Source organism: Mustela putorius, unplaced genomic scaffold (assembly GCF_011764305.1).
Source record: "Mustela putorius furo isolate JIRA1106 unplaced genomic scaffold, ASM1176430v1.1 tig00000592_pilon_pilon_pilon, whole genome shotgun sequence".
Taxonomy (NCBI): domain Eukaryota; kingdom Metazoa; phylum Chordata; class Mammalia; order Carnivora; family Mustelidae; genus Mustela; species Mustela putorius.
The window spans coordinates 2,428,134-2,715,472 of NW_025421426.1; the positions used below are offsets into that span (position 1 = coordinate 2,428,134).

The 287,339-nt window shown below is 45.8% G+C and overlaps 1 protein-coding gene and 5 long non-coding RNA genes across 20 annotated transcripts; 1 reads left to right on the forward strand and 5 right to left on the reverse strand.

Moving 5' to 3' along the window:
• Positions 1-21,157: 21,157 nt before the first annotated feature.
• BCAS1 (brain enriched myelin associated protein 1) lies at positions 21,158-114,512 on the forward strand. Of its 13 annotated transcripts, XM_013060225.2 has the most exons (13): positions 21,209-21,426; positions 31,077-31,153; positions 33,511-33,589; positions 53,434-54,005; positions 73,933-74,091; positions 75,055-75,099; positions 77,663-77,797; positions 82,075-82,251; positions 88,481-88,522; positions 96,190-96,363; positions 104,095-104,160; positions 109,298-109,561; positions 113,484-114,512. In XM_013060225.2, exons 2-13 carry the CDS (start codon positions 31,082-31,084, stop codon positions 113,556-113,558), a joined length of 1,860 nt encoding a protein of 619 aa, XP_012915679.1. In that variant the 5' UTR covers positions 21,209-21,426; positions 31,077-31,081; the 3' UTR covers positions 113,559-114,512. The 13 variants fall into 13 exon arrangements, with proteins under 13 accessions (XP_044938004.1, XP_044937995.1, XP_044937996.1 ...); XM_045082060.1 differs by lacking the exon at positions 88,481-88,522 and having other exon boundaries at positions 21,207-21,426; XM_045082061.1 differs by lacking the exon at positions 104,095-104,160 and having other exon boundaries at positions 21,208-21,426.
• Positions 114,513-116,078: 1,566 nt separating this feature from the next.
• On the reverse strand, positions 116,079-120,966 carry LOC123392612. 2 transcript variants are annotated; one of them, XR_006607343.1, is made up of 3 exons: positions 118,061-120,966; positions 117,446-117,632; positions 116,079-116,995 (listed from the first exon to the last, which is right to left on the reverse strand). It is a non-coding gene; the product is annotated as an uncharacterized LOC123392612 (long non-coding RNA). The 2 variants fall into 2 exon arrangements; XR_006607342.1 differs by having other exon boundaries at positions 117,446-117,646.
• A 45-nt stretch (positions 120,967-121,011) lies between these two features.
• Positions 121,012-128,014, reverse strand: LOC101677990. Its single transcript, XR_001180727.2, has 4 exons — positions 127,604-128,014; positions 127,374-127,434; positions 126,123-126,235; positions 121,012-126,000 (listed from the first exon to the last, which is right to left on the reverse strand). It is a non-coding gene; the product is annotated as an uncharacterized LOC101677990 (long non-coding RNA).
• A 17,952-nt stretch (positions 128,015-145,966) lies between these two features.
• On the reverse strand, positions 145,967-147,826 carry LOC101677790. Its single transcript, XR_200004.3, has 3 exons — positions 147,621-147,826; positions 147,366-147,529; positions 145,967-146,166 (listed from the first exon to the last, which is right to left on the reverse strand). It is a non-coding gene; the product is annotated as an uncharacterized LOC101677790 (long non-coding RNA).
• Positions 147,827-220,229: 72,403 nt separating this feature from the next.
• LOC106006579 lies at positions 220,230-229,547 on the reverse strand. 2 transcript variants are annotated; one of them, XR_001180722.2, is made up of 5 exons: positions 229,364-229,547; positions 229,052-229,177; positions 227,266-227,351; positions 225,517-225,632; positions 220,230-220,375 (listed from the first exon to the last, which is right to left on the reverse strand). It is a non-coding gene; the product is annotated as an uncharacterized LOC106006579 (long non-coding RNA). The 2 variants fall into 2 exon arrangements; XR_001180721.2 differs by lacking the exon at positions 220,230-220,375 and adding an exon at positions 222,203-224,518.
• A 30,777-nt stretch (positions 229,548-260,324) lies between these two features.
• On the reverse strand, positions 260,325-263,358 carry LOC123392628. Its single transcript, XR_006607380.1, has 2 exons — positions 263,198-263,358; positions 260,325-261,577 (listed from the first exon to the last, which is right to left on the reverse strand). It is a non-coding gene; the product is annotated as an uncharacterized LOC123392628 (long non-coding RNA).
• Positions 263,359-287,339: the final 23,981 nt, after the last annotated feature.

The following is a 287,339-nucleotide window of genomic DNA, read 5'->3' on the forward strand; positions in this document are numbered from 1 at the left end:
ATGCAAACTTTTCCATCCCCTTAGTTTTATAAAGAAAATAAAAACGTGTCACAGAGTGGTGAAGTGACTTGCCTAAGGTCACACAGCAACTTGGTGACCGGTCAGCCTGGTCACTGGGCTCCTTCAGCCACACCACACATTCAACACCATTTACGGAGGGTGGATTGCCAGGTGTCCAGCACCAGGTTGTGCCCCATGGGAAAAGCATTGTGAATATGTCCCCCACCCCCGAACAATTAGGGGTTCTGATTATATAATACTATGATCCTAGAGATAATGACTTTAACTCATTCAAAGTATAGAGTCAAGGGCCCACTACATTTTCTATTCCACCATTTGAAAAATTATTCTCTAGGGGCACATGGGTGGCTCAGTTGGTTAAGCATCTGACTTTTGATTTTGGCTCAGGTCATGATTTCAGTCGTGAGTTCAAGCCCCACATTGGGCTCCAAGCTCAGCATGGAGCCTATTCGAGATTTTCTCTCCCTCTGCCCCTGGCCCTGCTCAAGTTCTCTCCCTCTCTCTCTCTTTCTCAAAATAAATAAATAAAATCTTTAAAAATTATTCTCTAGTCATTCCAAGAAGCTATGAACATTTTTGACATGTAATATCTACATGATTATTTACTCAATATTTTCCCTGTAAACCATTCATTTTGTGTTTGTGTGTCCTTGTCCTAAGTAATAATATTTCTCAATTATGTGTATGACATTCCTTGATACGTTTGTTTTATTTATTCATTTCAAACACACAGGATTCATATGTGTAATGCCTAAACCCATCTTGCTCTCAACCACTGATGACCTACCATGTTTCGGGGAGAAGCAGCTGGGTCCTTGGTAGTCCTCACACCTGCATTGCTGTCTTGGCAATGAAGTCTGTAGGTCGTGTGATGTGGGACCTTACACTCACTAAGACTTATCACACTCGGTGGGGCATTAACCTCCCTGAGCACCTTTTAGCACCTTTAGCACCTGAGAAGTGGAGTTAATATCATTTCCTATCTGCTATGGCTATTATTGGGATCAGGTGAGATCACTGAAGCCAGAATTCCACAAGATGCCCCACACTTAGCAATGATCCCATCGATGTCAGCTATTGCAATGAACTGTAACAACAGCTCTTACAAAGGGTTACACTGTATTTTTTTTTTTTAAAACGAAGATCCCTGAATCTCCTGGCTAGCTGTACATCTGAACTTCATCATTGTCCGCGATAATGTAGGTCTCTCTTTGGAAGAAGGAACCGTGATACCCCATTTAACAGCTGGACACACAGAGGTATGAAAAGGTCATTATTGTGAATTCCCCTGAGTTTTTGCACAACTCAGTGGGATATGGGCATTTTCAAGTCTTGAGATTGGTAGGAGATTTTCATTCTTATTTATTTTTGAAATCTGTGGGTTGGGAGTTTATGCTATTAAAGAGACGCCTACTTTTTCCATATCGGGGAACAAAGCATGAAATTTTTATTTATTTATTTATTTGACAGATCACAAGTAGGCAGAGAGGCAGACAGAGAGAGGAGGAAGCAGGCTCCCTACTGAGCAGAGAGCCCGATGCGGGGCTCGATCCCTGAGATCATGATCTGAGCTGAAGGCAGAGGCTTTAACCCACTGAGCCACCCAGGCACCCCCAAAGCACGAATTCTTAATGTTAGAGGAGCTGGACTCTGCTTCAGTGAGGACGGTCTCCTCCATGATTCAGGAAAAACATTTCTCCTGCTCCAAGAATAAATTGTTCACATGGAAAACCTCTTAGAATTCAGAAAGTCTTCAATCTATCCAGGAGGAGAAAATTCAACGTGACTGTATTCTTTGGGCTTTTGATGCCACAGATATGAAAATAAGGCAGGCTTCCAACCCAGAGGAGGACCTTACGACCCGGGGCGTTTAAGTAATTATATGCGAACAGAAAAAGCCAGAATTATTAAAGCAGATTCCGATTCAAGTTACAAATCCTATTCAATGGGAGGTACTGTTCTTCTCTGCTCGAGGGAAGGTTGAGAGAAAGTGAATGGTTGCAGACAAAATCCCAAAAGCTCCCTTCCTTTTGTCCTGCCCCCACAGCTGGTTAAGCGGCGGGACCGCGTACTTGAGAGCCAGCTGGGGCAGGAGGGAAACAGCGCTGCGATTGAGCGAACACTGCGTTTGGCACACGTGCTTGCTTTAATAATACAATTGGTGTTTCTGCTTGTACATATTATTTGATCTCTGGTTATAAATGCCCCAGCGCGTGAGCAAGGCGGCCGTCTCTGTCCCCCCCCCCCCCATGCGGGAAGAGGTGAGAACCTGACACAGCTCCCTCCTCCAGGGCTTCTCCTCCTGGATGGACACGGAATGAGCGGAGTCGTGTTAAAACAATCCAATGTACCTCTCCACGTGTGCACCTGGGACCTTTGGAAACTTCATCCCATGTGGGGCAGCCCCAGTGACCTTGGTGTGCAGGAACCCTGGAGTCAGCCGACAGGTGGGAGCGACAGGACAGCTCCCCCTCAGGAAGCAACTGAGCTCGCGCTGTCCTCATGTCCAGCTCTGTGCCAGGCTGCAGGCCTGCTTGGTGGCCATCAGCTTTCTGAGCCGGACTTGGTCCAACGCCAGCCTGACTCTGATTGGCTGCCTGTCTTGAGGCCTCTTCTGGAAACTGCCTACCCTTCTCCCGAATTTCTGTTCTGGGAACCGAGCACAAGAACTCAAACTACTCACAACATCAACATTGTGGTTCACAAGAAATTTTTATATTTTTTAAAGAATTGGTTACAGTTGAGGCGCCTGGGTGGCTCAGTGGGTTAAGCCGCTGCTTCGGCTCAGGTCATGATCTCGGGGTCCTGGGATCGAGTCCCGCATCGGGCTCTCTGCTCAGCAGGGAGCCTGCTTCCTCCTCTCTCTCTCTCTGCCTCTCTGCCTACTTGTGATCTCTCTCTGTCAAATAAATAAATAAAATCTTAAAAAAAAAAAAAAGAATCGGTTACAGTAGAATATAATTGAAATAAAATGTATCACTTAGAGTAACCAGTAGCATTTTTTTTTCAGGTGTGTGTGTATGCACCTGCACACGTTTCTAGGAACAGGGTACTAATCAAACATGTATGTCTTTTTAAAAAATATCTGTTTATCTTAGGGAGAAATAGAGAGAGTGCAGCTGGGAGGGGCAGAGGGAGAGAGAGTCTGAGGCCGACTCCACATTGGGCACAGAGCCTGATGGTGACAGGGCTAGCTCAATCTCACGACCTTGAGATCGTGACCTGAGCTGAACCAAGAATCCATCACTCAATGAACTGTGCCACCCAGGCGCCCCGCAAAATGTATGTTTTAATTGTAAGTGGCCATCAGGAATGTCTGAAAACCCCTGTTCTCACCTCTAGGGTTTTGGGGAGGGTTAAATGAGATACTGCTGTATGGAGCTCTATATGAATTAAGTAGGACGATGGGTGGGCAGATGCATGGATTGACAGAGGCTCTCTAAAGTACAACGTGCCTGGGCTGCCTCGGTGGCTCAGTGGGTTAAAGCCTCTGCCTTCAGCTCAGGTCATGATCCCAGGGTCCTGGGTTCGAGCCCCGCATCGGGCTCTCTGCTCAGCGGGGAGCCTGCTTCCTCCTCTCTCTGCCTGCCTCTCTGCCTACTTGTGATCTGTCTGTCAAATAAATAAATAAAATCTTTTTAAAAAAGAGAAAGTACAACATGCCTCATTCAGGGCAGAGATGACAGAAACAGTGGGATGGAGGTGGGACCACTTCGGCTGTGGCACCACGAGTGGTAGAACTGGAAGGTCAGCGTTCCTAAAAGAGCAGGATTTCCAAAGAGACTTGAACCCTTGGTTAATCCCTAATGTAAGGAATGGGAATTTGTTCCCCTTCACCCCCATTTAGATTCCAGAAATGTTGCATCCCTTCTTTTTTTCTCTTTCAAATGAATCCAGCGGCAAATCTTCACCAACTTGACGACTGAGAAATTCGGTCTCAGTCCTGGTTATAGGATCTCTGCTTTAAAAAAAAAAAAAATCATACAATATTAGAAAATGATAATACTAATATAATAGCTACTCTAATATAATAGCTACTATTTATGAACTTCATTATGTTCCAGGCACTGTGCTAAGCACTCAAACATATGGTGTTGTTTACTCTTACTTGTGCTGTAGATACACTTATAACCCTACTTTGTGGGCGGGAAACTGGGGCTTCAGTGTCCCCAGATGTTCACTCTGAGGTCACAATCACTGTTTTTTGTTCCTGACCTGCTCTTCCTCATCCGCGGAACCCAGATGCTTCAAGTGGTCTCAAAGATGCTCCTTCTGGCAAGTCTTCCCCCGACCACAGGCTTGGGGTCTAGACTCTCATTGCCATTTTTAGAGCCTCCGCTCCAGAAGCTGGATTGCACTGGCATCCCAAAGTTGCCCCCAGACAGGAACAGGAGAGCAAGGCTGGTGCTGGACCCTGGCACTCACAGAAACAGCAATCCCACCAAAGAAGGGTTGTCCCTTTCTTGGTATTGGGCAGCAGGGTAGAAACACCTGCACTTTCTCAACCACCAGCCCCCGCTTCCCTTCTCTGACCTTCTCTGATCTTCTCTGCATCTCCATGACCCCAGACAAACCTAAATGCTGTCCTTTGAATGTGTAGAAATCTTTCTCTTTGATCTTGAGACACAAATGCACAGATAGTTGGGCTAATTTCTTGGGGGACCTCTCATGATTTCAAAGCTCCTAGCTTAAAAGTAAACCCCTCAATATTTGAGATATACCATGGGAACAAAAACTGGCAGTGGCCACGGTTCATTCCTCACCTCTTTGCAAAGAGAACCAGGTTCATTACTGCAGATGGTGGTGCATCTGGCCCTGGGGATGAGGCACACTTGCTTCAAGGTAATGGCAGCTCATGGCAACGTGTTACGTTTTGTCAGTGATTTGTGTGCAGGTGGACCGCTGGCCCATCTGGCTCAGGTCTGATCAAGGAGGAGAGGGAAACTCCTTTGGGGGTTCTTGGAAAGATTTTCGTTCCATCAGAAAAAGCCACACAAAGAAGAGAAGACACTCCTTCTTGCTTTGGATGCTGCTGTATTAAATATCAGAATATGATATTTAGGTCAGTACAACCATGAGCTAATGAACCCAAGGACAAAAGTCAGTGTTCTGAGGAGAGTTCAATGGCATGCCTGTAAGTTTTACTCTCCTTATTAAGGACATTATTGAGCCACATCATCGTCCTTGGAGTGGCAATTCCATGGACTTGTTAAGTTATAAATAAGTGTACTTGTGGTTCAAACCACTGCTTTGGGGGCATTCTTCTACTCGTGACCAAGTCTACTCCCTACAGATACATGACTCTTTCAGGCAAAGAGAAGAAACAAGTCATTGGAAAGAAAAATCTGAACAAACTTAGGGGACAAAATTCCTTGACCTAACAGTGCCTTGATCATTTCTGCCTTTGCTTATTTACTTATACAGACTCATTGTTAACAACCTGAAGCCCCAAAGCTCCCTCACGTTTAAATATAAAGTCTTTGGGTCCCTTTGTGTCTCTGACAATATTCTTCAAAAACCTTTCAGATAATCAACAAGACTTTATTGAGCACTTAGAATGTTCCAGAAGGTGCAGGGCAGTGAGGAAACCAAGACACCTAAGACACATGTCAAGTCCTTATGGGCTCGTCATCTAGTGGAGAGACAGGGAAGAAGATGCCATGAGAGCAGAGAGGAGGGACGCTCTTACACGAAACATTCCCCGCTCCCTTGGGGAATTTTGCTATAAAGCAGAAACATGTCCCATCCTTGGTAAAGTTAAAAAAGCAAGAAGGAAATCTTTCCAGATACCTCTGAAGTACAAGAGAGGAAGGGGCATGACAAAAGTTGGGGGATGAGGAAAATGATGTCGGAGATTCTAGGAAATTACCAAGGCTTTAGTTGAAGTGATTTCAGCAGAAGCTTCTTTCTGTCCTTCTTGAATCCTTCAAGGCAAGAACTCTAACATCAGGCTATTGGCTTGAATTGGGGATGAGGGGAAAATACGTGCCTGACAGCCATAACTTATAAATAGGTTTTTCTAGGTTCTTAGTGTTTCCCCCATCATCCACTGTTGCCTTGTTCATAGCTGGTTTGACAGAAATTGTCCTTTTTTTTTTTTTTTTTTTTTTTTAAGATGGCCTTTGCTGAGTTCCCCCCACACACCCATCAGGAACTTAACTGATTTTTTACTGAATCAATGATTCCCTTTATTTTGATCCTTACAGTTTTCTGAATTCTTTTTATTCATTTCAATGACCACTAACAGGTACGACCGGCATAAGCGGGTATGAACGCAAACAGAACTGGCTCTCAGGGAGTCCACAATCCAACAGGTGGGAACAAAGGCTACCCAGAGCACAGCAAAGCCAGCCCCCGTGTGCCATCAGCTGCTGGAGGCATCCTCAAAGCATCTTACCAGCCGTGTGTGCTCAAACAAGAGAATCACATGTTGGCAGAGGATGTGGAGGGAAAGCAAATCCACAGGTGAATAATAAGATCCATTTTCCTTCAAACATTCTGTTATCTGGGCTTTGCAATATGCTCCCCCAAGAAAGACAGGGAAGTTCTTGGGATGGAAGGCAGCGTGATGCTCTTGTTTTCAAAGATTTGCCCAACTTTCTTCGGTACCTTGAGTTATGATCTCAATGGTGAGTCAACAACACCATTGGTCTTACAGGACCAGCTCCTCCAGTGCCTTCAAATCCACATGACCACTTAGCCAGGCCTCTCCAAGGGCAATTCTTCTGCTTGGCCTTCTGACCCCTCTCAATCTGCTCTCTGCCTCCCAAGGCCAGGCTGATGGACTACCATCACTCCTGTGATCAACACACGGTTGGTGTGGTGCTGTGCCCTTGGGCTTCCTGTTGGGTTTGGCCAATGAGGATACCAGACAGGAAATTAGAGGAAGAAAGGAGAGTGAGGTGACCCCTGTGTCCTCCCACGGAAGGTCACTGCTCCTAAAGTAACCAGCGCTATCCCATTCTCTTTCTTGCTGGGTCCATCAATGTTACCTTTTGGGTTTTTATGTTGTCTTTGTCCTCTGCCAAGCCATACTCACAACTCGGTAATCGGTCTCTCAGGAGACAAATCTTCCTTGAGTTGTTCTCATTTGAGTGTGCCATCTGTTTCCTTTTGACTCTCACTGAGATCCTGGTAGATAGTTCTCTTGGATTCTGGCCATTGCCATGATTCCATGGTCACAGGAGGAGAAAACCAATGGGGGAAGATCCAGTCACTGAAATTCTTTCCTTTTAGAGAAGATGTCATCAAGAATGCAGAACTGCCCTTAGAAAACAAACATGGTGGCAAGGGTGTGGGATTGTTTGAGAAGCTCCTTATAGCACATTATCTGTGAACAGCTGTAGTTGGCTTTCAAACAAGGCAGTATTCTTTTGTGAAAGTTTACACACTGTAACTTAGACAAGAGAAAGTATGATTCCTGGGACATTGGTAGCAATAAATGTGTCATCGTGATAGCATGATAAGGAGAGGAGGCTGTGGCCCCAGGTCTTCAAAATCCTCTTCTCTCTGGGGAGTTTAGAATAGTGTTAAAAGTGGGATGAATCATTAGAGAAGTAAAAGTTGCTATAAATTACTCATTACAGACATGGAGTGCTTACCGTGTGCAAGGCACAACCATCACAGGCTTCCTCTGGCCCGTCTCACTTGGTCTTCACCCAGGCTTTCAGAGTAGCTACTTTTTTCTTCATAGTTTAAAGATAAAGAATTTGAAGCAGAAGAAGGTGCAATGACTCATACTTGGTCACCAAGACTCAGAATCCACATTTCTAAAAGAAGGCTAATATAACATGTGTACCAGGACTGTGGTCAAGATGAATCAAAGTCCTCTCTATCTCCTATAGAGGTCCTTCCAAGGTGGACACTCAAGGACATGAAGAAGGGCAGGGGGTCAAAGTTACAAGGGCATGGAGTTTGCTTTGCTGGTGCCCTTCTGATCTAATAACTATTTGGCCAACTTATCTGGAACTTCAGCTGAGGAGTAAAAATAACACTGAACAAAACAACCACCATTTATTTTATGTCAAGATTCTACCAAGAGCTTTGTGCAGACTATCTCCCGTCAATCCCACATAGCCTAAGAGGAAGAAAGTGTTCTTATGCTTATTCTGGGTAGTGAATAAACTGAGTCCCAAAGAAATTCAGTGACTTGCCCAGCTAATAGGTGGCAGAGCTCACATTAGAACCCAAATCCGCCCAGCTTCTGTACCTTTGCTCTTAACCTCTACTTCATGCCCTGTGCCTATTTTTATTGCATTTAACAAACATTTCAGTGTTTACTCTATGCTAGGAACTGTTCTGAACACTACAAATACTTTTTTAGTTCTCATAAAAACTTTGTGGTAGGCACTAGTGTCATCTCATTATTATGAGTGGAGAAAACTGAAGCCGAGAGAAGTTCAGTAACTTGCCCAAGATCACACAGCCTTTGCAATCCCAAGCTCCCTTTTTCTCAATTTTCAGGTACTACCGTATTTTGGGAGCGACAGGTCTGAGTTGTCTGCAGACTTATTGATGTGAACCTCTAAGCTATAGAGTTGAGTCCTTTGCAAAAGAGTGAAGGACATGTATTGGTTTTCACCTCTCAGCCTTACCATGAAACAAGTGTGGGTAGATCACGGATATCATTGGGGACACCAAGAAGATGCGAAGAGCAGATCCTCTACTGGTTTAACTTCTGTTGTCTGGGAGAACTGTCACAACATTTGTCCGCGGGCAAAAGAATTCGGCACCAAATGTCTACCAACAGGCAGCCTTAGGCTGGGAGAAATGAGCTGGAGAAAAGCCCAGTCTCTTGTTGGATAGGGACTCAGTGGATATGCTGGGCTGAACACTAAAGGTTAATTGCTCTGAGTAATACTGTGGCATTTAACCCTGGTGCCAAATGAACTGAGACAATATTGACCAAGATTCAGCCAACATCAGAATGCAAACACAAATGAAAATCCAAGTCCTTAGGCAGAGGGAGTCCAGGCAAAAATCTGAATATTCAGGAAGATCAACCAAGGCAGAGGCAAGTCTCCTCAAAACCTCAAGGGACTTATACGCCCTCGTAAACCAGCATTATGCTACGAGAAGTGCCACATGGGCAGGGTCTTTGCATATGAAACTCTGTGTGCTAGAAACCACTTTCTCTACCCTGCCAGGCCCCTGGATTTCACCTGATCGATGTCACTTCTTATGTAGCTCTCACGTATAAGATATTTCCTTCAGAATGAGACATAGGCTGAGCTAGGACATCCCATCCTCAGCTTCGTATCCCCCCCTTTGCTGACTGCTGTTTGAACATTTTTTTCCAGATTATACACGTATGTTTCTCCCTATTATCCTGTGGCCCAGATGGTGACTATATTCTTTTATTCTTTTTGTCTTTGTGTCCTTTTATAATCTCAACATGTAGTACAGACACTGGCGCATATATACTTGCTAAATGTTGAAAGCAGAAAGAATGGGTGGTGGGTGGATGGATGGATGGACAGATAGACAGACAGACGGAAGAGAGCAATGGCTGTCCTTGAATGTCCACCATGCAAGGACCTCTATAGGAGATAGAGAGGACTTTGATTCATCTTGACCACAGTCCTGGTACACGTTATATTAGCCTTCTTTTAGAAATGTGGATTCTGAGTCTTGGTGACCAAGTATGAGTCATTGCACCTTCTTCTGCTTCAAATTCTTTATCTTTAAACTATGAAGAAAAAAGTAGCTACTCTGAAAGCCTGGGTGAAGACCAAGTGAGATGGGCCAGAGGAAGCCTGTGATGGTTGTGCCTTGCACACGGTAAACGCTCCATGTCTGTAATGAGTAATTTATAGCAACTTTTACTTCTCTAATGATCCATCCCACTTTTAACACTATTCTAAACTCCTGAGAGAGAAGAGGATTTTGAGGACCAGGGACCACAGCTGGGGAGATGATGACTGGACTGGCAGGTGGAGGGAGATGATGAATTAATGGTTGGGTCCTTGGATGGATGGGTGCACAGGTGGGAGAATGGATGACTGAGTGGATGATGGAAGGGAAGCATGAATGGACAAACACATAGGGGCCTCTTAAAGGCAGTTGAGGATGGAATGACAGGATCTTCCATCTCCTGGGATTCAAAGAAACAAAGTCTTCTCAACTATAATTGGTCCATAAAATTCTGTAAATCCATTCCTGTGGAAGAAGACACCGGCCAAACTTCCCTTTTCTCATAAGGTACACGGTGTCATTTTTGGATTTCTATTCTCCTTTGAGATGGTCTAGTTTTGTTTTTTTCTTTTAAAGCAGATTTCACTTGGGTAAAAATAGGTCAATGTGGGTCATATCTGTGATTGGTCCCAAGAGTCAAAACCACACGTGTACCTGGGCCTAAGGAAGAATAACACTCAGTGGGAGTTTCCTATCCTAGCTCTCTGGCAGGGGAAAGCTACTGGGACACCACTGGTTTCTTAAGGGGGGGGGTGTGGGAGCTTGAGGAGCAAAACCATAGTGAAGTTGGTCGCTGGTCTATAGGGTCAATAACATCAACCTATGATAAGTAAAATCAGGTCTGCATTTGAATTTCAACTCTATTCTCTTACTAGTAGAGAATTTATCTAAGTTTCTTAACCTCCCTAAGCCTGACTTCAGTTATCTGTAAAATGGGAAGTTGTAATGATAGAAAAGGAGTATGAAAGAAAAGCTCGGAGACGTGTGTCCAGATTAAAAAAAAAAAAAAAGTAAAGAAAGAAATAACACAATATGCTGATTGTTCAACCAACAATAGGTTGACCTAGTCTTTGGGAGGCAAAAGTAACTGAAGTAGTAACACAAATATTCTCACTTCAATGAAATGATTAATAGTTCACTAGGAGAGCATTTTACAAATTACAGACTCCATGCCGTGATGACAGAGAAGACCAACTTACATGGTCTGTAAAGTGAGCCTTAAATAACGTGAAATCACAAAGAAGGGGAGAACGTCATTCCCTGGACAACTTGATTTCAAGGATGATTGAGTGCTTCTCATTGTGTCAAGGAGAAAGTCTTGGTTTGATGCTAGAATTTCTTTAACATCTTTTAGCAACACGATCAGGACTTGGGTGCAGATGTTGGACAGGCAAGGAAATCTAGCTAGACTGTCAGATTTTTCTTTACAATTTTTGCATTATTTTTTAATGGTATCTCTTATTTGTGGAAAATAGCACTGGTTTTCCTTTCGTGGTGGCCACATCCATGTTCCTTTGTAAATAAGTAAGATCGGAGTCAGTTTAAAGAAAATATATATGGGGGCGCCTGGGTGACTCAGTGGGTTAAGCCTCTGCCTTCGGCTCAGGTCATGATCCCAGGGTCCTGGGACCCTCTGGGACTCTCTGCTCAGTAGGGAGTCTTCTTCCCTCCCTCTCTCTCTGCCTGCCTCTCTGCCTACTTGTGATCTCTGTCAAATAAATAGATAAAACCTTAAAAAATATATATGTATATATATATATGAGTTCAGGTGGCGTGGAGTCGTGGTAGAACCAGTGGTGAGTAACGCGCGTGTGGGAAACCTTGAACAAGGAGGAAGAAGGTGCAAACATCTGGTTATACTGAGTAATATACATGCCCACCCACAAAGAACTCGCCGTCTTTTTTTCTAGGTTTCTGTTTCGATCCGACGGAGCGAGTGGTGCGGCTCCACAGAAATGGTCTCTCATCTTCTCAACTTCAGTTCTCTAGGGAGGCTATGACGACCCAGATGTCCCCCCCCCCGACCCCGAGGTTGGGGGGGTTGGGAAATCTCCTTCCCCCAACGGAAGGAAACACACTCACAAAACTCCCCGCAGGCCACTTCTCCACAAGTGTAACAGGAAGATGTGTGGACGTCGCTTGACAGCTTGGTCAGGACTCACAGACTCAAGTGTCTACAGGGGTCAAAAAGACCCAGGGCACAAGATACATACTTCAGTATAAATGTTCCACCTAAAAAAGAACTTGATGCTGGGGCATTTTTTCATTTTGTGTGTTTTAAAAAAATACAATAATGATAAAAATTTAATCATTATATATATGTGTGTGTGTGTGTACACATACACACACACATACACACACACATAAAATAGTGATGTGTCAAGTGAAAAAAATCATCCTTGTAGTTTGAAAGACAGACATACTTTGCATGTGAAGTGTATACAATCCTATTTCTATACATAGAGAAACAAAGTATTATGGATTAGATTATATAACTTGTGGCAGCTCAAGGATGTCCTCATAGGAAATAAATAGGGAAGGATTTTGGGACTCAGGGCCGGACACAGAGGGAGAGAGAATCATAGGGACCCAGATGAACGGGAGAGCACGTGTTGCTTTAGAAAGTGCATCAAACATTTAGTCCCGATCAACTGAGGTAAAAGATATTGCCAAACCCTTGTATTTTTTAATAAGAATTCAACACTGTGAATTATTATATGCAGCTCCCTGCTTATTAAATGTTGGCAATTAATTTATTTTTAAAAACATTCTTTCCTGGGGCGCTTGGGTGGCGAAGCTGGTTAAATCTCTCACTCTTGGTTCCAGTTTGGGTCATGATCTGAGGGTCCTGAGATCGAGCCCCGTGTCGAGCTCCATGCTCAGTGCAGAGTCTGGTTAAGACCCTCCGTCCTTTGGCTCTTCCCCACTCTCTTTCCTTAAAATAAATAAATGTTTAAAAAATATATTTTAATTAAAAAATTAAAAAACCAAAAAGCACTCTTTCCTCCGCAACATCATGGAGAATTAGTCACTGAGATTGTGACCCTCATCTGATTTATTTGTACTCTACCTTGGATGAGTTATGAAACCCGATCAGTGTGGAGCTTGAGTGCTGGCCGGAGAAAGAGGTTGGGTGTCAGGATTCAGTTGTTTTGGCAGCTGACAAAGAATAAAAACAAATGTCCAGTAAGCACACGACGACATTTTCAACCTCATGTTACCAAGGGGAAAACATCCAAGACAGAATACTGATGGGAGACCATTGTTTTTTACTAAGCAGATGCAACATATTTTTTTACTGCTAATGCCCGATTTGAACCCGTACACAAATAAACAGTCTTTCTCACACATTGATGTATTCATTCATCCATCCGTCTGTAGAAATACAGATTTGAGTGATACGCAGTCCCTGACTTCAGGAGGTCCTTTAATTGGAGAGGAATTTGGCTACACACACACACACACATACACACACACACGTATACTATATTATATGTATATGTATGTATATCAGATGCCTTTAGAACATGACTACCCTTTTTTTTTTTTTTAAGATTCCACCTATTTATTTATAGACAGAGATCACAAGTAGGCAGAGAGGCAGACAGAGAGAGAGGGAGGAAGCAGGCTCCCCCCTGAGCGGAGAGCCTGATGCAGGGCTCGATCCCAGGACCCTGAGATCATGACCTGAGCCAAAGGCAGAGGCTTTAACCCACTGAGCCACCCAGGCACCCCAGAACATGACTACCCTTTGATCCAACACTGGAAATGCTTCCGAGAGAAAATTCCAGAACAAGTCTGCATTAATGTTGCTACGAAGATGTTCATCCCTCTGCTGTGTTTATAACGGCAGAACATGTCATGTGTCAAACACTTAAATATCCAACATGGCCAGGTGGTTGATTCGTCTATGGCACAGCCACTCAAAGGGACCCCTGGCCCTATTTTGGACGATGTATTTGGCGTGGTATAGAACGGTAAACAAGCAAACAAGATGTTGACTTCAAAACAGTCCATCAAAATCTCTAATATATGTGTGATGTTGATATGAAAGAAGAGAAATACTAAAAGAGAATATTTCTCAGTGATAGGATTATAGACTTATGTCTTTCATATGTTGCTCCCTGTATCTTTGATAAGAACATCTATTCCTTCCACAATAAGGGGGAGAAAAGGAGCAGTATTTTAAGTTTTGATCTTTAGAACTCCTCACACTGTTAGAAATTCTTGGGGACCCCAATATGCTTTTATTCATTTCAGTTAGAGTCATCAATGTTAACCATATTAGAAATTAAAACTAAAAATTATAGGGACACCTGGATGACTCAGTGGGTTAAAGCCTCTGCCTTCAGCTCAGGTGATGATCTCAGGGTCCTGGGATTGAGCCCCACATTAGGCTCTCTGCTCAGCGGGGAGCCTGCTTCCTCCTCTCTCTTTCTGCCTGCCTCTCTGCCTACTTGTGATCTCTGTCAAATAAGTAAATAAAATCTTTTTAAAAAAACTAAAACCTTTAAAATATTATTTCATTTTAAAATAATAACAATAATAAACTCATTTTGTGTTAACAAGAATAACATTTTGATGAAAAATAACTATTTTTTCCCAATAATTTCCAATTAATCTATTTGGTTTGTTCCAGAGCGGGGTGGGGGGGGGAGCAAAAATATGGTATTGACATATTTTAAAATATGAAATATTTGAAATACCATATTGAAAATATGGTATTGACATGTTAAACAGATTTGCAAAAATAGAGAACATTCTCCATTTTGGCAAATCTCTTTAATTTCCGCCCTAATGGCAGACAGCTGGGTTCTCATATCCGATCCTGTGTTCAGTATGTTTCTGTAAGTTTTTTGGGTTCAAGTACATGAAGAAAATCCAGCCCCATACAGGTCTACACTTAGAAGAGGAAGAAGCATTTTAATAGTCTTTTCAAGTTATAAAGTGCACCATGATCCTACACTTGACAAGGGATAGCTCCTGAAAATCAGTTGCAGGGAGAAATCTAAAACCTTATCAATGAACTGCTTGTTCTCTCTGCACCTGTGAGGGGACGAGAGTGGACAAGACAAATAGGCTGTCAGTATTATAATGAAGACTGTGTGACTTCTTGGGCTCCTTGAGAGGGTCAAGGATATCCATGAATTCCTGGACCACACTTTGGGAATCACCATCTAAATCATACACAAGCAAGTAGGTCATTCTAGGGAGGTGGCCTAGGACAGCTAACTCCATTTTTGTTATTGTTTTTTGTTTTGATTTTTTAGATGACATTTTGAATTATTCTCTTTTTCTCATGGGCATCTCAATGTAAAAAAAAAAAATTAAAACTTTCTCAAGGCCGTCATCATAAACTGGTCCCACGGGCAGCAGATTCTGAGATGGGAATTCACGCAGGAATGCTGCTCTGAATCACCTGAGAGGGACAGAAGGAAGCAGGGCTGGGCAGCAGGAGGCAGACCGTGCTGTCTGGTCTCACCGTGCTCTCGGTCAGCTGGGGAGCTTCCCGCTAAGTCAACCTTTGACAGCTGCCCCCCAACTGAAGCGTGTGGACCAGGTCTTTATCTCTATACCCACAAGTCCTTGGAGGCTGACTGCCACAGGAAGGAACAAGGTGTGGGGGGAGAGTGAGTCCCAGAAGGAGCAAGAGCTGTCTACAGCCAACCCTTCCAGAAGCTGGGGAATGCACTGTTGGTGCTGGAGGGGTGGTCTGGGCAGGGCACCTCAGCCACACGGTTGTCCATGCCCGAGTTGGGATGAGAACCCATCTCTCTGTTTGCCTCTTGAGCCTCCGTAAAGAGACCCTCTGAACACTGCTTCATCTCATGTCGGCTCTGCACATCCACACATTGTCGATGACCATGACCCCGGGCTGATCTGACGCAAACGGGCACAGGAAGAAAGGATGAAGGCTGCGCAGCTGGCATTCAGCTCTCCGCTCCCCTTGCTGGGAGAATGTTCTCCACCTGTCCTAGGCAAATCCGAAAATCAGGCTCCTGTGCCGTTCGCTCGGGTGATGAGAATAAGCTTATGAATCAAGAAAAGGAGAGGAAAACATGGAAATGATGCCTTGAGAAGACCGTCTTGCATCTGAAGTGTTAATACTGATCAAGTGAAATATTTGACATGGAAATCCACACCCATCATTTAAGACCAGGGTGAAGGGTCACAGGTCCTGGGGTCGCAAAGGCGCATGACAGCCCCAGAGCCTTAGCGAGCGCAGCCGCCGCCTGGGTCTCTCCGGCACAATAACCTTCTCTCCATTCTGGAAGCCCCATAAAAGAAATCTCCAGTCGGCTTCCGTCTTGTAGCTCACGTTTGCTCTCATGCAGCAAGGAAAAATCAAGGATGTTCCCTTTCAGGGCTTCTCAGGAATTCCCACCCCCTTTCCTGTAAGCAGGAAGAGAAAACAAGACAGACCTTGCCTGTCCTCGGGTCGGGTTTACCACCTCTTGCTTCATTCGCTGCGAGAAGGAAAACCTCCTGAGAGTCCACGCGATGAGGGACAATGATTCGCATCTCATCATCCCGTATTTCCAGCTCTCCCTGCAGGAGTATTTACAGATGCTTCTAATTTAAAACCGCTTTCTGACAGACATCCCCCTGCCGCAGAGCCCATCAGCCACCTCCCAGGGTCTGCAGTTTTGTTTTATCCTGCGGTCACCACAAGGAAGACTCGGAACATGCCAGAAAAGCAGCAGAAGAGAGATTCCTCTCCTCTTGCCACCCCCAAGAACACGAGTTAGCACGGAAGCCATTCATTGTCATGACGAAAGGAAAGAACCCAATGCCTGAAATTGTGGGGGGTCTCACAGGGTTTGATTTCCTTGCTACTTCGTGAAGACTCAGGGGCTTTCTCAGTGGCCTCTCCGGGCTGTGCGCTCCCTCCCATGGCTTTGACCTCCGCGCAGACTCTGAGACATGCCTCTTCTCCGAGCCTCCGTTTCCTCCTTACCCAAATAGAAACTCGTTGGGTGAAGATTATAAAGAACACACTGGCTAACGTATAAGAAAAAGATCTGAAAAATACCCAGTGATGGGGGCGGGGTGCAAAAAGACAAAAGTGCAGATTAGATGTATCTGGCTCAGCCGAAGCAGGGTGGGCAGGCAGGCCCCTTGGCTCAGTGATCAAAAACACGGGTGACACGGAGGCTGCACGTAGGAGGACGGAGTGTTGGCAAGGCTGGCTCGGGAGGGGTCCCCGTGGGGTGCTGGAGAGGATTCAGATTGCCAGGGGACCCTTTGTGACACAGCGACCGACTGCACACCAGATTCCGGGAAAGCAAGTGGATCTCTGACAACTTGGTGAGTCTGTCAATATTTGCAGAGGGGTGGAGACTGTAAAGTAAGAAGATGAAGCAGCAAACCGAGTCAGGAGATGTTGATGGCGAACACCACCTAATGTCTGTAGGGCCGAGAGAAACTCTTTTCTTCGTGAGTTCCTGCAGTGTGGACACTAGGGAGTGAATTCTTCCACCAGAACGTTCGTGTTTCCCAGCACCGGCGGCTACCTCCCTCCAGACAGGGCCCTGAGCTTGGGTGAATGCTCTGTGGTCCCCATTTTGAAATTCTTGAATAATTTTGTCTTTGAACTTGTGTTGGGGAAGCAGGAACAGCCAGACCCGGCTCCCCGACGGTACCCCGCGCCGGCCAGGATGGGCAGCAACTGGCACTGGGGAAGCAAAATGGCCTGGATGTTCAGCGAGGCAATGCGCTTTACATTCACAATGCATTTACAATGTTCTTGTAAAACAAAACACGCCCTGGCCAGAATGTAGGTCCCCGCGAACGCCTGCCCATCGATGTTTACAGCAGCTCTGTTCACAATGGCCAAAACTTGAGAATGATCGAGAGGTCCTTAGCAGGTGAATACCATTATTATTATGTTATTCAGCCTAAGAAGATACAAACTATCAAGCCGTGAAAAGGCATGGAGGAAACTTAAGCTTAGATTACTGAGAGACGTCAGTCTGAAAAGGCTCCCTCTTGTATGAACCCAATATACGACACTGAAACGGGAGAAAGGACGGGATGTTAAAAAAAAAATAAAATTACTGGTTTCGCAGGGCTGGGGGAGAGGAGGAATGCATACGGAGAGCACAGAGGACCTTTCGGGCAGTGGTGTTACTCTGTGCGGTACAAGAGCCGCCCCGTGTCATTGTACATTTGCCCAATCCCATAGAATGGATAACCCCAGAGGGAACTCTAACGTGAACTACGGACTTGGTGTGATTATGATGTGTCCGCGTAGGTTCATCCAGTTGTAAAAGATGTCCCACTCTGGTGGGGGTGCGATCACGGCAGAGGCTGTGCGCTGGAGGGATATGAGTTCTCTGAAAAAAGGGAAAGTCTTTTTAAAAAGCTGATGGTCGGGGCGCCTGGGTGGGTTAAAGCCTCTGCCTTCGGCTCGGTTCATGATCTCAGGGTCCTGAGATCAAGCCCGGCATCGGGCTCTCTGTTTGGCAGGGAGCCTGCTTCCTCCTCTCTCTCTGCCTGCCTCTCTGCCTACTTGTGATCTCTGTCTGCCAAATAAATAAATAAAATTAAAAAAAAAAAAAAGAAAGCTGATGGTCCCTGAGGCATATCTGTGAGCAGAGAAGTCCTGCACGGCGCACACCCCCCCCAGTCCATTGTGTCCCGCTCACACATAGCACTCGTGACGCCCCACGGGCAAAGAACCCCAGAGGGACCCGTGGTGGGTGGGGAACCAGCCAACCTCAGTGTGAGTTCCAGGTAAGTGTGTTATACCTACAGCTGAGTGTGTAGGGACGCTGACAGCCCTGAGAAGTCATGCTTTCTTCAAATCGGAAATCGTTTCAAGTGCACAAAGAAGGCAACACATTCTTGAAAACAGGAATAACCAAAGAACTCTGTCCTATCCTTTCTTCCTCTTGTCACCTCCCTACAACAGCCAAGGGCTGAAAAAGATGTCACGGAAAGGGAGAGATGGGGCGGTCCGCAGCTTTTCCTTTTAACCCTTCCTTACTCACCGGCGAACTGAAGGTGGAGAGTGTTGGCGGAGCGTGTGAGTATCTAAAAGTGACGATTACTCCACTATGTTTGTGTGACATTTACTCGAAGTAAGAATGAGATACAGACGCTCGCACAAGCTACAAATACGTTGTGGGATTCTCGGGATTCTGCCTGTGAATGCATTGCATGTGAACCCACGTTGCACAGTATTCGGATGAATGGTAAAATTCACATGAATAATTTAACATTTTAATTCTTCCTTACTTAGAAGAACTTTGAATAGCAAAGGAAATACGTAAGAAGCCAAGAGAGAGAGACTGTGGAAAAAAGGAAAATGCTTTATATATATATTTTAAGATTTTATTTACTTATCTGACAGAGAGAGGGAGAGAGAGCACAAGCAGAGGGAGCAGCAGGCAGAGGGAGAGGGAGAAGCAGACTCCCCGCTGAGCAAGGAGCCCGATTTGGGACTCGATCCCTGGACCTTGAGACCAGGACCTGAGCCAAAGGCAGATTCAACCGACTGAGCCACCCAGGTGCCCCTGAAAGTGCTTTATACTTTAGCACCTCAAATAGTACTTTCCCTGCTTCGACAACAAGGGGCTCTGCATTTTCCTTTCTCACTGGCTCCTGGAAATCCCAGAGCCAGCCCCGCCCCCCCGCCACGGCTATGAAGTTAACATCGACCGAGGACCACAATATGCCAGACAAGCTGTTAAGTGTCCCACACAGATAATGACCCTTAATGGCCCGGCTCGCTCCTATCCCCAAAGAGTAAGACGTCGTCCACACGGCAGTTACTGTCACAACACCTGTGAGTGAGCCGGTCCAAACGAGAAAGGCTTGTCGAGCACCTGCTCTGTGGCCGGAAGGCGCCCATCTCGTTTTGCAGAGCGCTAGGATCGGGGGTGCAAAGATAAGCGCAAAACCAACACAGAGGAGGGGGGCCAACGGAGACAGGGGGCAAAGTGGCTGCTTGCCATCACACAGCCCGTCGATCAGAGTCACGATCTGATCCCAGGCCCGGAGCCCAAGCTCATGAGCCCCTGGAGCAGGCTGCCTCGATGATGATGCTGGCCCCGTGTGCGTGCGTGGCAGATGCTTAATAATTACGTTTATTACATCCCAGATTTAAAGATCCAGCGCTGAGCTAGAACTGAGTTTACTGCCTTCGTTGTGGGGTGTCCGATTGTGAATTCACTATCTGTTTAAATAGTTTGCCTGTCCCTGAAATGTTGCTCTCTGAAAGGGGCTTTCTCTGGCCCTCCCTGTTTCTCTCTCTCTCTCTGCAGCCTTGGCTTTGTTTCATGATGAGGATCACACTCTGTAATTCTATGTTTGTTTGTAGGACTCTGTGTTCAATTGCAGTGAGCCTAGAGTGGGGCGGGGACACGGTTCCTCCCCAATTTAAGCCCAGGGCTATATATAGCCTGGTGCTCAGCAAGTAGTTGATCGACATGGGCGCTTGGGTGAGCACATTAATGAATAAAGCCACAATAATTATTAGTTCGCTTTTCTCCTGCGTGTTTTCCCAAGAACACTGAATAGTATTTGCCATGTTTCTCTTTTTGCATTGGCTGTTAGGAAGCTCAAAGCCACATCTGTGAGCCATCACAGCAAGCCTGTAAATCCACCTGAATATTTATTTCTGACCTTGAATGTACACATTGAAGTACTCCCTCTTACTGCCCCTCTTCTTTTGTTATTTTTTAAAATTTCCAATATGTCACTGCAATTTTTTATTTTTTAATTTTTTATATTTTTAAAGATTTTATTTATTTATTTGACATAGAGAAAGATCACAAGTAGGCAGAGAGGCAGGCAGAGAGAGAGGGAGAAGCAGGCTCCCTGCTGAGCAGAGAGCCTGATGAGGGGCTCGATCCTAGGACCCTGGGATCATGACCTAGGCCGAAGGCAGTGGTTTAACCCACTGAGTCACCCAGGTGCCCCTCTTTTGCTATTTTTAACTGATGCTCCCGTCTTGTATTACATATGCCCTTGTGAGACACTTTAATAAATATCCCTGCTGAAATTCAGTAAATCCAGCAGGCTGTCTTGAATTTCTAGCCTGCAGAGAGAAAGAATGTCCTTTTCCATGCCATCCTCGGTCTTCAGAACATTAAGCCACCCTTAGATTGCCTGCTTTCCCATGTCCAAAGCCCACTGGGAGGGATGTTTCTGGGCCTGGGGCCAGGGCAGTGGGTGAGATGCTCGTTCCTTCCTACGAGGTGGCGGGGCAGTGGAGGTGGTGTTCTAGAAGAAATGAAGGCAAAAGGCAGACAGAACTGCAAAACCTTACAGAACGTGTTTTCCCAGCTCTGGCCATGGCCCGTGGTTACCGGGGAAGGGAATCAGCAACCCAGGTCAACCCGAGCAGGTACGGGGGGGTGGGGGTGGGGGGGCCTGGCCAGGATGCTTGGAGTGCCAGGCAGGCCTTAGTGCGGGAGAAGTCAGGTGCTGGGTTCTGATTGGAGAGGTGAGAACAGCGCCTGCAGCCAGGAAGAGACCCTGCTTCTGTGGGAGGATCCCTGGGGAGGAGGGCCTCACCCAGACGACTGTTTGCCCTGCTCTGTGTGTTCAGCCGGCAGGCTCCGGAGGAGGAAGCAAAGGGCAGGGAGCCGGGCCCAGCTGCCTGCCTAGCTCTGGGCTGCACCAGCTGGAGACAAGGCACCCTGAGCAGGAGCAGCTCCGGGGGACTCCAGGGGACTGCAGACACTCCCGCCAGGGGCTCGACAGGTAACAGCTTCCAGATTAGGCTTGTTTGTGGTCAGCGGCGATATCTAGACGCCAGGCATCCGAGGATTGAGTTCAATCCCAGCTCTGCCACTGATTGACTGTGTGGCCTTGGGTGTGTGTGAGCCTCAGTTTTGCCGTCTGTGAAATGGATCCAAAGATAGTCGTGCCAAATGGGTCATAGAAAGATTGTATGGCCACGTAGGTGGTGTCAGGTGTGAAGCAACAGAAAAAGCTCCAGTTTGCTTGGAACGATGGAGAGCCATTTCCAGTGTAAGACCTGGGGTAAGAAATCAGCAGACAAAGGGGTGTGCTATGGGATTTGGGGACATTGTCAGGACAAGAGTCCCCCTAGGAAAGCTGACTCTGAGTCTCTGCCAAGGGGCATGGTCTAAGGATGTGGAGGAGAAGGGAAGAAGGACTCCTTGTGTGAATCTGGTTCTTTACATCAATTGTCTTATTTAACATTCAAAGCCGTCCTTCGAGGCGGGTGCTGGGTTCAAATCCCAGCGGCAGGACTCCAGAAGTTGGCATTGCCCTCTGAAACTCCCTCCTGCCTTGAAGCACCGAGGTGATGAGAGGGTGGGTGTCTGCGGCCAGATGTCTCGGGCTGGTGGGCGTCCTGGGGCAGGTTACTCCTCCTCCCTGGGCTTCCTGTCCTCGAGTGTTGAGATCCAAGCAGACACTGTGCACTGATCAATGCTGGCTTTTGTTTCTATTGTCATCATCACCTCTGCCTGACAATTCGGGAGAGGAGGCAGGGCCAGTGGGGAGAACTTCCAGGTCTCCCTGGTTTCCCAGAATGGAGCTGAGACCTGGTCCATTTGGGATTCGAGTGAAGGGAGTGAGGCACGCACGGGTGTGCAGAATTTAAGAGACACCAAGAAACTCAGTCATCCAGATAAACTATATATATATATATATATATATATATATATATATATTTGGGGGGAGTAGGGGCAGAAAGAGAGGGAGAAAGAATCTTGAGCAGGAACCTGACACAGGGCTCCATCTCACCACCCTGAGATCATGACCGGAGCTGAAATCAATCATGGGATGCTTAACCAACTGAGCCACCCGGGTGCCCCAAGATAAATTATATTTTAAAGCAATATTTAAAAAATAAAATTAATGCCAAAACATCCACAAGGAACAAAATAACGGGTTAAGTAAAGACAGGTTCCGTAACAGCATTACTGTGTTTTTTTGTGTGCTGTGTTAAATGCTGTGTTAAATGCTGTGTTAGAAATATAATCTTTGTCTCGATGGCTTGAGTTTTCCGGCTCCCCCTTAAATTTTGCACAGGGGGTAAGTGCCTGATGCACCCACCATCCACGGCGGTGGGGTGGGGGGTGCTGCTGAGACACCGCTGGCTTCAGGCCTGGGGTGTATCTGTCCTGCTTTGCCCCCAAAGTAGCCAAGAGAGGAGTGTGCTAAAGTCGTTTTCTATTTAGGGGGCCGTAAGAGACGCAAGGCCAAGTCCCCAGGCCTGGAGAATTCTTTTCAGGTTTCTGAACTCGGGAACGGTTGGTTGTCTTTTTACCAAGAAGTCCTGTGCTTCTGGAGAGCCAACGGCCCGTCGGGACCCATCCTGGCCGGTCTCCTCCGTCCTGCTGGGGGGACACGTGCTGACGGTCGCACTGTTGGCAGCTCCTCTTACCGTCGCCCAGCACTGGGAATAGTTATGGATGTGACAGCCTGACGCACCGGAGCCAGGATCGACCCCTGCTCTGCCACCTTAGGGCTTTCTGATCTGGGGCCGGGTAGGCGGAGGAGGTGGGAGTTACTCTTGTTTATACACTTAATCACCAACGTCCATTAAAGAAGGCAGGACCAGCCCTGCACCTGTCCTCGCCGGGTGTGCGCTCTGGAGGCGACGGGAATGCCTCCCTGTGCCTCAGTTTCCTTATCTGTGTAGTGGTGGAACCATGGGGTGCTCTAAGGAAAAACGGAGACAATGAAAGTAAAGTTCCTGGCCCCAGGGCCAGGACTAGGATGAAGCAAGCAAGGCACTGGAGGGCAAAATCCAGGGCTGGGGAAGGGGACGCTCATTTCCAAGTGTGGATTGTGCACTTGGAAAGAGAATGGCTGCTTGCATTCCGTACCTGGGGGCCTCTCTGGCCCCACCTGGCTCGGAGGGAGCCTTCAGATAATGCTACCCGCTGCACGATTAGCTGGAAGACGCTTGGTGACACGAAGAGTAAGAGAGTAAGCTCTAAGTCTTCTAGGCACATCCACCATTTATAAGCACATAACCTGAGTGTTCCCATAGCAAGATATCAACTACCGAGTGTTCCTGAAACACCCCATGTGATTCTGATAAGGGGACCTCTTCTCCTGGGCCCACATGGTCCATTCTACGGCACAGGACTTGGGGAGCACAGCAAAGGATGGATTTCAGTCCTCATGTGCCCCCTTGTGCAGGAGGCAACCTGTACCACTGTACGTTGGAGACCCTCAGAGAGTCTACCGCTCCCAGCATTGTGCTGGGGAACGCAAGGAGACGCAGGGTCATGGGACCTGGCAGAGCAGGTTTGGTCTCTTTGCTCATTTGATCTTGCCTTTGGAGTCGGGGGACAGAGAGCTTGCTCTGCTGGGTGCGCCAGATGGCTCTGTTGGCACGGCCCTCAACTGGGTGGTGGGGAGAACCCACGGCTTGCCTACATTCCATGGCGTTGATCTAAGGTGTTTCTGCTTACTTGGTGACTAATCCTGTCACCACTGTTTGAGAACCTCCCCTTCCCACTGGACAGTCCTTTAGCTCCTTGCTGGAAGGCAGCTTTCAGAAATGCTTTCTCCAGGGCAGCTTGTCCCGTGTTTAGGGTTGACTCTGTTCTCATTGCAAGGAGGTGACCTAAACACCAACCACTTGTGTGAAAGAGGAGGGGAGGAGTTCGAGGACCCCTTCCAGGCTGACTAATTCGCCCGGGGAACACACCACAGAGCTAATGGGATCATAACATTCGTAAGAGAAATAAATAGCATTAGGAAGGACTAACGTTTTCTCACCTGACTACTGCCAAGCCTTTGTGCTAAATTTTTGCCCAAAGATTGCTGATGACCCTTCAGTTGTGCATCCCTCCTCAAGTGTGCACTGACTGTAGATCAGACCACACTCCTTGACTGGGTGTGATTTTCATTTCTTATTACACAGACAGCTATGCAACTTTTGTATTCTACAGTGTATCACATTACATAGAAACATTTAATAAAATAAGAGCATAACATACATGGCAGAGGACACAGTAGACTGTAAGAAGGAAAAAGTGAAGAGTTTGAGCTGCAGAAACAGGCTGCCAAGGGCTAAAGCCTAAGTTACCCAGTTACCGGCAGATAACCTGTATTCGTCAGCTTGTGCCGTTGTAACAAAAACACCGTAGGCTTGGTGACTTAAACAACAGATACGTATTTTCTGACAGCTCTGGAAGCCGGAAGTCCCTGATGAAGGTCGTGGCAGACTCTGATCCTGGTGGAGCCTCTTTTCCTGCCTCTCTCGCTCTGCTGTCCTCTCGCTGCGGCCTCACAGGGCAGAGAATGAGCGAGCTCTCTCGGTGTCCCCTCTTCCAAAGACGCTAATCCTCTGAGATCGAGGCCCCACCCGGCTAACCTCCTCTAACCTTACTGACTTCCTTAGGGAAGTTAGCAACAGTTAGGGCTTCACCATGCGAATCTGGAGGGAGAAGCAGGTCAGTCCATAGCACAATCTTAGGCGAGGAGCGTCGGCTTCCTGCAGCAGGTGTGGCGTCTGTAAGACGGGACAATATAAATGCGTGCCTCGTGGGGCTCTTGGGAGGACGTGATACACCCATATAAGACAGCACTCGGGGCAGGGTCCAGCACAGAGAGCGGGCACTGCAGAGATACGAGCTATTATGATTCTGAAGGCACAGCACATTTGATGGGGTCCCTGTTATAATGGCTAATCATCAGTCCTTCGCTGCTCTATGTGAACCAACCGCGGGACTAAACACGGTGTGGACTGCCCTCTGGCTATCTTCACATGCGAGCGGTGAGGACGGACCTGCTGCCACCCCTCACCCCTCACCTCCACCCCTCACCCCTATAGAATGGGGGCCGAAGCTATGCCCACAGCTGGTGTGAGTCAGGACAGAGGGCTACTCTGTTTCACCCCCAGGGACTAGACCCCCAGCAGCTCCTCAGAAACGTAGGTCACTAGGGGACACTGGGCCGTAAGTGTGAGGAGAAAACTACCAAGTCCAGCCCCGAGAGCCAGATCCCTCGACTTCCACGCTGGTCACATTTGGGGGCAGGTCATTCTCTGCTGGGGCTGTCCTGTGCCCTGCACGATGGTCAGCAGCGTCTCTGGTCTCTGCTCCCTGGGCACCAGCAGCAGCCCCCTGGCCCTGAGTTGTGACCCTTAGAAATGTCTCCCGGAGGGCAATAAGGTCCTTGTTTGGAAGAGTGGGGCTGGCAGCCACGGTGCCCTGCACACCCATTCTCAGGGAAGGGCGGCTGGAGGCCCAGGTTCTCCAGCATTTGCAGGCTGACAGCACAAAGGACCACAAAGATGGCCCTGGCAAGACTGGGGGGCGTTTCAGATGCCTGAGCGGATGGTGATTATGGGGCCCGAAGACAGAGGCCCTTCCTCCATCTGAGAATCCGTGTTCTGTGTGTCAGGTTAGGCAACATCTGGGGGAGAATCCCTGGCCCAGGGGAAGCTTCGGCACTCCGAAGTGTCTAAACCAGCGGCCCTGGCTGTCACAGAGATCACTTGGAGATCTTGAAAACATCCTGGTGCCACGGGCTCCAGCCTGGAAAATCTGAGGGCTTTTCAGCTGGGGCCCGGGCACGGGGATTTAAGTCCACCCCTCCTGTGTCTCCTGCACCCACTGATTGTGGCCTCAAGGACACAGCAGAGGTGAAGAACTAAAAGGACTTTCTATCCCAACGACCCCTCGCAAAGACTGACCCCACGTTCTCAAAATGCTAAGGGCTCCAACATGAGTCCAATTTCAAAAACAAAACGCCCCACCATATGGCCTGGCTGGTGTTTAATGTCAGAATAAGTCATTAAAAACAAAACAACTCACACCACTGGTTCACGAAAGAAAGGGCATTACCTTCAAATGTGTTTTTGTTTTTTTCCCTTTTTTGTTTTTTTGTTTTGTTTTGTTTTCCAAATAAAAACTGGTTCTTTCACATGAATACAGCTTTCTTGATGAAAAAACTCCTGATCTGATTAATTTTTCACATTTGTTGGACACCAGAGAAAACCCCAGCCCAGAAAGGAATTGCTGTCTAAACCATCTTGAGCCTCAGTTTTGCTATCCATTAAGTGGGGGTAAAGAGGCCTCGCCTCCCAGAGTCCTGGAGCGGGGTTATAGGGAGCTCAGCGCATCCTACTTTCCTCGTGGTGGTGGGGGGAGGGAGGGTGTGCTTTCCCGGTTTTTGCATGAAAGTCCTGTGCCCCCGGACACCTTCTTTCCCAGGACGTCCTGGACGGACGCTCACCATCATGGTACTCTCTGTGTGTGCCTGAGTATGAGACTGCCCTGTGCCTTTACGAAAAATACAGATCCAGGGCTCCAACCCGACTTTTTGGTGAGAGAATGTTGAGAATCAGAGGTGGTGCCGGTTCCTTAGCTGAATCCCACGATCAGGGAGCTTTGAGGGAAGCTGCCTGCAGATCCGCATGGATGTAATGGTGATAACTGTAACCATGGCTTCCACGGACGCGGCGCGCACGGTGAGCCACACTGTCTTCCCCACACCTCGCATAGAATAACTCATTCAATTCTTGCAACAACCTCTTAAGGTGAGTCCTAATGTCATCCCCATTTTAAAAAAAAAATTTTTAAAGATTTTATTTATTTGAGAGAGAGAGAGAACGTAAGTGGGGAGGAGGGGGAGGGGCAGAGGAAGAAGCAGACCCTCCACTTAGCAGGAAGCCTGATGCTGGGGGTTCATCCCAGAACCCTAAGATCATACCCTGAACTGAAGGCAGACGCTTGAGAGACTGAGCCACCCAGGTACCCCTGATATCCCCATTTTACAGAAGAGGAAGCTGAGGCCCATCGAGCCTCAGTAACTTGCCCTGGATCACTCCCATCCTTATCCTATGTGCTACGTGGCTCTTTACCTAGAGCGTTCAGCACTGGGCTGGCACAGGGCTGGCTCTCCCTACACATCAGATGTGATTATCATGATTGTTTTATTAGCTGTACTATCTTTTTTTTTTTTCCAAGATGTATCGATTGATTGATTTGAGAGAGGGTGAACAGAAGGAACACAAGCAGGGGGAGTGGGAGAGGGAGAAGCAGGCTCTCCGCTGAGCAGGGAGCCCCAGGCTGGTCTTGATCCCGGACCCTGGATCATGACCTGAGCTGAAGGCAGAGGTTTAACCCACTGAGCCACCCAGGCACCCCTAGCTGTTCTATCTTTAGGGCAGGGGAGGACTTGCCATGCTCGAGCCAGCTTTTAACAGAAGGCGTAATTGCTAAATGTGAAATTGTTCCCCTTGCCCTGCCAAAAGTCTGACCCCGCCTTGGAAACGGACTGTGTTCATTTCTGCTGCTACTGACGATGGCCAATAGGTGGCAGGAACCTTTGGTGTTTGTCCCTGGAAATCCTCTTTACAAAAACTGAAGGAAGAGCGGGAACAATTTGACAACACCTGTGTTGTGACTGTGGGTGGGAAGCAGTAGCATCCGAACCCAGGTTCTCTTTCTGCAAAAGACGGCGAACGCACTGTCCTTCTTTCCATCCACCTGGCCCTGAACCTGCGAAGAGCCTGCTTCAAATGCTACTTCAAATGCGCCACTATCAGGAAAAGGGAGCCCCAGCTCCTTGGGAGGAAACATTCTCCGGCCTACTCACATCATGACCTCAGACATTTTGTGCAAGTGGCCCCCAGATTGGACTGAATCTGCATTGAATAAGAACTTGAAAAAAAATTTGCCAACCCCTTGGTGTCTCATTTGTAATTTTGTTAAAAGCTGGGCTCAGGTGGTGACATAATCTGCGTGTCTATCCTTGTGCGTGGCTTTGGTCAAGGCATCTCACCCACCCACTGACCTCAGTTTCCTTGTCCGTAAAATCGGAATAATGATACGACTGCCTTACTGGTTTGCTGCAAGCAGTCGACAAGTTTGTTTTAAGTAAAGCCCTTTGAATAGCTGCTCAACACATGGCAATCACTCACCAATTTTGTTGTTGTTGTTCCTATTTTGTCGTGCCTGGAGTTGTTAGAGGTGTCATCTTAATTTTTATACACAGCGGGTTCAAATCCTGGTCAGTCTAACTACCGCCAACACTTTGTCTCTCAGCTCCCTGAAACCCTTTCTTTGCAAACTAGGTTTATATCGCTCAGAGTGATCTCCAGCAGCGATTGATAAACATTCTGGAAAAGGCTAGATAGTGAATATCGTAGGCTTTATAGACCGTGTAATCTCTGCTGGGACTATGCAACTCTGCCTTTGTGGCGCGAAAGCAGCCCCCTGTTGACGAGACGCGAATTGAGTGGGCGTGGCTGTCTCCGGATAGAATCCACGGATAGGTACGGACATTTGGAGTGCGTGTAAACTTCCCGTGTCACAATCCGTGGTTCTTCCTCTGATTTTTTTCCAACCTTTGATAAATATACAGCCTGTTCTTAGCTCTCCGGCCACACTGAACTAGGCAGTGGACTGGATTTGGCCCACAGCTGTTGCTCACTCACCCCAGTCTTGAGGATTCAATGTGATGGGCACGGTGTCCCGTTTATATGGAAGTGGTGGTCTCTTGTAACTACGCATGGCATGGATTTTGTAAGTAGGAAGCCTTGCAAATTCACTAAAGTCCTGTATGTGTTAGCAGGTGCTCAGATATTGTTATCGATCAAATCCCCCCAAGAGAGTATTTCGTGAGACCTATAACCCTGTTTTGGCCTCTGAAGTTTCCGATAACTCAGTGTGTCTATTACGAGGGCATGAAACCTCATACCCTGTGGGCCAGAACTCCATGGGAGTCCTTAGAGATGCATGGATGGCTTTCAACCAGAAATCAAAAGTGCTGGCTTGTATTCTGAAAGCTCCCAGAGCTGAAGAGTCCGGCCGTTCCCCAAACATACATTATTTGTATGTGTGAAAAAGAAACTTTTAGGTCTCAAGGCAGCAGGTCTCTGGGATGTCTGAAAGCGCCCTACTTCTGAGACCAGGCATCCTCTGGGTCAAACCCTCACTCTGCATTTCCTGGATGTCTCTCCTGGGTGAGTTTTGGGAACCTAATTCCCTCCTCTCAAAGGGGAGGTAGTAATAGGCAGAACATTCCAGGGATCAGGAGCCCAAGCAGCCTGTTTGAATCTTGCCTCTGCCATCACTACGGGGATGACCTTTGGAAAGTGATTCGGCCTCAGCTTCCTCATATCTAGAACGAGGTGATGGGAACACCCGTTTCACAGGGGTGCTGTGGGACTCAGGAAACCGACTCCGGGAGCGTGCTTGGGGACTCAGTGCTGGGACTGAGGACGTGCTACATAATTGTTGACTTTGATCATTATTATTAAAACAAGGCTCTCGAGAGGCTCAGTAATGATGTGGGCACATGCCTAGCTGCGGGAGGGGGGTAGGGTAAGCTATCAATGATTACCCCCTCCTCCCACCACTAACGGATCATTAGACCTGATGAATGGAAACGCCGCATTGAGAACAGAAGAGCCAATGGCAGGGAAAGAGACAGTCGCGGCCTCATGATGCTCACAGCGTATCGGGGAAGGGACACAGAAGCTAAATGTTCTGTTTTGCCTTCCCAGTCTGGATTCATTGTTCCTTCAACCCAGATCCATCCACCCTACCTACCTACCCCTAGCCCGGCCCCTGTTATATCACGGATTTACTTAGGCTCATTGCATGAAATCCTTGTGTTTGGTTTAACTAGCACTTAGATATCACTTATACCGAGCCGGATGTTGTTCTTACCGCTTTCCTTACCACACTACCACAAGCATTCATCACTGAGCCCATGTAGCAGGCCTGTGAGGCACAGAGAGCCTCATTAACTTGCGCAAAGACACACAGCAAGGAGAAGCAGAGGGAGGGGTCAAGGCCAGGTTGTCTTGCCCAGGCTCTGTGCTCCTAACCACTGTACCATGCTGAGGTGAACTATCAAAAATGGCCTTAGCCGATGGACTTACTACCTACCCACCAGACTTTATAGCCAACCCACCACACTTTAGCTCTATATTTAATTATAAATATATCATTACAAGTACCTCTAAGTGCTATGAGAAACAAAAGCAAACAAACAAAAAGCCAGCGCCACGAGGAGTTTTAACAAGGGGTCTTTAGTTGGACAATCAGAGAATACTAAAAATTATAAATATTATTTTAATTATCTACCTTCTAACATTTCCTTGATACGATAGCTGTGCTGGGCTAAAAGAGAAAAAAAAAGTTACCTATACTGAATATGTTTTTCATGATGAAAACGATTTCCTCCCAGCAGCTGAAAACTGGGCTTGCATTGGACTTAAACTTTACTGAATACAGGAGTCCCAAACCTTTCCTCATGCCCCAAAATAAATAGGAGCAATTGAGTTAACTTGGGCTTGCGGTCATACACCCACAGTAACCGGCCTGTTCCCGACACTTAGCTTCATAGGCAGGAATAAGATTCTTGTTTTAATTCTTCCCTTTCTCCCTTTTTCTCCGTTGCAGGAACAATGGGTAACCAAATGAGTGTCCCGCAAAGAGCTGAAGACCAAGAGAACGAACAGGAGGCAGAAGCTAACAAGGTAGTGTAGTTAGGGTCACGGGGTCATTCGCGACTGACCAGCAGCTAGATTTGGGGGTGACCGCAGAGTGAATGGCCTGTTCGGTGCTCATCACACAGACATTACTGACGATGAGCTGCTGTTCCCAGGGATTCCTCTGTTGTAGTCAAAGCTCCAGCATCCATCCAGGAGCTTGTTAAAGATGCAGGCTCCAAGGCCTCGCCTAAGACTTCCCGAATCCCAAATTACAAGGCTGGGAGTCTATGCAACCTGCGTCTTCAAGGACCTCCCAGGTGCGTCGTAGGGGGGCCAGTTTGGTCCCGACCACCAGGTGGTTCTCAGCTGTGGGTGACTTTGCATGCCATCCCCCACCCCACCTTCCCCGCTCCACCAGGGGCACGTGGCAGTGTCTGGAGACATTCTGGATTGTCACACCTCAGAGCTCCTGATCTAGCGGGTAGAGTCCAGAGATGCTGCTAAGCAGTGCACAGGGCAGCCCCCAGAACAGGGCATGATCTGGCCCCCAGCATCAGTGGTGCTGAGGATGGGAAACCCCAGGTTCGGGCCAGCAGCTCACAGCCTCGGCTCCACATCGGGATCCCTGGCCGGAGTAGCACCATAGACCAGTTAGACCAGAATGAGCATGGCAGTGAGGCCAGGCAGCGGTGTCTTCAGTGCAGCGGGCGGGGGGTTCTACCGGTTTAGGAACGCTTCTAGGAGACTGCGCTGGAGGGCTGAGGCTGGGGACACCCCAGCGCCGCTCCTTAGATCTCCTACCACCAAGCTGCGAGAGCCTACACTTCTGCAGTCCATTCCATTAAAGACTGGGAGCCCCGTCCGTGATCATGGAAGCCCCCGTAGGAGGTTTACAACCACCTATGAACTAATATCGACCGTATCAATGGAGAATTCCTGCCCAGAATAGAAGGCTGGGTTTGAAGAAATGGGCTCAGAACTCCAGTGCCTGCAGAGTGGGTGTCCAGCCTGAGTGCTGAGTCCATCGTCTGGGGAGCTTTGCAGACAGACTCCCGCTGCCTGGTCCCACCTGAGACGCAACAGAGACGCAGCCTGGAGGGTGGGGTGGCTCGGGCTTCAGCAGTCCCTCAAGCTCCCAAGTGACTCCTCATCTTGGAGCCTCTGGCCTCCGGGGGCTTTTCGGGGGGCAGTGACAGAAGGGAGGGAAGCAGGCGGCAGTTACCTTCGGGGGACCGGAGACCAAGGGTCCATGGGCAAATGGTGGGCTCTGGATGACAGAAACCAACCAGATGTTCCCAGTCGGGTTTGTCATCAGCGGTTGGAAAACAGGGTTCATGAACTCTCCTGCTTTTTAAACACCGGCAATTGATTCCCAAAGACTTGAAAATAAAAACTCTGTGAGCCAAAGAAATCAAATTGGCACACCCAGGACTGCCCCAAAGGGGATGCGGGTCATGAGCTCGGGACCAAACAGTCGCACAGGTTAGAAGAGTCCTTGTGGTGATTTCTTGGGAGGGTTAATGGTAGATGCAAGAACGCAGGCTTATTTGAAACCCTTAAGACCATTATAAAAACCTAAAAAGAAGAAAAGCTTTCTGTGTCCCTCCCACAAGGCTCCCGCCTTCAGGAGTGCCATCAGACTGTGGTTTTCTCTCTGGGCGTTTATTCACAGATACTACCCTACCGATGCTATTCACAAAATACGACATGGTGTGCAGAGTACTTAGCACATAATCAATATCCAATTAGTGTCAGCTATTGGTGGTATCATTTAGATGCCCTTGTTACTAAAATAGCATTATGTAACAGACGTTTCCTCTCTGGAACATTTTTCTTTCTGTGTGAATATGTACATACGTACATACGCGCATATATATATATATATATATATATATATATATATGCATGCTTCTTAAATTTCTGCAGCAAATGTCAAGAATAGAAACAATCAGGGCAGGAAATTGGAACAAAGGTTCCAGCAGTGAGGAGGGAGGGGGGGTGTGGAGCAGAATGAAAGCCACGGAGAACTTCCTGTATTTGACAAGTTTGTTGACTAAGGGCTGGGCTGAGGACAACGCCGTGTTTTCGGGAGGGTGGCATGTGGTTAACCTGCCGGGACTCGGGGATTGGCGTGTCCAATTCTCTCTCCCCACTGATGAGGCGAGCGTCCCTGTCAGCGGGGCGTCTCACTGTGCCATGGGGTCCGTCCTGCCTGTGTTCGTGGGGCTCCCTGAGATGAATGGTTTCCTCAGTTCCCTGAGGCATGATGGGAAGCTGGGTAGTTTCCAGAAACACAGCCTTTACGTTTAATTTGGTGATGTACCCTGTGGCCTTGAGGTTCTTCCCTGAGTTCTGATTTTCCCCAAACACCTGACTATGAATTGCCGCATATTCTGTTGCAGGGGGCGCCCGAGTGTGAGTGTGGTCCAAACGGGACGCCGGTGATGATATCGACCTGTGACATTCCATGCTATGACGAAGGTCAGTGCCACGCTGGGGAAGTGGGCTGTTCCTCGGGGGGTGGGGAAGGGTCTGCTGATCCCGCGTATGGTGAAAAGAGAACGCAAGGCTCGAAGCCACGGGCTCGCTTTGAAAACGTTAGTGTTAGTGTCCTGGGGCCACTGGGACAGTGTCACAGACGGGGCGGCTTACACAGCAGAAATGTGTTGTCTCAGAGTGCTGGAGGCCACAGGTCTTTTCTTTGGACTATATTCAGCTGTATTAAAAAGGAAAACCACAGACACAGAAGTGAAGGTACAGACCATGAGCCAGTGGGGCAGTGGGTAGGTAGGAGAGAAAAGCACCTTCTGGGTTCTTCTGAGCATCGCAAGCAGGAACCTGTTCTTTGCCTCTGTCCGAGCTCCCAGGAGGTGTTCCGTGGCTTCCAGATGCTGTCCTCTCTGTGCACGTCTGTCTGCGTGTCGCATGCCCCTTCTATAAGGACATAGTCATATTGGGTTGGTGTCCATCCTAACTGACCTCATCCTAACGTGGTCATTGGCAAAGACCCTGTTTCCAAATGAAGTCACAGGCACCGGGGGTTACATTTCAACTCTGAGCAGCACCCGTTGCTTCTGAGTTGTAACCGCCGGAAGACGGCGAGATCTCCAGCAGGTAAGACAAAAGCAAAAGAGTGAAACACTAAGAGGTTGGCATTTGGAGTTGGACAGACTGAGGTTAAAGTCCCTGCTCTGTGGGGTGCCTGGGTGGCTCAGGCGGTTAAGCGTCTGCCTTCTGCTAAGGTCATGATCTCAGGGTCTGGGATGGAGCCACATGCCGGGCTCCCTGCTCACACAATTCCCGAGAGGATTAAAGGAGCCTGTCTATCAAACATCTACACATTACCCAGCACTCAGGAACTCCACAGAAACTGGTGAAGTAGACAAGGAAACAGAATCTTCCCTACACAAGGCCAGTTTTAAAATGGGATGATACTCTTATCTATTTCATTTTGTCCTGCATTAGAAGACTATAAATTCAGTGCATCAAAAGTGGCTAAGTTCTACTTTGCAGAGGACATGTATATAAACTTCTATAAGAAGAAGAAGCGGTCAGGAGTAACTCTGGAATCCACCTGCTGGCTTTCCACCTACCAGCTGGGTGTCCTTAAACAAGTTACTTAAGCTCTCTGGACCTCATTCTCCTTGTCTGTAAAGTGGGATAACAATAGTGCCTACAACAGAAGTATCAGATTTTTTAAAAAAGATTTTATTTATTTATTTGACAGAGAGAGATCACAAGTAGGCAGAGAGGTGGGGGGGAAGAAGCAGGTTCCCCACCGAGCAGAGAGCCCAGGACCCTGGGATCTGACCTGAGCCTAAGGCAGAGGCTTTAACCCACTGAGCCACCCAGGCACCCCATAAGTATCAGATTTAATAAAACACCTATTTCAGTGCCTGCCATATAGTAAGTGCTCCATGTATCAGCTGTCATTATTCTTTTATGATTACAGATGCTGTCATTCGCATGTAAGTTTCTGGGTTTCAGTTTCTTCTTCTGAGCAATGAGGAAATGAGTCCTATTATTGGTTCTAGAGGTTTTAGAACACCCTAATGTTAGGGGAAAACTCCTTTCTTTACATTCTACTACACACACCACACTGGACACCAAATGTGTGGGCTTTCCATACCAAGCAATTCTGTGATGCTTCTGGGTGTCCTCCATCTCAATGGAGTTCTGACTCTGTCGACCTACAGGTAACATCAGCCCCCACAGGCTGAAGCCTCAGTCCCCGAAGACTGCTTCCCGCTTTTACACACGCGGTGGGTGCTCTGCTTACGTGCACAAATCAGAGATCCCAGGAGCCCCCTCCCCCCCCTTCAGTCATTTGCTAGAATGGCTCACAGACCTCGGGAGAACAGCTGACTTACTAGATGGCCAGTTCATTATAAAAGGACACAACTCAGCCACAGTCAGAGGGAAGGGAGGCATAGGGCAACATAGGGCAATGTAGGAGGGCTTCTTGGTGGTGGTGGGGGGGGGGCAAGTGGATACCAAGCTTCCATGGCCCAGCCTGGCACCCCACTGTCCCTGCAGCCAGCTCTCTGAACCCTGTACTGTAGGAGTTTTTGTGCATGCTCTATTACACAGGCATGATTGATTAAGTCATTGGCCATCGGTGATGGAACTCAATATCCAGCCACTCTCACCTCCCCAGAGATGGGGGATGGGGCTGAAAGTTCCAACCCTCTAATCACAAGCCTGGTTCCCCTGGCAACCTGGGCCCCCATCCTTAGGGGCTTTCCAAAGTCACCTCATTAACATAAACTCCGAGGTAGTTAAAAGGGGCTGGCTTGTTATGAATAACAAAAGACATCTTCATGGCTCTTATCATTTATATGATAAGTTTTAGGCAGCCTGTGCCAGGAATGGGAACGAAGACCAAATAGGTATTTCTTTTCTATATCACAGTATCATTCCTGAGGAGTTTATTAATAGCTTAGATGGCAGGGCCCTTCCCATAGGTTCTACCTACAATAAGCTAAGGTGGGGAGCCTTCTGGAGGATTCTGACACACCGCCGGGACTGGCAATCACTGGACGAGAAAAGGCCCCAAGTTTTCCTCCCTTTAAACCCTGTGGGTCAAACTTACATTTGAGGTACACCAAATGGGTGTATTTACAGCAGCAGCCTTTGATGATGGGGTAAAAGCTGGCCATTGAGATGCACAGGCTTTGAAATGAGAATCATACCATTTATATAATTTACAAACTGTAGATGTTTGTTCTCAGGAAATTGAGAGGTATTGAGAATGTAATATGCCTCTTTCTCTATCATAATTATACGATCATTCCCCTATTTGTAGGATAGGGCACAAGGGCAAGGAGTGTGTAGGAAGAACAAAAGCACGGAGGGGTGGGAATTGAGAAAGGTCCCTCCTGTCTCCCTCCCTTGATCCCTCTCGCCTGCCTTTTCTGCATCTATATAGATATATCTATATACATATATACACACACACACATACACACAGACACAATTAATAAATTATATATATATGGAAGGAATTCCTAAACGGAGGAAAACAGGTTACAGGAAAACAGGACGACAGTCTGGAATAGCATATTGCTGTTTGAATACCGAGGCATGACAAGGGAAGCAGAGAATCGCATTTTGGTGAGTCATGGGTTCCCTGCATTTAGCTCTAGTCCCCCACAGCCTTGCTTTCAACTTATCTGGCACCCGCTGGAGAATCTGTAAAGAGTTTAGATTAATCCTCTGAGGTCAGAATTCTGCCTGTCATTCACTGACAACTTGAGTCCTATGCAACTCGTTTCGGAGAGATTATCCCATTTAATGAGGAAGGCAGCCTATTATTACCATCTTGCTGTTTTTTTCCCAGATTATTAACTAAGTTATAATATCCAATGCAGTTTTTAAGGGGATATAAAAGTAGGATTCTTTGGGCTTTTTTTGATTCTTTTGGCAGAAGTCTCTGGCCAAATCTTTTGATACACATCTGTGTCCGTCTCTGGTGGGGTATATATACACATATGCCCATAGAGAAAAGTCACCAGAGAAAGAGAGAAGTGGGATTCTGGATGACTGTGTTCCTTCTTTTTATCTACATTTTCCCTATGACGATTCAACAGTTCATCACCCTGCAGGAACGTTTCCTGGGGGGACTTATTAAGAAGCAGGGATAGCAGTAGGAAGGAAGGGTAAGAAGCCAGGATGCGGGATTCGAACTATGGCTCTGTCCTGTGAGCTTCTGGAAGTTTCTGGGCCTCTGTCCTTTCATTTGCAAAATGGGAACAATATTCATTCCTGGTAGAACTAAGCTTCTAAGATCATCATGAGGCTGAAATGAGTTGATACATGTGGAATACTTAGAAGAGTGCCTGGTAGGTGGTAAACACATGGAGAAAGTTCCTTGTGCTGGCTTGGATTTAATGTTGATGCTCATAAAGGCTGTCCTTACAGTTTGACGTTCACTGGATTATCTCTAGCATAATTTTTATCTCCGGGTGGGTCCAATGTACTCTCAAGGGACCTTCTAAGGGGGAACCTGGGGAGAAGAGAGGGATAGAAGCAGATATCACAGAAGGAGAGACAGATGAGAAGATTTTGCAGTGCTGGCCTTGACAGGAAGGAGGGGACCCTGAGCCAAGGAACGTAGGGGTCCCCTCCAAGCTGTAAAGAGCAAAGGAGAGATGTTCCTCTAGAGTTTCCAGAAGCTGATGCATTTTCGATGTCTGACCTTCAGAACCGTAGGATAATATATTTGTGTTATTCTGAGTCACCACAAATGGGGCAATTTGCTATAGCAGCAATAGAAAACCAGTGTGAGTGCACTCATACTTTGGAATCTAATGGACCTGGGCTGAGGTCCCAGCTCTGCCACCCACCAGCTGTGGAACCTTGGCGAAGAATCTGTGTTCCCAGAGAGTCATCTATAAATTGGGAGTAATAATAATATTAGCTTTGGTGGGAGGTGTAGAACAGTGGCTGGCACAGAGTAAATGGGTTGAAATACAGGAGACAAGCAAACTAGGCGGAGAGCCTGATGAGCTGCCTGTCCTTTATCTCTGGCTTTCCCCGTCATGTCCTCCCACCATCTGAGACTTTCCCACCTGTGTATTTATGCCTAGAACCTCACTGATCTTTGGAGAAATAAAAATGCCTGATTTTCTCCTTCTGTGACTCCTTTCTATCAAATCTATGACATTAGTTCTCACTCTAAAAAAACCAAAACCAAAACAAAACCACCGTTCAGTTCTCAATGCCGTTGGATGGCAGAGACTAAAGCAGGCTATATTGACCAGAACACAGCATTTTCCAGAAACAGGAGACTGTCTCTGCTTCACCTGGATACAAAGTTTCTAAAATATAAACAGCTCAGGGGCACCTGGGTGGCTCAGTGGGTTAAGCCTCTGCTTTCTGCTCAGGTCATGGTCCCAGGGTCCTGAGGTGGAGCCTCCCGGAGGGCTCTCTGCTGGGCAGGGAGCCTGCTTCCCCCCTCCCCTGATTTTCTGTCTGCCTACTTGTGATCTCTCTCTCTTTGTGAAATAAATAAATAAAATCTTAAAAAAATATATATATATACATACACACATATATATGTGTATGTGTGCGCATATATATATATATATATATAGGCTTCCCTTTCTGTTCCTAGTCAATTGTTTCCAAAAAGAAGAATTGCCTAATTTTGCTTTAAAAACAAATAAAATCCGTGGAATCATTTTATGGGGCTGAAAATTCGTACTTGAGCCACCTGTCCCTGCCCATGCGCTGACATAAAGAGAACAGAAGCATATGCCAATAGTGACCCTTGGGCGAAGTGCAATGGGAGCCCCAGTACCAAAAATCAGAGCTACCCGAGAGGTGAGAATGTGGGCCCAACGTCCCCACGTCCCCATGGGAAGCGACCGAGAAGCAGGAAGAGGAAGGCCAACATGCGCCACCACTTTCCGCCCTTCCCCCCTTGGATTGGGACAGAATGGGAGCTCTTTCCCAGAAGGCCCTGCGCGCCAGCAGGCATCCTCTTCATCTCATTGGCCAGGACGAGGTCACGTGGCCACACCAAGGCGCAGGGGATGCCAGGACCGCCCCCATCTCCCCTCAGCGAGCGGAGAACGGCGCGCTGGGGTGGAGTGGCCGCTGGGGGGACCGTCCGCGGCGCCTGCCCAGCGTCGGTCTCGAAGAATCACAGCTCGGGTCTTTCAAAAGCGGTAAGGGGGTCGAGCTCACTCCCAGACATTCCTTTTCCCTCCGGTCCCATAGCCTTGCCGTGTGTCCTCTCACCCCACAAGCTCTGGGCTCAGCTGTGGCCCTGAAACCCTGCGCCACGCCGCCTCCGCGCGGACCCTTGCCTGTCTCCTTCCCCAGCGTCGCCCGGTCCCGCCTCTCCGTGCGTGGCCGCGACTTCCAAAAACTGGCGCCCCCGGGTGACCCCACGCTGCTTGCCCCTCCGCCCCCCGGCAGGTGTGCGCTGGGAAGGCTGATCCTTAGTGCTTTTTTTCTCGCCGAGAACTCCAGGGGAGAATTTCTGTTGCATAAAGTCATCCTATGACACTATTACGGTAGACGGTCTCCAGGTGGGCACATCCCTTCCTCCCCCGCCCCCCAAATAATCCATGTTTCCCCATTGTGGTCTTCCCATGGGTTCCCATGGAATCCTGGCCGACCTCCATAACCCCTGATACGGAGTGGGAAGGATGACACAGGAATTCCAAGGCCAAGCCTTCGGGAGCCCCGTAGGCTCTGCCTTTGTCTCTTGCGGCCCTAGCTTCGGCCTCAGCTAACCACGGGGTCCGCCCGAGTGCTCTGAGCCCGCCCTGCTGGTCCCACCGAGAAGCCCGGTGACAAGAAAGAGAGGAATGCCCAGCTCGTCCCCACATGTCCATTCAGCCCAGGCCAGGACAGACCCCTGGGCTACGCAAGCGTGTACTTCCCTCCAGCTCAACGGGTACAGCGTGTAATTCATTGTTATTGGACAGCCACAGACTGTCTTTTTTTTTTTTTTTTAATTTTTTATGTATTCATTTGACAGAGAAATCAAAGTAGATGGAGAGGCAGGCAGAGAGAGAGAGGGAAGCAGGCTCCCTGCTGAGCAGAGAGCCCGATGTGGGACTCGATCCCAGGACCCTGAGACCATGACCCGAGCTGAAGGCAGTGGCTTAACCCACTGAGCCACCCAGGCGCCCCAGCCACAGACTGTCTTAAGGTGTGGATGCGTTAGCCTTCGTGCAGCCATGACGCAGAGGGTGGGCATTCATTTTTCTGTTTTTCTTTCCCTCCATTCCAAACAACATTGCAGTGAACCTCTTGCACAACCGTTTTATCCTTCGCATTTTATTTATTTATTTTTAAAGATTTTATTTATTTATTTGACAGAGATCACAAGTAGGCGGAGAGGCAGGCTGAGAGAGAGAGGGAAGCAGGCTCCCTGCTGAGCAGAGAGCTCGATGTGGGGCTCGATCCCAGGACCCTGGAATCATAACCTGAGCCGAAGGCAGAGGCTTTAACCCACTGAGCCACCCAGGCGCCCCTATCCTTCGCATTTTTAGATAGTATCTTCCAGATTGGGGGGGGGTGTGCTCTACTACGGATGGCCGGAGTGAGCACTTCTAGGTGAACTGCTTGGATCTGCCGCCTCCCTTCACCTTTTCACAGCTGTGTGAGCTCAAACAAGAGACTCCACTTCCCCCCCTCTTGGTGTTAGGAAGAGAAAATAAGATCATGCTTGCAAATCCCTTCACTTGGTGCCTGAAATGATAAAAGATGCGCATTACAACGACGTCTGTTCCTGGAAATAGGGGTGGTGCCTAATTTTTAATCCACATTAGAATCACTGGGAGGATTTTTTTTTTTTTAATCCCATTACCATACCCTACTTAGAATCAGTAAATCAGAAGCTCTAGTGGGTAAGACCCAGGCAGAAATCTTTTGTTTGGGTTTCCCTGGGCACTAGTATTTTGAAAGCGACGACTCGTGTTCAGCCATGGTTGGGAACCACCGGGAGGGCACTCACACAGAAAATCCTTTATTCACTTTTTTTTTTTTTTTTTCAAAAATAAAACATTGGCATTTCTCTTTTAAATTCTTCCAGAACTTTTTGGTCCCTACCCTGGCTGACACCCTGGGCACAGCATTCTGTTCTAGGGTGCATAGAGTCGGATTTCCAGCAGCTTCTGTTGAGTAAAATGCAACTTGTTCTTTACCTCTCTGGACTGAGAAGAAGCCTGGACACCATATTCTGCTCAGCACGTGCAGACATCCGACATGGTTTCAGGAGCATGAGTGATATTAACTTGTCCCTCTCTGAGGGAGGCCAGGAGAGCCCAAGAGGGACCCAGGGAAAGCATGACAAACAGCAAAAAGAGAAACAGGATGGTCATGGGGCAGCTGCACATTATTTCATTTTTCTTCCCCAGGGTGCATTTAACCAGATCATGAAACACCGTAACTGGCTTCCATTACAGTTCTAATCCTACAGCAGACTTTTCAAAAGACCTTCTCTTCATATCCTTTTACCACACTGCCCCAAAATAATAAATCAGGGAGACCAAGGAAATGGTAAGCTGCCCTAAACATTTCTGTGAGTTTAACAATTAAAACGGCAGATCAGTGGGTGAGATGTGCTCTGTGCAGAGAAGACCTCAGAGGCCATGTGTTTCTGAGAACGAGAGGACTGGAAACTCAAGCAGAGTCCGGCCCCATTCATAGGCGCAAAAGCTGCGATGTAGAGCCTGTTCTCAGCTCTGAGCCCAGAGACCCTGCCAAAACCCCCCAGCGGATAATCAGCTATTTCCATGAAAGCCCCACTTGAGAATTTTCAGATGACATTTCCCAATTCAAAACAAAACAAAAAACCCTAAACATTGTGCTGGACGAACACCATGCCGGCCCTTTCAGCAGATCTTATAGTTGCCCACTTCTGGTAATGTAAAATTATTCTCCCTACTTTTCATTTCTCAACAAAATAACGTTAAATAAAAAATCATCATCACCTTCAGGTGATCCCAGCTTGAAGCAAGTAAAATTATTCTCCCTACTTTTCATTTCTCAACAAAAATAACGTTAAATAAAAAATCATCATCACCTTTAGGTGATCCCAGCGTGAAGCAAGTAAACCTTTAGCTAATTAAGTCTAACAGTTTGCTTGCTTGGTTTCTGGACCCACCAGGCCCCCTTGACAATGCACTCCGGTATATGTTGTCACCAGGGAGGGACCTCGTGGTAAGAGGTCCCCAATGGTTGTGTCCCCTTTTGAAGTCACTTATATGCTTCATTCATGAGCTCTTTTTAAAATGACCTCTGAGGAATACATCATCTCCAGGTGACTTAAAAAGTTGGGGGGTCCAAGTTTGCTGAGCAGAGGGTCAGACTGTAGAATACGGAGACGCCCCCCGGGGCATGCCCTCACTCCAGGATGCAGGGCCCTCTCGGCCTGGTGAAGCCTCCATCACAGGAACCGGCTCATTAGTCACAGTCCCCACTGTCACTGCCCAGCCTGGCCCAGGCTAAGTGGAAATAGGCCAGCTGTCCCTTGGGTCAGCCTTAAGTCCCATTCTAGACCTCTCCTTTCACAAGATGGGCATGTGATAATTTATTTAACCGAACCCCTATCGATAAGTTTCTAGTCTTTTCTCAGGGGTACAGTGGCCCAGCAAATAGCGTGTGTCTGTTCTGTGTCTTTGTGACTCAGAGCAATTATATTTATAGGATGATATTCTATTATTAGAAATTAGAGTTCACGGGGCTGGTGAACTTTTAAATTTTGGTATATATCACTAGATTCCTCTCCCCAGAGATTGCCAAAATACACTGCCACCAACGATATATGGGGGCTGTTCTTCTATTCCCTCCCTGTTAGGTTACTCAGTACCTCCCTTTTCACCACATTGGTAGGTGGGAAGGTAGCTCTCCTAATTTTGGCCACATTTAACCATCCGTGATGTTGAGCATCCTTCCACATGCTTAAAAGCCAGCTGTGTGCCTTTCCTCTTAACTGCGTGCTCTCCTTCGGTGTTCCTTTCCTCACCCCATTCCCCCCATTAGATGTTTATTTATACAATGTCTTCCTTTTCCAAAGTCACATCTAACTCACCCACCACAAAATTCATCCTTTTAAAATCTCCAGTTCAGTTCTTTTGAGTATATTCACGAGGTAGTACAAACCACGTCCCCACTATCCCCAGAATGTTTTCATCACCCCAACCCAAGACTCGGGGGCAGGCTCAGTCCATTCCCTGCAGCCCCTACCCCCAGCCCTTGGCGACCACTAAACCGCTTTCTGTCTCTATGGAGAGACGTCTGCCCCTTCTGGATATGTCATGTAATTAGAAACCTGCGATGTGGTATTTTATACCCGGATCTCTCACTTAGCGCCTTGTTTTCAAGTTCATCCGTGTCACAGCGTGTCGCCATGCTTTATTTTTTCCTGCGGCTGAATACAGCTCCACCGCCTGGATAGGCCAGGTCTTGGGTATCCATTCATCCATTGACTGCCGGACATTTGGGCTGCTTCCAGTCCTGCAGCTCTAGTGCTGCTGTGAACATTTGTGTACACGTCCTCACCTGGGCATGCGTTTTCATTCGCTGGACTGTGTATCCAGGAGTGGAATTACTGGGTCATCCAGCAGGAGGAGCTGCTAAACTGCTTTCCAGAGCATCTCCGCCGTGTTGCCTTCCCGCCACCACGGAACATAAGAGGGTTCAGTTAGGTCCGCATCCTCGCCAACACTGCTGATGGTCGGTCTTTCTCATCATGGCCCTCCTGCTGGGTGTGAAGCGGTGCCCTGTCCTGGTTTTGGTTGCCTTTTCCTAATGGCCCATGAGGTTGAGCATCTTTCTGTGTCCTCACTGAGCATTCATGTGTCGACTCTGGAGAATATCATGTCTTCTTGATTTGGCTGCTTTTCCTGGTCCTTCTGCCCTGAGCCTCTTGTCTCATAGTGCTTTCTGGCTGGCTACTCCTAGTCCCCAGAGTCCCAAACTAATAATTGTCACTCTTCAGCAGTGTTCTATGGGGCACGAATTCCACCTACCTCACTCTCCATGTCCAAGGCTTATCCTTGGTGTTCTTGTCCCTAGAGGGCACTGAGAGAATAAGACGTGACCTCCCCTGATATGTTTTTACCACTTAAGAGGTCTTTTATGTTGTGTCTCTGGTCAATGTTCTTGCTATTTCCCATCCCCGCCACCCTTGGGGGTGGGAGAAAGCCACACTATCACACTGCTGCTAGGAATGTGCATCACTAGTGCCCTTTCTGGGAAAGAAATCTGGCAGCGTCTCTTTTTAGAAATTAAGTGCACATCGATTTGTGTGTCACAGCTGCACATCTGTGCTGTTTCATAGAAAAAAAAGCACTAGTTTAGGATTTTTGAACACAGAAGTTTATCTCAGCATTGTTTGTAATAGAAAGGGAAACAATTACTTGGAAACTACCAGAATGGTCATTGATTAAGGCAATGGCTTAAATATCTTTTGGTATATGAATACTAAGGAATATTATGCAGTTATTTAAAAAAATAAGATGGGATACCTGGGTGGCTTAGCTAGTTAAGCATCTGATCTCAGCTCAGGTCTTGATCTCAGGATCGTGAGTTCAAGCCCCGCTTTGGGCTCCATGCAGAGCATGGAGACTACTTTAAAAAAAATAAGATAGATTCAGACATATTGACTGAGAGGAATAACTGTGATTGCCAATTTATTCAGGTTGCTTTAACAAAAATACCACAGACTGAGGCAGATTTGTTGTGTAGTAGAAACGTCTTCCTGGTTCATAGATGGCCACCTTTTCACTGGGTCCTCAAGCAGTGGAAGGAGTAAGGGAGCTCTCTGGAGCCTCTTTGATAAGGGCACTAATTCCATTCATGAGGGTTGCACCCTCACGTCCTAATCTCCCAAAGGCCCCATCTCCTAATACCACCAGTTTAGGGGTTAGGATTTGTAGTTAGGAACTTCGTAGGGTCATGAACATTCGATCCGTAACAATGATAGATAAAAACAATTAAAAAAAACTATATCTACTCTGATCCAATTTTTGTAAAAACCAAGAAGCACAAAGACAACCCTTGTGTATCTGTATCTCGGATGCTCGTATGTATCTGTGTGAACGTGAACCAAGCTTGACAAGCCATGCAGGGTCACATATGTGAGTTATCTTGCCATGAGGGTGGAAGATCCATACAAAAAAAGAAAAGAATTAAGAGATAATTGTTTGGGGGTAGTAAACAGATGTTAAATGTGTATTATAATCAAGTTGAGAAAAAAATCAAACATTGAATGTGTCTTTCAGTGACACTATTGGCTCCCACTGGAGCAATGGTGGCTTAGTGCTTGAATTATCTTTGTACGTTCCAGACTTCTGCAGCACATGAATGATGGGAAATCTGTGAGCGGAAAGGAGAGGGGGAATGGTGAGGTCCACTAATACAGTCTCACCCCACAGTGACTAGCAAATCACTGGTGACTTTTGAGAGAGGGTGAACAATTACCTTTTGGCCACATGATGTTGGAACCCAACATTCAAACCCAGCATTTCCATCGCTAGATGGGCAGATGTGTTGTATCAAGCTGATAGTCAAGAACCTTCAGCTCTAAGATGCCCCCTTTCTTTTATTTATGCTGGAATTTCTTGGTCAAGACATCCTGCTTATTTCATATTGAGATGAAAAGCATGAAATCTGATCAATCCGTGAAATTTCCAAATCTAACATCTTCCTCCATGCTCTAAGTATCTGCCACATGAATCCTTGTTTCAAGACCTAGAAAACAACAAATGCATTTGCATAACACAGAAAGACACAGTTGTTTGATGTGTCATTTGACTCCTGCAGCAGGACCTCAGAAGGGTCTTTTTTGTAAAACTTTTTGAGGTCTTCATCAGTTTTCCCAAGGGCCTACTATAATCCTTTGATATTCAAATATAATTCTCTTTTGAAGAGCTTAGTGGGTCATCATCTAGTTTCCCTTCTACCTTCCTGTCTTCTTCCGTGAACTCTTTGAACTCGGCCAGATTCTCACTTGACCAGAGCTACGTGTGTGATCTGAGCAGTACTTTCCATGACTCAGCAAACTCCTGCGTCTTCTGCCAGGTTTGCAATTCCCTTTGCAAATCATGTGCATTACATTTCCGCCCTACTTGTCCTTTCTCCGGATGGGTCAGGATATTGACACACAGGCCGGTGTGGCACAGGAAGGGATGTCTGAGTGGGAAATAACTTTTGTAAGCAGACACTTCCTTTGTAAATGAAATTATGATCGTGGCCTCTGCTTCCCTCTGTAACCCTAAGGACTAGGAGGATTTGGATAATGGATTGTTAGAAGAAAGAACACCGCCTCTGCCATCACCAGTTACTACAAGGGTTGCTACTCTCACCATTATTATAGTCAGTGTCCCTGGGCACTGACTATGCCCCAGACTCTGGACTTCTGCCTTACTTTTCCCTGACTTAATCCTGTTACATGCCAAGAACCACTGGAGGCCCTGGGGACACAGCTGTCATCAAGACAGACCAGGTGTCGGTCTACTTGGGCTTACTTTCTAATGGAGGAGAAGCAAAATGAATTAATGAGACCATTTCAGAGAGCAGGGAAGGCACTGCTGAACCCAAAGAAGAAATGGGGGTGAGTGGGAGGGTGACTTCAGAAAGGGTGGTCAGGGAAGTCCTGACCTGAGGCTTGAATGACGACAAGGTAGCCATGGAAAGATGGGAGGGGTGGGAAGAACAGCTAGTACAGAGAGCTTCGGGTGGGAATAAGGTTGGTGTATTAAGAGGAGGAACCTGGGCGGAGCTGAGGCTCTACCATGTTGGGCATGGTAGAGTTCTGGCTTGATTTTAATTGGAGTGAAGCCATCTTTGGATAGTTTTATGCAGATGAATGACATGATCTAACTTTTATTTAAAACAAAACAAAATCACACACCATCGTCTCCCAGATGTGAGAAAACATGGTTTGTTTCTTCTTTTCTCTCTTGTGCATAGTTTCTTGAAGATCCACTAACCCCGTTAACCAAACTTTGTCTGCTTTGTTCTCTCCCTCTTCTGTTCTTGCTTCTATGACAAAATGTCAAGGGTTTGAGCTTTCGAATCAGGCAAACATGGGTTCTAATCCTGACTCTACCACTTAAGAGCAGGTTGATGTCTGAAAGGTGACTTTCCTTCTCAAGCCTCAATTTTCCCACCTGTAAAATGGGAGTGGTGATAGTACCCAGTGTATACATTTGCTGTAATATATAAATAAAATGCTTCTTGTTACAGACAGCATTTACCATAATGCCTGGTACGTGGGAAACATTCAGTGAATGAACAGTTGTACTAAGTGAAAATTTGAACTTTGCCACATGGGGAAAAAAAAAACAACAACCAAAAGATAATCCTTCCTCATAATTTCTAAATATTGTAATAGAGACTTGTGTGTGTGTGTGTGTGTGTGTGTTTAAAATATGTAGTAGAACTCTGAGGAGGCAGCTTGCTCTAACTGAGAATACCTGAAACTTAGAGAGTAGGAGACATTCCTGAATCTTTTCTGGCCCAGATTTCTTAGATTTTTGAAGATAAATTAATTCACATCATTACTATTTTTAAAAGTCTTTCCGGAGCACTCAAATGTATAGATTTAACCATCAGAATATTTTTTTTCCTTGTGATTTATGTTTGGAGATATAAAATAGTAATTATAGTAATAATATATTGATAGAACAAAAACAAAAAAAAACACTAATTTTTCTCAAGAACTCACCACATACCCACAAGCAGTAAGCACCTTGTAGGAAACATTTCATTTGATCCTCATAATGATCCTTTGAAGAAGGCATTGTTATTTTCTTGCTCATTTTATAAGAAAATTGAGGCATAGAGATATCAAATAATTCAGCCAGGTCCCAGGCAGATCTTCCTCTACTTGGGATGGGGCTACTTCCTGATAAATCCATTGTATGTTGGAAGTGGATTTATGAGCATCTGGGTGGATCAGTAGGTTCATTGTCTGCCTTCAGCTCAGGTCATGGTCCCAGGGTCCTGGGATTGAGTCCCATGTCAGGATCCCTGCTCAGCAGGAAGTCTGCTTCTCCCTCTCCCTCTGCCCCCACCTCCCTCCCCACTCATGCTTTCTCTCTCTCTCTCTCAAATAAAATCTTTTAAAAAAAGAAAGAAAATATATTTACTATACATATATACATATACCTATATTTAATATATAAATATATAAAATATACAAAAATACAAATATATTTACTATAACCTACGAAGCCTAGCCTACCTTAAATGTGCCTAGAGCACTTCCACTAGCCTGTGGTTGGGCAACATCATGTAACACAAAGCCTAGTGTTGACAATTGCAGGTTCATGAAATATACTGAATGTTGCACTGAAAGGGAGAGACAGAATGGCTGTGAGGATACAGACGGTTGTCAGTATACCTGTTGTCGACCCTGCTGGGAGCTGCCAAGACCCAGCATCACTAGAGGGGGTCACCCGCATATTGCTGGCCCAGGAAAAGATCCAAATTCGGAATTCCTCATACAATTTCTGCTGAATGATTATCACTTTTGCACTTTGTAAGGCCGAAAAACACAAGTCCCAGCACTGTAAGTCAAGGACCATCTGTATTTCATATTCGAGAGTCAAACCGAGGTTCTAACAATGACACCAAAATGCCACTGGAGATAAGTTCTCAATCACATGTCTGCCTATGATGACTTTCTCTTAAAAAGCCACACACATAATACAAAATATATTTTCTGCACTAAGAAGATCAAAATTTTCAACGCTTTCACATATTTGGGTGCTGTCGTTTGCATTCTCACTTGATTCCTTTTTATCTCCCTTAAACTCTTACACATTTTCTTTTCATGGAAAGTAAAATCTCTTTGGTATGTCATCTGTGTGTCTGCTTTATGAGAAAGCTTTTTATTGCAACCAGATTCAAGATGAACTTCTCTCAAGATTGTTCATAGTAACTGAAAGCTTGGTTCCCATCATCCGGAAGGAACTTTTAAATTCTTTCTGTAATAATGTGAGGAAGGCGTGTAAACAATATTCATCTTTGCAAGATTATAAAACTTGTAACTCCAATGGGTTTTCTTTCTATTCATTCACAGATTGGATGTGTGTGAGTATGCGTGTGCATGTGCATGCATACATGCACGCGTGTCCATTTAAATCGATGTTTTAGGACATATCTCATTTCTAATGTTTGTTGAAGGTAAGGTCTCAAAAGTTGTAATCTGTTTCCTGAAGTGGATATTTTCCCTTCACTTTTATTGTGAAGGCAAAGCATTGGTGGCTTTTCTATCTAGCTTCTACTAACTTATTTCCTCCTGTTTCATTCTCTTTACCCTCCCTCCTCCCATACTAACTGCCTCCTAGACAGACTTGAAGAGCCTGGAGACAGCTTCCCAGGAAGAGGATTGTTTGCTATTACTTGACAAGTGAAATGGATACTGGCCAATTCCATAAAATTCTCTCCAAATCACTGAGTATGTACTTAATTTAAACTGGCAAAAATGAAAAAAACAAATCTGTTGGCCATATAATAGTAAATTTCAGCTTCAGGCATAGCTGGATCCAGGCATTTAAATTCTGTCACTGGCTATTTGTCCCTCAGTCTTTTGGCTCTGCTTTCATCTGAGTTTGTTCTCGGGCAGGCACTGTGAATGTGATGGACAAGTCCACCACTTACAGATGCACTCCCACTGATTGGCTAACCCAAACATAAAGAGTGTAGCTCTGTTCTAATGGGTTCAGCAAAAGCCACAGAATTAGTCTAGCTTAGATCATGTGCCCGCGTAGGAGGTAAGCATTTTAGCAAAGGAAATAGAATCTCTGGGTGTTGGACCTGAGTATGCACTCACCCAAGTTTGGAGGATAGGCCTTCATTATTATGGAATGTCCCATCTAGAAAGTCCTAGTTCTTACAAGTTATTAGAAATACTTTCTCCATTCTCTAACATCAAAAGGTAAAGTTTGCATCTGTTGTAATTTCTAAATGCATTTGAGGGCTAGTCTAGATACCTGGATGAAAAGAATTTATCCTTTATTCAAGTAATATATTGGGCCCTTAAAAAAAAAAGTCTGGGGTGCCTGGGTGACTCAGTAGGTTGAGGCCTCTGCCTTCAGCTCAGGTCATGATCCCAGGGCCTGGGAATCGAGCCCCGAATCAGGCTCTCTGCTCAGCGGGGAGCCTGCTTCCCCTTCTCTCTTTGCCTGCCTCTTTGCCTACTTGTGATCTCTGTCAAATAAAGAAATAAAATCTTAAAAAAAAAAAAGTTCATCTAGAGACTACACCAAACTAAAAAGCTTCTGCACAGCAAAGGAAACCATTAGCACAATGAAAAAGCAACCCACTGAATAGAAGAAAGTATTTATAAATCATTTATTCAATAAGGGATTAATATCCAAAAGTAATGAAGAACCCAACTCGATAGCAACAACAACAACAAAAATCTGATTTAAAAATGGACAGAGAATCTAAATATATAGACATTTTCCAAGGAAGACACAGATGGCCAACAGGCACATGAAAAGTTGTTCAGCATCACTAATTATTAGGGAAATTCAAATGCAAACCACCCTAGGATATCACCTCACATCTGTCAGAATGACTACCGGAAAAAAAAAGAAAAACCCAACAGGAAATAAAAAGTGTTGGTGAAAATCTGAAGGGGAAAGGGGAAGACTATATATATGTGTGTGTATGTATGTGTGTGGATAGATAGATAGAGATATATTGGAATACTACTTGGCCATAAAAAAGAAGAAAATCTTGCCATTTGCAAAAATGTGGATGGACCTTGAAGATATTGTGTTACGTGAAATAAGTCAAGAGAGAGACCAATGCCATGTGATTTCACTGTATGTGGACTGTAAAAAGCAAAACAAATAAAACAAGACTTAGAGGTACAAAGAACAGAGTGGTGGTCATCAGAGGAGTCAGGAGGGCTGGGAGGGGGTTCAGCTGGGTGAAGGGGCGACATATGGTAACCAGACCTCCCATGGCAGTCACTTCATAGTGTACACCATCGAATGATTACTACATTGTACACCTGAAGCTAATATAATGATCGGTGCCAATTTTAACCTTGATTTTAAAAAGTCTGTCCTTGGGAAGATTTTATTTTCCCCCCAAAGACTTTGTCTCTGGGTGTAACGCTCTTACCACTAGCTCTTTCGGTTCCTGGCTGGAGAGTAAGGAAGGGAGGCAAAAGAGAAAGAGATTGGCGGATGCTCTCGGCATTTTGAAAAGCCCTTCCTTGTTTTGAATCTCAGTCTCTGCCTTTTTGTCAACTGTTTCCTCTTCTCCTGGCATGGACTGTCCCCACGATTCATTTATATTCACTGTGATGCTTCAGCTGCCTACTGGCTTACTTGGCACCTGACACATCCGTCTAAGTCCCGTATTCCCGCTGTCCTTCCCGCCTTCTCCCTGAGTACAAGGTTTACCACGATCATGAATTCTGGAGCATGGGGGAAGGGGGAGGAAGAGCTGGTGGGCATACCCGATGCTCCGACGGTGTGACTCCCCTTGGGATCTGAGATTGAAAAGAACCCCTAGTGCTTGTCACTGGCCTGTGGACTGTCCCTTCTGTGCTCCTAAGTGATGACCACCGGACAGGGGTCTGGCTCTCCCTTTCCTGTCTCCTTTTTAGACACTGAGAGTTACCAGTTTGGCAAAAACAACTGCTAATAAAAGTGTGTGCCCTTGTGTGTATGTGTGTTTCACACGTATTGATGAGCTATATGAGCAGACTGAAAGATTCTCCCCCTTTCTCCTTCTGTCCGTTTCTCTGTCTTCCTGTAAACATATTTTAAAAGTGACTGGCTATGGGGCAACTCAGTCGGTGAAGCAATGATCCCAGATCGAATCCCATGTCTGGCTCTCTGCTCAGCAGGGAATCTACTACTCCCTCTCCCTCTGCCCCTCCCCACCTCTTGGGCTCGCTCTCTCTGCTCCCTCTCTCTCACACACAAATAAATAAAATATTTTAAAAAATCAAAAATAAAAGCGGTATCTGTCAATTCTCAAACATCTACTACAGAAAAGGCAGCGTGCCGGAGTCTTCGCATACGTCCTCTCCCTGAAACGTCACAGCAGTGCTGCAAGGGAGCTAGTATCATCCCCATCTTCTGTACAAGGAGGTTCAAAGATTTTTGGTGACTTGACCAAGGTCATATAGTTTATCAGCAGAGAATCTTGATCTTTAACTTTCATTCCAAAATTCGTGGTCTCTCCTTTTTTCCTGAATATCACCCTGCTTTATAAAAGGCACCTGGGAAAGGAAAGCAGTTCAATGAGACCCAGGCAGAGGTCAAAGCAGAAACAGCTGGAGGCTGGAAGCCGGCCCCTCCCCAGAGGAGGAGGAGGCGCCCACGTCCTCACGCAGCTCTGCACCCTACCCTATGCTTCTGACTCCATGCCCCACTGAGGTCTAATTTGTCGTCCTGTGTGGACGCTTGCTTGCCCTTCCAGCCTTCAACATGGGATCTACCCCCACCACCCCCCAAATCTAGGCTAATATAGGCCAGATGGTAAGACAGAGCGCAAAGGCTGGGGTCAAGTATCTGTCCATAACCAGACTCTGCGACTTAGCAGCTCACCCAGCAGCTGTGCAGAGGGGGACCAAGCCCTGTGCCAGCCACTTTTGTCACTTGCGGGTCATGATAACAGCTAACCTTAACTCATGGAATCTGCATCACAAAATTAGGAGGTAAGTTCTACCATTTGCCTCACTTTGCCAGAAAATTGAGGCACAAGATGGTTAAGTAACTCAGATTCAAAGAGACAATTTAGCTCAGTGGTTCTCACATGTGAGTGATTTTCCCCCCTCCCCTGCCACCCCAGGGGACATAGGGCAGTGTCTGAAGGCATTTTGGATTGTCACAATGTGAGGACATGGGGGGGGGCACTGGCATCTACTGGGATTAGGCCAGGGACGTGGCTAATCTAGGGGCTGAGGCATAGCAAAGAGTGATCCTGCCCCAAACGTCCATAGTCCCGAGGCGGAGAAGCCTTGTTCTAGCTCCAGAGTTCACGCTGCCTCTGCAGTGCAATCATGACGATTTACTTCTCGGGAGATTCCTCCGAACCTGCCACCGGAGAAGTAACACGAGTGTCACTAGTACGGTGCCTGGGGTGTGCCTTCGACCAACCGGCTCTCCTCCTCGCTAACAGCCCCCCGCCCCCCACAATGCCTCTCTCACAAGAAGAGCAGGGTCAGAGTTGTAGATAACCAAGTTCTGCTTCGCAGAGTGAGCGGACAGCCACAGAGCCCCCGCTTCATCATGGCCTCTGTGTATCAAACGTCTGGAGTCCATTATCCATCCTTGGATTTCCTCGCCGGGTTGAATAACCGCTGTTTATGTTTGTGTTTACAGTCGACTTGGGAATAAGTGTCAAGGAGAATAATGCGGCCACTTCTTCCCCCAAGACAATGGAGATCCGCGCTGTTGCAGATGCCCACGGAAAGAATCTTGGGAAAGAGGCCAAACTCGAGGCACCAGCTGCTAAATCTCGTTTTTTCTTGACACTCTCGCGGCCTGTACCAGGACGTACTGGAGACCAAGCCACGGATTCATCCACTGGATCAGTGAAGCTTGATGTCAGTTCCAGTAACGCTCCAGGAAACAAAGAACCAAGTGAGAGCGTGGCACTTCCGGTGGCAGCTGCACTGGGGCACGACCCACATAAAACCCCAGGCCAGAGCCCGGCCGGGGACGGAGGCTTCTCTGCCGCTGGGGGACCGGCGCCTGCCCCACCTGAGTCGGGAGGAGCGGCCCCCTCCAAGCCTAGGGACTCCAGCTTCTTGGACAAACTCTTCAAACTGGACAAGGGACGGGAAAAGGCACCAGCCGACAGCCGCCAGGAAGCCAAGGGTGCAGAGCGTCAAGACCAAGCCCAGGAGGTTTCCGGATTGTCCAGGCCATCTGATGATGTCCCTGCAGAGAGGGTAAGTGCTGGACAGGGGCGATCCCCTTTGTGAACACCAGCTCTGGGAGGGGGGCTCCGAGGGGCCGAGACAAAGGCACCTACATCGCTCTACAGTCACCAAGCGGCCCCGACAAGGTCTCAAGCCATCGACCCCTCTAGAACAAATAGCACATTGTGGTGGAGTGTCCCCCATGTTTCTGTGGGTGGAAACATCTGTTTGCAGAGCAGTAACAGCTGTGACATCTGTTTTATGTAAAGGAAGAGAGGAGGCGAGTTACATACAGATGAATTCGTCCTTCCATTTATCAAAGGTAGAGGAAGACAGATTACGTTTATGATCAATGGAGTCTGCAGGGAAAGGCATTAGCAGAATAAAAATGGTCCCTGAAAGACTTCACTACCCTGCCTGGTCTCAGTAGGTTGTTCCCCATTCCGTGTGTTTATAGGCTTTTGTTGGAATACATTTCATTTCTTCTTTTTAATAGCCTGGATTGATCTTTAACTATCTTTTGCACCAAAGTGTGGGTTTAAATAAAGAGCTTTTACAGCTCTGGGCAGGCTCTTTTATGTACTAATTATTTTCCAGCAAGCTGGAGTCATATCTTTGTAAAAACTAGATTTTTTTTTAAGGAGGTGTCCGGAATCAGCTCCTTCTTTGCCACCTGCACAAAGAAAGGCAGGTTCTTTTGATCTTAAAAAAGAGCGTTGGCTTTTTATCTTGAGAGAGTTTGTTTGTATGTGGGCTGAGAAAGGAACTCCTTGAATGAAAAAGGAAATAAAAGTTGTTATAATGTATTTTAAGATACTTGGTTTTTTTAGTCATTGGGCTTTTAAATAACAGTATTTTTCCAAAATTTGGGAATGCAGTCAGTAGTAAGGTTAGAAGCAGGAAAAAATTAGTTGGGCTCAGTTTTTCATTACAGGGTTCTGTATCATGGCTGCTAATTTATTTGTCTAAATAACAACTAATTGCACTGTCCTGCTGTTAATAGCACTGGGTGTCTTTTATTGAGCACTTACAGTATACCGGGCTCTGTACTAAACACTACATATATCATTCTCCTTAAGGAAAGCGACTCTCAAGTTAGTCTGCGGTTTTAATGTACCCAGGAGGGTGTTGAGAATTATATTTCATTTTATTTTTTTTAAAGATTTATTTGTTTATTTGACAGACAGAGATCACAAGTGGGCAGAGAGGCAGGCAGAGAGAGGGGGGGGATGCAGGCTCCCTGCTGAGCAGAGAGCCCGATGTGGGGCTCGATCCCAGGACCCTGAGATCATGACCTGAGCCGAAGGCAGAGGCTTAACCCACTGAGCCACCCAGGCGCCCTGAGAATTATATTTTAAATGTTAGGAAACAGTTCAATATTCTGGACAGTTAGAACTGGGGAAAGACAGTCAGGCGTGTGTTCAGGTTCTTACTATCAGCATTCTTGCTGCTTCTGTGAATTTCTATGCCAAGAACTGGTTTTCAGACTCTCTTTCAAAAGTTTAAAAAACTATCCTTCAAATGGCCGCTTCCTGAATGCTCCAGCTCAGGGCGAACTGAAGAGCTTTCTGCATAACTCAAAGTAGGTCTTCAAACGCATCTGGGCATCACATCTTACTGAGTGTGACCCTGCCAGCTACAGGTGAGACCAGGCTAGAGGGCCGGCCGTGACAGAGCCCTTGTCCTCGGGAACTTTGTGGTCCTTCCAGAGAAGAGATACAAAACCCCTGAGATTCTTGTGTGAGGCGCCAAGTGCTCTCCGTGGGGAGGCTGAGTGCTGCAGATACAAAGATAATTGGCCTCACAGGCTCAGGGAACCTTCCAGCAAACGTATAGACCTGGAGCTGGAAAGTTACTTGTCTTGGAGCTAGAAACTAGTCATCAATATTCATGAATATGTGAGAAACGATTTACTGCTTGACTCTGTGCAGAAACTCTTGAGTTCTATTATTGGTCCTGGTTCCTAAGGCCATTTGAAAGTTACGACTTTGAATAAAGACATGTTCCCTTCACTTGGGCATCCAAAGCCAACCCATTGCCCGAGTCAGGAAAAGATGGAATTATTTATGGGAAGCAGATGAAGGACTGAGCTTTGCCCGTCTTGGGGCAGGTGTCTAGTGATTCCTCCAAATCCTCCCACCTTAATTAAAAAACCCAGTTTAGGATCTGATACCTGACCCTTGAACGTTTTTAACTATAAAAGTCCAAAGCAACCAGTCCATTCCTAGCCTAAGAAAAGTGCAGGAAACTCTAGAGTTGGAATCTATCCACTCAGCTTTTTTTATGAAAGGCTCTTAGGACCAGCACCTGAATTTGAGTGGAATGAGTTCCAAAATGAGATTTGATTCAGAAGATGGGGACTTACGCTGGGAGCATGGCAAGTGTCTGGTAGAGTCTAGCCCGTGGATAATATTTGAAAGTCACAGGGACCTCCCAGAAGACACACGAATTTAAACTTACCTCCTTTTGAAAAAAGTGAGTTGACTCCCTCAGATTCACCAGTGAGGTTTGCATTTGGTTTTGTTACACTACAGATGCCCATGTTTTTAGCAGCATATCACTGGAATCTGAGTATTGAGGGCCCACACTGCACTATACGCATATAAAACACGGAAAACCAGGAGGTAGTCATTTATGTCTCCTTCAGTCTGTGAACGTGCGGATACTCAAATCCATCTGTCTGCAAAGGCTTTGAAAACAGCCTTCTGATTATTGAGATGTCTCATCCGACCACCGGCTGCATGGTCTGTATTGGGCGGGGGGAGGGGGAGGAATCAATTCTTCCGGGAGCATAATGAGGGAATGAGCTCTCAGAAAGTAACACGAACAAAACTTCTCCATCCGTGGCTTTCTTGGTGGGAGTCCCGCATTATGCATAAATGGCCATCAGTGTACTGATTCCGGATTCTCAGTGTAGACTATGCGCCGCGCTCAGCCGTGTCAGCTGCCCCTCCTTCCCACCCACACAGACCTTTCCCCCCAGACTCACTGCATGCTTCTTCCTGGATTGGAATTCCAACCACAAACCTGCAGAGCTGTGAATTGGGAGAAAGATGCCACCATTTCATTCTGGGAGAAGCACACAAATCTTCTGTGTTTTCAGAATGACAATCTTATTTTTGTGCCTCATAAAACTACATTCAGAGCATAGCATAATTAAAACAAGGCCAGAATTCATGAACAAATGAAGCATTTACTACATAGGCCAAAGAAAAGATAAATTATATGCCTGAAAGGTTTCACTGAGCTGTGATTCACACAAACCAACGTGTTGGCAGGGACGAGGGGATTTTTTTTAAATGTTTCTAGCCCCTCAACAATTGGACCAGAGTTATAAGATATGCATTTAGGAGATTCATTGCAAAAAAAAAAAAAAAAGGTCCTATAATGAGAATTTGATCTTTATCCATTAACCAAGAAACCAAACACTGTATGTCTGTTGCCAACCAATAATTCCAAAAGGGTCTTTGAAAGGTGGTGGTTGTGGGGGGGGGGGCGGTGGTTGACCTGTTACCACAGATTCAGGAGACTTAAACAAGAAACATGCCTTTCTTTAAAAGTTTAACCAAATTCTCCAACTGTTATTTAAATACCAACCTTGGCAGAGCATGTAAAAGATAAATCACAGTCTAGTCCTTCAAAGATCATATCATTTTAATAGTAAGAGACGAGATTTGTTAGAGGATGTGGTGGGAAGTGACACCAGTCCTCAAATTCATTCTGGCTATAGATATTAAGAAAGAGACTCCATGGGTTTGCTTCCGTGTGTCCTTTTCTCTCTGGAACTCTCTTCATTCAGGCTTTTATCCTCCACAGAAACTGTTTATGTCAAAGTGGCCATGACATCGCACCTCCCCAAACCCTCATGGTGGCCGCCAAACCCCTTGCGTGTCAGTCCTGTCGCACTGGCCTTGCTAGTCATATCAGGCACCGCTCCTCCCCTGGGCCCTCCCCCCAACACTGCCCGCAGTTCCTTAATCCCCTTTACTGGATCTTATCCTCTAAACCTCGGAGTTCCCCAGACTTTCATTCTTAGACATCTTCTCTGACGACACTTCCTTCCATAGAGACGCCCCCCGTCCCAAGGGTTCAATATACAGCTATCGACTGACAAGTCCCAAATTCATGTCTGTAGCCTAGACCCACCCCGAAAGTCGAGCCTTAAGTATCCAGCCGCCTCTTGACATGGGTCCTTGAGTCTCGACATGTCCATTGGAAGGTCTGCCCAGCATGGGCAACACTGGGCTCCTCTCCCACACCTCACAGCAGGCAACAGCGTGCCTACCCGTGTCCTCCACAGGCTTCCTCATCTCACTAAATGGCAATCCCACCCGGCCACTGCTATTAGTGGTAGAAATGGAATTCAAGAACCAGGATTTCTGAAAAGTAGGGAATTAAAACATAAGCATTGTAGTCAAGTAGCTGAAGGTTTCAACTCGGCCTCTGCTGCCTACTGGCTGTGTGACCTCAGACAAGTGACTAAACCTTTCTGAACCTCAGTTTCTTCTTCTGTAAAATGGGGATATCAATAGTGCTGAGCACATTTTCCCATTCTTCACACTTGCCACAACAGTTAAAAGAGATAAGCCATGTAGGGAACTTAGCACCAAGATGTAGCATTTTGAGAAAAAGAGTATTTAGCTATTATTAGTATCATGGTCCTCCACCCCCCTCCCACATTAATCAATATTTTTGTCTTTTTACTCTGGTCTTCTGTAGTCCTCAGTCAGAGCTCACTGAGATAGCACAGTTGGGTCTAATTTGAAAGATATACCACCAAAGTCAGAAAGTCCTGATTTGGATTAAAGGAAAGAAAGAAAAGAGGCAGGAGTTATAAAATTACTTTAGAAAAAATAGAAGTTCAGTGCCCTTGCCTCAAGCCATGATTCCTTAGTCTGACATTCAAGGGTCTCCACCAGCTTTTCTCTGTGTTCCCAACTGTATTTTCCACTGTTCCCTTACAAGTACCCAGTCAGAATTCTCCCCATGTGACCTGCGCGTTGCCACCTGCTTCCCCACATTTTCTCCACCTGTCTCTCTCTTTCTCTCTCTCTTTAACAAAAATTCACTTCACCTTCCAGTGCCAAGTTCTCCATGAGGCTGACCAGATGTCCCAACTGCTGGGTGGTTTCTGGTGACATGAATCCTCCAATATTTGTTATTTATACTCTCCGTTAAGTCAGATTCAGTAACAAAATCGCTTTGAAGGACGCATCTTATCGAAACATCAAAACTTAAGTAGGAATTCCTGTAATCTTTACCATTTTACAGAGGAATAAATCCAAGCTTTAGGGAAACCAAGTCACTGACACCAGCCGACATAGCTAAAGAGAATTGCCCATCCCCCAAGCCCATACTTTCCATGCTCAACATTATATTTCTACCAAATTGTTGAAATTTGTGCAGTAGGGTTGTGACTAGGTGAGAGTGAATTATTTGTTTGAGGAAATTGTTATTTAATTGTTTTTAAATGTTAGGATGTACAACATTGGAAGTAACAAGTTAAAATTCAAAAAATTTAAAAATCACCTAATTCCCATGTTAGAGCGCCAAGTGAATTATAAGCTGTGTTTTTATTTTGTTTTGTTTACCTTATGGCCTCGAGGCCATGCCATTCCAACAGGTCAAGAGAACTGTCCACCCAAAAGACTTTGTCAGTAGGGAGGAAAACTCTTCTAAATTATGCAAATTATGAAGTAAGCAAGGTTTTTAGCTATGATACTGTAATTTTTGTAAATTATATGGATTCAGTACTAAGAAATGTTTGGTATGAACTGTTTTCAGCAGCAGAGAGATGATGTCCAAGTGTTAAGAGTACAAGGGATCCAGGGCCAAGTCCAGATTCTTCAAATAATGATAATTGTGTCACTTTTTAATAATTCATTATTCATAGGCTCTGTAGTAAGCACTTTGCATATTTTATCTGCTTTGAATTCTTCTAACAACACAAGAAGGCAGGTGTCTTTATTGCCATTTATTTATTTATTAAAGATTTTATTTATTTATTTGGCAGAGAAAAAGAGATCACAAGTAGGCAGAGAGGCAGGCAGAGGGAGACAGGGAAGCAGGCTCCCCGCTGAGCGGAGAGCGTGATGTGGGGCTCGATTCCAGGACCCTGAGATCATGACCTGAGCCGAAGGCAGAGGCCCAACCCACTGAGCCACCCAGGCCCCCCTTTATTGCCATTTAACAGATGAGGGAGCTAGAGCTCAGAGAAGTTAAGTTACTTGCCCCAGACCACACAGCTAAGTTAATGGCAAAACCATAATCAAGATTCATCAGTTGCCAAAACCCAGGACACTAAGTCATTTCAAAACCTTGTGTTTTCATCCAGAAAAGGAAGATACTGCCTGCTTGAGGTGGGATTGTAAGGTCAGAGGATGATACAGGCAGTCAATAATAATGATGCTAAATAAAACAGTAGATTTTCTAAGTTCTCAGAAAGTGAGAAATAAAGAATGCCAAACTAGATAAAATTATCTTCCTGCATGATGGAGTTTGGGTAGTTTATCATTTAGGGTGCCTTTGGCTGCAAGTAAAAAGAAACAAAAACAAACCCACCCAATCACTAGTGGCATAGTTAATGAGGAGAAAGCATTATTTCTTGAGCATGGTGAGAATTCTAGAGCTAGGGGGTTTACGTTGGTTCAACATCTTCGTACTCCAGGACAAGTCAGTCTCCAGGGCCTGCCATGAATTGTTGGCGCGGTTCACAGGTTCTGCCACCTGTGGTTTCCACGTGGCCCGCAGAGTTCCAAGTAGGGTACCTCCATGGTCATAGTGTCCTTTCAAAGGGAAGAGGAGTTTCCTAAGAGTTCCCGTTATAAATTCAGTTGCATATCTGTGTCAAGGTCCAAGGAGGGCTTGTCAAGTTTCTTTGGTAGAAAGCAGACTCTGCTAGCAAAGATGGTATGTTATGGATGGAAACCGGATATATTTTTTATCCAAGTTTGTATCAGGAAATCACCGAGTACATGAAACTGCAGAGGCTGTTCCAGTATCCCCTACTCCTATGGTAATTTACTTGAACTTACTCACAGCACAACTGTCTAATTTGACTATGGCCCACAGTAAGAAATAGATTTTACATCTTGATCTGGTAGACATGCCCATGAATGCAACAAAGAATTCACAGAATACTGCTGTTTTCATAGCATGGAACATACATTGGTATTTTGTATTCTTTTCTGTTCTATCATGTTTGATTTTTTTAAAGATTTTATTTATTTATTTAACAGAGGGAGAGAGATCACAAGTAGGCAACGAGGCAGGCAGAGAGAGAGAGAGAGGAGGAAGCAGGCTCCCTGCCAAGCAGAGACCCCGATGTGGGGCTCGATCCCAGGACCCCAACATCATGACCCAAGCTGAAGGCAGAGGCCCAACCCACTGAGCCACCCAGGCATCCCATGTTTGATGTTTTTAATGCTGGTTTTGACCCACTGAATTACTTTCTAATTTACTAATGGTCACAACATGAAGTTCAAAAAGTTTTCTTCTACCATAATCACCTTCTCACATACAGAGACAGTGATCTTGAGGGATGTGGCTGTGTCTTAAGCAACTAAGTATTCCCAGTGCCTGGTACACTGCCTGGCATACAGTGATGTTCGATAGATGAACTTGACGAGAATAAAGATGGTACACATCATGCTACGACCTTGCAAAGGACCTTGGAATGTATTCTCGCTATCTCACTATCAGCCCTGCTTAACACAACTGTAAAAAGAAAGTGACTTCATAATGTATGCATGATACAGATGCCTTCAGTGAAGTAAAGTAATGCCGAATCATATACCTGTATCATTTATTTGGTATTTTTTAAAGGTTTTATTAATTTATTTAGAAAGATGTATATAAAGAGAGAGCATGCATGGCGGGGGATGGGGGTGGAGCAGAGAGAAAGGGACAAGCAGACTCCGTGCCAAGTGAAGAGCCCGACGGAGGGCTCCATCTCAAGACCCCAGGATCATGACCTGAGCTGAAACCAAGAGTCAGATGCTTAACTGAGCCACCCAGGTGCCCCTTGGTATTTTTAATTCGGTCTTTAGCATGTTATGGTGTTAATTGTCATGGTTGAATATCAAGTGAATGGTGTTTTGCAATGAATATGCAAAATAAATTTTGAGTTTACTTTCCCTTTGGTACTATCCAATCTGAGTCCCTCCCTGCAAGGCTCTAATAACAGCCCTAATTTACTGAGCATTTGCTAACTCACAGACAGTTGAAGGTAACTTTCATGAGGTCCTACGGCTAGAAAGCAAGAGAGCTGGAATTCATCACCAGTGCCCACATGCTTAGCCCCTGTGCCTGTTAAGTTCCATAAGAGGAAATATTTGAAACCTTTTGAAACATCTTATATTTTTAAGAAATGTCTGAAGCTAATACTTTGGGACATTAACTAATTCTGTGGAACATCAGTCCAACGAGATCCACCTTGAAACAGGGCTCACCATCAAAATGTTTCAGAAAATAAAACTTGCCTTATCTTCTCTACTGAAGATTCACAATGGATTCAGCCTCCTTAGGGCCTGAGAAGTCCTACAGTGAACAGATTTACTTCGCTTTGTTTAACAGAGCATTTCTCAGACTTAATTACCCATAAAACTACTAGCCGCCTAACCGGTTGGGCATAGCTTCTGAGGGACTGTTCTTGGAAATGCTGAGCTAGGCATGTAGACCCAAGTTGGAAAATGGCCTCTTGCAGGATGCAGCAAACCACAGATGGATTTTATTTGAACTTCAGTGTTTTAATATTTTAATTGATGGATACTGTTTTAAAATGAACAAAGTTGACAATATCTTAAAATTATGAAATTCTAATACAGTTCCAGGTTTCAGATGTTTCTTGAAAGTGGGAAGTTTCATCCTGGACAGCATGTGAGTTGTGGCGGACCCTTGGAATGGGGCCTTCTCTAACTCCTCTGACCCCCACTCCTCCCTTGTTCCCGACAGTGCGGCCTGGGAGTGGCCCTTCACTTCAACACATGCATCTGATTCCTTTTTGCGGCAAGGTTGTGAGTGAAGTGAAAGATCTCCATCACGGACCACTTTGCTTCCTTCCTACAATTATCACAATTTGAAGCTACTTAGGGGACCATCTGGTTACTAAACTACAAATCCAGCCTGAGAGTTAATCTGCTGGCAGGTGTTGAACAATAAAGAAGAGGCTTGAATGTGCTCATGTATTCGTTCAACAAACATCTGAGGACTTTCTTTGTGCCAGGAATGATTTTAGGGATAGAATGATGTACCTCATGAAAGCTTTCGTTCCAATGAAGAAAGCAACAATAAATAAGAAAAAAACCAAACAGGGTCGCCTGGGTGGCTCAGTCAGTTAAGCATCTGACTCTGGGTTTCAGCTCAGGTCATGATCTCAGGGTCATGAACTTGAGCCCCGCATTGGGGGGGAGTACAGAGTCTGCTTGAAATTCTCCCTCTCTCCCTACCTCTGCCCCTCCTCCCACTCTCTCTGTCCAAATTAAATAAATAAATAAATAAATAAATAAATGAAATCTTTAAAAAGAGAAAGAACAAATAAATAAATAGAAAGAGCTATGAATGAAATCATCAGGGAGAAAGTAGAGTGGAGAGGTAGCAGATAACTAAGTGGGCAGGGGGCAGGTCCAAGGAGTTCAGTCGAACCTACAAATTCAGGGAAAAGGATGGGACTTTTTTTTTTCTTTTTCTGTACAAAGCCAAACGATTCTTAGGTCTGCAGCCTAATTTTGGCAGCATGCAAAACAGTTTTCTCACTACTGAGAAGTGTTTGTTAAACAGATGACAAACATATTCTAGGCTATGGGTCATTAGCTTTTATATTTTGAAGTACTTTTTAAAAAACTGGATATTTTCCCTCTAATAAATGTGAAAGGCCGTGATTACTCTGAAGCTTGCACATGTTAGAAGAGAAGAGTCTTCCACAAATCGTTTTTGCCCATCGGGACTTGCCCCAGGAACCACTCTCCACCTGCTCTTTGCCCACAGCAACCGTATTTTTCCATTTCACATCCTACAGAGTGGGCTTGAAGAAGGCGCCCCAAAACACTGACTACTGCAAAAATAAAACAAAACCAAGAGGCAAGAAAAGCACATTTCAGTGCTTAATTCTCTACCCACCTTTTACTTGCTGTTGGAAATCAGGTTGACAAATCCACTTACCCTGCAAGTGGAGGAGCTCTGAGAGAGAAAACGGGAAACCTTACTGGCAGGAAGCGAGTGTGAATTGCTTTCTTTGATAGATTCCTTTCCCCCGCTTCCAACTCTGACCACAACGAACAACTGCTTTATTTAATCTTACAAATACAACATCTCTGCGTCCGTCAACCCCATAGATTAATGAGGCCCTACCTCGTATAGGTGCCGAGCTCCAAGACGAGTTCTTAATACCCTGAGGTTAGGTCTGCAGAGTGTTAAAGCAGGTGGTGATCTTATGATTTACAGTAAAGAGCGTCAGACCAGATAGCTGGTCCAGGCCAGTCTGTTTCAACTAGAAGAAGCAGATGAAATGAACACTGTTGCCTCTCTTCCCAAAAACAGGAGGGAAAATGGGTAAGTAGAACATTTTTAGATCTGTGTCACGCAGCTTAGGTTGCCCTCTTAGGAAACACGCCAGAAGACAAAGAGAAGATAGGGTTCACGTTGCAGTGTTTTTATGTTATTTGTATTGCCCTCTGAAGTCTTTGGTAATTTTTTAATTAGGAAGCTTGTCTCAACGATGGCACGTCAGCAGTCTCGAATAATGTGCTTTTTGAACAAACCATTTGACATCTAGTAATTTATTGAGAAAATGGGCAAAATTTTATCTTCAAGGCTTTTTTTTTTTTTTTGTCATTCCAGCGATGTCTGTAAGAGGAAGGTTGGGAAGATTAAAATGGTCCAATAAAGTAGTCGTTCTGTTGATTACGGGACTCCCTTACACTGGACATCATAAGCCAGCATGACACAGATCTGGAAGGAGTGACCTGTGAGGACAGTGTTACAAGACAAGAGCAGGGTTCAAAACAAGAAGGATTCTTGTAGGGAAGAATCTTCTTCTGCCCGCTGGCCCACACATACGCATTCTTTTGGAACCCAGAGAGGGGTGTGGAATGAAAAATTACATGTTTTTTTTTAAAGATTTTATTTATTTATTTATTTGACAGAGAGGGAGAGATCACAAGTAGGCAGAGAGGCAGGCAGAGAGAGAGGGAAGCAGGCTCCCTGCTGAGCAGAGAGCCCAATGCGGGACTCGATCCCAGGACCCTGAGATAATGACTGGAGCCAAAGGCAGAGGCTTTAACCCACTGAACCACCCAGGCACCCCCAAAATTACACATTGTTGATAGCAGCCTTTTTCAGTAATGGAGTAATGGAATAATGGGTGCCGGTTACGTTTTTCTTCTTTGCTCATCCCTTTTTTTTTTTCCCCCATTTTATAAAAGCAGCAAGCACAGGGCCCTGTCAGGCTGAGTTAAAGGGCATCTGCAATCCGGGTAATGTCCAGGTCCTTCCAGCAGAGTGCGCTGTAAGGCTTGCGGCATCCCTGGTGGCCAGCCGTCAGGCTGCTAATAGCAGTTCTTTTTTTCTTGACTGTGATTCCGGAACTATGCAATCCAGAACTAGGATGGCAAGTCCCTGTTCAGAAATAACACTGGATCTTCAAATACACTTGGAACCAATGTGTAGTAATCTCCAGTAGGGGATGAGAAAGAGGAATTTGGCTGTGGACGGGTGGTCTTTGAAGCCTTCCATAACTGACATTTCTTGGGTGCTGTGTTCTTTCCTTATTTTTGCCCTGAGCTTAAACAACGTGGATGTCTTTTTATCAGCTGGTATGAATTTGGGCGGGAAGAGTGGGGAAAATAAAAACGAGCTACAGTGACCAACTCTCCTTAGGTGGTTTTGAGCTTTGTGGGAACACAAAGTCAATGTATTATATGTAACGTAGGAAACAGATATGTAGGCAGGGAATTTTGAAGGTCCCCCAGAACAGTTTTAGTAGACTTTGGCTTTGGAGTTCCTTTCTTGTTTATTAATTTGCTTTCCCTTCTGGGCAAATGGGAAGATGAATTCTATCTTCAAGAATTAACCAAATTCCATTTTTCTCCCTCAATCTGACAATGGCTCCATGCAGGTGATGGGACTCTCAGAGGAAGACAGTCTGGGGATCATTGCTGCCTAGCACACGATGCCCTTTGTGCCGCTGGGGCACAAGTGGGAGAGGAAACAGAGCTTTCCCTTTTATCCCGGGCAGCATGTGGCTCAAATTTCTAACAGATGGAAAGGAATGGAGTAATGGGTTTCTGTACCATTCAGTGTTCTTCGGACAAATTTTCTTGTGTTAAACTGTAAGCTAGGAGCTGATTCTCGGTACAATGATTCAAACAGAAACCCAGGACACACCGTCAGTGAAGAAACCTAGATGGGGGAGACATTTATCACTAATAGCTCCAGACAAGGCTTTCATGCCTTGTGTTTTCACTTTAACAATGTAGACATTGCTTGAAGAGGCCGAGATCCAGTTGATAATTCACAGTTGAAGGAAGGTGCCAGAAGTTCCATATGGGTTTTATTATAGACAATCAAATTATGATAAGGCGGCATTATTTTTCAACATGACAAATTGTGATCACTTAACTAGTGTCCCTGTCTGTTTGCCCTTTGAAGTCAACAGCAAGGGGGGAAAATAGGCTTCTTCCACACAGATGGAAAACAAGCTGACACCATGAACACCTGTTTGTATCAAAGAAGTTTCCAGATATTTCCTGGGGATTGTTTTTGCTTCAGTCTAAAATTTCTGTTCACTGAGCATGATCTGGAGGCCTGATGAGAATAGCAAAGACATATTTGTAGTTAGGAACAAAGATCATTCTACAAAGAACTCAATATGTAAGGCATCATCTTTCCAACTGTATTTAGTTTCGCCCTCTGGGAATTTTTAAAATTTGGAATTAGTCACCTACATTATGTTTTAATTTTGATTTTTATACATAATACCTGGCTCAAATTAAGAGATTCTAAAAATGTTCTACCTGTCTACCAGTGCCATCCCCAGCAGATAATTACCGGTCGCATTTTTAAGTGCATCCTCCCAGGATCTCTCTGGACATACATAAGCAAATGCAAGCATAAATTTTTATTCCTTTTTTTTCTTTTTTTTTTTACACAGAAGATGATATAATATACACTCGGTTCTAGTCCATGCTTTTTTTTCAGACAACACTATTTCAATATCTGTACAGCTTCCTCATTCCTAACACTCGTGTACTGTTCCGTTGTGTGAGTGTTCCAAGATCTAGTTTACCTGGACCCAAACAATGACATTGGGCTGGTTTCCCAACATTTGTCAGTGCCCCACAGCAAAGAGCTTCATGAATTTGGTTTTTCACACGTGTGTGACTTGAAGTTTAGAGTCAATGCTTAGAAGCAGAATGTCTAGATAAAAGAGTCCGTTCTTTTCTAAAAATTTTGGTAGATAATGCCAAATTGCCCTCAATCGGGACTAAACTAATTTACATTCCAAACAGCAGTAAACAAGACTGCTTGGTTCTCAAACCAGCCTCCCAGTGGAACGTTTCCAAACTTTCGGACTTTTATTTTTTTCTCTCAATCTTTCCTTTAATGGCGTCCGGATTTTGAGTCACAGTTACAAAAGTCTTCTCCATCCAAAATTATAAAATATAAATATTTTTCTCGTGTTTTCTTCTAGCGTTTTTATCCATTTGGATTTTGTTCTTCTATAGGGTTGACTTAGGACACCAAGTTAATTTGCTTTCAGATGACCACCTGGTCCCTGTATGTTTGATTAAATAGTCCTCCGCTTTGAATAGATTTGAGGTGTCCTCTTTATCATACCCTAAATTCCTATATGTCCTGGAATAATATGTGTCATATAGCAGGGAAGAAGAATAGAGACAAGAGAAATAAATAGAACAACTCTTGGTTTTGAGCAAACCTGAAGAAAGGGAGTTGGCGGGGGTAAGGCAGCATGGAGTGTACATGCTTTTTGCCTTGGAAATAATTTGGGTCTGGAATCAAATTCTAGTTCTACTCTACAACCATATGCAAGTTATCTATCCTTTTCATGCATCAATTTATTCATCAGTAAAAAAAACCCAAAAATGCATATAGTACATACTTCATGAAATCCTTGTAAGAATTACATGAAGCCGTTTGGGACACCTGGGTGGCTCAATCAGTTAGGCATGTGCCTTCAGTTCAGGTCATGATCCCAGGGTCCTGGGGTCAAGCCCCACATCGGGCTCCCTATTCAGTGGGGAGTCTGCTTCTCCCTCTACCCCTCCCTCTGTTCATGGACTCTTTCTTTCCCTCTCCCCACCTTTTCTCTCTCTTTCTCCCTGACAAATAAATAAGTAAATAAATCTTAATAAAAAATATATTACATGAGGCCTTTTTAACTAGTTTAGCAGGGCCTGACATATAAAGGTTGGTCATGATTATCATCATTGACCTTTTTTGCTCATTATACTTTCCTCAAAGAATTCGTGGCTCCAGAATATCCCATCACATGGAATGTGTTCATTCCTACATGTAGAAATGTAGGTTAATGTAGCCTAGAGGTTAATCTCATACGCAAATACCATGTACAAATTTATTGATGTATTCCAGAATTGTTGGGCTTTTCATTGATTCTTCATTCTTACTCTTCCGGAATTATCCTCAAATGATTTTTAAAAAAATTTTTATCTTGAAATTATTGTAGATTCACATGTGGTTGTAAGAGATGATACAAAAAAAAATCCCTTTATCCGGGATCCCTCAGCGGTAACATCTTGCAAAACTCTGATACAATATCACAATCAGGATATTGACATTGATATGGTCCCATGGAGAACATGTCCGCCTCATGCTGCCCCCCCTCTCCGGACCTCCACTGCCCTCCCAGCTCCACCCTCTTTCCCAACTTCTGGCAACCCCCATCTGTTCTCTGTTTCAATAGTTAGGTCCTTTCAACAACAGTATATAAATGGAGTCACGCAGTCTGTACACTCTTTGGACAGGCTTCTTTCCTCCAGCAGAATTTTCTGGAGGTTCATCAAGGTCATGAAGTCTATCGATACAAATTGTTCCTTTCCTTCCTTTTTTATTGCTGAACACTATTCTCTGCTACCGAGAGATCACATTTTGTCTAGCCATTCATCCCTTGCAACACATTTGGTTGTTTCTGGTTTGGGGCTATTACAAACAAAGTTGCTATAAACTTTCATGTATAGGTTTTTCTGTGAATATATGTCCTCATTTCGCTGGTGGAAAAAAAAAAAGGCCCAGGATATTGCAATTGCTGGGTTGTATTGTGGTTGTGTATTTAGTTTGTCAAGAAACTGGCAAACCCTTTTCCAAACAGGCTGTGCCATTGCTGCCCACCAGCAAGCCATGCGTGAACAATCTAGTTTTTCTGCCTCCTTGTCGGCACTTTTTTGCTCAGTGGCTGCTCTTATTTGCAGGTTGCTGGCTCCTCCATTTCCAAGTCTAGGATTTATGAGGCAAGAAGAAACCCCAGGGCCCTCCCCTCCCCAGGGTTCCTTCATTTCCTAGCTGGTCTGTCTTCTCCTCTCCACCTGGCAGAGCGAAAGCAGGGACTTCCCATTGTGCTTACTGGTAGGATAAGGAAACGTTATATTCTCCATCTAAAAGTCAGTCTAAGAAGAAAAAAAAAAAACAGTTCAAGGAAAAGGCTCAAGTTCAAGGTGAGGATTTCAATGGAAAGTCCATAAAGCTCTCACTGGGGGAGGTCCCCCGGCAGACCCACAACCTCTGTGCACTGGGCAGGAGGGGGTCACCCTCCCGTTAGCCGAGACTCGCGACCCAGCTGCACCTGGGAACTCAGGGAGGCAGAAGTCAGGCTTCAGGGATGTCAGGAGATGATGCCATGGGACAGAGGATGGAGTTGGAGGTCATCTCTGTTCCTGGAGTCCTGTCCAACCATGTATCCCCCATTCAGAGTGCTTTGTCCTGGGTAAAGAGGTACTAATCGTTATCCGCTTCCTCGGAGGATAGCCACTGTGCAGGATTTCCCTGTCGGTCCCCCAAGGACCACCACTTATTTCCAGGAAGTTCAATAAATGTCCCCTGCGTGTCTAGCCTGGGATCACAGAGATAATCATTGCCTCTTGCCCTCCACAGGAAACGCCCGTCCGGGAGCTAGCCGTGGCCTAGAACCAGGCCCTTCCCCTCCCTGTGAGGAACACTGGGAAACCATGGGCTGTGGGGCCAGAGGGCCTCAGAGCAGCTGACCCAGCCTGGACGTCAGGGGCCTTCCAGAAAAGATTCCTCCCCCGCCCCCAGATGTCCGTTCCTGGAGGACTTCACCCAGCACCAAACCACCCTCTGTTCCCTCGTGTTCGTTTGTTGTCTTGCAATTGTCTCTGCTTGAGGCATAAGTTACATTTATTGGTTCATCTGTATTTTTGTTTGCTTTTGCTTTGCTCCGCTGCTAGAAGGTCAGCTCTCTGAGGACAGGGCACTGTGCGTCTCAGTCCCTGCTCTATGCCCAGTGACTTGGTCCATGTCATGTGCCTGGTAGACACCTGATAGTTTCTTTCCTAATTCTTTTGCTATCCCAGACCTCCTAGGGATTCAGAAGTCCAGTCCAATTTTAAAACTTCAATCTTGGGGTGGCTGGGTGGCTCAGTTGGCTGAGCATCTGTCTTTGGCTCAGGTCATGACCCCAGGGTCCTGGAATCAAGTCCCACATGGGGCTCCCTGCTCAGCGGAGAGCCTGCTTCTCCCTCTGCCTGCTGCTCCCCTTGCTTATGCTCACTCATGTGCACTCTCTCTCCCTGAAAAATAAATAAAATCTTTAAAGAATTTAAAAAAAAAAAAAAAGCCTTCCCTCTCATATCCATTTTAACATCATCACAGTTTTTTCTGGAATCAAGCTGTGAGGCAACCTTGGACTTATCATCTGGAGGGGGTAGGATTTTCCCTTCGACTTCTCCTCTGCCCCCAGGTGTGCGCATCTGGGGAGGAGGGATGGAGAGATGAGAGCTCTAGTCTTTTTGCCTTCTGGTGCCATTGTCCTCTCTTGACTCTTCGCATTTGTTGCATTGTAGGCAACTGTAGGCAACCACAGACATCCTCCGGGCGGAGATGTGCCTTCTCTGCCTTAAAGTTCCCTGTGGGAACCCTCTCCTTTCTGCAGCCCTTGCGTCTCATTGCCTGCTCCCCACCCTTGTGGTGAGGGACAGCGAGGCTGCTCCAGCCCAGAAAACTTCCACAGCCCCTGTTCCTTAAGCGGGCACTCTGCATGTCCTCAGTCCGGCTCAGGGCAGCATATCCCTAACCACCCTGACTGCCATAGCCCCTCCACCGTAGCTGAACTAAATAACCTCACCCCACACCTTCCCCAGCCCTCTTCCTTCCTCATCTTCTCTACATTTTTCATGCTCTTATCTCTGGCTAAAACCCCTCCCCCACCTCCACCCATCTCCCTGTGACGGGCTCCATGGCCAAGGGCAACACTGCTTCGTCCTCAGGTCTTCCCTTCCCTTGATTGCGGTTGTTCTCAGCCCCGGGGCATCCTGCAACCCCCCGGGACTCAGTAGACCTCCAGAAAGTCTCATTCAGTTGGTCTGAGCAGGGTCTGGGCAGGGGCATTGGCTTAACCACTGCCTAGATGGCTCTAATGTACCATCCAAGTAGGCGTCCATGGGCCAGAGGGACTCACTTGTCTTATACTCAGGGGACTGTCCTCTCTCCCAGCTTTTGTCCACTACAGACTGGCCGCAGAGGGAGGCCTTGTAGAATAGCGAGCATTCATTGGATGCCTACCAGGTGCTATGGCTTGTCCTGGGTCCTGTACATAGACTCTCCCCTTGACTGCCCCAACCGCTCCAGGAGGTGGCCTCAGAGCCCAGGCTGACACCTGTGGTCTCTCTGCAGTTTGGGTCTAGTCCCAGTTCCCCCCACAGCTACTGAATGCAGATGGGGAAACGAGTGATGACTTTGTCCTAGGCCACACCGTAAGTCAGACCCAGTGCAGCATTTCTCAGTGAGATTTATTCTGTTACTGCTTTCGTGATGGCTCCTCTTCCAAAACACCTGTTTGGTTATTTATGTAATATTTTTTTTATTTCAAATTTTATTTCAAATGTTCTTTGTACTCAGCTTCACCTAAGCAAAAATATCCATAGTACCAAAGGTTTGATGCTGGGAATATTTTTCTAAAGCACACCAGAACAGTAACTTTGCATGTGCGCACACCTGTGGGTATACCAGCCCTCAATGGCTGTAAACAGGATTTTCAGCCATCCTTCCCCCTTAACATCGTGGATCCGAAATATACCTGGAATTTTAAAAAAAAAATTTAATTCATATAAAAGCCTGGGTTTTTTTTTTTTTTTAAGATTTTACTTATTTTTTGACACACACAGAAAGAAAGTACAAGCAGAGGGAGAGGCAGAGGGAGAGGGAGAAGCAGACTCCCCGCTGAGCAGAGAGCACGATGCAGGGCTTGATCCCAGGACCCTGAGATCATGACCTGAGCTGAAGGGAGGTAAACCCTCTGTTTATTAAAAGAGCATCTCCTCCAACACAAACAGTTTTTGCCTGGAATTTGCTAGAAAACATAACAAGATTTTTAAGGCCATGTCTCTTAGCTGCTTTTAGTTTTACAAAGTTCCAGACCTTTATGAGACATTTCATGAGCAGCAGCTCTCCCTTTGGAAAGAGTGCTAGGGCTGAGGGAACCCTAGGGATACGTGTGTCATTATTACCTTTTCAAATATTCATCAAAACGGGTGTTTGTATTTTTATAGCCCTTCCACAAAAGCCCCATTTTTAATGCAGACAATTCTGGCCTGGCCTCTGGCATTAGGCTAGTCTCGTAACTATAACCCACATGCCAAATGAGCACCGAGAACAGGGGTATGGAAACTCAGAGGAGGGAATACATAGATGCTGTGGATGGCAAGGCTCAGAAAGACGTCAGTGAAGAATGGATGGGTTTGAAGTAACCTGGCTTAGCCCAGGGTCATGAGCATAGAGATGTGGAACGGAGTACAGGTTTGGAATGCTTCCTCCCCTCCTGCCTGGGTCAGAAGAAAAAAATCGGGTCCTGTATCGTATCCCTCGTACCGATAAACTCCCAGATCCCCAAAACAGAGTTATTATTTTAAAACATCATACTTTCAGGGACATCTGGGCAGCTCAGTCAGTTGACCATCCAACTCTTGATTGCAGCTCAGGTCATGATCGTGGAGTGGTGAGATCGAGCCCCACATCGGGTGCTGCGCTGAGTGACTGAGTGTGCAGTCTACTTGAGATTCTCCCTCTGCTCCTCCCCCTTGCTTGCGCTCTCTCTGTCTCTCTTTAAAATGGGTCAATAAGGGGTGCCTGGGTGGCTCAGTGGGTTAAAGCCTCTGCCTTCGGCTCAGGTCATGATCTCAGGGTCCTGGGATCGAGCCCCACATCGGGCTCTCTGCTCAGCAGGGAGCCTGCTTCCTCCTCTCTCTCTGCCTGCCTCTCTGCCTACTTATGATCTCTTTCTGTCAAATAAATAAATAAAATCTTTTTTTTTTTAAAAGTACTTTTAAAAAGTTGATATGATTCATACCTTGGGGATTGTGGAAGTCAGATGGAGGCATCTCTGAGGATAATGTGCAGATCATTGGACTAGGTGACCATAAAGTTGAGAGATATTGGCATCATACACAACGTCTTTGTAGAATTGGGAGAAAAGGGGTTTTGTTCAGGAGGCAACGTGCACTGCTATGTTTGTTACCCTCTGGCTCCAAACAATGTCTCTCCAACTGACTGCAAATGCTGCATATGTTAGAAAGCAGAGGAGGGGAAGGAAGAGGGACTCTCATAAGCTCCTGATTGTTCTGCACACCCGTGGGCAGAAGAAGTATGGCTGGAATTAGGGGGTCAGGGAGAAAGGGGTGTGAAGCAAAAATTATCACTGTGAGAGTCCACATTCAACCAGTGACGACGGGGAAAACTCTTCTTTTACACCTAGGACATAGGGGACAACAAGGGGATAGAAGGACAAGAGGTCCCCACCGGGAGCTGCTCTGTCCCCAGGAACCCGGAAGAACTGGAGACTGCAAAGGAGGACCCCCAGACCACAAATACAACCGAGAATAATAATTCCATCATGAGCTTCCTTAAAACTCTGGTGAGTGGTTGCTGCCCTTTCTTTCCTCAATCCGATTGCTCCAAAGTTGTGTTAATTCCAAGAATAATATATATTTGCTATTGTATTGGGGGGGGGGATCATGATGGTGCGGCTGGAACATTGGAGAACAGGGACGGGACGTGCTTTGCAAGGGAATTGGGTCACATGGAGCTTTCAGTGATGGAGCCCTTAGAGCTGGGAACTGTGGTGTAAACAGCAGGTGCCTGAGCTATGTGAGTTATGTTGCAACACAACTCTCCTGTGGTCCCATGTCTTATGGTCATTGAACATAAACATAAAGAAAAAGGTCCTTGAGCTGTTGACCTATCAAAGCAGTTTTGCCATTCAGATAGCAAATAAAACTGGAGAAATCGATTCCTATCTAGAGGCAGGGGCCCATGTCCTGTAACGCTTGCTTGTCTCTGACTCCTCAAGGCAGCCATGGCCTGGTCCATGCCAGACCTGTGAAAGGGCTGAATGAATCAATGAATCAATGAATGCATAATCAAATGGACAGCTCCAAGTGTGTTTGGGTTCTTTCCAAAGCTCAAGACTAGCCTCAAAAAAGTAAAAATCAGTCAACAGAACATGCCACAAATACCCAAGTGTTGTGCCTTTGCTTGGATCAGTGGTAGAAGTGATGGAAAGTCTCTGGCCTTCCAGGAGACAATTTGAAAGGTGGTCAAGCTCTTGGTGAATGTATAAGGTCTGATGTATTTCATCATAAAACCTGACTTTTTAAAAAAAACTTTTTTATATCTAGAAATTATCCAGAAGTCCATGGCTGTCTACCAAACTTGGTAGAACGCTTTTGTACTGAAAAGGACTTCTCATTACATTCGTTACCTGCAGACTGAACAGCAGCAACCCCTTAGGGTTTTTAGAAACAATGTCTCTATGAAATCAAATCACCCTAAAAAGATAGCTATGATTTTTAATACTTGGTTTTCTTAAACTTTTAAGGTTTCACCTAGCAAAACTGAAACAAAAAAAGATCTGGAAGACACGGTAGGTAGTTTGAAGTGTGTTCCTGTTTGGATTTGTGCATGGAATTGGGTTTGGATTTGTGTCTGCTGCTTGGTTTCTTGAAGTTTGTGTGTGTGTATGTGTTCAGCAATGTCATAGTGCTGTTAGATTGTCTTTAAAGTGTTTGATTAGTATCAGCGGTATTTTTATGAAAATTTTAGTGGAAAGCTTGAAATATTTGCTAACTCTGGATAAATAATGACACAATCACCAATTTCTTATATAAAATAAGAACAAAATACTAACAACCACATATCATGTTGGTCTTTTTAATTGTGCATGGCGAGACCCAGGGAATATAGGAATATAGCACAAATTAGCTACTGGAAATGAGGACGAGGTGAATTACAATTTAAAGTAGAAGTAAACTGCTCTATTTTTGACTTTTAAAAAACATGTTCCATGTTTTTCATGTAATTTGGAAAAAATAAATCTCCTCCACAAAAACAATTGTTGGTGAAATCAAATAGTCCCCACTGGATGCTTGCCAAGGGAAGGAATGTTTAGAGTTAGGATGCCCTAGAGAGCCTGAATTTTTTCACTGTCATCCTAGCCATCCAACCAATTCCCTTCAAAATAAATTTTATTTGGAACAACTACTTTCTAGAGATGTTTTCCTTTAACCTTGACAGAACTGATTATCCCTAATGGAACACATGGTTTAACTTTCACGGGAATCGTGAGGAAAGTTTAATTTGGTGACAGATAAATGTCTTGCATCCTTCTTTTGATAACTGAGGGTCTTTGAGAGACGCCGGGACCCAGTAAATGGCCGGGCCAGCCCAATACATCTGTTACCAATATTTGAAGGGGCCAGGTTGCAAAAAGGATCCTAGAATTTGTCTTAAGACCTGCGTTTGAGCTCCAGGCCTGCTATGTGGTAGCTGTGTGACGTGATCCGAACCTATGTGAATCCAACATCTGCAAAATTGGGACAATAAATTCTGTCTCCAACCCCAGCTTTGAAGGAAAGTGTGGCAATGCCTGGCAAACTGTGGAACTCTGTTCAAATGTAGGTGATCACTTTTTCTATAATCACTGCTAGATGTATTGGACATCATGATGACATTTGTAGTGTATCAGTTGCTTCTTCTAGAATGTTCTTCTTCCATTTGAAAAAAAAAATTTTTATCTGACTCATCTACATGCTTTTTCCTATAAATGTAGTCATTTGCTATAAGGCAGCTGGGGTCAAGTTCAATGAATAGTTGGATCCAAATGTTTCTCTTTTGATTCTGTGTCTTACATTGTTTGAAGTCACACAGTCAGCACACTAGGCTATAAACAGTGGGGTATGTGGGTGTGTTGTGTGGCTTCCCAAGTGACCTGATGCGCTCATTCTCTTAGCTGTTCATGCACCAAAACTCCTCGCTCCACCCCCCAGAATGTGGTCCCAACTGCACGAACCTAGCTGATAAGATCTCACTACCCTGCCCAGAGAGGTCAGGGTCACTGCCAGTGGAGCTGAGTCTCAGAAGAGGGTTTTGTGAATGTAGGTTGTCTAATACACAAACCAACCTCTTTCCACAAACCTGCATTTTTAACATTCTTTCTACCAAAGTTCTTGGATTCTTGCTTTCGAAACATATACACTGTTGGTCCATCTTCCCATTGGCCCAGACAATTTTTATTTTTAAAGATTTCTTTGACAGAGAGAGAGATCACAGGTAGGCAGAGAGGCAGGCACAAAGAGAGGGGGAAGCAGGCTCCCCGCTGAGCAGAGAGCCCGATGTGGGCTTGATCCCAGGACCCTGAAATCATGACCTGAGCCGAAGACAGAGGCTTAACCCACTGAGCCACCCAGGTGCCCCTGGCCCAGACCATTTTGAACACACTCCATGCTCCATGCAAAATCCCCCACCATTTGTAACTTGAGTCGACAATTCTGAATGGTTGTGGCTGGGCTGTTTCAGCTCCAGTCTCCCCCGACTTTGGCCCAGCGGACTGGCGCACAGCACAGTAGACGCTTCTCTTGCCTGGGAGATCTATCCATCTAGAAGTCAGTTGAAATTTTTGCAGATGATACAGCTTCCCTGAAGTTTCTAATACTGAATAAAAGATGGGTTGGAGAAAGGAAGCCACTGTTAACAGTGTTTGCTTTGACTCCAGGATGCAAAAATAAATTGTTTTCATGTATCTTTTCCTTTCCCGTGTGACAAGAGTATTTAGATCTTTAAAACTATCAAGTAGGGGCAGAATTATCTTTTTTTATCTGAATATTTTATGTCATACGGATCAAGCTTAATGTCCTGTCTTTGTCTTTAGCAAATAGACTTGCGTTAATCTGGGTCATTTAAATAGGCTGCCCTGTTGAAAATCATGTACTGGAAATGGTCTTGGAATTTACCAGGTAGTAAATTGTCTTTGAAAGTTTAAAAAAGATAAACATTCACGTGATGTGAACGTTATGGTTGGGGGATGGGGTGATTGTGAAAGTGGCAGTTAATTGTGAAAGTGTTTTAGTGCACTTAAAAACGACAGGGGAATAAAGAAGGATTTTTGTTTAAAAACAAAGTTCTAAGCTGTGACTGCTGTTGCCCAAAAGGCATCCAAAGCAGAAAGTGTCTGTGATGGCCAACCAGGACAGAAGACCTGTGAGAACCAAGCTAAAGGCGCCAAGAAAAAGCACCTGCATAGCCCCCGGCTAGGATTCGCATTTAGAAAATTCTTTAGGCATAAGGTCTGTATCTTGTTAAATTAGAAAGGAAAAAAAAATAAAAAAAGAAGAAGAAGAACCCTGGTCTTCACCATATGTACACGTGGCTGTGCTGGGTCCCTCCAGCACTACTTTGGGGAAGACAGCCTGGTGTGATTGAGATCATGCATGGGAATTAAAAATGGTGTCAATCAAATTTCAATGATTCTTTTAAGTCTCCGTAATTATTCATAAACATCTGACTAGTTTCTTCCTAGTGTGGACCAGGGTTCTGAAATTATCCTTCTAACTCAGTGTTTCTCAAATGTCTGAAGCATGCATACCATCTTCATCATTTTTGTCAGATGTAGTATTATTTGGTTGATCTTTTTATATTAAAAAGGACTCATTTCCTATTTAAAGAAAACTTTATATTACCGGATATGTGGAAAACTCGAGTCATTTTGCATAAAGAGTTAACCATGAATATGGCTCACACACACACAAAAAATGTATTCTAGCTACCTTGTTTGTGTCAAGCTCCAAATCTAATGCCTTTCTAGCCTTATTAAAATGCAATTTGCCAGCAATAGAAAAATGTTAAAGATGTACCAAGACCAGACTAAGCTTTTCCCCCTGAGTGTTCTTAAAAAGATTAGATGAGAATTGGGGGGGGGGGGAATGTATTTTCTCCATTTTAATGGGTTTTTTTAAAATGTTTTATCTCAGCACAACCTAAAGTTGTATGTGATACCACCAATGGTATGCTTCCTACACTTTGGGAAATACGCTTCTAACCTCAAGAAAACCATCTTATCTTTCTGTGGTCTGTTCCACTCACTCTCAGTCTTAACTAAGCTCATACTGATCCCAGAAAAAAACCCAAGCACAAGAAAACAATGAATGAAGGCAGAGCAGTTTCTATCCCCATGCCCTTGGGAAGTGAGGACAACATAGAAGTCAGCTGTGGAGTTTTCTCTCTTTGAATGGCTAAGAAGACACCAAGGTTTGTCTGAAACCAGCAGTTAAGATCCTTGAATTGGGCCAGCATCCTTGGTCATTTGTTTGAAATATCCACCATTCTCCACTAAGTTGAATGAACTTAAGGGGTGGTGGGGGGAACCTTCCCCAGCAGGATGTCACAGCCCCAAGATTGTGTAGGCAAGTAAAAACTCCATAGAAAGATCTCCTGGCTGAATCTATAGTTGCATAAGCAAACTGTGTTATGAAGCCACTCTTGAATTTCCATACAGGCTGATTTTGTTTTGTAAAGACAGCAGGGGTGGAGGGAAAGAGATTGCCTTGAGGGGGTGGTTGGGGTTAAAACGTGGTGCTACTGTACGTGGGAGACCATTCGGTAACAGTGTCATGTAAGTGTGTCATGGACCTCATGCAGAGAAATGCACTTGGAGCTTCTGCGAGTCGGGGGGTCTTGAAAGTTTACAATGTACGACCTTCCCTTTTGTACCTGCATTTCCGGTGGCATTCATCTTATGCACAGCTAAGTTTCATGCCTCCAGAATCACTTTCCTCCACAAAAAGGGGGCCAGCCAATTTCTGTATTCTTTTATTTTTTTAAGATAGATTTATTTATTTATTTATTTGACAGGCAGAGATCACAAGTAGGCAGAGAGAGAGAAGGAGGCAGGCTCCTGGCTGAGCAGAGAGCCCGATGGGGGGCTCGATCCTAGGACCCTGAGATCATGACCTGAGCCGAAGGCAAAGGCTCAACTCTGAGCCACGCAGGCGCCCCCATGTTCTGTATTCTTAAGTTCTCCCCAGATCACTGGCTTCACATCCTGGCACTGAGTTGCATTTTGGGCAAAGTTAGGATTCAGGGGAAATACTGGGAAGGAGAAGAGATGCCCCTTTCTGGACTGTAAGGTTTTGCCTTTTTATGTAAAGTAAGGAGATAATTCCCAGATGTTCTCAGGTGTGCAGCAGTTTGCTAGCGCTTCTTGGCTTTTACCTCCTTTTTCTTCACTTTATGATTCTGTCATCCAAAAAGATAGGAAAACAGGGCCATTAACACGGACCAGACAGACAGTTGCATGGTTAGAGGAGGTGTATGTCTCCTTCTCAATTTCATTGTAACCTAGGAAAGAAAAGAGGAAATCCAAGCAAATTCAGGGATAAAAACATCATCTTCTGGTTTTGCAATTCAAGAAGAAAAAAAATACACTGAGGACCCATTGGGATCAACTCCTAGATTCCAACTCTTTATCTTCATTTTTCTTCCTATGAAAAGAAAGTTTTCTTTAAAAAATTTTTTTCTTAGTATAAAAGAATAGGGAGTCCTGGAATTAATAAGTGAAATAAGCTTCTTGTTATAAATAGAGTGTCAGCTTTTCTTTGCTGGATTTGGATCTTTTTCTCTTGGCTTAATCACATGCTATGCTTCAGAATCAAACTTTTTCACATGTTCTTCAAACACTGAACATGACAACATGCACACAAGGCAAGGCATTGTTTTAGGATTATTTATTTATTTATTTATTTATTTATTTTCCCGGCCATACCCAGAAATGCTCATTTCCCCACTCATGTTTTCTTGTTGCCCACCCTCTCTGTAGGGCTTCTAAAATATTAGTAGGTGGCTTGTGTGAATCCTGAGCTCTGCCCCACATTCATTGTTTTCCACTCCTCGGTGTCATGTTTACCTCTAACTAACCGCTCCCCTCTCCCATGCCCAAGTGTGAAACAAGATGAACACTTACTAGGGAAGAAGGTAAGGTCATTTGATACGCAATCTCCAAATCTAGTATGTTAGAATTTCATGGGTAATGTTGCCAGTTAAAATACAGACACTCCCTTAAATTCAGATTTCAGATAAATAGCAAATAATTTTTTAGTATAAATATAAATATGTCCCAGGAAATCCTAGGGATATTTACTCTTACGCTTCAAAATTATTCTTCGTTGATCTGAAATTCAAATTATCAGGGTTATCTTATCTTCTTATTATTGAGAGTATTGGCTAAATCAGGCAACGCTACCCATGAGATTGACTCCAGAAAATACCAAGTTTTTGTGATCTCTTCCACAGTGCAGACAGAGAGTATTAATATTCAGCTGGCAGAACTGCACCTGGGGCACTTCTTTGGGAAGTGGAGAGCTGGGTGGCAGGGAGGAAAGCCTGCAGGTGGTCTGTGGCTCCAGAGCCCACTAAGGAGGGGGAGGGTGGGCAGCAACAGCATGGCAGGATCCTGTGTAGGCATTTCTCTCTGGTCCTTTCCATACAATTATTTAGTTATTTATTTAATACCTATTTTGTGGCACACCCTGGGCCTGATGGGAGCTACGGATGTAATGGCGTCCAAGGCAATGGCTCTTACCCTCAAAGCTCATGATCTGGGCAGGAAGATACATATTTGACAAACAATTACACTAATATATTACAGTTATATTATTCTATATATAATGCAGTTATCTCTTTGCAATGTTTTTTTAAGAGTCTCTGGGTATTTTCCCAGCGCAAAGAGGATGGCCCGTTCCCCAATGAAACTGATGAGTGTAGATGTGTTTCTCAGCCTTTTTGTCATTATCACTTTCCCAGTTGAAACTTTTTTAGATATTTTCTCCCTGGATGGGTTCAGTAGCACAAGGAGTGGGGGACTTTGGTTTGTTGGAGGTGGTGTAGTATAGAGGAGGGGGTAAGAGCTTGGGTTTGGATGTCAGAGTCCCCGGATTTTGATGTCAACTCTGACCCCTTATTAGTGTAGTGGTGGGAAAGTTTTTTAACCATCTGGGACCAAAATTTCCTTCTCTGTAAAATGAACGTAATAATCAGTTCCTTCCTCATAGAACTATTGTTAGAACATTCAGTCATTTAGAACAGTGCCTGGCACTGGTATCTTTGATTGTGATTATTAAATCAAAGTTAAAAGTTGGTGACAATGTCCCTTACATTTATTTTAACCTCTTTCAACTTCACAATTGAATTCATCAAATAGTATATGTATAATATAAGCAAGTGCACACATATTGGAGGTACATATTCAAACTGTTTTCACTGATGGGAACATCATCAAAACCATTTGAAGACCAGTGGCCTCAGTATAAACTAACTTTCTCACAGGAAAATGCCTCTTACCAGCACCTTGATTCCTAATGACTTATATAACGTAATGTATTCTTTTGCAAAAGGAAACTATCTTGACTTTTCCCAAAATTTTAACACAAATCCGCGTTCATATAGAATCTTTGCAAGGACAGAAAATGATAAAGAAAATTAACGTGTAATCCCAGCCTGGGCTTATTAAAAAAGAGATCTCACACTTTTGAAATCCAGAGGTCATTTTAATTTTTTTTTAACTCTCTAGGGTGCTGAAAAGTCACCTACCACTTCATCTGATGTCAAGTCAGACAAAGCAAACTTTATCTCCCAGGAGACCAGAGAGGCAGCTAAGAACCCTCCATCCCCCGATACTGCAAAGGAAACTGCCAAGGGAAAGGGGGGACCCAGCTCTCTGCCTCTGGGCAAACTATTCTGGAAAAAGGTAAGTCCCATTTTCAAGATTTGTGAAGTAGAGTTGGGGCTAGGGTGACTAGAGAAATTATTTCATTTGGGGTCACCTGTGGGCTCACCAAGTACAGAGTTTTTTTGTTTTTGTTTTTTTTCCCCCAAATGACTCAACTAGCCATTGAGCTGAAACCTTGTAATTTACTCCTGGGAAGAATGAGGGTCTAGGGTGTGAGAAGCATGTGTTTCATGGGAAAGACAAGGAAATAAACAAGTTCGATTTTTTTCATTCTTGGAGTGTCCTCGGTCCATGACAGACAGTGGTGGTATTTCGTGATTTTCTTTCCAACATGGCTTTCCTCTGGCTTTCTCCTGGATTCCTCTGACCACTGTCCCCACCAGCGAGCTGAACCACCTCTGGGTGCCTCTCTCTTTCCCCCAGCAAGATAGAATCAGTCATTATGAACCACTAAAGCTCACTCTGCTTTTGGAAAACGGAGGTGTCTACCATTCACCACCAGGGCGGGCACACACTGCGCTCTGTGATAGGAGCACTCCGAACAGTGTCTCATTTCCTTCCCTCTAGAATTCTGGCGGCTCACAAGGGACCGCGGTGCGGCGGCGGGGCTGGGTCAGCCTGCGAGCTAGCCCTTGATCATCATTGCTGAGACACCCCAGCTGCCGCACATGTTCAGACTCTTGCCTCTTTTAAATGTGGCCAAAAGATGAGCAAGACGTCGTGGGTGAGAGAGGGGAATATAAGTCATAGAGCTGAAAAACAAATCAAATTGGGAATTTCATCAAAACACCCATGCCACTTAGCACGCAGTGCAAGGCAGGCCGGAAATATAGACACTGCTACAGTGTTCACTTTATTCTTTGGTCCAGAATCCAGCTGGATTTCTGGAACCCTTTTCTGTTGGCTTTCTGTCGTACAGAGATCTTCCTTCTGGGCTCTGCCCAAAACACAATCTCCAGTACTTAATGAAAACTTTGGGTGATGTCATTTGGCATTCTGTCCGAATCCTCTTTCCTTCCCAACCACCAATTACTTATTTTTAAAAACTTTCTATCAGCAATATAATGTAGGGGAAATTTCCCAAGTGAATCGTGTGTGCATATTGGCAGCCAGGAAGATGACTAGGCAACCCACATTCAAACATCATTTATTTTAAAAATGATATATATTTAAAATGCTTGAGGAAAAACTGAGCTAAAGCTCATTAAACTCAAGATTTAATATATATTTTGCCCAAGGTGAGTCTATATTTAGTTTAAAAAGTAATCCAATTAAAAGGAATAGTTTAAGAAGTAATCCAATTAAAAGGAATAATGTTACTGATCTTTAGTGTGTATCATAAATTCGGATCCTCCGAGGAGGGACACGCAACAGAATTGATGTGCAATAGATTTATTGGAGGAAAACACCCTGAAGGATAAGGGGGAGGGACAGGAGGAGGTAGAGAGAGGCCTCAGACCACAGCGGGGGGCTGACACGGCAGAAGGGAGACAGCGAAGGAAGGAGAAGGTTGGGAAAGCCACAGACTCGGGGTGGTGCTGGGCCAATGGCGAATCCCAGAGCAGAGCTTGGCCACAGGGGTCCCGTGTTGTGTAAGAAGGGCCCAGTACCCTGCCGTGCTCGGTCGTTGCCTTGGAGCAGACAGCAGAGGTGTGGTCTCAGCATTCACTCTGTAGCAGAAGCCGAGAGTTGGGGGCCGAGGGCTGTCCCTCCAGCCGTGAAATCAGAGCAGCGTACCTGTAGCGGCCACAGATGGTACGCGGAATGTGGCCAAAACCTTATCAGAGGCTGGCAAATGACTCAAGTTCGAGGAACGCTTAGGGAAGGTTTCAAAATTGGGCGTTGGACAGTGAGCCTTGAAGAACTGCCTCGATTTCCTCATTTGTAAAATATAGGTAATAATAGCACCTCATCCTAGCAATGAAGAGTCGATGAAATCATTCCTGCAAAACCCCTAACACTGTACAAAAAGTGGCCAACGGATGGGCCTTCCGACCTTTGTCACTTGTCTCTTTTGTGCTGAGCAGTGCGGCCACCCTAACTGCTCACAGGGGTCATGTCTTCATTTCTCCATGCCCTCCAGTCTGGGGAAGCTTCTAAGCCACTCTGCCTCAAATACCGCACCTGCCCTTATCTTTGGGGTCTATAAGGCATGTATTCGTTCCTCTTTGAAATTCAAGCTATTTCCATGGAGAAAAAAAAGACAAGAACCCTGACGTTCTTCTCCTAATGGACTGATTTCACAGAGTTCAGTCTCGCTGTTTTTTTTTTCTTTTTCACTGTTATCTGGCTTTATTTCTTTAATCAATTATAAAAATAATGAAGAGAAGCGAAAACCCAAATCACTCGTAAATCTTGCTTTTCCTTCTCCCACCCAATCAGAAAGAACCGCTCTCTGTGGAAGTAAGATAGGGATGATTCACTTGTACAAGAATATTTTCAGTCTCCTTTGTGTGCAGTTTTTTTTGCGCCAAATGCTTTGTGCTAATGCGTGGAAGAAAGAGCAGTGACCAGATCGCTGCCCTTCTGTCGCTTACATTCTTGGGGAGGGGGGGGATTCACGTGCTAGTGGAAAACAAAAGACCTTCGTTTTCTTTTCCTTAAATTAGATACGCTTTGGTTATAAAATCACTGTTGTAAAAATTTGGGGAAGAAAAAGAAAAATGCTAGAAAATTTTGATTTTTCCACTAACCCAAGCTCGCTTTCTTCTCCTCTTTTGACTGGGAAGCTTTGAAACAAACGGACTTTGGTGTGTATACATCTACAATGTGAACATCAGAAACAAAATGTCCCCCCTAATGTGCTATGGATGGGAAATGATAAGTTATTGTCATTTATTGTCTTGATGGCTGAAGTCGTTCTTATTATAAAACAAAAATAACACAAATAACCTTTGAGAAAATTAATTTTAAATGATGGTATATTTGCCTTAAAGTGTTTAAAATCCGGGTACCTAGACCACCTACATGTTTCCCTTATTGTTCTGGGTTCTTTGGGAGTACCGTTTGCTCTGTGGCCTCACAAAAGTTACTCAACCTGACTGAGTTCCTTTTTCTTCATCTGTTGAAACAAAGGGTTGGAACAGATGATCTCAGAAAATTCTGGTGTGCGGCAGGTCTTGCATAGCAGACAGAATCAGAAAGATCAGACTGCATAGCCTTGGACAAATTTCGGAACCCCCGGAAGCCTCTGTTTTCTTTTGTGTAACTAGGGACCCGTTTCTCCCGCCGCGCTGTTATGCCAGTCCACTAACTGTAACAAGAGACCCTCAGACGTAGTACGTGCTCAGCGAACAGTTTTATCGTTTCTTTAGGTGTGAACAGTTGCGGGTTTGGATCTAAATATCCATGTGTGGCGTCTGGCGCCAACAGCACCCGAGGTACAAAACGAGTCTGAGACTCACTTATCCCACTATCGAAACACCTGAAGCCTGTTGGAAGGAACAGGGGAGATACACACGCCTGTACGCGCAGGTGTGTACGCGTGCATGGACGCGCCCACAACTTGTAAATGATACGTCTGGACTGTCTTCATAGTAGTGTCTTGCCTGCTTTCCCTTGGAGGACACACGTGATGCCGTGGGAAACAGCGGGCATGCGGAAGCCCAGGAGACACGCCATCCGCTCTCAGCTCTGACAGCCCCTGGCTGCTTGGTTGTGGTCGGGTCACTTAAATCCTCCAAGCCTTGCGTTCCTCAGTTCGGGAAGTGGACAGTGACAGCCACCTTTTGTGACAGCTGGGAGGATGGAGTGGAAAAATGAATGCGAAGTGACGAGCCCCGTTTCAGGACAAGGATGTTGGAATCCAGTGTTCATGTGTGGGGAGCAAGTTACACAAGGCTATGCGTGTCTGAAAAAAGGCAGCAGTCAGTATAGGGCAAAACAGACTAAGAGAACTTAAAAACTCTTCCCGAATCATCTGTTTCAAGTACAGATTCCTATATTTGATCTTAGAAATCCCTGAGAATCCTGGTTAAGAAAGTCTGTCATATGGCCGGACCATTCTGGAAGCACTTGAAAGGCGGGCTGAAATGTTTAGGCTTGAGGAAAGGTCTTAGGGCCACTGTGAAATCAGTGAATGCAGAACAGCTGTCACATGATCAAATGATGCTTCCAGAAGACCCACGAGCAACAGGATGTCTGTTGGCTTAAGTGCTACCATGTGACAGTATTTTAAAGAAACATTCTTTTTTGAGTGTGCTCTTCAAAGGACGGGAACACTGGCTGTGCAAGTTGAGACTGGTGCGTTTCAGGGGCTCTGCTGGGGTCCTCATTCTCAGCAATATAGACGCCCAGACGGGACCCTTCAGTTTCAAACTGGGTTTTCTGTTGTTATCACGAATGAGGCTGGACAGTTTGTAGACTGAGCGGGGAACAGCCAGGTGGCCGGTGCACCAAAGAAGATCAGAAGTTTCTGGTTTTGAGATTTGAATGGGAATCCTGCTGTCTCGGTGTTTCCTGATTAACCTCACGCCTGAGTAGGTTCTTCTGGCTGGAGATTTGAGAACCCAATAAACACCTTTCGGTCTGCTGAGGTGGGGCTTGCACTTGACAGTCCTCTCTGGTCTCCTTTGAAGTGAGCTGTGCAAGTTTCATTCTAGTCTCTGAGATTTCCTTCCCGGGCATATTTCCTATGTGGAACCATCGATCCTCCGCCTTCTATCTAAGAGCTTATCTATCACCCAGGACCTGTCAGACTGCTCCCGGGTGCCTCTCCTCCTCTGCTTGTAGGCTTTCTACTAGCTGGGAAACATAGGAGAAAAGGCAGAAGCTGCCCGAGGCCTTCGTTTGTCATTGTGGGTTGAGTGTGGAAACCACGCTGGGTGCTGGAACACATGACATGTGAGATCCAGACTTGGCTCAGAGAATGAGTTCAACGGAGATACTGCTGATGAGTAGTCCAAGCTGCAAATCTCATCTAGAGAGAAAGCAAGTCTGGTCGTGGAGAGAGAAGCTCACACTATTATTAAAAGGTGTGTTTCTGACCCTTGAAATCATCACAGCAGGGGGAAATCTTGGCTCTCAGAACCATCTCCACCACTTTCTGGCTGCACCACCCTGAACAAGGGACTTTAGCTCTCTGTATCTCCATTTCTCCCTAAATAAACAAGGATCACCATCCTTACCGCTTTGGGCCACTTTCAGTGAGAGGAGGTCTACGAAGCACCTGCATATACAATGTCTCTACGGGTATACAAGCCGTGAATGTTGATTCCTTTCTTCCCTCCTCCTGCATGTTTTAAAGGTGACAACAAACACAGGGCTTGGAACAGAATGAATATAAAAAAGAGCTCCTAGACTGGAATCCAAGAGATGGTCTCTGGACACCCTAAAATTATTTGCAAAATATTTTGTTTGTATTTATTTTTCTGGGATGAGAGTCCAGATCTGTAAAGTGAGTTGAGTCTCAAAGTGGTCTATAAACACCACCCCTCCCCCACCAGATTTAAGAACAACCGCAATGATGAGCTCCAAGGTTGAAGCTCAGCAGACTGATGTGATGGCGGTGGCATTGACCTTTGATAGCATTGGGCCAGTTGCTCTCCTAATCTGAGGCAGGACTGTGAATGCCAGGATTACTGTAGGGAGGAACAGTGTTTGAAGTTGGGTGTATTGGACCCCCAGCTCTCTGAGCCTCCAGAGGAGGGTTTTAACCAGATTGATCTTGGTCATGATGACATTGACCCATATGGACGGCTGATGTAGGAAGCAGCTTCTGATGCAGGCCACTGTGCTGTGGTTGGGATAAGGCTGAAGACCCAGCTCATGACCTGGGTGCCTATTTGCTCTATGAGTACCACAGATGGACTTCTCTGGACTTTATGCCAGAATTTTCCTGAGCAGCTCATTCGCTTTTACCTACCAGTGACAGTGGCCTGTGTGATCGATCCTTTTCCTCTTTTTCTCAGCAACTAGAGAATGTTAGGGCAAACGCTTCGCTGACCCACAGCCCAGACTGTGGTTTGTGTTTTCTGTAGCAGCCCCTTCTCCTCACTCCGTTTGTGTCCTGGGCTGCATGTGGGCATTTATTTTCCCTTCGTTGCATGTTAAAAAATACAGAACTATTTATATTATCTTGCTATACCATTTACTTTCCCATAAGCCTCCTTCAAGTTCGCTTTGGAACCAGGTATGTGTAAGAAATTCCATGGCCAAGAATGGCACTGGAGACCTGCGAGCCCAACTAACTCTCCTTTTTGGGGGGGTAACATTCTGACTCTTACTTTTGTTTTTATCTCCCCTTTAGTCAGTTAAAGAGGACTCAGTCCCCGCAGGTGCAGAGGAGAATGTAAGTGATGCGTTAAATGGCAGAACCATTCTGTGCTCATCTTCTGCATGCTGGACCATGCATGGGGCATTCCAGCTCTGGGGCCCGTGTTCTTGCATGCGCCAATGTCTCCCATCTGCTGTAGACTCTTTCATCCCTTCACGTGATCAGGGGCCAATGGGAAATGATGCTGGGTGAAGATTTGTAACACCTCTTGAATCCATGCAAACTAAACACAAAATCAGAGCAAGCGTCTTTACCATTTGTTCTCATTTAAAGGCTGAAAGAGTCTACCAAACATAAGAACACACTCACACATCCTTAAGGGGCTAGGATGCTGCACGCTGGGCTCCTCCATCTTCACTACTCATTCACCTCTATTTCCATGGCAACCCAGATTCTCTACTAACTGTGGGTGGTACCCAGGGCAGGTCGTGGCGTCAAGCATGAGAGCATCTTGCCGAGCTCCGAGTTGAGACTGTCGGTCTTGGGCAGGAGAGCTGCCCTCTTGAGCCTCACTGTCCAAACTTTCAATACCGTGTGTTCACATTGGAAGGGGATGGCTTGGTAGAGGCACATCAAAAATCGTTTTCCAAAACATCTTGCAGGGAGATGAATAACTTGTCCTCCTGAGTCAGCAGTTCTGGTTCTGAAAGAAGTGCAGTCTTTTTGGAAAATTTTGTGAGCGGGGACAAGTGAGTTCACAGCTCCTTAAGAGAGAAACTGATCGTGATCATTTTGCCAAAGTAAAATATGTTTGGCTCTTTCTAGGTGTCTCTCGTTTGCTAGCCTTGGGCAGGGCTTGTGTTTTCATTTTTATTTAATTGCTGGCCTTGCACCGATGTTGAGTATCCAAGGACATTCCAGAAGTGTTGCCTGTGATGTGGAATGAAAATCAGAATGGCTGTGTTATAATTCTTGTTAGGAGAAAGACCTTCAGATCTGCTTTTTTGTTGTTGTGTTTTCTTTCCCTCCCTCCTCCCCGCCCCCACACCCCCCCTCACCTGCCTTTCCTTCTTCCTTCCTTTCCTTCCTCTCTTTCCTGGCCTTCCTCTCCTCCTCTCCTCCTGGCCTTCCTTCCTTCCCCCTCCCCCTCTCTTTTGACTCAAACTCAATAGCTCAGGAAAGCTCAGGTCTTTCATAATTCCCGAAAATTCTCATGAATTTACCAGCTCTTTTCTACAGAGTCAAAGCCTATTTCAGCAACCAGTAAGCAGGAACTCTGAGTCTTTTTCCCATGAACTTTAAATTTAAAAGCTTCTGGTGAAGTCTGAAGCATCAGGTAGCTTGGAGGTTCTGGGTTTTCTGAAGAGAAACTTGTTCTTGGATGTTTGTGGGCAGTTGCCTGACTGAGGAACACCTCGCAGCTCGCATGCTAGCATGCAGAGGTCACCTTTGACAGACAAAGTATCTCCTTTTCTAATGTGACGTTCAGGACAGAAACATAAATGTGAACCAGAGTTATAATTACTGATGCCAAAAGAGAACAAAAAGCTGATAAAGATACCAAAGAAAGCAGAGTATTTTCTCAAGTATTTCTCAAAGTATTTTCTCAATAAAGAAGCGTTCTCAAGATGGCTTTAAAGTACTTAGCCCTACCAGTGACCTTTCTGTTTGGAAGCTCCAACGTTTCATTGTATAGGAGCCTGTTTGTTGGAGGGCATGAGGCTAAAAGTACTGATTCTGGGCCCATCATCCCAGGCTGTGCCACTTCTGCGACCTCAGTTTACTCCTCTCTTAAATGGCCACAATATTACCTACCCCTTAGGGTTCTCATGAGAATTAAATGAACAAGGGATGTAACGTGCATACCTCAGTGCCTGAAACATGAAGAATTCATTCAGGGCACAGCACACGGCAGCTCACATGCCAATTCCAGCCCATTGTCCGTGTCCCCGTGGCCCACAAGCTAAAAATGGTTTTTACATTTTGAATGATGAAAAAAATTTAAAGAAGAATAATATTGCAGGGCATATGAAAATTACACAAATTTGGGACACCTGGGGTGGCTCAGTCAGCTAAGTGCCCTGACTCTTAATGTCAACTGAGGTCATGACCTCAGGGTAGTGAGACGGAGCCCCACATCGGGCTCCATGCAGGGCGTGGAATCTGCTTAGGATTCTCTCTCTCTCCCTCACCCTCTACCCCCCCCCCACCCCTTCCATGCTCATGCACTCTCGCTCTTTCAAAATAAATAAATAAGTCAGTAAATAAATAAATAAAATAAGAATATCTGTTTTTAAAAAAAAAAACACACAAATGTTACATTTCAGTGTTTATGAATAAAGTTTTATTAGAACACAGCCATACTCATTCATTTGCATATCACCTATGGCTGCTTTTCTGCCTCAGTGGAAGAGAGGAAGAGTCTGCCGTCCCTGCGGTCACTGTTAAGGCATAGGAGTTGTAACAAGATGATTAAGTGCTTCCCAGCAATCAGTGATTTTATATATATATGTATATATACACACACACACACACATATACATACACACACATATATAATTATATATTACATATATAATATTATATATATACAATTTTGTGAAATTACACATCTGTCAGCTGACTCAGTGCCCACATGGAGTCAAGGCATGTGTCAAATAATTAGCTTAATTACCTCCTCCCAAATAAGAGAGATCGCATTAATGAATAAAACAATGCATAGTACTCTAAACCTCCAAGCAGGACATTAGGTGTTAGTAATCATATTATAAGAGTCCGTTAGCACCTCTGGCTAAAATATGGTTGGGTTTCCTTATTTTTTAATTTCTCTACCATCAGTTTCTATAACCCATCTATCATCCAATGCAAAAGCAAAAGACAGAGTGACTTCCACATTTCTCAAAGTTTTTCACGAAGAGAAAATCAAGGCTTTGGAGACCCACAGAAGTGTAGTGTTTTTCTAGCATGTGCTTTTGGTGCTATCAGAAATAAGACCTCCTACAACAACTACTGAATCATTCTGCTGACATTTTGGCCATTGCTTAATTAAGTTAATGTTCTAACGCATGGAGGGAAAAATCTTTCCTTACCAATGACCTACACATTGAAGGAAAAAGGTACTTCTGTTGTTTACCTCAGTAAGTAACCTCACAGTTGCCAGTGAAAGGAAACAGCCCAACCTAGATTTGTTTTAATTTATTGGCACTCCTCACTGGGAAGTAGCATTGCTTTCAAATCAGTCTTGATGTAGGACTTCCTTGTGACTCAGCCTTCCTGGCCTGGCTACATTACTTCTCACACCGCAGCACACAGTCCAGAGTAAGGGAGAGACTGGGCCAGTGGAAACTCGGCCAGCCTGGAGTCAGTTCTCTTTCCCAGACTTACATGGGTTCCCAGGCTCTACGAGTCATCTCTTATCAGGCTGTGTTGTGGTAACATCCAGGTCCCACGCCGCATTGGCTTTCAACAGCAAAGATCCTTCTTTTTCTCACTCACGCTATAAGGCAGCCATAGGCTGGCTCTGGTTGATCCAAGTGGCTCCTTCCTGCCGAGATCTAGACTGAGAAAAACATCCCCTTCAACAAGGATGTGCAATTGTTGTGACAAGAGAGAGGAGAGGGCTGGGGAGAACCATGAGATGGCTCGGAGAGCTTCCACTCAGTCCCACTTTACGGCATGACTGCTCATGTTACATTCACCAAACAAGTCACCCAGCAGTGGGCCCAGATGTATGATCCCTTTATAGGAAGCCAGAGTGAACAATTGGGAAAGTAATACCTTCTGCGGCAAACCCCCATACCCAAACTCCATATGGCCAAGGAGCTTGACCATGTGGATTGGCTTAGATCTGCTCAAACGACTTTTTCCTGTCACGTGGCTTAAGGTTAAGGAGGGTTGTTCCCCCAACACACAACTGGGAGTCCATGAAGAGAATGAGGGAGAACAGTGTCTAGATTGAAAAATAAAATCTCTCCTAGGTCTTTGTAATCAAATAATCATGTTCTAAATCAAATCAGACAGCGTCTTTTAAAGATTCCAAAGTGAAAACTGTTAATATCAATATTATGTGTTATGGGGGCAGTGTAGGTGGAGGAAATCTATTTTGCTATAAATTGGTTTTCAGAACTCACAGTTCCAGTGAAAACTGTAAAATCCAAATTCCAAGAGCAAATATGGTACAATATTTGAGGCAAAAGAAAGTGAAAACTTTTGCTCTACTGTATTGTCTGTGTTAAACATACTAGCCATCTTCACTCAATGTATAATATCCCCTCCTGAAATCAAGCCAGGGGGATTTGATTCTAAAGGATAGCACAAATCTGATTTTCGTTATATCCATCATACCCAAAATTAAAATGTGCAGATATAGTTCTATATTCTAAATAGGAAGTGACTTTTTCCAAAAGCCTAGCCTGGAAGGATGTCAGAAAACTATCCAAATAAAAATCAAATTCTATGTCTGTATATGAAAATCAGCTCCTAACTCAGCTCAAATACTTCTGGATTTCCACACTGGAAATCAGTGGATTTTCCTTGGCTGCTGAAAGCCAATTTCTTGGCCTGACTTCAAAGTTAATGGGTGTCTCTAGAAGTCCCCCCAACACCAGGCTTTTTTTTTTCCTTTTCTTTTTCCTTTTCTACTGAAATAGTTGTGTTTTGAGGAGTGGGCTCTGGCTAGGATTTATGAGTTGACACCACTCAGATTTTTAAAAGACCAGCAAGAAAACCATTGACAATCAAAAAATTGATTGCTGGAGTTACTGCCACACAACAATTATACAATAAAATGATTGTATAATTTTCCCTCCAGGCTCTTGCATACAAAAAAGGAACCTGCTGCTTCAAAGACAGAATAATTCTGAACCTAGATTCAATGAGTTAGACTCTGGCCATTTACCTACCTAAGGGCTATTCTCTATTTCTCCATCCTTCTTCCCTTGATCTTAGGCAACGTTGGCAACTACCACACCCCCCAAAGTATCATGATTAGTCTAAAGTAAATATCCCATTTTTTTCAACAATAGTTTGGGAGTAAGGATGTGACCGCTTTTGGCCTGTGAGATGTATGCTGAGGTAGGAAATCAAATTACAGAATTTCATTGGAAACAAACCTTTTGCTATGGCCAACCTTCCTTTTTTAAGACATTAGGTTGAGGATGTGATGCCTGGAACTGTGGCAGCTATTTTATATCCATGAGATAACAAATAAAAGGATGAAAGCCCATCATTCCCATAGCCAAAGGATAGAAGGAGCCCGGGTTCTTAAGGACATTGTGGAGCCATTGAACCAATCCTAGAACTTCCTACTCTCAAACTGGTTGTTCTATATCATTACTAGTAAAGTCACTATTAAGTATTCAGTTACTGATACACAACTCCATCCTCCCAGAAATGGCTACTTACCTGTGCTATGACTTAGGCCAAGTCATTCAATCATTCAGATTCTTCGTCTCTAGAATAGGGATAATGTTAATTACTCTGAACTCTTTAATAATTCAGTAACTATTCCCTGAGATAATATATTAAAAATACCTTGCATGAGGTCTGGTAAGAGGTAGTTATTAATATCCTTTCTAAAAAGTGGGCATGCTCATGTTGGATAATTCCTCATAATTCAGGCCCATGGGAAAAAATAGCTCTCATAATAGCACAATTAACAACACTAGTATTAACTGAGTCATTGTTATGGGTCAGACACTGTTCTAAGAACTTTATGTGCACTGCCTGATTTAATTCTGCAAACAACCTTCTGATTCGTACACTGTCTGGATCGAGAATTGAGAACACCCAGGTACAGAGATGTTGAGTAGAGACCTTGGTCTAGAGCCTCCGTAAGGGCTGGAGTAGAGACACAGGGCCAGGCAGGCTGGAGCCGCAGGCTGCTCTCATGAACTCTATGTCAGATTTGCCTGCATTTCAGGCTGACCCCTGGATTCTGGGGGCAGAAACCTTTTTTCAGAAATGCAACTGAACTGAATCAGGCCCACATGTGGGAATCCATGACCGTGTCTGACCACCAGTCCCCAGTATGTCACCTGGCTTCAGTCTCAGCCTGGTTTCCCAAGATGGGCTGGGTCAGAGCCTGGCAGCCCACAGCAGGAGAAGCCCTCCCACAAACACCTGTGGCCCAGTGTTTTTTTTCTTTAGATGGGACAACTCCACTTGTCCACTCTAGCTGCTACCACTCCTTTGGGTCTTCTGGTCAGTCTCCGCTGATCTTACATGCCTTCTTCACCGCCTTCGGACTTTTGAGTGAATGACTCCCCAACCTAGGTCTTTATCTTCAAAGGGAAGATGCTAGAAGTCCTGTCAATAGGTTATAAAATGGAAGGTGGGGAGAGATGGCTGTGATTTAGTTGCCATATTTCGGGGTGCTCCCTTACATTGATTTGTTAATGGGCACCTTCCTGCTTTGCTTGACAATACAGAAATCAAGGGTCCTTCTCGATTTTGATCACTGGGATCATGTGCAAGCCAATGGCATATTCTGCATGAAGGAAAGGAAAATAATTTCTCCACAGGCCTACAGGTGTTTCTGGAAATACCTAAGCTCCCTTCCCCCACTCCCTGATGGCAAGAACGAGATGCAGAGGAAGCTGGGGGGTCCGGCACCAGCAAAGACCAATGCAAAGATGCCTTTGGCTCTAGAGTGCCTTCCTCTGAGGCAGAGGATGACAAACCTATCATCCAAAGAGCTGGGTAGTAAATGTTTCAGACTTAAAAGGCCACATGTTGTCTCCGTTGCCTTTCTTTCATCTTTTAAAAACATTTTGCAGCCCTTTTAAAAAAAAAAAATGTAAGATCCATTCTGTGCTCGGGGTTGTGCTGAAACAGTTTCTGGGACAGATTTGGCATTCGTTTGCCAGCCCCTGTCTGAGGAAACAAATTTTGGAGCCTTCTCCAGGCCAATTAAATCTGTTGCAGGGATCAGTGCAAAGCAGGAAATGGTCCAGAGGTGACCGGGGCACAGCACAAATGGAGGGAGGCAATGCAAAAGAACAGAATTTGAAATCAGAGTGCAGGTGAATTGGACCCTTCCACCCAAACCCCCCATTACTGGCCATCCCTTCTCCCCCACAGACCGTTAGCGGGTTCTAAGCTCACCAGGTACGTCTCTGGGGGCCGTCAGGAACTTCGCCATGGTTTTCTTGCCAAATGCCGTTTTCTTCTGAACTTCAATTAAGAGACAAAGGCAAATGACCGGCCCTGGGGTGAGGTGGGAAGTAAGTCAAAGAGGAGGTCCCGTCTGGGAAATTCAGCGTGGACTTCACGCTGTCTTTTCCACAAAGAGGACAGGTCTTCCCAGTTGCATGCAGCAGAAGGTGTCCTTGTCACCGACTCTAAGGCTGGACCTTTAAGGAAATAACGACTCCTGATTTTTATACAGGCCTGGGGTAAGTCGCCTTGATGGCAGGCCAAAGAGGTGGGGCTCCTGGAATGGAAATGGGCGGAGCCTGCTGTCCCTCGGAAGGACTTCTCTTTCAGCCTTGTACCTTGCGGAGCACGATTTTTGCTACTTCCAAGTCAGCATATTTGGCATTTTTTTTTTTTCAGAAATTGGCTGTTTGAAAGCACACTTTGCATCCTTCTCAAAGATGTGCCTGGGTAGAAATGATCATTGGGTCACACCTGTAGCACATGGACACGGGGGCCACCAGGACTCCCCCTACTTTATAAAGCCTGTTTTGGGGAACGTGTGTGTTTTTCTTTTCACTGTCTTATTACCTGGCAAAATAATCCAGGTGGTGTGTGAATCACCAGTAGAGGTTGTAAAGTCCGAGGAAGTAGACTCAACCTTACAAACAGTGGATCTCAACGAAGGAGGAGATGCCACCCCCGAGCCCACAGAAGTAAGACTCAAAAGAGAAGAACGCAAACCACCAAGAACCCTCCTGATGACGTTTCTCAGACAAATGGTAAGCCCCCTGCTCCCAGCAGGGAAAGCTGGAATCCTCAGATCAGCTTCTGAGAGTGAAGGACCTGTCTCAGGTGGGGTGAGACGTAACTGTAGGGGGTAGAGGGATGCACGGGTCATCAGTCCTGTGCAGGGAGATAATTCCCTTTCCTCCTCCTGACTCAGTTTATTGCTAATGCTCCTTAATCTTTCCTTAACTCCTGCTAACTTCCTTTTTAACAAGGAAATAGCTGATCTTGGGTCCTGAGCTTTGGCACAAGCAGCATCCACGCAGAAGTTAATATTGCTCGTTTTCAATTTAATTTATTTTTAAAGTTTCCTTCTGTGTATGGCAAATGATATTGTTTTTCTCATTATGGTAATGACATGCAGTTTCCTTTGAGAATACATTTATTTACATAAAGAACATAAGGCATTGTTTAAAGGACTAGGTAAGAAATAGGCCAAGTTATATATATTGATGTTGGAAAAATTCTGGAAGTGATGTGTGAGTGACACAAACTTGGACAAAGCCGATCTAAAAATAATTCCAATTATAAAGTGACAACATAATTTTCTAATCGTGGACACGTATAACTTGGTGAATTTGTCATGCTTTTAGCTTGCATAAAATGGAAAGAATGTGGGCAGATGTTTTTTGGTGTCTCTGAAGTGTCATGTACATTAAATAACAAAGCATCCAAGAACTTAAATAAAATAATGCAACAAAACCCAACGTGGTTGGAAGACAGAAAGCAAAAGCCCATGCAAAAGGTCATCGGTTTAATTCTCTTTTAATGAAAAACAAGACTTTCATTATAGGGCACCATTATCTTCAGGAGTATTTGGGAATTTAATCCTTTGAGAAAGCAGCCCTCCGGTTTCACAGGCTCTGCCCAGTAAGAAATTCTTTCTAGTCCACCACACAGCATAACATAACATAAAACCCTTGCCAGTGGGAGCTGAGGCATATAAGAAATGACTCTCTTAGAAACTGTCAACAGGAATCATTTTCTTTTGTCACCGGACTCTCGGGGAGTAGGAAGTGTAGAGTCAGTAGTGAGCAGCCTGCATGGCTGGGTCCCCATCTATGCTCCTGGTCATTATTAACTCTGCGTTTCGGCACCGAAAATGGGGATCAAGATCTGAGATTTTTCAACCAATTTTTACACAATGTCAGGAAAGAAAAGAACACTTGGCCTCTTTCTGGCAACCCAACTACATTACAAACGGCATCCCCAAATAGCTCGTCATGACCGTGAGAGTGATCCAACTTCCCCCTTCCTGGGTGAGGCTGAGAGCGCCACCCCCTCCCCAGCAAATAGTGCGACTTTCTCTTCCAAATAACCAACCTGAGACTTCTTCGCTTCAAGACAAGAGAAGGTAAGAGCCTCCAAAGAAAGCACGAACGAAGTCTAAACCACCCACTGCATCCTTTCAATTCAAATCCTTGAATTCTAATGAGGTCCCAGATGACTCCAGTTCACCCCCCAGAGCTATCCTTTAGAGGCCTCTGGGGGATGTTTTCCAGCATTAGAAACGGGTTCCTCAGAACAGACGGGGGAACGAGTTGGAAGCGAAAGAGCCCTTTATGATTGAATCTCCATAGGACAGGGATGGAGGTGCAAGGGCCGCATCTTCCTGGAGCGATCCTCAGTGCGCTCGTAGCATCCGGTCTACAAGGGCCATCGTTCTCATTATGTACCATCTGTAGGAAGGGTTACGCCTGGGAGCTTGACCATGATTGCCCTCAATTAATGTTCAAACTCTAAACTCCCATGATTTAGGGGATTTTCCCTAAAAATTCCAGATACCGTAGTGATTCTTGCCTTGCAGTCTGTTTTGTTTTCGTTACAACAATATATTATCATTGTGAATAGTTCAAATACACAGGAAACGTGGGTCTTCCATTTCATCGCTGATTCCACGACTCCGTGTTACCACACCCGGCTCACTTGTTTATGTCACTGGCCCTATCCCTGTGGGTATGTGGTGGTCTATCCCTGATACGACCCACCCCATTCTTTATAACAATCATGGAAGCACATCCTCTGGATTTATCATACTGGGATTGATGGAAACTGGATTTGTTTCCAACTCGTTGCACTTCATTTGTTCATTCTTTCAACAAATGATTACTGAGTACCCATTGTATCCCACATCTTGGGATATAACAATAAGTAGATGTGGCCCTGTCTTCACAGAAAATAAAACCCAGTGAGGAAAACATGTTTACTTTGAACTCTAGGCCATATGCAGTGAGCACACACCATGGGTCCCAAGCACATGATCTCAGGTCCTTCACTCATGAACCTGACGAACATTCTTGCACACCTACCTTTACGCCCACAGTGCGCATTCCTGGAGTTGGCTGCAGCATTTGTCTTCAGGAAACACTTTGAGTTCACATATCATGACTTCCAAAAGAATTTAAAGTCTGGATTTATGCGAGAGAAGATCAAACCAAACCAAATCCTCCTCTCAGGGCTTGAAACTCGAGACAACATCGGACTCATCACTGAGCTTTTCCTTTTTTATTTTTTGAGCCAAATAAGTGAACGTTCCAAATTGATTTTAGATATTGTTAGCAAAATATAGTTCTTTTCAAAATAATCGATTTAATTGAAGAGGAAACTCAACTGCAAATGCATTAACCTTGTTTTGTGATCAATGTCTCCATTCATCAGCATTGATTTCCTACCTCTTTACCTTGGTCTCTCTTAAATTTCTCTCAGAAAACATATTTTGCTGTCCCATGGCAATATGACTCACAGTTGCATATTTAAAAAAAATAATAAATGCATTGCCCAATTTATTTCCAAAGAGATTTTTTTCTTTCCAGAAACTAACCTCTCGTTAAAAAATAGAAGTGGAAAGACTATCATTTTGCAAATAATCTTCTTTCAGGAAAAATAAGTATATTTTAGGAAAAAATAGAGTCCCTACGTCCTCATACGGCATCGGACACACATAGATCTACCACTTCACAAAAATGCTATGGGCTTCTATAGATCTTCAAAATAATTGCAAGGAGTTGCTAAGGCATCTGTCATGCCCTAAATAGAAAAAGATTCTTATATGTATGAATTCAAGTGTATGTCAAGAAATTGGATATTTGAAGTGCTAGTATATTTTTATCAGGTGAGTAGGTGGAGAACTCTATTCATGTGCCCACAAACCAGGTAGGCAGATGAAACCATACGGTGGTAGATAGAAATACAGATATAGGTTTATAATTTGTCAACATTAATAACACCCTGTACTTACAAAGTGCTTTCCTCCTCTGAATCATTGTTGCCTACTGTTTCATTTAATCCTCCTCCTGTCTCTTTCCTTAGACCATTCATTTTGTAAGAAGCTTTTTGTTGGAATAATGTTCTCAGGCACAGAGAAGGACTGTGAGCTTTAATATAAGATCCGAATGCGGATAGAGCCAGGAAATCACAGTCTTCCGTTGCTTACCTTCAATCTATAAATCTAATAAAACCAATTGAAATGTGCCATCTGGAGGAAACGGGAGGATGGTTTGTTATGGTGATCGTACAAGAAAAAAACAAGAACAGGGATCTTCTAGCTCAAGTTCTCAATCTCCTGTTCTGCCCCGAGACCTGACTATGAACACAGAGTTGCTCTTCAGGTTTCTGAAAGTCACATTTCTTTGGGCAATTCCTGTCTCCAGAGCAGCTTGCTTTCCTTTCTACCTTGGCAGGGGATTCTGTGGTCACTTGGCACTCTCAGTTAATAATTACAGTAATGATGATAATAGCTAGTGTTTATGTATCATGTGCCAGTGGCCTGGCCAGCCAGCACCGTGCTAGCCTAGTGCATGCCTTAGCTCATTTATTAGCCTAAAAACCCCAACAACACATCCCTGCCCCCACCGTGCAGAGAGGGCATGAAGGCTCAGGGTACTGAAGTGACCGGTCAGGGTTACAGAGCTGGTAAATGGCAGCACCATCACTCAGACTCTGGTGCGTTTTGCTATTAAAGCTCACGCCTGTACTTAGACGTGACTGTGCCTTTCTGGGCTCCCGGCAGCTGGTTTTCCTTGAGGGTACGTGGAGGTAGAATAGCCCAAACTCCATTTTTGTGATTCTCCTGGTAGTGTTTCCGGTGCTCAGCTCAAGTCCCTGAAATTACAATGAGGCAAGAGAGAGGAGAATTAACACATGACTGTGTTAAGCTGGGAGGGATGTTTTCTGAATTTACTTGTCACTAAAATGAAATTTGCCTTGACTGTGTCGTTTTGTCTGACAGTCCAGTTCTGTTTCAGTTGGGCATCTTGGTAAAACACGAAGGTTGGACCCATAGCCTTTGTTGATTCTGGAAATTTCTAGCAGGTTCATTTGCTTGGATTTGTGTAACCATGAGGCTGACCTAGTCAGTCCTGCACTTTCTTTTTCTAAATGTTCTCAAGCAAGGCTGGCCCATGTAGAACAATGCAGAAGAACCAGAGGAAGAAAAAAAGATAATTGAAAGTATCTTCCCAATTCTTCTTTTAAATCGCAACTTTGGTTGGATTAGATCTCCACCAAAAATATGCTTACACTCCTCTCAAAGGAATGAGAATACCCACCCAACATTTCCACTAGAACTTTGAATATCTAAGTGATACATGTTGGAGAGGGTTCAAATGCTCCTCAGAGTGTCAAGCTATCGGAATGCGTGACACAATAAAGAAATAAAAATGGCCTTATAAACATGCAAAGCTTAGATGTCACAACCAGATTCCAACCCAACACTGCCGGCTGGGTGCCCTGAGATGCTTCACCTTTTGCTCTCATGAATAAAAATAAGCCCCTGGAAGAAATTTGCTCCGTAATGAACTAGAAAACCTCTGAAGTTCCTTCCTTGGTAGCCTTCAAATTATTCTTTAGGGTATTAGGTAGTCCCTGGGAAAAAAAAAATCTGGGTTCCTTTAAACAGGAACTTGATTTTTGACAGCTGGGGCAAATGAGCTTCTGTGGTTATGGTCCTTTGAATACAAAGCCCAACATGAACTATTTGACTTGGTCTCTGAAAGAGGACACACGAGAGAGTGATAGAAAACAAAGAGGGGAAGGCAGGGAGGGCCTTCATAAGACCCTTAGTCTAACTCAGCATGCAGTTATCTTTGCATATATACAGCTTTTTGTGCCTCAAAATGAATAACAGAGGAAAATCCTAGAAAAGCTTGAGAGAATCTCTTTTTTAAAGAAGAGGAAGTTGAACTTCTTTGCATTGATCTCCCTGACAGCCGGAGGGGCTGTTCTCAGGATACTAACCTAGATCACTGCTGCCAAGAAAGCCTTCTGATTCAATCCAAATTCTCCTCCAAGGGCTCGGAAAGACAGGGAGGGGAAGAAAACAGATTGCAACCTTCAACTGGCAGAGGACCTAAGGGATATCAAATTGAAACCACTAAAGGGAAGTTAAAAATCTCTCTCTCTCTCGGACAGGAAGGTTGGCCCCAGGAGCCATGCATGCCCCTTGATCTCCATTCAGGTTTAGCTTAAAAAACCATTTTGTATGTTTGTTTGTCTGGTTTTGCCCCTCAGCACTACCCGAAGGCCAGCTAGTGAGGATGTGACACCATAGTCTAAAGGACACTAGGAAATGTGTTTGGGTAGGAAAAGGCTCTTAATGATGGCCTGAATTCTGGAGGCCAGAGAACTGGCAAATGGCAAAACCCTTTGGACGCAATGAGAGGCTGTCAGAGCTGGTTACAGGGAGAGAAATAATAACCAAGAGAGTCCATTTCTTTTTCTAAATGTTCTCAAGCAAAACTGGCCCATGTAGAACAATGCAGAAGACCCAGAGGAAGAAAAAAAAAACATTTTCCATCTAAATGGATCTAAAGTGTATGTAGAGGACAAACCTATCCATTTTGCCTCTGGGCTGAACACCTTGGTGAAGCCCATGACCGTGATGTCCCTAAGAAAAGCTCATGGAACTTCCAGGCACCAGGGGGTTCAGGCTGAAGAAAGATTTCTTCCATTGCTAACCATTCAAGAAGCATGTATCAAGGTTCTGCCAAGCTCTGTGAAGGTTGTTTCGGAGGTAGGACAAGATCTAGAAATTGTCATACTGCCTTAAACTGTTGACAGTCCTCATCAAGACTTCTCAATCTTAGCAGCACCAAGTAATATTTAAGGTTGAGCCTGGTTGACCTCTGAGGAAGGGCATGTTCCACAAACTTCCCTATTTGAGATGTATGAACCTCCAGCTTATCCAGGCCTTTATTATCTTTCCTAATCAGGGGCTTTGTATTAGATGCTCAATTAAAAAAAAAATGTGTTCACATGCACCCCTATAAAAAAAAAAAATGTGTTCATTGAATGGTGCCTCCTACCTTGGAGGGACAGTATGGGGAGGCGGTTAAGAGTATGGAATATGAAATCATTGCTCGGTATCGGATCCGGACTCCCTAACCTGCTAGTTCCATGATGCATGCTGGTTTCGCTGAGTTTCCATTTCCCTGCCTGTAAAATGAGGCAAATAAAATTATTCTTCCATCTTAAGCTTCTGCATGATGAATAACTGAACTAGGTAGGGAGGGTTATTATCTCATTGAACACACTGCCTGACCCTTAGTAAGCACTCCACTAAAAGTTAGCTTTCATGAATAATAATTTTTATTGTCTTTACTAATATGAGTACCATACCTCAGGTTACAGAGACATATAATATTAATCAGTCAAAAATTATTTGAGTGCCTTGATGTTTTTACCTGTTCTCAATGCAGGTGTTAGAGTTTCTTGCCATCTGTTGGCAGAACAGCTAAGATCATAACAATGGGAGCTGAAGTCTTCCTTTTGCCTCTCATTGCTTACCCCCTGCTTCCTACACTCCCTGTGGAGGAGATAATGAACAATGACCAAATATGTGGGAATTAAACCCGAGGCAACATTGTTGCTAAGAACTGGACAATTCATTACCAAATTTCTCAGGTACTTTATCAAACATTGGGCAGAGAGCATTATTGAATTGACCGTTGAGACAGCAGACCCCAGTATTGGTCTGCATTTGTCTATGCCAGTTAGCTTTAAAAAGTGATGCTTAAACTCAAGTATGCTTCAGAATCACCTGGAGGGCTTGTTGCTCAGCCCGCTCCCCACCCGCCCCTGAGAGTTTCTGATTCAGTAGATCTGGCGTGGTTCTCAAGAAATGGTATTTCTAACAAAATCCCAAGTGATGCTGAGGCTGTGGCCCTGGAATCACAATTTGAGAACCCTTTGTTGAGCGTATGCTTTCAGGAGCCAAAGCTGTGAATTCAACCCAACCAGCACTATCCTGATACCATGGGCCACAGCAGTCACTAAAAAGGAAAAAAGTAGGATATTCAGTAAACCCCACCTCTCTGTGAGGAGAAAAAAAATACAAGGAAACATCCACCACCTTAAATGTTACCAATGGAAGTCTACCGATGGTTTAATTGTTCATTCATTCAACATGTCCCACCACCTCCTGGTTCCAACATTGGCATTTTGGTCACCGTTTCTTTATCCCAGGATTACCTACTCCCAGGGTTTAAGAGTTCCATTGTTGTTGTTATGTGGGGAAGCCAACACTTGACTATAATCGGACTCTGGTTACAAACCACATGGAAATTGTGTATCTCATGAGTAATGTGTTTCTAGCTGGTCTTCCATTTGTCTTGACCCTGAATCTCAGTCATGAATGACTGAGGTCATCCATTTCAGAACTCCCTGTGCGTTCTCCACGTTGCTGTGCTCATGGTAGCTGAAAGGCCATTGTCTGTTTGTTATTTTAGTCAGTGAAAGGGGATGGAGGGATCCCCCACTCAGAAGAAGTAAATGGGAAGGACTCGAGCCATCAAGTAAGTGACCTGTGAGATCTGCTCGGTGGGGGGTTGGGCTTGCATGTTCTCCCTTCTTTCCAGCTTAGTTGCCAATGCAATTCTCAGCCACAGACAATCATTTACCATCTCTAGGTTAAGCACCTGCTGTATGCTAGGCACTATCTTGGGCTCTGCAGATATATGCATGAACAAGCTTGAGTTTCCTGGCTCTTTCATATTTAACAAATGTTTTTCCCTCTTCTCCACCTGGCAGCTCCCTTCCTGTCCTTCAGGTCTTGGGCTAAAGGTCACCTCCTCCAAGAAGTAGTTGTTCTACTTCTGTCCATCATCAGTGCCTCTTGTTCTTTTACTTTGTGGAATTGATCACACATTGTAACAAGTCATTTGTCTATTAATTATGCTTCCTTTACCCCTTCCTTTCCGTGTCTGGGGCATCTGTGGAGCAAGGGAGGAGGCTCTTTGATTTTTCTTTCATATTCCATAGTGTCTGGCATACAGTAGGAGCTCTTTCTTGAGAAAAAAAAAGGGGGGGGGAAGATATGGGATCCCGTGGGGTTTTTTCCATTATTTTCTCCATTCTAAAGAAACCTAGCTATGACATTGTTATAATGACACAAATCCTTTTTTTAATGGGATCGTCTTATGCTCAACACCCCATTTTATAACCCGCTTGCTTTTTTAACTTAGAAATATAGCTTCACAAAAGTGTCCTCAAATATTCTTCTACTGATGTTTGCAATACAGAGAACAGGTTAAGAACATGAGTTGCAGGCTCAGACCACCTGTGTTCGAACCCTGGCTCCACTCCTTTTTATCTGTGTGATTAAAAACAGCTGACCAAATCTCTCTATGCCTCAGTTTCCTCATCTCTACAATGGAGCAAGGAAAAGTACTGCTTCGTGGCATTGTCCTTCTTTATGTGTCAACACATGTAAAGCCCCTGGAACAGTCCTAGTACCGCAGACCCAGTAAATGTTAGTTGCTATGGAAGCCACACGGGCTGCCGTACAAACGACCAACAGACTCAATGGTTTAACAACAGAAATGTATTTTCTCACAGTTTTCTATGAAAAATCCAAGATCAGGATGCTAGCGTGGTTTCTGGCAAGGAGAGCTCTCTTCCTGGCTTTCCTACAGCTGCTTTCTGTTATGTCTTCCCATGGCGGCTCTTATAAGGACACTAATCCTATTGGATGAGGACCCCAACCTATGACCTCAATTAACCCTAGTTACTTTCTTACTCCAAATACTTTCACACTGCGGGTTGGGGCTTCAACACAGGAAGCCATAGAGGTGGCTATTAGTTTGTTACTATTACTGTTATGCTACTGATAGGAAATTACCACACTAGTGTATTGTTCATAGCACACAAATGGACAGCAATGACTATAAATAATTTATTATATTTCTATTTCTATATTAATTGAATTAGACTATATATTTCAACAGGGAATATGTTGCTTTTTGCTATACTCAAATTATTTTTGTTTTTCTTTTTCAACTTCTGACTATGCTCACCCCCCCCCACCCATTCTCTCGACCACTTCTGAACCCAAAATCCTGAAGTGCACTACCTTGAAAATAAGATAAATTTACTTTATTCATTACGAAACATCCAAATATCATTGTACATTTTGTCTGGGATCTGAATGTGAAACAGGGTTGCCAGTCACCTTGGCGATTCTGAAATGGAAGTGAAGTCCGTGAAAATCTGAGTGAGCTAGAAACTTCATTCTATTTACACTTACTGAGGAGTGTTCTGAGTATCCATTAGAGAGCCCTGGATCCAGACTTGAGATGGGTGATCTTGGAGATAGGACAAATGTTTAGTTTCATTTTGGGGCGTGGGAAGAGACAGTCTCTGTTCCTTTCCTATTCGCCCCCTCAGGGTTATAAAAATCTTGGTTGATGATTCCAGGAGAAGCAGCCTCGGGCACCTCCTGGTCTAAGGTATGCTTCCAAGGTCTGAATCAAACAGGATGTTCCCATGACCTTGTCCTCCAGCTTTCTGCCAGCATCACTGGGTTCTAGGGGAGGACACACTCAGACGATTTGGATGAGAATAATTTTTGTTATAAATTCTGAGACAGAGTCAGATCCCAAGCAAATATTTTTAAATCATCTACGTTTCGTGATAAAACAATCATCACACAGTTTTAGATTCTTAGCTTACTTTGAATATAAGGAACCAGCCATCTGTTATTCTCAGAAGTTAGTTTCTAAGCCATTAAGAAGAACATTTAAGCCTAATAGCATGGCGTAACCCTGTGGTAAATGGAGCTGATCCATTGAAAGCTCTCCTCCTTGGGAAAAAAAAAAAAATCAATGTCCTGTGAAAGCTATTGATGTGTGGGCACTTCTCCCTCCCCACCTCACAGTGATTTGCTGAGGAAAATAGTGTAGAAACATCTGGAAGGCGAGTTGCTGGCCATTCATTCAGCCCATTTTGGTGGAGACTTACTATGTGTCAGATGAGGTGCTGGGAATGAAGCCACGGAAGACAGAAGAGTTTTGTTCTCCGGAGCTCCCCCTCCAGCAGAGGGAGGCGTGTGGAACACTCTCAAGTGAGCCAAGAAATCCCCAAGATTAAGGCAAACATAAAGAAAACACAGCAGTGTTTTGTCAGAGAGGAGTCGGGCTTCTTTAGACCGTCTAACCAGGGACTGAGTCTCCAAGGAGGCAACTTCGGAGCTGAGACTTGACACAAAAAAGCAGCAATCCTGTCAAAGCCTATGAGCACACTGAGAAGTTAACAGTGAATGTGAAGCCCCCTTTTTTGAGAATAAGCTTGTTCGTGGAAGAAGGGGAGGCCATGTGTCTAGAGCAGAAGGAGCAGAGCGGAAAGGGATAAAAGATCAGGTTGGAGAGGCACAGGGACGCTCGATTTAGCAAGTATTTCCTGAGCCCTTTGTCTGTACCTGGCTCTCAGCTCCACACAGAAAGAATCTGTCAGGAAGATTCGCTGTGGACAATGTTGGGTCAGGATGACCAACTCTTCCCAGTTTGCCTGAGACTTTGTGTTTTTAAAGTTAAGTTGTGTGTCGTGGAACCCCCCTCTCCCAGACCCAACAAGAAGGCGGGCCCCCCGATGTTTGGCCTTTCCCATGGGCCAGAAACCATGTGATACAGGCTTTCCGTGATTGACTACTTTTATCCTCAGACCACCATGAGGTACGATGTCTTTGTTGCATCCACACAGACGAGGAAGCTGAGAGAGCAAATGACTTATTCCAGGTCATACAGCAAGGATGTGATGGAACCAGAGCCACGCCCTGCTCTTTTGACCACAAACAAAAAGCCCTTAACAAATAACTGGATCTTACCATCTTCTATGCAAAAAAAAAGAACAGTCAACAGGATGTTCAAATGGCCTGTGGTCTTTCTGACGAGCATCATGGTGGGGATTTCTGTCTCACTGTACAGGGATATCCACTCTCCACTCTCTGTAGGATTTGGGCTTCTGTATCTTACTTCGCATTTGCTACAACTTTGGCAGCCAGGGTCTGACGGAAATATTCAGCAGGCCGTGGCAGGACTGCTTCTTGGGGTGACTCGGTTTCGGATGTTTCCTTTCTCCAGGGAATTCTGCCCTCAGGAGACTCTCGGGACTGGGGAATCTTCTGTCTTCTTGCTTATTTCTAAGGGTCATATTGATACTGATGAGAAATGATAGTTCTTTGTGTATTGTTTTCTCCATCAGACTGCAACTTTATCCGAGGAACTTTTTCACTCAGGAACAATCTATCACTTTTACAAATCAGAACTTATAAACATATATTCGGTGGGTCAAATGTGGCCCATGGGGCTACTGATGTGGCTGTTTTCCAGTTTCCATGCGAAAAATAGAAGACTGGACAGCACTGGGGTTGTAATCCTACACAGGGTCTTGGCTGGCTCTGAGCAGCTGTTACCCCTTTGGACAGGGCAGGTGAAAATTCACCACAATTCTCCCCACCACTCCAATTTTCTCCCCAACATCAAAGCCAGAATTGCTTGAACTGGTGTTTTTCTTACACTAGGGACATATGTCTTACATTGCTTTCCCAACTGGGGAAATAAGTCTCTTTGTGATTATTTTTACTCCTGGCCTTGGTCGTGTTTTTATTTCATCTGTCTGGCCCCTACTGTAATTTCAGTTCAAATAAATTATGGGGGAAAGGCTTTTACAGATTTTGTTATCTGTAATTTACCTAGAATTTTTTGGAATTTTGGATTGTATAGCTTCATCCTTCCAAATTGTAGGAACCAGGTAGGATTGCAAAAATCTCTCTTCAGCATGAAAGATGTGCATTCAAAACTTAAAACACTTATGTTCTCTCACCACTGTTTTATAGACAGAAGAAGAGCTTCACACCAGAAACTAAGGTAGACATAACCATGAAAAAAGACTAAGCATCCTCAGGAAAAGAATCACATATGGTTGTTAAGCGGGAGAAACCCTCTCAAAGCTGGCTTAAGCACAAAAGGGCTTCAGGAACAGCTAGATCCAGGGGCATATGTGAGGCTATCAGCATCTGGATTCTTTCTCCTTCTCTCTCTCTCTCTTTATCTCTCAGCTCTGCTTTTCTCTCTAGTGTCTTCCTTTTCAAGCAGGTTTTTCCTGAAAATGGTGCTGGCTCTGGAAGCTCCAGGCTTTTATCTTCACGGTTCGGAATCTAATGGAGGGTGGACAGATCTCTCTTGGGTGGTTTAGCAAGGTTCTGGCATTAGCTCAGTTTTTATCTGCATCCAGCCAGCCTGAACCGATCACAGCAGCCCGATCATGTGCACAGCTCTGATCAGCCAGGTCTGAGTCCTGTGCCTTTGTCCACGGGCGGAATTAATTTGTCTGAACCCACGGTGAATAAAGGAGAGAAAAGTGTGATTCTCCTAGGAAAACCCAAGTTCTAGTCCCAGAAGAAGGAGAGAAGAATGTTGAGTAGGAAAACATAAATAGATAGATTATTAGATAAACATATAAATGTCTCCTACTGGGACCTTGAATCATTGTAAGTATCTGCACCTTTTTCTTATTTTTTTTTTCCATTCCATCCAAGACTCATGAAGGTAGACCCCATCCAACATTTGAACACCTCTGTTCTGACATACTTAGTCCCCTGCTATCGAGCGTGGTCTTCCAGCCCCTAAACACACATTTTGTTTGACTTTGCCGCAGACGTCCGACTCACCGGGGAAGGCCGTCACACCCCCAGAGCCAGAGCCGGCGGGAGCAGGCCAGAAGAGCAAAGACGGTTCGTCCAAGGACAAGAAGGTGGCGACTGAGGGGAACAAGCAAAAGAGCCACAAGCAGGAAGCCAAAGAACCGGCCCAGTGTGCGGAACCGGCCGTGGGTGAGGCGAACTCGCTGCAGAATGGGGACAAGCCCCACAAGAGGCAGGAGAAGCGGCGACAGTCCCTCGGAGGCTTCTTTAAGGGCCTGGTAGGTAGATTGTTGGTCTCTTCTTTCTAGGCTCTTGGGCCAGGAATGTGGTTCCCACCTTCAAGGTGGGACTGGCCTAGACCTTGGTCAAGGAAATACTGATGGAGCTCGGGCTGTCTGGCAGGTGCTGGGCTAGGCTCAGAGAGCAGCGTGGGCAGAGAACTCACCACTGGCGGGGGGCGGGGGGCGGGGGGCGGGGGGCGGGGACTCAGGTGCGGATGGCTGGGGGCGGGGATACTGAGAGGACCGAGAGCGGGGGAGGCAGAAGACAGGTGCGCGGGAGCCCCCAGGGGGTTTGAAAGGAGTGTCGGGGGAAAGCTTCTCCGCAGAGATCACGTCCAAGGTGAGGCCTCAAATGAGCCTGTGGAGGAGGAGGCAAGGGGAGGCCTGAAGGCCGAGTGTGTCCCAGCGATGGAGAGACAGCACAGACGTGAAATCATCCAGCGGGAAGAGAGCGCAGGAGGACAGAGGCAAGGTGGCAGGAACGGGTGTTGATGGGGAACATCCGTGTTCGTCTGTGGCCAAAGGGAGCCTTGAAGTGTTTAAATCAGGAAGCTGCTCTGAACGTGACCTTGGGTGGTGGGTGTACAGAGGTGACTAAAAATTTGCTCCTGCCTTCCAGAGAGGCCTGGTCCAGGGTGAGGGGAGCCCAGACATTCAACGATTAATTAACCTCCGGGTTAGTGTGTGTGTGTGTGTGTGTGTGTGTGTGTGTGTCTATGCGGTTCTTCTCTGTCTCCTCCCCTGGACTGGTGGCTTTGGGAGAGCCGCAACCAAGGTCACTCTCAGGAGCAGCCGTGCTGTCCTCCCCAGTGCGGGGGCTGGAGCATAACAGACAGCAAAGCAGGGTCTGTTGAATGAGGGAAGGAGTGGATGGAGTGAAATACGGCAGTAGTAAATGTCTTCTTATATTTAGGATAATATTGATCCTGGCAAATAAGGAGAGTCTGAAGGTCATTAATCAAAACTTAAGCAAGGAGGTCAAGTCTCCAATATGGAGGAACAGGTCAAGGCATACCTAGGCCCCGGGGGAGGTGGCTTGAGCCCGTAGCGCAGGACAAGGAAATCACAGGGACAGTCGCCACGGGGCTGGGGTTAGCTGGGGTTAGCTGCAGGCCGTGATGAAGCTGGGGCAGGAACAGGAAGCAAGCGACCGCGAAGCAATTGATCGGTTCCTGATTGCCCCAGTCGCTGAACACCTGTAGGTATTAGTGACTCTGATGGATGGAGGCGGGGGAGTATGATGGTTCCCCTGGGCCCAAGGTTGGTCTCCAAACAGCATCTATGGGAACCTGTTAGCAATGCAGACTCTCGGGCTCCGTGTCTGTTTTATGGATAAATGTCTTCGTAGTCTGTCTGCTCGGTGTGTCTGAGAACGGGTATGGAACCTCAGGGGAAGACCGTGCTTGAAGTCATGGTTTGAGGCTGTTTGGAAATGGGAAGCACTGGTACAGAGCCCCTCTCCCACTCCCAAGGCTCTAAGTTTTAAGCCCTCCCTGGGTTTTAAGAGATGATGAAGACCAGAGACCGACCATCAAGGCGGTGAGGGGGGAGAGGAAGCCTAAAAGACTGATCACACTTTGAGTGGTTTTGTTGGAAAATTTGTCCCCATTCTCTGCTCTAATTCCTTGGAGAGGAGTGTTAATCCTTTTCTAGACAGTTCCAAACTGACTGTGCATTTTTTTTTTTTTTTTTTTTTTTTTTTTTGCCCAAAGTTCTGGTCGAACCATTCCCTGCCAAACCACAGTGTCTGGGGTGTGTACCGCGTGGGGAGGGCGCTGTTCTGGGAAGATGCTGAGCTCATGGGCCCAGTGAGTTCCCCGCTTTCATGGTGGTTTTTTGTAGTTTTCTGGGTTTTATTTTATTTGTTTTATTTAATTTTTTGGTCAGAGGCTCATGGAATGTTCTCTGTGTATCTCTTTACCCACGAAATCCCTGGAGCTAACAGGGTGTCTCTCATCCAGTAGTTCTGAACCCGTGATTTTCTCTGCAGGAGACACTCAGCAATGTCCAGAGACCATTCTGAGGGTCACTACGGGGAGTAGGTGCTGTGGGGACATGGTGGGTGGAGACCAGGGATGTTGATAAATATCCCACAGCGCACAGAGCAGCCATGGCGCTGTAGTTAACCTTCAGTGTGATAGTCATGGGGCAGGTACATGAGATAAACTGCCCTGAACCAATGGGGCATTCCTGATTGTCCCTGTCCCTGAATATCTGTGGGTATCAGTGACCTTTGATAGATGGGGGTGGGGGAGCCCAGAGTGTCAGTGGGGCCAGAGCTAAGAAGCCCAGAGGTGACCACATAGCACCTAGGGCAGTGGAAAGAACAGAGCAGTGCCCAGGAGCCTGTGCTGTGAATTTGGGCAGCTTCCCTGGAGTCCTGGACCTACCACTTCCTAGCTGTGTGACCTTGGGTTAGTCATTTCATCCCTCGGAGCCTCAGGTTGCCCCTGTGCAAAGTTGAGGTGATAAAGACAGCAACCACTCTAGGGTTCCTGGGGAATCGAGTGAATGTGTGTCCTCAGGGGTCCAGTACCTGACATGAAGCAGGAATTCCGTAGTACTCGCTACCATTTCCCCCCGGCAAATACTCCGGGACCTTGCGTTTGGACTGGAGCCTGACCCCCAGCAGTTGTCCCCAGTTGGGACATCGGCCCGCAGTGCTGTCACCTAAGCCCATGTGGGACTCCTCCCCCTGCAGCTCATCCTCCCTGTCCGCATGCCGCCTCCCTTTCTCCCTGCCCAAGGCCATCTGCCCCAGTGGGTTCCCAGATTCACTGCCTGCCCAGCCCTGCTTCCTCTTCGCCCTCCAGGAGCGGTCCTCTCTGCTCGGCTCCTTCCTTCTCCGCTCCTTCGTCGCCGTGCTGCCTGGATTCTAATGGGGGCAGCTTCCTTGGCATGTCGTGCTGTGTCTGAAAAAAACTGGAAGGAAACCTTTAGAACTCATCAAGGGCCACTGTTTGCAAGCATTTGGCTTTTGAGCAGAGGGACTCGGTTGAGAAAGGAAATGTCAGAATGTCTCGTGTGTATGTGCATGTGTGTATGGACAGACACATACATGTGTCTATGGAAACAGCTATTTGATCAGCATGGGCTCTGACTGGAGAAGGAGTATTTTCCCCACCCCCACTTTTGCCCAAGAGTCACCCACTCGATGGTGTCCTCATCTGCCTCACTGCCGCGGATCCCTGACGTGCTCAAGTGGTGCTCGGAGTCCGTTTTGCAGAGGAACGGAGATCAGAAAGAAGATAGGGCCTATTCTTTATTCCCCTGCCTGTCACCTTTGGCCCTGTTCACTGGGCACAGGCTGACCTGAGGCAGGGCTTGGAAAGAGTGGACAAGACCCAGGCGGGAGCCTGGAGAGCAGGTGCTCTGAGGTTCTGATTCCAAGTCAGGAGGGCCCGTCCTATGCTCCATAAGCCGGTCCTGACTTCTCTTAGAGCCTGTTGCACATCTGTACAACTGGGCTAATCATCACTGCCTGTCTCACTGGGCTGACGAGAGGACCAGGCGAGGGTGAGCTTGGCCTGGCGAAGGGCAGTCCTGAGACCATAGGCAGGACGGAGGTGACCTCAATACCTCTGATCGCCAAAATCCATGCCTCATGGGGGCCAGAAGGGGGACTCGCTTTACCTTGGAGCAGACCTCTGAGATAAGTTGTATCTCCCCCACTGGAAAGATGAAGAAACTCAGTTCAAAGAGTTGAGTCATTCCTCCAAGTTGTCACAGAGCCGGAAAGCGATAGAACTGGGCATTGCATCCCACATCTGGTGGGAGACCTTTCTGTCATCCCCCACTCATGCAACAGGGTCTGTTTGTTTAACATAAGAGCTGGCATGGAGTAAGTGCGAGATAATGGTGGTCACCGCTCGCGATATTTCAGACTTTCATTAGGGTGCAACTTTATATTTTTCTCCAGGGACCAAAGCGGATGTCGGACGCCCAAGTGCAAACAGACCCCGTATCCATCGGACCGGTTGGCAAATCCAAGTAAACAAATCACTACAGTTCCCACCAAGTTGTCCTGCCAGCGAGAAGTCTGCTCCCTGCTCCATTCCCTCCCCTAGCCCACTCCGTGTACATAGTTCTCTTTTAATGGCCATCATTTCCAATGAAATTCTGCCTACAAATTAAGCCTGAGCTGTTGTATATTGAGGTGTATTATTTACGTCTCTGGTCCAATCTTTTCCCGGAAGGAGTCGTCAAGATGGTTTAGCCGCTGAACCAGTCAGGTCGGGAGACTTCATGGTTGCCAGGCAGGGGTGGAGCGGGCGGAGGAAGGCTTTCCGAGTAAGTTATGTGAAATGGCAGAGGCAAGTAAGTTGCAGAAGAAGAATGCCGGCTCGAAGGAATTAAGCTTTGTAGGAAATACGCGCTCATCCTCTACACTCAAAGAGGAGAGACAAAAATCCGTTTAAGTTCACATTTCTGGGAGGGACAGCATGGGCTCGGGGGGCGGGGGCGGGGGTTGCCAATTTCCTGGAATGGAATGTGTGGGGAATGGAAAAGGAATGAATAGGCGTTGCTTGTCGAATAGGGTCCTTGAAAGTTATTGATGAGAAAGGGAAAGATTGGCCGCAGAGGGTTCGAAATGATTGGGGGAAACAGTTGCTTTTTGAAACTCAGTGAGGAGGGCAACTTCAAAAAAAGAAACAAACAAACAAAAAAAAAAGCAGAACTTGAGTGAATGAAGTTGCAAGTCTACTTTGCAACACAAGGGGGCACTGAGGTCTCCATTTTAATCCTGCGTCCCGGAGCCCTAACAAAGATTCGGTCTCTGCGATCTCACATTATTAATGCTTCTCAGATGGCGGAGGGGCTTGCTTCATCTGTTCTGTCTGACACTTATCTCAAGTCTGTCTGTAATTTCCTAATGTTCTCAGGATGTTTTCTGATAAAACCCTCCCCATAACCCCAGTTAATAAAAATTTCTGGAAGATTATTCAAATACCCGAGGTTTTCTTAATACGTGTACAGAGGAGTAAATAGGACCATGAGTCTATTAAAATGTAATTCAACGTAGCATATGATTGACTGATACCATGTATACTGTATCTTTTTTTTCTGATTTAATAAAAAAAATACATTTACATCTAAAGCATCTTTTAATTTTCAACTTTTAAAGCAGGGCTCTTGTACTCTCTGAGACAGCTTTCTTGTCCACAGAGTAACATCAGTCTTCTTCCTCCATCTTGTCCTGCCTCCCAGATGCTCCTAGATTTCCGTGTGTATGGGCCCGTGCCCATAGAACTGGGTGCACATATATTTGCATAGATACACGGGCACTTATATAAAAGCACCGCCTGAGCCCAGGCTGCCTAGGGCAGAGCCTGAGGCAGAGATTCCAGAGTCTGTGATAAACCGGAGGAGGACTTGGGGTGGAGAGAGGAAGCCACCCACAGGGCAGGGAGGTTGCTGGAGGAGGATCGGCCTCAGCTGGAGTTGAGTTTCATCCTGAGCCCCTAGGTGGCGCTGGAGCATGACTTGCACCTTCCACTCAGTTCGACCTTGAGCCAAGGGGAGCCGGCCCTTGTACCCTCGCTGCTGAGTTCCCGCACACCCTGGGAAGTGGTGCGACAGGCAAGGTGCTCCCACTGCGCTGGGAAGTGGGAAGCTAGAGGCTGTGTGCCTGGGCCATGTCCACTATAGATAGGCACATGATATGCAGATAATGTGTTTGCATCGAGGTAGGGAACAGTCCTTACATATAAATGTACTTTACATACAGAAGTGGAGAATGTATGTCCACATCCATACTCAACATATTACATACAAGAATAAATGAATGCACATTCACATGCATACGCACACAAATAGATCCGCAGATACACGCTAGCTTGTAAAAATCCATCAGACAATGATCTGACGTAAACATTGAATACGGTCTTCTGACAAGTTTTCGCATTAAGTAAATAAAACCATGGCTTTGGCAAAAGAAAAAAAAAAGACATTTGGAAAAGGTGTTCAGGAAAATGATGGTATCCCTGAAAAACCAGATGTGGGGGGCCCGTTGCGGCAGGGGGTCTGCTAGCGCTCCCAGCTTGGAAGGCCCAAGGCTAGGTTTCAGATAAAGATCAGAGGCCCTTTCCTTAGCTTCTTCAGACCTGCTGCTCAAACCTTGGGGATCAGTGTCTGTGGCTCACTCAGCTGAGAATGACTTCATGCCACTTCTGGTCTGAATGCTTAACTTGGCATGCATCAGGAAAAAAATCCTTTGGGGAAGCCCTTACTGGCAGGGTGACTTTCCTCCACCAGCACCATCAGGGAGCATGGGCTGATTCAAGAAAACAGGCAGCTGCTTATTTCTTTGTCCCCGAGCACCAGGGGGGGTCGCCTTGTGTGACCTTTGGTGAGCTCTGGGCCATACTAGTCCATTGAGAAAGGTGACAGTTTCATTTGCAAGTTTCACCTCACTGGGCACAGGGGCTTTTGGCCCTGATGAGAAACGCCTCCAGGCAGGACTGAGTCACTAAATGCAGAAGAAGCCCTCCCATCCCCCAACTCCCCGGGGGGCCGGGTGGGGGGGGGATATTTTAAAAAATATTTTCAATGATGTTCTTTGCTGAGAACCTCTCTGCACAGCCAACACTTTCTGTAACGGTTCCATAGTGCCCTGGCCAAAAAAGAGAGCAAGCTTTTAATGAAATTGCTTAGGGTTGTCATAGTTGTTGTTGCTGTTTTTAAAGGCAAGAAAACTTAAGCCAGAGCAGACTCAAACAATGACTTATCTGGGGGATTGGAAAGCTAGCTGTAGCCTCAGAACCATGATAAACCCTCATTTTCAAGTTTTGAGAGTTTGTTGTTTGTTTGATTTTGTTTTGTTTTGTTTTTTTTTTTAGCTGGGAGCTCATTCCTGATGCATTTACTTACAGTCAATACTAATTTCCATGCCTCCCGCTGAACTCCTGTTAAAAAAAAAAAAAAAAAAGAGCGAGCAGAAACTCCCCCAAGTGAGCTCTGCAAAGCTCTTGAGTCTCAAAAGCCTCCAGGGGAGTTCCTCCAGGGACTGAAGTTCCTCCAAATATGGAGCCCAGAAAGGCCACTTGGATGGCAAGGCCGAGTACACGGAAACACGAAGCAAGCCTTGCAGCTGAAAGGGAATTCTGGCCTACGGGAGGGGGCCCGGGGGCCTTGTTAAAAATTTACAAACTCATTTATTCATTTATTTTTTATTTTTAGGTGCACAGGGAAGGGTGTCTTCTCCAGTGTCAAGAAGAAGTGGCCCTTCCAAGAATTGAGCTTTTGAGCTGAACCGGCCGCCCCTGGGGGGGAGAAGCAAAAACAAAACAAAAACAAAACGCTGCTTTCCAGTTCCCGCGGATGGTGACTTTTGGACTGATACCCATAAAAGCATCCATTCAAAAGCACGCTTGTACTCAGCAGCCCGTGAGGTCCCTCGCGAATTCATCGTCTAGGGAAGGGGAGGCATACCTCCAGAAATGCCCAAAAGGAAGGGAAAAGGAGAAAGAAAGTTAAGTTCTTCGGCTTTGGTTGCATCCCCCTGCCCTTTAAGCAAATTATCTGGGATTTCGACACACACACACACACACACACACACACACACACACACACACTCTTGAGCTGGACTGCCCTTATTTGTTTGCAAACGGTCCAGATGCAAGAGGGCCCCATTAAATGAGACTCCAAGAGCCTGGAATTTATGGCCTGTTAGTTCCTTCGCACAGTGCCTGCCCGCCCCCCACCCCCCCACCCCCGCGCCTCCCCAGAAGGGAGCTCATTTCCACAACCCGGGCCTGACAAATGTCATTTCTTATGTCAAACACTCCCATGTGGATCTTAAACCCTAAACAAGAAAATCAACTAGCCTTCCTGCTGTAAAGAACATTTTGGAAAGGAAAACAGTTTCAGAGATCGACTCACCCAAGTTGCAGGCAGAGGACACGGGCTTTGCAGAATGGTAAGGAAGGTAAGGGCTGGTTTTAACCGGCCTCCCAAGCTCCCTTTTGAAGCCTTCTTAAAAGGCCGTTGCACCGTGAGTAGAAATCAGCCTCCTCCACGGTCTAGATCTTCCTCACTCCATCACTGAACACACGGTGCCCCTGGCCCACTGGAAATTACGGGCTCCATTAGGGAGAAAAGAAATTACTTACTGAGCAGCAAATTCTGTAAATTTGTAATTCAGATCTTAGTGCAGGCCTGAAAGCCGGTAGGGATCTAGCCCTATGCATAAATTGGTGTTCTGGAGAGCTTAACCCTCACGGCTCTCTCCCCCCGCACCCCCCACCCCCCACCCCGCCCCCAGAAAGCTGCTCATTTTTGTATCCCCCCTCCCCTGGCCCTTTAATTGGCCAAAGCAGACATCGGGTGCGGATTTCACAGATGTAAAGATAACTCTAATATGCCTCACATTCTTGCCCTTAGCAATTTATAGAACACTTTCTGAATACGTCGTCTAATTCAAAGCTGTGTACCTCTAACTGAACTTAATTGCCACCTTTGTTGTATTTTATTACGAGGGCACAGGGACGCACGCACCTGTATGTCTTCTCTCTCTCTCTCTCCAAAGGAGCAGTTCTTGACAAAATGGCCCCCAGCTGCTTTTCTGGCAATGTTTGCCATTGAAGGAGCTCATGGCTTAAGGGAAGGACTCTCCTTGGAGGATGTTTTGTTGAAATCTGGCCACATGGGGGAGTTCTAGGACCTAGGGTGCAACTACCATCTCCAGCCAAGCCCTATTCCCTCACTCCCTAACCGGGAGGTTGGGCCAAAAAAGCTCTTAAGAATGTGTTTGTTGATTGTCTTCTAGAAAGCAGTCAAATTTAATGAGGAGAACTAGAACAAGAGGGGGCCAGCCTGGGCAAGTCAACTGCCTTCCATGATTCCCAGTTGGTCAGACCAAGACAAAGTCCGGTTGGTTGGTTCTTCCATTCTTAGCAGCTTAGGGTTGGAAGAAGCTTAAGGAAGGACAGTGTGATTGTAAACTATTTAGGTTGGTGTCATGGCCAAGCATTGATTTACGTTCCCCTCACCCGCTCTTCATGCTCCATAACATAGCCTTACCTTTCACGTCTCTGCACCCAACTTGCAGGCAAGGGACTTAACGTTGCTCTCAGTTTCCTCCTAAACAATGGGACAGTAATTGTGCCTACTTCGTGGAGCCAGTGGCTGGCACATCATAAGCGCTTTGTAAAGGAGAGCTATTATGTCATAGGGAAACTTCAGCATCATAGCAGAAAACTCCTACTTCAATTGGCTAGTTAAAATCGTAATAACTATAGAGAGATTTATCATGTCATTGAACAGATGTTATATCACAGCCTGGCTCTGATTCTCCAGACTCTCCCCTGCCCTGTTCCGTGGGCTGACTTCACCTAAGATCAGTGCCAGTGCAAGGCTACAGTTCCGGACAAGGGGATTATGGAATTACCATAATCAGTTTTGATTTATCCTTTTGGCAAAATCAATTATTTAGAGGCAACTACAATGATGCAATAAATAGCAAGGCAATTTTTGACATCAGTGTCTTTAAAGTTAGCAGTTCCTCAGACCAGCTGTGGAAGCACCCCCCCACCCCCTCCAAAACAGGGCCCTTAGACTGCGAGCTCATCAACGTCGGGGACTTTCTTGTCTGTGTCCCTCACTGCTCTGTCATGAATATTTAGCACAATGTCTGGACACAGTAGATGCTCAACAAATCTTGGCTGAATGGTTGTATTAGTAGAAATTCTGTGGCCACATCCACTGGTGAGGGGTTGCCTTATGCTCTAGTATGAGTTTATCTCAGCACCAAGTGGTCAGCCACTTTAATCAGACATCCACCCCCCCTCCAGTTGCCTCGCCTAGTGGTTCTCAGGGTGTGGCCAATCGGCCTTGGCATCGCCTGAGAACTAATTAGACATGAGAATTCCCAAGCCCGACTCCAGACCCACTGGATCAAAAACTCAAGGTGGAGCCCAGTAATGTGTGTTTCAGCAAACCCTCCAGGCAGTTCTGAGGCAGACAATTTGAAAAGCACTGGTCTAGGTAGAGCTACCACTCCCCTGATGATCCGTTGAAGAAGACCAGCCCTGAAGATACATAGCCAGCACTGGACTTACTACAAGCCAGCCATTGTGCGCCACGTAAATTACCTTGCTTACTGCCCATTTTACAGATGAGGAAATTACGGTTCAGAGAGGAGAAGCCATGTTGTTCAAGGGCACACATGTTAGAGCCAAGGCTGAAACCCAACCTAAGCTCTTACTGGCATGTTTTCTTGCCTGTGGGAAAGACGGGCAGGCAAAAGGACAATAATAATATAACGTATGATAAGTGAATGTAGGGTGTCGTGGAACTCAGAGGAAGGCACTGCTGCAAGACTACAGGGGATGAAGGCTGGCCATTGGAGGTGGTGACAGTTGAGCTAACTCCTAAGGAATGATGAAGACTTGACCAAAGTCGTTCCCAGCAGAATAGGAAGTGCCAAAGCCCAGGGTCTGCCGAGAGAATGGCAAGTTGTTCCACATGGTCAGAGGGAGGCTCTGGGGGGGACAAACAAGATGGTGGAGGCTGGAGAGGAGGCGCAGACCAGATCGTCAAGGACATGAAGTAAAGAGCCCACAGTAAGAAGGTAGAACTTCTCCTGGGAAGTAGGGAAAAAAAGATCTGAGCCGGAGGGCCGCAGAGTCCCATCTGTATTTCGGTCGCAGGTAAGATCTAACATAAACTCATTGAGTGAGCTGAACTATCTCGTAGGCAATACAAAGTATAATCATTTTCTTCTTAAGCCTCTTTTAAAGGTATAAGAAATACCCACTCAGATTAAACCTCTAACTGGCACTGGTCCCTCCGAGAATGTTTAAATGCCCATTTCCAAGTGTCATAAATGTAGGTTTGGACTCTGGCCCCTGATCCACCCAGACGATCCACACCTATGACCCAAGGCTGGGAGATCGTGAGCAAGATATTTCACGTAGAAAGCCTTAATTTGTTCCTCTGCAGAATGGGAATAATAGCAGAACTGAATTCAGAGAGTTGCCGAGAAGAGTAAACGCGACAACGCATTTATAGCTTGTAAGGACAGTGCCTGGCAAGTGGTAAGGGCTGAGGACACGGACATCTGCCCGAGGTGGAACACATGTCTTCACTTTCATGGGCTCAAGGGCCACCCAGTCTTTAGGATTAAACTGTGTGCCAGGCCCTTTCCATTCTGGCAACCAGTTAGCTGACTGGCTCATCCAAGAAAAAAGGAAAGAAGGAAGAGAGAAGAAAAAGAAAATGTTGGTTTTCCATGATGTCCATCTCATTCTAAAGTGAAGTTTCTGGGGAATACACTCGAGTGTGCCTTTGGTTTTCCTCGGTTCTATCTTATAATATTAACCAGTTTGGGGACTCCTGGGTGGCTCAGTCTGTTGGGCGACTGCCTTCAGCTCAGGTCATGATCCTGGGGTCCTAGGATCGAGTCCCACATCGGGCTCCTTGCTCAGCAGGAGCCTGCTTCTCCCCCTGCCTGCTGCTCCCCCTGCTTGTGTGCTCCCCCTCTCTCTGACAAATAAATAAAATCTTTAAAAATATATATATTAACCAGTTGGCCACGGTAGCGGATGCTGTGGATGCCCCATCTCATTTCTCTTCAGCTCACTCCAGAGGTCACATACAGCACTGAGAGCTCCTACCTCAAAGATCCCTCCACTATTGGCTTTTCTTCTCAGTGGCTTTCTCCAGGGGCTGTGAGAACTCATTCAGCCCACATGTAGGGTGTTCTGGAAATGCCTAAAATTTGACGCCCCTAGGGACAACCTTCAACCAACGAGGAGATGGCAGATAAGTATCTCAGCTCCCCCACCCCTCAGAGGGACGATTTTGAGGTGTCTTCTAAATGCTCCCGCACGGTCCCCGGCACGACTGAATCCTAGCTGCCCGCAGTAGTGACTTTCTCATGAACACACTCTCCCTCCTTTGTGCTTCCTGGGATCACGTCCCAAACAAACTACCTGCAACCAAGTTCTCGTCTCAGGGTCTGTGTCTACGGCACAAACATCTGTATCTCACTTAGGGTCCTTGTGCCAAGTAGTTTAATAGAGGGGAATTCATAGGTGCTGGGTGAGGTAAAAAAGCAGGCACACGACGAGGAGACCACCCAAGAGACTGGACACGGAAGGAAACTGTAATACCAAATACCAACGGGGCCAGACAGACAAAAAGAGGTCCTGTTCCCAGTGCCAGGGGAGCTGGACACCATGTGGAAAGTGGAGCACCACATGGGGCTGGGGGAGGTTGCCGGAGGGTAGCTGGGGTCCAGAGGGGGCCTGGGGTCCAGAGCGGGGAAGCACTACCTCTCTGCTGATGGGAGAGTATAGGAAAAATGGCTTGGTGGCAGCGCCCCCTGCTGTCTGAACCTAACCGAAGCCAGTTGGCAATGGAACCTGGGAAATGAAATTTGAAGGGGAACACTAAAAACCAATGGGCAAATAAATGCCCCAGCACAACCTAAAGCCTGGCTTAGAGAGAAAACTAACATCAGAAAGCAACGTTGTCAGGGCCCCAAGCCAACCCTGGAATTAGACAAATGAACATGTATGTGATGGTCCCAGCAACATGAAGTCACCTAACTTCTTCAACGTCACTGTGGTGTCCATACAATGGAGGATGACAAGGGAATCTACCACGCGGCGTTGCAAGGCGGGTCTAACGATATATTCCACACAAAGCAGTTAGCACTGTGCCTGGCGCATGAGTGCCTACAACATGCTCGTGCTCTACGGGACATCTTGAGATTCAACTGCTCCTTTGAGTACCTGGCAGCCCATTAAAATTCCTGCTCAAACTTGTTTCTTCCCTTCTTTACCACTCAAAGGCTTGACTTCAATGCCTAGAATCTGCCTCTAGTCTCTATTTCATTGCCTTAAAAAAACAAAACAAAACAAAAAAAAAACCCCCAAACTTTCCACTTTCACTGAAGTTGTGCCAGAACTGGAGGAGGAATAGCTCTGTCCTTCCTTCCCCAGCCCTCTCCCCGCAACCCCCACACCCCCCTCCCTCTCTGTGCTGGCCAGTTGTTCACAAGGGGCTTAGCAGTTTTGAGGATATAAAAACAGGAAATTGTGCACCAGTCCTGACTAAGGCTAAAAACGTATGTGCAAACCCTTCCTCACACAGATTTCTTCAGCTCTCCAAAACGAGGCCCTTGAAAAATCAGGTCCCTGGCCAAGGTCTTTGGATTTGCTTAATCATTTCCTTTGCCAATGTATAACCTCTTTAGCCATGAAGAAGAAATGGTAAGAAAGGGGGAGGTGGGAGTTGAAATATTTTAAATCAACCACAAGACAGGACAGGAAATTCTGGAGCGGGTAGGGAGGTGGGAATGTTTCTTTAATCCCTTGGTGCCACAGCAGACTAAGACAGCAAGTTGGGGGAAGTGATCTTTCTAGGAGATTCTTTTACTGTTGACTCTGACCCAGAGTGAGATGTCATAGGCCTCTTCATTCAGGGATGAATAGGGAACATGAGAGCAGAGAAAACTCTGAGATGCATCCCCCATGACCCTTTATTTGACTCCGGCAACAAACATTTGCTGAGCGCCTGTTCTGCCCTGTGCTATGTAGAAAGGACTGAGATGGGCTCCCAAACAGGCAAAATACCATCCCGCTTGCTCAATGCCAGCTGAAAGTTAACAAACCTATGGGAGGATGCCTACCAGAGAATTTGAAACGGATGACCCCCAAAGTTGTTCTACTGTTAAAATCTCTGGAACGATAATGTAGGTGGCTTCTTTGTGCTTCTTTCTCTCTCTTGGAACTTTCCCCAGCAAATCAGAGCTGTGTGCTTTATTAATCCTTAAGGTAAAAGTCATTGTCTTCAGCAGTGATTTTTATCCGGAATGGAAGACCAACCCATTAGCATTAATCCAGGAAACAGAACGGGAAAGGATGAAATGGAATGGCGCAGAGTAGAACGGAACGGGAAAGAGTAAGATAGGAGAGGAGAGGAGAGGGTAGTTCACGATGTGTTACAGGTAACATGCATCATATGAATTAGTGAAACGTTAGTTTTTATTATGAATATGTGCATATAGACTCATGATGTGTTTCTTATTATGGTTTATAGTCAGAAGAGTTTGGAAGTCTCTGGTCTCTAGTGTAGTTGAGTGGTTAAAAGCCCATGAGCTCTGGAGTCTGCTGGCATGGGTTCAGATCTCAGTAGTGTCCTAGCTGCCTGAGATTAGACATGTTGATTAAACTCTCTAAATCTCAATTACTTCAGGGAAGTACAACATAATAAAGAAAAATACAAAATGTAATATTAGATATTAAACTCTCTCAGGCTCTGGGGCCATTTATTCTCAGAAAGTACCATTCTGTCCCCTAGAAATGTCCTTTGCTCCCAGACTCCTACTAATCTTCTGGGGTCCACTCCTCTTAAGTAGAAGTACTCCTTCTATATTAACTTCTCTCTCCCTAGATCACTTCTCATTCCCTCCAGCTCCAGTGGCTATCTTTAGCATTATCTGGGGAAGGCCATAGCCATTTAGTATGTAAAATTTCTTTCTGGAAAAATGTCCAGATAGTTAGTTGCAGACCATTTCACCTATTAGAACAACTACAAAAGCTAGACCAAAAAAAAGAAATGGTACGAAGGCATCCAAAAATGGAGACACATGCTCCGCTTCAATGGAAAACAACAAGGAGACTGGCAGTTGACTTTTCAGCAGAACTGATGGAAGCCAAAAGATAAAACCCTTTAAAAAAAATTAAGAGCTGAAAGAAAATAACTACCAACCTATAATCCTACACCTAGTAAAAAATATCCATCAAAATTTAAGATGAAATAAACATATTTTCGGACAAAAACTGAGTGAATACATTACCAGCAGACTTTACCTAAAAGAAAGACAAAGGAAAGTCCTTTACAAAAAAAGAAGATAATCTCAGAAGGAAAACTAAAATTTTAAGAAAGGATGAAGAGCAGCAATAGAAGAAATTGTTGACAAATCTAAATGAATACTGACTACATTAAAAGATAATAATCATGTCTTGCCAGGTTTAAAATATAACTAGAATTGATATTTGCAGTAGGAAAGGGGAATTAAACAGGTCCTAATTTTCTTGCATTGCCAGAGAAGTGTTAAAAGCAGGAATTTTATTAAACTACAATAAGACAAAGATCATCCCTGGAATCTGCAAGATAACAACAAAAGAAAATATACAAGCAACAAGCTAATAGAGAGGAGAATGACCTTAAAAAGATGTCATTAATGTAAAAGTTCATAATAAAGAAAATGGAACTCACAACAGATGGAACTGAATGAAACAGCTAGTAATGCATTAGTATTGTGTTAGCAATGTGTTAATAATCACATTAAATGTAAATGAGCTAAATGTTCACATGAAAAGAGATTGTCATACTAAATGAACAAACAAAACCCAACTATTTTCTGCTTCCAAGAGATAATCTTTAAATATGAGCATACAGACAGGATGAAAATAAAAGATGGGAAAAGATACTGTATGCATACAGTAATCAAAAGAGAGTTGACTAGTTACTCTACTATCAGATGAAGTTGATTTTAAGATGAGAGCAGCACAATAAAGAAAATGAATTTTATAATGAAAAGGGTCAGTCCCACTGAAAGATAGAACAATTCTAAGTCTAGAAACACTTGCTAATACAGCTTCAATGTGTATAAGGCAGAAACCACCAGATCTAAAAGGAGAAATAGAGAAATTCACAATCATAGTGGTGGGCTTTGACATTCTTCTATCAGTAACTAACGGACAAGCCAACAACAATAAATCAGTAGGAATAGAAATATTTTGACCAATACTATTTAACACACTTAACTGACACACAGAACAAAGCAACTGATGACTACAGAATATGTATTCTTTTTCAAGTGTACATGGAACATTTACCCAAGTGGACATGTGCTGGCCTCTAGAGTAAGTCTCAAATTTAGAAGGTGGGTGGCAGGGGCAGGGTTTGCTGCTGGACTGGATGCGAGGATGACAAGACAGGAGTCAAGGTTGATGATGAAGAACCCAGTGCTCTAACGTCCAGAGTGACTGATTCATGCTGCATAGTTAGCATTTTGGAAAGATAAGTGTGTGTGTGTGTGTGTGTGTGTGTGTGTGTGTGTTTAACAGTCATAACATAGTCAGGAGTATTTACATGAGTGAGTCAACCTGGGAGTCAACCTGTATTCAACTGAACATGAAGGAATTATTCAAACTTGGTTTCTGGAATATTCCCAGGGTGAAGTTATTTCCTGTTTTTATCACTGTCTTCTCAGTTTAAGTGTTTGCTTCTCTTAGGAACTGGGCTGGCATCATCTGTTTCAGTTTGGAATGTCAGACGTACAGAAAAAAACTCCATAAAAATCCCACGAGGTTGACAGACGCTTCTGAGAAATGAAGTGGACAGCCCAATTCCTGGCCTCTCTTATCAGAGATGAATTGGTTTATGCATCTGCTGATTGAGTATCATCTGTGAGTCTGGGTCTGGGAAAGAGATAAACAAGAAAAGCAGAGAACACTCCGGTATAGGTGAGGAGGCACTCTCCCCAAAAGCCAAGTATCAAGAATATACTTTGGGAAATCCCACACATAATTGCGTTACGTACCCTCGTGTGATATATTTGAAGTAGTAATTAAGAACATTCTGGCACTCAGTTCTCCTTCCAATTAGCTTCAAGACATTGGACCGGATATGAAACATCGTGTCTCAATTTCTTTACTGTAAAGTGGGAGTGATGTTACTGATAATACATCATTACAGAGGTAAAACAGATACTATTCACAGCCTGCTCAGAGCAGTGCTTAGGATTAAGCTCACAAAATTAGCATTTGCAACTTTGTCATTCTGCTGTTTCAAATATTCCTTTCCTTTTTTGAAATTATGAAATCACAGCATTTTAAAAAAATGTTAGGAGAGAATAATAGCGAAAGAGTCTGTCATAATCCCATCTCCTCGGCTCAATCATGGTAGCTTCAAATATTTTTTTATACTGATTATGTCATTTTAAAAAATATTTTTATTTATTTATTTGACAGACAGAGATCACAAGTAAGCAGAGAGGCAGGCAGCGAGATTGAGATGGGGAAGCAGACTCCCTGGCGAGCAGAGAGCCCGATGTGGGGCTCGATCTCAGGACCCTGAGATCACAACCTGAGCTGAAGGCAGAGGCTTTAAACCCACTGAGCCACCCAGGCGCCCTGATTTTGTCATTGTTTTGAAAGTGCCTGGCTTACAGCAGATGATCAATATTGGATACAGATTGTCTGACTGTTCAAGTCAAAGCCAACTACTTTGTCTTATGCTTTGCATACCTAATTTAGTACATAAGATGATGATTGTAATTATATCATATACATTCTTTTAAGTTTTTTCATAAACTGGACAATTGCAATCTTTATGGCTCCTGGAACTCTCATCCCCTCGATGGGCACGTGCTGGATAAGCCACTTCTCTTTCGCTGTCCTGTTTGGAGAATTACTGCAGACCACTCTTCAGACATCACCCCAGTGTACAGCTCTCTATATAGCATTTTGCCTTTTTTGGTAAAAATGTCTTCAGAGAATCACAGAATACCGAGTTGAACATTCCAAACTCACCCTTTGAGTTAACTAAGAAAGGAGCCCCCAAAGATGAAACCAAAATGGGATTCCTTCCATAAGTTTCAGTGGTAATAAAATGAGTTCCTTGAGATGATGAAATCTTGTGGTGATCCTGTTACCATTTTGAAGCACCACTTTTCACTCTTTCCAAAAAAAAAAAAAAAAAAGATACAAAACCCACAACTCTGCCAGCACATCAATAGAAGATATGAATATTTGGATGTTTTTGTCAAATAATAGTAAAAAAAAAAACCCACCCTTTGTGGATATACGTCAGAAGAAATCTCATTGGACCACTGGTGCATCCAAAAATTGGCTCTAGAAAGTGGCAGAGAAAGATTTTCAGGTAGGCACATGTCTCCTGAAGCAGCAACTCCAGCATCAGATGGCGTGTTGGGTGACAAATGTCTCCCTCCTTGTGCTGGGGAAGCGTGGGGGAGAGGGGTAGGTGGAATCGCAACCCTCGATTTGACTCAGAGGCACTTACCTCATAAGGCAGAGACAGCCACGGGGGCTCCCGTCTCAGAGCAGCGATGGGCGACTGCAAGCTGGTGGTGGTCCTCTGTGGGGTCCTTCATGGGGTCTCCAGGCAGCCGTGGGTGTGAAAGAAGCTCTGCTACCTTGGCTGGTACGTAAGTCAGTAACTAACTGACCCGGGCAGGCTTCAGACCCCAGGGTTCCAGCCTCCAAAACCGCTAGCTCCACGAGTACCAGTCCTCTCTCCAGATTGGTTCTTCTTATTTTGGTTGTTCCCAAAGTTCACTGGAAATGGTAAGAATGAATGCGGAGAACCGTGGAGCAGGCCATTGCCACGGCTTCCGGAAAGAAGATGTCAGCTTCAGTCAGCGTGGTTGCCGGAGAGGAGGTGAGAAATGGCTGTTTGCAGGACCTACTTGAAGGAAACATGACAGGATGATCTCATCTATGTGAGCTCCAGGCACGCGTCTGAAAGGTGGCGGGGACACATCTGAAGGCAATGGCGCTTCACCAATGAGCTCATTGCCTCCAAATGGAGGCCAGTCTGGGACTGTCACAGAAACACCAGAGGGTCAACAAGAGGGTCTTTCTCCCCAAACTGGCCTTTTTTGACTCCATCCCCTGAATTAGGGCCCTAAGGTAGCGTGAGAAGAACATAAAATCAGATAACCCTGAGAATTAAAACCACCGACTCAGGAATGGCTACACGGTCGCCCCGAGTTCCAGTGCATCTACAGAGGAACCCACTGAGGTGGGGAATCTGCATCCCCTTCCCACACGGGAGAAAGCTGAAGTACAAAGAAGTTATAGAATTTTCCGGAAGCCACAGAGCTGTTCAGAGAGAGCAGGGATTGCATAGGGGTGTGTCAGATGTGCGGTGTTTGCAGGATTCATCATGCGGCCCTGCTGCTTCCCGCCATGTTGGGGGACATGAGGGGGCCCAGCGTGAGGGAGAGGACCGGCCTTCTCCTCTCTTCACAGAACTGGCTCAGGGTCAGCCTTCGGTTGCCAGCTCGCATCCCAGCCCACTGAGCTCTGTGTTTTCTCTTTGAGGGTTAAGAACACACAACAGGCCTTTGGTTGGGAGCGGGGAGGAGTTGACATTTGTCGTCCCGCGTTGGGGAAGTTGATCGTTGTAGGTCCTCTCACACTATGTGGAAGCCTGACATTTGACATTTGGGTAAAAGGGGAAAAAAAAAATGTCTCCAAAAGCCTGCTTAGGGCCTGCTTGCCTGATCCCTTGCCAAACAGGAATCCTGCCTTGGCTCTCTTCCCTTTCAATGATTTTCAAACCACAGTTTTAAAAGCAGTTCCTTTGGGGAATTAGGCAAGCAATCGTGTTTTGGGGAAGAAAATGGTCCCATCCATAGAAATGCACAAAAAGTAAAATCACCCACTTCTCCTTCACCCGGAGAAGAGCACTGTTGACAACTGAATGGTTTCCTCCTTTTTTCCTTATGCCTATATCCTTAGTTTTCTAAGGGCGACTGACTGCACAGAAAGTTCTGTAGCATGCGTTTTTTATTTTTATTTTTATTTTTTTAAAGATTTATTTATTTATTTGACAGACAGAGATCACAAGCAGGCAGAGAGGTAGGCAGAGAGAGAGGAGGAAGCAGACTCCCCGCTGAGCAGAGAGCCCGATGCGGGGCTCGATCCCCGGACCCTGGGATCATGACCTGAGCCGAAGGCAGAGGCTTTAACCCACTGAGCCACCCAGGCGCCCCAGCATGCATTTTTTAAATCAAACTTTGCATGACCAGCATTGCCCAATGTTTTAAAAATTAGAAACAGAGAAAATGTGATTTTTTATAAAAAGATATTATCTATTTTTTGAAAGAGAGTGACAGCGAAAGAGATCACAGAGGGAGAGGCAGAAGCAGATTCCCCCTGCTGAGCAGGGAGCCTGACGGGGGGCTCGATCCCAGGATGGCAAGATCATGACCTGAGCCAAAGGCAGACACTTACCGGACTGAGCCACCCACCCAGATGCCCAGAAAACACGATTTTTAATGACTACCTAATAGTCTGCCCCCACTGATGACTATAACATTTAATCGAATGGACATTCTTTTGTATCCTATTTCAAGCAACTTTATCCCCTTATGAATATTTTGCCTTTATATGGGTATTGTGATCCTACACAATGAAACCATTTAAATTTCCCATCAAAATCCTTCTAGACTTTTCTACATCAGAAAAGTCAAGACTCAAATTCCAGGTGTGATCTTTGCTCAGAAGTAAACACCATGCTCTCCTGTAGTGGCCAGGCCCCAGAAGGAGAAGCCAAAAATGTCCTTTTATCAAGATTTTTGGTCATCCCAGTTAAACGCAAACCAACAAAACGTCCACTTGCTTCTTTCCCCGACCCGAGCCTTTCTGCAGCCCTCTATGGCACTTTCTGCCCCTGTACCCCCCAGTTACTGCTCAAGATGTTGCCATTTTTCCCACTTCTACTACTCTGCAAAGACAGTGCTTGCAAAATGCCGTAAGCATTGTCTTGTGCTCTCAACTAATTTTTAGTTGTGTGAGTGATACAGAAATGCATGTTTCTGGTGAAAATAATTAACAACTTCAAGATAAAGGGAGATTCCCTTTAAGTACTTATCTCCGATCTTGGAAGCTTTTTCCTTCAACAAGGACATCTGGTAACGTCAGTGTGGCCGGAGGCTTCAGATTTAACTTCTATGCACAGACCCAGAGAGAGTGAGTACACACTGTGGATTGTTTTTCTAACGCATCTTATCTTTTTAACTATTCCTCAGGTCAGCACGGACCGTGGTTTATTTCCCTGCAAGTTTACTGACAGTCCCTGAAGTTGTTCCTGGTTCTTCACTACAACGAACAGCGACGCAACCGGGAGCTTCTACCATTTTTCTGTGTGCTTGTGTGGGAATTTTGTGTCCCTGGGACAGGGAATTAGACCCCCAGGCCATTGAGGGTGTCCCTTTCTCTTTCAACATGACTAGGTGTTGACAAATGACCTCTCCAAGTTGGCAGCACACCTTTCGGCAACAGCCTGTTTCAAGCCTTCTACTACAGGCTCTTTTTTTTTTTTTTTTTTAAGGTTTTATTTAATTATTTGAGAGAGAGAGAGAGAGAGAGCAAGGGGAAGCAGCAGGCAGAGGGAGAGGAAAGAAAGCAGGCTCCTCACTGAGCAGAGAGCCCAACATGGGGCTCAATCTCAGGACCCTGAGATCATGACCTGAGCTGAAGGCTGAGCCGCTCAGGCGCCCCTCTACTATAGGGTCTTAAGTGACATTGTGTAGCCAAGATGCCTCTTCGGTTCCTTATCCCCCTTCTCCTTCCCTCTGCACCCTCGTCCCCCCTGTCTATGTTTTCTAAATACCCTTCGCGATGTTCGATGTTCGATGTTTGCTAGGCTGTCCTGAAATGTGCTCGTGGCCTGGAATGCATCACCTCTCGCTCTCCCTGAGTGACCTCGTGTGTTCGTACAAATTGCACAGCTCCCTCCCTCAGGGGTCACAGACTCAAACACTTAGAGGTGCCAGGCAGGTAAAATAAATATGGGGGAGTCCATGCAGCTGCCCCCACCAGCCCCAACCCCAGCCCAGTGCCAGTGGTTGTTGTGTCATTGGAATCTACGTTGAATAATCTCATTTTTTTTTTCAAGAAGAATCAAAAATCTAGATTCGTATGTAAATGCTCTTATTTTCTATGAGCTGGAAATTAATATAAAAGAAATTTTAAGCCCGTGTGGCCCAAAAAACATACCTGTGGGACACATTCTGCTGCCAAAATGCCAGATGGCAACTTCTGCCTTTAGCAAAATCACTCTGTTCCACAAATACCCTCTTTCCTTTCTGGGGCCTGTCCCTTACCCACTCAGTTACTAAATGCTCTGAGGCTGCCCGAGAAGTTGTTCCAGAATTTAGCCTACCCCTCTGTCCTCACTGCCATTCCCTTAATTCCAACACTCGCCAAGTCACATCCCGGCTGTGACTAGAGCATCTAGCTAGGTCTCCTGCCTTCACTTGCCTGCCCCTGCCCCTGCCTTTGCACAAACCCTCCTCTGCATTCTAGAACATTCTCAGCATGGCTAATGGAAAGAGAGGAAGAGGAAGAGGTCTCCTCTCTGCTCAGACAACCCTACTGGGGCCATAATGCCCATAAAGCCAAGTCGCCCACTGCGGCCACATTTTGCCCACCCTTGCTTGCCCCAACCTCATGAAATGTGACCCAGCAGAATCAAATTCGGGTTCATATCAATATTGAGATATTGGGCTTTTTCCTGAAAGATCTGACTGGCTGGCAGAGCTGGGTCCGCCGCCTCCCATGGAAGCAACTGGTCAGGGCCCAGTAGTGACCGTTGAGGTGGGGACAGCTTTGTCCCCTTCCCACTTCCTCAGCCAGCCTCAGGCAGCCCTGTACTACCTGTCCCGGAAGGAGTTTGCAACCCCCAAGCCACAGGCTGAAATTCAACTGTTAATGGGCACATCGGACCTGGCATGTCTGGCCCCTCTGCCCACCCCCAGCCTCACCTCTCAGCCCTGCCCATCACCCGCTTTCTTTTTCCCACCACTAATAACGGCTGACTCACCAAGAAATTGTTTCAGACCTGAACCTAACCGCCGCTCAATGGGGTGACGGCTTTAGTTACTTAAATCAAGATAGACACGCTCTGTTCAGGGAGGGCTTCCCTTTAGCTCAATAAATCTCTCTTCAAATCACTAATGAAGTTGAACTTGCCCTCGACAGTGGTTTCAGGTTTAAGAAACTCCTCCTGAAGCTCTTTATAGTTCTCAGGAGTCTCCCCACTCAGCCTCGGATTCTAATGGAGGAAGACTGGGCTGCTGATGGACAAAGTCACACCTAATTCATTTACCTCCCAGGAGAACAGGGTGGACGATCGTGCAGGAAGAAAGCTGCCTGCTCTCACGGAGAACAGGCACACACACACACACACACACACACACACACACACACCCCTGAACTCACTCACTTCCTTTCTTGGTGTACATAGTTAACAATATGCACGGTCGTCATTTTGCTACGTGGTAATTATGAATGAAAATCTTTTATAAAGACTGTGGAGTTGGGATTATTTTTGTAAAACTGGATAAAACAATTTTTTTTAATTTGTTCATTTTGTTTTAAGATTCTTTGAAGCGGTCAAGCCTACCCCACATGCGTTCTCCCTTTTTACAGACTTCAATGCGAGGGGTGGGAGGAGGGCTTTAGAAACCTCAGCTTCAAGAACTACATTTCCCAGACTCTTCTGTGGCCGGACTTAGCCATTTAACATGCCTCTGGCCCATGAGATGCCGTCAGCCATCACGTGACCTTCCCAAGAAGCTCCTTAAAGGTGAGGGGAGGTGGAGACTCAGGTGATCTCTTTTCCGCTCCCTGAAAAGCCATGTGACCGTTAGAAAAAGACCAGAAAGTTTGGCCTTAAAATCCATACCACACCAACACCAGCAGCCACCTACCTCTGGCTGTCATACTGAATGGGAAAAATAATCTTATTTAAGCTGCTGGCATTAAGTTTACTCCTTCAGGTAGGTATACAATATTCCATTCCAAACTATTTTGAACCAGCCAGGGGGTGGGCAATTTCTCCCACTGGCTAGCCCACCAAAAATCACAGGCAAGGTCCGATTCAGAGAGAACTGTATATAATATTACTTTATTCATAGTACCTTGAAACTTTTTATGTGCTTTTACCATTTTTCGTGTCCTGGCCCAGAGGCAATTCAACATGAAATTTATCAACTGTGCATATAATAAGCAGTGATCGTGGAGAACTGAGCCAACTGAAAAATTTAAACCCAAATGTAGATTTCCACTTTGGCTGAAAGCAAGATGTTCCTCTCGGTGGTGGGAGGCCCTCAATTTCCCACTTCACTCTGGGTGACTCAACTTGAAAGCACTCCCATTGACATTCTGGAGTTTTCTGTAATCTCCTTTCCTTAATAAATTCAAGATAACTCCGCAAGTCGCAAACGGCTCATAATAGCGTTACTGTTTCCGGGCGAAAGCAGGGATGCAGCCCCGGCCAGTAGCTATGTCTGTGGATCTCGGCGTAATTGCTTCAATTCCCCACTTGTTTCTGAGTGAGTGTAGGCCTGACCTCCGGGCATGGCCGAGCATTACTCAGTCAAACCGAGAGTTTCAACGCTAAATGTGACAGTGTGTTCTATATCTGTTTTCGCTCTGGCAGATTATTCAAATACCATCCAGCTGAAGTCAAGTTGTCCCAGAGCCTGTTGAATCTTTGCCCCAACGGTCCGTGTAGGAGCCCTTCCTTAAAGAGCTTCCTTTGCTATACTGTAATCTGTTTCGCAGTGAATATGTGGTGAGTGGATGTTTTCAGCCTGATTCTGTTCTCCTACCTCATGTTCCCTGGAGATCCCGCTGCCTCCTTATAAAAGCCATATGTATCTTATCTTTTCCACTGGAGTTGCTAAAACCAGAAAGCAGGCTGGAAAACCTTTCCCCAAACTGTACTGTTTTTCATCATTTCTTCCTGACACCTCCAGATAACTTGTTAGCGTACTGTCTCTCTGTATTCAGCACAGCCCCACTGGGTGTTTGGGGACTGAATGACATCACCCAGGCACTTATAATTAGAAAGAAAAATGTCTCTTTCCAAATCTATAGCACCAGGAGACAACTGGAGAAATTTCAAAAGTTGCCGGTGAAACCCCAAATGAAAGAGGTCTTTTTCTGACCAGGAAGACACTTGCTGGCTTTCAGGACACTACTGGGAAAACACTGGAAGCAAGTAGCAAATAATCTTCCCAACAGCTGATCCCAAGGCCACATGCCTTGGCTCTCCCCAGAGAAGCTGTGTTTCTTGAAGTTCCCGGAAGACTCCAAAAAGTGGTCTGAATTTTTGCCACCGTGGAGACGGAGCTCAGGGACTTTTGATTATTGAGTTTTTATTTGTCTAACAAATTCTTATTGACTGAGTGTGAATGCACTCCCATGGACATTCTGGATTTTTTTTTTCTGTAATCTGTGTTTCCTTCATACGCTCCGGATAGCTCCACAAATCACAAATGACTTGATTACTGAGTTTTCATTTATTCAAGAAATTTTTATTGAGGGTCTCTCTCAGCAAGTCTTGCGCCTTGAGGACCTTTTCTGCTGTCATCCGGTGTCTTGGCCTAGGAATAATACAGCTGGAGCTCTGCTATCCAACACACTATTCACTAGACACATGCAACTATTTAAACTGAAATTTAGATTAGCAAAGGTTAAAAGAAGCTGCAAATTCATCTCTTCGTTCGCACTGGCCACATCTCTGATGCTCAGTAGCCCACGAAGCTAGTGGTTACCATATCGGACAGCAGACCTCTACGACATTTTTTCATTGTGGAAAGTTCTTTTGTGGACAGCACTGAACTGATCACCGGACTTGCCTGGAACATTCTTGGATGACATGTAGCATGAATAGCTCCCTCTTTCACACCCAGAGGGACCTGGCTGGAAAGGGAAATTGAACAATGACAATGAACTTGGCCACTGTGCTTGCAAGGACTTCTCGGAGATCCAGAACCCTGTGTCTTGCTGAAAGAGCCGGCAGCGTCAGCAATGCCCCTGCCTTTTTTCTTATTTCCCACCTGTCAAATCCACCAGGGGGAGGTGGGGGAGAGTGCAGGAGAAGAAAGGGTCAGTTCTCCTGAAGCGAGTGATTTACTTGAAAGCAGTTTCAGTTTTATTTCTGATTTCTCCTGCCTGAAGGCGTTCAGATTGGCCCCTGTGCCCCGAAAGATGCCCAGGGGTCCAGAAAAGGGTTAAGGCTTTCCCTCCGAGCCTGCTCCCCTCGGTCCGGAGCGCCCCTGCCCGCCTCGCCCAGCAGAGGGCGCCGCAGCTTAATGTTGTGGGCGAGGAATTATTTACACAATCATTAGGGATTTTTTTCTTCTTCTTCCAGTGAGACTTTATTTTTATTTATTTATTTATTTGATTTTTTTTTATTTATTTATTTATTTTTTTTTTGGTGAGCAGCAATCCGAGGTGCCAGCTCATACAGGTCACCTTAAGGATAAGTCGTCCAAACTGGGAGATCAGAGCCGCTCGGGCGTGCAGCCAGCTCGGTAGGGATCCGCCGGCTCCCGGACAGGGGGCTGAGGACGCAGCCGCAGCCGGTGTCAACACGGCAGACACCATTTTGCAGAACTCTCCAGAAGGGAGGTCTAAACTGTGTCCGACACGATCTGTGCCGCCCAGCGGGTCAGGCCTGCCCTGCTAGAGGGCCGCCCCCGGAGGAGCACCCCGGTCGGGGCCTTGCTCTTCGCGGGGCCCTGACACTGCCCTGCATCGCAAACACCTGCCAGGCCACAAAATGGTGGTGGCTGCGCAGGGGTGTCTGCAGGGAGCAGCGGGGGGGGGGGGCTCTCCCGCCTCTGGCTCAGCCCCCCCCCACCCTCGGTCGGCACCCCATGCCTGTCTCACCCTTTCTCTCTTACTCTGTTTCCTTCTCTCTTTCTCTCCCCCTCGACCCCCTCCGCCTTCTCCCCTTCCCCCTCCTCCCATTCATCCCCTTCTTCCTCCTCCCCTTCCTCCTCCTCCCCTCGCTGCCCCTCCTCCTCCTGCCGCCGTCCCTGCCCCTGCGGAAGGGGGTTGACGTCCCAGCTGGTTGGGTTCCCGCGGCGGCTCCCGGGGCCGCGAGCTCCTCCCTGCGCAGAATCCGGGGTGCGTTTGAGCGTATCCGAGGGGCGAGGGGCCGAGCCAAGGTACCGGTTTGGGTTGCTTCCTTTGCCCGTCTTGGTGCACCGAACAGGGCTGATGAGATCCAAAAGCGCATTCCTAAATGGGTGTTCATGGCTCTTCCTCAGATTTTCAGGAAACTTTATGAAGGGCCGTCCCAGTGGCAAACGGCTGCGAGACTCCGCGCTACCTTTCGGGAAACGTGCGGGCTCTCGGCTCCGGGGCTGCGACACAGCGGCCGTTCGTCCGGGGCACCTGCATTTGCCTTCCTTTTCTGTAATCACCGCACGCTCCTTAAGGAGTAAGACAAGGCGTGAAGAAGGCACATGGCATGGGTTCCGCGAACACCAGCTACTACTATGCCATTATTTCTTCGCCACGAGCTCCCTCCAGGAGGCCTGGAGCTCACCTTCTGCACACCAATGCTTGCTGGCGGAGCTTTGTGTCACCTGAACCCAGGAATCCTGTGGGAGAGGGTTGCCCCCCCCCACCTGTGACTTCCTCTCTGTGACTTTTGTAGCCATTGTTCCGTAGCTCAGTTTCTCGTTGAATGAAACTCGAGAGCTTTCCTTACCACCCCTTCTGAGACCGTTGATAAAACACTCCACACGCCTTTATGGGGGCCCTTGTGATGAGCCAAGGACTGGGGAGAAATGCCCGACCACCGCCCCTCGCCCCACCCCGCACATGCCAGGGTGCCCAGGCATGGCCAGGGTGAGCCTGAATACAAACCGTGCCTCCTTTCCCTCCCCAACTCAGCAGACCTGAGTAAGTTCAAAGTCAGGGGTAAGAGACAAAGATACGGACAGGATATCGATAGATAAACGGATGGGTGGACAGAAGGACAGATGATAGATGGATGGACGGATGGACAGTTCGAAAGAAGATTAAGATTAAGAGAGTCTCCACTTCTTCATCTGGAAAACGGGTCGCGGAGTGCCCCCCGCCTGCGGGGTTACTAAACTGACCAGGAGGCAGGTGTGTTGGCCGTGCTGGGTGCACAAGCCAGCGTGGGGGTTCTCCACCTGTGACTGGTCGCCCCATTGAGGCACTAGCAGAGAAGGGCTTCACCTCCCCAAGAAAGAAAGGGAGCATCTCCAAAGAAAATAAGTTCATCGGAGCCTGTAATGTTGGGTGTCATTTCAAAAACTGTATTTCCATTTTATGGTTTCATACTTTTTTCTCTGGAACATCATTGCGGCTAGGAAGAGGACCCCACTGGGACATTAGGGCCTCTTAGGGAGTTCTGCCAATTGTTAGGGCTCAAGCTGCCACCAGCTATTGGATTATGCATCACCTTATTGTTCTAGGTCCACAGCAGGACAGGTCGGGGAGGGCTAGGACAGAGGGTATGCACCATGTGACAAGGACGGCAATGAAGGAGAATAAGCTTCTGCCTAAATTGGGGGATGGGAGAAGGATGGGGGACACAGAGTCCAGAAAATGGCCTGGCCAGGAAGGTCTCAAGCCCATGTCCTGCTCACACATGACCCAAACAGAGTGGATGAGGCAATGGCCAAAAGAGGCAGTTTTCATTTGAGAAACCCTTATCTCCTGCTCCAGCAACTTCCCAAATGTCTTCTTGAATTTTACACAGGCTTCTAAAAATGGCACCAACCGGCATCCAGTGCACGGGACCATGGCAAGTTATGCCATTGAATCCTGAGGCAACACCGTGGAGCCAACCCCATTATCCCACCTCTGCCCCACTGAGGAGGAAGCTGGAGCCTGGGGAGTCTGTGATTGGGACATCCCACTGTCCCAGGCTGGAGAACCAGGATCTGAGCTCTCCTTCTATAAGGCTTTCTTGTCTCTGATCATTTTCACTCTCAGGGCAAGTTACCGGGTCTTTATTGCCGAGATTTTTCTTACCTGCTTGTTAAACCTCAAACTGACTTAAGCAAAATAGGAATTTGTTGGCGCAGAGAACTTAAAGAATGAAGATTGATAGCTTCAGGCATGGCTTGATCCAGACTGGGAGGTCTGAGCCATATACCCACCAGGGTGGTCTCTTCCTGCTTTTTTCTGTGTTGGCTTCACTTCTTCACTCTTGGGTGGGTTCTTGTTCTATAGTGGTCCCTGGTGACTTCACATTTACAATTTCTCACTTTTACACACCAGCAGAACTAAAACACTTCCTTATCAATAATTCCAGCAAGAGTCTCACTCCAGCCCCATCAGACCAACTAGGACAGTTTGTGAATCGATCCGATTTGCCAAGCCTAGAAATCAGTGGCCATTCCTGAAGTCAGGATTCAGGGTCCACCCCCACAACCAACGGAGCTCGAAGTGGGGATGGTAGTTAGCCAAAGGAAAGCCAGGGAGATTTTCACCTGTGGAAGAGAAAACGGACGCGATGAGCACGGAGTCTGTGACTGTCCCTGATGTGGGTGAGCACTCGATGTCCTTTGGCTATTTAAGGGAGCACTTAACCAAAAATCAAAGACTGGGGATCACCAAAGCACTGGCGTCGGACCTTCAAGCTCGTAGTTCTTCACCTTGATAGGACACTAAAAACTCCTACAGAGCTTGAAAAATCCTTCTATCCCTGAACCCTACCCTCGGGATTCTGATTCAGTGGATCTGGGGTCCAAGCAGCAGTGGATGGTAAGTGCACCCAGGAGAATTTAATGAAGTGCCACGGCTGAAAACCACTGCTTTAAGCGAATGCGTATGCTTGGCTGGTACCCACGATCGTCCTCACCATAGCACCGAATCTTTTAAACGCCAAAGAATTAAGAAGCCATAATTATAGGTGAAGCCTTAATTCAGAATTTCAAAATGTCTCCCCATTATTTCTCCCAGTGCTCCGTGGGCTGACAACAGAATTTTGTCGGTCAGCTAAAAAAAAAAATAAATAAATAAAAAGGCAAAGCAAGAACTCAGCTTAGGCATGTTCATGTGTGTATTTACATGTGTGTGCACGCGCATGCTCACCCCTCGTGCTTACACAAAACCTTGCTCTGGGTGGTTAAATCAGCGACACAGATGACACAGGAACTTAACTAGCGCTGAGTCATAAGCCTCCTTGGTTTTTTTAGACTTTCTTCTTCCCTCCCACTCCGTCACTCCCAAACCCTGGATAAAAGGCTGGGGGTATTTAACGTCCCTAGTGACAGACAGAGAGACACCGTTTGCCTCCGGAGGAGAAAAACTAAGAAGTAGATGACATCCCCGTAGGCCCCACATTGCAAGTCCGGAATGCGTAGCCTGTACCTAACCACGAGGAACCATTAGACAAACACAAAATGAGGAACATTCTATTATAACGGGGCAAGGCACAGGGGATGGGGGGGGGTCTTCTCTTCAAAAACGCTAATGTCACCAAAAAGACACAGAAAAGCTGTGGAAATGTTCCAGGTTTAAAGAAGGCTAAAAAAATAAAATAAAAATCAAACCCAAATCTTGCATCTGGACTGTACCTATGCCAGAGGGGAGAATGCTTTTAAAAATCATGTAATGGGGGGGGGGGGTGCCTGGGTGGCTCAGTGGGTTAAACCCTCTGCCTTCAGCTCAAGTCATCATCCCAGGGTCCTGGGATGGAGCCCCGTATCGGGCTCTTTGCACGGCAGGGAGCCTGCTTCCCTCTCTTTCAGCCTGCCTCTCTGCCTACTTGTGATCTCTCTCTGTCAAATAAATAAATAAATAAATAATCTTTAAAAAAAAAAATCACGTAAGGGGCGCCTGGGTGGCTCAGTGGGTTAAGCCTCTGCATTCGGCTCAGGTCATGATCTCAGGGTCCTGGGATCGAGCCCCACATTGGCCTCTCTGCTCAGCAGGAAGCTTGCTCCCCGCCCCCTTTCTCTGCCTGCCTCTCCGCCTACTTGTGTCTCTCTTGCTCTGTCAAAAAAAAAAAAAAAAATCGTAAAGTTAACAGATAAAATGGAAATATGGATGATAAATTAGATCTAAGATCAGTTGTACATCAGAATAAATGTGTGAAGTTAACTGTCCTGGGGTGGGTAGGGGACTGTCTCCATGCTTAGCAAATAGGAACTCAACCTGGGGTGTTTGAGTGTCAAGGATTATGATGTGTATAACAACCAGAGGGGATTCTGAAAACAGATAAATTATTCGTGCTTGTGTGTATGTGTGTCTGGAGAGGAGGAGAGAGCACGCAGACAATCAAGCAAACGGGGTTAAACATTAGCAGGCACATCTGGTAAAGGGTGTGCAAGTAGGTCTTCATACCATTCCATATTGCAGTTTTTTGGGTACATTTGAAATTATTTTCAAATAAAAAACGTTTTGAAAGCTGGGGACAGAGAGAGAATATAAACAGTAAACAGGAACCGAATGTGGAAATATACTTCATGACTCATCAAGATTAAGAATTCCAAACACACACACACACACACACACACACACACACACACATAGGGCGCCTGTCAAAATTCACTCCTCATTCTAATAAAATAAAGAGTTCCTGTCTGCACCTGGGGCAATGCGACAGTCACACTGTGAAGTGCATCTATCCTTGAACACTTTCATGAATTCTGCCAGATTAGGGGCTTTCCAGGAAGCCACCAGACGGCACAGCCACACCCCAACGGGCTCGCAGGACTGAAGAAATGTACGAGACTCGGGCCACCAAGTCACAACCCTCTCCAAACAGAAATCGGTCCTGTCACTGCCAACCTGAAAGCTTCCCACCAGTGTCCCGTGCCCCTTAGAACAGAACGGAAGCTTTTCCCTGCAGACACTCAGTGTCTGTTCATCTGTCGGACTTCGGAACGACTCACTCCCGCTCCTCTCTCTCCTGAAAGCTGTTGTCCTGGGCCTCGCATCACTGCCTGCTCCTCCTTGTTTCAATCTCAACTCAACTGTCGTCTGGCTCATTCCATTTATTTTGTTCATAGAAATGACCACGAAGTGGATTTTTTTTTTTTTTTAACTTAAGTTGTTTTTTCTCTGCAGAATGCAGAAACCTCATGTGAGCGTTTCCCGCTCTGTTTCAGGCTCTGGGCGTGTCTTTACCCTTCTGCCCCCGGGAGCATGTGTGGTTTGGCTCAAGTTCTCGCTGCTGTGGGGTTATGGTCAACTCTTGTCCTCAGACAGCCTTCCCTCCTCACGCTCCTCCTTCCTTTGCTTTATTTTTGTTGATGGTACTTGTTGCTGTCTGATCTCTCTCTCTCTCTCTCTCTCTCTCTCACACACACACACAATGTATTTGACTAATATATATGTATGCATAGATGAATTTGAAAAATGAAATGTGGGGGCGCCTGGGTGGCTCAGTGGGTTGAGCCGCTGCCTTCGGTTCAGGTCATGATCTCAGGGTCCTGGGATCGAGCCCCGCATCGGGCTTTCTGCTCAGCCGGTAGCCTGCTTCCCTTCCTCTCTCTCTGCCCGCCTCTCTGCCTACTTGTGATCTCTCACTGTCAAATAAATAAATAAAATATTTAAAAAAAGAAAAGAAAAAGAAATGTGTATTTTTCTGATTATCATTCAAACTCCCTCACCCTCAACCCCCAATAGATTATAAACTCCACGAGAGTGAAGAATGTATCTATTTTTATCAGTACGGAACCCCAGCACCTAAAGCCAAGCCTGGCACCTAATAAATGCTCCAGAACTATTTCTTGAACGAATCAGAACACATGAGCAGGACTGGAAACATAGTTGGTGCTCAATAAATTAATGTTGAAAAAAAAAGGTGGAAGACCTCAGCTACCAGAGTTCAAGACTTTCCACAGATCTACAGTAATCAGGACAGGGTGTGATTGCTGTAAAGATCGACATATAGTCAATGGAACATCCAGAAATATACCCACACAAAAATGATCAGTTGATTTTGTAAACAGGTACCAAGTTAATTTAATGGAAAAATGGTCATCTTTTCCACAAATGATCTGGAACAACTGGATATCCATATGCAAAAATAATGAAACATGACCATTTCCTCACGGTAGACCTAAAATATTAATTTGAAATGGGCTATAGAGCTAACAGACCTAGATGAGAGAGCTAAACCTCTAGGACTCCTAGAGGAACACAGGCAAAAAAATCTTCGTGACTTTGGGGTAGGCAAATATTTAAGATACAAGATCATCCATATGAAAGAAAAAAAATGGATAAATTAGTTCTCTTAATTAAAAACATTAAATTTTCAAAAGACACTTAAGAAAATGAACAAGCAAGTCAAAAATGGGCAAAATATTTGCAAAGCATATATCTGATAGAAGACTTGTGTCTAGAATATATAAAGAACGCCTTACGACTCAGTAAGAAGAAGACAAACAATTTTTTTTAAATGGGCAAAATATTTAAACAGACCACTTCACAAAGAAAGATATAAGAATATCAAATAAGGACACGCATGGGTACTCAGGATTGTCAGCCACTAGGGAAATGCCCAGTAAAACCACGATGAATTATTACCACACACCCACTAAGATGGCTAAAACTTTAAAAATTGATAATACCAGCTGCTGGTGAGGATGTGGAGCAATTGGAACTTTCGTGCAATGCTGGTGGGAACGCAAAATGGTGTAGCCACTTGGTCAAACAATCTGGTGTCTTACCAAGTGAAACACGCAGCATACAACCCAGCAATGGACCTCGGAGGCGTTACCCAGGAGAATTAAAACACACGTCTACACAATATCTTGTGTTCAGTCATTCATGTCAGCTGTGTTCATGAAAGCCAAAAGCTAGAAGTAACCCAAATGTTTATCAACTGGTAAGCAAATAAACAAATTGTGGTCCATTCCTGTGACGGAATATTACTCAGCAGTGTAAGGGAAGGGGTTACTAATAGGCTCAAGAATGTGGGTGAATCTCAAAAACACGTTCAGTGAAGGAAGGATATAATTCCATTTATGTGAAATTCTAGGCAGGGCAGAATTACAGAGACAAAGCCAATCAGTAATTGTCATGGTTTTGGTAATGGTTGCAGGGCTGTATATGTATTTGTCAGAATTCAAAACAAGACCCGTTGGTCGATTGCGTTGTATGTCAATTACACGCCCATACAATACACTGCGTGTTGGATGAAACAGGATGCACTTTTGTCAAAGGTGGTATTTCTTCTCTTTGCACCGCCAAGTGAGCCCCAGCCTCACTACGGTTGCCTGTCAATGCTGACTTCCCTGTTACAGGGCTCGCTCGTCGTAATCCTCTCCGGTGTTACCAGGGGACAAGTAATGATGACTAACCTTCATACCTTGGCTTGATGCCTTATCTCAGCCTCTTCCTCCATCAAATGGCATCATACTAGTGCCTGCCTCCTGGGCTTGTCTGGAGCAGGTGAGAGGGGAAGTCACCCACAGGAAGCAGCACTGGGCAGGTGCTCCGACGGTATGAGCAAGCCCTGTGCTAATGACGGGTGAGGCGCTTAGCAGTGGGGCAGGTTCTGGGCTGGGCCTTTTGGAGACATTATTCCATTTCACTCCACAGGGCAGAGCTTCTTATGCTCCTCCCCCGCTCCGGACGAGGAGGCTAAGGATCACACTGGCCGGAGGACGTGATGTCCCCCAGCTGGTAAGTGGTTTGAGTCTGGATTCAAATCTAGACCTGGCTGATGGCACTTCTGGTCATTGGTTGGTCTTCTCTCCTTCCTGGTCTCTCCCTTCTCTTAGTCTTGACCCACCAGGGGGTCAGTTCCTGTTTCCACTGGGCCCTTCTGCCCCTGAGCCCCCGACCGACCTCTGCACACATCCTCTGTTAGTGTCCAGAGTCTTCCAGTCCACTCGCTCTCCCTTTTCATCGCTCCCTCATTCTTTAGGGCGTTCACCATAGCATTGTATACTTGTCATTTTCGCTGACTGTCAACACACACACACACACACACACACGCACGTGCACTTCCCACTCCCTGTTTCCGTCCACTACCCAGCCCCACAGAGTATGTAAGCTCCCTCTACGAAACGACAGAGATCTGGGTGGAGTCATTTTTGCTGTTTTCTTCGGTGCCCACCACTATACTGCGAGGACAGAGACTGTCCACATGGAACTGGTATAATCATGCAGTTTTAGGAGGAACTTGCAAGGTCATCATCCAACACTTGCATTTTTATAGATGGGGAAATCCAGAGAGGTAAAGTGACTTCCCCAAGGCCCTACAGCGGGTCCCGGCAAAGCCACAGAGCCGGCATTGAATGTCAAGTAATGGTTCTATGACCTTCACTCCCAGGTCTAAGAAGGTGGGAGACACAAGACACAACTTAATCATTTTTTTAAATTAATTTTAATGCCATGCAGTGAGGCTGGCAGTGGGAGGCCTAATCCTTGTGCTGCCCTTCTGATGCCGTCTCTAAGAAGATCACAGGCCGGCAGTCCCATCCACAGATCAGATCTATTTATAGATTTTATATATATAGATTATATATGCCTTTTAAATCTTATAATCCTGTATAAAGTGTGATATCATTACAGTGACCGGTAATGTGTGTGTGTGTGTGTGTTCAAGATCTCATTTCATTCAATGCAAATGCTGAAAAAAATCCCACCCTTTTTGGTAACCCTCTTTTTTGGCAATTCTTCATTTTTATTTCCTGAGATGCCAGAAGCCTCATCAACTAGGCACCACCCGGGCCTCTCTCTGCTTCTGTGCGGTCCTGGGCCCTCTCCCTGTTTAGTGTCTGCATTCTTCCAGATAGATCCCCAACCTGCCTCCTGCCTGGGGGCACGCAGCTCTCTGGAAGACCAAGAGAGGGAGAGTCTTGTAAGGCACAAGCTCTAACAGGAGGAAAGGGTTGTGCAACGAGCTTACAAAATTTTTCTTTTGCATCTCTAGGCGGCTCAGCTCTGTCCCCAGTTGCACGCTGTCTTGGGGGTGACTTGGCAAGGAGCATTATCGCTACGAGCAAAACAAGTTCCAGGCTTCTGCCCCTGATGGCGAAATCCCCGCTCACTCAATGGGCAGCCACGAGAAAGGGGTACCTGGGGATACCGAGGTCATGGGACTCCGGGGCCACAGCCCCCACGCCCGAGCCTTACACAGAGGCTCATTAAGGACAGAGGTCTGGGAGTAGGTGCTTGTCATAAACTTAACATGCAAGCCAGGAGCCATCTCAAAGGGAGGGGGAAGAACTATTAGCCAACCAGTGACTCAGAGGGAGAGGGTGGGTTTCCACTTCTGTATAAAAACTAATGATTAAAGAAATGCTTTGAATTCATCACAGATACCAATATTTGGTAGCATGGACTGATCCCAAATTATGCCATAAATGCTTCTTCAATAGCAATTAGAATAGATTATGTTTCCCCTTGGAAAAAGCATCAACCGCTGAAGCAGACCGATTCCTTAAAATCAAAGTCTACCCTTGAGCATAGATGAGAGGAAGCACTTGAGTCTTGGATTAGAGGATTTTTCTCCTGCAAAGTGTGGTCATTAACCAAGATGAGTATTTACCTGTCTACTTAGAGTTCACATCGGAAGAGGGTTGACGTCATAGCCAAGACTACCTGTGTGGCAAGTGACAGCGACATAACTCAACTTGGTTTAAGAATTACAAAGGGGGGCACCTGGGTGGCTCAGTGGGTCAACATGCTCTGTCTTCGGCTCAGGTCATGGTCTCAGGATCCTGGGATCAAGCCCTGCATGGAGCTCTCTGCTCAGCAGGGAGCCTGCTTCCCCCTCTCTCTCTGCCTGCCTCTCTGCCTACTTGTGATCTCTCTCTCTATGAAATAAATAAATAAAATCTTAAAAAAAAAAAAAAGAAGAAGAAGAATTACAAAGGAAATTATCATCTTATGTAATCGAAGCATCCAAATTTACTGCTGACTTCAGGCATAGCTGGATCCGGGGTGTAATGCAGTTAGCAGGAGCACACCGTTCTCCATTTCTTGGCTTTCTTTTCCTTTATGTTGGCATTATTTCCAGGTACGCTCTCTCCATGTGAGTACAGTGAAGCTGTCATCTGTAGCTTCAGGCGGAGATGAATCTCACGGACTCTGAGGCCAAAGGAAACACACATACACACAAACACTGTTTTTCCCTTTGGTCCTAACAAAAGTCCCAGGTACGAATGCCGCTGACTATGCTTGGGGTCCATACGCAACCTAGAATGCATTCTAGGATTATAAACCAGGCTGCCGTGACAGCTCTTCTCTACGTTTCCCTAGGCATTCGTGTCAGGTCATTCTGGAACACAGAGATGACTATTACTTTGAACACCAGGTACACTAGTTGGTGTACATTTACGCACCCTGAAAAAAACATGAATTTGTAGACCGTGTTTCCGCACTAGGGAATAAGAGGGTTCTCCCTCCTAAGGAAGGAGCAGGCATGCCCTCCCAGCTCAAGCTCTTTGGAGAACTGACAGGCATTGCCAGCATCGCCAGCATGATTGTTTTTCTCTCTCTCCTGTTACCCCTGGCCACGCCTGGGACTGCAGAGTTGGGTGTCATGTAAATTCAATGTGCAAATGAGACACTGGTGAGAAAAATTGAGAGGAGAGGCAAAAAAGAGAAAAGTCTTGAGTGAGCTCCAAAGTCACCCCCCACCACCACCCCAGTCGCTGGGCCTCACATGGTGGGAGGAGTAAATCCACATTCCCGGCCCCTCCCTCCCCAGCCCCACCCCCCAGCCTGTGGGAGGGGGGCCCTCCCTGAGTTGTGTGGAGAGTGTCGACCTATAGAGACCTCAGCCAGGAACAGGGAGCCCAAATGGCCTTTACACTCTGCCCCTTTTCTTCCTTTAGAAGGAAATCTGCCCTGACGTGGGTTCTCCGTCTCCATAAATCACAGGCCACGAGTTGAGGCCTGGAGAAAAATCTTAACACTGGCTAATATGACCAGCAATAACAAAATTTCTTGGAACTTACAAAAAAAAAAAGTTTTTTATGGCTTCCCATTTTGATTCGTGCCCCTTTTTCCTTTAAGCCTCAAATGAATTTTTGTAAGCAATAACACATACAACTTCTAAAAAGCAGACAGTGAAGCATTTCTCAAGATCTTGCCCAGTCTATTTTTTTTTTTACATCTCCAAGAGTCAGAATAGCCTTGCAAAGTTAGGCTGTTCCTCCAAAGCAAATCCCACATCTCTTCACCCTGAGTCAGACGCAGGCTGGACCCCTGCCCTCCTTCTAGTTACCGGCTTTCTGACCCAACGCAAGGCACGGCTTCAAAATCGCTGTGGAATTTGAACTCACAGACATTCGTCCTGACTCCGCCGCTCTGAGCTCTGCTCTGCCATCAGGACCCGGGCATCTCCTTCTCTCGTTTCCCCAGAATCTGCCTGGGAGTGTCCGGGGGAAGGTTGTCACCAACAGACTTGCAATAAAAGTAATTGAATAAATGGAGAGCGCGTCTATGTCTGGAATTAGATTTTTGCGAGAGTAAAGAGATCAAATGAGATGAGGGGCAGGGAGAAGGCGGGTGAATCCAATCTGACCATGTCCACTTACTTGAATTTCACTCCTCGGGGACTCATCGCTACTAACAATGGCCCTTTTAGCTATGGAACACAGAATGACTAACCTTTTTCTAGCCCGTCAGTGAGAACTACCACCATAGACTGGTGAGTATTTCCGTACAAAATCCACTTGGAAAGGATATTGTTTCAAGCCTGGACAAAGCTTATATTGTCGCGTTCCAGGTCCAGTTATTTTAGGCAAGGAAGGGGGATTTCCACTGCTCCCTGTAATCAGTTGTGAGCGCTCCGCTCTGAGTAACCACTTCCTTGTAATCTGTCAGAGCCTGAGATATTTAAAAGGGGGGGAAAAATCCCCTGATGTTATGCATGAAATTCCTAGCCAAGAAAGCCACTATAGGAACAAACCATGAGCTCACGCAGGAGCAAAGATGTGACCTCATTCAGTGGAGGGAATGCCAAAAAGTTGATTCTAAAAGGAAGGAATGAAACGGGTTAATGCAAGTTCTCGGGTAGGATACAGAACTAGCAGCCGTTCAATGTCAGTGTTAATGGTGTAAATAGGTCTCATTTACGGCAAACCTGATGTGTGCTAGGCACTAGTTCACCCGAAACATTGTCACACGGGTCTTCTGTGTAAGTGTATAGTGTTTCAAGGGTTTTTATTTTTTTAAGAGACAGTTCATGTATATTACATGCGTAATAGGACAGGTGGTAACAGATATGGCAAAAATCCGAAGTCACACACTGGACAGGGAGCCCACCAGAACACGCTGCTTCTTGAAAAACAAAAACCAAAAAACCAGAAACAAAAATGAAACAAACAAAACACACCACCACAACAACGTGAAAAAGAAAATTAAAAAAAAAGTTACCCTGTAGTAAACATTCATTTGTACTAAGTATTTTATAAACATTAACTCTAATCCTCACAAAACCCCTCTGAATTAAGACACAGTCCCACTCCCATTTTATAGATAAGGAAACTAAAAGCTGAGGGCGGCTGAGTCATCGGCTCAGGGTCCCATGAGTCAAGTGGCAGAGCCAGAATCGGACGCCACTCCCACAAGAGGCCAAAACCCCCGGCAGGTGCTAACCGTGATGTTAGGGCCACCGTGCCAAGCCCAGCACTGGGGCATCTACATGAGGCCAATCACTCCTCTGGGCAAAGGAAATGCCACAGGTCACCGGGAAAGCAGCCATTTCCTGCGCCCACAGAATGAGAACATCACCGCCAAGGTCCTCGCCATTCCTGGGCTCAGCCTCTAAGCTAAACACTTTGTCCCTGGAGTGACAGATGATGACGTAACCAGCTTGGCCCTGCCCTCCTCCCTCATTCTAGAAGCCAGCGACCCTTCCTGGGTGGCTTAGGGCATGACCTCAGAACACAGAGACTTCTGCGTAACCTGAGCTCCTCACCCTTCATGAGGACAGTCAGTAACCCACTGTCCCGAGTGTGCAAGGCCGGCCCCTTGGCCTACAGGTAAGGCTGACGCTGTGGTACCATCGATGTTCCAGAGCTCCCCGTGGGCTCAGGCCAAAGCTGGACTCCGCTGAAGAAAAAGCTCCACATAGCGTCCTCCGTGCCCTGTTTCCCCGCTCCCCCTCTCCTGGCTGCTTTCCCTGGCTGAACCATGGACCCCCGACCCTCGTGCCCACTCCTGCTCTGAGAGACCCTACAAGACAGTCCCCCACGAGGTGCCAAGGCACAGGCACTGGGATCCCACAGGACAATCACCCACCATGTGTGTAGGCGACTGGGACACGTATTAAATGAAATGAATGGAGGCGCCTGGGTGGCTCCGTCCGTCAAGCGTCTGCCTTCGGCTCAGCTCAAGATTCCCGGGTCCCGGGATCGAGGCCCTCATCGTGCTCCCTGCTCACTGGGGAAGCCTGCTTCTCCCTCTGCCTCTGCTTCTCCCCCTGCTTGTGCTCTCTCTTTCTCTCTCTCTCTGACGAATTAATAAATAAAATCTGAATAAATAAATAAAATGAACTTCAGGAGATGGTGGCTTTTGGAGGAAACATTTACACAAACATAAATTCCAGGGGATAAAGACCTTAGCAAAATTATTTTTTCTTCTCCTGCACTGATTACAAAACTTCTGTGTGCCTAGGCCCACACTCAACGTTATTCAGGCATTGTTCTATTGTATTCTGAGAACAAATTCATAAGGTACATACTCCAATTAACTGCTTTTCGGGGTCAGGAAAAGCGGTGTTGGAAAAAGTCAATTAACTTGCCTGGGGTTACACGGCCTGTAGGGGGTTCGAACCCACATCTCCTATTTCTTAACGCTGCTTCAGGGGTCAGCAAGTCACAATCCCTGAGCACTGTCTGGTTTTGTAAATAAAGTTTTATTGAAACACAGCTGTGCACTTTATTTACGCACTGTGAATTGACTACTTTTGGCCAACAAAGGCGGAGCTCAAACAAGCTTTGTTGAGCTTTGAGCTCAACAAAGGCGGAGCTCAAAGGCTGTAGGGCCACACAGCCAAAAACATTTATGATTTGTCTCTTCACAGGAAAAAAAAACAAAACGAGCTTTTTGTCGGTGCCGGGCTGGTGTTCAGTCTCAGATAAAAATGCGAGCCTTCTTCCCTTCAAATCCAGGTTCTCCACTCAACTGCGACTTCCAGCAGGCGCTGTGTGCGCTCCTTCACCTCCTGAGGAAGGGAGACTCTGGCCGGTTCTGCTAAGTTCTCATGCAACACCCTCCGGAGAACAAAATCCCATTATCTGATGGGCCGGCATTCCCTTGCTGGTTTACCTACTAACTCTTGTAAAGGAATTCTATCATTTCCTTGACAGATTATTCTTCTTGAGAATCACAGGGAAGTTTCCTCTGGAGATTTCACTGTGGAATTCGCATTGTTCAAGTAGATCTCATTACCCTGTGAAGCCCTGCCCCTCACCAGAAGTTCCTCTCTTCCCCTTTTATTTACTGAATGTCCATGCTTGGAAATGGTGATACCCCACCCCCACCTTCCAGGGGTTTCTACAGCATGGCTTTCAGACCCTGAGCTCTTTTCCCTTTTCCCATAAGTCAGTCACTTCTTAATTATGTTTTGCCATTCAGTCTTTGAATGGTATCCAATCGGTTTGCATTCTGGGATGATTAAAATACAATGAGTACCATGGGACTGACTGAGAGGAAGTACGTCTGATCCACTCATGCTCAAATAGCAAGTAGAAGTTGAACCCAATCAACTATATTCTCCACTTTCTGAAGGCCTCTTCCAGTTACAGAATTTTCTAGAAGTGTTATTGCTAGCTTGAACTAGCTCTGTTATTCAACACCTTAAGACGCCTGACTTTTAAATGTAAACGCTTACACCAAGTACGGCTGGGACAACCTTTCTGCAAAGAAATTTCACCATGTACGTCAAAGCTGACTTTTAAGTGTGTACCCCTTTGATTCAATCTCCTCGCCTCTAGAATGAACCCCAAGCCTTAGAATCTAATGGAATAATCAGACATGTGGATGTAAGGCTATCCATCATGGTATTTTTTTTTAAATAACAGGAAAAAATGGGGGGGAAAATCTATTTTAATAGAAAGGAATGGCTAGGGACACCTGGGTGGCTCAGTCGGTTAAGTGTGTGCCTTCTGCTCAGGTCATGATCCCGGGGTCCTGGGATCAAGCCCCACAACTGGTTCCTTGTTCGGTGGGGAGCCTGCTTTTCCTTCTCCCTCTGCCTGCCGCTCCCCTCGGATAAATAAATAAATCTTAAAAAAAAAAATAAAAAAGAAAGAAATAGCTAAAAAAAATGTTTACCTCTTTCTCAAAAATGTATTTCAGGCATAATACTCATGTGTTTGAAGAATTTTTGATAGTATCGCAAACTGTTTATGAAGCAGTTTTAAGTAAAAAGCTATATAGTGAAAAATACCACATTTTTAAAACACATATATCTGCTCGTGCGTATATATTTTATAAATGCAAAGTAAACACTAATTTTTTTATTGTTTTGTTTATTGCTCTATGCCCAGAACCTGGACCAAGGTTTCTCAGTCATGGCCCTATTGACATTTGGGCTTGGGGCATTCTCTGTTGTGGGGTCCTCCACTAGGGAGGACTTCTCCTCAAAAGATGCCATGATGCCCCTCCCCCCACCCACTCCCCAGTTATGACCGAAATATCTCCAGTTACTGCCAAATGTCCCTTGGGTGACAAAATCACCTCTAACTGAGAACCATTAGCCGGGAGCATCTAATAGGTGTTTGATAATATTCTTGAATAATTCAATAAATTAGAAAAGATCCATGGAAGGGCACCTGGATGGCTCGGTTGGTTAAACTTTTAACTCTTGATTTCGGCTCAGGTCGTGATCTTGAGGTCTTGAGGTCCAGCTCTGGGTCAGGCTTTGAACTCGGTGCGGGAAACTTCTGGTTTCTCTCTCCCTTTCTCTCTGCTCCATCTCCCTTCCCATGCGTGTTTTCTCTCTCGCGCTCTAAAATAAATAAATTAATTTTTTTTAAAAAAAGGGTACATGGAAATTTCAGTAGTTATCTTTTATAAACATGATTATTTTTAGTACTTGACTGTGTTTTTCCAAATTTTCTACTATACCATGTGCAGGTCTCATTCATAATCCCTCACCTGCAATTTCAGAATCCACAAGGCTTACTTGATGGTAAATCTGGACTCCTCTGGGTGTATGGGAGGCTCTTAATGATCTCAGATGTTGAGAATTTTCATGGAACTCTCTGAAGTATTAAATGGTTAATTTTATATTCAGTATAAATAAAACACTTCTAAAATCTGAAAAAAAAAAAATCTGGCTTGCAAAACGCATCTGGCCCTTAAGCTTTGAGACATTAAGATTTCGAGCCTGGGTTACTTTTACAATCAGCAAACAAACAGAAACATATGAAAATGATCACAACACCCTCTACTCAACAGAATGAAATGAATTAAGGAGGTATTCTTACCTAAACCCTCATCCAAAAAATTCTCTCCACAAAGTAAATGATGGAGAAAAAAGAAGTTATGTGTAGTTGTAGTAATCTTATTTTACAGATGAGGAAACAGATTCTCAGAAGATTTTATACCAAAGGTCCCAGGGCTGGAGCACGCTGGCCATGGACGTTGGTCCCAGGTCTGCGTGGCTGAGCCCATCTGAGCATCACACATGACAGCTTTCTTGTTTCTGGACTCATGGCCCAGCTCCTGGCATAGAGCGGGCATCGATGACGCTTCCAAGATGTCAGTTAGGGGACTGAATGAATCAGCACCTTGCGGAAATGAGGTTAATTTCATAGAAGGTGACAGTCATCTGAATTCCATCTCAAAGAGGAAATAAAGCAAGGTGTGGCTTGGCAGGGGCTAGATAAGACCTGGGGCCGATTGGGCAGTGTTCAGTTGCAGTGGGGAAACCGTCATAGGTGATGACATAAACCGCCACGCCATCTGTCCGATGCCTTTATCGGTTGTGCAGACGCGGGCTCCGCAGCCAGACCCGTTGGGTTCCAATCCAGCTTCACCACTTACCAGTTCCAAGCTAATCAAAGGTTCTGTGCCTCAACATTCTCATTTGTAAAATGGGAACCGTAATAAGACCTCCATCACAAGTCAGCTATGAAGAGGAGATGAATTAACACAGAAAGAGTGTTTGGAGGGAGTCTGGTCCGTGCTAAGTGCCAAGTAAATACCCTCCCCTCCTGTCCCCCAGTGCATCTTCTTAAGCATTTGCTATTTTGATTGTTCCCCGCCCCATGGATGGAGGCTAGCCCACAGAGTTGTGCACAGTTTTGTGCCCCAGTCAAGGGTTTGGACTCAGATGGGCTCCGGCTCACAGTCCTGCTCTTCCAGGCAGGGGACGGGTAACTGGGCAAAGTCACTTCCTCTCTCTCTGTGACTTGGTTTCCTCATAGATACAACCTCAATAACAATACATCATTATGGGAACTTCGTGGGAATTAAATGAGATTCTGTATACCCTGCTGGGCTCAGGCATTTCTCAATCATGCTGACTTTTTGTATGAGCAGCCCATCTCAATGGTCAGAAACGGCAAAGCTGAGAGCTTAGGCATCAAGCATCCAAACCTGCAGAATCCTCCATTTCTTCCATGAGAATGACATCTCCCAAAGTATTTGATGCCAACCACAGGAAGGATACAGAATAGCAGGAAGAGGTGTATGGACAAATCATGTATTACTTTTAATAGTCAATGTATCCATTCTTAGTTTCTTTCTATCCCTGGCCAGCAAATCAGTTTTCCATGAACACAGTGACACAAAGTTTCCATTTTATATAAACGTGGTGAAGTATAAGTAGTGGATTGCTTTAAAGAAAAACACGAAGGGAATACTAGACCAGCCAGGGCCAGATGTGGCGCAAAAGGCAAAGTTCATATGTGGACAGCTCTGTGGGACACGTGCTAGGCTAGACCACATCTGGTGACTGAACTAGCCCTGCAGGACGCCGAGGGCCTCTTCCAGGGCTGCAGGCAGTGATGGGATGAGTGATTCACCCTTGCGCTCTTTATTGCCCTGCCTTTCTCCGAGTACACGCTGACCTCGTCCTTCATGGATTTCCTAATCATGAATTAGAACCATGTTATCTACTGTCTCAGGCTCCAGTTTGGAATCCTTCCTAATTTCCCACTTTATATCATTAACTGGTGTGTGTGTGTGGTGTGTGTGTGTGTGAGAGAGAGAGAGAGAGAGAGAGAGAGAGAGAGAGAGAGATCCTTGTGAACAAAGGTCATACTTTCCCCACTGGTACCACCTGCTTCAGTAATGGACTCGCAGGAGTGGCTCAGTCATGAGAGTTTACCTTGTGTGGTGTGCATCCCTGATTGATGGATGCTCCCAATAGCTTGGTATGGTAGATATAATTCCATGTCGATTTTTACCAATGGGAAAGGTTTATAGAGGTAACAAGGGCCCACGCAGAAGCAGCTAAAACTACAAGTTGAACCCAGATAGCCTAAATGTCAAGCCTAGATCTTCACTATTACACCAGATTGCATCCACTTTAAAAGATGCCATGGATGGATGGAAGGATGGAAGGAAGGAAGGAAGGAAGGAAGAAGGAAGGAAGGAAGGAAGGAAGGAAAGAACAGGAGAGGCATAAAGAGGCAACAAGACCATCTTTGAGCTACTTATAAAAGTTCCGTGGTTGGGGTTCTCTTATGGGCTGAGCTTTGGACAGATGTTCTCTTTAATCCTCATATTATTTATACTGCCCAGGTCTGCTTCCCCATCTATAAAGGGGATAAGGATATCAGTCTACTCCTTCAGAGTGCTAGAAGGATCAAGTGAGACCGTGTGTCCCCTGTGCCTGCTTTCTGGCATTTTCTCCATGTGTGGACCACATGTGGTCAGCATCATCATCCATAGACCTTGTAAATCTCAGAACCAAACTATCAGTCCAGGTCCATTTTACAAGGTGAGGAGGTTGTGAGTTACTGTTGGGCTGGGACATCGGGGAGAGGCGATGGCAGCACAGTGGCTCCCTTGAGGCAGTTGCTCTCCTAACCAGAGAGCCTGGGCATCGGTGACCCGGAACGCCAAGGGGCATTGAGAGTAAGGAACTAAGCTTGTTCTCAGCTGATTTTAAAGAGGGAGATGATCCTGGGTTATCCAGGTGGGCTCTATGTCGTGGTAAGGGTCCTTCGAAGGGGGAGAGAGGTCAGGAGAGCAGGCGGGGGGTGGGGGTTGGTCGTGACTGTAGAGAAAGACACAAGGAGCTCCAAGGGCAGTAAGATGGGGAAGAGGGCCTCGAGCCAAAGAAGGAGGGCAGCCTCTGAACTGGAAAAGCCCAGCAATGGATTCTCCCCTGGAACCTCCAGAAGGAACGCAGCCCCACCGACACCTTGGTTTTGGCCCGTTGGGGCCTGGGTTGGACACCTGACCTCCAGCACTGGAAGGTAAGTTGTTACTGTTTAAGACACTCATTTGGAGATAATGTGCCATACCGCAGCCTCGGAAACTCCCAGAGCAAGCACATTCTGACCCTGGCCTCGGAATCAAAGGAATTCAAGGGTCTTAACTTGCCTCGTGGAGACAGCTTTCCCTCACTTGCCCTCTAGAGAATAAAACTAGAGACACCTCTGCCTCTGCTTCTCCACCTCCCCCTCTTGTGGGGACCCCTGTGCTCACTCCATGGGTCTACACAGCATGCTGGAGGGAGCAGGCTTCCGGCCGGTCAGACAGACCAGTGGCAGATCCGAGGCCCCAGGGGCTTCCACGGAGAGCAGGTGGAAGCCGTTCCCCGCTGAGTGGACGGTGCTGTCATTTTGTGCAGCCGGGAAATGGCTTTCTGGACTCCAAGCTTCAGGGCTCAGAGGAGGAATGATTGCTGTTACTTCCTTCAGGGGAGAGCTCTGGTTAAAACAGGAAATGAGTCGTCGGGGCATCTCTAACTCACAGACATCAGGGCACCGTGGTTTCTCCTGTTCCTTTGCAAATCGGACTGGGCTCTGGGAGGGCAGGCGAGGCTGACTCCCAGCACCCAGCACCCGGGCATCTACAAAGGGGTCTCTTCCCACTTTTCTTCTGTTCCTCTCTCATTATTTAAATGGCAGCATCATCTACATACAATACAATGATCTTAAGCGTTTAGTTCTGAGTTTTGGCAATGAGAGGCACCCCAAAACAAATTAGGGAATAGTTTCATTTTTCCAAAAGTTCCCCTGCCTTGTTCTAGGCAATACCAAGCATCCCCCTCCATCCTGCCCATGAGGCAAGTCCTGATCTGCTTCCAGTCTTGATAGATTAGATTGATTTTTTTTTTTTTTTCCCCCTAAAGTTTCATCTAAATGGCCCCAGACAGCATGTGCTCGTTTGGGTCTGCTTTCTTCCACTTTGTGTAACTCTGAGATCCATCCACATTGGGTCTATCCGTCGTTCATTTCATTTTATTACTGAATAGTATTCCATCATATGGATTTACCTAATTTTAAAAAATCTTTTTTGTTGTTAATGCCCTTTGGGTTGTTTCCAGTTTGTGGCTGTTATGAATAAAGGCGCTGTATACATTCATGTGTAAGTCTTTGTATGGACTTTTGTTTTCCTTCCTCCTGGGGAATACCTAAAGTAGAATTCTCCCCTTCGGGAATTACAGAACTGAACCACAGTAAAGTCTGGGGTTGCTCCACCAGTACCGACTCTTTCTTCTTTTTTTTTTTTTTGTCTCTTCTCAGGTGTGTGAAATTGTTTTTGTTGGTTTTAAATTGAATTTCCCTGTTGACTAATGATGTCAAACACCTTTTCATGTACTCATTGGCCGTTTTTACATCTTTTGTGAACTGAGTCTTTTGCCCATTAAAAAAAAGAAAAAGTGTGTGTTTATGGGGGGGCGTTGTATTTTTTAAAGAGATTTTATTTATTTGTTAGAGAGAGAGAGCCCTCACAAGCAGGGGGAGTGGGAGAGGGAGAAGCAGGCTCTCCGCCGAGCAAGGAGCCCAATGTGGAACTCAATCTCGGGACCCTGGGATCCTGACCTGAACTGAAAGCAGACACTTAACCGACTGAGCCACCCAGGCATCCCTGTGTTTATATTTTTATTATTTGAGGGGTTCTTTGTGTATTCTGCCTACTTCTTTATCACATATATGGATGGCAATTTTTTTTTCCCCAATCTGTGGCTTGTCCATTTTCATAGCGGTATCTTTGGATGAGCAGAACTGTAAAATGTTAATATTGTCCAGTTTTCTCATTTTATGCTTAGTACTTTTTGGGTCCTAAGAAACCTTTGTCTAAGCTGAGTTTACAAAAATATCCTTCCAGGTTTTCTAGAAGATTCCCAGCTCCAGCTTTTACATTCAGTTCTCTGTTCCATCTCAAATTTATTTTTGTGTCTGGAGTCGGTGTGCAAGAATGGACCACGTGTTGTAGACCATATAGACCACGTTCATGGCCAGTGTTGTAGAGAGAGTAGGGTGAGTGTTCTTACGCTCAGGCTCTAAGTTCAGGAGTCGGCAAATCTTTTCTTTACATAGAAACAGGCCAGGTAGTGAATATTTTCAGCTTTACAGAACACAGAGCTCCTGATGCAACTTCTTAACTTTGCCTTTATGGTGCAAAAGCAACCACAGACGATATGTAGACACCAAGGCTGGGCGCCAATGGCGGCATTCACTCACAGTGAAGCCTGAATTTCATATGATTTCCACATTTCACGGGACAGTATTCTTCTGATTTCTTAAACCAGTTAAAAAATGTAACAAATCATTTTTAGCTTTTGGGCCATACAAAAACAGACAGCAGCCGGATCTGACCTACAGCCTCAAGCCAGAGTTTGCCAAGTCCTTGGCCACTCAGCAAGGCAAGCGTTCAACAAACAGAAGGACACACTGTGATAACAGCATGAAAGTAAAGATCCGCGTTCTGTGGGAGAGTGAGTGAGAGGCAGTGGATAATCTACTTTGGATGGGATTAAAAGGAATTATAGCTAAACCACAATGAAATACCACTTCACACCCATTAGGATGGCTATTATTAAAAAAAAAAAAAAGAAGAAGAAGAAGAAGAAGAATAGAAAAGAAAGAAAAGGAAACAAGTGTTCGTGAAGATGTTGAGAAATTGAAATGTGTGTCCACTGCTATTGGAATGTAAAATGGTGTAGCCTCTTGTGGAAAACGGTAGAAAGTTAAATATAGGATTAACATATGACTCAGCAGTTCCCGTTCTAGGCATCGGCCCAAGGGATTGAAAGCCGGGACTCAGATGCAGGTACATGAATGCCAGCAGCAGCACTACTCACAAGAGCCCGGAGAGGGACACAAACCAAATGTCCATCAGCAGATGACTATCCACACACTGGAATAGTATTCAGGCATAAAAAGGAGAAAGAATGAAACCGATTCACGCTACTACCTGGACAAACCCTGAAAACATTATGCTAAGTGAAATAGGCCAAATACAAAAGGACAAATATTGTACGATTCCACTTATATGAAGGACCCAGAATGGGCAAACTTCTAGAGACAGCGTAGTAGAAATTACCAGACACTCAGAGGAGGAAGGAATGGGCAGTTATTTAATGGGTACAGGTGCTTGAGACGACCAAGTTTTGGAAACAGCTGATAGTTCCAATGCACAACATTGGAAATATACTGAATGCCACTGAATCGTATGCTCAATAATTGTTAAAATGGTAAAATTTTATGTTATATATATTTTACCAAAATAAAAATATATTTTTAAAAACTTAAAAAGGAATTTTAATGAAAGGTCTTACTATGAGTCTGCCAGACATCACATACTAATTCGTTTAATCCTTATGGCACTGTGAGGTAGGGTCTGGTATTAGCATCATACCCATTTTATAGATGAGAAAACTGAGACACTAAGAGTTTTGACAGCTTGCCCCAAATCACCTCGCTAGCGAATTACAGAACCAGGATTCGAACCCCAGTGGTCTGGCTGTAGGGTCTGTACTTTGAATTACCACCCTACACATGCCTCAAAGACCAGTGGTTCTCAGCCTCTATTGAGCACTGGAGTTTCCTGGGGAGCACGTTTGAACCCCCAGGTCCAGGCAGCATTGGAACCTCTGAGGGTTGGACAAGGCATCAGTAGCCATAAGAGTTACCCAGCTGCTTCCACCAGGCAGCCAATGTTGAGAAGAACTGCTTCAAAGGGCAGGCTTCTCTTCGGAGATGACATTGCAGCCAGTATGAGCAGGAGTCAGCGGAGGGTGGGGAGGGGCAGAAGGAACATTTCAGCCCATAGATTTTACCGGTTACATATTTTTATTGAACCACATTGGTCTTTTTCCTCTATAAGGACAGTGGCAATGCATCCTAATAGAATAGCAGCTCATATTTGTGCAACCATGAGACTCAGCGCTTCTCCTATGTCACCTCTGTTCATGTTCATGATAATCGTAGGAAATAAATCCCATCATCCCTTTTTCAAAGACGGGGCAAAAGGAAGGCCCAAGGCCTTATAAGAGTCAGTCACTCACCCAAGGCCACACTAAGAGTCAGTAAGCAGGGCTAAGCGGCAGTGTGGGGGTGCCCAGATCCATGTCTTCCAAGCTTGGTGCTCCAAGCTCCTTCATAGGGAAGATTTCCAAGGGGTTCCCAGACAGAAACAGTGGGAAAGGACGTGTCCTACCCACTTGTGGTTGGTCTGGTTTCGTTTTCTGCACAAATCCACCTGGGGCCAGTCCCCTCTCTCATCCCCACCCCTTCCTAGATGCAGACCCTTGGCGCTCCTTCCAACACCTCCATCACCTGGAGAGAGCTCCGAGAAAGAAGCTTGGCAATGCCTCTGCAGAATCTCCCACTGCGGTGGACAGGAAGCCTGCAGCCAGGAGCATCGTGTTGGAGAAATGCAATGTTCTATCTGCTAGAATCCAACAAGGGGATTTACAGCTCCCTCGTCTAGAGAGAAGGTGTGTGTGTGTGTGTGTGTGTGTGTGTGTGTGTCTAGGTCTGGATTCTGTGGAGTATGGCCACCACCAAGAGTAGATCCGAATGGGAAGAGGGAGTGCCACAGGGGAACACAATACAGAGGAGTCCCAAGACGTTTCCCCGACTCTAGAAAGCCCAAGACCACATTTTGCTGATTCATCACTCCGACTCTAAAACAGAGTCTGGCAGATGGGGTCACTGCCTGTCAAAATTTGTGGAGCAAATGAATACATGCAGAGCGGTCAGAGATGACTCCTTGTAGGAGCAGCCTTTGAACCAAGATCCCTGGCTGAACTTGATGAAGAGAGGACGGAAGGGATGTTCCGAGAGGAAAGAAGAGAAAAATACAAGTTTCAAGTTCAAATTAAGCTTTTCTATTATTCTTTGTCACCCGTAACTGATGAGGAAACTGAGATTCAGAAAAGTTTCATTATTTTGACAATTATCGTGCAGCTAGAAAGTACCAGAACTTGGATTTGAACTTGGGCCTCCAGACTTCTCTCCCAGGGGCCCTTCTACTGCACATGAGCAAACAGACAGAGCTCTGTACCTCACTGCTGCACAAGAACCCTAACCATCACTGCCAATGACAAAAGTCACAATAAGAACGGCAGTAGGTAACATTTATTAGGAGCCTACTATATGCAAAAGGCAAGTCTGTATGTTCGAAATGCATTATAGCAAGGGATCTGTACCAAAAAACCTGTGCAATGGAATCTATGATCATCCTTGTTTTATAGTTGCAGAAACAAGGTCCAGAGGCATGACGAGCCTCAGTTTCCACAGCTGCTAAGAGGCAGAGTAGAAGTTCGACCTCAGGAGTGTTGGACTCCACCGTCAGGCCACTGTTTCCCTGGCCTGGCAGTCAGCTTGTTCCTGGCATCAGGCAACTGGCCTTTGGCTGTCACCAAGTCGATGATAATAGTAATTATGACCTCTTAGGGGCTTGTAACATTTCTATTTTAAGAGAACTTGCACAGTCTTTTGACAAAATGTTCTGTTTTTCCAAACCAGGTGGGTGTTTTAATAGGATGTTTCCACGAGGGGGGCACTCAACTCCCGAAACCCCTGGCCTTTCTCTGCCTTTTAAGTCTCCACTCCAGGGGAGGCCGAGTGATTTCTCTGGCAGGAGAATTGGAGAAGAAGAGGGCTGTCCTCTGCTCCTGTGTCCTTATGGAGGAGGGCGTTGTCCTTGAAGCTCACGTTCTCCAGCCCTAAAACTGGAGGGACCCATTCATCCTGGGGTCAGTATTGGGAAGCCTCTGGCCTAGAGTTAGCAGGACCTATTAACCACAGAAGGTGACTTTTTGGTTCCCATCTGTGCTATCGACTATATCCTCCCCAATCATATGTTGAAACCCAGTCCCAATTTTGTTGTATTAGGAGGTGAGGACTTTGGGAAGGCATGACGGTCCCAAAGATGGACTCCCCATGAATGGAATTAATGTCCTTACGAAAGACACCCAGAGGGACGCCTGGGTGATTCGGTTGGTTGAGCATCTGCCTTTGGCTCTGGCCGTGATCCCACGGTCGTGGGATCGAGTCCTGCATGGGGATCCCTGCTCCGTGAAGAACGAGCTTCTCGCTCTGCCCCTCCCCCTGCGCACATGTGCACGTGCTCTCTTCTCTCCCTCAAGAGATAAATAAATAAAATCTTTAAAAAGAAAAGAGAAGAAAAGAAAAAAGAGACCCAGAGACCTCCCTTGCCCTCCTGTCAGGTGAGGACACTCTGAGAAGTCAGCCAGCTGGGAGGGACCCTCTCCAGACAGGGCAGGCACCTGGCCTCCCACGGCCCGTCTCCAGAACCAAGAGAAGGAAATTTCCGTGGTGTATAAGCCACCCAGTCTATGGGATTTTTGCTACAGCAGCCGCAATGGACTAAGACAGCTTGCTTATCCATTTGTCTTATTTCTCAGTTGGTTAAGAACTCCGACAGGGAAGATGTCATCTTTGGGACCCCCTCAAAGAGCCCAACACAGGGGGGCTTCTTTGAGTGAGGTATAATGTCTGGTTTATAAGGGGGAGTCATAATTCAGCACTGGGCACGTGTTTTCTCTTTTCCATTGATGTGTGCCATGTTTACTTGCTAAGCACCTACTCTGTGCCTGGCCCTTGGCCATGTACCCAGCACTTGGCCATGTACCCTTTAAGTAAGGATGAGCCATTGAAGGTGGGAGCAAAAGGCCACGGCAAAGGGACTTCTCACTTCCAGCCTTTTCCCAGGAGACTGAACAAGAAGAAGGTAGAGGAAGTGTCAGTGGTTTCTCAAGAGCCTGACATCCCTTTTCCATTCCTTCCGTTGGAACATCCTTGTTTTCCTTTGGGGGATCGGCTGCTTTATGGTGAGCCACGGCAACGGAACTGTCCGTCAGGCACCCTGCCCTCCCCTGGCCAAGAGAGAGTCCATGGTCAAGATTCATCATCAAAGTCTAGATGCGAGAATGGTGACTCTTCCCTGGGAGCAGAAAACACATCGCAACACTATCCCCGACCCACCCACCGAAGAGCGAGTCCTTGAGCACTTTTGCTCCGTAGACTCAGGGGAGTGCTTTAGCTCTCTCTCCCTCTCTCTCCCTCTCTCTCTGCTTCTCTCTTTTCCTTCTTAGTTCTCAATTCCCTCTCCATGAGTTTCTCAACACCAGCCCATTAAATTTTTTTTCAGCACAAGTCAGCCAGCCTTGGTTGCCTTTGCAAGAGAAAATACCATCACGACAGCCAACACATGGGCTGCAGGAATGAGAACTTTGTGTTCAATGCCTTGGGGAAATTGAGGTTAAGAGGAGACTTTGAAATTTAGGGTCAAGGAGCCCCTGTGGCTCGCTGATTACGAGCACGGGCTCTTGAGTCAGCCCGTCCTGGATGTAAAACCCAGCTCTGCACTTGTTTGTTATTGACTGATGTGGGACATGTTACCTAACATCCCAAGCCTCGGTCCTCATCTGTGAAGATAGGGGAATAATAGCACCTAGCTCCCAGGGCTGGCCACGTGGTGAAGTACATACTAACCTTTGGCTGTTATTTTAATGATTATTCTTCGAGATTTCTTCTGAGAAGTCATACAAAACAGGAATGCAAATTGCAAAAAAGATGCTGAACAGGAAGGCACTAAAGAAAGCCTTTCTCCAAAGAGGATGTTTATTCCAGAGAGACACGGGGGGACGTTCGACCAGCTGTCTTCCAGGAAACCATCCGCAACCCAGGGCGAGTTCTAAATTTCAAGTGACCTGCCAGTGTCAAAGGATTAGAGAAGAAAACAAGGTTGATGTAAAAATCCAACCACAAACTGCACAAATTCTAAGGTCTCCAAGATTTCATGAGGATCCTGAATTTGGAGATGTTTCCCGTCTCCATCAGGAAAAGAATCAAAATCATCACCCACATTCTGTCGGCTGCTAACTAGGAACTTAATAGTAAATATCAGAAACCAAATACTCAGGCTCTCTAGGATCTTGGAAACAGGAAGATGTAAATAATTAATTTACACTCAGGGCTCAAGGCCTTTGCACTGAAGTTTTTTCTGTTGCTAATGTTTGCGCCAACACCCCTGTCCCCCCTTTTCCCGGTACACCTCAACCTTCTTATGTCAGCTCAAATGTCACCTCCTCCGAGAAGCCCTCCCAGTTCTCTGTAACGGAGCTATACTCTCAGAGTGTTGTCTCCATTTCCTTCCCACCAGCACCAAGTTTGTGACGAGATGTTTCTGTGATTGTTGGATCAGTGGCTTTCCCCCAGTAGACCACAGTTCCAGGGGGCAGCGGTCTTGTCTGTTCACATCTGTAGAACAGGGTAGATTGGTTCCAGACCCACAACAGCAACGCTATCTTTTTTCATTTAATGGCTTTGGTAAATTGCTATTAATTAACATTCACCCAACAAGGACTTCAGTCCTTAGCACATGCTATCCGATGATGACCACATTCATTAGTTCAATTCGTTACTAATTAACTAAGAATCTGTACATGTTTACAATCTGCCAGGCAATGACAGGGCAGTGAGGACACAGCCATGACAGAAAGGGGGGCAAGCCCCACCCTCACGGAGCTTACACTGTCGTGGGAGGGGGTCATCCGTGAATATGTACCTGGAGGAGACCTAAGTGCTTTCGAGAATGAGTAAGGAGGAGAGAGAGGAGGGCTGGGGCCAGCGAATAGGGGTGGGGGCGGAGGGCACAGAATTTTAGAGCGAGATGTTGGGAAGGCCTCCCTGAGCAGAGGGGGAACACAGCGTGGGGCATCTCGGAGAGGGGATCATTCCGGAAAGAGAACAGCAGGTGCGGGGAACCTACAGGGGCACGTCGGTGGCTGGTGTGGCCAGAGTGGAGCGCACAAGGTGAAGAACAGCAGGTGGTTGCAGGGGTCTGGGGACGGGGGCCGGGGGGAGGGGGTAGGACTTGAGATCGGCTCTGAGATGGGGGGTCACTGGGGAGCTCCGGAAAGAGGGGTGGGTGGCATTTAGGATTAGTTTCAAATAATCCCACTCTGGAGCTAAATGGAAAACAGCACAGGGACATGTAGGGGGACACTGGCTGGACCCCGGCAGAGAAAGGACGTACGTGGCCATGAGTCACTTCAGTCTCTTCAAGGGCACAGCCACCAGGAGATGCTGATGGCTTTAATGGGGAATGTGAGGGAGAAAGGGGGAGCCGGGGGTGAATGCGGCAGTTTTGGCCTGAGCGACCCAAGGACTGGAGTCTCCCTGAGCAGAGGGGAGGAGGGGGGGAGACTTTGACAAAGCAGCCTGGGGGCCAGCGGGGTGCTGGGCAGCGGGAAGTTCGGGAACCAAGTTTTGTTTGTTTGTTTTTTTAAAGATTTTATTTATTTTATCTGACAGAGAGAGAGATCACAAGTAGGCAGAGAGGCAGGCAGAGACAGAGGGGGAAGCAGGCTCCCTGCTGAGCAGAGAGCCCGATGCGGGGCTCGATCCCAGGACTCTGGGATCATGACCTGAGCCGAAGGCAGCGGCTTAACCCACTGAGCCACCCAGGCGCCCCGGGAACCAAGTTTTGACACAGGACGTATGAATGTGTTTCCACACATCTGAGTAGAGAGGCCGACAGGACAGACACAGCCCTCGCCCCCTTCGTCCCGGTGAGGGAGACACCAAGGCGCAACCAGGCCAAGGCACAACGTGTGTATTAAAGAGCAACGGGTGCCATGAAGGGAAGGCGATGGTGGTGAGTGGCTCCGAGTCATCGGGGATCGGGAGTGGCCTTTGTGAGGAGATGACGTGAGCGCTAAGACCCACGACGGGGGACCCCGGGAAGGAAGGGGCTTAGAGAGTTTGAGGAGCAGAACGAAGGCCAGGGTGGCTGGGACAGAGTGAGCCCGAGGGAGAAGAGAAGGCAGGAAGGGGAGTGGCCGGGGCTTCCCGGTCTGGCTCCAGAAGCTTCCCTTCCTCCCAGCCTGGGTCTGTCTGCACTGCGATGGGAAGCCAGTGGGCGGCTTTCAGGAGGAAGAACAGTGTCGCCTGATTTCCATTTTTTGTTTTTTTATTTGACAGACAGAGATCACAAGTAGGCAGAGAGGCAGGCAGGGGGCGGGGGGAAGCAGACTCCTTGCTGAGCAGAGAGTCCGATGCGGGGCTCGATCCCAGGACCCTGGGATCATGACCTGAGCCGAAGGCAGAGGCTTTAGCCTACTGAGCCACCCAGGCGCCCCCTGGTTTCCCATTTTTAAAAGAGTAACTTTGGAGTGTGGGTTCACGTGAGACACACACACACACACACGCACACACACACACAAGTGTAAAAGCCGGAAAGCAGCCGTGGGGCTCTGGGGGTCGGCCCGCATCCTCTAGCACTGGCTGGGAAAGGTGGGCGGAAAGGGAAGAAATCAGAGAGGTCTGGGACGGGTGAGGGGCCTGAGTCAGTAAGACACACAGACTGGGCGAGGGGCTCAGAGGAAGTAGAAGCCGCGGTGATGCTGACGTTGGTGTGAGGAGCTGGACCGAGGCCGCCAGGGCTCGGAGAGGAGAGACGGGACGGCAGGAGGAGAAGCCAAGTCCGCCTTGGTCACCGGGAGTGTGACACTGACAAGGAGGTAGGAACAGGGAGATGACACTGGATTTACTTTTATTTTATTTTATTTTTAAAGGATTTTATTTATTTATTTGACAGAGAGAGAGCGATCGCAAGGAGGCAGAGACACCTGCAGAGGGGGCGGGGGGGGGGGGGAAGCAGGCTCCCTGCTGAGCAGAGAGCCTGATGTGGGGCTCGATCCCAGGACCCTGAGACCATGACCTGAGCCGAAGGCAGAGGCTTTAACCCACTGAGCCACCCAGGCGCCCCATTGGCTTTACTTTTAAACGTGAGTAAAATATCACGCACAAAACAGTGGGCACGAGGGAAGTATCCAGCGTGATGGGTTTCCCAAAGTGATGTACCAGGTCCTCGGCTCCCCTGAAGGTCTTCGTGCCGCTGCTTGTCACCGTCCCCTCCCACGGTGACCAGCGTCCTCACCGGGCACAACGGTAGATGTGTTTTATGGGCAGTTTTAAGCCTACGATTACAAGACAATAATCAGAGGTGAGGATGGGGCACTTGCTCATGTGGTTCGCAGAGAAATTCCTCCTGTGTGTCTTCTTTTAGACTGCCTGAGACTTTTTCTGGCCTTAAGGCTTCCCTTAGTTGTGTGTGATTCTGAAGTTGGCTTGTTCGTCTTCTCCTTCTTTTCAGGGCGAGGCACGAACGTGGAGTGTGGCCATCTCCTCCCGTCCGGACCCCTCTTCCTGACCTCTGTGAGTCAGGCCGAGCTGGCAAACCACAGGACAGGGGCCAGCGGGGATCCCCACTCCCGCCCGCCCCGGCCCCATCCTCCGTGGGGTTGATTTTCCCTGCCCGACCCCAGCACGTGGTTCTTCTTAAGGCCTTGCCCTCAGCTTCTACTTGTCGCCGTGCTCGTTTTCAGGTTGCTGTGAAAACAGCCAACACCGTTCGGACCTGAAAACTAATTTCTTCTCTGTCTCTCTGTCTCTCTGTCTCTCTGTCTCTCTGTCTCTCCCCCCACCTCCCTCCCTCCGTCTCACTCTTGCAGTGATTATTGCGTTTGGAAATAATTCTCCGTACACCACCAGAACCAGCAGAAGGACCGAGGCTGCTCTTAGGACTCCACGGACAGACAGACGGACGCACAGACAGGTGGGAGAGCCACCCTAGCAAGACGCACTCACACTTGCAGAACAAAAGGCTTATCTTTATGTTGATCTGTTTTTACTCCTCTGGAGACCCCAGTCCCTAGAGAACTGTTTTCACTTCCTGGGCCCTGCACACAGGTTTTCTCCATGTTAAAGAATAACCTTTGAGTCTCCCACACCCTGTGCCCTGGGCTCCGTGGCCACATTTTTACACACACACACACACACACACACACACACACATCCCAGGTGGTTTTCTTTCTTAGGTCGTTTACAACCTGCTTTCTAGGTTTTGAGTCTGAGGCTCAGGCCTGATTCTTCGAAGCGTGTTGACGAGCTTCTGCCCTATCAAGAAGTGTCTTTCCTGGTGGAAGTGTTTTCTGTTTGTTTGGGTTTTTTTCTTGTTTTGTAGAGCTTTCTGCTCTTCCCCTGATCTGCTGGGCTTGAGACACAGAAAGGGATCTGTGTGGCAAACGACACAGAAGGACGCGGTGTTCAGAGCCAGACGAAAACAGTCATAACATTAGGACTTTGGGGGTTGGTAAAGAGGAAGACGGTTAGGAAGATGAAGAGGGCACAGAGGCCTAGAACTTGGTCCTGATGTTAAAAGGGTAACCTATAGCTGGGCTCTGACTTCTCAGAGTCTCTGTTTCCTCATTTGAAGAATAGGAATGAAAATAACCACTTCAGAGAGGAAAAGCTAGCACAAGACAAAAGCAGAGAGGGAGGCAAACCGTAAGACGCTCTTAATCGTAAGGAACAGACTGGGGGGTTGTCGCTGAAGGGGTCGGCGGCAGAGGAATGGGGCACGTGGGTGACGGACAGTAAGGGGGTCACGTGACGTGACGAGCTCTGGGTGTTCTATGAGACTGATGGAGCTCGGAGCGCTACCTCTGAAACCATTCATACATTATATGCTAATTAATTGAATTTTAATAAATAAAATAAAGAGGTAAAGTAAAATAAAATTAAAATAAACAAAATAACCACTTCAGGAGATATCCCCGAGGCTCGCACGAGATCATTTATGTGAAGACTCTGTAGAACGCAATCAGTTCTTCTAAAAAAAAAAAACTATAAATATTCATTGAACACACATTTTTTTTTTTTAAAGATTTTTACTTATTTGACAGAGAGAGAGAGATCACAAGTAGGCAGAGAGGCAGGCAGAGAGAGAGAGGGGGAAGCAAGCTCCCTGCCCAGGAGATAGCCCGATGCGGGGCTCAATCTCAGGACCCTGGGATCATGACCTGAGCAGAAGGCGGAGGCTTAACCCACTGAGCCACCCACGTGCCCCAAATATGCATCTTAAAGAGCTTCACTAATGGTAAAAAAATTCTGTTTCTGTCAAAGTACATTAATAAAAATGCAGTGGCTGCTGTCAGAAAAGTGCATCCCAGTTCAACCACCCACTCAGCCAATAAGCACTAAGGCCTCCTGGGCGCCAGACGTTGGGGACTGTAATAGCGGACCGTCAGGTAGAGGGAGGTGGAGGAGAGACAGACGTTCAACATATAGTTAAGCAAATAAATATCTAAGTACAAACTGCACAAGGGCTGTGGGAGAAACTCTCCCAGTGTGTGTGTGTACATAGATGCGTTCAAAAAAATTTGAATAGACAGTAGATTTTGCTAGTAAATTTATGCCTACAGGCATAGAAAACTTTTGGGGAATAATCCATGAGAAATCAGTTACAAGTCTTTCTTTTTGTGATAGGAACCAGGAAAGTAGATAAGGGGATGTCTTTTTAAGCTCTAAGTGTCTATAAAATTTGAAGTCTGGAACTATATGCATGCATTTTTATTACTCTTTGCTTGTATAAATATCAGTGGGTCTCCTATTACCGATAGACTTAGGTCTGATTTGATTTTCTTCATTAGACTGTTCTCTATTCAAAAGCGAAACCTGTTCTTTAAAATGAATAAAAGATTAACTGCTTAGCATATTTAACTTGCCAGGCTAACCCAATTAAATATTAAATAGAATATTATTGTACTTGAGCAGACAAAGGTCACTAACAAGAGTGCAAGAATGCAGCAACCCACACCAAGTCGTTACCGGCCCACGCGTGCCCACAAATTTTGCCTAGTCAATAACACTTTCATTCAGCACATCGTTATTGAGCGCCTACTGGGTACCAGGTATTGTAGATAAAACAAAGCATACATTCCAGTTGGAGGAAACAGACACGAAACAAACAAATCAAGTATGTAGTATACATTGTATATAAGTATATAATAATACAAGTGTCACAAAGAGAAGGTAAAGCAGAGTTGGGTGCAGAGGGACCGACGGAGACAGACCATGCTTTCTGGTTATTTATGGAATACATTTCGTGGTTGCACTCAGCATAGAGAAGGGCCGGGAGACACGTCCGCAGTGACCTGGGTGAGGTGAAGGAGGGATGAGCCACGCAGGCAAAGGAGGGAGGAATGCGCTCTGCCCGGCGGACCAGTAAACGCCCTCAACTGGGAGTCTGGAGTCCAGCAAAGTTTAGCTGTGAGCACGTGTCGGGTATGCTATCCTGTCCACTTGTCAGTAGTGTTCCAAACATCTCATAATTTAAAATTTATTTTTTAAAAAGTAAAAATTAGGGGTGCCTGGGTGGCTCAGTTGTTAAGCATCTGCCTCGGGCTCAGGTCATGATCCCGGGGTCCTGGGATCGAGCCCTGCATGAGGCTCCCTGCTCCACAGGGAGTCTGCTTCTCCCTCTCCCACTCCCCCTGCTTGTGTTTCCTCTCTTGCTCTGTCTCTTCAAATAAATGAATAAAATCTTAAAAAAAAAAAAAGTAAAAAGTGAACGCTGATAGTTTTATTATCTTTGTCTATATAAAACTCAATATACCATTCTGGGCATTACATTTCTTTTTGAGATATTTAATAAAAAAGGATCAATGTGAAGTATAACGACCATAGAAACAGAGCTTTATCTATTTTTTTTTAACATTTCTTCACTTTTCAAGGGGTGCAGGGCAGGCTTATTCTGAAGAACATGTGGGCTCTGGACCTTGGGGTCGTGAGTTCAAACCCTGACTTTGGTGTAGAGGTTACTTAAAAACAAAATCTTAAAAAATAATAAAAAATAAACATATCTTTATATTTCAATACTTTTTAAAAAGATTTTATTTATTTATTTATTTATTTATTTGAAAGAGAGAATGCAAGTGAGCACGAGCAGTGCGAGGGGCAGAGGGAGAGGGAGAAGCAGACTCCTGATGAGGGAGGACCTTGAGATCAGGACCTGAGCCGGAGGCAGACACATAACCAACTGAGCCACCCAAGCACCCCGTATTTCAATATGTTTTTATACTTCCTAAAACCGTATCTATTCATAGTTGTTGGTTTTGGTTTTTTTTTTTTAAGATTTAATTTATTTATTTGACAGAGATCACAAGTAGTCAGAGAGGCAGGCAGAGAGAGAGGGGGAAGCAGGCTCCCCGCTGATCCTGGGCTTGATCCCAGGATCCTGAGATCATGACCTGAGCCGAAGGCAGAGGCTTTAACCCACTGAGCCACCCAGGTGCCCCATTCATAGTTTTTGAAATACATTTTCTACCTATTGTCTTAACAGTGTCTCATGAAATACCCATGGGGTTTTTTATTGTGGTACACGTCCATTTTTATCCACAGATGTTAAATTAGTAACTATTACTTCCGGGCCATAAGGACAAGGATTCTGGGGCATGTTGTTTTCATCCTACTCTAAGATGTTTGCCAGTAGGAGGGGAAATGCGACAGACGGATGAAACCAGGTGCTACTTAAAGAAAAATCACAAAACATCATGATGGTGCAGATGGCGAGGGCAAGCCCGTCTGATGGCCCGTCTGATGGCCCGTCTGATGGCCCGTCTGATGGCCCATCTTGGAAGGCTCCTCCCGCTTGGTCTTCGCCTGTCAGAGGGGCCGGCTTTACGTTCTCTCCGAGTCCTTTGATTTATTCTCTTTCCCCTTTCCCGCTCAGATGTTCAGTTCTAACCCTGAATTCTGATGGAAATAGCTACTCTGTCACCAGTCGTTGTTCCTATAACGGGCTGAGCATGAAGTTAATCTTCTCTCTCTTCAAACCGGGTTTCTGTGGGTAGGCTGTTCGAGAACACTGGTTCTCAACCACAGGGGATCCAGGCCCCCCCCACCCCTTCCCGGGGACACTTGGCGGTGTTGGGAGACATTTTTGCTTGACGGTGCTGCTGGTGGCTACGGGGTTGGGGCCGGGGATGATACCCAGGACAGCCCCCTTGGGACAGAGAAGGATCCAGCCCAAAATGTCAATGTGCTGACGATAAGAGGCTCGGATCTCCAGAAATTGGAAAAGACCAAAAGGTGAGACAATGAATGGATGGAGGGCACCACTGTCTTCTGATGTCCACACGGTATGTCCCACTTCGGAAGCAACACAGCGACTTTTGTCATAGTTGATGCTGATTCCCTTCCACTGATTATGCTCCATTATCTCTGAAGCCCTTGGGGTGGGACTTAAGCCCGCGTGAAACCCAAGCACAGGACCACAAAATGAAAAATGGAGGCAAATTCAAACATGGGCTGTAACTACCAGAGGACTCCTCCTGCTCTAAGCCTCTTGGAAAAAAAGTCTTCAGATCCTTGGTTTCATTCAACTGACAATAGGTTCATCTGCATATGGCATTCAGCAGCAAAGTAAACTTTTTTTCCTGAGTCTTTTGTTTCCAAATCAAAGGGAAACAAAGAATATCCCGGCTCCATTCAGGCACTTTCAATGACTCTCAAATAAACGTGGGAGCAATTTGGAGCCATTTAACATGTAGAGTGATGAGAAAGCGTACTGATTAACCTTGTAAACATTCTACACAAGTGCAAGGCAACCTTCATAAAGAATATCCAAGTGTCCTTTGAATATAATAGCCCCTTGGCACTTGGAAACGTTCATAGGTCTCTGAAATAGAATAGAGCAGAACAGACTGAAAGAAGGCAATCTTCAAGTCTTCCAGAAACGGCGCCATTAACACATTATTTTTCAGTTTCTTTACGTTCCGAAGCTTAAGGTTTCTCACCCCAAGATCAGCTCCACTTACAAAAAAAGCCCTTTGGGCCCATATTTAACCAACCACCAGAAGGGATTCAAGAGCAGGCTAATTGAACACGGGGGTTTTTGAAATTCTATAATGATAACCCAGGATTTTTCTCGAAAACACCCAACAGCGGCCGGTTGGCAGGAAGCAGGAATTAGACGAGAGAATTGATGGAAACCTGCCCTCCACACTTGGAAAACAAAACAAAACTGCCAGTAAGAAGCGGTGAGCTTTGAAATCACTGCGTGTCCATCATTCCCGGTCACTGCCTTCAGCCTCACGGACACCTGCGCCATCCACCTTTCGGGGATCAGGAAACCCCCCCTGTGTCGGGTCACCCCGTGCCTCCCTTCTAGGTCCCCGTCGTCCTGGGTTCTGTCTGCGTGTTTTGCAGGCCCCTCCTCTGCTCCAAAGACCAACGAGGTCTGTCTCCAGGAAGGGTACTCGGCCAAAAGCGTTCACCACTTAACCGTATTTATCCCTTTCTTAGCCTTTTACCCGCTGGCTTCAGATTTCTCTGTAACAGGCCAGCGATGGCCAACCTCCCCCGAATATCAAGTTCTGAAAGGGGCTGGAGAGCCACACAGGGGAAGAGTTCGTGGGGAGCCCAATGTGGTGTTTTCTGTCTAAATCCTCGGGCCTCCCTCCAGCCTACCAAGGCAAGTGACAGGAAATTAACAGCCATAATCAAAGACTCGAGCCTTTTTCGGTAAGGGGGGACGGAGGAGGGGCTATAGGCATTGTGCCCAGGAGAACCTAGAGAGAGAGAAAACCTCTCTCTGCTCAAATTTCTGAAGTTTGTTGCCAGTGAGTCAGTACATACCTGACCAGGGGGGGAAAAAAAAGGTTGTCTAACTGGTTTGGCTGTTTCAGCCGACTACTACTGGGAGAAGTAAACAGATCCTTAGCCTTTCAGTTATGTCTGATTTGGACATTATTTTCCAGTCAATATTTGTCATTTGAGGGCTGTTCCTCAGCGGGCCCTGAATCGGAGAGATGGACACACACAGTCTTGGATGAGCAGACTCCCAGCAACCAGCCAGCAGAAGCTACCCCTCCTCCGGGCAGTCCTCCAGGTGTTCGCCAGAAGGGGCTGGGGGAGGATTTGGTAACACTGAGTCAGGACTTTGCAGGTCTCTTGTCAGACTGCAGCTGAATTGAGAAATGTTCTTCCTTTGCCCTCTGGGCTCCTCCAGTCAGCCGGGATTTCTGCCGATCGCCGCACATTTCAGTGAACTGGACAGGGGTTCTCTCTCTCTCTTCATTCAGGAAGTGGCCCGCTGAGCCCGGCCCGAGCCCCGAGATTCTTTCTGCTCTGATGATATAAACAAATTGCAGAGGAAGTCAAGTCAAACTTTCCCTTGCTTCTTTTGTTCTCCGGCTAGCAACTCCGAAAGCAGAGCCAACTTTTTCTTTTTGGATGCCTTTGAAAGATTGCTCTTAACTGACAAGGCAGAAACCCTCATGGGTTTTTTGTTTTGTTTTGTTTTGTTTTTTGTTTTAAACAAAGATCCTCCTAAACTTCTTTTGTTATAAAAAAAAAAAATCAGAAATTTCCTGGAAATTTCTTTTAAGGCTGTTTTTTTTTTTTCCTTTTTTTGAGCCTTTCCAACCCAATTGCTCCCTTCACAGCACATAACTCCCTAATTGTTGTTCTTCCCTTCAAATTTCAACCAGGAGAGCAATAATGAGCTTTGCATGGACAATGGCTAAACCTGAATGAGGCTCCTGGTGCCCACATTCAGGGCCAGGGAAAGCTAACAGTCGTGATTCAATAAAGGTGCCAGCCCAAGGCATGGGCCAGACAGAAAGGAGACAACTTATCTGTTGAATCTACAGATACTGCTTGAAAAATCACACATAATTAATCCCTTCTCTGAGTGGAGGCCATTTGAAGCTTTATCACAAGCTTTAAGATTTCATCTCTAGGTTTCACTGACGGCTACGGGAGGGAACATTTTCAAACCAGAGGTCCCTGATAATCCAGACGTGATACCACGCCTGTACTGGTTATCTAATAAGAAGAAGCTTTGTGCTAAATAACTGAAGGAAAACAGAGTAGAGATGCACCAACAAATCTTTGCAGAGTGGCCCTGAGGTGGCTTCCCAGATGGGGCATTCGGTTACGTTAATTCTGGTGCAAGAAATAAAGACAATGGGACAGCTCCATGGATATCAGTATGCCTACCTCAGTTGTCCTCAGGTCGCCTTCTGTGTACAGAGGTGGGTAGTCAACATTTTTTTTTTAAGATTTTATTTATTTGAGTGAGAGGGAGAGAGAGAGAGAATAAACTGGGGGATAGGGAGGGAGAAGCAGACTCCCTGCCGAGCAGAGAGTCCGACATGGGGCTGGACGTGGGGCTGGACTTGAGCTCGATCCTGGGAGTGAGCCAAAGGCTCGAGACCTGAGCCAAAGGCAGACACTTAACCAATGGGGCCACCCAGGCGCCGCTTGGGGTAGTCAACTCTCAACACAGCCCTAATTTCTAGTCAAGCATGGTGGAGCTCAAATACAGGCTCACAATATTTACTGAGCCTCTGTGTTCCCTTCTGTAAAATGGGGGTTCGTTTTACCATGACAGTACTCTTACATAGGTCAGAAAAAATACATACTGAGAGAAAGAGAGAGAGAGAGATCTCACTTCACTCAATGTGTGGTGTGTGTTAAGTTCTCAGTGAAAGGTAGTTATGATGATTAAAATTCGTAACACTATGTGAATTCTCCCGGGTCGGGAAAAACTAGCCTTGGCAGAACCTGAACTTTACAGATATTTGCAAAGTTACTCTGCTGTCAGAACATGTTTGCTCAATCATGATCGTCTCCTCCCTCTTTATCTATAAATACACAGACACTGTAGATATTTATAGAGTAATAGGTATATAAAATCATTTGTGCAAGTTGTAACTGACTGTGTAATTATTGAATAAACAGTGGATGAAAGGGAAATGTGAGGTTTTGAAAGCCGGCTTTCATTCGCATTTTATCTTATATTCATTACCGGTGATGGTTTTTGAGACATCCATTTTCCCTTGAGCAGCATCAGATGAGAATGTCATTTCATTTGCACGGCAGGGTAAACAGAGAGAAAACCGGAGGCAGCAACTGGCTTGGACACTTCCACAATATGCGGGTCATTGTTGGAAGCTGTGTGTGCCTTCACACCCCGTAAGTCTTTTTGAAGTTTGCCGTAGAACATGTAACACTTACAACGTACCTGACACTATCTCGAGCAAATAGAGCCACCTTGCACTGATGCAATCGCTATACATTTATAGAATTCTACAATTGCCTTCCGCAAGCTTTGTCAAATGCCTACTGTGTGCCAGGTGCTGGGACACAAGGAGGAACTGTTATTGACGCTGGACTGCCTAGTGTGCAGACTCAACACACACTTACAGTCCAGAAAAGCAAGGCCACCAACCACCACAATCCTTCCTTGTCCTCCGGAGGAGACAACCGGATAATTCAGAAAAGTTATTTTAAATTTCAACATACGCATGCTTTTGTCACTGAGAAACTCAACTCAATTTTTTATTCTAGTTTGACTTTTTTTATGTTAATTTTCATGTGGGGGCAGGTCCTGAGAGAATATGGATTATTGTTCAGAAAATACTCCTCCCCCACTCCTGCTTTGGCTAGAATATACTTCCCTGCACCACTGACCTTGGACTTGGCCATGTGATTTTGTTGGCCAATAGGCTGTTAGCAAGCTTGATTCCAGCCGAGCTGGCAGTGCATTCGTGTGGTGGATCACGCCCTTTTGCACTTCCAACATTGCCATGAGGAGTGTAGGTCTATTCAACCAAGGAGGATGAAAAACGCCTGGGGCAGATCTGGCTGTGACCCACAATTGAAAGCCCAGTCCAGCGCAGTCTAGATCATCTGAACACCAACCAACTTGCAGAGATGTTTTTGTGGGATTAAGTAATTACTGTTTTAAACCACTGAGTTCAGGAATCATTTGTTACACGGTATTATTGTGGCAATAGTGGACTGATGTAGGCCCCATAATACTTACAGGTCTTTTTTTTTTAAAAGATTTGTTTATTTATTTATTTGCCAGACAGAGATCACAAGTAGGCAGAGAGGCAGGTCGAGAGAGAGAGAGAGAGAGACAGAGACAGAGACAGAGACAGAAAGAGGAGGAAGCAGGCTCCCTGCTGAGCAGAGATCCTGATGCGAGGCTTGATCCCAGGACCCTGGGATCATGACTTGAGCCGAAGGCAGAGGCTTTAACACACTGAGCCACCCAGACGCCCATACTTCCAGGTCTTAATCTGACTATGGGCATACCAATACAGTTACTAAATTGCAGGGGTTGGGGGGTGGGGAGCAAATTTAATTTTAAAAGATCCTTCAAACACTTGCCTTCCTGATTTGACTTTGTTATGTAAATTGAGGTCAATTATAACCTTTCATGCACTAACTGAAATTTGAGGCCCATAATGTTCAAATAAAGCAGCATGTGGTTGAAGGATAAAAGAGGTATAAGGCACTCATTTATTTATTCAGCACTAGATAAAGCCTTTATTTCACAAATGCTTCGTCCAAAGAAATGGTTCCCTCGTTATAGAGATGCTCACTGAGCTCATCGGTATTTACTAGACCTTGGAGAGGCAGTATCCAGTCCAGTGCTCACCATCGGCCAAGCATTGTTCTTAGCGCTTTGCCTACATCAGTTTATTTAACCCTCAATGCTTAATGTCACAGTTACTGTGGTTATCTCCAAATGACAGATAAGAAAAATGAGGACCCAAGAGGGTAAGTGACTTCTCCACGCTTCCACGACTTGTAAGTTACATATCTGGGATTCAAACCGAGGCTCTCTGATTTCAGAGCCCTCACGCTTACCCACCATGGTAAGACATATCTAGTTCTTGTTGACGGTTGACGGGGAATGTATTGAGAAAGGACAGCAGGGAGGTTGTTCCGAGGCAATACACAGTGTGGTGTGTATTAGGGACTGACAAATGGCCGATGCTTTAATGAAGTTGAAAGTCAAGTGTGTCTCTTACTCATTGCCATGGGACAGGGGTTAGTCAACAGAGTTTTTGTGAAGTGCTTAATAGTAATTATTTTAGGCGTTTTATAACTATGACGTTATGGTGCAAAAAAACTGTACACGTTAAGTAAACAGAGGAGAATGGTTGTATTCCAATTAGTGTTTATGTGACATTGACATCTGAATTTCCTCATGTCAGTTCTACAAGCAGTAAGTATGTGTGGGAAGACACAAAGGATGTTTCTACTTAGTGTATTTCCAACGGTTCCGGTTGGAACTATTATGGAATATCATGGAAATATAATGATATTTGATGCATCTTGACCTTGGAACTCTGGCAAGTTGTCTGCCAAAAGCGAACATAAGTCATCCTGGTAAGAACAAGAGATGGTTTTCAGTAAAAGTAATGACAAGCTTTTGGGTTATTTCATTGTTGTAGGAGGATTCTCCAGTGAAACAGAAACAGTAGAATATTTGTTTATTTATTTATTATAAGGAATCTGGTTCACACAACTAGGGAGGCTGTGAGGTCTCCTGATTGTCATCTACAAGCTGGAGATCCGGGAGAGCTGGTGTGATTCAGCCTGAGCTCAGAGGCCTGCATCCCAGGAGCACGGAGAGCAGGAAAAGACTGAGGTCCCAGCTCCAGCAGTCAGGCAGGGAGGGTCAAATTCTGCCTTCCTCTGCCTTTCTGTTCTATTCAGGCCCTCCGCGAATTAGATGATGCCCGGCCACACTGGGGAAAGGCAAGGTGCTTTCCTGAATCTGTGGATTCAAATTTCATCTGGAAACACCCTCTCAGACACACCCAGAAATAAAGTTTAACCAAATATCTGAGTACCCAACGATCTAGTCACATTGACATAAAATTAACATAGAGGAGTAAATGTTACATGATCATGGCGGGGTGGGGGAGGGAGGGACCCACGTGCTTGCTAAAATACTGCATTGACAACAGTAACAAACAATGCATGTTCCATCTTTACAAAGGAAAGCAACCACAAACAGTACAGTCATTCAAGGAGTATTTGAGCCTCATCCCTGCCCAAGAAAGCTTGTATTGTCCTGAAATCTTAAAGAGGGCATATATGAAAGAAAATTAACAGATGTTTCCCCAAATTGGACCTAGTAACTCTAAAAATTTATATCACCTAACTAGAGATGAATAGAGAAGCTAGAAGAAACATTCCAAATTGACAATAATAATAGTATTTTTCAGATCAAAAAGTGTTGTCATTTGTAATATTGTCTTTTATGCAAATTAAGTATTAACTTTTATAACTAACTTTGTATTCCTTTTATTAAGGAAAGCCCCCAAACTGCAAAGCCTGCAATCCTGGAACCAGCTCTGAGTAAGCACCTACTGTATGCACCAAGCATATCTTGAGCACTGAACGGAACAGACAGCCGTGGTTTTAAAATATGTCCCTGAATGCCGTGAGTTCATTGCCACTCCCTTGTTTCAAAAGGCAGAGGCTGTTTCCTTTCGCTTTGAGTGTAGGCTGAACCTGGTGACTTGTTTCTGGGGAGTGGAATATTGTGCAAGTGACATTACGTGGTATTTAAGGCCAGTCATAAAATACATTGCTGTTTCCCTCTCATTCCTTCTGGAAGCCAGCTGCTGTGTTCTGAGAGTGTTCCAGCGCATTATGGAAAAGCCCACACCGTGAGGAATGAAGGCCTCCAGCCCATAGCCACGCATGTGCACCTTCTTAAAAGGAGATAATCCAACTGTATTCAGTCGAGCCTTGAGATGTTGGCAGTTTCGGCCAACATCTTCACTGCTTGTAAGAGGCCCGGTGCCAGAACCATCCCTTCAAACTGTTACCAGTGATTCTTGACCTCAGACACTAGATGAGATAAGAAAGTTGTGAAGTTGTGAAGTTGCTACATTTTGGGGCAATTTGTTACACAGCAGACAATCAATAATATACCGACAAAAGTCCTGGCTTTAGGTCTCTTATGTTCTGAGGTTCATTTAATAGCCATTGAATAAATGTTTTTTGAGACAATGGTGAATGATGGTAAGCTAAAGAAACATATCAAATTATCATTAACTGTTCATTCACTTATCAAATATTTACTGAGCAGCCCCATGTGTTTATCCATGTTCCAGGCATCAAGCTAGAACAATAAACAAGAAAAATGGAACAACCCCCCCCCTCGTGGAGCTTCCAGTCTGGTAGAAAAAAGCAAGTTTTTGCCCTGTGTCTGATACTTACTCACCGCAGGACTCTGAAATCAAGTTTCCCTCTCCCAGATAAGTGTATTATCTCATTAAATTCTCACACCGGTCCCTGCCTCTGCCCCATAACCATGCTACAGCCTTCCCCAGGCTCCCTTGCAACACAGCAATATGACACAATTCAAGCCAGTACAGCAAAGGCAGGAGATCGGGGTCTCAGGAAGTTTTGTGTCTTAGGAAGGAAAAGATGTCCTTAGTTCTACTGTCTTCATTTCCCGACTGGAAAGTGCTGTGGGTTATACATCCTGCAAGCATCAAGTAGGGTTGAGATGGGGACCCCCTCGGGTGGCTCAGCCGGTTAAGCGTCTGCTTTTGGCCATGATCTCTGGGTCCTGGGATTGAGCCCTGCATCAGGCTCCCTGCTCAGTGGGGGGTCTGCTTCTCCCTCCTCCTCTGTCCCTCCCCCCACTTTATGCATTCTCTCTGGAGCTCTCTCTCTCTCTGTCTGTCTCAAATAAGTAAAATCTTAAAAAGAAGAAGGAGGTAAATGGAGAGAGCTGCGTAGCTCTGACATTCTTAAACCATTGAAGCATTATAGTAACTGCCTGCCTGCCTCTGGATTTCTTTTTAAGTGAGAGAAAAAAAAAAATAGCCTGTTCATTGAAGTCTCTGTTGGGTTATTGTTGGCTGTTGCTACTTACAAGTTAAGAGCAATCCCAACTGACTCCATGAAATTTAAGTGGAAAACCAAGGTCACTAAGCCAATGAATGGAGCACACAGAAATTAAAACCATATTTTATGAATGCCTGGATCTATATCTTCATCATGATGCTATGTCATCATGGTTTCCACAAGTAAAAAGAAGAAGAAAAAAAGAAACTATAGCAAATGTATTTATCTAGCTTCCCTGATTTTATCCAGAATAACAAGGCTATTCGATATTGTCTTAAACCACAAGACATTAAATCTACATTCCAGTTTTAACAAATATTTAATTGCAGATTTAGGGGAGGTCATGGACAGTACTAAGGAATTCCTTGATATTGACGATATTGTTGGAAATGTGCTAAGCATGGATACATGTCTGAGAGGCGATAATAAAACTAGAGCCCATTCCTTGAGGGTCCCTTCTACAAAATATTGACGGGGCACTTACCATGTGCCTCGTGATTTAGTTCCAGGATCTTACTTGGTGCCTCTGTCACCCAACAAGGTGAGCCCAGGCACCCCATTTTACAGTTCAGAGAGGTTCAGTCGCTGGTGCAGAATGACCCAGCTCAGGGTAGGCTCGGGATTGAGCTCAGCTCTACCACAGGCTGGAGCCTGGACCATTGACTGTCAGGGAGAGCGAGTAGTAAAATGTGTCTGTATGTGAGAATAGAGTAAGTGATCCGAGGTATGGCAGTGGTTAGGATGGTTTAGACATGAAGGAATAAAGTTTGGGAAATGCTCTGGCGGAAGGATACTGGAGTGAAATAAACAGGGGTCCGTTTCTGCTCCAGCCCCGCCTGGATGTGACGTTGGGCAAGTCTCATAATCTCTGGGAGTCTCCGTTTCTTACTCTGTAAAATGAGTATAATACCAACGTCCCACTTGTTCTGAGGACCCAGTGGGGCGAAGGCGCTGGACTGCAGGCGGGCTGTGAGGCTGGGCCTGGGAGAATATTCCAGGTTCTCGCTTTGGTCACTGTTCTACACTTCCTGTATGCAAAGGAGACAGTTTCTTTGTTTAGATCTGGGTATTTCTCAACAATTATGGACACTCCTCCTACTAGAAGAAAAAAAATATATGGTTATCCAGACAGCAAATCCTTTCTGCAAAAGCAATGTCCTGAATTTTGCTAAACGCAATCTAGGTCAGTCTTGCCTGCCCATAGCAAAGTACCAATGGGAAGAGAGCACGGTGAGGGCAGCAGGGTGCTGCCCTGGCTCGCAGCTTCCTCTTGCCTCACCCGACCCCTGCCACTTCTTTCCTTCTTGTTCCCATCAATCTGGTTCTCCCTTCTCAATCGTTTTTCTCCAGTTACACTAGCACTTATTTTCATTTTGAGGTAGATCCCTGACCTCTCTGCTCTAGACTAGTTTCCCGGTTTAGAGAAGAAAGGCAAACATAATTGGGGACTTTCCATTTTTCAAGAAAGACGTTAGAAACCATGGCAGACAACGGCTCCCAGCGGTCCCCACCTCTTGGCATCCATATCTCTGGGTAATGCTCTCCCTTCAAGTGGGGGCTGGCCAGCTGACTTCTTAACACATGGAATACTGTGATGGGAAGTCAATTCCACGGTTAGGTGTCAAAGACCATGAGCTCCATCTTGCTAGCAGACTCTCTCTCCTGCCTTCTCAGTTCTCCCATTCTGACGAAGCCAGTCGCCATGCTGGAAAGCCCAGGGGCAAGGAAATGCCCGCGGTCTCTGACCAACAGCAAGAAAAGAGCTGAAATCCTCCATCCAGCAACTCTTGAGGAACCACATCTTACCGAGAGCTGCATGAGCTTGGACGCTCCCGCTGAGCCTTCAGATGAGACCCTGAACTCCCACCTTGAATGCAGGGTCCAGATTCTGACCCACAGAAACTGAGTGTCGTGCAATGAGTTGCTGTATTTCTTGTGCGTGGATAATTTGTTACACAGAAATAGATAACTAATACAGACCCACAGCAACACCCAATAATGAGTAGAGAGGAAAAAAGGAAAGAGCTAGAAGCGAATCTGGCATCTCCTGATTCTGGCCACGTTCTACCACCTCAGACATAGGTACCCTGAGGAAAGGCACTTCTTTTTCCTGCCTTGATTCCTTCTTCTGCCAAATGAGCAGACTGAATTAGGGGTTGTAACTTTTCTGCCATTTTCTCTCCTTTAAAATCTAATGATGTACAACCCTGGGCTCACATTCCAACTTGGCCGCAATCAGAATGAGACAGACGCCGTCCACGTGAGATGGGGCACGGGGTTTCCATTCCTCTCAGTCCTCACCTGAACCACTTTACTCATTTGCATCACCTGCCAGGCCTGGCGGGAGAGCCGGTGGATTCCTGAAGCAAGGGATCCCCAGTATTGGATTACTTATTTGATGAGCAGACTTGCAGACGCCAAGCTGGGAAAAGACATACAAGACACTTACTGGGGAAACTCTTAGGAGGGGAGGATGGGGAGGAAGCCGGAGGAGGCTGGGAGAAGAGGCCGACCACATCCCTCTAGAAAAAGAAGAAAGAACAGGGAGGTGGGAAAGGTCTGAGACTATAAGCACTTCTCAGAAAGCTTTGCCAAAGCCCCGTGTCTCCCCAAAAGGAGCCTGCTTTCGTATCCCTGTGGCATGCGATCCCAGGTAAGGAGCAACCTTAGGGAACGTGGATTTCGCACAAATGCCGATCCATCCCAGAGCGCAACATCTGGGGACCTCGATCCATCATAGTCCCCGCTGTGGGAGACCCAAAAGGTATGATTTTGGGAATTTCGCAGCCCCTGAGCTTTCTGCTAGTCTAAAAATCCCCCAAGTTTGGACCCGAGGGGCGAATGTGGACCACAGATGCATTTTGATTGGCTCATGGTATTTAAAAACATTAACTACAACGCTGAAACCTCCATCTAAAGAGGAAAATTTTAATATACCGGACATCATCCAATTTAAAACTTGTCCTCTGAGAAAGACACTGTTAACAGGAAAAAAAAAAAAAAAAGCAAGTCACATAGTAAATCAAAAGTATTGGCAAATCATATACCTGACAATTCACATATTTGCATCCAGAATGTAAGTTTTAAAACCTCCAAAATTCAGTAATAAGGAAACAAATCACCCAGTATTTTTAAAGTAAACTCTACACACATCCTGGGGCTCGAACTCACAACCCCACGATTTGCATGCTCTACCAACTGAGCCAGCCAGGCCCCCCAAAACCACCCAATATTTTTAAATGGGCGAAAGATTTGAACAGACATGAATAAAAGAATAGATACTCGTGACAAGCAAATGAGAAGAATTTCCAGTATCTTCAGTCTCCACAAGAGCCTCCCCCAACGATTGTGAAAATGGCTAAAACTTTTTAAAAACTGATGAATACCCAGTACAAGACTTCACAGAGCTGTTCTCAGGTTTAAATAAAATAATGTGCGTGCAATGCTGGGCACAGAATGCATCCTCAGTGCGTGTGTCATCAGAAGTTTCAAAAGAAAATCAAGAGCCAGTGTTTTGGAAGAGAAGGCTAGACAGAAAAGAGAAGGACTAAACTTTGAATAAAATGTCAAGGGATAGAAGTTCCTCTCAAAGGAATGAATTTCTCTTGCTGAAAATTTGAGCCACTGCTAGTTCATCGGCCCCACTATTCGACCAGGAGGACAGTGTGAAAATGACTTCGCATTTACCAAACACCTGCTACTCCTCAAGTAATTGACACAGACGCTCACATTGCTAGCCTCGGGTGATAGATGAGGCTCAGAGAGGTCAGCCGCTTTCCCAAGACCACACAGCGAATGAATGGCAGATCCAGAATTCTCAAGAACTTTGTTCTCTTCTCCCTATGCAAGGCAGCCTTCCAAACCGGGAAGAAGGGGAAGCAATCAGGGTTATGTTCCTTCTTCAGGGGACATTTCTACTTCATTTATCAGGCTTGCTGCACACACAAAGTCTACCTCCCACCACCTTCCCACCTTCTGAGGTCCCTCCATTTTTATTCTTACATCGGGTACCTACCCCGCTCCCATGTTCCATGTTCCATGTTCCTCCCACCTGGTTAAGCCAGTGTCAGCCAGGGTTATCAGCATGCTTCTGCCTTGTACCTGCTTAAGGAAGCCTTGTAGACTTTGCAGACTTTGTATAAAGTTCTCGAACTACCCCCCAGGAGATAATACCACTGATCTACTGCGTATCTGTGTATGTATTGTGACATACACGTGTGCTTTATAACAGGAGTGAGATTTTGCACCCGCTTCCCTCAAGAGCCAGGTTGGCCCCCTTGAGGGAAGTTCTCCTTGGGAACGTGGCTTTGGGGGTGATGACCAAAGCAGCAACAGCAGCACGGTGTGGGGTTGGGCTTGGTTGGTGCCTGTTACTGCTGTAAGAGCTTCATAGGCATTGATGGCAGCAGGTCTCCCTTGCAGGCCGGTCTCAGTTTACCCACAATCAGAGAAGCAGCATAGCTCCTGACTCCTTCTGGGAAGTGGAACACATTTGCCCTTCTATCAGCTCTTCCTCAATCTCTTTCCATCTTCGTCCACTTAAAGCCCGGATGCAGAAGTGATTCTCGGAAAGCCAAAACCACAGGAGGGTGTTGCCTTCTTTTCCAGGTGGCAGGATTACTCTTGATCGTCCCAAATTCCCTATTTTCCCAGCTTCTTGAAACTTGTTCTGAATTGTCTCTTCGATTTCAACACAGTCTTTCTTAGTGACTATGTCCAGAGAAGCATTCGGGCTGTGAAAACCTCCTCAACCACCTCTTCTCTAGAAATTACGACAACTACACTTTGTTCAGGTGCCAAGATCGAGTCGTTTCGGGGATGACCAATGTCCTAGTTTTGCAACACCTGCCATTTCACATGGGAGACGATGGAGACCCAGGGATGCCCGTTCACTCATCCCCGGTCCCGCGAGGAGAAGGGGTGGCCGGCCCAGACTGCACATCCAGGGCAGACCAGCTCCAAGTACGTGTTGCTAACCACGATGAGAAGCCGGGGCTTAATTTCAGCGTTTCACTTGCCTCAGAGTGGGGAGGAAACAGAAGATGGACATTTTCAAAGAGGGAGGGGGCGTCGACGTGTTTTACACAAGGTCATTCTCCCAGCCACCAGACGATGGTGCTGCGCAGTACCAGACTTTTTTTAGTGGTGCGTCTGACAATGGATTAAGATTTGGCACCCCCAAAAAAGAGAGGGCACCTGGCTGGGTCCATCAGTAGAGCATGTGACTCTTGATCTCGAGACTGTGAGTTCAAGCACCATGTTGGGCACAGAGCTTACCTTAAAAAAAAAAAAAAAAAAAAGCAGCAGCTTTCTATCCAGTCATTTACTGCTTTTAGTAAGATGTTTCTCTCTTCCTGGGGCACCTGGGTGGCTCAGTGGGTTAAAGCCTCTGCCTTCAGCTCAGGTCATGGTCTCAGGGTCCTGGAATCAAGCCCCGCAGCGGGCTTTCTGCTCAGCAGGGAGTCTGCTTCCTCCTCTCTTTCTGCCTGTTTCTCTGCCTGTTCATGATCTCTGTCTGTCAAATAAATAAATAAAATCTTTAAAAAAGGGACGCCTGGGTGGCTCAGCTGGTTAAGCGGCTGCCTCCGGCTCAGGTCATGATCCCAGCATCCTGGGATCAAGTCCCACATCGGGCTCCTTGCTCAGCCGGGAGCCTGCTTCTCCCTCTGCCTCTGCCTACCACTCTGTCTGCTTGTGCTCACTCTCGCTCCTCTCTCTCTCTGACAAATACATAAATAAAATCTTTAAAAAAAAAAAAAAAAGATGTTTCTCTCTTCCTTCTCAATTCCTATATTATAAAATGATTCTCTCGGGGCACCTGGGTGGCTCAGTGGGTTAAGCCTCTGCCTTCGGCTTAGGTCATGATCTCAGGGTCCTGGGATTGAGCCCCGAGTCGGGCTCTCTGCTCAGCGGGGAGCCTGCTTCCCCCTGCCTCTCTGCCTACTTGTGATCTCTCTGTCAAATAAATAAAAAGTCTTTTAAAAAAATAATAAAATAAAATGATTCTCTCAAGGGAGAAACCTCCCAGTACAGACAAGGCTCCAAGAAGAAGAGCTCACCCTCTTACACTTTGCCAGAGGTTTCCAGACTCATGAATCGCTTTTTCTAGGTTGCCCCAATGTGCTTTCCGCATAATGTTCTCCAGCCCAATGTACATGGTATTAACCTTGAGTAGCTTCCTGTGTTCTTCTAGAATTCAGTGCACATTCTTTCAGTTTCTCTTTGTACTTGAGGAAGGAAAAAACGTACTTCTACAATGAAGTCTGCGTTGTTTCTCTATCACGTGCACAATGTGTCTTCCTCTCTACGCTTTATACGAATGTCTCCTCTCTCCATCCCAGCTTCTGGTAAGTGTCCCATTCCCAGCTTCTGGGTAAGAAAGGGGATCCCACAGAAATGAAGTGACAGGTCTGGACACGCAACCGGGTACTGCAAAAGCAGAATTCAGTTCGCCTTCTGCTGGCCCACGGGCTCTTCAGTAACACCATTTTCCCACATGTGGCCCGTCTACCCGTCAAAACTTTCTCTTTCAGGCACCTTTGAAACCTCCAGCAAAAGCCCCAAACTTCCATTTCTAACCCAATAAATGCCCCCCCCCAATTATTCTTTTTCTACTTGACATTTTCAGTCAATCACTTTTTTTGGTTCTTCGGACTGGCAGGCAGACTTCCGGTTTCTGGTGAAGCACCCAGAGGCTTAGAAGTCGCCCCTCGGTCCTGCCAACAAGGGGAAAGCTGAAGGAGCTGAGGCGTTAACAGCTCCTCTCAGATCTGCAAGAGAATTGAGGCCGCTGTGAACCACCGCCTCCAGACCTGGAGGGACAGAGGCAGCTAGAGAAAATCACCACCTGCTAGAGCCTCACTTTTTTGGGGGGGGATGGTGCCCCGTGTGGGGAAACCTCTGCTGAAACCGGTGAGTGGCCACAGGTGGGGTTTGGACAGAAAATCAAAACCTCCAGGGGTTCCAGTCAGAAGGGACACATCTGCAAGTTTCACCTCCAAGAGCTTCTCCCAGGGAATATCAGAGAAAAGTCCCCCTTGTGCTTCCGGAAGGGGAAGGGAACAGGAACAAGTCTGAAATACCCCAGAGCGTGGTCGTGTTCTTCTGCAGGAGGCCTGCCCTCAGGGGAAGCGAGTTAGCCAGGGCCCAATGTGCTGGCCTTTATCAGCGCTGTTGTAGGGGAAGGAAGACACCAACTCCAGCCCCTTCTAGCCGTCCTGGGCCAGCCACGGGGAGGGGCTGTAGTGAAGTTCACAGGGAGACACAGGCTCACGACGGGGCTGAGACCTGACCCCAGGAGTCAAGGACATTCCCCCCACCTCCCTCCATATCACTAAAGGCCTAATTATAGCAGTTCCTTCTACTTGTCACATTATGTCAGTAAAAAAAATAATAATAAAATAAATAAAGTACAAGGCATATATAAAAAGGAAACAGAAACAAAAAAAAGTTTAGAGAAACAGATCAAGCCTCAGAACCACACTCAGGCCTGGCAGGGCTGTCGGGATGATCAGAGCAGGAATTTAAAACTGTAATTAAGATGCTAAGAGCTCTAATGAATAAAGTAGACAGCGTGTGGGAACAGGTGGGCAGTGGGAGCAGAGAGATGGGTCTTCTAAAGAACCAGGAAGAAATGCTCGTGATAAAACCATGTCACAGGAAGGAAGACTGCTTCTGACTGGCTGGCTTACTAGTAGACTGGAGAGGACAGGATTTCTGAGTTTGATGGTATTTTCCACAGAAACCATGAAAACTGAAAAGCAAGGAGAAAAAAGACTTGGGGGGGGGGGTGGAGAAGCAGAACAGAATATCCAAGGACTGTGGAACAATTAAAAAAGGTGTAACACACAGAGTGGGACCATCAGAGGAGAAGAAAGAAAGGCACAGAGGGGACTTTGAAGCAATAATGACTCCGAATGTCCCCGGCTGATGCCAGACACCAAACCACAGATCCAGAAAGCTCAGGTGGAGGAGGCAGAAAGGAACGTCCCCGCCCCCAACCCGCCCCCAAAACTACCTCTAGGCATATCCTCTTTAAATTGAAGAAAGTCCAATAGGAAGAGAAAATCCCGAAAGAAGTCAGAGGGAAAACCCCTTTCATACAAGGGGGCAAAGAGGTTAACAACATCTGACTCGGGGCGCCTGGGTGGCTCAGTGGGTTAAAGCCTCTGCCTTCAGCTCAGGTCGTGATCTCAGGGTCCTGGGATTGAGCCCCGCATCAGGCTCTCTGCTCAGCGGGGGTCTGCTTCTCCCCTTTCTCTCTCTCTCTGCCTGCTTCTCTGCCTACTTGTGATCTCTGTCTGTCAAATAAATAAATAAAACCTTTAAAAAAAAGAAAGAAAGAAGGAAAAAGAAAGAAAGAAAGAAAGAAAAAACTTAAAAAAAAAAAAAACCCAACATCTGACTCCTCAGAAGCCAAGCACGCACAGAGCAGAGTAGAATGAAGTAGATTTCCTTCCAAGGGGAAGGAAAAATTAAAAAATAATTTTTTTTAAGTCATCAAACAAAATTGAGAGGATTTGTTACCAATAGATCTGCCTTGCAAGAAATACTAAAAGAGGACACCTGGGTGGCTCAGTCGAGTAAACATCTGCCTTTGGCTCAGGTCGTGATCCCAGGATCCTGGGATCGAGTCCCGCCTTGGGCTCCCAGCAGGAGAGAGTCTGCTTCTCCCTCTCCCTCTGCTGCTCCCCCTTCTCGTGCACACACACACACACACTCTCTCTCTCTCTCTTCCTTGTTCTCCCTCAAATAAAGAAAATCTTTTTAAAAAAGAAATGTTAAAAGATATTCTTCCACTTTGGATGAAGGTGGGAAAAAGGCACAAACTTGTGATTCCACGATAAACAGGTGCTTAGGGATGTGAGGACAGCAGGGCGTCTGTCGTTAGCGGCCGTGCGGTGTATTCGAGTTCGAACATTGGTAAGAGAGTAGATGCGAAGAGTTCTCATCGGAAGAAAAAAAGTTCTTCTTCCCTTTATTTTGGTGTTAGACGAAAGGGTGGAAGTTAACAAACTTACTGTCATCATTTCATAACATATGAAAGTCAAATCATTAATCTGTATACCCCAATAAAACTGGAAAAAAAGTCCTTTACAGAGAAGGAAAATAATACAGGTGAGAAGCTGGAATCTGTATAAAGAAAAGCAGAGTATCAGAGATGGAAACAGTGAAAGTAAAATAAAAATTGATTTTTTTTTAATTCTTCAGTGATCTCACAGATGACAGCGTACTCAAAATAATAATCGCAACAATTGGGGCACCTGGGTGGCTCAGTTGGTTAAAGCCTCTGCCTTCAGCTCAGGTTATAGTCTCAGGGTCCTGGGATCGAGCCCCGCATCAGGCTCTCTGCTCAGCGGGGAGCCTGTTTCCCTCTCTCTCTCTGCCTGCCTCTCTGCCTACTTGTGATCTTTGTCTGTCAAAATAAATAAATAAAATCTTAAAAAAATAACAATCGCAACAATGTATTCAATTACATGTTCTTGTGTGTACATATGTATGCTTATGAGTAAGGGAAAAGGCAGCAATGACACAAGGAATGAGGGTTTTGTTAGCACAGTTGACCCTTGAACAACATGAGGGTCAAGACTCCAGCCCATTCAGCGAGACACCTCCAAAACTTAACTATTTCTGATTCACCCAAAATATAACTATTAATAGCCCACTGTTAACCACAGGCCTTGCCAATAACACACAGTCAGCACATATTTTGTATCTTCTGTGCATTATATGCTGCTTTGTTACAATAAAGTATGCTAGAGAAAAGCAATTTATTAAGAAAATCATCAGGAAAATACGTTTGCAGTACTGTACTCTGTTGATCAAAAAATGCGTAACAGTTCAAACCTGTGTTGTTCAAGGTCAACGGTCCCTATCTGTGACAAGGCACAGTGTCATTTGAAAGTCAACTCGTATCCATTGTAAAGGTGTATGCGTATGTCTAGAAATGTGTTTTGCAAATTCTGGGCCAATTGCTAAAGGAAGGACCACAGCCACCCAGCCACAGGGGTGTGCAGCCTGGGAAAACACTACCCTCCTCAGAACGAGAAAGAAATGGGGCTCCAGACCCAGGCTGGATGTGTAGGGCTGGGGACAGCTGTGCTTGCTCAGGCCTCTCAGCCGGAAAGAAATGAGACTTTTACTTCCTCAAACAGCTGCACCTGGTGCCCTTGGCCTTCCCTCCAGCTGCAGAGCGGGGCCAGCCAGCAAGTCGGCACCCCGGTCGCTTTCTGACCTCTGGGACCTTCTGCAGAACGGTTGCGGCTTGCTGTTGACTTACCTGTTGACTTCGATGCCAACAGCTTCTTCAAGCTGGATTTCGAAGATGGAGGCCGTGGGTGTCTGACTTTTCACCCATGTGTCCCCATGCCTGACACAGTGCTTGGTTCAGTTTTACAAGAGTGAAGACAGGTGTGGGAAAGAGGAGGGGGAGGCAGGAGGAGCGAGGGAGAAAGGAGCAACTTTGAATGATGGCGGCAGCACGCGGCCCACGAGGAAGTGAGAAAAACATTCAATAAGGAGCTCCTGGAAAAAACTCTTGGACTCAGAAGTCCAGCCTCATTCCCGCCCACCCCTGGTGTGTAAACTCCAGGAAGAAGACAAGCAGCTTGTAGCGAAGGAGCCCTACTCAGTCAACCCCGCTGCTGGGTTCCTTTCAACACCTCCCTCCTCCAAAGTGGAGCTAATTTTAAAAATCAAAAGACAATAAGTTGAAGTTCATTTTTCTGACTTTCTTTTTTTTTTTTCCAGACTTTTCTTTAAGAAAGGCATCACTGAGGGGCTCCTGGGTGGCTCAGTCAGTTAAGCAAGGGATGTGTGATCTTTTTAAAAAATTGTATGAACCATTGCTCATTAGGCCGCTCAAGAACTGATTTAAAGGAGAGAACATAAAACTAAGAGGAGCAACACCAAGTAGAGATGGGACTTGAACGAGTCCATTTGGAGGGGCGTGTGGGCGGAGTCACCATGGGATCCCGTACTGACTTTTCCCAGCAAAATTAGTGCAGCAGTAGAATCAAAGTCCAAGGTGACCTTTTTTGCATTTAGGCATTCTTAAAGAAGTAGGCAAGAGGAAAATGCTGGGAAAAAGAGAAAACAAAGACACTGCAGCATGTCGCAAACATCTAATATACAAACCTTGGGGTAAGTAGTGGTGGTCTTTATCATTTTAATATTCATATGCTATTTCATTGGCTATTCACTGTGTACTTTGCATGTGCTTAGCCAATATAACAAAGTCACTAATTGCCTGGAGATTATATCCTAGAGCTACACTTTCCAATATGTCAGGCAAAAGACTGACGCGGCCACAGAGAACCTGAAAGAGGGTTCATCAGATTGAGATGCGCTGTGAGTGTAAAAGAGACACCAGATTTTGAAGACTGGGTCTGAAAAATGATTATAAAACTATCTCATTAACAATCATTTTAAGGGACGCCTGGGTGGCTCTGCTGGTTAAATGGCTGCCTACAGCTCAGGTCATGATCCCAGGGTCCTGGGATCGAGTCCCATGTTGGGCTCCCTGCTCAGCGGGAAGCCTGCTTCTCCTTCTCACTTTGCCTGCTGCTCCCTCTGCTTGTGCTCAATCTCTGTCTCCGGCAAATGAATAAATAAAATCTTTTAAAGAAAAAAGAAAACTCACAATCATTTCATAGTGATCTGACATTGATGTGATAATGCCACATAGGGTTTAAAAAAACATACTATGATAATTAACTTCATTTGTTTCTTTTTACCTTTTTGATGGGGTTCCCAAAAAAATGTTTCATTTCACATGTGGCTTGCATTGTATTTCTACTGGGTGGTGCTGTTCTAGAAGTTTCTATGCTAGTAGATAAAGACCTCTGTATCAATATAATACTTCTTATTGATGAATGCTTTGAAGGAAAACAAAGCAGGGCAAGAAAGTGGGGAGAGATGGGAGGGGCCCCTGGCAGGGTTTCACAGAAGTTGTTCATGGGAGGTCTTTCTGAGGAAGTAAAATTTGATTATCCTCAGAAGTAGATAAATCTTGATTTCTAAAAAAAACTGCTTAGAGCTTGTTCCTTCATTTCCCTGCCGGCCAACATATTGCCTGAGCACTCATAGGGAAACTGTGGGAGTAAAAACGGTTGAAATACATTGTACTTCCTTGTGTGATCATCTTCTGGACTTAGGAGCCAGGAATAATGGTTTTCTCCTATAAACAGTCAGCAAATGATCAGAGAACAATCTTATTTAGGCACAAGTCATAAAGATCTTGCAAATAGATTTTCCCTTCCCTGCAGCCATTTGCAACCATATCATCCATTTTTATTTAATTCTGATAAAACCCATGTCCAGTGGTGGGGGTCTGGGGCGGGAACACAGCAGAGCTCCATGTCCCTCGGGGTCTAGTCCAGTTCCGAACAATAATTGTGTTTCCTGGATCTACAGGATAAATGCACCATCGTGGCGATTCTGCTTAAAAATGAGCGGAGACTCTTTACACATCTCCCATAGTAAGAACATCGCTCTTGCTGGAACAGGGTAACTTGAGCACCTCTCCAAAGTCGAGTATAAAAACTTAAGCCCAGATTAGAGAGTTCTGCCCCGGGGAAATGAAAGTAAACAAAAATTGAAGCAGGGGAGCTGTTGAAACGATAAAATGTAGTTGAACTTTGATCATCGGGAAGCCCTTAAAATGTCAGGTGTGCTCAGTCAGAGAGCTGTTTATTAGGTGGTGGATTCCATCAGAGACAGTTGCCACGGGGTCACGGCATTTTAATTAAACTTGACAATGCACACAATGTTTGATAGTAGAACAATGAGATTTTGTACACGATTCAAGGGCTGTAATTAGTAAATTCAAATCCAATACAATAAATCATTTCGGTGCTTTTGCTTTCATATCTAGGGAGCCCTAGGTACACTGCAGATCACACTGTGTTGTTGACACAAAGCCCACACACTAAAACCTTGATGTAGACCAGATCCCTAAGCTGTGGGAAACGGGGCCGTGTCTACCACTTAGGAAAGAATTCTACTGTATTTGTTTTATTCCTAGATCTTGGCCGTACTTGAATCAAAGACTCTGTCTCTTCTTATCTCCCGAAAGAGAAGAAAAGGAAGGACAAAGAGCATTTCCTTTATTCTCTAAAATTATTTCCAGTTATTCCCAGAGATTCTAAAAAAAAAAAAAAAAAAATTCAAGGGTGGCCAGTGGCTTAATGGTCAGCTCCTGAGACTGACTCATGCCTATGAGACATTATTTAGGGAGGCATTACCTAAGGGAGCCCTGGGAAAGAATTTTGTTCTAGTTACTAATATGTTATGCTTTTATAAAAATAAGGTTGTGGCCAGAGTTCTCAGATAGTCTTGAATAAGAGGAATGATTCGGGTTATTATGTCTGTTTGTTGTCATCTCAAAACCAAAAAGCAGTCGGAATGGCCAGCTCCACGCTCCGTGGGTGGACAGCCATGGATGCTCGAGGATGTATTTCAAGAAGCAGAAGTGACTCCTTCCTGTCCCCCATTCCACACACACACTGACTCCCAATTCATGCGTCTGCAGAGGTCCCCACACAGAGGATTGGCTCTGGGGTCCTCAGCCCTCCGGTCAAAATGGCAATATCAGTAAAGGACCCAGAAACAAACATTCAGAGAAGAAGGCATAGCCAAATTTTTTAGGACGGAAATGGGTCCTCAGGACATAACAAAACAGAAACTGTTAGAAGAGGTAGAGACGACCCTAGGAATAAGCCCAGCTTGGAAGCCATCCTTCAGCTTCCGTGCTTCCTTAATTTCCAGCTGTAGAAATATGCCGAGGGGGGGAAACCTAATAAGTGTAGGAAGAGTATTATTTTGACTCCCAGGCTTAGATGGGGGTGGGGAGTGGGAGGGAATGGAGGCCCTCCCTAACTGCAGCAGAAAGACTTCTGCTGTATCCGTTCCCAGACTGTAAACATTCAGAGACTCCTCGCCAAGCACATAATAAAATTTTCCTCCCTCTCTCTCTTTCTCTCCCTCTCTCAATCTCTCTCTGATTTCCTGTAGTTTGTACTATTCACATGTAAATCACGATGAGTATTAGTGTGGTCTCCAACTTCAAAAATGCTGAATTTTCCCAGAAGTATCCAGAGCTTCCTGCTGAGGAGAAAGCACCTTTTAGGAGATATTTTACTGGCTGAGAAATGTATGTGTTCATTTCAGCAACTGTTCTATTTGAAACAAGAATATGAAAAACAATCCAGTGATAGCGATCACAGGAGATGTCACCCAGGAAAAGCCTGTCTCTACAACAGAAAAGGAACAAACACAGAATTCTTAACCGAAAACTCCAAGGAGGGTCTTGCATAATAAATCATGAATCTAATCCAAAAGTCAAACAATGTTTGCTCCAAAAGGTGACACTCCGAAATTTTTCTACAACTGGTTTAAATCAAGAAGCAAATTTTCTCTCTTTCACTTGGGAAGTAAACACTGACTGTTAAGTGTCTTTTAAGAGATGAATCACTTAGCCCCTACATCTGACATGGGATTAGGTCATTTGTTTGTTTCTGGGATATAGTCTACCCTTGACTACAACTGGGCTCCACGATTTGTTCAAACGTTTTCTGGCAATTTCTGATGTGTTCAGACAAAGACCAGAAGCTTAAATCCCACGGAATTAACCGGTTGGGTTATTACCAAGGTGGAATAGAGCCAGAAAGCTGAGAACATACCCACCATGCAGTGTTGGGACATAATATCTGCCTTCATAAGGAGAGTATCATTTCTAGGATTCTCACCCACAGTTAGCTCCGTGAACTGGAAATGTTTCTGCCTTTCCTTCTTCCTTCCTTCCTTTCTTTCTCTCATCAGAAACAGAAGAGATGAGTAATTAACCAGGTGAGCAATTTCTTTGCCTCTTGGAATATACTAGAAAATAAAAATCACTATCCTCTTTCTTGTAACATTGACATCTTTACTTTAACCAACAAACTGAAAAGAGAGAGAGAGAAAGAGAACAAGAGGAGAAAGAAGGAGGAGAGAAGGAAGAAAAGATGGAAAGAAGGAAATGAAATAACATTATGATGCTTAAGAGTTACAGAAGACAAAACCCAGAAATCACATCTGGATGGACGATCCCCAACAATCAGAAATCGCCCAAAGAGCTTCCATATTGAATTAATTGAAGGGTATGGTGAGGTCCTACCTCCCCTTTGCCTGACACTGACAGTTTACCCAGGGCTCTCACCTACATTATTGATCGGTTTTTCTGGTATCATTAACCATCTTTCACATTGGAGAAGCCAAAAGATAAAAAGATTAAATAATTAAAGGAAGATCCCACACCTAGCATAAGAGTGAGCCAAAATAAATCTTGCTCTTTTAGACTTAGCTTACAGCTCTCACCATGACACCAGAGGGTTTCTATTTCTTCTGGTTCTGCTCTGACATCGTATACACCTCATATTGTCCCAGGGGTCCCCCAGTCTTTATGAACCCCTTCCCAAAATTAATCTGTGAGAGTTATGGCACCATACTGCATTGTAACCACTGCAGTGGTTCGTGGTACAGTCACAGATCTCTATGGTAGCTCCACCTCCTACTGCTCTCAGGAAACACCTTGGGATGGGTTGTAGACCTATATGCCTAGTCAGCATCTCTTCCTATAGAAAACCACTCTCCCGCCATAGAAGGTTTTCCCACAGCGCTGACCTTGCCCTCCAGAGGACATTTGGGAACATCTGGAAGCATTTTGAGTCATCACAAGGGGTGGAGGGGGAATGGTACCAGCATCTAGTAGGTAGAGGCAAGGGGTACTGCTAATCTTCCACTGTGCACAGGACAACCCCCACAACAAAGACAGGCAAGGCCCAGTGTATCAGTGTTGCCAAGGATGAGAAACTTTGTTCCATGGGAGTCTTGCTCAAGTACCATGTCCTGCAGGCCCGACCTCTCAACCCAACACCAAGGGTGAGCACGGGACCTAAGCCTGGCCAGGTGGGGGACCCCTCCACACAGGACTTTTAGCCAGAGATATTGGAAAAAGTGTTCTCTATTCCTTTATGAAATTAAAACATGAAGGCCAACAAAAACTCAGTGTTGCCAAGCTGGTAATAAAGACAGGGAGAGACAACAGAACTGAGGTGGAGACATTGTTTGAATGAAGCCTTACCTCCCTACCTCCCTACCTCTGAAGCTTTTGAGCTAAGCCTATCAATTCGATTTCTGTAGGGGGACTTGTTTAAAGAGGGTTGCTTACGCTAGTCTGAGTTGGACTTCTACAACTTCCAAGCAAGGGTCTTGGCTAGTACAGAAGCTGGTGAGTAAGGGTGGTATCATTACAAGAGTACCTTAAATATGTCCTAATAGTTCTAAAAGTGTATCATTTGCCAATTCCACTACTTCCTATTAGTAACAAAGAGCGCTGTGGCCCCTTGGCCAGAAGTAAAATCTCTCCCATGTATTTTTAAAATAAAGGACTACCTACCAGGATCACCCATCTACTGTTTCCTTTAGCTGAACAAGGAAGAGACAAAGCTCACAACCAAATCCAAGACCTAACACTTGAAATAAGGAGTTATAGATGCCAGTTTAATCCCAATGTCAGATTCCCAAGTGTCAAGGTAATCACGTGGTAGGCAACATTACATTCCACAGGAGATGTCTCTGAGTGTTTGACTCATCTGGAACATTAGAAGTCTGGGTGTTATAAGAAAGCTCTTCCAGACAGCATTGCAAGGAACCGCCAATGGGATGGCTAAGAGACCTCTCACACACAGCATGTGGAGAGGGAAATCCAGCAGGAGCAGAACAGACTCTCTTGAGTGGAAGAGGTGTTGCAGAGAGGCCTGGAGCCTGGAGCCACCAGCATGGTACAGGAGAGAATGCCCAGAGAGAACTCCAGAGGTCCGCAAAGGACCCACCTGAGGCTTTCAGCTGAGTACTCATGGCACACACACCAGAAGAAACTTCCTGAGGCTGCAGAAAGAACCATGGCTGGATTTCAGCCAACAGCACTGGCGCTCACATAGTCAGCGTGGACAACCTCACATGGTCAGCCTGGACAACCTCACATGGTCAGACTAGACAACCTCACATAGTCAGCATGGACAACCTCATACAGTCAGACTAGACAACCTCACATAGTCAGCATGGACAACCTCATACAGTCAGACTAGACAACCTCACATAGTCAGCATGGACAACCTCATACAGTCAGACTAGACAACCTCACATAGTCAGCCTAGACAACCTCACATGGTCAGCCTGGACAACCTCAAACCGTCAGCCAGGACAACCTCACAGAGTCAACATGGACAACCTTACACAGTCAGCATGGACAACCTCACATGGTCAGACTATACAACCTCGGGTTACGCAGGGCCCTTGGAGGGGTCTTGCCTCTGTGGTGTGACAAATGACAACTGGATGCGAAGTGCAGCTCTGGTCCCGCCTAACTAATCTTAAAAGCAAGACCTGAGAGGATCAAACCTTTTCTGGATAACTGAACTCACAGCCTCACGGAGCCTCGTGACTTGAGCAGGACACCAGTGGAGAAGGCTTCTCATCCTTAGCAGCACTGAACAGAGCTTGAGCATATGAAGAACAAAGCTCGAGAATATCCACAGAAACATGAAAACATCCTGCAGCAAAGTAAAATGCACATCTGGCAAACAATAAGAAAAAAAATTAGTAGGCATGCAGAAAATGGAGGAAAATATGACCCAGCCGTTGCCCGAGGGGCAGGAGACCAGCCCAGGAGGCCCAGAGAACCATGAGAAATAAGAATCCATTGATGTTTTAAACTACAAGTCTGGGGATGGTTTGCTAAACGACAAATAACTGAAAGGGAAAAAAAGCATCTTCTGTCACCTGGATGGTTAGACTAGCCTCCAGACTGCTTTTCCTGATTCCGGTCTTCCCTCCCATAAATACCTCAATAGGACTCGGTGAGATTTTGTGATCTAAACCAGGTCATGGAAATCTTGTGCTCTCAGCCCTCCCAGGGCTCATCATTTCCCTCAGGGTAGATACGAAATCCCTACAACAACCTAGAAGGCTCTCCACGGTCTGCCTCTACCTCTTCACCGCCCCTCCCCCCAACACACACACACACACACACACACACACACACACTCACACATACACACCTGCTGCCTGTTTAACCCCATCTCCAGGCTCCCCCTCTGGCTCCTCTGGACCGCCTGACTCCAAACACTTGAGTCTCATTCCCGTTCTTGGAACACGCCCCGCAGCTGGGGCCTCTTCGGGGATGCTCTTCACAGGGGCTACACACCACTGTCTAAAGGTTTCCTTCTAGGGAGCCTCTCTGATGGCCCTTAGAAACAGGGGCCTTTCTCCTGTCCTCGCAAGCAGCCCCCTCCCCTCCAAATACTCCAATGCTCTAGGGGACACCATACCCACCCAACGTGCAATATGTTTTTCTTATTCATTTGTTTGTCCCCGAGGACAAGGGCTTTATTAATTTGGAATCTTCCTATATATATCTATCTCCCTAGCACCCACAACAGTCTATGCACTGTAGTAGGAAATAAATCAAAATATTTGCTGGATGGAATGAGTGAAGAAGGAAGATGAAAGGAATGTTCGATTGATTGCTAAATGCAGGACAAGATAATGCCAGGCGGAAATTTTCCCACGGAGGTCCATATTCAGAGGTTAGAAGGGCAACATTCTTGGTCAAGTTCGTGGCTTCCCACTGCATCTCATCAGCGGCTCTAAACGGCTTCTTTTTTGTTAGATTTTTGTCTTCTTCCATTTGTATCAACAGCCCTCCTTATCTGCCCACAGCCACTTTTACCAGCAACTGACAAGGAAGAGAGCGTGCTCTCCCGAGGCTGGAGGCAAGATGCCATCTGCAAAGGCTGAAAAAGAAGGAAAGGAAAAGAAAACGCACCTCTGCACCTCCGATGACCACCAAACTCAACCAAACCAAACAAAACCAAGCAGAAATTTACACATGGACGATAGGGCGGTACACACAAGTTTCCAGGGTGCTCAACTATTTTAGGTCTCTATCTGGTAGTTGGTTACTCAGGCTTATTCAGTGTGTGAAAATCTATGGATCTATATACCCTCATGATATAGACGCATTTCCAAAGGTATTCATGCATAATAAAAAATTTAAATAAGGTACGCATGGTTCTCTTAATAATCTACTTTTTAGGGGTGCCTGGTTGGCTCAGTGGGTTAAGCCTCTGCCTTCGGCTGAGTTCATGATCCCAGGGTCCTGGGATCGAGCCCCGCATCCGGCTCTCTGCTCAGCTGGGAGCCTGCTTCCCCCTCTCTCTCTGCCTGCCTCTCTGCCTACTTGTGATCTCTGTCAAATAAATAAATAGATAAATAAATAAATAAATCTTTTTTTTAATCTACTTTTTAAAATGACTTTATTTTTTTCTTATGTATTTATTTTAAGTAATCTACACCCAACATGGGCCTCGAACTCACAACCTCGAGACCAAGAGTCACATGTTCTGCCGACTAAGCCAGCCAGGCATCCCTGTAAGTGGGTGTTTTTAAAAACCACGCTGGTGGCAAATGGAAAACAACATAAATATTTCACGTTGGAGGAATAACGCATTATCATCCCACCATAAAAGAGAATAGGACATAGCCCTAAGAGCGGGAGTAGTAGAAGTGTATTTTGTGGCACGAAAAGTTGCTCATAATGTATTTGACTAGGACGCGGGGGAAATCCTGTGTACACACAGCCCCGAGAACAATTCTGAAGACACTGCATCGCTATACTGTCAGCAGTTATCTCTGGGTGAGGAGCACAGTATGAATTTTCTTTTCTAGATCTGAGTTCTCACATCCGCTTCTTCCTGACCCTGCTTCGGTCCCTCTGGAGGGGGTTTGACACCCCAGCACACTGGCTCATTCACACAGACAAAGAGGGAAACACCACGGACGCCCATGGAAGATGCTGAGGATGGTCCTAAGCCAGGAAAGCCCTTGGATCCCCTCGTTTAGGGATGAACGCATATCCGCTCGGATGCCTTTGCTCGTTCTCACCCCCACACTTTCACACATCTTGCAGGAGCCCGCCTCCGCTTCCCCAAGGCTTTCCCCATGTGGTTTGCCTATGAGACCGTGGGCACCCATTTAAGTATCCCGCAGCACATCAAATACTTGAAAACCGGAGCAAGCTACCTGTTTGTGCACCTAACAAGACCAAGCGGTGATGAGAGCACCAGAAAAAAAATCTGGGTGCAGCACGAGGTGTTCGAAACTTCGGTTTCTGTGCACCAGCCACTGGGTGAAGGACTTCGAGGATCTGGGTACCATATGGTGAAGCCAGGCGCAATATTAATTAGGAATGTTATTCCTGTTGCCCTAGATCTTTTTTGGCAAGAACTCCAGTGGTAGAGCCAGCACTCACGATGCAGAGTGAGTGATAAAACTATTGGGTATTTGCACAACTCTTGAAAGAGCTTATAAAGCACATGGGCCACGATTTAGGAAAGGAACACGTTCTCAGTTCAGTCCCTCGCTCACCCGTCCCGAACCTTCTCATGGAACACGGAGGCACAGGCGTGCTGCCTTTGGGTGCTCCATTCAGTGAAAGTCACACAGGTTTGCCCAGGACTTCGGCAAGTGTGAACAGAGCTCATCTGTGCCGGGCACCTACGTTAGCTATTAACGGTAGAGTTGGGGTCACAAGACGTGGCTGGCTGCCTTCATGTGGTTCACAGGCCAGGGCAGGGAGAAGGGACCAGGCAGAAGAAGCGGATCTTGTCTTTCAGTTAAGGAGCACAGAGAGGGAAGGCAGCGAAAGCCACCAAGAAAGAGGCTTTCATCCAAAGCACAGAAGTGTCCCCTCTGGGAACCAGGAAGGCCACATGGGCTGCGGTGCGGGGAACAGACTGGGGAACGCAGTAGCAGCTCAGCGGTGTGTACATTGCGATAGGATATTTGGGTCTTTTTAAATATATAAATATAAATGTCTGTCAACATAAATGCCAAATGTTCACAGTAGAGTGCTATCCGTTGTTTATTTTTGTCTTTTTAAAACTTAATTATATTTTCTGATTTTTTTAGAATAAACACGAATTTTTTATAGAATTGGGGGGAAAATATCTGGACTATTCTTAGTGGGATTGGGAGCTGGAATTGGGCATTGTTGGGAGGAATGGTAGGCTCCTCTAGGACAGTCTGCCTCCTCTATTACGGTTTTATGACATCATGTTCTCAGAAGTTTAAGGGGGTCCCTGGAGTTGCACACAAACCTAAGAACGCCCCCAGGTCAGCCTGTGAGGCCAATGGCGTTTCCTATGTGGTACCTTTTTTTTTTTTTTTAAGATTTTGTTTATTTATTTGACAGAGAGAGATCACAAGTAGGCAGAGAGAGAGGAGGAAGCAGGCTCCCTGCTGAGCAGAGAGCCCGATGCGGGCCTCGATCCCAGGACCCTGAGATCATGACCTGAGCCGAAGGCAGCGGCTTAACCCACTGAGCCACCCAGGCGCCCTCCTATGTGGTACCTTAACTTGGCTCAAAAGCTCTGCTGTTGGATTATTGTTCCCATAAACTGATGGAGAACCTGAGGCTCAGGAAGGTCAAGTCCATGTCCTGGTCGCCGGACATCCCCTCCCTTATTCCACAAGTTTGCATTAAAAGTGACTGACATTTATCTCGTCTTTTTGTCTTTTTGTCAACCTGGGCTCCATCCCACCTTCTTGCCTCCATCTACCTCAGAGTGTGTGTGTGTGTGTGTGTGTGTGTGTGTGTGATGTGAACTCACTTTTAACTTGTCATGTCCCATTGGGATTTAGAAAGTCAATAGACGCTGCTGGGCACCCTGGGAACAGGTTTGCATCCCAGTCCTGCCTCAGAGTCTCAGTTTCCCCTGAAGGTCCGGGCCCTACAGCGCTTGGGGGAGGATTGTGCGCTGTGAGATGTAGGAAGCCCTTTGCTGGCACTTAACTCTCATCCATCATCATCATCATTATTATTATTCCCCCACCAAAGAAAAGGTTCCAAAGAAAATTTTGATCATAGACCCGTTGAAATGAAAAGAATTCATACCATTTGACCCAGGAAATCCAGAATTAGAAATCGGCGGATATACTCCAATAGAACCAAAATTCAACAGGGACGACCAGAAGGACCATAATGATGGTTAAAATGTAGGAAGGTTTTCACCCCAGTAGGCCAACAGCTGCTTCCCCAAGCTGGTCAATCCTTGGTGTCTCCCCAGAACCTTCCAGAGGGTCCCAGGGATGGGCAACTAAAGGGTTAACCCGGGCTTCACAGGGGACCCTCAGGACCCTGCTCCCACCCCCACCGACTGCCAGCTGCCTTCTGATTGGTGAGAGCCAGACTCTGGCCCCTGCCTCCAGCTGCCTTTTCACAAATTCAAGGGTGTTTCCATGTTTCTTTTGCTTCCTTGCACGTTGTTTGCTTTATGGCACAAGTCGGGAAGTAACCTAAATGCTTCATGAAATCAATGAGGATGTGTCCCTCCTACTTGGCCATGAGGCAGCCTTATGAAAAGGAATGAGTTGGCTCTTCTGGGTAGAAAGTAAAGGCCGCCGGGTCGTGCGTTCGGCCCCAAACGTGTGTATTGTGTAATTCCATTTGTGCAAAACACATGGAGCGGACAGTTACGGATGAGTATGTCTACGTAAAACATGCAGTGTGCTTCGAATAACGGCACTCAACTGGCATCGTTTATTATTATTCAGAAAAACTAAGTATCCAGGGAAGGAAGACCGCATCTTCTAACTTGATGCTACACATGGAAAATTTGAATCCATCCCCCTCTGCATGTGTGCTGCGCTTACCCACGTCAAGGCAGTCGTTGATCTGTAGAACCCGTTTGTGTTCAGGAGACGCTGTGGGCACTTGTGTCTTCCAGGCAGGGAAGCTGGGGTGCGGGTGGAAAGTGTTCAGACAACGGCTGGGTCTCACCTTCACACTTTGTCCTGTTGAACATTGTTGGCTCCGAGTCCATATCGCCATTATTATTACATTATTGTTGCTGTTGTTTTGCAAAGGACAGACTCAGAACAGACCACCGCCAGGGAACAACAACGGCAGAGAGGATGCGTGGGACCTGGGATGCACCGGGAGGCACAGGGTTAAGCCCCCTTCCGGGCCGCCTGCTGCCACTGCCTGCCGTCCTGCAATTAGGCTAATGAAGCAGCGGTTTCACAAGTAGGATGGAAATGTAATTGGCCGTGGACACCTGAGCTCTCAGAGGTGGATGCTCGCAGGCTTCCGGATGGGTGGAGGCCCCGGCTCACTGCCCAGAGACGCCCAAGCAGGGGCTCATCGGTGAGGGCTCGCTTTCCAGACTTCAGAGAAGGTTTGGAGCGCGCTGGCCCCCTCCTTGTGCTTTCAAAGGGTTCCAGTCATGGATGAATCAGTCCAGAAAGGAGTGAAAAAGAAAGTAGGAACTCTCCATTCGTTTGATTTTCTAAAGAGGGGGTTTCCCTACTCATCGAGTAAAAAGGGGGGATCTCTAGTGAAGGAATAGATACGATTGGGTTCTTTCAGGATGAGAAGACCGGCACTAAGCTTTGGGGATGGAAGGGCGAGCCCCCCCAGGGGCTGCGGATGGTGGGAATGAGGCCGCCCCGCTGATTTAAGCTGTCCTACCACAACCTCTAACCTTTGCTGAGTGCCTACGAGGTGCCAGGCCGTGATCTGAGGCTTTGCCTCCATTAATTCCTTCACCCGAACCTCCCAAGGAGCCCCACACTACCTTATTTCACGGAGTCTCCGGTATCTATTTTTGGCTTTGTAACTAGACTTGGCAAACAAAAATACGAGACTCTGATTAAATGGCAATGGTGCACAATTGTTTAGTATAGATGTGCTCAAAGTCGTGGGTCCCAAGTGGGATAAACTAATCCTAAAACATTTATTTTTTTTATCTGCAATTCAAATGTAATTGGATGTCCTCTGTTTTATCTGGCCGCTCAGAACGTTCCTAAAGTCCACATAACTCTTAGAATCAATGGGCTCCTTATAACTGGTCACAATTTTTTTTCTTTCTTAGTGGTTCACAAAATAATGTTGCATTTCAGTGACTTCTTTGATTGACTGAAATGTGATATTATTATCCCCATTGGACAGAGGGGCAGACTGAGGCTCCCGGGAGTTAATTAACTCCCCCAAGGGACAAACTTCCCAAAGCCAATGGCAGGATTTGAACACAGGCTCTAGGAGCCACACCTAGCAACTGTGTTTCTTTTTTTTTTTTTTAAAGATTTTATTTATTTATTTGACAGAGAGAAATCACAAATAGATGGAGAGGCAGGCAGAGAGAGAGAGGGAAGCAGGCTCCCTGCTGAGCAGAGAGCCCGATGCGGGACTAGATCCCAGGACCCTGAGATCATGACCTGAGCCGAAGGCAGTGGCTTAACCCACTGAGCCACCCAGGCGCCCAGCAACTGTGTTTCTAATTAAGGAGCCACTAGGAGCTGAATCTTAAAAAGCAGTTAACACTGGATCACGAGGAGCCCCTTTGTTTACGTTTCTGATTTCTTTCTACTCAAAATTATATAAAGCGATGTTGAATCTGTATCTTTGGCTTCTTGGCGTGGAGAGTTGGGTTTCAAGTTCAAGTCAGAGGTTACAGTCTTGACTTTAAGAGCTTCTCCGTCATTCGGACATGAAGTCGGTGAGGAGTGCTTGCAGCGCTAGGACCCGCAAGTCAGTCCAGAGGATATAAGGGGCGTGGGCCACGCTGCCCCAACTTTAGTCCCCAAGGGATGGTGGTTAAGGAAACAAGTTTTTAAATCATCCGTCAACACCTGTGCTCAAACCCGAGCGTTTACTCATCCGACAAATATTTCCTGAGGCCTCCTCTAAGCCAGGCACAGTTCTAGAACTAGAGACATGGCAGAGAGACAAACAGGAGAAAAAGGTCCTCATAGAGTTGAACCTTAGAGTGATAAAAACAGAAAATGAAAAACCAAATTATACAGAATGTTAGAAGATGATAAAACGGAGAAAAATAAAGCAAGCAAGGGAGAGAACTAGGAAAGTGATGAGAAGTGGTGATTTTAAATAGGCAGGGGGTCCTGGAGAGATCTCAGTGTGAATCTCTATGAAGATCTTAGAGGAGAACATCCCCTGCAGAGTGAGTGCAAAGGCCCTGAGACCCGCAGGTGTTTGTGCTATCTGAGGATGCCAGTGAAGCAGCTCTAGGGCAATGGAAAGGAAGGGGACACCTGCAGGCCTTCACAGACTTTGGCTTCTGCCCTGAAGGCAATGGAATGTTTGCCAACCTATGTATGGCTTTAGGCAGGTGTCTTGATCTCTTGAAGCTTTGCAGATGTTTCTTCCTTTAAACAACGGAGCTGCTAATCGGACCCACCTCTTGGAGTAGTTATAGGAAGTAAGGCAGCAGTACAGTGCATATGAGGGGAGGTCCCATGCCACATTGCTGGGCTCACTATTGTACAAATACCCAACTTCTTAGTCCCTGGGCAAGTACACAGTTTTATTCATGCACCCAAGGGAAAGCGAGAAATTGAGATGGTGGTTATAGGTTGGAAAGAATGTTAATATCTTGGCTGATCCATTTGTTTGCGGACTCATTCAGTAAGCATTTCCTAGGTTCCTCCTTGGGTAGGTTCTGTGCTGAGTGCGGGGGGCTTGGGGATGGAAAGACAGCTCTGCAGACTCGGGAGGGTTCCACCTCTAGCTTGGGCTGTGACTGGTGGTCTGTGGGCCGGACTCACCTGGTCCATTCTGGGGTCTTTTTATAATCTAGAACAGTTGCAGCACTGAAAGATAGAAATCTGTCCTCCAAATCCAGATTTCCAGTTCTCTCTCTCTCTTTAGAGTTTTTATTTATTTATTTGACAGACAGAGATCACAAGTAGACAGAGGGGCAGGCAGAGAGCGGGGGGGAGGCAGGCTCCCCGCCTAGCAGAGAGCGCGACATGGGGCTTGATCCCAGGAACCTGGGATCATGACCTGAGCTGAAGGCAGGGGCTTAACCCACTGAGCCACCCAGGGACCCTAGATTTCCAGTTCGCTTAAAAAAATCAAGAGCTCTGGCTACGCTGGGCTCTGGTCCCACATGGCAACCCACAGCTAGACCTGAGCAGCACCCTGGGACCCGGGTCCCACTGTTCCCTCCTGGTCATACCTGGTCCACTGGACTCATTCTTTTTTTTTTTTGACAGAGAGAGATCATAAGCAGGCAGAGGCAGGCAGAGAGAAAGGGGGAAGCAGGCCTCCTGCCGAGCAGAGTCCCCCCCCGCCACCCAGTTCGGGGCTCGATCCGAGGACCCCGGGATCATAAAGGCAGAGGCCCAACCCGCCAAACCACCCAGGCACCCCTGGGCTCACTCTTAGAAAATTTTTTTCACCTTCTTTTTCACCAGTGTCCACCAAGATGGACACTGCCCATCTTGGACATCTATGTTTTGACCTCCAGGAGACAAGCTGCAGTGGAGGCAGTGATGGCCCTGGCTGGCTTCACGGCGGTGGGATGCAGGAGCTGGGACATGCCAGATCCTGGGTAAGGCTTCAGGACACAGAGGGTTCATGCACCGCCCGGCAAGGCTGCCACAGGCAGGTGATTTCCAAGATGGTACCTTCTGCCAGTGCTACGCTAAGTGGCCATCAATTTGCAAATAAAAGCACAAAAAGGAAAACTGTAGGCATTTGAATCACATGGTAAACATGTGCCTAGACTACCTTTCATGAGTTCCCATAAAGCAGGGCAAGGGGAGGAGAGAAAAGGTTTAAATGAAGGCATCTTGGGGTCAAGGTTATTTCACCAGCAGGCGTAAGCTCTGGAAGGAACCTGCGTTTCCACGCTGAGTCTGGTTCCTGCCTACCTCTTGTGATGGGAATGTCTCACCTCACTGAGTGTGACGCTAGTGTCAAAGGTACAGAACACTTTGATGAGGCGTCCCTGAGATACACCCCCCTCTTCTTCGTCCAGTACTGGCCGGGAGAAAGAATGAAGCTGCATGAGATCAGGGATCAAATGGCCATGGTCACACATGGCGATCTTATCTCTGTGGTCGTATATTGTAAAAGTGTTTGTGAATAAACAGGTGCCGTGGGAAGGAGTGTGTGTGCGCGTTGCCTGGAATTCGCACAAGTTAGTATTTGAAGGACCCTCAGCAGGAGCTCACCTGCCAGGGTGGGAGTTAAGCTCTTCAGGTGTACCAGTAGGGATTTTTTGCTGGAAAAATGAGTAGTGTCCAAGCAACCGTTGGTTAGAAATACCATTCGAGTACAACTATCTTTGCACGGCCTAAGAATACAGCAGACCCCCCTGTTCCTACTGCGAGAGCTGTGCTAGATGTATTTATTTCCTTTGTTTTGTATATAATTTAATTGTAAGTTTGTAGAACTTAATTTTCAATAATGGGCATGTTGAACAACCGGCTTACAAAATTCCTGAAAATTTGGCAGTCCATCCTCATCAGCTTGTATGCACAGCCCGGCTGAGCACAGCTGGAGCCTGGATTTCCGACCTCTTTGTTGCCTACTTAGCACCTACCCACCTTCCTTCGGGTCTCAGCCAAGAACTACTTGGTCAGGGAATTCTCCATGCTTTCTGCCACAGGCCCCATCACACTAAGCTAATCACACTAATACATGTGATTATTGTTCTATTGTTCTTGACCCTTTATAATGTCAGTTCCCTGAAAGCAGAGTTCTGGTCTACCCTGTCTCCCATGCCGTCGGTAGGGCCTGGTACACAGTAGGTGCCCAAATATTGTTTGTTTAAGGAATGAATGACTGAATGAGATATTTACACGATGGCATTCTCAGCCTTTTACATGTGCAAGTTTTGTCGATACTGTAGAGAAATTACATAAAATTTTGTGCCCAAAGAGTGAATCATTTATTAAATAAATGGCCTGCTTCATAGCTCTTTACAAGAGCTCAATCTTTTTATGTACCACAAACCCTGTTGGGAGTCTAGGAATGCCTGTGACCCCCTTCTCAGAATTGTTTTGATATATATAAAGAATGTATAGGCTTGCAAAGAAAACCAATTATATTAAAATGTAGTTATCAAAAATATTTAACAAATGAGTGATATCGTAATATATGTGCTTTTTTATTAACACACTAAATGACAAGACCCAGTAGGAAGTCTAATTTAGACTGTAATTTAAAAACAGCAATAACTATCAAAGATATTATCTATAACACTGCTATGATATGAAATCATCTGGCTTCCACTGGTGACAAAGTTTGAAGTACTGCTAATACTATGTGCTTTGCCTACCTTCCAAGTGAGACAAATGACATGGTTCAGGTTATTGCGTATGTGTGTGCGTATGTGTTTATGGTGAATTCTATCCAAGAATGCCTGGGAGGGCCCACAGACCCCAGCTTAAGGATTCCCGTGGAGAAACCAATGAGCTCAAGGCCTCAAGGAGATTCAGATCAAAGATCTCCCCACCAGAAAGAGGCCGTCCAGATGAAGAGCCAGGATTTGGAGTCAGACATTCAGAATCGATTGCTGTGTCTGCTTCTTACAGGCTGTGTGACTGTAGACAGGTTCCTTAACTACTCTGAGCCCAAGTGCCCTCATCTGGGAAATGAGTCTAATGGCAGCCACCTCCCAGGAATTTTCTTTAAATTTAAATACAGTTGACACACAATAATGTTACGTTAGTTTCAGGCATGCAACCTAGTGATTCAGGGACCCAGTGTTACTCTGTGCTCACCACAGATGCAGCTACTGCTGGTCACCATGTAACACTGTTACAATATGCTTGACTATATTCCCTAGTTGTGTCCTTTGTTCCTGTGACTCATTCATTCCCGAGGAATGTTTTGCTGCGTCAGTGACATCAGTGACGTAGAGCCAAGCGTGGCATGTAACTGACACTCTGAAGACAATAGCTGCTATTTTTATACGACTCTGCCAGTTCTTTTGGACCTGGACGCCTCAGTGCTTTTGGCAGAATCAAAGTGGCTCATTGGTGACTTGAGATCCTACTCCAGTGACGACTAGGCTTGAAAACCAAACATGGACACAGAACAGAGGACCCATTTATCCCAACTGGATTCTTCAAAGAGGACTTTGAGCTTCTTAGCAGAAAAGTGCTTTGATTGGCATTCGTGTTGCTGAACAGCCCAAGAGAAACACACACGAGCGAGGGAACCTCCTGTCCCAGCGGGTGTGCTGTGCACTGCCGCGCTATTATGATAAGGACTAAGTGAGATAATATTTTATTATAAGGATTAAGAGAAGGAACATAAAGTCACCCCTCCAGTGACTTCCATCCCACTTAAAATGAAACCCAAAGTCCTTATCACGGCTTCTGATGTCTTTCCTAATCCGGGCATGCTCCAACTTAATCCTCTGTCCCGCCTCTGTCTGTCCCTTCCCTTCGCCTCAGGCAGTGGCCTTCCTGCTGTTCCTCGCACACCCGGCTTCCTCCTGCTCTGGACTTTGCGCTTCCTGTTCTCTCTGCCTGGGATTCTCTTCCCCAGAGACATCCTGATCCTGCCCAGCCTCTGTGCCAATGGCTTCTCCTCAGAAAGGCCTTCCCTTATCACACCACCGGAAAGAGCTTCTCCGCCTACCAATGTCTATCCCTGGACTCCGCTGTACCTTTTTTCCCAACAGCATTTTCACTACCTGATATTATAGTCTATATGAATACATTTAGTTAAACAACTCAATTGTTTGCTTGATTTCTCCATTTATTTATAAAAGAAGCAGGTGCTTGGTTTTAATCAGCAGCCCTTGCCCTCTGTGCCCTGAAGAACGCCTGGCACAGCCCATGGGCTAGTCAGTACCTTCTGGAAGAAATGAAAACATCATACACAGCTACAGGGCCCTCAGAGCTCAGGAAATCGCCGTGCATCCGTGTGGCTACTCCTCCGCCCTGTTTGGTCTGCCCGTTCGTGAGGGGTGATTGTTAAATTTTCTGGAATTTCTCAAGTGGGATGAGAACAACCTTTAAAAAATTAAATTTGGGGGCACCTGGGTGGCTCAGTGGGTTAAAGCCTCTAACTTCAGCTCAGCTCATGGTCCCAGGGTCCTGGGATCGAGCCCCGCATCGGGCTCCCTGCTCAGCAGAGAGCCTGCTTCCTCCTCTCTCTCTCTCTGCCTGCCTCTGTGCCTACTTGTAATCTGTCTGTCAAACAAATAAATAAAATTAAAAAAAATTAAATTTGACAAACTTAGAGTTAAATACATGACGTGAAACACCAAGGATATGCTAAGGGAAATCAGCCAAACAGAAAAGAACACATGTGTGATGCCATTTTTACGAGGCACCTAGGATAGGCAAATTCATAGAGACAGAAAGAATCAGGGTTCGCAGGGACTGGGGGGAGGGAGGAAGAAACAGAGGTTCCTGTCTGATGTATACAGAGTTTCTTTTGGGATGATGAAGAGAATTTTGGAAATAGTGGCGAGGGCTATGTGACGCAGTAAATGTACTTAAAGCCACTGACTTGTATATTTTTAACCACTAAAATGATCATTTTAATATATATTTACCACAATTGCAACCTCAAACAAAGAAATAAATACTCAAAATTCATCACTTTCTGATGATTTTCCTATATCATGCTCCCGAGATTACTTACGTGGATGGTGGAAAATACGATGTGATCGTGTCAGTTCGCATCTCCTCCCAATGTCATGGTCAGTGGCTAAAGCCCAGCCAGCATGAGGAGGACCACCGCTGCCCAGTTGAGCCTCGTCAAGCCCTAGAATCAGGATGGAAATAAGTTATTCTTTAAAGCCACTAACTTTTTTTTTTTAAGATTTTATTTATTTATTTGACAGACATAGCGAGAGAGGGGACACAAGCAGGGAGAGCGGGAGAGAGAGAAACAGGCTTCCCGCTGAGCAAGGAGCCCGATGCGGGGCTCAGTCCCAGGACCCCGAGATCATGACCTGAGTTGAAGGCAGATGCTTAACGGACTGAGCCACCCAGGCGTCCCTAAGCCACTAAATTCGATGTTGTTCTTATTGTGATAACAACAACAACTGCTTACCTTTAAGCTTCTCTATGAAAAAATAATAATAATAATTTCCTATCACATTTAAACTATTAAAATTGCTGTTTTCCTCGCATCCAAACTGGAACCTTATCCGTTTGGGTTGGATGAGGCCGGGTGAGAGCGAGAACAAGCATCACCATTTCCGACTTAGAAACTCAGATTTTAATCCCGAACGGGCTGTGTGACTTTGTCCGTCCTCTGGTTCTCTGGGTATCAGGATCCTCATCTGTGAAAATAAGATTTATTCATTAAAATAAAATTTACTAACTGCCGAATAAAATGTTGGTCATTGCTCAGAGGTTGCCTTTTCTAATGAGGCTTACAATGTAGCAGCATCAAACAATCAAGACAAAGGCCAGTAAAAAAGCCACTGAGAGCGCTCCAGTTGGCTAAGTGGGTGGAGCCTGCAACTCTTGATCTCGGGGTCCTGAGTTCAAGTCCTGCATTGGGCGTTGAGCTTACTATTTAAAAAAAAAAAAAAAAAGCCACTGAAATAACACTGGAAAAGTGCATGAAAAAAAACACAGCCAGATGGGGCACCTGGGTGGCTCAGTAGGTTAAGCCTCTGCCTTCACTCAGGTCATGATCTCAGGGTCCTAGGATCGAGCCCCACATCGGGCTCTCTGCTCAGCGGGGAACCTGCTTCCCCCTTTCTCTCTCTGGCCGCCTCTCTGTCTACTTGTGATCTCTCTCTCTCTGTCAAAAAAATAAATAAAATCTTAAACAAAACAAAACAAAACAGAACACAGCCAGAGGAAATAAGAGAGTGGTGGGGCAGAAGGAAGGCAGAGGATGGTCTCTTCAGAGAAGGAGGTAATTAATATTCTATTTGAGCAGCACTCTGAATGGAAGCATGCGGTGGCTATGTAAAGACCCGAGAAACAATCTTTCCAGGCAGAAGCAACAGCAAAAGAGCTAAGAACCTTTTCACGGTTAAGAAACAGTGAGAAGCCTAGCACGGATGGAGCAAAATGAGTAAGAGAGTGGTAATAGATGAATTTGGAGGCATTTAAGAGCCAGAATTAAGCAAGCTCGAGGAAAGGCTGGTCCACACAGGGCCTTGTATATAGACCACTGTTGACCTTGATCAGTGGTTACCAAACTTTGGGCCATAGGCCCCAGAGATGGTGGAAGTTGGTGAATTTGCAAAGATAGGAGATTATTACGAAGAGCCTATGATTTCGTGTACATGCAAAATAGTATCTGCCAACAAATTAAATGTGGCTTGTATCTTGTATGCCACCAGCTTTTAACTACATTGGCAATGCTATTATAATTTCCCAAAATACAAACCTGCAAAAGTACTTGAGAATTTATAATTGCGCATTTTCCATTATACTTTTCTCCATCAATGAAAATGAAGAGCTTAATTCTATCATCTGACCACGAACTGACTGGTGAAAAAAAAAAAAAAAGCATTCATATCCCCACCTAGAAGGACAAATCTTGGGAATGTCCAGACACTTCTATTACTAAAGCCATAGATGATTCTGCTACGAGAAAATGAGCGGAGGCAAAAAAAAAAAGAGCACATGGTGGGTTGTTTTTTTTTTTGTTTTTTTAACCATTGTTATTACTGTGGCAAGAATTTATTGAGTACTTACTATCACTGATGCAACATTGTGTTTTCCTTTCAGTTACTCATCTAATCTCCAAAACTGTTGTGTGAAATAAGCATTCCAATTCCCATTTCACAGATGAGGTAGCTTAAGGTTCAATAATGTTAGCTAAATGGACTGAGTTCCCATGGGTAGTAAATCGGAAAGGAACAGGTGAAGACCTGTCCTAATAGAAATGTGTCAGTTGGGTTGGTGAGAATGCAAGCTGGTGCAACCACTCTGGAAAATGGCATGGAGGTTCCTCAAAAAGTTGAAAATAGAATTATCCTACGACCCAGCAATTGCACTACTGGGTATTTACCCTAAAGATACAAACCTAGTGATCCAAAGGGGCACCTGCACCCGAATGTTTATAGCAGCAATGTCCACAATAGCCAAACTATGAAAAGAACCTAGATGTCCATCACCAGATGAATGGATAAAGAGATGTGGTATATATATATATATATATATAGGAATACTATGCAGCCATCAAAAGAAATGAAATCTTGCCATTTGCGACAACGTGGATGGCACTAGAGGGTATTAGGCTTAGTGAAATAAGTCAATCAGAGAAAGACAACTATCATATGCTCTCCCTGATATTAGGAAGTGGAGAGGCAACATGGGCAGTTTGGGGGGTAGGAAAGGAATAAATGAAACAAGATGGGATCAGGAGGGAGACAAACCATAAGAGACTCTTTTTTTTTTTTTTTAAAGATTTATTTATTTATTTATTATACAGACAGAGATCACAAGTAGGCAGAGAGGCAGGCAGAGAGAGAGAGAGAAGGAAGCAGGCTCCCTGCTGAGCAGAGAGCCCGATGCGGGACTCGATCCCAGGACCCCGAGATCATGACCTGAGCCGAAGGCAGCAGCTTAACCCACTGAGCCACCCAGGTGCCCCATGAGACTCTTAATCTCACAAAACAAACTGAGGGCTGCCGGAGGGGAGGGGGTAGGGAGAGGGTGGTGGGGTTATGGATACTGGGGAGGGTATGTGCTATGGGGAGTGCTGTGAAGTGTGTAAACCTGGCGATTCACAGACCTGTACTCCTGGGGCTAATAATACATTATATGTTTATTTAAAAAATTTTAAATTATAAAAGAAAGCAAAAAAGAAAATAAAAGCTCTGGGCATAAAAAGAAAGAAAGAAAGAAAGAAAGAAAGAAAGAAAGAAAGAAAGAAAGAAAGAAAGGTGTCAGTTGGGAATTGGCTATGTGATGTATCATCCTGAAACGCAATGTCTGAAAACAATAAATGATTATTATTGTTTATGGATCTATGGGTTGAGCCAAAGGGTTCTTCTCTCCAAAATCGAGCTCACTTGTGCTTTCGTAGTCACCCAGGAGTTGAGTGGAGAGCGGGCTCTCTCTGCTGCTAGGACATCTGTTGGCTGCAGAGTAGGTCATCCACGATTGCTTCAGCTGGGACAGCTGAGCCCATTCCGTGCACCCCTCATCCCGCAGCGGGCTGTCCCAGGCTTGTGCATGTGGCAGTAGCAGACTTCCACGGATGAAGCCTCCTCCACTTTCTGGAAGACTGTGATTTCCACTGCACTGTGTGGGTCCAACCAACGAACATGACTGATATTCAAGGAGTGGGAGATAGACTCCAGCTCTTAAAGGAAAGCACTACCAAAACGATATTGCCAAGGGTGTGGATATAGGGAGGGGCGAAGAGATGCACCTGTTTCTTTGCAATTGCTCTGCCCAGACAAAGAAAAAAAAAGCAAGCTATGCCTGATTAGAGACCGGATAATGAGACACACAGTTTGATCAGGAATCTCAAAACCAAGTAAGTTCCAAATTGGAAAACAGGTGGCAGTTCCTGATACATACAAAGAACTCACACCTGCCCTATGACCCAGCAATTCCTTCCCACATACTTCCCCAAGGAAAATAAATAGACACGCCCTCCAGGAAGAGTCACACGGATGCATCCACTCCAGCTGTATTCACCATAGACAAACACTAGAAAAGAAATTATAAAAGTCTTCCAACAGTGAGTGGAGAAACAAAGCCCTGTACATCCATGACCCAGAAATAGTTTTAAAATGAACTTAGAATGAATGAATGAATGAATCTCAAAAACATGATAATATTGAAAGAAGCCAGACACAAGAGTATACACATTTTGTCTGGTCCCATTTCTTTTTTTTTTTTTTTAAAGATTCTTATTTATTTATTTGACAGAGAGAGATCACAAGCAGGCAGAGGCAGGCAGAGAGATGGGGAGAAGCAGACCCCTCACTGAGCAGAGAACTTGATGAGGGGCTCGATCCCAGGACCCTGAGATCACAACCTGAGCCGAAGGCAAGGACTTTAACCCCCTGAGCCACCCAGGCATCCCTGTCTGGTCCCATTTCTATGAAGATTTGGAATTGGTACATCTGAGCTCTGGGAATAGAAATCAAAACCACAGGGATGGGCATGTTATTGCTGGAAAGAAGCATAAAGGAGCATACAGGAGGGATGGAAGGTTCTATACCGATTAGGGAGGTGGTTCTAAGGTTGCAGACATTTGTTGAAACTCATAAAACTGTACTTGAAATCCTTGCAATTCACTGTAGGCAAATTAGACCCCGATTAATAATAATCATCATCATAGTAATAATTAATAATAAAGCCAAGCTCCCAAAGGTTTTTGAAGAAAGGTTTGGAAGAACTGACAGGGTTTCACTGTAAACATGATGTTCCCTGAGTCACAGCATTGAAGAAGCATTCTTGCGGGGGGAGAAGCCGTAAGCTTCCTCCATCGTGTCCTCACCTGATCTGGCTGTAACAGAAAGAAGGATAATTCATTTACATTTTCAAGGGACACACAGGAAACATCAACAAAATGTGCTTGTAAATTCACTGCAGCTAACCGCTAACCGGGATTATGGGGATTTGAGTCGAGGGAGACCCGCTCTCTTTTCCTGGGAGGTTGCTGGCAGGAGGAGGCTTAGATGCCATCCCGGAGTCCCGGAGTCAGATGGCAGGAAGAAGAGGAAAGATCCACAGGGAGGCTTCTGCAGGACTCAGACCTCACACAGAAAGTTGAGAATCAGGTTCCTGGTATTTATGCTGCCGAAGAGCCAATAATTAGAGAATCGCTCAGAATGCGTCCAGGCCTTTGCTCAGGGAGACCCAAAGTATTTCTGAGCTCAGATTCAATGCGAGCAGCGGAAACGAAGCATTCTGTCGGAGAACCACCAAGAGTGGCTCAAGGGGCAAAGCTGGGATCATGGATTGTGGATCTTTGCTTTGGGGGCCCCCCCCCCCCCATTTGTAACTCATCATCCTGTTGCAGAATGCAACATTTTTTTTTTTTCTGTAAAGATAACATAGTCTAAGTTATTTTAAAATCCCTTGGAAACCAACTGAGGCCCTGAGAACAGGCTTTAATAATAGTTGGTGTGTTTTTGAGCAGCCCGTGTGCATTATTTCTGCTCCATTCTCTCCAATCCCGTGACGGAGCGGCTGTTTGCTCCACTTCACACACAAGAGAACCGTGGCTCCGACTTGCTCCCAGCGTGTCCGGTGCTCCCTCTGGATGCTTTCAGTGTTTCGCAAAGTGAGGTTTTGGAGTCGCCTCTAAGGAGATAGTTTACATGTTCTGCTCTCTTTTACAAACAATCTAAAAATAATCTCTCTGTATTCTAACAGAGCATCCTGCTCCCTCCGACTCTTGGGTTTACAATGACTGGCCCCGAGTTATATGGCTTTATTTGTGGGTTGAATGGGAAGAAAAGAGAGGCAGGCTGAACGTGTCCAGGAAGGATTTGTGCCCCAGGAAGCCTTTGTTTCTCTCTGGTTCCGAGGGAGAAAAGTGGTGGGCGGGCTGAGCCAGGCTCCGCAGAGTCAGTCCTGCCTACAGGGATTGCGAGATGGGACTTCCTCGCAGCTTTCCATCCACCATATTAAATCACTGCTGCTAATTTGGGTTGAACAGTCTTCAGGGTTTTGTTTGTATTGATTCATAAACTCGCTTTGATCTTTGGGTTTTTTTTAAGAACTAGAAATGTAAGTTCTCTGACGTTGCCGGGCATGTATGTTGTAGAATTAAATATACATGTTAACATCCTGAGTCTACAGGATTTTTTTTTTCCTTGAAATCGGTCTGAATAGGCCTCATATTTCGGAACTCTGTCTCTCACCACCGCTCACTGCCCGACTGCTTCCTTTGAAGCGTGTACATTTCTTGTATGTTTCATAAACAAATTTCAAACTCACTAGTCTGCGAAGAAATGTAAATAAAATCCAACTATGATTTCCTCTGTTATATGGGCAAGATAGGTGTGTGTTGAGTTAAAAGCCCTGAGTTTCTTGGAAGAAACAAATATATCCATCCACACAACACCGGTAGAACATAAATCGATACACCCTTTGGTGGGAATGCAGTTTGACAGCTTGTATCAGACTTAAAAATATGATAATTACTACTCCAGCGTTCACCTGCTAGGAATTTTTCTTGAGTAAATAACACAGAAGAGGAAGGAAGAGGGGAGCGGGAAGGAAGCAAGGGGGGGGGAGAGAGAGGGAGAGAGAGAGGGGGAGGGAGAAAAAAACACATCCAGAAATTCTAACAATGGGAGACTGTTTAAAAGTCCTCCACCAGAAGGGCACCTGGTGGCACAGTCAGGTAAGCATCTGTCTCTTGGTTTCAGTTCCAGTCATGACCTCAGGGTGATGACCTCAGGGTCGTGATATCAAGCCCCATATCGGGCTCTGTGCTCAGTGCAGAACCTGCTCAAGATTCTCTCTCCCGCTCTCTGCTCCTCCGCTCATCTCTCTCTCTCTCTCTCTGAAATAAATAAATCAATCTAAAGCAAAAAGTTCCCCCACTAAAATGTGATCTAGTCCTTGCACATGCTAATGAACAATAACAAACATCATAATGGAAAAGTTTTCCCAACTGTCGAGAGAAAAGCATGTCTCGTCTTTTCTAGAGTACCCATGTTTTTAAAAAAGACTGCATAATTCATAACAAAATGTCAACTCTGGTAGTTGCTAAATGGTAATATTAGCCATGATTTTATTTTCTTCCTTTTGTTTTTAGATGTTTTACTGCCCTGCTTTGAAGGGACATTAATTTTGGAAATCAGTATGGAGAAGGAACGCCACGGTAACACAAACTGGGGCCTTTCTGAGTGACCCTGGAGAAGTTACGTAACCTTCTTGAATCTCTGTGTCCTCCTCAAGCAAATGGGGGTGATGTCTATGCCCATTGTAAAAAGCTGTGAGTATTCAAATGAGATCACAGGCATTGAGGGACTTAGCACTGAGATGGGCAAATGTTCTGAGTTCAGTAAGTATCACTTGCAATGAGGGAAGGATGATAAAAATGTTTTCTTTTAATCGGGGATAAGTAATAATAATAAGTAATAATGTTTAAGTAAATAAGTAATAAGTAATAATGTTTAAGTAAACATTTCCCGAGACTTCTAAGTGTGCTCCCCAAACATTAAGCTTCCACTAGGAAGCTCTGCTAGTGGGAAAATAAGAGAGAGGAATAAATGTCCCAGCATGTTTTTACTGGCCTTGTAATCTAAAGATATTTCTTTGGAGCTCTGGAAGTCATTGGTAAGCTTTTATTAATCATAGACTAGTGGTTCTTAACTGGGGAGGGGTGGGGGTGGTGTTCCCTCCCCAGGGGAGATTTGGCAATGTCTGCAGACATAGCCGGTTGTCACAACAGGGCTGTCCAGTGGGTAGAGACCAGGAATGCTGCTGAACCTCTTACGAGGCAGAGGACAGCCAGCCCCCCACCCCAGCCCTGGCAGCCTCTGAGCTGCCAGAAGGTCAACAGTGCTGATGTTGAGAAACTCCGCTCTCTCGTTATCATGTATGATCTGACTGTTAAAGGAGCGTGTGACAAAATGAGCCTATTGTCCTATCACTTTTTGATCCATTATATGTCGGTGGGTGGAACCGAAGTGAACACGTTTGAGAAGCACCTCCTCTCCCCGCCCCCTCACCCCAGCCCACACCAACCGTTATGTTTCCCGCTCAGTCCCGCAGATCTCACGGCCCACTGTGCACAAAATCTCGGGTTTGTAACCAGAGTTAAGGGACGAAGTGCGTCTTTACCTCTTTACCTCTTGACCTTCTTTTCACGTCTTTTTACCTTTTTGAAGACAAACAAAGACAAGCTCGTAGGCAACTCACTGAAACCCAGAGTGATGAGCGGGAGGCGGTTTGAGTTTTGAAGTCTGACCAATAGGAGTCAAAACTCCGTTTCTTCACCTACTCCCTCTGTGATCCTGGATCAGATTTTGTTTCTTCTTCGGAAAGTTCGTTCTCTTATCTGAAAAAATGGAGCCAACTGTATCTAACTCCCAGGGCTACAAGGATTCAATGTGGGAGACTCCTAAGCTCTGAGTCCCAGGGCAGGGACAGGCATGGGGGAGGGGGGGTGAGCCCTCAGTAAATGCTGGCCGCCTCCGTAACTGAAATAAAAGGAAGAGAAGAAGGAGAAAAAAGGAAAGGAATGGGACAGCTGGGTGGCTCAGTCAGTTAAGCATCTACCTTCAGCTCAGGTCATGATCCCACAGTTCTCAGATCGAGTCCCATGTGGGGCTCCTTGCTCAGCGGGGAGCCTGCCTCTCCCTCTGCCTCCTGCTCCCCCCTGTTTGTGCACTCTTGCTCCCTCTCTCTCTTTTGCAAATAAATAAACAAAATCTTAAAAAAAAAAAAAAAAAAAAAAAAGGAGAGGCACTCCCAGCCATGATTTTATGAAGAGGCGATTTTTTGGTGAGTCGCTCCAAACGTCCATCAAAATCTCATGCATCTGACCTGAATGCCAACAGCACCTCGATCAAAGAAATCACCAGGAAGATGACAAACACAAGTTGCTGGACAAACCTGTTTCTAAAACAACAAGTGCTGAAGCAGTGATCATAGGTGCCAACGAAGGAATTCACTGGGCAGCCTTTGCCAAGAAATCATTTATCAGATAAGAAGTAAATGTCACTGGCTTGCCAGCATCAAAACTCAGCTCCAAATTGTGAAGCTGGAGAACATCTTCTTTGCAACTCGTCTGACAGACACTCATTTAATAGCCTTAATATGTAAAGAGAACTCATAGGTGATTTTTTTTAAAGGCAACACCCATACAGAGAAGTAGAGGCGGTCGGTCAAGGAATGCAACTACATCCATCACGGGCCTCCAGGTGGGGGAGGCGGTGCTGGCACTCTAGTCTACGTGGGCTGCTCCCCCAGAATGGGGTTGTTCACAGCCAGCCTGACCATACTCGGTATTCCTGCTTAGTAACCAACAGCATCGATAGTAGTAATTCAAGTAAGAACAAGAATGTTGTAATTTTTTTTTTAACATAAACTCTGTGCCCAGTATGGGGCTTGAACTCACAGCTCTGAGACCGAGCATCACATGATCTACTGACTGAGCCAGCCAGGAGCCTCTGTTGTAATATCGGTGGGATTTTTTAAAAAGGCTTAGTGGTATATACTTGACTTGCAATACACTGTGCTTACTGAAAAGGTATAACTTGCTATTTTCTGTCCTATGTATATACCTGTGAAACCATCACCCCCAATTAATTTAGTGAGCATATCATTCATCCCCTAAAGTTTTTTTTATAATCCTTCCCCTTCCTCTCCTCCCGACCCCCTATCATCAGACAACCAAATCTGCTTTCTGTCACTGCAGATTAGTGTTTACGTTCTAGAATTTTATATAGGTGGAATCAAACGATATATACCTTTTTTTTTTTTTTTTGGTCTGGCACCTTTCAGCGTAACAATTTTGAGATTCATCCTTATTATCACATGTACCATCTGGTCATTCCTTTTTCTTGCCGGGCAGGATGCCATTGTGTGGCTCGACCATAGTTGCCTAACCCATTCACCTGTTGATGGACATGTGGGTTATTTTCAGTTTGGGGCTACTGCAATTATAGTCACTATAAACATTTATACACAAGCCTCCTTATCGACGGATACTTTCTCTTCTCTAAGCGTGGACTGGCTGGATCATAGATTGGGTGTATGTTTGACGTTTTAAGAAACTGACAAACTATTTTCCATTTTACGTTCCTACCAATGGCGTATGAGTGTTTCAGTTCAACATATTTGCCAGCCCCTGGTAACGTCAGTATTTTCATTTCAACAGAGAATATCATAAATAATAAAGTAATCTAACAATGAGAATATTTTTAACCGTAAAACTGGCAGAAGAAAGTCTTCATTGTTAATACCCAGTGCTGGCAAGAGTACAGAGGAGAAAACGCTCTTGTTACTGAGGGGAGAAATGTAAATTAGCATCATTTTCTGGGAACCAGCTTGGCCGTGTGTACCAAATGCCTTGAAACCTTTTATTTTATTTTCCTGAGCAATTCCACGTCTGAAGATTTCTCCCTATAAAACAAGGCTGCTTGCAAACATATCGCACAGCCCCCTTGTCTGCGGCGGGAGGTTTGGCATTCATTCGACTCCTCGAGAAGCAGCAACAGCATTGAACGCGAGAAGTGAACGCTGTCCGCGCTTCGGCTGGACCCATCCTTCAGATCTGATTTCTTCGACCCTCACAATGGTTTTAAATTATTTGAATTTCTTGCCAGCATTTCAAAATGAGGAGCTGTCGCATAAAAATCTATTTTCCAGGCCCCCCCCTTTTTTTGACAAATTAGGAGCTTGGACACACCCAGGGCCCACAGGGAAACAAAAGGCTGGCAGTGTCTTTCTGTGCCAGCCTAATTCACAGAATTGATTGTCCTGTGCTATAAACTGTGTCTTGGCTTGTCACTTGTACACTGAGAGTAGGGTGACCCCAGGATTTATTCTCCCCTTCCTGACCCCGCCCCAGTGTCTGACACAAAGAACAAATATTTGTTGAAAAATGAATGGTTGGAAATTACACTCAGTTCAAAGTATGTAATTACCGGGGTGCCCGGCCGGCTCTGTTGGAAGAGCGTGCGACTCCTAAGCTCTGGGTTGTGAGTTCGAGCCCCACGTTGAATGTAGAGATCACTTAAAAATAAGATATATTTTTCAAAGTGTATGTAATTACTTGAATTTAGATCAGCTAAAGGACAGAAGGACCATATTCTGTTGGGAAAGGTGTCAGCAAGCTGCAGTCTCTCCTTGTAGGTGAGAATGTAAATTAGTGTTTTGGGAGGACCTTTGGTAACACCTAGAAACATTTTATTTTATTTTTTTTTTTTTTTAAAGATTTTATTTATATGACAGACAGAGATCACAAATAGGCAGAGAGGCAGGCAGAGAGAGGAGGAAGCAGGCTCCCCGCGGAGCAGAGAGCCCTATGAGGGGCTCGACCCCAGGACCCTGGGTTCATGACCTGAGCCGAAGGCAGAGGCTTTAACCCACTGAGCCACCCAGGTGCCCCATCCTAGCAGCATTTTAAAGCCACGTGCTATTTGACCCGGTTATATCAGTTGCAGGAATTATCAGACAAGTATACATGAGTATATGAGCATATGTGAACAAGATTAATCAGAGGGACACCTGGGTGGCTCAGTCCGTTCAGCGTCTGCTGTCAACTTGGGTTATGATCTCAGGGTCCTGGGATTGAGCCCCAAGTCATTGGGCTCCTTGCTCAGTGGTGAGACTTCTCCCTCTGACCCTGCCCATCCCCCTGCCCCCTGCTCCTTCTCTCTCTCTCTCTCTCAAATAAATAAATAAAATCTTTTTTTTGAAAAAAGGAATAATCACAGCAATTTTTTATTGAAGCATAATTAACATACAGTGTTATATTAGTTCCAGGCATCTAAGAAAACGATTCAGTAAGTCTCTACATTACTATAGCAATATTGTTCATTTGCGGAAGCTGGAAACAATGAAAATGTGTCTCAATAGGGGACTGAGGAAATGAATGACCCATCTATCCAGCAGGATATTCTGAAGTTTGTAAGGATCTGTATGTGCAGGTACTTCTCCAGAGCAAAGGGACAAAGACAAGACAAAGTCAAGTGTATGGTCTTATCCACAGTTTGTACATGGCAAGGGCATGTATGTGCAGGTGTCTGTGTGTGTCGCTTGTGTTTGCTAATACACATACAGCAAGAATCCTGAATCTCAGCACTGGTGGTGTTTGCGGCCAGACAATTCTCTGCTACGGGGAGCGGTCCTGCGCTGTTGTAAGATCTCTGGCTTCTACCCACCAGAGGCCAGGGGCACCCCTCCCTCAGCTGTGACAAACAGAAATGTCTCCAGATTCCGCCAAACGCCCCCAGAGTCAAAATTGCCCCCCAGAGTCAACATCGTCTGCTGGTTTGGAACCATTGGCCTAGAACATCTCTGGAAGAACAGACCAGGACCCAGTAACCGTGGTCTCCTCTGAAGATGGGAACAAGGAGACCGTGACCAAGAGAGGAAGGGAAACTTCATTTTCACCTGTTTTAACTCTTAGGCTTAAACTTTTAATTCTTAAAATACAAATATTATGAAAGTTTTGTTCGTATTTTTTTCTGGCGTCCAGATACCTTCGAATCAGAAACTGTTTTTGGAGGGCGCCAGGGAGGATCAGTCGGTTAAGCATCTGACTTCGGCTCATAACCTCAGGGTCCTGAGATCGAGCCCCGTGGGGTGTCGGGCTTCCTGCTCACTGGGGAGTCTTCTGGTCCCTCTGCCCCTGCCCCTGGTCGTGCTCTCGATCTCTCTCAAGTAAATAAATACAATCTTTTAAAAAAACACAAACCTTTTTTAAAATGGAAATGTATCTGCCATGGAACCTTGTATAACTTTACAGTGTGCAACTTTTTGACTTGATAAATGTATACATTGCATGCATGATTGCCATTGTAGCGTTAGCTAACACCTCCATTATCCCCCAAAATTACCATGGCTCCTTTGTGGTGGGAATAATGAAGACCTAGCCTCCTAGGAAGTTTGGTGTTTATAACAGTGCTGTTGTCTGTAATCACTGCACTGTGCAATAGACCTCCAGGATTCATTTCTCTAGTAGTTGCAGGTTTGTATCCTCAGAGAGCATCTCTCCTGTCCTGTCACTGCTGCCTCCCGCCAGCCCCTGATATCCACCATTCTATTCCCCAAAACAGAAACCACTTAAGAAAATACAGAAAGGGGCACCTGGGTGGCTCAGCCGTTAAGCATCTGCTTTCAGCTTAGGTCATGATCTCGGGGTCTTGGGATCAAGCCCCGAGTCAGGCTTCCTGCTCTTCTGGGAGCCTACTTCTTCCTCTCCCTCTGCCTGCTGTTCCCCCTGCTTGTGTTCTCTCTCTCTCTCACACTCTCTGTCAAATAAATAAATAAAATCTAAAAGAAAATACAAAAAGTCCTAAGATACATTGGTAAGGAATTACCCTGTCTACTTAGCCCATTTTTTAAAAGTAACAGAATAGATTGTCGATTGCCTGAACTCATCCAATGTGCCCCATTTGCCAGATGAGAAATGGAGTCTCAAAGGAGTCCTAAGCCCATCTGACTAGCGACGGATCTACAGTAGCACCCCGAAGCCCTGAGACCCAGCCTTCGCTGCCATTTTGGATTTGCCTCCAGCGTAGAAAGCAGATCTTGACAATAACTTAGGAACTCAAGAAGGTAATGCCCATGACTCCGAGGTAGAACCATAGCTGCTCCCAGTCAGCAAGTGTCCATCTTGGCTCTGAGGCAGTTGGAACGGTGAAGTCAGGCTCCTCTACAGCCCCGAGACCCAATGTAAGACTCTTTCCAGCTGAAAATTGGCATCCAATCTCAAGCTTTTATTTACAAGAGAGGCCACAGTCTCTGGGTTGACCTGCTGATTATGCTCGTTGGGCGAATTATCTATGAATGGTAAGTAGTATTTGTATGGTGCTGTGGAAAGCGCTTCTAGTTATGATCATGGCATCACAGAAACCTTACCAGAAAACTATGAACAAACTCTAGAGACGAAGAGGTAGCCTTGGACAGCTGCATTCACCAGCCCACCATCACACAGTGACTTAAATGCTGGAGCCAGGTTTGGATACCAAGATCAACCGAGCCTCTACTCTTTACCCTTCATAGGAGTCTTACACTCGCCAAGAAAAATCCTATAAAAAAATAAAAATAATTTCCCAGCTATGGAGTTCAATTCTTAACCAAGAACATACTAGTGAATAAGATAGGACAGTAAAGCAGGTAGCATCATGCCAAGTATATAATAAATCCCAAATAACCGTTTGCCATTAGGATGAGTCACGTATCTTCAAATGTTAAGAAGAAGAGTATAGTATCATAGTTTAAATTGGTAGTGTAAAGTGAGATGAACCCATCAGGCTATATTATGTGGTTGCATAAAGGTTTTTTTTTTTTTAATATTTGAATTGGGGGCACCTGAGTGGCTCAGTGGGGTGAAGCCTCTGCCTTCAGCTCAGGTCATAATCTCAGGGTCCTGGGATCGAGTCCCGCGGACCCTCTCGAGTTGCCTATTTGTGATCTCTCACTCTCTGTCAAATAAATAAATTAAATCTTAATAAATAAACAAATAAATAAATATTTGAATTGGTTTCCAGCATTTCAAAATGGGGGCATTTCACATGAATAATCCCAACGTATGCCATCTGTTGGAAAACCCGTGCCTATGGGCTGGGTCTACGGAGCCACCATCCCTGTAAGATCGCCCCAGTCCTCTCTGGCTTACCACAGACTCTGCTCGGCTGCAGTAAGACCTGTGGGTTTGCCATTCCTCACCGGTGGGTGAGAGAGAGGGCTCTGGAGGGAGACGATGAGTCCTGCCTGGTTTTTGGCATCACTGCTTCCTAGCTGCCTGCCTCAGGGCGGATGATTTTACCTTTCTGAGTCTATCTTTTGGAGCTGTGGGGACCCGTCAACAGGATCACTTGCCTGAAAGTGCGTAGCCCTGGACCTGAGGCACAGACAGCTTTCAATAAAGGTTAGCTTTTTGTGCTGTTAGGTGGAGGAAGTTGGAAAGTGGCTCCCTAAAGATGGTCACATCCTAATCCCTGGAACCTGCGAATGGGGTACCTGGTGCAGCCAACGTGATGCTGCCGAAGAGACTGGGTTCCAGGGAGTTCCAGGGAGAGATTACCTTTGATGATCCAGGCGGGTCCAGGGTAATCATGGGGTCCTTGTCAGTGAAAGGGGGAGGCGGGAGGTCAGTGTCAGAGCAGGCGTGAGACAGAAGAGGGGTTGAAGAGGGGCGCTCTGCAGGCGGAGAGAGGGGCCACAAGTCAAGGAATGCACATGGCCTCTAGACGCAGGAAAAGCCAAGGAAGTGGGTTTGGGTTTTCCTCCAGAGCCTCCAGAGGGACACCGCCCTGCCAACACCTTGGCCTTCACCCAGGAAAGCCCATGTTGGACTTCTGACCTCCAGAACCATAAAAGAATAAATCTGTTCTGTTTTAAGCCGCTAATTTGGGGGCAGGTTCTTACAGCAGCAATCGGAAACTGACATATCGTCCCCGTTCTCGAAGATACGCCTGTTCTCCCCATCGTCCAGAAGGAGGCGCGGTAAAGGGGAAGAACGTTGCCCTCCTGTCCCGCAGCTAGATAGTGCAGGGCCCAGAGTCAATGCCAAATCCTTCTGAAACCCAAGTCCAACCCAGTTCAGCTTCAAGTGGCTCCCAGTTATAGGGTCGTTCAGCTTCCATCTGAATGATCCCAGAAACAGACATATTGTTCCCTTCCCAAGGCTACTCTTTCAGCGGTTGGACAAGATCTACCATTATGTCGCCCATACACTGAGCTATTCTCTGCTGCCCTCTGAAAGACTTAAGATACTTTTATTTATAGGGGCGCCTGGGTGGCTCAGTCGGTGGAGCGTCTGCCTTCAGCTCAGGTCATGATCCCAGGATCCTGGGATGGAGCCCCGCATCGCATCCGGCACCCTGCTCAGCGGGGAGTCTGCTTCTCTCTCTCCCCCTGGCTGTAGCTCCCCCTGCTTGTGTGCTCACTGACACACTCTCTCTCTCTCTGTCAAATAAATAAATAAAAATCTTTTTAAAAAAATTTATTAAAAAAAACAAAAAACAAAACACTTTTAATTACAAATGCAGAAACCCAGTTGACCTAGCATAAGCAAAAAGGGGGAATTATCACCAGGATATAAAGATAACCCATGAGCCCGTGTCCAGGAAGGCAGTCAGGCTTTAGAAGAACTGAAACCACGAAATGGGAGGCCGAAAAAAATTCGGCCATCCAGGCAAGACCTCTGCTTCTCGGCATCTCTGCCTCATTCTTTTCTGTCGGTTGATTTTCTTGGCTACTCCATTGTCATGAGAGCAAACGGCTGCTGGGCCCCAGATTTCCACATCACAGATCGAGTTCTCTGGAGACACAGACTGACTGTGCCTCAGGGCAGATCTCACATTCCCCAGGGAGACAATCCGATTGTCCTGGCCTCCAGCAGCCATCCATCCCTCGGCCCATCAGCTGTCAACAGGAAGGCCAGTGGTGAGGAACAAATATGGCTTCCAGGAAGCCGCCTCCCTGGCAACTGTGGAGTGAGGGGCACGGGGGAGGGGTGGGGAAACTGTGAGCCGAGATGATACACTCAAAAATGAGTACCTCACATTGATTTCCCTAAGGCTTGGAAAACACACACACACACACACACACACACACACACACGAGATAGTAAGACGGCCTTAGAGCTTTGGAAAAGCTGTCTCTTCCCTTGTGGTCATCTCTTTTCCTGGGAACCATCTAGAACTTGCAGGCATTCCTCATTCTGACAGTTCCCAGATGACTCAACAACCTGACTACCCCCCACTCCCCCTCAGCCTACAAACTTTGGCAACACCTCCATTCAAATGTGTGATTTGTCTCCATAACTTACCTTCCTGCTCCGGACGTGCCTGTCGAGCTCATTTAAAACGGTTTTCTTGCTTTACCTTCCTTGAATCCACGATGCATACACTGGCTCTGTAAATGCAAGCTAAGATGGTGTCCTTGGCAGCTGTATACATCTGGCTCAAATTGAGCTTGTGGCCAGCTAGAAGCCCCAGATCTACTTCCCAGGAACCGCTGTCTGGCCAAGTCTCCCCATTCCCAGACTTAAATAATTGATGCCAGAATCCACATCAATCCCTGGAAAATATTCTCTTATTAATTCCTCTAATCCTTGATCTGACTCTATAGAGACCATAGTGAAGCGTGATCCTATCATCCCAATTTTTTGTCTCCTAGAGAGTTTACCTGTATACCTGAATTTTTTAGTCTCTAACCAAAATGATATCCCACATGCAGCAAAGACACACGAGTGGACCCTTCCTAAGCTGCCACAACTCCATTAATCCACATCAAATATACTGAAAAAAATGCTGCAAATAGTCCAGGATCTTTTATTCCTGGAACAGGAAGGGAGGCTGCCCAAATTCCTCAAATATTTTGGATGTTTAATTTTTATAACTACAGAAAAGATCTAGCACGATTATAAATAATCTAGGGCATCAAGAATATGGGAAGACCTCTGGAAGGCTTTCATTAAGATGACTCATAATAACCCAGCAGCCCAGAAATATTCATATTCCCGTTTTATAGGTATGTAACCAAGGTTACCCAGAAAAAAAGTGCTAGAGCTGAGATTTGAATGCAGGCTGTTGATTCATAGCCCAAGCGTTTAATCCCAGCACCAGGAGTAGGCAGGATAATTTTTTTTCTGTAAAGGGCCAGACAGTAAATATTTTAGGCTTTGGGGACCATACAGTCTCTGCCTTTATAGAGCAAAAGCAACTGTAGACAATCCATTAACAAACGGGCATGACTGCATTCAAATAAAACTTTATTTACAAAAACCGGCAGTATGCCTGATTTGGCCCTCAAACTGTAGTTCGCCAGCCCATCTTAGAAGGCTCTGCCTTCCCCACCTGAATGGCAAAATCCTGCTCCAATATGCAGCTCAAACATGCCTTTTAAGTTGCAATACTGGACATAGATGGTTTTCAGCCCGTGGTTCACAGATTGCCAGCCCATTCTCAACCATCTTGCTTTCTGACTTGATAGGTTAATTTATCTCACTGAGGGGTGCCTGGGTGGCTCAGTGAGTTAAGCCTCTGCCTTTGGCTCAGGTCATGATCTTAGGGTCCTGGGATCGAGCCCCACATCGGGCTCTCTGCTCAGCGGGGAGCCTGCTCGCTCTCTCTCTCTCTCTCTCTCTCTGCCTTCTTGTGATCTCTGTCAAATAAATAAATAAATAAAATCTTTAAAAAAAAATTATCTCACTGAAGGACCTGGAGTTACTGCCTAGTGTAGATCATGGCCAGAGCCAGCAAGACTGACAACTTTCAAAATACATCAAGATTCACTAATCTGGGGAAGCCTATGGCTCGGTCGGTTGAGCAGCTGCCTTTGGTTTGGGTCATGACCCCAGGGTCCTGGGATCGAGTCCTACATTGGGCTCCGTGCTCAGCGGAGAGCCTGCTTCTCTCTCTGTCTCTGCCAGCTTGTGTTCTCTCTCTCTCTCTCATTCTGACAAATAAATAAAAAAATAAACTTTTTTTTTTTAAGTCACTAATTTGTGTAATGCCGCAGCATGAGGAATACAGCAGTAATTCCTCATGGGGCTACTTGTTTTAATACCATTTGTCACAAATGCCCAAATAAATTCATAGCAACACACACACCTCCTATTTCTCATGCTCCGAGCCTCTCATACGATCTCAGCTTCCTGGTGGTTGTGTTCTTTCCCTCTGGCCAGAGCGTTTTACCATTCCGTCATGCACACCGAAGTGCTGTACTGAGCCTGAGTCCTGAGGCCCATGCATTGAAAAAAGAGAGAGAGAGAGAGAGAAAGTGTTCCACTGGAAATTAGCATGCAAGCACATGCAAGGAAATGGCCCAGGAAGCAGAGTGGAGCAGACTGATTCCAGCATGACGGCTGTCCCGCCGTGGGGTGAAGGGGCTGTAAACACCAGGGTAACCGGGGGAAGAGTCACCTGCAACTTTGAAGAGCAGGTGGAAGAAATCGACGAGAGCCCGAAGAGAAGCTCGAGCAAGCGGAGGAGAGCAAAGCAGGTCCCGAATGCTGGTCTGGAGAAGCCCACTGTGGCCAGAGATGCCTCCTCTTGCTAACAGGACGTGCACAGCCTTGCACTACTCACTGGGCCCTTGGCAGGAAAGCCTACCACACCAGCTGGTGGCCTGCTTAACCTTCCGTTTCTCAGTGTAAACAGTTTCCAGGCAAACTGTGTGGTGGGACGCTTTAACCTTTAGAAACAGAAAATATCAACAGTAAAAATGCGCTGGTTCTAATAACAGAGGAAGACACGGGTGCAAATAACAGTAGCTTGGATATCTTGTACTGGGTTTATTATTGTTTTTAATGCGAACATAAAATGTGTTTGTTTGTTGCCCAACAGGCTTTAACAGATATGACACGGCAGAGCGCTTAAAGAGAACAGGAGGTAACACCGGACAGCTCTCAGCACCCAGCTGAGCTCCACTGTTTGGTAGCTACGCAACTGTGGGGTCCGCCCAACTTTTCTGGACTTGACCTTTCTCATCTGGGAAATGGGACTACAAATAGAACCTACCTCATTCATGTCATCCGTACCACCGGGTGCTCCCAATTTCTCCAACCCTGCAGGCACTCTAGATATCCGCCCCCCACCTCCCTTCCAAGACAGTGGAATGAAGCCCAAATTCATCAAGTATCTAGAGGAAGCGGAGGTTGTTCCTGAGGACCACCCCCCCATCTCTGCCCCTGAGTTCACTCACTAGATATCTCTGGTCGTCGTGAACCTGCCTCCCACCACCCCAGCTCTCTCCCTCCCATCCTGGACCTCTGTAGCTCGCTCTCCAGGTTCATGAGATTCCGACCCACCTCGAAATTCCACCTGCTTCTCCCTCGATGGCGCTAATGCATCCTCACTGATTTTTCCTCTCCCTCCAGCCCACGATGCCGGGCCTGGACGGCTGCACTCTTCTACTCAGAGAAGCCATCAGGGTATCTGTCAAGAACATTGTCCTTTTGACCCCAGCCCTTCTGTATGAAATGAGGGTTTCTCTCTCTCCGATGGGTTCAGGAAGAGAATGGACACAGGCTGTGCGTGTCAGCGCTGTGGATAACACACAAGAAAGAAACAACCCAAATGCCCAGCCACAGAGAATGTGTTAAATAAACCTGAGTGTGATCCTAGGCGGGATATTCTTTGGCTATTAAAAAAAAGACGGGAGAAGTTCCGTTGGCACTACTGCAGAAAGATACCGGGGAAAGCTAAGTGAAAGAAGCAAGACGTCGGGGAAGGGAGACGGCGTGCGGAGTTCGTCTCCAGAAAAGGACAGAAGAGCGAACGGGAGCATGTTTGTGTGGGTTACGTCCAGAACAACTCCGGGGCACCTGGCTGGTCCCATCAGTGGAGCGTGCCAGTCTTGACCTCGGGGTGGTGAGTCTGAGCCCCATGTTGGGTGGAGGGATTATTTTAAAAAATAAAATCAAATCGGGGCACCTGGGTGGCTCAGTCGGTTAAGCATCTACCTTCAGCTCAGGTCATGATCTTGGGGTCCTGGGGTCAAGCCCTGTGTCTCACTCCTTGCTGGGGGTGGGGTACTTCTCCCTCTCCCACCACCCCTCCCCCAACTTGTGTGCTTTCTCTCTCTCTCAAATAAACAAAATCTTAAAAAAATAATAATAATAAAATAAAATATTTTTTAAAAAAGAACAAAACAAGACAATTCTGAAAAGACACCCAGGAAACTCATCGAAAGGGATCCATGGACACCGTGATGACCGATGATGACCTTTTCACACTGTTTTCTTTTCAAACCATATGAATGTGTTAACTATTCAAAAGCTTGAATTTTTTAAAGTGCTCACAAGAGGTGTGCAATAATAACAATTCTCTCTAAGAGGGTGTAGTTACTAGACGTAAAAATACTATTTTTATTTCTCCGCACTAGGCAAAGAGTAATTGAAATTAGCTATATAGTGTGTTTAGGCTGGTCCGTCCTGCCTGGAATGTGGTGTGAGTTGGAACCGTGGATGGCAGCACATACAGGTGTCCAATGAGGAAAGCCCTAGAAATCATTCTCATTGCACTGGCTGCATATTCACGTGGCCCAAAGTGAAGAGCTTGAACTTAGACCTCAGATGGCCTTGGGTGGCGTCCAGATCTAGCACCTGCTGGAGGCGTTGCCCAGCAGGTGCCGTCAGTTCCAGGGCCTGGGGAGCTCTGAACCGTGGGGATGACAGCACCGTCTACACGGGGCTGATCACTCATTCCTACAACTGGCAAGCAGTTGATCCCCGGTGTAGATGCCAGGCACTGTTTGGTGTTTTGTTTCAGACTTTAGTTTCTAGACCAGCGCTTCTCAACAGGGACCAGTTTTGCTCCCCGCCTCCACCCCGGAGACGTTTGGCAATGTCTGGAGATGTTCTAAGCTGTCACCAGTTAGGGGGGACGGGGGAAATGCAACCGGCATCTCGCGGTGCTGGGCAGGGACACCGCGGAACACCCAAGACAAGGCACCGGAGGGTCTCTACACCAAAAACTTGGCCTGGACGCAATGTCAGTAGTGCTGAGGCTGAGAGCGCTCACTCTGCCCTGTTCTAGAAGGAAAAAGAGAGAACACACTTAGAATATACAAATAAAAGACAATGCCAGATGTGGCTCAGTGCTCCGGGACACAATGACCCAGGCAGCTGTTTGAGCTGGGTCAAGGGGTGCCGGGAAGTCTCTCCAAGGACAAAACAGTTTTCCTGAGCACTAACAGTTACCAAGGAGCCAGGCAAACTCGGCCTGGGAGAAGGGCTCTTGAGCCTCAAAGGAAAGCAAGCGCAAAGGCCCTGAGGCCAGGACAAGCGTGGCTTGTTCAAGAAAGAGAAAGAAGGGGAGCGCAGCTCAGAGAGTGAACGCGGGTGGAGGAAGTCAATGTGCTGGGAGGAACCAGGGCCAGACCTCCTGTAGAGAAATTTTAATTTTTTTTTTTTAAGATTTTTATGTATTTATTTGACAGAGAGAGATCACAAGTAGGCAGAGAGGCAGGCGGGGGGGGGGGGCGGGGGCGGGGAAGCAGGCTCCCCGCTGAGCAGAGAGCCCGATGCGGGGCTCGATCCCAGAACCCTGAGATCATGACCTGAGCCAAAGGCAGAGGCTTAACACACTGAGCTACCTGGGTGCCCCAGAAATTTTTATTTTTGCCTGAAATTCAATGAGGATCCATGGAAAGGCTGTTTGTTTGTTTTTAAAGTTTTATTTATTTATTTATTTATTAGAGAAAGAGACCGAGTGAGAGAGAACATGAGTACGGGGTGGGGGAGCCGGGATGGGCAGAGAGAGAGGGGGAAGCAGACTCCTCACTGAGCAGGGAGCCCGAGGTGGGGCTCCATCCCAGGACCCCGGGATCATGACCTGAGCCGAAGGCAGACACTTAACCAACTGAGTCACCCAGGGGCCCCCCGTGGAAAGGTTTTAACCATGGAGCTGGCATGACCAGCTGCGTGTTTTTAAGTCATTAGGGTTGCCCTGTGAGCAATGGGTGAACGAGACCCAAAGCAGCTAGATGGGTTCAAGATGAGAGGATAGCAGGGCTGGGAGGCCGGTGGGGACCCTAGTGGAAGGGTCTGGGATACGCTTTTGGAGATAGAACCTGCCAGAACACTGTGGAGAGGAGAATAGAATGAACTGGATAGCACTGGTCAAGTGAATCACATATGGGAACCGCCTATAGTCAGGAACTCTAAGAAACAAAAGGCGTTTTAATCCTTCAATCTAAAAATTAAAACGTAGTTAAAACTAAACTGACAAGTGCAACCTAAGTGACCCAGCTCCCCCCGGTTGCCCCAGGGTGGCCAAGGGTCAGAATGAGCTGGCAATTTTGACTTGGAAAGTTTGGGGTAAAGAGCACTGAGGCTGAGCTCCGGGAAAAATAAGAAATCTAAAAAAGGCAGCAAGAACACCCATTTCTGGAAAGCTGCAAGAGACAGTTGATGCACCGAAAATGAAGGAACTATTTCAAATAAGAATCTTCTGGAAAACATGGGTCTCTAGTTAGGCATCTGAGGCTGGCATAAACAGTTGACCGTCAGCCCCACGGACAAAGGAAGATCCAAGTCAAACAAGGCATTAACTGTAGTCCGCGTCAAGCTGCTTACAAGTGGCCGTTTAAAGATTTTTAAACACAGGGGATATTGTTTATGAAACGTAATCTGATCGCCCAAGCAAAAATGACACAAATTCCATGGCAACTGTAGAGATTAAAGAAGTGTTTTAAGGACAAAAATCCCTTATCTACCACCCCTCTTGTAAATTTACTCACCAAATTAAGAGCTCTCAGGAAAAACACTAGAGAGAAAGACAATTCACTCCATGGAGAAAGACTTTCAGAATCTCATTTTGTAAACTGGTGGATAAGCACCACCAAAATGGTGGGATTAAAAAGCATATTTAGGCATTATTATGCTTTGTACAGTGTCTAACAGTAATAATCAGTAATACTAATAAGAGCAGTTGCCATTTACCGAGCTAAATGTTTTATGTGCATTAACTCTAATTCTTGAGTAGATTTATGACTTTCCCTTATCAATGAAGGAAATGGAGCCCAGAGAGGCCATCTGACTTGCCCAAGGACACACAGCTTTTGAGCAGCCTCTAGGCTTCGGACCCTTGTAAGTCACTCTCCAAATCACCCTCCTCGTCACATCTTGAGCAAAGGATCGGTGCCTTTCAGCATGGAGGACAAAAGAACATGCTTATGGCGTTCAGAGACTAATAACAACAAGGCTTACCCGAAGACCTTTGGTGTGCCTGCAAAGCTGAGTGCTTTACTTCAATCATCTCATTTGGTTATGATGATAACACTGTGGTGGGGCGCCTGGGTGGCTCAGTGGGTTTAACCTCTGCCTTCAGCTCAGGTCATGATTCCAGGGTCCTGGGATCAAGCCCCGAATCCAGCTCTCTGCACAGCAGGGAGCCTGCTTTCTCCCCCTCTCTCCCTGCCTGCCTCTCTGCCTACTTGTGATCTCTGTCGGTCAAATAAATAAATAAAATCTTAAAAAAAAAAAAATCACACTGTACTTCTGTTATTTTCCTTCTACTGCTCAGGAATCTAAGGCTCGGAAGGGTTCCGTAACTTTTCCAAGATCACACAGCCACTGAGTGTAACACAGGATCTGAACCCCTATGGCTGAACTGTGAGTCTGGAAAATTTAGCCAACATGCTGTGGGAAAGTGAGTAGAAAAGGAATCACAGGTGGACAAGACATTCGATAGTTTAGGAGCAGCTGTGAATAGTCTCATTGCATTCCGGATACATTTCTTTTGATACCAAGTATCAAAATGGTAGTTAAACTGTTATTTGCAGAATTATTTGTTCAGTGTTAATTATCTGTAACAACTTTGTCTCCCTTACTATCTTAGGCCCAGTACCTGTTAACACAGGGGACACATATCGATGCTTCACCAATGTCTCTTGTTTTACTTTTTGGGGTTTTGTATGTTTGGTTGGTTGAGTCAATGAAGCAATCATTGGAAAGGCGAATGGGAAGTATGGAGAGGCACGACCTTAGGGACGTAGAAATCATGATCCCAAACCAGAAAGCAGGCACAGTCACTTTTTACCTTCCCAAATACAATCTCATTCTTTCTACCAGAGACTTGATTCAAGCTCCTCTGTGATCACTAGATCACAAACTATTCTCCATGTTCCCCATCGAAGAGGGCGACTTAGGAAGCAAAGACCACCTCTCACACACTCGGCTCCAACCTTGGGTATCATCAGGTTTATCTAAAATAAGAACAAAATAGTGAACTTCTCAGTGAGTGACAGCATGGGACTGTCATTCCTTTTATATCAGTCCCTGGGATGTAATTCTTGTCAGTGGGGTCAGAAGGTGTTCTGTTCCAAGTCACTGTCATGTTGATTCTCATTGACCTACCTTCCTCTCTGCTCCACACATCTCTGTGGCATCAAATGCCACCCACCCTGAAAGTGACCATGTAGCATGACCAAAGCCAACACATTAGAAGAAACTGCCTCCAGCAATCCTACTTGGCCATGGGACATGGTGTTGCCTAGTGGTTAAGTCTAAGTTAGCAAGAGACAGACCTAGGATTCAAAGCTCAAGACACCTGGTCCTAACTGGCTGCCTACCTGGAAAGCTCATCTTTCCTCCGTCCACCATTTTGAGGAAATAAATGGACTGGGAGGCACACCTGTCCACATGCCCTTCTCCCAATGGGATTGTAGTCTTAGATTTTTGAATCAAACGCACCCAGCTTCAAAATCTGGCTCTGCCACTCTGCAGATGGGCAGCTTCCTGAATTTCTCCAAGCTTTGTCTGTATGGGAATATTAATAGGACCACCTTACAGGGTTGGAACCAATACTAAATGAGATAAAGAGTAGAGAGCATTTAGTCCAATGGTTTAAAAAAAAATGGTTTGATAATTATTTGCTCTTAGTGATGTTTATTATTATTAACATCCGTTCATTTACAGAAAGAGGTTTTGGAACTTCATACAAAACAGAAATCTCCACTTTTCTTTCATATTTTTTTTCTTCCCCAATAGAAATCGCAGCCAAGACAGAAATGGTAGCTCTGCTGTAAGCCAGCACAGTGGTTTACTTCCTACGTCGCTGTGTTTATACTAGGATGATACCAGAGTATCTGGTAATGCCTAAAGCAAAGAGAAGTGTAGCACAGACATTCTAAATGACATCCCTGAGCTTCATTTTTTATTTAAAGTGCATTTTCTATCTCTTTCTTCGGCCTGGTCTCCTAGCGATCGGTTGTGTTTTTCAGGTATGGTTTTTTCTGGATAAATCCCACCCACCCTACTTTTTGTGAGCGTGAAGATTAAGTGGACAAAGACAAATTCAATTAAGCTGCAGGCTTTGGTGACCAGAAGCTATTTTTCTTGAGGAACTGAATGCAGACGTCTCAGGGGTGGGGACATGTACACAACTGGCTTCTGAATGGAAAGGAGGCAGCAGTTGAGTATAAATCACGCGACAAACGGAGCCCTCCTGTATTAATCTTTTATTCAGAAACAGACACTGTTTTAAGGGGAAATTAAAGGCAATCAATAAGCAGGCTTGCCTGGGCGGCTTCTGAGCTTGAGATGCAAATATTATTCCAAATTCTAGATTCCAAAGAGATCCCTCCATTGATATGTTAATAGCCTCCTCGTGTTTCTGTGACCTCAAATCCTGGCAGGGCACGAAGCTATACTTACAGGAAACAAAAGAAAAGCACGTCGTAGAATAAACATTTGCTAAGTGGACTTTGACTGTAAACCCCAACTTGTCATGGTTAAGGACGGAATTCTCTAGGAGGCAGCTACTGATTCCCAGAATGTTTAATATGTTTCTGTGTTTAAGGAGCTGCCATGACTGACTCATTCTCTGGTGTCACCTGACATTCCAGCTTCACACTCCCGGTGCACAGGACAACAAATGCTCTGGCCTTGTCATCCGAAAGAGAAGCAACCCTTGGCAACCGGAAATAAGCAAAATTCAGCTGCCTATAAATCAAAGGTGATTGCCACCAAATGTTGGTCACCTATTTGTAAATTCAGAGATGGAGACAAATTCAGAGAATATTTATTTAGCACCTACTGTATGCAAGATACTGAGACATGATGGATGGAGAACCATGTTTCACAAGGAGATTGTGTTTTTCAGGGCAGATGGACAAGAAACAATTTAAAGATAAAAATAAATCAGATTGTGGTGAGTGCTACGGAGAACAAAGGCAGGTAATGAACAAGAAGGGGCTAGAAGACAGCCTCCCTTACAAGTGTACAGAAATTCAAGGAGGCCCCAGCCTTGACGGGTTCTCTGCAGGACTAGTTTCCAGGCAGAAGGACGGCAGGTGCAAAGGCCCTGAGGTAGGAAAAGGCCTGTGTTTGAGAATCAGAAAGTCTCTTACTACAGCTAGAGAGTGGTGGGTGGGTGAGATTACATCACATCACCACATAGGAGCCAAGAGCATGTTAGGCCTTGTAGCAAATACTGCTTTATAAAAAATTAAGTGTAAAAAAAAAATTATGTCATCCTATCAGCAGGGGCACTAAATCTCTAACTCTGGACACACTAAAAGAATCTCAAAGGTTGACCAAAATGCACTTTTTCTCTTTTTTTTTTTTTTAAGATTTTATTTATTTCTTTGAGATGGAGCACAAAGAGGGGGAGGGGGCAGAGGAAGAAGAAGAAGCAAGCTCCCCACTGAGCAGGGAGCCTGTGTGGTGGGGCTTGCTCTCAGGACCCTGGGATCATGACCTGAGCCCAAGGCAGATGCTTAACCAACTGAGCCACCCAGGTGCCCCCAAACATGTACTTTTAAAGGATTTGGGTATACTAATATTTATTCATTTACCATGTTCTTATATTACACATACGAAACTCTAGAACCACATATCTGATATCTGTTCACGAAACTTGAGGTTTAGCTAATTCACTTTTTAAAATCGAAATTCAAATAGAGACTGACCTCGTATGTTCTGTTTCTTATCTTTTACATGAAAGGAGTTTGTAATATTTCCCAAGAGCATTAGTTCTTTCCAAGTGAACTAATCATCTACAATGTGAGGCTGAATCTTTCATAAGAACAGAGTTTCTAGTCAATGTCTATATTCTTCTAAAAGTTTTCTACAATAAGGGGCACCTGAATGGCTCAGTCAGTTCAGCATCTGATTTTAGCTCCAGTCATGATCTCAGGGCCCTGGGATCAAGTCCCAGGTTGGGCTCCCAGCTCAGCACGGCGTCTGCTTGGTCCTCTCCCTCTCCCTAGGCCCCTGCTGCCCCCACCAGCTCCTGCTCTCTCTCAAATGGATAAATTTTTTTTTAAGTTTTTTTTTTTCTTATTTGACAGAGAGAGATCACAAGTAGGCAGAGAGGCAGGCAGAGAGAGAGAGAGGAGGAAGCAGTCTCCCTGCTGAGCAGAGAGCCCGATGCAGGACTCGATCCCAGGACCCTGAGATCATGACCTGAGCCGAAGGCAGTGGCTTAACCCACTGAGCCACCCAGGCGCCCTCAAATGGATAAATTTTAAAAAAAAATTTTTTTTTTTTAAGTTTTCAGGACGCCTGGGTGGCTCAGTCGGTTATGCTTCTGCCTTCAGCTCAGGTCATGATGCCAGAGTCCCGGGATGGAGTCCTACATCCAGCACCCCACTCGGCAGGGAGCGTGCTTCTCCCTCTCCCTCTGCCTGACACTCCCCATGCTTGTGCTCTGTCTCTCTCTCTCTGACAAACAAATAAAAACTTTTTTTTAATCTTTATTTTTTTTTAAAGATTTTTATTTATTTATTTGACAGAGAGAGACACAGTAAGAGAGGAAACACAAGCAGGGGGAGTGGGAAAGGGAGAAGCAGGCTTCCCGACAAGCAGGGAGCCCGATGCAGGCCTCGATCCCAGGACCCTGAGATCATGACCTGAGCCGAAGGCAAACACTTAACCAACTGAGCCACCCAGGAACCCTAATAAATAAAATCTTTAAAAAATAATAATAACGCTTTCTACAATGAAAACACTGATTTGAAAAGCCATTTGCATCCCTACAATCACTGTAGTATTATTACAGTCAAGATATGAGCGCCACCCAAGTGTCCATCAATAAATGAATAGATAAAGAAGATGTGGTGTAAGGGCGTCTGGGTGGCTCAGTGGGTTAAGCCTCTGCCTTCAGCTCAGGTCATGATCTCAGGGTCCTGGGATCGAGCCCCACATCGGTCTCTCTGCTCAGCAGGGAGCCTGCTCCCTCTCCCCACTCTCTGCCTGCCTCTCTCTGCCTACTGTGATCTCTGTCTGTCAAATAAATAAACAAACTCTTTGGAAAAAAAAAAAGATGTGGTGTATAGACATATATATACAATGGAATATTAGTCAGCCTTAAAAAAGAATGAGATCTTGTCATTTGTGCCAACCTAGATGTAACTAGAGGCTATTATGCTAAGCAAATAAGTCTAAAAAAAGGTAAGTGCCATATGATTTCACTTCTATGTGGAATCTAAAAAGGCACAACAGGGGCGCCTGGGTGGCTCAGTGGGTTAAAGCCTCTGCCTTCGGCTCAGGTCATGATCCCAGCGTCCTGGGATCGAGCCCCGCATCGGGCTTTCTGCTCTGTGGGGAGCCTGCTTCCTCCTCTCTCTCTGCCTGCCTCTCTGCCTGCTTGTGATCTGTCTGTCAAATAAATAAAATCTTTTAAAAAAATAAATAATAAATAAATACAAAAATAAATAAAAAGGCACAACAAAGAAATAAACAAACAAAACAGAAACAGACTCATAGATACAGAGAACAAACTGATTGTTGCCAGAGGGGAGTGGGTGGGGGATTAAGAGATACAATCTTTCAGGTATAAAATAAGTAAGACGCGGGGGATATAATACACAGCATAAGGAATATAGTCCATAAGATTGTAACAAGTTGTATGGTGACAAATGGTAACTAGACTTATTGGAGTAATTATTTCATAATGTATGTGAGTATTGAATCACTATTATACACCAGAAACTAACACAATATTGTGTCAATTATTCTCCAATTAAAACAAAAGGTTACTGTAATACTGTATTTTAACTAAATGGAATTAAAATAAAAACTTTTTAGGGACGCCTGGGTGGCTCAGTTGGTTAAGCAGCTGCCTTCGGCTCAGGTCATGATCCCAGCATCCTGGGATCGAGTCCCACATCGGGCTCCTTGCCCCGCAGGGAGCCTGCCTCTCCCTCTGACTCTGCCTGCCACTCTGCCTGTGCTCACTCTCTCTCTGACAAATAAATAAATAGAATCTTAAAAAAAAATAAAAAATAAATAAAATAAAAACTTTTTAAAGGTTTTCTACAATGTATGTTAGTGTGCCAACCAGCCTCTGAGATGGACCCCGAGCTCATGATCTCCACATCCCTGTGAGATCCCCTCCGGTCTTCCGGGGACTGTTCTGTGTGATCTACGGAGTACACAGCAGTGCCACGATGTCATTCCAGGATTAGGTTATTAAAGACACGGCCGCCAATCACAGAGTACAGCCATCTCCAAACTCTTGCTGCGTCTTTCAATGGGGGATATTTCTTTGGATTTCCAGAATGGCCTGTTTTCAACAGGTGACAACAACTGACCTTGGCAATGCCCTTGGAGGAAAGCCCTAAGATTCCTGATTATTCCAAGTCAAGAGGATCCTGGAGATGGAGAAAAATGAGACTTCTTCTGTTCTGGAGGGAAGATTTTCAAATTCTGAGTAATATTGAGGAAGCAGGATGGCAGGAGAGCAGGAGAGTTGAGCGAGTTAGCCGCCCTGGTCTCTGTCTGGTTTTGCACCTCCTCGCTGGGTTAGGGTTAGGGTTAGGGTTAGGGTGCCCTCTACGCTTCAGGGTAAAGGTTCGTTATCTATAAAGTGGGAACAAAACAATAGTTGTTTCCTATTGCTATATGATCAGTACTTGACTTAATTTGTGGAAAGCACCTAAGTGGCATGTGTTAGACCTATTTTTGCAAATTTTAAGAGACACAATAAAGGAGTGTTTCGAGCACTATGCTGAGTTAGGTACTACGATAACTCCCATTTACAGATGAAGAAACTGAGGCTTCGGGGTGTGAAGCACCTGGGCTGCTGTCCCACAGCTCACTGGGGGTGGCATGGAGATTCAAGCCCATCATTTCTCCTCTTTGTATCTGTGCTATGGTTGGGTCCCAAGATTTTTGATCTATAAATTCAAGGAGAGGAAAACTAGTTTCTAAGGATATTGTTGTATTATAACTTTTATAGTGATTGATGGGAGGGTTTTGTTCTAATTTGTTCTGGTTTCGTTTCGTCCGTCTGTGTACAGTTCCTTCCTGCTTTCCTTCCTTCCCTCCTGCCTTTCCTTCTGCCTTTTTCCCTTTTCATCTCTCTCCCCAACAATAAGAGTATGTAATGTAATGATTTTTCTTTAAACAATAAAGCTAAAATATACCATGCAGTTTGTCCCCAGGGGACGTTTAACAAAGCCCGGTGACATCATCAGTTGTCATAATTGTGGGGACGGGGGATGCCACGGGCATCTAGTAGGTAGGGACCAGGGATGCTGTTAAACACCCCCCAGCACACAGGACACCCCACAACAGTGGATCATCTGTCCCAGACTGTCCATGGAAACCCTGCCATAGGGTAAAGCCCCTTTGGTAAGGGGCCAATTCTCTGCAAGAGCTTCTCCTTCTGGGACACTGTGGACCTTGATGAAAACTCTCTCTTCCCTCCCGAGGTCATGCTGAGATGTGCTCCGGATCACAAGCTAGAGCCACAGACTGGAAAGGGCTGGAAAGGGTGTGATGGAAAAAGAACACATAGAAATGTTTACTGAGACCTTACACACGCTCCAAACTAACTTCTTTCCAGCAGGTTATTTTTTTGTTTCAGTAAGCTCTATGCCCAACCTGGGGCTTGAACTCAACACCCCAAGATCAAGAGTTCTGTGCTCTGCCGCCTGAGCCAGTCACACAACCAGTGCTTTACATAATTTAACCAGTACAACCCTGCAAAATAAGTGGTGTTTTTACATCCATTTTGTGGATGAGGAAATTGAGGCTCAGAGAGGTTAAGTAACTTTCCCAAGGTCACATATCAAGGAATTGGGAATTTGGGGATTCTGACTCAGGCTGCCTGAACTCTTCGTTTTCTTCCTAATGAACGTTCTGTGAAAATATCCAAGTATGACCCACCGAGGAGCCATCAAAATGGGCCATCACGACAGCCAACATTTTCCAGTTGTTCTACTCAGACTACGAACAAGTTACATCAACTCCAAGTAATGTCAGAGCACAATCTTTTATCACAAAATATTGATCACCAGCTAGGCTATTTATTTTTCTGGAACGCAAGTCTATCATCTACCTGCCAGAGCCGTAAGTCCATAAAGAGTTCCCCATTCCAGAGACATTTACAGAGGACAGTAAAATCTTAATTCACTGGAAAGTGACTGCAAGAACCCACCTCCTTTTCCTCCTATTTTTGGCCCCTGTGCCCCATTTTTAGAAATCATGCAAACTGCAGGAAAATAACGTAATATTCAGATTTTGTTTTCAAACCACAACCAAGGAAATACCCCTTCAAGGGAAGTCTTGAGGTTAGTGTAAGTGTGGCTCAAATTGTTACAAGTCCATTGGAGCTAAACTTAGGTCACTGGGTACAGTGCGACAGCCCAGGTCAGACCAACAGACACTCCAGAGGGACTCGGTGATGCTCAGATACTTACTCAGAAAGGCAAGATTCAAACATGCGGAAAAGGTTTTCAACCACAAGGGATGATGCGAAACAAGTTTTCTGAGTCTCCTTGTGCTCTGTGACGAACGCCAGCCACCAGGAAAGGTCACAACACCTGAGCAAGGCGAGTTATTGAGCAATTTTCTTTCTTGAATAGTATTTGAATCAGAGCCCCTTGCCTACACACCCCCCCCCCCCCCCCCCCACCAACAAGGCTTGCCTTGACCACACCCCCTGGTCACGTGGGCCTCGTCCCCGCCCCTGAAATGTGCTCCTCTCCTTTCTTCTGCTCAGGTGTGTGCACCTGCTACCGCATCTCTCCCCTGCAGAGCTTTCGTCAGACCGCTGACCCCTTCTTATCCCTCAGGTCTGTGCCGGTCCCCTGCGCACCCACCAGTCACACTCCCCACCATCGCGCAGCCGACCTTCCTTGTGGCACATGGCAGGTCCTGTCTTCATCTTGGCCACTTGCTACTTGCTCCTACAGATCCTCGGGAACGCACTCTAAAATTCATATGGCTGGATTCAGGCTGACCTTCAAGTCCCGCTGGCCACTTAACTGCCTCTAGAACTTTTAAAAGATACTTAACACTTTGATTTTTTGTTTGTTTGTTTCTTTATTTGTAAAATAAGGAAGCTTAAAGGTGAGTTGATCCATGCAGAGTTTAGGATCCCGTCTGCCATGTAATCCGTATTACATCGAGGTTTCATGTATCAATAAATACAATTATTTTAGTAATTGTAATTATAATGAATATAACAGTATTGTCTTCAGTTCAGTATTGATTTATAGATTTTTTTTTTCCTTGTGAAGAGCTTTATTAGCCTTCCTACCCGAAAATAAGTGTCACAAGAGCCGGGACCCTGGGACGCGGTACCTGGCATGCAGTAGGTACCCTGTAACTATTTGCTGAATGAAATGAAGCAAAATGGTGTATTTTCTTTCACCAAGTATGGCGGTGAGACTTCCAGCGGGGCCTGGGATAATCTAAACAGAAAGGTTTTACAGATTCTGAGTAGAAAGTCCTGGAAGGTGATGATTTAATGGGTCATCTTGAGAAGTGGGAGAACGCCGAGCCACTGTGTCAGGCGAGGGCTCCTGCCCTGGAGAAGCTAACCGCACGCAGCCAGCGCTCTCGCCCAACGTTCCTCGGGAAGCTGGCTTCGCTGCTGCTCCCTGGAGAATCGGAAAGTAGTAACCTGCATCCTTTCGTTTCTGAACCTGGGTTTATTTGAGTTGGAAGGGAACTTTGAAAACAAACTTAAGATGTGAAGCGTAAGACTTCAAGGGGAAACTAAAAATAGCAAAGTGGGATAATCCTTTCCCACTATTGCTGTTAGCAGTATTTATGCCAGTGGGCCTTGGGAAGGAGGAGAAATAATGCCTTTCTTCGGAGGAATGTGGGAGGATTTGCAGTGGCAGATGGCCCGTGACCCCACGCGCGGGCACACACCGTCTTTAATAACATCTGTTTATGCAGAATGTTCTCACTTTCTTACCACTGACCTGGGCAGACAGCGGTTCTGAGACATTTGGTTTTTTTACATTTTTCACAATTCTCCCACATTTTGCCTGATGAAATATTTCAGGTCACACGTCCAGTCACCTTGGGAAAAGCAAGGCCAGTGGCTCCTGGGGGCAAGGCCACCGCCTTTAAGGAGAGCCCAATCCCGCTGCCCCACTGAGGTGCAGGCCCCGCATGACACCCTCAGAGCTGCATGTTCATTACAGCTTGTCCCTAACAAGTAGATGAGATCAGGTTTGTTTTTTTAAAGATTTTTATTTTTAAGTAATCACGACACCCAGCGTGGGGCTCGAACTCACAACCTGGCGATCAAGGGTCGCAGGTCTTCTCTGACTGAGCCAGCCAGGTGCCCCGAGATAGATTTGGGGGAAAATTCTTGACTGATGCAGAAGTGGAGGCTCCATGAAAGCCTTGAGCAGGTCCACACAGCTAGTAAGGGGCAGGCCAGAGTTCAAAGTCAGGTGCTCTTGAGCCAACTTCGGCACTGGATCACCAGAATCCATATATTCATTATATGGAGAGAGAGAGAGAGAGAGAGAGAGTGCACGCGTGCAACCACTGTGTACCAGATGCTGCAAGAGGAACTGGCTCCAGGGGTCGACAAGAGCAAAAATGCTTTTGCTCTCATGGCCTTACATGCTACAGTGACGCAGTCAAGAAGTAAAGAGGGGTGTCTGGCTGGCTCAGTCAATGGGGACATCCGACACTCGATCTCGGGGTTGAGGGTTTGAGCCCCACCCTGGGTGTAGAGATTCTTAAAAAAAAAAAATTAATAAAAATTTAAAAATAAAGAAGTAAGGGGGTGTCTGGGTGGCTCAGTCAGTTAAGCATCTGCCTTTGGCTCAGGTCATGATCCCAGGGTTCTGATCCCAGGATCGAGCCCCGCATCACGCTCTCTGCTCAGCACGGAGCCTGCTTCCCCCGTCTCTCTGCCTCTACCCCCACTTGTGCTTATTCTCTCTCTTTCTCTCTCTAATAAATTAAAATCGAAAAAGAAGGAAGGAAGGAAGGAAGGAAGGCAGGCAAGAAGAAGAAGAAAAGCAGCGGGAGGACGTGGTGGGGTGGGGGGGACGAGCTGTGCTTTAGATGCGGAGTAAGAGAAGCCTCTCTGATGAGCTGATGTTTGAGTAGAGACAGAGTCAAGTGGTGGGTGCACCTAAATGGCTCACTGGGAGGAAAGCATCGGCGCAGAGGCAGTAGCACAAGGCGGGTGCCTACAGCAACAGTGCTCCTGGGCGAGTGAGGAGGGAGCCAGAGGAGATGAAGTCAGAGATGGTTATTTCTAGTGTTGAAAGGTACATTCACTCAAAACAATATTGACCCGTTCTACTGACGGTCACAGACAAAAGTATTGGTTAAAATCCCGTACGGTGCAAGTAGCAGAAAACCCAGCCCACAGTAGCTAAATAATAAGGCATGTTATCATCTCACATTAAAAAAAAAAAAAAAAAAAGTCTGAAAGAAAAGTTTCAGCTAATTCGGCAGCTCAGTGGCCTCCCGAATGACATGGTTTTTTACCATCTTTGCGTTATGTCAACCCCAGCACACGGCCCTGTCCTACCACCTCAGCTCCCTTCACGTGTGCAGTACCATTGCCGGGGTCCAGCCATCACATGCTCACACAACTACATCCAGTGGCCGAAAAAGAGCTCTTCGGTGTCTTAAGTCTCTCTTTAGGAAGAAAGAACTTTTCCCCCTAAATTCCTTGGTACCCTTTCCTTCAAATCTCATTGCCCAAAGGGATGTCCGACATCAAGACCTAAATTAGTCATTGCTAAGAGGAAATGGATCATTCCAAATAGTTTAAGCCAATTCGAGCCCACCTCCTGGAGCTGATATGAGTGTCCTCTGAAGCATATGGCCCCTAAAGAGGAAAGATACCTGTTAGGGAGAGGGGAATAGTCAGGTGGCAATTGGTAGACATTGCTAGTTGTTTGACAAATATCCTTTCCCTTCTTTCTTATTAATAGAATTCTAGAATTATTCAAGATGCCATTAAGCCCAACTAAAAAACAAAACAAAACTCAATATCCCTAATGCCCTCTGCTAGCATGCCTGTCTGTTACCTCCTCCTCTTCTTTTCAGGTGGACTATGTCCCCATTCTTTTGTTTGTTTGTTTGTTTAAAGATTTAATTTATTAATTTGACAGAAATCACAAGTAGGCAGAGCGGCAGGCAGAGAGAGAGAGGAGGAAACAGGCTTCTTGCTGAACAGAGAGCCTGATGCGGGGCTCCATTCCAGGACCCTGGGATCACGACCTGAGCCAAGTGCAGAAGCTTTAACCCACTGAGCCACCCAGGCGCCCCCTATGTCCCCATTCTTGCGATGGAGCAGCCATCACAGGATCATGGAGATGATGGTAGACCAGGAAGACAGAAGGAGTTTAAGCCCTTGGTTGCTGCCTGGAATCGAGGACTTTTTATTACGTGAAGGGAAAAACAATCCTATTGGTTGACTCATCATTTGATAGCCCTTGCCACACACAACCCACAGAGCTTGCGGTTAGAAAACCAGGGGAAGGGCACCTGGGTGGCTCAGTGGGTTGAGCCTCTGCCTTTCGCTCAGGTCATGATCTCCAGGTCCTGGGATGGAGTACTGCGTCGGGCTCTCTGCTCAGCGGGGAGCCTGCTTCCTCCTCTCTCTCTCTGCCTGCCTCTCTGCCTCCTTGTGATGATCTCTCTCTCTGTCAAATAAATAAATAAAATCTTAAAAAAAAAAAAAAAGAAAAGAAAACCAGGGGAGTCTGGTACATGGAGGAGCCTGGGCGTTCATATGAGGCAAACTCATAATCTAATCCAGTCCACTCAGCACAGCTCAGGGGGAAATGTCCTTCTCAACATACAAGAGTATAGAGTAGAGCTGCAGGATTCATGCATTAACTTACCAAATAAGCAGAGAGAGAGAGAGAGAAAGTCCTTTGCTGGCTTTCAACAAACTTCCAAGTTCAACAACCTTCCAAATTCAGATGAGACTTTGGCATTTGACCCATCCACAGAGAAGAAAAGCCAGAGCCGAAAGCTAAGAGAAATAAGGAGTGTCCATCCATGACTTCTGAGCCTCCAGCAACCCTGGTCCTGGCAATTAAGTGATGGAAGATGCCCGCTGACCCTCTGCCCTTGATCTTTTTCCTCGTAACAGAAACTCACATGCGAGTCTGGAACTAACCTTTATAATCAGTGAGTGGCTGAGGAAACCTATTGCATCCTCTAAGATGGCGGGCAAGACAACACAGTTGTCCACAGCGTGCATTTATTGAGAAGGTTTCCTGAGGTTGAATTTCAGAGAATTTAAGAAAAATCAAAAAATGCCTGTGCTGCCTTCGATCTACATTCTATTTAATAACCACCATCACTTAAGCCAGCTAACATTTTAATTTTTTTAAGTCATCTCTACACCCGGCATGGGGCTCGAACTCATGGCCCCCAGATCAAAAGTCACATGCTCTTCCAACTGAGCCAGCCAGGTGCCCTGCCAGCTAACATTTTATGAGCCCTTAGTATCTGCCATGGATGATTTGACACATCTCATATGAATTTTTCTCACTTACTTCACACGTCTCTGAAAAGACCATTATTATCCCCATTCACTGAAGAGGAAGCTCACACAGAGCGTGGCTAAGGAACGTGTCCAAAGTCACACAGCTTTTAAGGATCAGCTCTGGGAGGCACATATGGGCCATCAGATCCCACACACTCACGCATATATCACACATAAAATCTGTGAGTCCGTTCGAACTCCCTGAAAGGCATTCTGAAGGCAGTTCCTAAATTTAGAGTCATTCAAGACAGCAATCCCAGGAAGACAGTCCACTGAGAAGACAGCTTAATTGTACACGTGATTCAAGCACCAACACCTTTGGTGGTAAGAACTGAAGACACGATCTATTTCTTATAAAACACAGTGGCTTTCCTGTGAAATGTCCTGCCCACCATATTTCAAAATGAGTCTCTAAACGTCTGCCTCCTGCCTCCAAGGAGTTTATGATCCAATGGGAGGTGAAATTGAACTATCTCCTGTTTGATTCTGCCTGCTGAGTGCTTCTGATATGCCAGGGAAATTCACTGTGAATCCTCACCACTAGCCTCTGTCTGAGGATAACAGCATCATTCTGGTTTTTATTATTTTTTCAAAGATTTTTTAAAACTTATTTGACAGAGAGAGCACAAGCAGGGAAAGGGAGGGAGAGAAGCGGGCTCCCCGCTGAGCAGGGCTAGCCCGTAGGACTCACTCTCAGGACCCTGAGATCATGATCGGAGCCCAAGGCAGACGCCTAACTGACTGAGCTACCCAGATGCCCCAGCATCATCCTGATTTTTTTTTCATCTGGATTTTTAAATGAAGAAACAGATTCCAAGACACTGAGGAGGCTGCTCATAGTCTCAAAACTAGTGTGTGCAGGAGTCAGGGCCCTACCGCGAGCATGAGGCTTGGCCCTACACAAGGACACCTAGCGCGGAAAGGTGAGTTTCCGCTGAGTTCCTCCACATGCCATGCGGGGGGTGCTCCCCGCCCCCCCCCCAAAGACGTCCCATCCAGCCTTCAACTCAAAGATGCAGCACCTGCCTGGAGGGAGCACCTTTTTTTTTTTTTTTTTAAGATTTTATTTATTTATTCGACAGATCACAATTAGGCAGAGAGGCAGGGGGGTGGTGGGAGGAGGAGACTCCCTGCTGAGCAGAGAGCCTGATGCGGGGGCTCCATCCCAGGACCCTGAGATCATGGCCCAAGCTAAAGGCAAAGGCTTTAACCCACTGAGCCACCCAGGTGCCCAGGAGCACCTTTTTCTAATGAGCACAAAGGTACCAGATGGACTGGTTTGGGCCTGGCCAACTAAAATGGAGTCATAGATGCCAAAACATATGTTCCTAAATATCTCTGAGGCAAAGATGAGGCCAGGACTGAGGTTTTTCTTCATCACCAGGCCCCTAGCATCCACCTTATCCGGTTGATGTGAGCATTTAATGAGATAGTCCTTGCGAAGCACCAGAAACAGCACCGGACACACAGCCATCCGTAAGCCATAATTATTCTTTTTTTTTTTTTTTAAAGATTTTATTTATTTTATTTGACAGGCAGAGATTACAAGTAGGCAGAGAGGCAGAGGCAGGCAGAGAGAGAGGGGAGGAAGCAGGCTCCCTGCTGAGCAGAGAGCCTGATGCGGGGCTCCATCCCAGGACTCTGGGATTATGACCTGGAGTTGAAGGCAGAGGCTTTAACCCACCGGGCCACCAGGTGCCCCAGCCATGATTATTCTTCACTATAAATGTTATCCTCGTTGATTTTGCGTTATTTTTGTACATACGTGAAGCCTACGGGCCCTCCCTTCCTCCCTCCCTAAATTTCTGACTTGTACATTGCGCATTAGAACTGGGTCGCTTTTACTTGTTTTCTCTTAAGGGAAAAACCATGCAGATCATCCCAGGAGACCTTCAGCTCCTGCCTTTTGAGTCACTGTTGTAAATGCAAAAGGACCCAAGTTTGGGATCAAAGTCTACCTTTCAGACAATGCTGTGTAAAGGCGAAGCAGGGAAATCCCACTCTTTTGTTACTGCTCTGCTCCAGAGCCGCTGTGTCATCTTGTTTTCCATTCTGTGATTCAGTCTTCCTTTCTGTAAACGAAGGGACACACCCCTTGAGTAAAAGAGAGCCTGCGATTGTCTAGGATTATTAACTCTGTCTTGCAGAATCCTGTCCCCACCCACTCACGGCAATCTCGTGTGGTCCTCAAAGATCAAGCGTTGTACAGTCACCGCGGTAATAAACAAGGTATAAATAGACAAGTTGCCGGTGGGGCTTGCGAACGCTCCTTGGTGTGTCCCTGATGACAAAGGTGGAATGAGTCCCTTCCCCAAAGTCTGAAGTAGTATTTTAGGGTGAATCATGCTTAAGTAAACCTCTTCTTTGGATTTTATTGTGCTCTAGGGATTTTTCCACAACCTTTAGCATAAGAGGAACCCCAGAGATGCCTTGAACTCCACCCACATTAAAACCTGATAAAAACTATGCCTGCCTTCACTGAAAGCATTGGGCAAAAGAGACTGGGAATCCTAACTGCTCCCTAGCTAATTGTTTCCATGCGCGGGTTAACCTGTATGCTCCTCGCTCCTCCTCCGTAACGTGAAGATTGCTGCTTCTGTCCGCCTCTAGGTTGCTATGAGGATCTAATAAAAAATATTATGATAATAATGCTTGGAAAAGGACAACAACACAATCTAGCATTGGGATCATGTCAAAGGACCTATTCTTTATCTCATGAATAAAGGCAAGATTTTTTCTAAGACTCTCCTTTGATAGACACAGATTCCAGAAAGGGGGGAGGGGGTACGAAGAAACTTTTCTAGGACTATGCTGTAAATCTGACCGTCTCGGGGAGAGTGACAAACTTATACCAACCAGTGGTTTCTCCAGTAAAGTTATAAATCCTCACCTTGAAAAAATAATGTGTCATCCCCACAAATCCTAATCAAGATGCACCCATGCTGGTCGTTTACTGTTTGGGCGCTACGATGAAATGTCCAGTAATTAAACCTGCCTCTCTCCAGCTCTCGGACTTGTAGCTGGAAAAGCTGCTAAGCCTGCGCTTCGCCAGCAGCCACATTTTGTTGAATTCCTGGTGTCTGTGCAAACAGAGATGGCAGTATTCCTCCGCACCTCCATCCTCTCCATCCCCAGGCTCCGGACACACCTCCCATCTCCTCTCTAACAGACTGATAAGGAATAAATTCAACAAAAGTAACAATCCAATGAAACGTCTACTAAAAGATAATCTCAAAGTAAGAAAGCAATCAGGTTGCTTTACACTAGACTGACAAAAGGCCTGGGGTGCCTGAGTGGCTCACTTAGTTTTGTATCTGTCTGCCTTTGGCTCAGGCCATGATCTCCAGGGTCCTGGAATCGGGTCCAGGGATCCGATCGTGGGATCAGGTCCCCGTGTCAGGCTTTCTGCTTGGCGGGGAGCCTGCTTCTCCCTGCTTGTGCTCTCCGTCTCTCTCTCTCTCTCAAATAAATAAAATATTTTGAAAAAACAAAAACAAAAGATCGACTATTTTGTGCCCGACCTAAAGGACTCTCCCAGATCTGTCGCATCCCTGTCTTCGTCTCCGAAGAAAGAGATGTGATTTTCTTTTTAATAGTCAAGGGTTTCATTTGATACCTTAAGCTAGTGGGATGTGTATTTTGAAAGATAAATTTAAAAAACCACCATTTGGGATGTTTCCTATTTCTCAAAAAAAAAAAAAAAGAAGAAGAAGAAGAAGAAGAAGCTTAATAACTTTAAGCAGAGTATGAGAGAGAAGAGGGGGCGGCATTCATTTCCCTTTTGTTCAACAGCGAAGTTTCAATAACCGTTGTAAGAAATCCACCGTTTGGGGACAAGGTGAAGTTCTGTCAGGGTTCCAAACGTGATTTAACTAAGGAATGCCCAAGCCAGGAAGCCTTTGTGCCCGTGGTGTCCTCGTCGTTAGAAGGAAAGGAGCTTTCTGTTTATTATAAAGCTGATTCCTTGCGGGGGGCAGGGGTTTGCTTCTGCAAGTTAATTTTATTTGGGTTTTGCCTTGTTTAGATGATACAAGCATAGGCAGAATGCTGCCGCATCTGTGACTGAAAATGGAAAGTGGCCCAGCTCTCTCTGTGTGTCATGTGTCACTGCCCCAGCCCCGCGTGTTTCTCCTCTACTTCCTGTGTTAATGGTGAACGTATCCTCCTTACTTTTTTTCTATATTTTTACACAAATACAAATGTCTATATTTTACACACACACACGCAGATTCATGCCTTTTCTTTTCTTTCTTTTTTTTTTTTTTTTTTTTTTTTGGACACCATAGAGTCGTCACCTGTCTACAACTGTGTTTTATTTTATTTTTTTTTTTAAAGATTTTATTTATTTATTTGACAGAGAGAAATCACAAGTAGTCGGAGAGGCAGGCAGAGAGAGAGAGAGGGAAGCAGGCTCTCTGCTGAGCAGAGAGCCCGATGCGGGACTCGATCCCAGGACCCCGAGATCATGACCTGAGCCGAAGGCAGCGGCTTAACCCACTGAGCCACCCAGGCGCCCCGACAACTGTGTTTTAAACATCAGCCTTTGTGAACCTGCGGAGCCCATCTGACGCCTCCAAGCCTTTCTGAAGACACTCTTGCTCGCTTAGAACCACGTTAATTTTCCACTGCCTTCTCGAGGCCTCTTGACATCTTGTCAAGGAAGCTTTCAAGCCCAAGAGAGAAGGCTCACTTCCTCTCTTGCCTGGAGGAAATAATGCTTTCACGCTTTGGAAACAGCCTTACTATACTCCGCTGCCCTATTCCAGTCTGAGTACCCAACAGACAAATTATACTTTTCCTGTTCGCTGTGCCTTCGCGTTCTTGGGACTTAGCGCAGCCCCCTGAGCCAGAAAACAGTAATAATTTTTACAAGGTGCTGTGCCCTGATCGAGCCAGAGGTTTAACCACAATGACAAACTGCTGAGCTCTACCCCGCCTGCCTGGAAAAGCATCTGTTTTCTTTCCCCAGCCTGGTTACTAGTGGGTTTTGTCACCTGATTCATAAAGATGAGATTGCTGAAAACAATGGGCAGCCATAAGGCTCCAGGAAATATAATAGTGTACAGCTCCTCTCTGAGTTGCATGTATCTGTGCGTGTGTGAGTGTGTGCGTGCACGTGTGTTTTGCATGCACATTTACAGCAGCAGCAAAGATGTTCCGCCCAGGAGAGGCAGGGATCTCACCGGGCAGCAAGTAAACCAGCCCAGGGGATGGAACCAGGCGCACTCAGCTTCATTTACTCCTTCATTCATCCACGCAACAAGCACCAGCCCCTCTTTTAAAAGAGCCTCCCCAGGGATCAGATTCCTGGATTCAAAGCCGTGCTCTGCCGGGCACTCATCCGACTTAGTCTCCTAGTCTCCATATTCCACAGCTGCAAAGGAAGGAAAAATACATGTGCAAATCTCTTACCCAAATCCTTAGACCCGGATAAGGTTATGAATTCAGAATGCTCAGATTTTTAAAAAACGTGATCTGGTGCTTCTGCTGTGTTGCACAGGATCTTCAGCGGGGCCCCGGGACAGCACCCCGGAATCGGCCTCATCCGTGTGCCTGCAGAGAAACATAGGACAGTTGGATTCATGAGATAAAGACAGACAATTAAGACCCTCACATCATTCAAATCTTATCAGATCATTTTGCTGCCAAAGTATTTTTTAAAAGGATGTCTTTTGGAATTCCCGGTTCGTGGATCCTGAATGCATCTTCTTTAGGGAGTGGTAAGGAGGGTTAAATGGGACAACACCTATCAAAATGTACTTGAGAAATGCTCAGGAAGTATCTGCTGGGCACCCACTGTGGCCCGACTCTGCACCAGGGCAGCTGAGCGATAACCCCAGCAAGGTCAGCACATGTTTTCCAAAAAGGGTCAATATCCTCATTTTGTGGACTATTTGATCTCTATCACAACTGAACTCTGCTGCGGTAGACCAGAAGCAGCCATGGACAATACATGAAAGAATGAACATGTTTGTGTTCCAATAAAACTTTATTTACAAAAAGGAACAAGAGGCCAAATTCAACCCACACACTGCAGTTTATGAGCCCTGATCAAGACAGACATGACTTACTCTTCACAGTGCTTGCATTGGAGGGCAGGAGACAACCAACTCATCAACTAATAAATGTCCAATCTGATTGTGATAGATAATAAAAGGAAATACAATGTGCATTTAGCAAGATCTGCAGGCAATCCGTGTGTACCTTCAAGTCTCCGAGGTGCTGGTCTGGTCTACCGCTTCCTTCCATAGAACAGGTTTCCCAGTCAGTGAGGATTGCTTTAATCTTTATAACTCCCCTAAAAGGTGGGTCTCATGATCCCCATTTCACAGATAAGGAAACTGAGCCTCCAGGAGTTTAAATCCCTGATCTCAAATCTCCTATTTTGCATATTCTGGAGTCAAGTTTTATACTCAACCTTTCAGAATCCCAAGCCTGCACTCTTAACCATAATTTTTTTTTTCTTGCTTTGTGAGAAATAAGAGGAAATAGTCTCCCTCCAGTAAAATCTCCAGGAAAAGAGGCATGATGTTGCCCAAAGCCAACAGTTCTCAAATGTTTTGGTCTCAGGACCCCTGAACACCCTTCAAAATTACTAATGAGAAGTGCCTGGTCGGCTCAGTCAGTGGAGTGTGTGATTCTTGATCTCGGGGTCCTGAGTTCCAGCCCCACATTGGGCGTGGAGCCTACTTTAAAAAAAAAGAAGTTAAAAAAAAATTTTTTTAATTACTGATGACCCCAAAGAGCTTTTATTTATCAAAGTTAGACCTGTCTATATTTACCTACTCAAAATTACGTCTGAGAAATTTTTGAAATGTTCGTTTTTTTAATCCATTAAAAAATATGAAAAATAACCCACCACCCCCCCCCAAGTTGAGTGAGTTAGTGAGTAGATCACTTCGGTTTGGGCTTTTGGTTTTACGTTCTTATGCCTTTAGTGTTCAGCTTTCTACAAAGTGTCTCTCGGGGTCATTGAATTTCACACATCATACAGTCCCTGGAAAACACACCTTAACAGGTGCAAGAATGGGGGGGGGGTAAGACGGGAAAGAGTGTTTGGTCTCTTGGCCAGGCTTGATACAAGGTTGGCTCCTCCCGCAGATTCTGAGGGAGAAACGATGCAGCCCAGAATGACATCCAGAGTCACACTGAGATGGTCTTGTGAAAAACAGCACCAATGTCACCCCAGGGCTCCAGACCAGGGACCAGCAAACTACCGGCATGGGCTGAACCACACTGCCATGTTATTCTAAGGGCCCGCGAGCTACAGATAGTTTTACCTTTTTATTTATTTATTTATTTAAAGATTTCATTTATTCATTTGACACAGAGAAAGAGATCACAAGTAGGCAGAGAAGCAGGCTCCCCACTGAGCGGAGAGCCCAATTCGGGGCTCAGTCCCAGAACCCTGAGATCATGACCTGAGCTAAAGGCAGAGGCTCAACCCATTGAGCCAGCCAGGTATCATGGTTTTACCTTCTTAAATGCTTGTGTAAGTATCTGTGTAATCACCTTGGTAGCTGCCTCTTGCCTAGCAAAGCCTAACAAAGCAATCTGGCCCTTGACAGAAAAAGTCTGCCTGGTGGGAACCCTGCTGTCCACACCAGACCTAATACCAACACTGGTTCTGGATGTGGGGTTCTGCTATTAGAACCACAGTCAGGGCCACCAGTGGTCACAGGACGCTAGCATCGCATGTCGCTCGGGTGGACCCCACAGAGTCCCTCCTGCTGGTGCATGAGTAGGTTCCAAGCCAGAGTCTGGGGCAGTTGCCTCTGATTGGCTAGTCCGGCCAAGGTCCACACCTTCGCTGCAAGGGGCACTGAAAATCAATTTTCTCCATTTTCCATTTCTGCGGTGAAAGGCGGGCTCTCCAAGAAGAGTTACTCTCCAGATTTAGGAAGTAGTTCAGGTGGTGGATGAATTATAAAAAGGGATAGACATGCTATACCTAGTAAGGACACCTCATCTCAGAACTTTCTCTGCTGGACACAGAAGAGCAAGTCAATTTAAGTCAGTCTCCACTGTCCAAAGACCACAGTTACATAGTTTTCCAATGTTCTCATCTAAGTATAAAAATTGAACCTCTGATGGGTGTTCTTAACTTCCTAGAGAAGCCTAAGATCAAAGATTTGGGGCACCTGGGTGGCTCAGCAGGGACCCAGCTTCCTCCTCTCTCTCTGCCTGCCTCTCTGCCTACTTGTGATCTCTCTGTGTCAGATAAATAAATAAAATCTTAAAAAAAAAAAAAAAGATTCACCCAGGGGCACCTGGGTGGCTCAGTGGGTTAAGCCTCTGCCTTCGGCTCAGGTCATGATCTCAGGGTCCTGGAATGGAGTCCCGCATTGGGCTCTCTGCTCAGCAGGGAGCCTGCTTCCCTCTCTCTCTCTCTCTCTCTCTGCCTACTGCCTCTCTGTCTACTGTGATCTCTCTCTGTCAAATAAATAAATAAAATCTTAAAAAAAAAAAAAAAAAAGATTCACCCAGACGCCGGGAATATTACCATCAGTGTGGGCCGTGCTGCCCGGGGATACTGCTCTCCCGGGCTCCCCCTCGGTCTTTTAGGGAAAAGGATGTCAGCTCCGGATCTTGCCTGAAAATCAGAATGCGCGTCACAGCAGATAATTTACTGAGATCTCACGATGCATGGATGCTGGGCTCCTTACTTGCCACGAGCTCCACTGTGCCCATTTTGCAGATGCCTCGAGGTTTTTTTGCCTCCAGAGAGCAAAACCAGGAGCGCCCTGGTCTCCCCGGGGGCGGCGTAGCTGGAGAGCATTAGTACTTACCCGGGGTTCACACAGCTAGGAGACAACACCCAGGTTCGCTGAGAGCAGGGCCTAGGATACGTTTTCTTTTCCATCAGTGCGCATTTCCCGGCCTGTGCCTCTGTCGCATGGAGTTAGAAACTTACCTAAGCACAGGAAGTCAGAGGGCTGACAGCTCACCGAACGAAACAATTTTAAATATATCATCTCGCTTCGTGCAAACACCCTGGAGCAGACACAGGTGATTACCTCTCATTACAGAGTCTGTCCTTGAAAATACTTCAATATGATCAGTGCGAGAAGCCGTCCGCGCGCAGTTCAGTTAGTGGAAACTCAGCAGGAGGTGGTTAGCTAACGGGCGATGGAGAATGCACTGTTGGGGGAGAGCTAGCCAACCAACACACCGCAGGAAGGACCACACTCCGGCAACAGCTATGACACATGCTTCTTGCAATTCAGAAATGGGGGTTTTACTAGTGAGACTGGTGGCGGATGAGAACTAGCCTGACGACCTTAGAAACGGGTTTGCCTTGGTAAAATTAAAGGTATTCAAGACATGGGAGTTGACTAGACTGCATTATAGGATACAGCAATCCGTCCTGGACCTACACCCCTCGCCACTCCTTCCCTGACTGGTCCCATGTCCAGCCACTTGTTAGGATTTCTGACCACGTCATGCCGACCAGAAAGCATGGAATCCCGCTTTTGGAAATATTGTTACACCTGCTGTGAATGAACCTTTCACTCAGGGTGTGACCAGAGCCCCAGAAAGAATATCAAGCTTCCAGAATAGGCTTTATAAGCTGTTTTGTGCCCTGCTTGCTAATGAATGTTTGCCTATAAGAGCAGAAATTTGGGCAGATTATGATAAGTTATAGCTAGGCTTTGGGGGAGTGCCTACATCTGCCATAATTAACCTAAGAATGGTTCCATGTCGACCTGGCTTAGATTACAACAGTTTGCCTGGTACCCCATCCCCTACCCGGGCCTGCCTGGCTACCAGAATCCCTACTGGTTCAGCTTTTAGTCAGTAGTTCATCCAGAGAAGATAGGTCCAGGACCAGGAGATGAACCATGATTAGCCTACACCAGGCATCAGCAGACTATGGCCCACAGGTTAAATCTGGCCCTCCACCTGGTTTTGTAAATAAAGTTTTATTAGAGTACCGTCCCGCCCACTTATCTATGTGTTTTCTGTGGCTTCTTCCATGCCACTGAAATAGCAACTTGAGTAATTGATTGCCACAGGAACTGCGTGGCCCACAAAAGCTAAATTATTTGTTATCTGGCCCTTTATAGAAAGTGTTTTTCAGGGGCACCAGGTGGCTCAGTGGGTTAAAGGCTCTGCCTTCGGCTCACGTCATGATCCTAAGGTCCTGGGATTGAGCCCCCCATCATGCTCCCTGTGATCTCTGTCTGTCAAATAAATAAATAAAAATCTTAAAAAAAAAAATAAGAAAAGAACATGTTTTTCAACCTCTGGTATAGAATAATGTTAGTCCAAGTGTGTTCTATGGAATAAAAGCATCGGCTTCACCCGAGAGCTTGATAGAAATGCAGACTCTCACGCACCACCCAGACCCAGCTTGGAATCGAATGATGGAGGGGGTTAAACTTCCCACAAAGGAGAAGATTTATGATTCGCTTAAACCAAATACCCTTCATCCGTTAGAGCTGGGTGCATTGCTGCCCAAACTAAACACCGGTTCTGGTAGGAGAGAAGAAGAAATAACCCAGTTGCCCTTAGGGTCCATTCTCCTTCGGTTACAGAATTTTAACATAGATAAACTGAGCCCCAAACGCCAAGAGTTTATATGTTAGCGCCGAGGGTAGTGGAACAAGGGACGTCACTGGCAAACTTGGTTTGATGCACACACCTTAGACAAATCCTTTTATTTCCCTGAACTTTGGAGAAGTTCTTAATGGAAAATAAGGACACTAGTTTCAGATATAAGGTTTGTATCACATGGGATCAATCCAGTAGCAAGTAATGCAATAGCCTGCAAAAAGAGACAAACTATGGTCTCCCAAACATGAAATCTGGAGGTCAGGAGTTAGAACATGCACAGAATGACTAAGAGTGTCACCAAAGATTTAGCCTCTCTTGGGGCACCTGGGTGGCTCAGTCAGTTAAGTGTCTGCCTTTGGCTCAGGTCAAGATCCTAGGGTCCTGGGAGAGAGCCCCAGGTCACTGAGCTTCCTGCCCAGTGGGGCGTCTGCTTCTCTCTCTCCCTCTGCTGCTCCCCCTGCTTGTGCTCTCTCTCTCTCTCTCTCAAATAAATAATAAAATCAAATCAAATTTAAAAAAAGAATTCATTGAAAGCAAGGATGGATAACCAGTGACCAGACCTCCTCCTCTTAGAGGGGAAAGAGTGTGGAATTTTGGGGTCAGGACTTTGAGGTCATTCCATCACATATTAGCTGGGACACCTGATGCCCCAGGATCTCTTGGTTCTTACGGAGAAAATAAAATAATAATGCCTTCCTTGTAGAGTTATCTTGGTCTTGTAGTCAGAACTCTTCAGTCCACAGTGCCTGTCATGTGGGCACTGAAGAAACCTTTGAGAAACCGAGTCACCTAAAACCTTAGTTCATATGGCAACATGAGTCAATTTCCAAGATCTCCAACTTTTGTTAGTAGGAAAGAAGAGAAAATAACCACCAATGCTTGAGTGATCATTTTCCTTTGGTTACAGAATCTCTACATTCATATCCAAAGCTCTGCATGGCCAGAGTATGGATTTTTTTTTTTAAGATTTTTTATTTAATTATTTGACAGACAGAGATCACAAGTAGGCAGAGAGGCAGGCAGAGAGAGAAGCCCCGCTGAGCAGAGAGCCCGATGCGGGGCTGGATCCCAGGACCCTGAGATCATCACCTGAGCTGAAGGTAGAGGCTTTAACCCACTGAGCCACCCAGGTGCCCCCAGAGTATGGATATTACTATCAAAATGATAGCCTCTTACATTCACGACTTACTTAACTTGCAGCTTTGGAAATAACAATACCGGGGCGGGGGGATGTATGTCTCCTAAAACGCTGTATTCCATTTCTTCATTATTTTGGAAATTACCCTAGAAATTTAGGGTGTTTTTTTTTAAATTTTATTTATTTCTTTGACAGAGACAGATCACAAGTAGGTAGAGAGGCAGGCAGAGAGAGAGGAGGAAGCAGGCTCCCTGCTGAGCAGAGAGCCCGATGCGGGGCTCGATCCCAGGACCCTGAGATCATGACCTGAGCCGAAGGCAGAGGCTTTAACCCACGGAGCCACCCAGGCGCCCCTTTAGATAAGTTTATTTATAGGAAGTTTTGTTAAAGCTGATAAGGCAAGGAAGGTTTTTTGGACCATTTTAAATTTAGAATTTAAAAATTTCACACTTGGAGACAAAAGAAGGGATAAAGGAAGAAAAGTTTGTTGTTAACATTCTGGGACCCTTAACAGCAGATGCCGTTCTCCAGTGACGGTTACTGCTTCCGATATTTTAGGTTCTCTTTCCTGTTTAGGTACCCTAAAAACAGGTACCTGGGTGGCTCAGTAGGTTAAGCGTCTTCCTTCCGCTCTGGTCTTGATTGAGAGTCCTGGGATGGAGCCCTTGCAGCACGTTCCCTGCTCAGTGGGGAGTCTGCTTGTCCCTCTCCCTCTGTGCTTTCTCTCTCAAATAAATAAATAAAAATCTTTTTAAAAATAAAATGAAAAAATAAAAAGGCACTTTGGGAGCAGAAGGAAACATGGGGTTAAGTGCACTGGCTTGGGTAATCTAGAGCAGGGATCTCCACATTTTTCATGTAAAGGAATTGGTAGTAAATGTTGCAGGCTTTGCAGGGCATAGTGTCTTTGCCATTGTTGCTCAAGAACAGTCACAGATGATAATACAACCAAGTGAGCATGACTGTGTTCCAATAAAACTTTATTTACAAAAACAGGCATTGAACTGGGTTCAGTCATCAGACTGTAATTGCCAAGGGTCCAGAAAGAATTATATTCTGCCTCTACCATTTCCTAGTTGGGGGGTTGGCCCATTCTCCATTCATTTGCAAAATGGGCATCGTAACTAGGCTACCTCATTTGGCTCCAAGGATAACAGGGATCAGTGTGTAACTTATTCCCTCTAAGAATTCTACAGATCTTACTTCTCATTAGTAGTATTATTCTCTCCTCTTCCGGTAAAGAAGTCATGCAGTTAGGAAGGGTCACACTCAACCCCACCAGGCAGCCTCAGGAAGAGGAGGCCGTTGTCTGGGGAGTTTAACTTCACCCTCCTTAGCTTTTGGTTACAAATGCCTTTTCGCTCTTTCCTACGCCAATCCACTCAAGGGAGAGTCCTGGGGGGGGGAAGAGGAGCAGAAGGACGTAGGTGACCCAGACAGATTGGGCTCATGGGGAGAACGAGAATTCTACCCCTACCAAGTCCTCCTTCTGTCCCAGGCTCATCTCCTTTCTGGTGGAAGACTCTGGTCTCTGACTTCACCCCCCCTTGTCCTAAGGCTCAGGCTGACCTGGGAAGTGCCTCTGAAGCTAGTTTCCTCGCACACAGCCTAGCTTGCGGGAGCACCATGGCAAACCCAACATTTATTTACTCCATTCGACTACATCATCACAAAGGAAAAAGATCTTCTGGGATTTTGTTTTCCTTTTTTCTTTGGGACATGCTCCCTGCACTGTTACCCACTTGAGTTTTTAGGATCTCTGGCATCAGGCCTTTGGCTTTGTCTCTCCTTTCTTTTGTGCTGATTGTCACATGCCCACATATTATTTACACCTCCCGGTCTCTCTGGGGCTTCTAATCCCTCCCTTTCTTATTACTAGCATTTCTTCCTGGGCCTCGCCTCCTTTTTTCGAACCAGCAGGAGAGCTCCGTGAGCCTCCCGATAAACAGCAAACAAGATTGTGAATCTCAATGACAAATACAGCAGGCGCTCTATTTCCCGGGCCCCATGTAATTTTTAACGTGGGGATGGTAACTTCTTTGGTTTTCCTGCTCCGAACCTCGGCAGGCCTGGTTCCTCTTTCATTTTGGCCTTGTCGTATCTCTTCCTGAATTAAATGTTTCAATTAGCTTGCTTGTTACAAGGCGCAGGGAGCTGCCTTCCTCTTTAACTCAAATTTCCTTCTTCCCGGGCGTAACAGAAATTTGCTGTACACACTGCAAGACAAAGAACAGAAAGACCTCACGGGCTGAGCAAAAAGATTCGGTTGTATACATGATTTCGCCAGGTTTCCAACTGTATAATGAAATCAGACTCCTCCCCCGGGAGGGGCGTTCCCTCCCCAACCTACTGGGCTCACAAAATCCCACCCACTTCTTTCCAAGGATACACTTTGTTCTAAATCCCCAAGGCTTCACTCTTGCACACAAAAAAGAACAGGAAGCTGCACCTAAATTATAAAAGTGAGCTGCGATCCTTCTCCGAACCCACGGCGAAAAGAGGAGATGGGACAGAGTTACACAATATACAGCAGGCGTTTGTAACACAGGCATGCCGCGCTACCGCAATGACCTTGGCAAAGCTGGCCCCTTGGGTGGGGTTGGAAGGGGGGTGTGAACGGGAAATCGGACTTTTTTTTCCCTTTCTCATGAGCCTCTCTCCCTCAAGCTGGAGGGAAGATTAAACACTACAGGAAAGGGCACGTGTTCATAATAGATTTTTAATGGGTTATTAATTCTCTGTTTTAAACCCTCATTTAAAAAAAACTTAATTCTATCAATTCTCCTTCGGATTAAGGCAATTTAAGGACAGGTGTGGAGTCAAGCTCCTGCTTTCAGGGAGCGGTGAGTGTGTTTAAGCAAAGAATCACAGGGTGTGCATTAGACTGGGTGTTTATTACATCCCTGTTTGCAGAAGCAAAGGCTGAAATCCACACCAAGTCCATTGAGGGGACAAATAAAATACAGCAAGGAACATCCTCCGAAGAAATACTGTGCCGCCATTTAAAAGCCCATTATTTCTAACACGAAATGCTCTTCAAATGATCTGAGTGAAAAATGCAAGGTAAAGACAAAGAAAGGTGTATTCGATATACATACATGCTGATCTATGCGTAGACTGTTTCTGGAATGATACACTGAAAACTTACTACTAATTGTCTGTGGGGGAGGGGGGAGATATGCCCTGCCCCACAAACCCTCTGATTTGAATCTCCCCCTAACCAGAAGCGTGTATGACATTCTCCCCAAAATTTGTAGCTCATTTTTTTAAACTGCATGTCATTATAGAAAATTGCCCACGAGAGTTACTTTAAGTGAAAAAAGAAAGTTGTACAAGTGTCTACAAATATGATTCTGGTGGTATATTTAAAGCGAAGAGTTTATGTATACATACACACACATTCTCTCTCTCTCTATATATATATATATTATATATATATATACATATATCTATGCACACTTCCATATTAATGTCAGCAAGGATATGTGTCACACTATTAAAAGTACTTATTGGCTATCTCTAGTAAGCTCATGAGCTAATGGAGGTGAATAAAGGGAAGGAGGAACTTTGGACCTTTCTACCTGGGTTTTATATTGTTTGAGCCTTTTAGAGGGCTTATGTGTGGTTTCTATTAAAAATTTTGAAAACTATGATGAGGGTCGCCTGGCTGGCTCCGTCAATGGAACATTCAACTCTTGATCTCAGGGTCGTGAGTTCAAGTCCCATATTGGGCATAGAGCTTCCTTTAAAAAAAGAAGAAGAAGAAGAAAAAAAAAGGAAAAGAAAAAAGCTGAAATGGGAAAATAAGAGAAGAAAATGGTCAAATATTGACCCACCTCCATGAGAAACGTGGTCCATGTCTTTTCAGGGAAATGAAACGTTCAAGAATGTTCAAGGTAAATTTCTGCCTTTTGCCTCCTTAACAAATAGGATATTAGGGGCACCTGGGTGGCTCAGTGGGTTAAAGCCTCTGCCTTCAGCTCAGGTCATGATCCCAGGGTCCTGGGATCGAGCCCTGCATCGGGCTCTCTGCTTAGCAGGGAGCCTGCTTCCTCCTCTCTCTCTGCCTGCTTCTGTGTGATCTCCATCTGTCAAATAAATAAATAAAATCTTTAAACACACACACACAAATAGGATATTATACATTATTAGATACGCAGGAGGTTTTTCTCTTCCCCCTAAATGCTATTTGCTGAGATTGCTCCAAATTGCTTTCCGAGGTGTGCTGTTGGCGTCTTTGTTCCAGCCAGCGTGCCTGGAGAAGCAGGAGTCTCTGCCTTCTGGGACATGGCAGTGCAGAGTCGAGCAAGAGGCCTGACTCAGTAGACGCAGGTCTCATACTTCTATTTACTCTCCTGCCTTGTGCAGTTGAGCTGCACTTGAATGACTTCATTAACAAGAATGAAGTTCCTTGATGACAAAAATCCTGACTTTGGCTGTCTGCTGTTTGCAGTTATGCTGCCAAACGGCTTCTGTGTAAGTCATATTAGATAGGCTGTCTCCAGTGTGAGCCCTGGAAATACCCTCTCCCTCCTCAATTAGCTCTAGGAAGACCTCTGTTAACATTTTCTTCTGCCTTAGGCATGCGCAACAATGATGTAGGAAGAGACACACTGGAAAGAAAATTGTTGAGAAAGTCTTTATGGGAGTCCCAGTTTCCAGGCATTTACCCTGCAATTTACCACCTGAAATAAACATATTTTGCAAGGGAGCATGATCTGTCTTCTGGGATTGATAACAAACACATACAGTCAAACAGCAGCCCGAATCATTTCTGCAAGGGCACTTTTCTGGCAAAGGGAATGCCAAGAGCGAAGTTTACAATGTAATCTTCCAGCATTTCAGGGGGGGTTCTGTCTCTGGGGCAGCATTTTCTTGCTTCCCCGAAGTTCTGTTGGAAGTGCCTCTGCTCCCTCTCCAACGGTTATTTGGAAATTCTCAGCATTTGGTTGACGATCTTGAGAATTATTTTATTGAGGAGGGAGGGGTTATGTTTGGAAGCCCAGTTTTTGCCAATGAGGATGGTGACCGGACAATCTCTGATTTGAAGTTGGAAGGGGGGAGGGGGTGATCTGTCCCGCCCCCGTCTTCCTCACTGACAGATGGAGTTTCTTCTTATTTTGGATCCCTTGAAATGACAGCGGTTGCATCTGCAGGTGTCGTCATTCAGGTGTCATCGTTTAGGTCACTCGTTTAGGTGAGGCATCCTTCAGACTCCTTTCAATTTAGGCAGAATGTTAAAGGGAGAGTTGACGGTCTCTCAGGATTCAAAAAGGATCCGCGGGCTATTGTCTGACCTCCTCAGTGTCTGATTGACTAGTAGAAAACGCATCTCCATGGGAACAGATAAATGTCTGCTTTTCACGCCATGACATAACCAACTCAGCCCGCAGAGCCTCACCAACCTAGCACTTTCTTTGGGCGGCTCTAAGCAGCCTCTGTCTTTTCATGTTCAGCCAAATTATCTGCCAGAATTTCTTTTCAAGTCTGGGGAAAGGGAAAAAAAAAAAAAAGAGCTTCCTCCCTCCCTTCCCCTCCCCCTTCTGCACGGAGTTAATTACTGTATTTTCATCTGAGAGGGTGGGAAAAAAATACACACTGAAGCTCAATCGCTCACAAAACAAGGCTGGCGTTTCGTATCTGCCTGTTGTCTATGCTGTTGGTAATTTTTTTTTTTTAAGGTATGGCGGTCTGCTGCTGTATTTGGGTCATGTCAGGAAGGGCGACCCTAGAGCCTGGGAGGCAGACCTGGGGCTGGCTGTTGTGGACTGTTTGTTTACGTTTGTGCCAGTGTGGGGCTGTGTGACCTGAGGCAAGTGGGCAGCAGCTCTGGTTTCATACTGCGATCTGAGATGCCGAGAGAAGCCGAAGGATAGGAAAAATGGCTGGTGAGTCTCAGGTATCTGCCTTCCCTCCCCCCTCGAGCCCCCAACAGCTGCCATTTTAACTCCCTGATCACTGATCCAATGCTCTGTGCCAGCAAAATTCGAGAACAGCTCTCTGGAGAGCTGGGACTTTCTCGGGTGATTCCAGACACTTCTGCTTCTGTTCCTGGTTAAAAATACCACCGGAAGCGGCATTTTCTGATGCGAATGCAGCACTTCCAATCCAGTTTCTGGAGCAGAGGAAAAAAATAATAACAATAAATGAAAAAGGGGAAGAAAAATAGAGGTGAAATGTACATATACACACACAGAGACACGTGTGCTTTTTCAACACACAAGGTCAAAATCCTAGAGGGAAAAATACCTTAGCCTGTTTGATTCTAAAACTGGACTCAAGAATATGGGCAGGTTCCTTATTTTGCTGGAATCCATTCCCCGTTCTTACGATTCTCTCCTTTCTCGTTTCAGCTCAACGTGCCTTTGTCTCTCTCTTCGTCCTCAGCATCCACACCCACCCACCCACCCAACAAGTCTGAGCAGGAAACGTTCAAAGACCAGTGAACTGCAAACCCACTTGGCATTTTTCAAAAGAATCCAACTTAAAGATAACCTTCGGTCAAGATGAGGCGATCAAGTCTCAATTCCAGCTCTTCCGTGGACGTGGTTCCTAAATATCGAAACCCCAGTGGTCTTTATCTGGACCAGCTGCTTCTGATGTCTAGAAGGAATGTGGCACATCAAGTGTGTGAACACTGCCTCTATTGTATCCAAACAGGCTGATTGAAGCCTGGATAATTGGCATGTAACCTTCTCTATTAATAGTGCAGACAGATATGTGAATTAGCTGAATCCCTCCGACATATGCCATGCATTAGCTAAAGGGGCTTACGATTCTCCAAACATCTCTGCTAACTATTACACCAATAATTAGGCTTTAGAACTTGATAACTTTGGGGGGAAATCAATAAATAATGGCAACACTCCCTACTGCCTCTGAATAAGAAGTACCTCTGTTTTGTTATTACATTTGGGGTTGAGGGCTTGGGGGTTTGAGGGGGTGTGTGTGTGTGTGTGTGTGTGTGTGTGTGTGTGTGTGTGTGACTGATGCTGAGTTTCTGGAGGAGACTGGTAAATTTGGGGAGTCTTTGTCTGGCTTCTATAGTCAGCAAAGTATTGAATAACAGCATCCACTTGTCATGTCCTATTTAAACATCTTGTAGAGGAATATACCCTGAATAAGGCTATTTAGAAACAGACATTTCTAAATAACTGGTTGGTCTCACATCAATTCCTAAGACTATGTGGGCTGATGGGTAAGAGAATAAATGCAGTCAGATCTCCTAGGTTTGAAACTCTCTGCCATACAAGCTTGTAGCCCTCGGCACTGGTTTAACCTCTCCATGCCTCAGTTTTCATATCTGCAAAATGGGCAGAATAAATACTCCTATCCCATCGGGACTTCGTAAAGACCTAATAGCTTATTCTTCATCAAATGTTCAAACAATACAGAATAAAAGTATTTTTTTTTTTTTTTTTTTTTTTTTAAGGTTTTATTTATTTGACAGGCAGAGATCACAAGTAGGCAGAGAGGCAGGCAGAGGGAGAGGGGGAAACAGGCTTCCCGCTGAGCAGAGAGCCCAACGCGGGGCTCGATCTCAGGACCCTGGGATCATGACATGAGCTGAAGGCAGAGGCTTTAACCCACTGAACCACCCAGACACCCCGTATAAGTATTTTCTTAATAAATAAAGTATTAATAAAGTATTATTAAGAGTTAATAAATAAATTGCCCATTTATTTATAAACAGGCATTGAAAGTATCTATTTTTCAAACTGCAGGTTGTGACCTATCAGCAGCTGGTGAGAGCAATTTATGAATCCCAGATAACACTTTCTGGATAGGATAGGATAAGGTAAGATAGGGTGTGTAACACGCAGGAAGGGTAAACATTGGTCAAACTTTTTGGTGTGTAAGTGTGTATGTGTGTGTGTGTTTGTATAGCAGATTCCAATGTAAAAATGCACATAATTCTCTTAGTGGGTCAAGTTTAAGAAAAATGTGAAAAACCTGCAATCAAATCATTGAAAACCTAGAAACAGGTGGCACCTGGGTGGCTCCGGGGCTTAAAGCCTCTGCCTTCAGCTCAGGTCATGATCCCAGGGTCCTGGGATCGAGTCCCGCATCGGGCTCTCTGCTCATCGGGGAGCCTGCTTCCTCCTCTCTCTCTGCCTGCCTCTCTGCCTGCTTGTGATCTCTCTCTCTCTCTCTCTCTCTATCAAATAAATAAATAAGTAAATAAATAAAACCTGGAAACAGGGGCTCCTGAGTGGTTCAGTCAGTTAAGCATCTCTTCAGCGGAGGTCATGATCCCAGGGTCCTGGGATCAAGGCCTGCAATGGGCTCCCTGCTCATAGCGAGCCTGCTTCTCCCTCTCCCTGTCCCTGTGCCTACTGCTCTGCCTGCTTGTATTCTCTGTGTGTGTGTGTGTCAAACAAATAAATAAATAAAAATAAAAGTCTTTAACCTCCTTTAAAAAAAAAAACCTGGAAACAAATACATCAATAGGAGATTGGTTTAATAAATTCAGCTACATCCATTCAATGGGTTACCAAGCAGTCGTTCATAAGAAAAAGGTTGGTCTCCCTTTGCTGATTTGTACTTGACCCCCCAGAAATAATATTTTGTAGAAGGCAAAAACATGACAGAATGTGCTTATTTCAATCCTGTTGATATAAATAACAAGGGCTTTGTTGTGTGTGTGTTTGTTGGACTAAGTTGAGCCTCAGCCTGGTGACTGTTCAGACCCTGGGTTGAGTGGGATCCCGTCTTCCTCGGGGTTCGCCTGCCTGGTGACTGGCACTACCGTCCACCCAGGTGAGCAAACCAGAGCTCTCAGAGCCACTGTTGGCATGCCTCCCTCACTCATCAGAAGTGATTCGAACTCCATTCATGTGGCTTTATCTTTAACCCTCAAACCCTAAGCCAAGCTACTGTCATTTCTCCCCTGGGAAACCACATCAGGCTCCTAACTAGTCTCCCTGCAGCCTCCGATCCCTCTGAGCCACCTAACTAGCCTCACTGCCACCTCTTAACGAGCAGCCTTCAGGCACCTAACTAGTCTCCCTCCTTTCCTGCCGCCCCCATCCTTCCCACTGTGGCCAGAGAGACGTGACCAGTGCCTTTGCCATCTTGCTTAAATTCTTGCCATGCCCCCCAGTTGCTCTTGGGACAAAGACCAAAATTCTACAATAGCTTTTCCATTAGTTTCCTACAGATGCTATAGCACAGCACAGACACACACACATACACACACACAAATAAACCTGGGTGGCTCAGTTGGTGAAGAGGCCAACTCTTGACTTCAGCTTAGGTCATGATCTCAGGGTCATGAGATCGAGCCCCGTTCGACATTCTCGCCTCCTGCCCCTCCCCCCAACTCGCACGCACTCTCTCCTTCAAATAAATAATAAATAAATCTTTTTTTAAAAAAGATTTTATTTATTTATTTGACAGACAGAGATCACAAGTAGGCAGAGAGGCTGAGAGAGGAGGAAGCAGGCTCCCCGCTGAGCAGAGAACCCGATGCGGGGCTTGATCCCAGGACCCTGAAACCATGACCCGAGCCGAAGGCAGAGGCTTTAACCCACTGAGCCACCCAGGCGCCCCCATAAATAAGCCTTTAGAAAACTGGTTGATTCAGACACAGATAGAAAGACATAAGAAAGGCTGAGGCCCAGTGCCTCCCTCAAGGTGACCCAGATAATCAAGAAGAAGGTGGGACCGAAGTGCCAGGCTTGATCTTGGGGTCATGAGTTCAAGCCTCACATTGGGCATAGAGATTACTTAAAATTTTTTAGAAATAATCCATCAATAAATAAATCGATCGAAGGAGGGCGAGGAGGAGGGGAAGACGAAGAAGAAACGGGTGAGCCTCAGGTGAGGCACTCGGGCTCCAAAATCTCCTCACGGCTTCTTAGCTGGGTGCGGCCTCCGTGGACTCATTTCACCTCTCGGAAAGTCTGCACAGCGTCCTCATCTCTGTGAGGAGAAGAGCAGAGCCTCGGGGAGCCTCGCATCGAAGGAGCTACTGCAAGGAGAACTCCCGCAAGCCTGCGAGAGGCAGCAATCATTCACACACTCTCGGTGGGACACGTGCCCCTGACCGTGGCGGCAGCCACAGGTCATTTTCAAATGTTTTCTTTGGCCCAGAGGGTTTTATAAAGGGGGGGAATTCCTTCTTTCAAAATGTGTATTTTTAGCTTCACCCACGGGTCAGAAGTTCTGGCAACCCGAAGGCCATCTCCGTGGCCTGAGGCACCAGAGCCAAGAAGCACCCGCCGCTCCAGGCGCCCTCCTGAGCGCCACAGGCCCCACTCTTCTCTCTCGCCCTGGGCTTGCTCGCTCTCCATTCAGATCTTGCTCTTGTTGGCAACCGGGTGTGCGGGTCAGGATCGGAGCAAAAACCAGAGACCCTCCGGAAATAGGACAGGTGTCTACGGGAGGACTTCAAGGGCGAGGATTGTTCAGAGAAAGAAATCCGGAGTGGAAAACGCTCGGAGGCTAGCAAAATCCTGGCAACTGTAGCTGTCCCCCAGGGTAGGAGACGCGAAGTCGGGTGTGGTTGCCAGAATCTGAAGAAAGTCATGGAGGGAGAAAGTCCCCGAATCACAGCTGTGACCTTCCGTTTGGGAAGCAGACGACAGGGGGCAGGCAGGGAGCTGCGGAACCAACCCGCCCCACCCCCACCGGACTTCGCTGCCCCCCTAACTTCACTGTCCCCCCCACCCCAGTCTCCTGCAAGGGCCTTCCACCGGCCAAACCCAAGTGGAAACCGGAGCAGGGGAATCTGTCAGTAGAGTCCAGAAAGGGCCACCATAGAGCAGGAAGGACAAGATGGAAGAGTAGATCGAAGGGGAAAAGGAGCAATATTTAATACACCACTGATGGGACGCCTGGGTGGCTCAGTTGGTTAAGCAGCTGCCTTCGGCTCAGGTCATGATCCCAGCGTCCTGGGATCGAGTCCCACATCAGGCTCCCGCAGGGAGCCTGCTTCTCCCTCTGACTCTGCCTTCCACTCTGTCTGCCTGTGCTCGCTCTCACTCTCTCTCTCTTACAAATAAATAAATAAAATCTTAAAAAATAATAATAATAATATACCACTGATTATCAGATTCTTCCTCTTTTTATTTTTGGCTATGAATAACAGATAATATTTTAAAAACCACCCTCTCTGTTATTCCTGTCTTAGATCCCAGTCCCTCTACATCGGCAGAGCCTTTGCAGCCAACAGAGGAGAACCAAACCCCCTGCGTCTCCCCACCGCACCCCCTTCGCATTTCCAACATCCACCCAACACTTTCTTTTTTGTGTGTGTTTAATTGTTTTGCAGGTGGTTGTTGCTCACTGAAGATAGGAACGGTCTTATTCATCTTGGAACTCCCAGAACCTAGCACTCTGTCAGACATATAATAAGTTCTAAAAACCCGGAGATTGTGGGTGGATTTCCATGTATTGTTCTGGTAATGGCGGGGAGGCCCAAGAAGTCAGTGGTGGAGAAGAAATGTCATCACTTTCTTTCACAGAAATGAATGGCCACTCACCAGACCAACAATTAATGGTAACCGAAACAATGATATTAGACTCTCTGAGGAGGCACTATGTACGCACATATGTATGCATTTATCTGTGGTCTTCCAATCATACTGTACACCATGTCATATTATTCCTGTTTTGCAAAAAAGGAAACTGAGGCATTAAGAGGGTAATTATCCAAGGTCAATACTGGAGGCAGGATTGGCCACCAGATCTGATAGACTCAGTCTTCAGTCAAAAAGCCTGCCTCTTTGGTATCGTGCTAAGCAAAGTAAGTCAACCAGAGAAAGACAATGACCGTCTGCTCTCACTGACATGCGGAATCTGAGAAACAAGACAGAGGATCATGGGGAAAGAGGAAAAAATGAAACAAAACGAAACCAGGGAGGGAGACAAACCTTAAGAGACTCTTAATCTCAGGAAACAAACTGAGGGCTGCTGGAGGCGAGGGCTGGTGGGAGGGACGGGGCGGCTGTGGGATGGACACTGGGGAGGGTGTGTGCCGTGGTGAGCGCTGTGAATTGTGTAAGACCGATGAATCACAGACCTGCACCCCTGAGACAAACAGTATGTAACATGTTAATTTTAAAAATAATAAAAATAGTGATAGTACTAAAAAAAAAAAAGCTAGAATATTTGGTGACACATAATCGGGATTTTTTTCAGCTTTATTGAGGTATAGACAAATAAAAGTTGTATGTATTTAAGATGTGCAACTGGATTTCCTAAATGTGTACATGGTGAGATGATTATCACAAGTTAATTAACATAATCATTACCTCACATAGTTACTTTTTTCTTTGTGTGAGACAAGAACATAAGATGGGATTTTTTTTAAAATTCTACTCTGTTATTGGTAAAGGAAAATGTTTTATAAATGTCTATTTCTTGGAAGACATCAGAAACAAATAAACAAATAAATAAATCCTGACCCTTTATAGTTAATAGCCTTAACTTACTGTTACTTCTAGTATTTGTAAGCTGACTTGTATATCTGTTATCCCTTTTTTAAAAAAAAAAAATTTTTATTTTTCATTTTTTAATTTTTTAAAATATTTTATTTAATTATTTGACAGAAGAGAAAGAGCACACAAGCAGGGGGAGCAGCAGAGGGAGAGGGAGAAGCAGGCTGTCCACTGAGCAGGGACCCTGATGTGGGACTTGATCCCAGGACCCTGGGATCATGACCTGAGCTGAAGGCAGAGGCTTAACGACCGAGCCACCCAGACCCCCTATGCCGGTTATCCTTATCAACATGTAGCCGAAGTTTGGTTATGCAACAAGTAGAGATCTGACTTAACCGGTGGCTTAAGCTTATAAGGGTTGTTTCCTCTATATAACAAGAAGTCCAGGGGTCTCTCTTACCATGAGCTCCATTAATTGTGATTTCTCTCTCAAGGATGTAAAAAAAAAAAAATGAGTTTTCCAGGGGTCAGTTACCATACCTGGCTGGCTCAGTACGTAGAGCATGTGGCTTTTCATCTCAGGGCCATAAATTCGAGCCCCATACCGGGTGTAGAGATTACTGGGAGAGAGGAAGGAAGGAAGGAAGGAAGAAGGTGAGAGGAAGGTAGGTAGGTAAGTAGGTAGGTAGATAGATGAGGTTTCTGACCTGTTCATGGACTTTCCCTCTAAGTCACAAAATGGCCACTTGAGTTCCAGTGATCATTCCTATGTACCAAGCAGGAAAAAAGAGAAAAATGGAAGGCAAAATATCACCTACTGGCTAGATGAGGTCTCTTGACAGAGCCTTCCCAGACAGCTCATCTATGTTTTCTGCTTTCACTTCAAGAGTCGCCTTTAAGTGAAAGAGCGATGAGGACATAGAGACGCATCTCTGGAGGCATTACTGGCCTCCACAGCACGGAGGCTCTGTCCTTAAAGAAGAAGGGGAAATTGATGGTAAAGAGGCCATTAACATTCTCTGGCACAATCCAAGTATCCGTTTCTATCTCTTCCTATCTATATCTTTATATATTTACGCTTTACTCCAGGGTGTGATGAACAAGGCCCGCGGCCTGCCTTTGTAAATAAAGCTTTATTGGAAAACAGCCACGCTCATTCATGGATCTGTTGTCTATGGCTGCTTTCACACAACAAAGACAGGGTTTAGTAATTCCAACAGAGGCCATCTGCCCCTCTGAGCCTAAAATAGTTAATATCTCGCCCTTTCCAGAAAAAGTTTGCCGATCCCTGTTTTCGTCTCTATCTTTGGAAAAATGCATTGTTCCTCGCTGTGACTCACTGGCTGAGATGAGAATAGGCCCAGATATACGAGGGGAGCCACGAAGCGGTCCGCGGTCATGATGGCAGTGTCCCCTCACCGTCCCTGCTGTAGCTCCCATTAACAAAGAGCATTCAAGGAACATCTGAGATTGAAGAGGCATTTCCACTGACATCTGCTGCAAGGTCTGGGCCATTCCATCCTGTCTTCCAGCATCTCTCACGACAAAGGCAATCATTTTCACTAAAGAATAAACATACTTTTCGCCTCCAGATGCCCACAGACGTTCCGGGAGACTCACACACAGGAACAATCTAAAATTATCCAGCTTTGTATGCTATGGAAATAGCCTCATTCAAAGACAACTTCGTATTTGTTGAGATAATTACAAGTTTGATAAGTGCAAATTATCTGAGGAATAATTTGTGAAGAATTATGCACGAGCCTAGGGTATTGGTTAAAGGATAGTTTATAGCAAATCCATATAGATTGATATAAATCAAAAATATTTATGTGCCTATAGGCACATAAAAATCTGCCTGCCACTTCCATTCAGTTATCCACGCAGGGCCTGTGTATTTTTTGCCAGGGATTTGCAACTGAATAAATCTCATAATTCAAAACGTTTCTCTTCACCAGTTTACCAGCATTGTCGTGGGGCCATACCATAAACACTTTATAGTCCACTCAACTTGTTAGCTCCAAAATTGTGTTTCTTGACCAATCTGAGAGGAAACTTACAATACATCAAATTTTGAGGTCAGACATTTTTAATATCTTATATAACATTATTTTAAATGCTTACTTTTAATTTTTCAAAAAAAAACATGATGTAGAGTTCAAATTCTCACAACGTTAATCATACTGCATTTAATTTGACTATATGGATCCCAGAAAAAATACAGGATATAAACATACATCTGAAATGCCTTGGATGGGACTACTTGTCCGTATATCACAAGATTTCTCAAATGTGGCATTTTTGACATCTGGGTCTGGAAAATTCTTTACTCTGGGGATCTATCCTGCACACTGTAGGATATGCAGCAGCACCCCTTGGCCTCTCCTCGCTAGATGCTAACAGCACTCCCCACTCTGTTGTGACAACCAAATATGTCTCCAGACATTGTCAAGTGTCCCCTGGGAGGCAAAATCACCCCTGGTTGAAAATCACAGCGATGCTATGTTCCAGAGCATTTGTTTTGCACAGAGGTCCAGATTCTCTGCTACTTCCCTGCTGCAAAAACTTGGACGTAATTTAATCTCTGCAGACCTCAGTTTTTTCTGTCTAGAACAGGTCCATAATAACAGCTTTATCTCACAAGGTTGTTGTAGAATTAAGGGTGGCAATACACGTAAAGCAATAAATTCTCCAAACACAGTAGGTATTATAATCGCATTATGCTTCTTAATTATCAATAAATCTTTTGGCGGCAGAGTCCCCACTCTGGGGTTTTGTAGGATGGACTTGTGAACAGCAGAGACAATTGCCCCCAGCTGGGACTGATTAAAAAAAAAACACTCATGAGCTGATGAAATAAAGTCTTTCTTTCCAAGTGGAATGAAAAATTCGATTTCACAAGCCACAGAAAAGATTTTAAGGTTTTTGTTTTTTTTTGTTTTTTTTAACTAGCAAGCAAAACGAGCCCTCTTCTCCCATTGGCAGGCAGAGGAAAAGGGTCAGGAAGCCGCTTTCTTCCAGGCCAGCTCAGAGGGCAGTAAGGGAAACCCACCACCTCCTAGAATGACCCTGTAGAATGACCACAGAGCGTGCTGATCGTTGCTGATGCCAATGTGGGGCTCTCCTCGTGCCCGGGTGGAATAAATGTGTTGGCCCTTGAAAGAAAGACCCAGGCAGATGGCTACCAGCCCCAATTATCTTCAAGTCATTTCTCAAGTGTGCAAACTATTGGTGCTATTGTCTGCCTCTCTGCTTTCAGGAGGTTATTATCGGCAGATTAGCTATTTGAAGCATGCCCTCTTGCCTCTGTTGTGCTGGAGAAATAAGCCTTGCCTTGAACGTGGCATTTCCAAAACAAAATGCTGGCGCTCGGGAATATGTTTTCTCACCTCTCAAGTCCTGAATGGGAAAAATTTGGCGGAGCTTTGCTTTTCCTGTTCTCGGAGATATATGCACAGCTCCTAGGAATTTATTTCTTCAGATGGCCTCCCACGCACGTGAAATAATGTACGGGCTGATTTATTGCAGCACTGTTTGTAAGAGCAGAGGAGTAGAAGATTATCTAAGTGTTCATCCAGGGGAGACCAGCTACATAAATTAATTAAATGGAATACTATGTAGCAATAAAGAAAGAATGAGGAAGTTCTTCACGGGTATGAAGCAATCCCCAAAGTACACTGTGGAATAAAAACAAAACCAAACATGCACAGCGCACATCGCAGATTGCTTGCATATTCTGGAAAGATACATGAGAAACTTGTAAGATAACTTTTCTCCAGGGAAGGAAACTGGGTCACTTGAGACACGGGATGGAAAGAGATTCAACAACTTTTTCCATCTGATGAACTTGGTACCATGGCAAGTGTATATATATATATATTTTATAAGTAGGGTACTTCAAAGTTTAAATAACGCCCCCCAAAATAAAGTGCACGACTCTAAGGTTAACGTATCTTGGAGGAGGATGGGAGACAGTCTAAACTGTACTGTTTTCTCCCCTCCCGACCACCTCCTCCCCAGGATATTTTTATATAGAAATAATTTGAGATTTCCCAAAGAGCTGAACACATGGTCCCAAGTGTTTCTGTGTCACCTTTAGCCGAGTTCCTCCATTATTCACATGTTACAGAACCACAGTTCATTTATGAAAATGAAGAAATCTGACACTGATACGATGCAATCCTTGTCCTTAAACTAGAGACTTTGCTCTGATTTCACCGGCTTTGCTACCACTGTCCTCCTCCTGTCCCACGATCCTACCGGTCCTCGTGGCTCCTTTGTCTCCTCCAATCAGCGACAGTCGAGCGCTCTGGTTTCATGATTGGCTCCATTCTCAGCCAATGGGAAGAGTCGGACCTGCCTGGGTCTGGATGCGGCTGGGACGCTCGGTGGTGTCTGGGCGCAAGACCAAGCAGAACCCAGAGCATCTTCTGGCGGAGCGCCCGCCTGGATGTTCCGAGCAGGATTTCTGATGACAGCAGCTAAATTTTATGGAGTGCCTTCTACTTGCAAAGCACTATGCTAAGCATTATTGGAACACCCCAACAGCCCCATGTGGCCAGAGATTACGTTAACTCCATATTATGGATGAAAGTACTGAGGCTTACATGAGGCGCCTGGGTGGCTCTGTCCGTTGAGCAACTGACTCTTGGTTTCAGCTCAGGTCATGGTTTCAGGGTCCTGGGATGGAGCTCTGCATCGGGCTCTGGGCTCAGTGCAGAATCTGCTGGAGATAATCTTCCTCTACCTCTCCTTCTGCCCCCCTGCTCTCTCTTTCTCTCTCTGCAATGAATAAAGAGGGGCGCCTGGGTGGCTCAGTCGGTTAAGCGTCTGCCTTAGGCTCAGGTCATGATCCCTGGACTCAAGCCCTGTATTGGACTCCCTATTCAGCACCGAGCCTGCTTCTCCTTCTCTCTCTCTCTCTGCCTGCCACTCCCCCTGCTTGTGCGCTTGCTCTGTCTCTCTCTCGTGTCAAATAAATAAATGAAATCTTTTAAAAAATAAAATAAAATGAATAAATAAAATATTTTAAAATATATACTAAAAAAGGAAGAGGAGGGGGAGAAGAAGAAGAAGAAGAAGAAATAGAAATAATAATACTGAGGATTCCAGAAGCTAAGCTGCTTGCCCAAAGTCACAACCGCTTAGCGGCAACACTGAGTTTAGCCTGAAGCAGGCCAGATCCAGATTCTTTTACTTCAACCTCTGTATTCCGCTGATTTCTTCTCCCCCCTCCAGAATCCTGTCATTTGTGTGAAAACCAAGGCCCAGAGAGGGAACGTGTTACATCCAACTCACAGTTCATGAGCACTTGTGTTGAAACAAGGGCTTCTGGCTCCTTCTTCGTTGTCTACTCACAAGAGTATAATGTGGAAATACGGCAAGTTACTTTCTCTCTCAGGTTCAGTTTCCCCATTAAGTGGGAATAACACAACCCAACGCAAGCTTTGAAACTCACTTGAGGTCACAGAATCTAGCAGAGGCTCCATCTACAAAAGATTTTGTCTTGTCTGCTTGCTTTTTTGTTTATTGGATATAAACCTCTGTTTCCCCGTGGTTAGACGTGAAGAAGGTGGCCGAGGGGGGAAAGCCAGAGAGAAGCGTGACACAGGGCGAGACCCAACGGGTCTAGCTAAGCAGCAGGACCCGTTTCTTTTTATTTTCCAATCATTTACAGGCACGGAATACTAGAAAAAGGAAACAAAAAAGCAGAGACATACGAAGCGCTCGTCCAACATTTTTCTTGGATTCCAAAGACATACAGCCAATTCATCAAATTCAGCAGACCGGCCCTGTCTACGGACCACACAGAAGGCGGTTCTGGTTCTAAGAAAATGCTGGAGCTCTGTGCGGGGGCCATTTTGCACACTGCTCTGTCCCATAAAGTGGCTCATGTGAGCACGGATAGCAGAGAGATCTGGGGACACAGACTCCACAGCCCACGGGGCAGCCAGCGCAGGAGAGAAGTGAAGCCCCTGAGAGGCAGGGACAATCATTTCGCACATTTTAGAGAGGAGGAAACCGAAGCCCAGGGAGATCAGGGAGCAGGTCCAAAGCTTTGAAACAATGGAGAGCCCCTACCACAGAGACTGCCTTGTGATGAGCGGCTAGGCTTCTGGAGAGTTCCATGACAGCCTCAGGCGGGTGGGGGGCAAGTTTGGCCAAGGAATTTTTTGCCAGGCTCCGATGGGATGAGGGGCACGGGGAGGCGGGAACCAACGGGAAGTGCATTTGATGGGGGAGGAGAGGTCTGGCGAGGGAGGGGTACCAATGGCTCCAAGTGGCCTCTGAGGAAATGGACCTCCACATGCCGCTCAAGGGGACAGAGACCGGGGCTCGGGAGGGGCGGGAGGAGGAGGGAAGGGAAAGTCAAGCGAGCAAGGGTGACCTTGGCAACGTGGGATAAGGGAAGGAGAGCGAGGAGGAAGAAGCAGGAGTAGCAGTGTCTGAGCCAAGCAGAAGGCCTAAGCCGTGTTCAAGACTGCAAGGATTTGCCTCGTGAACCTCCTGCCTCTGCTCCTGAGAAGTTTCCCTCGGAGCCCACAGGTCTTGCCAGCCCCCATTCCGTCACCAGCAGCCGCGAGGGCAGGGTCTCCCGTCTGAGCGGGAACCCTGGCCTTTCCGGAGCTCGGTCACTCGCACACAGCGGCCGCCCTGGGAGCACCGGCGCAAACTCGCAGGGATGTGGTTCGGAGGGAGTCCCCGGTGGTGGTGCCGCGTTCGAGTCCCTGCTCGCTCGCCCACACCCCTGAGCCGGCTGGCGGGGCCCCTCTGCTGTCCTTCAAACCACCGTGTGGGGAAGGCGTGCGAGCCGAGGGCATCACTGCCTGTCCTGTTCACCTACAGCAGGATCGGGGCAGAGGGGTGCTCAGGAAATCTTGTTGAGTGAATGAATGAATGAAATCCAGAGATCACAGCCGAAGCCCAGGGATCCGTGTGGGTTAACCAACAAGCACCTGGTGGAAGGGGCTTCGGGGAACCTCTGCTGGGACAAGAGTCGCGGCAGAAGTCCTGGCCTGGAATCCAGTCCCTAAGTTGAAATGCAGGGGTGGGCGCGCCAGAGTAAAGGAGCATTTACAGACGACTCGGGCCAGACCCACCAGTGGGCACCACTTCTCAGTCTCAGCCCTACTGACATTCGAGGCTGGGCTGTCCTTCGTTGTGGAGCTGCCTTGTGCACCGTGGGAGGGTCAGCACTGTCCCTGTCCTTTACCCACTAGAGGCCATTAGCAGCCCTCCCTTGAGCTGGGACAACCAGACTATCTCCAGACACCTCCACGTGCCCCGAGGGCAAAATGCCCCGAGAGAAACCCCTGCTTTGAGATAAACTGCCTTATTTCCCGCCGCTAGCACCCCAGTTTCCAGGATTTCTGCAGATGGATCCGGGAGCCGAAAACGTCAGAGTGGAGCTGGGACTCCAGCAATTTCCTGCAAAGAGCCTTCCAGAATGAGTTCTGTGGATTTCCAGCTCATCAGTGTCCTCCCCTTGTTCATGCCACTCGTTTTTGCTGTGATTTGTTGTCACTCCGATTGCTTGATTCTAGAAATGAGGACGCTTAAGGCCCAGAGGAGTTTAGGAACTTGTCCAAGTTTACACAGCTAGTTGGGGAGCAAGTGGATAGCTAATTTCTAACATACACATACTAGTAGGAAACCAAATAATAGGTCTGTGAGTTGGAAAAGGGCATTCATTTTTGTCCCCTTTGACCTCAGACAAAGTGAGACGTTGGGGGCACCTGGTAGCTCAGTTGCTAAGCGTCTGCCTTAGACTCAGGTCATGGCCCTACGGTCCTGGGATCCAGCCCCACATCAGGCTCTCTGCTCTGTGGAAAGCCTGCTTCTCCCTCTCCCACTCCTCCTGCTTATGTTCCCTCTCTTGCTGTGTTTCTCTTTGTCAAATAAATAAATAAGATCTTAAAAAAAAAAAAAGTGAGAGGCTGAGTGTTGTGCCCAGGGGGAAGGGTCGGGGGGCACTTCCCATTTCCAGCCTGCTCCCTGGGGCTTTCTGCTTTGCTAAATGCTGAAGGAGGCAGGGCTGTCCCTCTGCCACCACAGCTGGTCTAGACATAAGTGGGGATCTTTGAGACACCACAAGAAGAGGAAAGAAAAGAGAGAAAGATGGAGAAAGAAAAGTTCTCCCAACGAACCCATCTGGCAGGCAGCAGCAGTCCGCTGAGCCAGTGGGCACCACGAGACAATGTTTTTGCATAAAACAACTTGAAGCAAACAGAGGAGGTGGGTTTGTTTTGAAAGGAGACTGTCGCGTGTCCTGTGCTGTCCTCACTGAAGCCTGACTCACCTTCGCTAGCAGGTGTGAGTCAGAACTTGCTCCAGACCTGGAGCATCAAGGCCATCCAGGTGTCAGATCGAGTCCTAGGAAGGGCGAGGTGATTCAGTGATTCTCCACCTGAGTTGTTCAAAATGTCCAGCAACTCAAAAGCTCAGCTCAGGCCTCTGGCTACAGATGTACCTACACTGGTGTTTGTCCAGAAGACTCGGGGATAAGGCTGCTGGCTTTTGTAGCTGTCTTACAGGTATGTTTCTTAAACTAGGTTGGGGCTCCAGCTGTGGTCCAGGTGCAGTGGTATTAGACAGGCAGAGGTAAGGCAGACACTTGTCACTAAGTCATTCAACACGTCTTTATTGAGCACCTACTGTAGGCCAGACACTCTTCTAAGAGCTGGAATAGAGCCAAGGCCCATCCGGGCTGTCCTGAAACTTACATAGCAGTCCCTGGAGACAGTTAATCAACAAATCGTTATCTAAGAAATCAGCTGGCGAGAACTCCTATGAGAAATAGAAAAGCAAGGAGTGGGCTGGAAAGAGTGGCAGCAGGAGTGGCGGGCTCTTTTAAAGAGGGGGCACCAGGGAAGACCTCTAGGAGGAAGGAGGAGGTTTGAAGTTGTCCCAGAACCTATACTAACAATATTGGGGTGAGAATAGAGCCCACTTTCGAAGGGGGAAGTGGTTCGAACAGATGCATCCACACCCATGTTCACAGCAGCACTCCTTGTGCCAGCTAACGGTGTGAACTGCCCAGAGGTCCATCAGCAGATAAGTGTATAACAAAATGGGGTGGAAACATGCGATGGAATACTATGCAGCCCCAAAAAGGGAATGAAATTCAGACACAGGCTATAGTATGGATGGACCTCAAAGACATTATGTTAAAGGAAATAAGCCAGAATAAGCCAGGCATAAAAGGATAAATAGATCGTATATGATCCCACTTACACAAGGTACCTAGACTAGTCAAATTCTTAGAGACCGAGAACAGAATGGTGATTGCCAAGGGCTGGAGGGAGGGGCGTCAGGGGTTGGGGAGAGCGGGGTGTCATGCTTAATGCGGACAGATGACAAAGCTTTGGAGACAGCTGGTCCTGATGGTTGCACAAAGAGAATGTATTTAATGTCACTGAACGATACACTTACTATGGCTAAAACAGGAAGCTTTAGGTTATGTATATTTGCCACAATTTTTTAAATTAGCTGGAAAGAAAAAGAGGAGGAGGAGGAGGAGGGACTGGAGAAAGGAAGGCAGAGCTGGGAACATTTAGGAAGTGAAGCTTACTTTGGACCAGTCAGCTGTGAAGTCTTTTACATACATTATCTCATCTAATCTTTACAGATTAATTCATTGATCTGTATTAATTAATTAATTAGATTAATTCGCGAATCCATCACATTAAATAGGATCCCAGTTTCCCGATGAACAAACCATCGCTCAGACCCATCAAGCGCCTCTCTCAGTGGTGAGTGACTAGGCTGTGACTCAGCCCCACACTCCTTGCTCTCTGCCCACACTACCAGCCTCCCACCTTAACCCACAGCACAGAGCCCTGTGCTTGCTAAAACCTTCACTTCTCGGGGCGCCTGGGTGGCTCAGTGGGTTAAAGCCTCTGCCTTCGGCTCAGGTCATGATTCCAGGGTCCTGGGATCGAGCCCCACATCAGGCTTTCTGCTCAGCAGGGAGCCTGCTTCCTCCTCTCTCTCTGCCTGCCTCTCTGCCTGCTTGTGATCTCCGTCTGTCAAATAAAAAAATAATAATAATTTAAAAAAAAAAAAAAAACAACCTTCACTTCTCTGCAAAGTTCAACAGCACCATCGCTAAGCCAAGCCATAATGGCAGTGGGTTTAAAGTGGACCCCGTTGTGCAGGATGGATTCTTGAAAAAGAGGCGTCCATCCCAATCTTGAAAGCCCAGTGGTATCACTAACTTAGAAAAGTCATCCATCTCCCTCACTCCACAAACAAAGCCGGGTGCTTTTCTGGGCGCTGGGGAGGGTTAAGGAGACAAAAAAACAGTTCTTGGATGCAGAGCCTGATCTAACAGAAGACGGAGAGAAATCAATAGCACCAAATCTGCGTGGAAACCACGACAGAAATGTCACACGGCGATTCGCACAGGATGCTAAGGGAGCTCAGGAGATCCTAGAGAAAGAATTTTTTTTTCTTTTTTTTTGTCCTCAGAAATTAGGAAGCTTTTCCTCCCTAGAAAATAGAGTCATCCTGGAACGTAAGTTAGGAGAATGAACCAGAACCTTAGCTGGCGATTTCTGACATACTTTTACTTTCCACCCACATTCCTTCCCACTGGTCAGTTTCCTGGGAAACATCCACATTTCCAGAACCAAAACACCAATAACATGTCATTAGAATGACATCAACATGACAAGAACATTTTGTTAAAATAACTCTAAGGCCTAAAGCACATGGGACAATTATTTTTAAACGGCATTAGCTCCACAAAAGGGAGGCACTCATGAGAGGCATTTTTTTTTTAATACAAAAAAATATTTGATTTCTCAGAATGCTTATCCTCTGGATCAGAACAGTGGTTGAGGTTTAATATTAACTTTGGAACAATCTAAGTAAATTCTGTTCCTCGGAAAGGATTAACAGAGCCTCTGGGATTTTGTACGGAGACAGAATAAGGATATAGTGAAACCCCAGTTTTGTTTTGTTTTGTTTTGTTTTTTTAAGATTTTATTTATTGGGGTGCCTGGGTGGCTCAGTGGGTTAAAGCCTCTGCCTTCGGCTCAGGTCATGATCCCAGGGTCCTGGGATCGAGCCCCGCATCCGGCTTTCTGCTCAGCAGGGAGCCTGCTTCCTCCCTTCTCTCTCTCTGCCTGCCTCTCTGCCTCTTTGTGATGTATCTGTCAAATAAATAAATAAAAACTTTGTTTTAATTTATTGTTTGTTTTAAAACAATTTTAAAATTTGTTTTAATTAAAACAAAGTTTTTATTTATTTATTTGACAGAGATCATAATTTTTTTAAGGATTTTATTTATTTATTTGATAGATCACAAGGGGGCAGAGAGGCAGGCAGAGATAGGTGGAGTGCATGGTGGGTGCATTCCAACTCGGAAACAGGCAAACGAGCTCCCCCACTCCGCCCCCCCGGACCCACTGAGCCCTCTACCAGTCTGCCACTGGGCTGATAGCTCTAAATTGTATTAGAAAGTTTCTGCTATCCCCAAGACACTGAAATAGACTTGCTTCTGCTCACAGGAACTGCACCTCTGTGGTTAGAAATGATGTTACTGTAATTTATGATAGAAGGCGGAGCCCTTCTCCGTGGTTTAAAAATACACTGATGCGACCTTTAGTGGCCCCACATGTGGGTTATCAAAGCTTGCTTGGGAAGGGGAATTTGTAAAAGAGGCAACTTCTAGTTCTGGCAAGAAACCCTATCTGGGCTCCCAGGAAGGGATTAAATATCACGCACGCGCGTTCATGCTGCAGACTGATTCAACCAGTAGGAAAGTCTGGCTGGAACTGAAAGGTTTAGAGAACAATAAGAAATTGCTTCTCAGAACTCATCTAGGGGAGCTTTCGATGGAAGACCATACATACAGCAGTGTGCCCAATGTAGAGACAGGCTGGATTTTTTTCTTCTTCTTCTTCAGGGGAATTGTGTTTACCACATGTTCTGGACCCATGGATTTGAAAGCATATTTTGCCCTATCGGCACATAGAATATTTAAGATTCCTGAAATATTTCAACTTGCCTAAAGAATTTTATCCTCAATTGATTATACCTTGGTGACTGAGTTTCAGTCTTAGAAAAGTTACCTACGGGCAGCGAAATCAAATGTTGCAGATTTAAGATAATTAGCACCTTGCCTACTTACAAAGTGATGTCGCATGGGGGAAATTGACTTACTCACTGTGATCTGGCCAGGAAGTTTGAAAATTCAAGGGAACACACCTTTGAGAAGAAGAAATGCATTAATACAGTTTGCCTCATACTGGTCTAGCGTGTAATTGTGTGTGGTCACTCATGTGTGTCCTCACATAGTAAAACCAAGGTATGTTCAGAAAGAGAGCTTATTTTTGGCTTGAGGATCAAGCATGGTTTTCAAATACAGTTTCAAGTTCTAGAGAAACTGTATTTTATCAGGACTTCTGAAGAAAAGGCTTGCCTTAAAAGAAAACCCCAAGCTATATTTTTCTAAGTCTCTCTTTCTGAATGTGAACCAGCAGAATTAGAGATGGAATGCTTGATAGGAAGGGGAAAAACATAATCAGTGCAAAACACCTCCCCTGAGCCGGGCTCTGAGGTTTAGGTGTGGTTTGGCTTTTTTTTGTTGGTTTTTTTTTTATTCCTTTGTCTACTACTTCTCCTCCTTTTTGGAAATATTCTGTTTAAAATTTAATCAGGGGGGTTCCTCAAAAAGTTAAACATAGAATTACCATATGACCAGCAATTCTATTCCTAGCTGGAACCCAAAAGAACTGAAAGCAAGCACTCACACAGAAACTCGTACACCCTTGTGTGTTAGAGCATTACTCACAATATCAGAAAGTAAATGGGACCTGGAACACGGAAAAAATAAAATAAAATTTTAAAAATTAAAATAAAATGCATTTTAGAAAAAGAAAAAATGAAGAAGAAAGAAAGTAAATGCGCCTGGCTGGTTCAGTTGGTTAATTGTCTGACTCCTGCTCTCAGCTCAGGTCTTGATCTCAGAGTCCGGAGTTCAAGCAAGCCCTGCACTGGGCTCCATGCTGGGTATGGAGCTTACTTGAAAAAGAGGTAGGAGGGGAGAGAGAAGGAGGGGGCAGTGGGAAGGTAAAAAGACCTAAGTGTCCATCCACAGAGGAATAGACAGACAAAATGCAGCGTGTGCATACAATGGAATACTAGTCAGCCTTAAAAAGGAATGAGGTTCGGGGCGCCTCGGTGGCTCAGTGGGTTAAAGCCTCTGCCTTCGGCTCAGGTCATGATCTTGGGGTCCTGGGTCTAGCCCCGCATCGGTGTCTCTGCTCAGCAGGGAGCCTGCTTCCTCCTCTCTCTCTCTGCCTGCCTCTCTGCCTACTTGTGATCTCTGTCTGTCAAATAAATAAATAAAATCTTTTTAAAAAATAAATAAATAAAGGAATGAGGTTCTCCCATGAGCTACAACACAGATCAACATTAAGCTAAGTAAAAGAAACCAGACAAATATGGTGTGATTCCACTTACTGGAATGTAGCTAGAGTAGTCAAATTCATAGAAACAGAAAGTAGCTGCACGAATGGGGAATTATTGCTTAATGGGAACAGTTTCTCTTGAGGGTAATGAAAAATTCTGGAAATAGGGGTGATGGTTGCACAACATTGTTAATGTAATTAATGTAACTGAATTGTACACTCAGAAATGGTTAAAGAGGGGTGCCTGGGAGACTCCATTGGTTAAGCGTCTGCCTTCAACTCAGGTCATGACCCCGGGGTTCTAGGATGGATCCCCCTGTCGGGCTCCCTGCTCGGTGGGGAGTCTGCTTCTCCCTCGCCCTCTGTGCCCTCTCCTTGTGCTCTCTAACTCATGTGCTCCTCTCTCTCTCAAATAAATAAATAAAATCTTTTTTTAAAAATGGCTAAAGTGACTAACCTCATGTTAGGTATATTTTATCATAATAAAATCCATTTTCTTAAAAAGACACTATAAAAAAAATCGAATCTGCTACAATTCTGTGTAAAAACACAGGTGAAGCCCTAAGATTGACACACTGCCTGGTGCTTCCACTCACCAAGGGTTCTGTGAATCTCAAACTTCTACTAAAATCTGGATATTTACTGTCTGGTCCCCTATCCACAGACATGCTCTTTAGTCAAGAAAGCAAGCCCACGGGCGCCTGGGTGGCTCAGTCAGAAGGGTATATGACTCTTGATCTCAGGGTAGTGGGTACAGAGATTGCTTACTTAAAGAAAGAAAGAAAGAAAAGAAAAGAAAGCAAGCCCAAGGAATCCGACTCCTACAACTTGGATTGAACATGTTGACTCACATCTGCTTTGCAAGCCATGGCCCCAGGGAACTCCCAGGAAAGCAGGTCCCACTGGGCGTGCAGTGGGGGGAGTTAGGAGGATGGGGAACATGTTGACGAGGCCGCAAGTGCACAGCAGTGAGGCAGGTAGGGGTCATGGTCAAGAGCCTGGGCTCTGGGCCAGACTGCCTGACTTTGTGATCTCAAACAAGTGTCTTAACCTCTCTGGGCCTCCCTTTCCTTCTCTATCAAAAGGACATAAGCAATGGCCACCAGCTCCCAGAGCTGTTTGGAAGGTCCAATGAGTCAGTCCGGGGACATTGCCTGGCACACAGTCAAGATTAGCTTTTTGGTAAAATATCCTAATCATAGCTTTGCTTTTAGCTCAGAATGATTCTGTGGTGACTTACATAATACACTGCTATGAATATAGTGGGATGTTGATAATATGACATATTATACATAAGAATATGTGGGAAATGACTCCGCCCTGAAAAAGGAATGAACTGTTGATACACGCAACAACTGGCGTCTTGAGTCAAAAAAGAAAAGCCAACCTGACAAGGTCACACTCCCTGTGTGTGTTCCCATGTATGTGACCTTCTCAAAATGACAAGATTATAAAGACAGAGAAGAGGTCAGTGGTTGCTGGGGGGGTTAGCGTGGTGATGAGTGGGTCTAACTGACAGCATGAGGGTAGGAAAGCTTGAGATCTTCCTGGGGATGGAACAGTGCCAGCCTCAACCGTGGTGGTGGTCATCCACGTAGCGGAGTAGGCACAGACCTCCGAACACACTTACGGAGCCTCTCTCAATTGCCGGGTTGTGATCCGGTCCTCTAGTTAAGGAAGATGTCACCAAAGGGAAAAGGGATGAAGAGTCCGTGGGAGCTCACTCCGCTATCTTTGCAACTTCCCATGATACTATAATGACTTCAAAATAAAAAGTTTTGAAAAATCAATAATATGCATGTAATAAGAACAATTCAATAGGTATTGAGTCCCTTAGAAGGAGGACTGAAGGGGCGCCTGGGTGGCTCAGTCACTGAAGCATCTGCCTTCGGCTCAGGTCATGATCCCAGGGTCCAGGGATGGAGCCTGGCATTAGGCTCCCTGCTCTGCAGGAAGCCTGCTTCTCTGTCTCCCTCTTCCCCTGTTGGTGTTCCCTCTCTCGCTGTGTCTCTCTCTGTCATATAAATAAGTAAAATCTTAAAAAAAAAAAAAAAAAAAAAAAGGACTAGAAGACTTAGAGTTGCATCTACGGCCATACCACCCTGAACGCGCTTGATCTCATCTGATCTCGGAAGCTAAGCAGGGTCGGGCCTGGTTAGTACTTGGATGGGAGAAGA

Bases quoted from the DNA above. Each gene is read 5' to 3' on its own strand.
- BCAS1 (XM_013060225.2), top strand. From the start codon at position 31,082: ATGGGTAACCAAATGAGTGTCCCGCAAAGAGCTGAAGACCAAGAGAAC. The intron at 31,154-33,510 runs GTAGTGTAGTTA...ATTCTGTTGCAG, and splicing joins AGGAGGCAGAAGCTAACAAG to GGGGCGCCCGAGTGTGAGTG. The intron at 82,252-88,480 runs GTAAGTCCCATT...TCTCCCCTTTAG, and splicing joins GCAAACTATTCTGGAAAAAG to TCAGTTAAAGAGGACTCAGT.